We start from the raw sequence: 208436 nt of genomic DNA, 5'->3' as shown, positions 1-208436 counted from the left end.
AACCTGACTCGATTTACCTATCTACACTGCCTATCCAGAAAAATGAACTTTTTAGAACCAGATCTGATCATATCCTTCCCTTACCAAAAGCCCAGCAAAGTTTCCTCATTATTTTCAACTTGAAGTTCAAAGTCTTAGTAAAGCCACTTAGTTCTTGCTTTAAATCTTTTGATCTTAGTTATAATTCATCAACACCTATCTTCTCTTTCCTTGCTCTTTGGAAAGAAAACTTCCTTATGTATCATTGAATTTTTATCTTTTCTCAGAAAATAAATGTCTATGTGACTATATTGAGGTAACTAATGGTTGAAACATTTTTACAAAATGAAATGAAAATCATTAATATTTTTAAAAAATTCAGAGTAATAAAGCTTTATACCCCATCTAGATTAAAATTATTCAAGATTCAAATGATCCATAATTTATTAATGTATTAAAGATTGACTTGCGGGGGATGGAATCCAGGGGACCTCTACCACTGAGCTTCATCCCTGCCTCACCTCAGTTTTAAAATTTGGAGACAGGGTCTCCCTAAGTTGCCTAGGCTGGCTTTGAATTGCTATCCTTCTGTCTCAGCCTCCCAAGTTGCTGGCATTAGAGGTGTGCACCACAATACACAGTTCCATTTGATTTATCACTTATATAATTGGATGATTATTTAAATATTAGAAGTAAACAGGATTGAGTAACTGCTTTTATCTCTCAAATTGCATATTAAAATTCTGCTTGATGTGATCAGTGTCACATTAGAAAGTAATGAAATCTGAAAGTGATGCAAACAGAAGTAAAAATGTTTTGGGCTGAGTTGTGGCTCCTTGGTAGAGTGCTTGCCTAGCATGTGTGAGACACTGGGTTCGACCCTCAGTACCACATTAAAAAAATAAACAAAATAAAGTTATAATGTCTATCTACAAGTAAAAAAGAAATATTTACAAAAATGTTTTGGGTGTTAAGAAGATGAATAATTAAGAAAGGATGCCTCATACTTATCTGGTAACCCAAACTCTAAACTCAGACTTACCCAACTCTATGGGGCAACTCAACCTGATATTATCTTGAGAAATTTAAGCTTGGATATGGGAAGTTAAATGGACTAACTAAAAACTGCTCCTAACCCTACTCCCTTTGAATACCTTTTAAAAAAATCTTGATAGTGGTAAACAGTCTTGAATTTTTGAAGACATTATTGATACTGTTACACATGGAGACATAGAAAATTGCTCTTACTCCTTGAACTTCTGGAAACAAGAGTTTCAAGTCCAAATATTACTCTCTAAGAGAGATATTTTCCAGAATTTCTTTGAATTTCACCGAGCTCATATATTATGTGTTTTTTTCCCTTTCAATATGGACAATCCTTTTCTTTAGTGACAGATGTTTAAAGACTAGATTGGAATTAATCCTTGTATTAGGTTTCAGCTTCTTCCAGAGTATGCATAGAATGAAGAATCAAGGGACGACAACACACTAACCTATAAGAAGACCTCTGTCTTAGTATATTAACTTCAGGATCACTGGGAGTTGGGTCTTAAAGAAGATAATCAAAATATATTTATTTTGAAGGAAGAGGGGCCAGGAAAGCCAGAATGAGTCCAGTATCATAAAGCTCACAACTGAGTTGTGTGGATCAGATGGCAGAATGGGTCATTTCAATCTAGCGTTCTCTTTGCCACCTGGATGCTGTCAGTGTGCAGATGATGGCTGACCCATACTAGAAATGGTGTCCACAGTCAGGAGACCGTTCCCCCAGGTGAAACAAGGTCTTCTCTCACATTCAGAATGTGGAAGATGCTATCCATTCAAGAGAATACTCTAGTTGTTTTTACTAATGAAGCAGAATGCTATCTTCCTTTTATATAACCATATCCAACCAAGGTTTTTGGAACTCAGCTTAAAAACTTAACACATTCTTTTGGGAGGGTGGGCAGTGTGGAGAATGTTTCTTATCTCTGTGGTAATCTAATTGAAAAATGTAAATCCTTTAACTAGGAAAATGCATCTGTCCACAAATTTCAATGAGTTTGATGCTGTGGAAGACCATCCCAGACCCAGTACTAATCACTCAGGGTCTGGAATTCTTGGTTTGGAATTCCTTAATGGCATTCCTTAGCCCAAATATTACCTGATATTAAAATCACTTGGGGGAACTTAAAAAAAAAAATCTCAATGCCCAGGCCAGGCCACATCCTGTTCCAATTAAGTCAGAATCTCTGGAGATATTGATTATCCAGGAATCAACCCATAAATATTTTAAACTCCACCAGGTCCCAAAGCACAGCAGTTTGAGAACCAACACACCAGTCTCTTTGTCTTGCAGTGGATCTAAGTATTGTATGGTCGTTGGCTGTTTTAAATCATTGTGTCAAAAGCAATAGAAAGCTCTCGGCTGGAGAAATAGTTTACTTAGAATTATCTTAGAAAAAAAGAAGTTAGATCAGAGGTGTGCATGACTTCGCAGGGCGTCCCCTGGCTCCACAAGCAAATGCGATTTCTTCAGCGAACGCCAAGGGGCGCCATCTCCTTCCTCGCTGTACCTGGAACGCCTTTCCCTTTCCGACCGCACAAAGAGACCGACCTCCTCCCGGGTGACATCACAAAGGGCCGGTTCCCCGCCCCTTCGGCGCCACCACGTGTGTCCCCGTGCTCAACCGCCACCGGACTCAGTCCCTTGCCGGCGGGTCTGGGCAGCGGAGGAGGGTGTTTGGTAGTGGCTGGAGGCTTCGCTATGGGAAGTTGTCCCCTTGCTCTCTCTGGGCCAGCCCTCCTCCCTGGTTCTCCGCAGCCGCTGTCTGAGGAGAGCGCCGGGAGGCGCAGGCTGCAGCCGCGGCTGTTTCTCCCAGCCCGGGCGGCCGCGCCGCTCGGCAGGTGCTGAGCGCCTCCAGAGCTCCCTTGCCACCTCCCTCCCCTGCCCGGCTGCCTGGCTGCCGCAGTGCACATGGGGTGTTGGAGGTAGATGGGCTCCCGGCCCGGGAGGCGGCGGTGGATGCGGCGCTGGACAGTAGCAGCCGCCGATTCCAGCTGCCGTGGGGCCACGAGCCCCCGGCTCAGCCATGGGGACCTCCGCGAGCAGCAGCACCGCCCTCGCCTCTTGCAGCCGCATCGCCGGCGGAATTGGAACCACGATGATCGTGGGCTCCCTTCTCCTGGTGAGCGCTCGGGGGTACCGTGGGTGGCGGCTGCGCGGAGCACAAGGAGCCGCTCTCTGGGAACGGGGCGGGTCCCCCGGCTGCTAATGCAGGAGATGCTGGGTCGAACTAGCTGGGGTGGAAGGGTTGCAAGGGAAACCAACATAGCTGAGGGCTCCTAGTAGGTCATTTGGGCTCTGGGCTCAGCTAGGGTTTGGGAATGAAGGCGAATTGTTTTCCTTGCTGTCTGGTTGCGCTGGAGGAGGCGCTAGAGGTGGCCGCCCGGCTTCCTGCGCATTTCAGGGCTTTTTTTTCCTACTTGGCCTACCTCTCACCCTCTACATCTACCCTCACTCCGACGTTCCCGCAACCCATCCGCTGCTGCTCCTTCTCGCATGGTGTGGGGCCGGAGCTGCAGTATAGGGCACCCACGACTAGCCGCTTTGTTGCAGCTGCAGTGTCATGTCGGGATGCTACCGCAGTGGGAGAGTGGTACCGGTGCGCGTCGGATTCTGGAGACCTCAGGGTGCTTCCGCTGGGTGCATTCCGTAGCAGGGCACAAGCCGCCCCTTTCTCCATCCCTCTACCATCTTTCTTCTCTCCTCCCACTTGGCTCGGGTGGGTCTGTTTCTGAATAAAACAAACAAAAAAATAAAACAAAAACCTTCACTCTCAGGCGCCTTCAAAGCATACCCGCGCAAAGCCAGCCAGCGTGCTGGCACCAGGTTGGTGGAGCGGGGGAGGGGAAAAGAGATCTACATAAAGGAAGATTTATTTCCTCCAGTCTTTACCATTTTTCGTTTACCTGTGGTTAGGCAGGTGACCCTGCAGGGTGATGCAGGCTCCTTCAGCACACAAACTGCATCCACACCTGGGGTGTGCCCTCTGCATAGTCCTCCATCACTTGTCTGACCAAAGCCTGAAAAGATTCTTGACCCCAAACTTACAACTTCCCTGAAAGTCCCTGCCCCTTGTTTCCAATATCGGGTGAAGGAGTGAATTAAATGGACGAACTGGATGAAATCAGACCTTTAAGCCAACATAAGTTTTCCATTCTTTCATCCCTGCATAGAGGATGGAGGTTGTTAGCTAAAAACCTAACAAAAACAAAAACAAAAAGAGGCTATTTTCATGGCAATATTGTGTAAGGGAAAAACAGGCTTGCTGTCTCCTTCCCCCAAAGAGCTTGCTGACTGGCCAGCCAAAACCTGCTTAGATCCCAGGGCACTGCTGTTGCTATGGCCTGGGAATTCATCCTACAGACACTCTGGTTCCTTGTGTGTGTGTATTTTAAGGGGAAGGGAGAAACTAAAGAAAAGTTTGTTGCTGTTAGCATTTATAATGAGGCAAGTCCCAGTCTCCCTACAGAGACTCTTTTCTGCCCATTTATTATAATGGCACAATCCAGGTTTGTATCCTTGAAACAAGTGTGTTTAGCAGGAAAGGAAGTTCTTGGGGCACTGAATCTGGATTGATAGTCTGGACATAGAAACGCAGGACGTCCATGGAAACATCTACCCTAATACTGGTAGTTAGATCTGTTAATGGATTTCCCTCTTTAAGGCCTTAGACCCACTACTGTAACCCACCACATGTTTGCCGAGTGCTTCTGATACATCTGAGTATAATAGTCCTCAAAGAGTCCACTCATTCACTGAATTGTAATGTGTTATGCAATATTCATTTATTTGACCTTTTAGCATGAGATAGGTGCTTAAAGCAAGGTCTCAATGTAGTCAAAGAGTAGGGTCTTAACTAACCAAGAAAGGGTCCAGCTCCTTTGCTTTAATCAATAAACTCTGCTTACCCGAATTCGTACACTGGATTGGTAAGACCAGAGAATATCAGTGAAATTTATAATGGGATTTAGAGGCAATCCCAAAGTGATAACCCACACATGATTCCTTGTTCTGGTGCTAACTATAATAAAAAGACTTTGCTTAAACTTATGGAATGGTGGGAGTTTGACCCTGTCATCCTGGGGGATGATTATTGAGTTTTCTTCTTTAGGGATCATCAGGGACTGTATTATAGCACTCAACCAGGGTGAGGAAGAAATCTTTTACCCTTTCCATCCCCACTTTACATGCCCCACTCCTCAGGACAAGATTTTTTTTTTAATTAAAAAATATTTTTTAGTTGTTGATGAACTTTTATTTATTTATTTATTTATTTATTTATTTATATGTGGTGCTGAGACTTGAACCCAGTGTCTTACACATGCTAGGCAAGCACTCTATCAATGAGCCACAACTCCAGCCCAGGACAAACTTAATGTGTGAAATAATGATCTCATTACGTTGTCCTGTGGAATTTATTTATTCTTTGGGAATCTTGGATGAATCAAAATGATAGATACAGGCACCCAAGGGAAACATTGTGAGGTACCACCCCACACCAACTACTGGAGGATGTGGGGTGGTTTGATTAAACATTGATTATAGTTTTTAATGGTCAAATAGCTCCCTTTTGGTGTGACAGTCTTTGTTATTGTCATTATTTTTATGACACTTCCTTTTTTTCCCCCCTCTTTTCTTTTGGTACTGGGTATTAAACCCAGAGGCACTTTGCCCCTGAGCTACATACTAAGTCTTTTACTCTATTTTCTAAATTTTGAGAAAGGATTTTGCTAAGTTGCTGAGGGTCTCGTTCAAATGCCAGGTCTGGCTTTGAACTTGTAATCCTTCTGCCCCAGCCTCCTGAGTGTCTGGGTTTACAGATGTAAACTACATACCACACCTGACATCATGAGTTTTTTTTTTTTTTCTATAAGAAAGGGTCCCACTATTTGCTTAGTGAGACCCCATGTTAACAAACAAGCCTACATTGAACACCCTTTCTGAATGAGACACCCACCTAGGAAGTGGAAATCTAGAAATGAACTGATATTTGTGTCTTGCCACAAAGGTACAACTTTTATGATCTGCAAAATATCTGTGGTCCTCAGTACTACTGTTGGTTCTCACTTGCTTATCTGGAACTGGTGGATAATGTCTTAGGCTCAGGGTAATACACAAAATATGATTGATGTTAAAATTTGACGTTACCTGAAGTAACTTTGGCTATTAGTCTGAAAAGCTAAAAGACAGCATTTCCAATTTGAGGTTAACACAGTCAGCCCCAGTAGGGAAAGTGACTTATGGGAAGTCAGGAATTGGGAGGAATGGGCATCCCAGAACTTGTATTGGAATGAAGGATTCTAGCTTTCCCATGAGTCATGCCTGTAGCCAAAATGTATAGAATGGGTTCAAGCATTCTCATCTGAACTTCCCAAAGGCATATGTTTGAATCTGCCTCAGTCTAGTCCAAAATAAGCAAACCATCCTCTAGTGTATATAAACTACATGAACAAACAAATTCATAAAGAAGACAAAAAGCCGGGTGTGGTGGTACATGCCTTCAGTGGCTCAGGAGGCTGAGGCAGGAGGATTGCAAATTCAAAGCTATCACCAGCAATTTAGTGAGGCTGTAAGCAATTTAGCAAGAACCTGTCTCAAAATAAAAATATAAAAAAGGGCTGGGCTTCTGGCTCAGTGGTTAAGTACCCCTGGGTTCAATCCCTGGCTCCCCACCCCTCAGCAAAAAAACAACAAAACAACAACAACAAAAATCTCATAATGAGATGTATATTACCTTAATTAAAGAGGGAAAAAACCCCCACAAAACTAAAACCAAAAAGGCAGAGTTCCACCAACTGCTGACATCACATATTTTAGCATAGCTAAATTTGGTCAAAGTTTGTCAAGCTGGGTATGGGAAGCACAGTGAATGCCATATTTTCTGGGATAATCTGTAGAGAGTGACTTTCTCCAGGTGTGTCTTTGTTGGGTAGGAGCAAGGAATTGTGAGCTTCTCTGCTGGCCCTGGTGAGTAGTCAATGTGCATCTGTTTTATAAGTCACAATGTGGATTCCTCACACTTTAACCTTGCACTTGACTCCATCCTCCAAGATGAGAGGTAAAGTCTCTTTGGAAGCTCCATTAATTTTGTGCTTGCTCAGCGGGAGCTTTATAAAACATGTAAGCAATAATTGGCTTAAGAAAAGTTTATTAATTTTTTTTTTCTTTTGTGACGGGAAATGGTCAAATGCATCATCAGACTATTCAGGGACCAGTATGAATCGAGTGACTTTTCCTTGCATAAACAGCTATGCCTATTTTCCAGTAAGCGCTAATTCTCTTCTGGCCTTCTTCCCCCAAACAGGCCTGGCAAATTGCGGTGATGCCAGGTCACCAGCAACTTCTTGGCAACCTCAGGTGCTTCTCTTCTGTGAAAAGAGGAGCCAAGATTATCTCTGAGCTTTGGTCACATGTCTAAAGATCATTTGGGCAGACTTAGTCTGGACCATTAGATGTAGATCTGTCTAGTTGACAGAATGACAACCAAAGCAAAGCCATAACAGGACTCAGCTTGGTTCCCCAAATCGAATTCCCCTTTAGTGTCAGCAGGAAGCTGAACTTTGTGCCTGATGCAGTAGCAGTTGGCAAGCTTTGGTTCTTTAGGAATAAAGGGTGTGATCATAAATGAATCCTGGCCTTTCTCCAGTGTTTAAATTTGTCAAATACCAAAAAATCAACAGGAATCTTAAATTGGCTTGTCTGCTGCCACCTGGCTTTCCTACCACCTTCTATTTCTAGCCTGAAGCTGAGATGAACAGAACTCAGGCAGAAGGTACAACCTGAGAGGAACCCAGTAAGTGTCAATGAGCATAGGCAGGACCTACAGCTCACTGATGTTTAGATCCACATATCACTGATATTTGATCCAAAGCAGTAGTGACCTGACCATTCTTAAGGGTCACTAAAGGTCACCAGTAAGGTTTTCTTATCAGTGTCCTGGCTTTGGAGAGGACAGATATTTGCAGTGATGGGAATACTGTATACAGAGGAGTCTCAGGCAGGTGTGGGCTGGGCAGGATGTGGGTGGGTCATCAGGGTGCTGCACTAGGTAGTTTCATCTTCTCTTTAGAATATTAGAAAATTATACCTAAGATTCTTCTAAACAAACAATAACAAAGAAATAAAAACAAAAGGAAAGGTTTATTAAGCTTAGTCACAGCAAGTCTTTGTTATCTAATATTTATATAATTTTCCATTTTCTCCCTCGCTGCCAGAACTTCTTGGTGGCTCTGTTGTTTGGCACCATTTGTATATCTGTCTGTTTTGGGAAAAGGAACATGAGCTTAATGGATTTCGAAGAGAGGTGGGGAGCAGGTCCATGAGTCCTGGAATCAAATAAAAGCAGTTGAATTCAATAAGGCTTCTGAGGAAAGGGACAAGAAAATGCCTATTAATGTTAATCATTGATATTGATGGCACTAGTCTTCATTTACTGAGTGCTTATCATTGCTGTTGAGTACCTTCTACAAACCATCTCAGTAAATTACACAAGTCCTCAAGGTAGTAGCATTAACCCCATTTTACAGATAAGGGAGTGAGGTTTAACAGGGTTCTTGTCCCCGCTGTTGGCAAGTGCTGGAGAGAGGATTTAAATCTAGGTCAGTGTGGCTTCATAACACACTGCTCTTTCTGCCAAGTTGCAGGTAGGGGCCAGGCCACTTGAATTCACCAGAATTTTGTTTTCTGTTCATTTCCCTCACAGGAATGATTTTACCAGAAAGTTGAGCATGCTCTGATGAGCAGCTCTGCTCCATGATGGTGCTTGGAAGTTTAGCCAAAACTAGTAGTAAGAGTAACCTGTGTGTGGATTGAAAGGGGAGGGTGTGGAACCACTGGCAAGCATTTTCCTATGGTGTGACTCTGACGGGCAGTGGTGCCATGGTTAAGATGGAAAGCTACTCCTGCAAATTGAAATGTTATAAATAGGGAATGAATGCTTTGCTTTCCTGCAACTTGGGTCACTTTGAAAAATATTTGCTTAGTGAGTAACAGCGTGACATGGGTTCTGCTTAGCAATGTAATTTCAACTCACTTTTCCTATGTACTTGAGGGCCTTTTAGGAGATTTTTTTTTTCTTGCTGTCAGCTTAATTATTTGTATAGGGTAAGTGCATTGGCTTGTACCATCTGTTATTAATATTTCCTTTGTTCACTTTATTTTAGGTCTCTTAGAAACTGGTTTAACTCTGGGATTTGAATGGATCCACCAATGTTGGGTGTGTGCAGTTGATCACACTTACTGGTAGCATCCTCTTTCAAATATATCTCTTTTATAGATTGTAGGGATTGAGTCCATCAGGGAAAGGCAAAAGGTGAGAGGAAGTTGTTTAATTGCTGGTCCTGGAAAAGGAGTTGGAATTCTGGTCTCCTGAAGAACCTTTGTGACAAGAACATTATCTAATTTCTTCTAGATATGGCCAGCTGTACTTAATGAAAAGTAGGAGAGGTAGGAGGGTTGGGGAGGCAAATGGTAACAGGTTCCCAGAATAATTTTATTGGTTATCATCCAACTGAAGCTCCTTTTTTATGTCTAGAAGTCCATAGTCTTTCCTCTTGGATTTAAATCTTGTGTACCTGTGGTTTTTTTTTTTTTTTTTGTGTGTGTGTGTGTGTATGTGTATTAGTTTTCTGTCACTGTGACAAAATGCCTGAGAAAGTTTAAAGAAGGAAAGACTTATTTTGGCTCACAGTTTCAGAACTTCTGGTCCATAGTAATTTGGCCCCATTCTATGGGCCTGAAGTGAGGCAGGACATCATGATAAGGAGGGTGTTGTGGAGCAAGGTTGCTTAGCACATAGTGGACAGGAAGCAGAGAGAAAGAGAGGACAGGATGAGGAGATACCTTTCCAGGGCACGCTCCCAGTGACCTAATTCCTCTAACTAGGTTCCACTCCTAAAAGTTTTACCTCCTCCAAATAATGGTATCAGTTGTGAACCCATCAATGTATTAATCCATTGATTAGAACCCCTCTGATCTAATCATTTCCCAAAAGCTCCACTTCTGAATATTGCTGCATTGGGGACCACGCCTGTAACACATGAGCCTTTGAGAAACTTTCCAGATCCAAATCATAATACTGGTTCAGGAAAAATTATAGAATGGACAAAGTTTGTGTGTCTTTCTTTCCTCATGTTCAGGGGCCAATGTTGTTCTTCCACCAGTTTCTAAGAACATGGACAATGTGCTAATCATCTTTGTGTTTCTGGCTCAATGTCCTAACACATAGTAGTTAAGCAATAAATGATTGTTGGATGATTTCCAGAAAGATCTTGCTTTACATTAACTCTTTGCTCATTCTAGACAACTTAGGGGTAGTTGGAGCTTGGGCTAACCCTCAATACTTTGAGCTTCAACTCAAGAATACTTGAGTTATTAAGAAAGAACATTTTAGAACATTTAACTTAAGTTGGTAAACTCAGAGAACCTAGAGGATACAAATTGTCTTTGTGTCCTACCAATTCAGTTCTCGTCCTTGACAACATTTATGTATGGTTAAAACCAGTGTGTATGTATTTGCTTGTGTTCTGCTTTTCTGTATGTAGCTTTTTTGTTGTTGTTGTTCTCTTACAGAGATACATTTGTATTTTTCATTTATTTAATAAAATTTATGGAACGTCTGTTAATGGTCAGGCATGACTAGAATCTGGGTATATGATTGTGAAAACTTATCCACAGTCTTCTCCTCTTGGAGTTCATAGAAGGGGTGATGTTTAATGAGAAGCAGCCATTCATAGAGCAGGAGGAAGAGCATGCCAGCGGGAGGGAACAACATGTAGAACAGTCCAAACACAGGAAGGAGCCCACATGGTCAGGGAAGGGAAGGAAAGTCATTGTGATTAGTGTGCTCAGTGAATGGGGCCTTGGATTCAAGTGGAAGAGGCAGGAGGGTTCCAGATCATACAGGACCTCTGAAGATGTCAGAGAGTTTACCTATGGTGAGGTAGGAGGGACCAGGTGGATTTAAGATAAAGGGATTATCAAGGTCTACTCCCAGGTTCCTATGTTGAGTGTCTCTGGTGGGAAGGGCAGGCTGGAAGAGGAGTGGATGGGATTGGGAACCCCATGGATGTTTATGTGTATGAAGTTTTAGGTGCATGTGATTCACAGCTCAGGCCTTCACGTTCACCATTTTTAAAGAGCCTCACCAGCCTGGTTGGTATGTTGGGCCTTTCTGCTGTTAGGTGTGTGCATTGCTGCTGTTCTTCCACCAAGCAGCACTAATGAAGTTGTCTCTGGACAATTACTCTTTTTCCTTTTGAGTTGTTTCCTCATGGTGTATTCCTCAAAGTGGACTTGCTGGGTCAGAGGAGACAAATGAGCAGTTTTATGGCTTTCACTGCATATTGCCAGATAATCTTCAGGATAACAATTAATTCAGAGTGCCACCAGCCACCCATAAATGTGTTTTCTACCCCACGACCTGCCAGCAGTGGAGTTTTAATTTATTTATGTGCCTTTAACACACGAAATGCAAGGTATTTGGTTGTGCAGATTGCCTTTTGGTAGTTGCTAGTTCATGGATGTCACAAATTTATCCGTATTATGATTACCTTGGTAATTACTCATGTAGTTCTTTGTTTCAACTATCGATTATAGTTGTGTTAGTCTCATTTATATTAATTCTTTATATCTTTTTGATTATGTTTTATTAGCTGTGTATGGAATGTATTTTTACATTGAACTTTTGATATTATTATTTTTTAAAATATTTATTTATTTTTTAGTTGTAATTGCACACAATACCTTTATTTATATGTGCTGCTGAGGATCGAACCCACATGCTAGGCGAGTGCTCTACCCTTGAGCCACAACCCCAGCCCCTGAACTTTTGATATTATTATAATTAGTAATATGAACATTTAAGTTTATACTGTTAAATCTAGTTTCTTTTTTGTGTCTAAGAATATTTTTGTTGTTGTTGGAGTTCATTTTGTTTTATTAGTCAAAACTGATCGCTTAACAGATGAGATAAACTATTTGATAACTTTGAATTTTATATATATATTGGTACCAAGGATTGAACCCAGGGATACTTAACCACTGAGCCATATCCCCAGCCCTTTTTTGTATTTTATTTAGAGACAGGGTCTTGCCGAAACAGGGCCTCACTAAATTGCTGAGTCTGAATTTGAACTCATGATCCTCCTGTCTCAGCCTCCTGAGTGGCTGGATTTACAGGCATCCACCACCAAGCTCAGCTGAATTTTACAATTTTAACTTTTTTATTTAAAAAAATTTGTTCTAATTAGTTATACATGACAGTATAATGCATTTTGACACATCATACATAAATAGAGTATAACTTCTTATTCTTCTGGTTGTACATGATGTAGAATTACACAGGTCATGTAATCATATATGCACATAGGGTAATAATGTCCAATTCATTCTATTCTCCTTCCTATCCCCATATCCCTCCCCTCCTTTTATTCCCTAGGCCCCCTCCCCCTTATTGTTAATTGTAATCTGCATATCAGAGAAAACATTCGTCCTTTGGTTTTTGGGGATTGGCTTATTTTGCTTAGCATGATGTTCTCCAGCTCCATTCATTTACCTGCAAATGACATAATTTCATTTTTCTTTAGGGCTGAGTAATATTGCATTGTGTATACATACCACATTTTCTTTGTTTATTTATCTGTTGAAGGTTCTATAATTTTATCTCCTAAAGGTTGTTTTTGTTAACTTTTCTGGACCTTGGTGTCCTATTTGTGATGAAGAATTAGCTCACTGTGTTCTACAGGTTGTTCATGCAAGTTCTTTGCGTAAAAGATTGTATGGGCAAATACATTTGAGAAGGGCTGGGCTCCTCTAATTCCCCATTTCAGTCAGCTCTTCTGCAGAGCCTGCTGGAGCCAGTAATAGGTTGAGATTAATTGTGTTTTTCCAAGAGAAGGTTGTAAAAGAAACATTGCTTCAACTTCAGACCAGGTATGGGTAAATTATCTGTAAAGTGCTAGATCATATGTATTTTTGATTTGGAGGGGGCGCATATGTTCTCTTAGTAATTACCGATTAATTCTGCCTTTATGTGGAAGAAGAAACCGTGTGCAATACCTCGAAGAATGGGCATGGCAGCGTTCCAATAAATATTTGTGGACACTGAAATTTGAATTTCATGTCATTTTGTACATCGCTGAATATTCTTTTTCTTTTGTCCCCCACCCCTGCAATTTTTCAGAATGTAAAAACCATTCTTAACTTGTAGTTTGTACAAAAGCAGGTGAGTGCTAGAGTTTGCTCACTATTTTTTTGTAAACCATAAAATCATTAACATCTTAGAGGACTGGATCAGGGAAACTCACTCTGGGAAATGCCTCTTTAATTGCTACTCTAGTTTTCTAAAGTGTACTTATTAATAGTAAATTCTTCTCCTCTCTTGTGCTTTCTCATTTGCTATTTACCACTATTTAATTTTAAATCTGTTTTGAAAATTGTCCCTTGTTTCTCATTTTAAATTGTTGCCATGAATCCTGTATTTTTTGTTTTGTTGTATGCTCCATAATTCAGGAGGGTGTGTTTCAGGATTGCAGCTTTTTAAAATCTGGAGTTTTTGATACACTTCTGAGGAATCGAAGATTTGTTATCTTAATTGGGACATGTTAAAAGATTATTGAATTCTAAGGGAAGCTCAAATATAGTAAGATAATAAATTGGTGAGATTGATAGTTAAAATGACCAACATATATGATTTTGATTCTCAAAACAGTCTTTGAAGAGGAAATATCATTCTTACTTCCATTTTACTATCAAAGAAGGGAGACCCAGAAGTCGAGCCATTTGCCAGGGTTACTCATTATTAAGGATAGAAAAAAGGCTAGAGTGTTTTTCCTGCTCTCCCACCAGACACCATATTCTCCAGTCACACCAGCTGGAGATGGTGTCACTTGGTAGTGTTAATTCTGATACACTCTACCTGGAGACAGCATCAAATCCCACGGGTTGAGGGCTCAGTCCCACATGACTGGCCCCAAACTCAGATGCCATCAGAAAGTCCCAGGTTATGATCTGTGCCTCTGATGGATCAGTTATAAATCAGGATTCCTATGACCCCCTCTTTGGGTTCAATTAATTGCCAGGATGGGCTCACAAAGTTCAGCAAAACACTTATATTTACTGGCTTATTGATAAAGGATATTACAGATGATACAGATGAACAGTCAGAGAGAAGAGCTACATTGGGCAAGGCATGTAGGAAGGGCCGGGGAGCCCAGTGCCCTGGGTGTGCCACCCTCCAGGCATGTATTCAGCTATCTGGAAGCTCTCTGAACCTTGTTCTTTTGGTGTTTTATGGAGGCTTCAGTATGTAGGTGTGATTGATGACATCATTAGCCACTGCTGTTCAACTCAACTTTTAGCCCCTTGCTCCTCCACAGAGGTGGGGGGTGGGTGGGAGGGTGGAGCTGAAAGTACCAACTCTATAATTATGCCTCAGTTTTTTGGTGGCTACACCCCATCCTGAAGCTGTCTAGTGGTGTCCAGCCACCAATCATCTCATTAGCACGCAAAAACACTCTTTATCACTTTAAATATTTCAAGGGTTTAGGAGCTGTGTGCCAGCAACCAGGGACAGAGACCAAATATATGTTTTTATATCCCAGTATCACATTCAACCAGTTCCTAGCAGAGCTGGACTCCAGGTGCACTCTAGGCTAAAATAGTTTTTTTTTCTTATACATTCATGCTGGAGTTGCCACGCTGACTGGAAAAGTTGGTTTTGCCTGGGTTTATATACTTTTCTATAAATCCTTGGTGAGTATGGAGTAGCATCCCCTTGTCCATGCTGACTGTCCTGTATGTAATGTCAACTCGCTCACCACTCAGTGACTAAGGAAGTGGGCAGCCTGCTCTTGGCATCTCTATGTGGTAGAGGTCTTAGATATAGCTGTGATGATGGAGGGAGACGAGGGGGTGTGGTCCAGTGACTGAGCACAGGGTATACATGCTCTTCTGCATTGCAGATTCTGGGAAAGCAGCATGGGATTTAGTCTTGCCTGTGTTTTTCCTTTCCCAGTGTCCCCTGAGCTTACCTCCCTCTGGTCCTATAGTCAGCACATTCTAACCATGGCATTCTCTATATTCACCAGCTTTAAAAGCAGTCCTTGCTTTTGCCCTGGCAACCAAAGCCTTTTTTTTTTTTTTTTTTTTTTAAACCCAAGAGGATAGTAGGAAATCTGAGAGCTGACCAAGTTTATATAACATAACTGGGGACTGTTCTGCCTGTGATTTGTGAAAGCTTTGTCCTCAAAGCATTCCTTACCATATATTCCTTTTCTCCCTTCAAATATGGAGAATTCCAAGTAGACTGTGTCTTGATAGTACTGATTTAATATGATGTTTAAGGTAAAGCTGCCAGAAATTTTGAGAGTATCCGGCTCTGCCTGGCCTTTGCCTTTTTTTTTTTTTTTTTAATAATTTTTTTTTTTAGTTGTAGATGGATGCCATATTTTTAAATTTTATTTATTTATTTTTATGTAGCACTGAGGATCGAGCCCAGTGCCTCACACATTCCAGCAAGTGTTCTACCCCTGAGCCACAACCTCAAACTTGGCCTTTGCCTTTTGGTCATCTGTTAGTATGTTTTATAGCCACCATCACAGGAATAACTTGGTTGCCTTATAATCTCCACAGTAACTGACTTTCCTCTTAAAAATACTAGCTTTATGCAGCATTGAAAAATATTCTACAGCAATCTCCCAGGCAATCTCCTTGCTCATCTATTATGAAGAGTGAAAGTTTATCACTGTCTCGAGTTTGTTCATTTCCCATTAAAATATTATTAGTATTTGATAGGGGGAAGAACCATATACATACGTAGTAATCATAAGCTTCAAGGAAGTTTTGTTTGTTTGAAAGATGAGATCACAGAATAAGTATTGTTAAAGAGTGAGTAGGCATCAACATTCTGGCGTGTGTCCGTGCATCCGGGTGCTTCTTGTCTTCAGTCAGGCCCATCCCTGTGCCCTGGAGTGTAAGTGAAAGAGCACAGGTGTGGTTTGGGTCACTAGGGTAAGCAATGAGATTCTGGAAGCCTTTACACTTGCTTATTTACAGAGACTTCTTCCCTGTTTTGGGATTTGTTTTGTTCTGCTTTTTACCTTCTAATTATGCAATATTTATTGTATTCCTACATCATGTATGGTTTGGGATAGTATATGATATTTGCCTCCTTCCTCCATTATTGTTTTTGAAATAAGTGTTCTGAAGTTTCGACTAGGAAGGAGCTTAGCTAACTTTGGAGAATAATCTCATTACGCTGCTTATAATTCTAAGCATCAAGTTAGTATAATCTTCTTTTAAAAAATGAGAGGGAAATGTTTTAACTCTTCAGTACGTTAGCTTTTCATCTTAAATACCATGTAGAGGGTAATTCTTGTAAGCCAGCAGTGGTTCTGTTAAAAGTGATGCCCTTGGTGTCTTTGGAGGTGAAGTGAATTTGTCTTCACACTGACGGGTTCTAGGCTACTCTCTCATGTTATGTGACTACACTGCAGAGACTTTGGGGGTTCCTCACACTTGTTTTTATACACTTGCTTATCTTTGGCAACCATCCCTCACCTTTTCATTTGCTGTTTCTAGTTATTCAAGGTCTTCAAATTTATTCATTTAGACAACAAACGCTGGTCAAGTACACTATGAATCAGGTCTTCTGGGGCTTGGATAGGACCCATGTGTAAAAAAAATTAGCCTCATCCTTGTCCTCATGCGTCCTGTGGTCCACAGGGGAAGACAAACTAAACCCATAAATGTGAATGTAGAAAATTCTAATAGTCTTAAAGAGAAAAAAAGGGGGTGGGGGAGGTTGTGAAACTTTTCCACTGGGGAGGGGCAGGCAGGGATAGCATTCCAGAGGGGTCTTGACTCTGTTAATGATTTTGCATTCCATCCGAAGTCATGTGGGAAGCCACTGAGAATTTTAAGCTGGGTATGAGGATCCGATTTGGTGTGGGAGTTGGAGGGGGTGGTACAGAAAGGAAGAGCATAACCCCAGCATTCACTGTTAGGCTCTCAGAGGAGGTCTGAGGGTTCCTGTGAACTTTTCATCTCTGTATTTTTGACTTTTATTTTGACTGCACAGTGCAGGTATTGGGAGACTTTTGCTATAAAGGGCCAGACGCTAAATCTTTTGAGTTTGTGGGCCATTATGGTCTCTATTGCAACTACCCAGCTCTCCCACATAGCGTGAAAGTAGCCATAGGCGATACCTAGATGAGTATCCGGATTCCATTAAACTTGTTTATTAGAATAATTGGCTTGTTGGAATTAGTTTGCTGGCCCCTGGCTCAGAGGATGCTTTGCTTATTATTTCCGCCATCTTCATTATGGAAGTGATTGAGCAAGCAAGGAAATGCAGTTGACATGGTTGTCCCTGGCCTTGAGCTGCTTATAATCATTATGGGAAGATAAGTACATACACTTATGGGGCCATCAGTGACCATTACAAGACAATATGTAATTAGGCACCAATATGATGAACAGAAACAGGAAATGTGATGAAGAGTTTGCTCATCTCCTTGGAATCTGGGTGTTTAGGAGTGTGTGGAATTTGGGTGTCTAAAGGCTTCACAAAGAGGGTGGAACTTGACATAAATAATCACAACATAGAAGGTTAGAGTTGAATGCAGCCTAGTGCAAACCTGCTAATAAGTAAGTAAACCAACATCCTGCTGATTTTAAGACAGAGGTTGGAAAAAAATATAAATCTTTTCTAAATCTTTGCCCAGATATTCTTTTTACCCCAGATTTAGTCCACACATGGTCTGGAAATGCATATATGGTAGATTCTTACTAACAGGAAAGAGAATGGAGGGAGAGGTTTCAAGTTACGGGTTGTATTGAAACTTCTTTTGATCTGGAAGAAAGCGATTCTCAATCGATTGAGCAATATGGTTGCATCTGCGGTTGGAATGGGAGAGGAAAAAAAAAGAAACTGGGTGAGTTAGAGGGACTTAGAGAAGATAGGAAAAATGTATGCGTTGACAAGAAGGTGATCTCTGTGGGCTCAGGTGGAAGGGCATACTCATTACAGATGAAGAAGTCTGGCCTTAGAGAGAATGAAGTAGTCTACCATTCGGATGTGCAGATTTCATGCAGTATTAGAAGTTGAATAAAGACAAATCACCACACAGTACATATAGCCCTACCCTTTTAGATAAAAAAAACAAAGTAAAACCTAAAGCAAAAAAAAAAAAAAAAAAAAAAAACCTAAAGCAACAGCAATAGCGAACTTAAAATATGTCCATATGTATTAGGGGTAGATACTCAGAAAAGGGTCTGGAAATATATGCACCAAAATTAAGTGTGGGTTTCTCTGGGGATTTGAGTGGATTTGAGCAGAGAGTTAAATGTTTTACTGTATATTTTCTAATTGTTAGAATTAATGCAAGAATGTTTATATTTGTTATAAAAATACCAATAAAGAACAACATTAAAATAATTAAAAGTGCCAGGTTGGTTAAGAATCTGGAAGCAGTCACTCTGACAAAGATGGGATTAGGCTATGTCCAAATTATGTCTTAATCAGAGAAGATTAGAGCCAGAGGGGTCCTGGATTAGTTCTGGGGTCTAAAACATAGTTGGGTATCAAAATGATTAGGAGAGCAAAACAAACCACAGCTAAAACAAGCAAATTCTTGGTCTCATTACAGGCTCACAGTGATCTGAGAGTATGAGACTAGGGATATGAACTCTTTTTTTTTTTTTTTTTTTAAAGCTTCCCAGGTAGTTTTATTGCTGCATTTGAGGCCTGAGGCTTTGGTGAAGAACCTCTGTTCTAGTATATCTACCTGTGCACCAATGTGAGAATTAAGGATCTTGATCAGGTTGGGCCCAGCCTTGGGTTTTCTGGCCCCCACTCTCCACTTTTCAAAGACTGTGTCTCCTGTTTTCCTTTGCATTAGCTTTAGGTATCATCTAAATTTATTTTGATATTATATGGAGACCATCCTTAAGCTTATACATACACAGACACACACACACACACATACATTTAAGCCTCAGCACCTTAAATATAATTAAAAAACAAAATGGGGATTGGACCTAGGGTGCTTTCTCACTGAGCTACATCCAAGGCCTTTTTATTTTTTTTTTTTTAATTTTGAGATGGGGTTTTCCTAAGTTACTTAGGGCCTCTCTACACTGCTGAGGCTGACCTTGAACTTGTGACCCTCCTTACCTCAGCCTCCCGAGCTGCTGGGATTACAGGTGTAATCACCACACCCAGCTTTAAATGTTGTTTTTAAAAATTGATCCACCTCATCCTCACTACCCATTACTTCACCTGCAGGATCATTTCTAGGAATGATTTTTCCTATGTTTAATTTTCTTAGAAGCCAAGGGATTGCCACCAGCCTAGTGGGAAAAGCTAATAGATCAGGAGTCTGCAGTAAACTAAGAGATCTCACTATAATAACTTCTCTTAGGTGCCATCTGTCTCTGTAAAGATAAAGGAGAGGTTGCCATCACTTCCTTGGCGTGGTTCCTCCATCTTTGAAGCATAGATGCATTTAGCTTTTGACTTTAGAATTAAAAGAGATCTTTTCAGAATCATTTTAGGAATTAACTCTCTTTCAAATGAATTCTTCATTTGGAAGACGACTCATTAGCAAATTGGTAAAGTGGAGCTGCTCTGTTTGAGGCAGAGGTAGACAGTCATGGAACCTACTTCTTACTCCTTCTTGGTCCAAGAGGAGTCTTATGTGCTGTGTCTCGTCCAGTGCTCTTTTGGGTCCAGTTTGAAAGCCATGTCTCTTTCTTCCTCTTTCCCCTCCATAGTAACCACTGAGCAAATCCAGCCAACCGAAGCCCTCAAATCTATTACTTTCTCCCTGTTTCCATGGCTGCCATGCTAGTCCCAGTCACCACCAACTTTCACGTAGGCTCTTACCTCCTAGGTGCACTTTCTTGTCCACCTCCACTGTCACCTTCCACTTTGCAACCAGATACTTTTTATTCACAAATGTGATTACACCTCCCCCCAATATAAACACAAAATCATTTGTCATTGCATTTCAAGCTAAGATAAAAATTTGGAGGTCTTCAACTTTAGCTGTGGCCACTCTGATGCATCTTGAGGTAGAGCCTTAGCTTTTTAGTTCCTGATCTGAGCTTCTTTATCCTTCACCTTTTGCTCTGAAATTTCCTCTGCCTGATACCCTCCACTTCTCCCTGCCTTTTCCCCTGTAGTTAATTTCTGCTTCTCCATCCTTGAAAGCTTCTTCAAAACATTTAACTTTTCTGAGCTAGGAAGTGCCTATCAATGCCCTCCCACAGAACTCTGTATTTTTCCTTCTCTACAACAATCTTGGGTTTGGCTGATTACTGGTTTTGTAGCTTTTGTGCATCTCACTTTGGATAGAGTTCTCAAGATTCTGTCTTCAACTCATGGCATGGTGCCTTGCACATACATAGTGGGTCTTCAAGAAATATTTGTCCAGTAAATTCATAGAGTCTAGTTTTTACACAAATCTCACTTCTGTTGTTTAGCCCAGGCAAGACTGTGAAAGCATCTGTTCTGTGTCAGCTGGTTTTCGGAGCTGGAATCACAACCTTTAGTATGAGGTAATTTAAAGGTTCATTTTCAGACTCCAGAACTGATAAGTCCACTCAAAGCATGGGCAAGAGTATAGGTGCAGTGGGGTTTGGAGGAAGATTTTCTATAATGCTAGGGAGACCTGGTAATTCCATAGTCAGGGGTCTGATGGAGAACCTACCATGCCCTATTTCAAATTTAGAAAAGCATACTCTGGGGGAGATATATACAGCTGTAGGAAGTTGTTTTAGTGAGCTTTTTTGATGCTCTGACCAAAAGACCTGATAAGAACAATTTTATAGAGGAAAAGTTTCTTTTGGGCCTCACGGTTTCAGAGGTCTTAGTCCATAGATAGCTGACTCCATTCCTCAGGGCCTGAGGTGAGGCAGAACATCATGGGAGAAGTATGTGGTAGAGGAAAGAAACTCCCCAGTTAGAACCAGGAAGGAGCGGGAGAGAGGGAGGGAGGGAGGGAGGGAAGGAGGGAGGCGAGGGGAGAGAGAGAGAGAGAGAGAGAGAGAGAGAGAGAGAGAGAGAATATGAACATTCTACTTGTACTTGCCAGGAACTAAATATATACATATCCAAAGGCAGGCCCCTCAATGATCCACCTCTTCCCGCTATACCCTACCTGCCTATGTTACCACCCAGTAATTTCTATTGGGATTAATGCACTGATTAGGTTAAAACTCTCATAACCAGATCATTTCACTTCTAAACTTTCTTGCATTGTCTCATATGAACTTTAGGGGGATACCTTATATCTAAACCATATCAGATGTCTACCCCCAACCCCATGCATACTCATAGTGCCATTTTATGACCTGTGCTTGATCTGCAAAGCCACCCTCCTGGTGTGTTTGTGTGACTGACTGCCCAGCCTTCCACAGAGGAAGGGGGGCAGACTTAGGTCACACTGCACATCAGAGTGTTCATCCCTGACCACCACTCCCAGGCCAGGATTCAGATTCTGTTGCCTGCTTTCATTTCGGTTACCTTATAAATCTTTCAAACTTTCCAGGATGCTGTGGCTATATAAAACTGCTTTTGCATGTTGATGTTACATAATTAAGAGCTCCAAGTAGCATGCAGCAGAGGCCCTGGAAACCTCTTTGACCTCATCTTCAGTTTTGGGGTGATTGGAACTAATCTTGTTCTTGGTATACCTGCCAAATTAACTTGGCCTCCACAGGACAATTCCCTCTACCTAGTGCATCTGCTGTGCTCAGAAGAGGGTGGCTGGAGCTGATTTTCTAAGTAGAAGAGGTGAGAAAAGGAAAGGTAAAGCCAGGAGTGAAAAAAGGGAAGGCATCACAGAATTTATTATCAAATTAAGCTTAAGAAGATGAAGTGAAACTTTTTTTTTTTTTCTTTTGGTCTCAGATTAAAGAAAAACCTGAATATTATAAGCCAAAAAGTGTTTGTTGTCACTTAACTGGAGGTTTGTTTGGGATAAGAAAAATTTAAGGGAAATAATTTTGGTTCAGATGGTTAAATTCTGGGGCAGGGGAGGAACTGAACCTTGGATGAAGTGTCAAGATGCTAAGACAGGAACTCTAATCACTTTGAAAAAAAATCTAGGTTTATTCTCTTAGTTACTGGTACAGTGGTAAATTTAGCGTGAATTTGCCTGGGCAGGTAGTTGGTAGTTTGAGGCAGCTATTGTTTTCTTACCAACTTTCTCCATTTCGTAGAGGACAGTGAGAACTGCTGAAACCTCTCAATCTTCATTACTGCAGAAAAGCTTTCTATTCTTACTCCTCCACTTCTCAAAGGACCTTGGGATTTAGTACCACAAAAATAATTTGCTTTCCCCTAGAGTTTTCATCTTGAAGCTAGCCTAAAATCCTTTTTGCTGAGTGAAGTTTCTGTTCTATGAAAGAAATAGAAATGTCTATTGAGTCCCTCTTGCCGGGTCTTCGTGGCTGCAGGCCCATGACCTAGCAGCTGCAGGCTTCAGAGGCTGTATAAACAGGGTGTGAATATAAAAGCATCAACTCTGTTATTTAAAGCACATTACCAGGAATGCCAAGGGCCTGCCTCTGTTTTGAAAAAAGAGGAAGTTTAACTTCATTTAGAAGAAGGCTTTGAAAAAAAAATCATGCCAGGTCTACAGGTTAACCCTGACCATGCAATATGGTGCTAGGAAAGTGGTAGCTTGAATACATGCCATCTTGGTTCTCAGTTGCTTTGTTTTGATATTGAGAAATGACAGCTTAACATTTGGGTCAGGGAAAGGAAGACAACTATTCACTTATTTTCTTCTTACATTTAGGATTTTTTACTTCTATATAGGACCACCATCATCATTATTATTATCATTATTAGTTTATGGTACTGAGCTGCATCCCTAGCCCATATATACCATTTTAAAATACTATCCACAGAGTGCTTTCATATTCATATTCTTAATTGATATTTTGCTGGGGGAGCGGGTATCAGGGATTGAATTCAGGGACACTCAACCACTGAGCCACATCCCCAGCTCTATTTTGTATTTTATTTAGAGACAGGGTCTCACTGAGTTGCTTAGTGCCTCACCATTGCTGAGGCTGGCTTTGAACTCATGATCCTCCTGCCTCAGTCTCCCGATCTGATGGGATAACAATCATGTGCAACTGCGCCCGGCTCAGTTGATTTTTATAATCAATTTGAGAAGTATTGTCAGCTTCATTTTACAGATGGAAATGGGAAGCTGAGGCAAAGGTCAGCTGAACCAAAGCCTCACAGCCAGTAAATCAGGCACTAATGTGAAGATGGTAGTCTTCGTTTCCCTCTTCCTACCATCTTGAGGTTATTGCGTCAAGTGGATGTGGCATCGGTCAGACCTTTAACAAGAAGGATGGTGGTGGTGTTGGGATTGCTGGTCCTTTCATCTCCCCTTTTCCTATTTAACACCTTCTTGGTTTTTGTTCCTTTCCCTTCCCCTTTTATTTCTTTCAGCTTGGATTCCTTAGCACCACCTTGGCTCAGCCAGAACTTAAGGTCCCAAGTCTCACTGGCACATACCGCCATGTTGACCGTGCAACTGGCCAGGTGCTAACCTGTGACAAGTGTCCAGCAGGAACCTATGTCTCCGAGCATTGTACCAACACAAGCCTGCGAGTTTGCAGCAGTTGCCCTCCAGGGACCTTTACCAGGCATGAAAATGGCATAGAGAGATGCCATGACTGTAGTCAGCCATGCCCACGGCCAATGGTTGAGACATTACCTTGTGCTGCCTTGACTGACCGAGAATGCACTTGCCCACCTGGCACGTTCCAGTTTAATGGTACCTGCGCACCCCATACAGTGTGTCCTGTGGGCTGGGGTGTGCGGAAGAAAGGGACAGAGAACGAGGACGTGCGGTGTAAGCAGTGCCCTCGGGGTACCTTCTCTGATGTGCCTTCTAGTGTGATGAAATGCAAAACATACACAGACTGTCTGAGTCAGAACCTGGTGGTGATCAAGCCGGGGACCAAGGAGACAGACAACGTCTGTGGCACACACCTGGCCTCCAGCACGGCCCCGCCTTCCCCTGGCACAGCCATCTTTTCACGCCCTGAGCACATGGAATCCCATGAAGTCCCTTCCTCCACTTACGTTCCCAAAGGTAATTTAACCTCATGGATTATTTCTCTGAGGAAAACTTTGAGCCCACTGGAGGTACCATGAGGGGGCTTGTATCAAGGATGTGTTCTCCATTTTGTGTATTCCAAAGTCATCCCTTGGAGAAGAGCCCTTCATTTTGTGGCTAATTAAATCTGGCTTCTTTCGAGTTGTTAGAAACATTTAAACTTAGGAGTTTTCTATTAGGAGAGATCAAATATCTAAAAACTAGGTCACATCAAGCTAGAAAAATAAGAACCTAGAGAAATAAGGACAGCATATGACCTCATGTAAGTCACTTAACCTCTTCAGGTCTCAGTTTCAAACTTGCTAAGTGAGTGATTTAAGTTTTAAGGTTCCTTCTGGATTGTTTTCTAACATGGAATAACCCTGGGTGGACACCACTGGAAGGAAAGAGAGAGAGAAAGGGAGAAATTGCCATTACATCTGGAAGGAACCAATGAATCTAAGGCAGGGCAAAGAATGTAAAGGAAAGTTAGAAGCTTCAGAAGACAAGCAAATATAGAACAGATTGAAGATGACTAGCATTCACATCAGGAAAAGAATAACTTAGTGTTTTTTTTTTGTTTTTTTTTTTCCAATGATCTTAACTTTGTGCCCTTCATCAAATATCCAAGTCTTCCTGAGATTCCATTTGAACCTCTGGCAGAATATGGAGTTAGCCTTTATTTTTAATCCTTTTGATGGAATTTAATTTTTATGAGATAATAACCAACTTAAGCTGTGTTTCCCAGCAAACTCCCTTGTGTAAAGATATTTGACCTCTACCATAACACTATAGGGAGAACTTTTTTACATCTGCCATTTTGGAATAAAGAAACAGACACAAAGAGTTTGAATGGCCTTTTCAGGGAATGGCACAAGGCCAAGTTTTGTCCGTGGGGCTTCAAATTCCCATTTTTTACACTCCTTAATGAAACTACTTGTGGAAGCTTCTCTGAAGGAAGTCTACTCATGTCAGCCCCAATCTTGTTTAATCTATTGATAACAGGTACTACAAAAGTTCTGCTCTATTTTATTCACTGACCTGTTCTACCAAACTTTCCACTTAATCAGACTTGGATTTGTATTTGATCTCTGTTCTTTATCTTAGTAATATGCTCATCATTGCATCATGAAAGAGTCTAAAGAAAGGAGGAGAATTAACAAAGGAATTAAATTTGAACTAGTTTTCTGAATAATCAAAACAATTTAGAATGGACTGGAGCATTGAACACACATCTCTCCACTCAAGATGTGACACTCAGATGGAGTGGATCCCTGAGTGTGCTCTTGCTTTTTGTGCAAGAAGTGAGTTTAGCTATTCAGATGTTACCTTCTAAATAAAGGTGCTTTTCAAAAAAGGCCTTTATGAAAATGTGCAACATAATTTATTCTTAAGCTTCAAAGTTCTTCTCTTTGATTATCTGGCCAGGGAGAGGAGGGAATATATAGATCCCCAAATATGGAAAAGCTCTTCCCTGCTCCTTACTCTTTTTTTCTAGGCATGACCTCAACAGAATCCAACTCTTCTGCCTCTGTTAGACCAAAGGTACTGAGTAGCATCCAAGAAGGGACAGTCCCTGACAACACAAGCTCAGCCAGTGGGGAGGAAGGCGTGAACAAGACCCTCCCAAGCCTCCAGATAGTCAGCCACCAGCAAGGCCCCCACCACCGACACATCCTCAAGCTGCTGCCATCTATGGAGGCCACCGGGGGCGAGAAGTCCAGTACACCCATCAAGGGCCCCAAGAGGGGCCATCCCAGACAGAACCTGCACAAGCATTTCGACATCAATGAGCACTTGCCCTGGATGATTGTGCTTTTCCTGCTGCTGGTGCTTGTGGTGATAGTAGTATGCAGTATCCGGAAAAGCTCCAGGACTCTGAAAAAGGGGCCCAGGCAGGATCCCAGCGCCATTGTGGAAAAGGCGGCGCTGAAGAAATCCATGACTCCAACTCAGAACCGAGAGAAGTGGATCTACTACTGCAATGGCCATGGTGAGCCTTCTTTTTTCTCCTTTCTTACAGATCTCCCTGTCTTTCCCTCAGGTCATTTTTTTATAGGAATGGGAAATGCAAAGTTTGCGGAACCTCCTTTGGTACACCAAGTGTTACTTGATCTAGTCGTGTTATGGCAGATGATTCTAACCATCTCACCAGAAAAAAAAGCATTCAGAGAGAATAACTTCTCTGCCATTTCCTCCAGCACCTTTAAAACAGGAGAATGTTGTAGAATCAGTTGAGAGCTGAGAGTAACTCTTCGGGACCTTGTTTGACTTGTCATTTAATAAAGAAGGAAATGTAGTCCAGGGAGATTTGACTCAAAACAACAGGCTAGTTGTTTGTTCAGGACAGATGGGACGAGACGGCACATCTCCTGACTTTTGGAGCCTTTCCTCTTCTGATGTCATTGTGCTGCTAAAAAAAAGAAAAAAGAAAAAAGAAACAAAACCCAACTTGTAAGGTTTGAATCTGAATCTTACTTTTCAATTCCAATTGCTTTCCTCATGTGCAACCCCCCCCCCCCCCCCCCCACCAACACACACACTTAAATTTTAGGACCCCATTTTCATCAGAAAGATAGGATGGGCTCTTGGATGACAGATGCTCACACTGGGTTGGGCTCTATATCCCTTGTCTAGTAGTTGATGTGTGTAGATATAGGCTGGAACATTTTAGTCTTTCCTCTTTGGAGGGCAAAATGCAGCTCATAGAACTTGTCCCAGAGCCAAATTGAACCTGAAGATTGCAGTTTTCTGACTATGGCTATAACTTCCTATTGGGGATGCAAATCAAGTCAAGACGGCGCCTGGCAGTTTGCCAGGAGGAGTGGTTTGTGAAGCAACGCCAGCGAGCCATTAAGATGGTGGGGATTCCTTATTGGCTGACTGCTGTATCTAGATGATGTTAATTGAGTCAAGCTGTGTGTAATCCGTTAGGTATATATACCCCTGCTGCTCCGCAATAAAGTAGTTCCTGCTTGAACCTTCAAGTTGCTTGTCACCTCCCGGTTATTTGCCCAGCCGGACTGTGGCAACTTCCCTTTCTTTAAATCCTAAAGGAAATTCTAGTCCAGTTTTGGTAATCCCATTCAGGTGTTACTTTTCCCCTAAAAAAATAAAGATGTGTCCCTAGATATCTAAAAAGTGATTTGGCCTTTTCTACTTCATCTTAAAAATGCTTATGCCATTTGACCCAGCAATTCTATATTAGTGAAACTATCATAAAGGTAAATACTTCCCCTCTTCCCCGTCAGTGCCAGTACAAAAATTTTAATCTTTAACTCAATATTATGTATAATAAACATTGGAAATAACCAAAGGACCAATTTTAGGCAAATACTAAGGAAATTATGGACTATCTAAATAATAGAATATTGTGTTGAAATTGAAGATTTAATGAATGTGGGAAAATGTTATATTAAGTTAAGAGAGAAAAAAACCCCACCAGGCTACATTCTTTATATAACATAATACCAGTTCTCTTAAAACTTTAAAGATTGAAAGGAAACATGCCAAAATGACAATTTTTTTTCTAGCATTGTGGATTTATAGGGTGGATTTTTCTTCTTTATTAGTTTTCTGTACTTTCCTTACATTTTCTATAATGAGCACATGTTGCTTTTATAATAAAAAAGTTAGAGAAAGTTAAAAAAAATCCATCCACACACACAACTCTTTTTGCCTCCCTTGCTGACTGGTGTGAATGATCTAAAGCCAAGTGGAAATCAGACTGAGGCCAGTGTCCTACCTGGGATAGGGCCTATGCAGACTTGAATAATAACTCTGTGCTAGCTGAAGAAAGCTTCAGTTCTTCTCTAATTGCAACCTTATGGAAAGTTGTAAGACTAGTAAAAAGAATACCTGTATACCTCTGCCCATATTGTCTTTTTTTTTTTTTTTTTTTTACATTTTACACTTTGCTCTGTTTTTAGTTGCTTTCTCTCTAGAAAACCATATGTAGGGCTTGGGTTGTGGCTCAGTGGTAGAACACTTGCCTAGCATATGTGAGGCATTGGGTTCTATTCTCAGCACCACATATAAATAAATTAATAAAATAAAGGTCCATCAACAACTAAAAATAAATTAAAAAATATGTAGAAAAATGTAGATTTTTATATAATAAAATATATATTATAGAATAATTAATTATTTAATATAATGATATATAACAGAGGGAGTATATACATACATATATGTGTGTGTGTGTATACACACACACACACACACATAATTTTCTGAATCACTTCATGGCCCTTTACCCCTGAGTACTTCAGGGTCTATTTCATAAAAATAAGCATATTCTCTTGAAAAAGCACAATACAGTTTTTAACTTCAATAATTTAACATGGGTCCAATATTTTGCCATCCACATTTCAGTGTCATATGTTGACCTGCTAAGGCCCTTGATAGAAAGAACACTTTTTTCCTTGAGTATTGGATCCAATCTAGGATTCGATACTGCATGAAATTGTCCTGTAAGTTGCCAGTCAGAATATTTGTTCTGTTCCTGATTTACCTCATTAGCAAAAGCAAATGTGAACATCCTGTTAGATTATGTAAATATTTAGAATTGTCCTCTCCTTATTCATTTTATTAAAGAGGCAAATCCCTTCCTTTGGTTGTTGCATTTATAGATTTGGTTACAGGAACTGCATTTATGAAACTCTATTTTGCAGTGTAGTTTTCAACATGCTTGAGAACACAGAAAGTTGTAGAAGTAAAAGCTGGGCCAGCAGCAGAAAGCAATTTAATAGGGTGACAGTAGACACTCTTATGGCCACTGTATAAACTATAATGCTATATAACTATTATGCCTGTGCCCTTAAAACAATATCCTATTGTAAAAAGAATGGAAATGCCAAGTCAAAATAAATCCAGTGATACCCTCCGTGAAAGCAGCAGTTCAGCAATATGCCTTTCAAACTTAATCACAGTAGTCCCATTCAGGTGTGACTGTTTTTCCACAGCTTTGCCTCTCCCCCTGGGTTTTTGTGTTGGGGTGTTTATGTTTAAGGTGTTTTTCTAAGGAAGGTCTTTTCTTTCTAAATTGCTAGTCTCAAAGGTACAACCAGGTAAAATCCTATTACAAAGAGAGTTTCTGTTTGGTACAAGCCATTCCTGGTGCTCAGAGTCCTCTAGAAACAAGGCCTTGTTGATCCGATTGCTCTGTGTTCTGGCCAGAAGATTATCCTGAATAATAATATCTCTTCCTGGTTCTTGTCCATTCACACTGAATTGTTCATGAGGATGAGAGTGGAGATAAAATTTCGGAACCCTGGTTGCTTTCTATGAGAGGTTCTGTGAGACCTCACTTACCCTGTGCATGTTAAATAGGACAATCAGAGGGCTGCAGTCATGGTAGAGCCTTGCTTACCACTGAGTGTGTGTGTGAGGCACTGGGTTTGATGCTCAGCACCACATCAAATAAATAAATAAATAGAAAAATGCCCAGTTTGAAACAAAACAAAAAACAAAACAAAACAGGACAATCAAGTGCTCCTGATTGCCAAGTAGACCCCCAGTGCTCAGCAGCAAGGCCATGGATGCCCACCATCTCTCCAACAAGGACTTCTATTATTACTCAGCTCTACTCAGCCCTCTCTGTCTGCCATGGACTTTTAGAAAGTTGAAGTCCACAAAACTGCAATACTACTTTCATGGGGTCCAAATGTTGGAAATATAAGGTGAGGCCTTATATGGCCAGGAGGATGGAAGAATGAGGTCCTGTGGTATTTGAAGTCATTGAACCATTGATTTTTTTTTTTTTCTTCTGTTGACTTATAAAATGATGTTGGTGTTAGGGATTTAAGCAAAGATCCTTTCTGAAGCCAGAGTGATTTTGTTTGGGTAGGTTGGGAATGGACTATGGTTTCTTACAATAAATCTATTTCAGCAACAAGAATTGCAAGTCCCTTCAGAATTTTTATTAATACCAAAATCTACTTGTGAGTTTATTACCGGGTCTCAGTGTCATCAATATCTAAGTTGATTGTTACTGCTCAAATTGTCACACTCTTGTCATTTTTGGGAGGGGGAGGGGAATGAATTCCTTTTTGTAGTATGACTCCAACATAATGGGTAAGTGTGGGAGGTGATCTAAATGTTCTGTTTAATTTAAAATTAAGATTAATATAGGCTCCCATTAATTGGAAGGTTACATGGAAAACAATTTTTTCATTTGAGCTATTTTGCCACAAAAAAAAAAAAAAAAAAACACAATAAAAGCAAAGAATAAAACTTAATTTCCTCACAACTGGCTGTGCATTGCCCTGACAAAGTCTCAAATGATCTTAAAACAGTCACTTTGTTCACTTCCTCATCATTAGAGAAGAGAAACTGTAGTCCAGTCCTGGTTGAGAATGGGGTGACTGAGAACAGGGGCCAACTGCTGTCTCCTCATTGTTCATTCTGATTTGTGCCATAAGATTTACCTCTCCTTCCTGTCAATCTCTCCTCTTTCCCTTCCCCACATCTTTTTTCCTGCCACCTTGCATCTTTATTTGCTGTAAGTATGACATTGGGTTCTCAGAAAGCTGTTTCCTAGCTGTTCCCCTCAATATGAGGGGGAGTTTGAAAACCAGGTGAAGAATGAAAAGTGCCCTGGCAGGACTTACGGAGGAAGCTCTGGAAAGCGGTTAAAGGGAGCAAAGTATCAGCTGTTCCTGTTTTCCATCATGTTTCCATTTTCTTTCAGACTTTAGGCTGTGAAGAAAAATGAGAAGAAAAGGGTGAGAAATGAAGGAATTGGATTTATCTAGTTTCCACTGTGTTTCGTTCCTGATGAGCCCGTTCTTCATTGCTCTGCCTGAGGGAGCTAGTAAGCTTTGATGGGGAACAGTGATCCACCTGGGTAGTTACTTAAGGCACATGACAGATGGAGATGACATCTCCTGTAAGTGGACAGGAGCAGGGATTGTGAGAGCAACTGGGGCACGGTCTCAAGCAGGCTCTTGCACTGTAGCAGCAAAAGGACAGGGGTTTCATTCTGGAGAACTAGATTCCAAGATGCTATTTCTTAATTCCTTTAGCTTTTACCATTTGCCACTCTGTTTGTGACTATGTAGATTTTCTCAATCACAAAACTTATAAATTCTTAGATAGCAGACATTGGGTCATACTCTGTGTCTCCTGTGCTTGGTCTTTAGCTCAGGGCTCAAGGAAGGGTGATCTAGTTCTGAGCTGGCTCCTAAGGTGGCCACTAGCCACATGAGCTATTTAATTTAACACTAAATGGAAAACTCAGCTCCTCCGTTGTACCAGCCACATCTTAAGGGCCCAGTAGGCACACATGGCTAGTAGTTACCCTACTGAATGGGACAGCCACAGAGTGTTTTATCATCGTAGAAGTTCTGTTGGCTGGCATTGGTCTGGGGCACCCATTATCTAATTAAGATACTTATTCTTTTCAAGATTGGATTGTTTTGAAGCCTTTGAACCATTGATTTTTTTTTCTTCTGTTGACTTATAATGATGTCTGTGTTAGGGATTTAAGCAAAGATATTAAGGTTCTTTATACTAATTTGCCTTAGATGCCCAAAAGAATTATTTTTCAGAGCTAAAGGAAGTTTCCCATGCTACCAGCACTTTAACCTACGCAAAAAACAAACTAGGAAAAGATTGCTGATATTCCCCATCTGATTTACCTCTGTCACAGTGAACACTGACTCACAGATACTGGAGAGCAGGGTGTTGCAAAGGCCAAGGCACTTTGTACCTGTTCAAATGCTTGTGTTCAACTGTTATAGAGGGAAATGGAGCTATGTGAGTGACCTTAAGATGAGAAGACTTGTGGGAGTCCTGCGGCTAGATCTGAGGTAGGAAAGAGACAAAGAGTGGAGATTAGGATTTGGAGGAAGAAAGCAGCATCATAGACTAGAAATTCTGGGCTCTAAAATTCTGATTTGCCATTTCTTAGTTATGTACTTTTCATTTAGACCTTTTATTCTATGGACTTCTGTTTATAAGATTAGAAAGTTAGAAAAAGGCATTACAACATGCAGATACGAGCAAAGACTCTAGTTCCACTCCACCCCTGGCTGTGTGGCCCAGGGCAAGTGATTTCGCTATTCTGCATTCACTTTCCTCATGTATCACGTGGAGACAGCGCAAGTACACAGGCTGTGGTGAGGATTAAGTCAGGATATGTGTGCTCCGTGCTTAGCACATTGCTGGCCACGTGGTCAGTGGTCTGTAGGTGCTGGCAGTGGTAAGGGTGAGGTCAGGATGATGGAGATGACGCAGAAGGTACATCAGTGTCCTTTGCTCATGTCATCTTTATCTTCATCCTCTCTGGGTCTATTTTCTGATTCATAGAAATAATGACTACAAGGAAGGCAAACTTTAAAATACAAGCAGCTGTTCTTGGGGTCAATGCTGCTAACTTATAAGGGCTTATTAGAAATGTGGTTTTTCCTGCATGCCAGATATGAGTTTTAACTTAATGAGTTTGCTGTTGTACCCTCTCAAGTGGACAGAGAACCTCTTAGATAACCCAAGAGACTCCATTCTTACCCTTAGAAATGAGTCTATCTTCTTCACTGTAATATCTTCTATAACCTACCTTCAGCAGGGATCAGCAAGCCAAGAGATATTTTAGGCTTCGAGATTTATACAGTCTGTGTTGAAACTATTCAGCACTGTTTTTATAGCCTGAAAAGAGCCAGAGACAGCATGCAAATGATGGGCGGGGCTGTGCTCCAGCAAAACTTGATTTGCAAGAGCAGGTGGCTTATCCTGCAGGCCATAGTTGCCAGTAGGGGATGTACACCATAGATCCCTGGTCTCTTAGCAGTTTCTACTCCCTCACCTTCTGGTGGCTTGCACAGCTCTGAAAATCAGTCTGATTCTTCTTGGAGCCTTTCCAGCAGTCAGTGCTCATCTTTACCTTTCATGGTGACTGTTTTCCCAGTCTGCTGTCAAGACGAGTAACAAAGCAGAACTATCAGAGTGGTTCTGATATGTGACAATTAGGAGGACATGCCTGTTATCTTAAACACTGTTCTAAAATCCATCCTTCTCCTCCTGATAAATGCCAGCTTTTACCCAGAATCTTATATGTAAGTCCACCCCACAGTGTGCCTTTCATGGACCTACTGCCACTTGGTTTCTTTGCCAAACTGTGTGCGTTGGGGGGGGGGGGCAGGGTGGCTTGGGTTCCAATTTTGCCTACTATTTTTATATCTACTTGCTCAGAGAACTGATGTTCTTTGAATGGAGAGCAGGACCAAGAGGAGTAGTGGACAAATGCATAAAGCCTTGGAGCCCAGCTCTACCCCAGTCCTCTTCAAAAAGAAATGGAGAGGACTAATTGAGTCATATGGAATATTTTAACTCCATACTCACATAGTGCTGCTTGAGACCTGGGAGGAAGGGAGGAATGCAGGATGTATACACAGAAAAAGGACATCTGCAATGCAGTTCTTTAAAAAAATATGAGAATGTTTAGCAAAGGCATGGGCTCATTTCTTAGAGGTTGGTTTGCAGTACTGAGGAACAGCTGTGGGCAGCAAAAATCACATTTGGCTGAGAGAGCTGAGGTCCAGATCTGTCTTGCTATGAAAAGGCTGGGTGATCCTGGCCAAGGCATGCTCTGTCTTTGGAGGTCAGCATTCTTAAATGAGGAGACTTGAACCCATTGCAGGAGGGTGGTCAATGTGACAGTTTATTTTTGCTTTCATTTAGTGTGCCTGTTGGCATACTGTTATCTGTCAAGGTAAATGCTGGCTTGATGGATTTTGCAATGGGTTGTAGCATGGAGAGCAGCATGCTGCTAGTCAGAAGGAAGAGGCCAGGCTTAATTCCAAGTTGGTGCCAAAGAAGGACCGTGTGCTCATAGTAAGGTAAAAGAAGTTTTCTCTAGCTTATCAGAAAGTGACAGCAGGATAGTAAAAATGTCTACTCAAATTGGGACACATGGTTGGGGAAGACCAAGAGAATGTTCAACAACTGTGTGCTTTTAGGGAGAACATGACACACATTTGTTCTGTTAGAGATTGAACAGTTATTACAGAACAAATGTTTTGAGTCTTAAAGCCTCTACAAGTGTGTCACTAAAAATCATAATTATCCAACATGCACCTGGATTACAAAGGAATTGTGATGCCCTCTCTGAGGATTTCATTCTGTTTTTTTTGTGCAGAGGGACACCTTGGTCTCATGTGGTCCAGCTGGCAGTGGGCACATGTCCTGGCAGTCACTCCCTCCCAAGTCCTGCTGTGTATTACTTACTAATTAAGTAGGTTTAGGCTTGGGATATATTGAAGCCATCTTCACTTCAATATATTCTTTTCATGGCTCATTAGGGTCAATATAAGTCTCCCTAGAAAAGGGCTTCCTAAATTACGTGTTTTCTTCAGATTAGTGCATCTTTGTAACTAACTCATTGGGACTTTGTGCTTACAAGGTAATCTAAAAGTGATGCTTGAGGATGGAGAAAACTGTCACTCATATAAGAGTAGAAAGCTGGAATTACAGAAATAATTTACTTTGCTTCCAGAAAGATGGTGTCAGCTGGGCACAGTGGTACATACCTGTGATCCCAGTAGCTCAGGAAGCTGAGACAGGAGGATGGCATGTTCAAAGCCAATCTCAGCAATTTATTGAGGCCCTAAGCAACTTAGTGAGACTCTGTCTTAAAAAAAGCAGGGCGGTGCTGGGGGTATAGCTCAGTGGTAGGGTTAAATCTCTAGTACCAAAACAAACAAACAAACAAACAAAAAAACCAGAAAGACTTTGTCCAAGTACTTGTACATAGAGTATATCTTTAGCAAAGATGACCATGAGTTTCTTTAGGGAAAAATACTGTGATATATTAGGTTAGAGAATGATTAACTTTGTTTTTGTTACATATCTTTCTCTGATCTTCTTTTTGTTGTGTTACATCTGTTTGAGTTATTATTATCTGTATATTGAACTGTTCTCCTAAAAATAAAAAATGAATTGGTCAGTCTGTTAGGTTCTGAATTAATTGTTCTTTGGCCAAAGCAGGGGAATATAATGTATATGAAGCAAACATTTCCTGTGTACATTATGCTGTCCTGCTCTGCGGTGATGGGGTTGGCGGGGGATGTTTGGGATAAATTTGTAACTAGGTTCACCTTTAAAGAATCCTAAGGTCAAGGAAGGACTAGGAAATTTTACACAAAGATTTATTATTAAACCACTTTTGTGGTGTTTTCATTTAATTTTATGTATTTGAACACCAAGTTCATGGTGCACTGTCTTAGGACCGGGGCTTACTAGACTTTAGTAACATGAACAGTGTTTGTTTTTATTTTATTTTTGGAAAACTTACAAGCAGTGAAGATCACAGGGTGGGTGGGGAGGGTGGGAGAGGGAGAGAGAGGGAATGAACAAGAGTTAGAAGAGACTTATTGAGTCCAATCTTCACATTTTACACAAGATAAAGCAGAAGCATAGGGAAGAGGGGTGATTTGCTCAGGATCATGTGGCTTGCAGGGATAGAAGGGAGCCAAGGGCTGTCTCTTCTGACTCCTGGGAAAGTGCTTTTTATATTTTACCTGTTTCTTTTCTGGTCAAAGGACTGCTAAGTCCAGAGGCTGTTGTGGTTTGAAAACAATTACTCAAATTATTTGAATGAGCAAATGGAGAGGTCATGTGCTTGTGAAGTTGCTGGAGACTTAGGTTGGAGGAGCACAAGTCCTTTTGGCCTTCAATGGGTCATGGGGAAGATGAGGAAGATGGAAGGTATGTCTTAGGAGCATCCTTTGACCTGATTTCTCTCCCTGGAGTGCCTTGCTGAGAACTGTGATGGTCCATAGAGTGAGAATAAGGAGGAGGTGGCATGTGTCCACCTTTGCTAAGCATTGTCACTGAATGATTTCAGGCCATGGAAGGAGAAAGAGCAGTGGCCATGAGATTAATGAGGAGGTCTTGGCTGAGGTGAAAGGAAATGATAGAAATTTGTTAAACTCTTGCAACATGCACATCACCTTCCCACTTTTGCCTAGAGGGGGTGAAGGCACTCCCCTTCCATTTCTCCTTTCCCTGCAGTCTGTGAGCCTATCCCCCAGAGGTTCAAGCAGCTTCTGGCTGCTCTTGACATTCTCTGACTTTAACTCAACTTTCCTTGAAATTTTCCTTGTCCAAGATACATCTATAAGAAACTTTCTTTAGAGGAACTTCATTGTTGAGGCATTGATTTGTAAGGAGGGAGAGAAATAATAATTCAAACTTATATATGTCAGGCACTGTTCTATGGAATTTATATTTATTTTCCCATTTTGTTAATAGAATAACTTTATGATGTGAGACTCATGACTGTTTTACCTATCAGGAACAGAGGCACAGAACAGTTGAGTAACTTGACTAAAGTCACACCACATGACCATGGTCAGCCTGGGCAGGCACTTAGGCATTCAGTCTTGGACATGAGCTGGTAATTAGTGTGTTCCACTGCTTCTCACTCCTATCCCTCCCGCTTTTGGAGAAGGTGTTGGGGTGTGTGGACAGAGAGTTGGAACCTAGACCAACACAAATGTACTGTTGCAATGTGCATTTGCTTCATTTCTTTTTGTCTCCCTTTCTGTAATTCCATGGTGGGGAATGGGAACTAGTTCTGTCATTTCATAGTGGGGAATGGGAGCTAGCAGGGAAACACATTAAAAATATTTATATTGCTGGTTGTAGTGGCACACGCCTGTAATTCCAGTGGCTCAGCGGGCTGAAGGAGGAGGATCACAAGTTCAAGGTCAGCCTCAGCAACTTCGTGAGACTCTAAGTATCTTAGTGATACTATGTCTCAAAGTGGAAAATGAAAAAAGGGCTGGGGATGAAGTTCATGGGTAAATTTCCCTAAAAGATGGGATTGATGACTCTTAGTCCTGGGAGGCAGCATGGTGCAATGAAAAAAGAGAACCAATGAGTCAGATTGAGCTGGGTATGGAGTGTCAGCACTAACCATATAACTGTGCCTGGCAGCTAGGACTGTCCTTGGTTTGCTCATCTGCTGCGTGGACATGACTCCTCTCTCAGGGCTGCTCATGCAGATTGAATGAGATCATATGCAATGTTGGTAAAACTGCTAGCCTGGCTTTCCTTCTGTCCCCCGACAAGAAGGACATTGGGATGAACCATATTGGAGCATTCACAGAGAGGTGATGTCAGGACAGAGAGGCCCAAGATTTTCAACTCACGTAGAAATGCAGTAAGGGCCAAATTTAACAAGTCGTACAAGCCATGAGAAATAGCTGCAGAGAAACATCTGCACTAGAAACTGGCAGTAAAATGCCATCAAGTCTGATTGCATCTAGTATAAAAGAAACTGGAAAAGAAAGTCAGAGTTATTACCTAGATAGTGTGATTCTGATCACTCAGGGTGGGAGGAAGGACCTTTGTTCACATTGCTGGCAGTTGCTGCGGGAAGAGCACCTGCTGGGGTGATGGTGGAGAAGAGGCCACTCCACCAACAGGTGAAAATAGAAATGCACTGAGGAGATGTGGAGTTGGGCAACACTGGGTGCCGGAGGGAAGCAAAGGGAAGGTCCTTGTGGGGCTTGGTTTTGGTCACCTGTATCATAAAGCCTTTGGTTCAACTATCTCTAATATCTCCTTCCATTGTAAAATCCTTCAGTGATGCAGATCCTGAAACATGAAGTTAAAAAGAATCCACAACCAAATCTCTTTTATATGTCAAGATTGAAACTCAAAAGAGTTTCAAAACCAGTTGGCTTGCTGGTCCAACCTTTTATCTGCATGACTTTCATGCCCCAATCAGTATGTGAAACTGTTGTTAGAGGAAAAATACTTCTTAAGAACCAGGACTTAATTTGCTTAGTGCACTTATTTTGAAAGCTCAGACATTGTTATTGAATTGAGCTATGTTTTATGTCTTGAGTTTTTGGTGATAATATTCGTTATTTCTTCCATCCCGTCCTCTATCCACAATTCACTGCTCAAGCAAAGCAAAACATAACGTCACCCCACTTTGTATAGCAAGCAAGGAGAAATAGCTTTTTTTCAATAACAACTTCATTCTCGGTTCTAGGTCCTTATGAATCTCAACAACAGGATTAGAAAAAGTTTCCTTTCTTCCCCAAGTGCCATTTCTCCTTTAGGATTGGTTCATTGTGGGAGAACTGGTCTTATTGGGTGTTGTTAAGGAAATGTGTCTCTTAGATAGATGTACAGCTCCTTAGCTGCCTTCCTCTTTTCCAGGGTAAGCGGTAAGATCCAATCCAGCTGTAGAGCTGATTTGTCATGCAGAACAACTGTGGGAGTGGAATTGTGTTTGTTTCTTGTATAAATATTTCCCAGGATTTGTAGTTGTTAGGTGACAAGTGTTAAGCAACTGGAACCTGTGCCGTGAATATATTTGAATAATATAAATCAAGTCTTGAACTAGGTTTTAGAAAGGGCTGGAGGAAACATTTAATCTGAATTATTTAATCCACCATATGCAGTTTTTAGAAATGAACTGGATATTAAATTAGTACCTTTCCACTTGAATTTTGTGTAAAGTGAAGTTAGGATGTTTGCTACTACCCACATAGGTAAGACCGTGAGGTGATTTGTGAGTGCAAAGATGAAAAACTGAGACTACTAAAATGAATTATATAATATTTTACATATTTTAGCCTTAAAAGAACGGTTTCGCCTACCAGTCAAGTTTCCACTGTCTACTTTAATGAAAACTTATATCATGCTTACTGAGTGCCATGTCCTGTTGTCAGTATTTTATAAATAGTGACTTAATTTATGTAACTTTATGGAAGGCCACAACTGTCCCCAATTGACAGATGGGGAAAATGAGGTACAGAGTAACTTGCCCAAGGTCTCTTAGCAAGAATTGACAGTGCCTGGTTTTAAACTCAAGTTTCAGTCTGACTCCAGACGCTGCTGCTTGATCATAAGAATTTGGATTTTCCATCAATTACTTGATGCTAGGCTTTTCAATTAATTAATTAATTTATTTATTTATTTATTTTGGTGCCAGGGATCAAACTACTCAGGGCCACACATAAGCACACTACCCCCTTAGCTACATCTCCACCCTGCTGTGTGTGTGTTTGTTTTTTTTTTTAAAACCATGCTCAAACCAAGAAAAATTTTATTTCCCTTAGCAAAACCTAGTTTGCCCAGCGTGTTCTGAAATAAACCACTTAGAAAATTGTCATCCACAATGAGCTTTCCTCTGTAGAAGCTGCTCTGATTTTCTACTTTTTCATAAATCGCTTGGCATGGAAAAATTTTAAGCTGAGAGGTTTTAAAAAGTAAAGCCTATTTGCAGTAAGTCAGAGGTGATGGAGTCGTGCTGATCGGAACTCACATCACTGTAGCTTGGTGGTTTTCTCAGCACCAGACAGCAGCAGCAAGCAATCAGCAGCAGCAGCTCCAGCCCTTCCTCCTCTGCCAGAGACTCCTTGACTAAAAATTCCAGACAGTCATCCTGTCAGCCCACATTTCCTATGGGAAGTACACTTGAAGTGTAAACACCAGGAGGTTGGGCAAAGGGAGCAGATCATTTCTGAGACATAGCAGTCTCAGAGGCTGCTGTGTGCAGGCCCTCCTGCCGCAGGGCTGCTGTCTGCTGCAGTTGTTTTATAGGGTGGGGATGGCTGGGCTGCTCTCCACCCCAGACCCCCACCCCACTGCCTTTTCCAAGTTTGCTTCCAACAGTGCCATTTCCATCAGACAGCACCTTCCTGTTTAAACTCCTAGAGAGTTTGAGAATTATAAGGCACTCAAAATCATTATTTCCTGTGCGGAGTAGCTGGAGATGTGGCCTGTGTCCTTGGGAGTTAGAAGCAGCTGTCGTTCCAGAGCCACCACTTCTTCCTCTTGGCTTTAGGGGAAAGGTGTTTTTACTCTTTAACTTCATATTTCCTATTTTTTTCCTACAGCTCCTTAAACAGTTTTTTAATTTAAAACTGTTTTAGTGAAAAACGAATCAGCATTTCTAGCACATAGTGCTCAGATACAAATAGAAAAAAAAAAAAATCCCTAAAAGTGTGTCCTTGAATCAACCTGGTCAAGTATTATATAAGCATATTTTGCAGAGGAGGAAGAATTTCTGAAATTGTGTCGATCGTTCTTCACAAGTTTGTGGCTAACGCTGCAGCGGATGTATAGAACTCAGTGTGTTGGGTTGATGATTCATCAAATTTTAACAGATTGGTGGGTTTAAGTTTATAAATTAAAAAAAAATAATAACTCTTACTATACTTCTTCAAATCTGTGACACAGTTGATTGGGAGACATATTATATATATACCACTGATGGGTGGGGGTTACTGCAACCAAGCTATGGAAAGGCATTTGTTAAAATATGCATTCAGATGTATTAGCATTAGTGAAATATGGCCATATTTTAGCCACAATCGTTTCTCTTTTCCATGTAGTCTGACAACACAATTCTAAGTTCACTGTTCTATTCTCAGTTTTCCTCTACTTGGCCTGTGGCAGCTTTCTTTTCTTGGCCTTCAAAACACGACACACTCCCCGTTCTCCTCCTGTGTCTGGCTGTTCCTTCCCTGTCTCCTTGGCTGATTCCTCCTCATCTTCCTGACCTCTAAACAGTGGAGCCCTAAAGCTCCATGCTTGCACCTCTTTTCCATCAAATACTCCCCCCTTTGGTAATTCATGGTTTTAAATACCACCTGTCCACTGGAAATTCCCAGGCACATCTATCCAGCCTGGACCTTGTACCTGAAATGAAGATGGAAATATCCTTCTGTCTGCTTGACAGATGTCTATTATGCTTATGCTTAAGATGGATAACGCTGAATTCCAAACCATACATGCATATCCATTACCATCATGGAAAGTGGTCCTCCATTCTCCCATGTACTCCATCTGAAACCTTGGTCATCCTTGATTCTTCTTTCTTTCTGACCCCATATTTGATGCATTAGCAAATCTCATCACTTCTACTTTAAAAAATATATGCAGAAGTTGACCACTTCAAATTACTTGCACAGCCACCACTTGGGCCCAAATCACTCTCACTCCCTTCTGGATTGTTGCTGTGCCCTTTACCTGGTTGCTCCATCTCTGTCTGTACCCCTTCAGTTTATTCTTGACACAATAGCCAGAATGATACTGTTCAAGTTTCAGTCAGATAGTGTCATGTTTCTCTTAAACCTCCAGTGACTTTATTGGATGCAGAGTAACAGCCAAAAGGCCTCATTCCAATTCCAGATCTGCCCTCTTTCCAATTTTCTCACCTTGTGACTCTCACCACTCCCTCTCCCTTACTCCCTTGCTGCAGCCAATCAGCTCTCTTTGCACATGCAACACCTTTCCTTCCCTGCTCCTACCCACCATCACTTTGCATATTCTGTTCCCTCTGCCTGGAACTCCCTGCCCCAGATATCAGCACAGCTTGCTCCATTCAGTCTTGACTCAGATGTCCCTCCATGAGGCGACTGCTCCACAACATCCTGCTTAATTTTCCTCCTTTTAGCACTCCTCATTAACGTACTCGGTATTTTATTATTTGTTTATTCTTTCCATATTTTCCCATAGAACATGGTCTACACAAGAAAAGGATTATGTGTGTGTGTGTATGTGTGTGTGTGTGTGTTGCTTTGCATTCATTCATTGCTGTCTCCCCAGTGCCTAGAACAAAATATATACTCAATAAAATTTTGTTGAATAAATAAAACAAAAGCTTTAGATAAATGGGACTTCAAATAACTAAGACAAAATAAGAAGAAAGCATTTTTTGTTTTGTTTTGTTTCCTGTGGAATGAGATAAAATATTATTAGTTTTCCTTGTAGCATTAGGGATACTTTCCATTTGGAAAATTCTCTACTGTTTTGATAGTTTGTCATTAAAAAATATTCTACCCATTAACATGAAGAGATCTTTGTACAGTGTTTTTTTTTTTTTTTTTTTTTTGTAGCTCCTAAGATTCACCTGAGTTTATAATTATTGTCTATTAAAACTTCAGTAAGATAGCGATTAATTCAGAAATCATTTTCAGGTTTTTTTAAAAAATCCAAATTGTTTGTTCAATCTTTGTGCCTCAATTAGTGAGAGAATATTTTTAACCTGGGGCCTACTAAATTCTCAGTGCTGAAGAAGCAGTTTCTTTGTAATAAATGCACTGGTGTTTTCCCCATTGACGTGCCACTCCTTAACCCTCAGTGATGTACTCTTTCTATGAAACACATGGGTTGGTGGCTTTTAGGAGTACTTACTTTGTTGTCAGGGCAGGCAGAAATGGCCTACACTACTGATCTCAGCAGAAAGAAAGAACTGCAGTGGGTCAGTCTGCAAGGCCTTTCCACTATGAGCTCTGGCCTCTGAAGGGCAAGTGGTAGCCTGCCCTCAGTTGGAAGAGGGATGGGTAAAGGAGAGATTCTTGTGCCAGAACTGGGTTCCAGGACGCCCAGGTTCCACTCACATTTCTTCATTCATTTGAATGCATTGGTTGTCTTTCCAAATATATGCTAGGCTCTGGTGGGTGCTGAGATAATGGTATTCAAAGCAGATATGAGACTTGGGGAACAGAGGATTAGAAAGGCATCTCTGAAGACAGGACCATTGTACAGCATAGAATGTGGATCCGGGAATGCGGAAGCCAGGTTTTCATTCCAGTGTCTGAACCTGACATATGTTGATCTGTACATACATTGTATGTCTTGTGTCCATTCTTGCCCTTGGATCTGCAGTTTGCAAGCCATAGACACAGCACATGCCTACCATAAGCACATCTTTCAAGGATCGGGGTAGTGTTGGGAGGGATGCCGTCTTGAGCTTATGTCTACTGTTATTCACATGTAGCTCTCAGGAGACTGTTGTGTGTGTGTGTTGAGAAACCAGCATGGGGTAACTGTGGAGTCATCTGTCCTGGGAGGAGGTTTCATGTTAATTGCCTCATTATATTATCTTTTGCCTCATTACTTTTGCCTCTTTTTCTAGAAGGAAAACTGACATCACATTTAACGAGTATGAGAGATGCTTGAATCCTTTTTAACTGATGACTTTGTTACCATCAAAAAGTTTATAACCATATTCAGCCCTTGGATGCACCCATTCTGTGTGAAGCCTGGTTACAGGCCATGAAATCTAGGGTGCTGTGATAACAGAGAGCCTTTGTCTCCTCTGGCTCCATAATTGCTGTCTTTTATACCTCTTCCAAAGAAGGCTTTAGTAAGGGTATATCTGAAGGCGCTCATTTCAGATATTTATCTCCAAAAGGGAAAGGACTTTAGCACCTCTTCTAATTATTAACATCTATTCAGAATTTTATAAAAAGAGAAGGAAGCATTTTTGCATACTGGAGCTGACATGGAGCTTTTAAGAAGTGATCCTTGAATTAGCATTGTCACCCAGATTATGTCTAATTCAAGGTTTTATAATGCACTGGAAAATGCCATTTCTTCTGCAATAATCATTTATTACTGTGTGCCTCTATTCTTGCACTCTCTTGCTGTGGATCAAGTCAGTGTCAGCCCACTGATCCTGTTGTGATTCCCTGTGTGCAGCAGAGGTGGTGGCAGCAGTACTTTTCCATCCACATTGGACTTCTAGTGGGTGAGTTCAGTGAGGCTGCCTCTCCTGGCATACACTAGTGAGGGGTCCATGCAGCACAGGAAGCCGGGAGCCTGGTGCTATGGTGAAGCCGGGAGCCTGGTGCTATGGTTCTTGGTTAGCACCTATGATCCCAATGTCTATGCAGAACTCCTCCCACCTTTTAGGTGCAGCCCCTCCCTATGATTCTTATCTATGCAGAAACAGAGGGGGCAAAGGAAGGAGGCCATAGTATACTGAGGCACCATGACAGGCATTTTTAATACCTGATCACATACATAATCGTATCCATTGCGCCAGACAAAAGGTAGTATTTCCATTTTACTTACATGGACATTGAAATCTTAGAGGTTATCATTTGCTCAAGGTCACCCAACTAACAAATTATGGAGTTGGAGTTTGAAATTGAATCTTGTAATGGTCAAGTTCATGATCTTTCCACTACAGTTCTCATCCTTTCCCCAGGAGCCAAGGCCACCTACCTTTTCAGTTTCTGGCATATACCGCCTCTGGTTTATAGGGCCTGGCTCCTTTGATGACTTCTTCAGAAATTTCAGTCACAACTCTAGGACCTGGCACTATGGGAAAAAGCAATGCTGGGCTGCATGCCCTATCAGCCCTTCAGTGGTGGAGAATTTTGTTACTTTTCAGTGTAAGAAAATGGAGGCTAAACATTCATACAATTAAACAATTTAGACCAATTCAGCACATCGGGACTGTCTCCATTCTTAATGAAAACTCTTGAGAACTCTGATGGGACAGATGACCAGAGCACCTGTCTAGCAGAGAAGTGGTCTTCATTTCACTTCCTGTCACTTCACATATAAATTAATAATTGTGATAGGAGCTTTCAGTGTGTGTGTGTGTGTGTGTGTATTTAACAAAATATTTTTCTAAATGCTTATGCTATTTGACAATCTGGCTGTGGTCTTTATATTACGAATTGCAGGGGTTGGTTAACTATAGCCTGTGGGCCATATCCATCTGTCTACATATTTTTGAAAATCAAATTGTGTTAGAACCCAGCCACGCACATTTGTATGCATGGTATTTCATGCTCCATGCTATAATAGGGTGTGTGGCTGCTTTCATGTTACAGCAGGGGGGTGGAGAAGACACAACAGAGTGTAGGGTTCTCAAAGCCTCAAATATTTACTGTTGTCATTGCAGAAAAAGTTTTTTGAACTTTCCCCCACACTTTTTAAAAAATTTATATATGATAGTGGAATGCATGACAATTTTTATTACACATATAGAGCACAACCCCCACCCCTTTTTTAATAGGGTATCAGAATTTTAGTGAAGAGGAATAAATTTGCTAGTCCTAGAGAAAACAGCCCTAAGTCTGCTTGGTCAGTAATAATAGACCAGGAGGGAGCGTAGACACCATGGCTAGCCTGGAGCACGTTCATGTCTAAACCAGATAACCAGGCTAAGGGAGCATTAATTCCTGTGAGTACTATGCTCCTCTACTGGGTCACTTCCATTAATGACAACAGAAGCACCCCTAACTGGCTGTATGACTTTGTACTAGTCACCAACATCTACGTGATATTTTTTACTGATAAGGTGAATTGCTTAAAAGTATATGTTTATAAAGCACTTGCACACACACACACACACATACACACACACACACATACATCTTATATATATGGTTGTTCCTCATGTACATGGGGGATTGGTCCCAGGACCCCCATAGGGATATCAAAATCCAAGGATGCTCGAGTCCCTTATATAAAATGGCATAGTACTTGACAGTAACATAGTAATTTAATATATATACCTCCTCTGATATATTTTAAATCATTTTTAGATTGCTTATAATACCTCATTTGATGCAAATATTTTGTAATTAGTTATTATATTGTATTGTTTGGAAAATAATGGCCAAAAGAAGTTTGTACATATTCAGACAGATGTGATTGGAAAAATACTTTTGATCTGCAGTTATTTGAATCTGCAGGCATGCAACTTGTGGATATGGAAGGTGATCATACATGAGTTTATGTATATAAATGTTTAGATAGTTTTAAGAGGAATAATAAATAAACTTTTGAATATAGTAGTAAAATAAGAAGACCCATTTTTCTACATCCATCTAGCTTAGGATATAGAACTGTATGAATATCTTTGAGATCCCTTCTGTGTGCATTCCTTTCCCTCCCCCACCCCCTGCCAAGAGGTAACTGTCTCAATTTGGTTAATTACAGTATTGCTTTTCTCCATAATTTTATTGTTACTTTTTAACCTAAAACTATTAAAAAAAAAAAAGAACACTTTCACAGATGACAAACTTGTGTTTCCTTGATGTTGCTTCATTTTCTTGGTGATGACTTTTTCTGCCTTCTGATTACATAAGGGTTATCAGTTGTGCAAACACAGCCTAACACACAGGGGCAGCTCAATAAATACTCTTGAAATAGTCCACTGGTCTTACTTTTCATGATGGGGTAAGGACAAGGTACAGCCAACTCAGGGGCTAGTTCAACTGTTCAGGCTTTTCTCCCCACTGGGGTTTTGTGATAATGTATTAAGCTGAAATTCTGGTATCTCCTGAGGGAGCAGTTGCCTACTCTTCGATTTCTCAACTCTCAAGTGGGAGAGGACAGTAGTGAGAAACATGGCTGCCCTAGGATACTCCCATAGTGGGGAGATCCACTTGAGTAAGAGAACAAGATGAAATCTTTAAATTCAGCTTTCTGGTCTGTTTAATTTGAAGGAAAATCTCATTGTATCCATTCCTTTGTGTTTTTCTTTGTGACTTTTTTTTTTTTTTTAAAGTATAAATACGGGGTTTTGGAAAAGGAATGGTTGTTAAGCTTTTTAAACTCTGTAATTACTCTATAAAGGCTGTGTATTTGCATCTGAAATACATTGAGCCTTAAGTTTTAGTGCTCAGTATATATGCAGCATTTGTAATCATGGGGGTACTTCCCAAAATAAATCAACTGCATAGAAAATGTTAATCAGCTCATTCCCAGTGACCACAGTGAGTATCTCCATTGTACAATGAGGAAATGGACGTGACAGTTAGTGGTTTGCCCAAAGCCACACTGTCATCAGTGTTATGAAGATTTAAGCAATGGTCCTTCTTATAAGAAAATGCAGTCATGTTTTCATGTAAGACACTGTGGGTCTTAGTCAAATTGACCTAAATTAGATTCAGGGACTAACAAGCCTTTTGGCGTTGGGAAGAATCTACCACATTAACCACAAAGAGCTGGCTTGTTTCTTACAGTTACCTGCAGTGTTTTAAATAGAACTTGGTTTTTTGAGGAGTCTATTTGTTTGAAATCAAAAGCTCTGTATCTGACTGAACATTGAAACTAAAAAGCAACTGGATCAAGTAGGGAGAACAGTATTAAAAGTAAAGTTATGTCTTGATTTGTGGCCTTCTATATTTTTTTGAAGTTTTTATGTTTTGTGGCATTCTACGTTTATAGTTAAGGAGAAAGCAGCCTTCTACTAGGAACTTAGTTTTTGAAAACAATTTTCAGAGAATTGATTTTGGATGTGTATGTAGATGGTCTTCCAAATCATCTACATAATAGAATTGTGTGGTATAGTAAAGACTTATATGGAGGAAACAGCAAATCCTCCATTTTCAGAAAATTTTCTGTAATTATTATTGTTATTTTCTCAGGCAAAAATTGATAGCTCATTTTAGAAATATTTTCCTCAACAAGTGTTGGGAGCAAAAAATATTCCCTCCCAACTGCTTGTTAATTGAAAAATCCAATCAATCATAATGGTAATAAGCACCTATTTGTTTTCCTCTCTTTCCTAAACTTCACTTGAAACTTGACCCCCCCCCCCCCTTTTTTTTTTTTACTAGGTGACAAACATTTTTAAGACATTGTTAATAATAACAATTCTAGTATTGGGGAATGTGAACAGAGCCACATTCAAAGTCATAATATGGATTTGGAGGACTCACCCTTTACATGAGAATACTCTGTATAAAACAGGCAAAGCCAACTTGTAATTGTAGAGAGAAGATGCCATAAAGCAGGAGACACCAAAGTAAGCTACTTGTGGAGAATCTCACCTGATAGAAGGTGAGATTATCATTAGGGATCTGGAGATGTGATTTTGGCATTTCACTCTGTATTCATCAGATTTGAGGACCACAGACTGATTCTTTGTTAAAGAGTTTACAAGTGTGATGATCCATAATAATAATAGCACAGTAGTCCCCTACCTGTCCACCGTTTTGCTTTTCATAGTGATACTGGCAATTCACAGAAGCAAGAGAAGCCCTAAGTGCTTTCTTTTGTCCAGTTTTTTTTTTTTTTTTTTTGGGGGGGGGATACCTGGGATTGAACTCAGGAGCACTCGACCACTGAGCCACATCCCTAGCCCTATTTTGTATTTTATTTAGAGACAGGGTCTCACTGAGTTGCTTAGCACCTTGCCATTGCTGAGCCTGACTCTGAACTCACAATCCTCCTGTATCAGTTGCACAAGCAAGTGAAGAGGTGAAGTTTCTCTGCTTAATAAGGAAAGAAAGAAAATCATAATGCTGGGTTTGCTAAGATTGACAATAAGAATGAATCTTTCACCTGTAAAATTGTGAAGAAGACAAAAGAAATTTAATGCTAGTTTTTTTTTTTTTTTTTTTGTTATTGTTGTTGTTGTTTTTGGCTCAAACTGTAAAAGGTGCAGTCACAATGCATGTTAAGTGCCCAATGAAGATGAAAGAGTCATTGAACTATAAGATTAGGTATTGTTTGTGGTTTCAGGTATCCATTGTATTCTATGGATAAGGGGGGACTAATATATATTAAAATATTGGGGGGAAGATACTTGGCAAAACAATAACAACAGAAACACAAACAAAAACAAAAACCAGCCTGGGTAGTTTGGTCAAAGGCATATGCTCCCTCTTGGAAGGTAGCATGTATTAACACTTTTAATAGTAGTTACATCTATAGCAGTTCAGATTACCAACCTTGTGAGTTGGATTAAGTACCCAATCCATCTAATTTTGTGATATTGGTCCAGTAGCCTAACATTTCTTGCTGTATTTTTTCTGCTTACTTGTACAACCAGGATATTAATACCTTATAAACATGTTCAGTGAACTAATGCCTGGTCTTAATACCTGGAAGATAATGGTGGTGATGATGATGATGTCATTTTGGCTGTTATCTTTATAATAGCTATGCAAGTCAACTTAGAAGAAGACTGAATAGACCAGAACATTGATTGTTGAGCATAGAAGTAGAGTCTGGAACCACGTCTATTGGGCTGAAACAGTTGTGTACATTGCCAGTTGACTTAAGTCTGCACATTCTTTGTCTCAACAAAGCCGGGTAATAATAATAGCACAGTATTCCCCTACCTGTCCACAGTAGTAGTAGTAGTCTTAATTTGTAGCTTATAGTTTTTCTGAATTTCATGAAGTCACCACTTTTATAATGTGGAACCTCTTATTTATTTGGTTAAGGTTGTATTTAGTAGTAACAAAGGACTCACTCTGATTACCTTAACTGGGTTTGGCTTTTAGAACATCTTCTGGGGCTGATGTTTTATACTTACAAGATCAAACCTTCTTCTGGTTTCACATTCCAGAAGTGAATGTTTTTAAATCAATGCACTGGTTGGGGTTTCCTTTATTTATTTCTGAGTTACTGGGGATTGAGCCCAGGGCCTTGTGTGTGATAGAGAAGTCCTCTAACATTGAGCTACATCCCCAACCCAGGATATGAAATTTCATGTGAGGGTATCAGCCTAGTTCCCAAATTGGACTGCATCTGCCAGGTACCTGGGGAAGGCGGCAAATTCCTTTGACACAGAGCAACAGGAAAGCCTCCTCCTTATAATGCATACCTGTTCTGAATTTGTGTTTTAAATTTTATTTTGTTCCTGGTGTAGGTATTGACATCCTGAAGCTTGTCGCAGCCCAAGTGGGGAGCCAGTGGAAGGATATCTATCAGTTTCTGTGCAATGCCAGCGAGAGGGAGGTGGCCGCTTTCTCCAACGGATACACAGCGGACCACGAGCGGGCCTACGCGGCTCTGCAGCACTGGACCATCCGGGGCCCTGAGGCCAGCCTCGCCCAGTTAATTAGTGCCCTGCGCCAGCACCGTCGCAACGATGTCGTGGAAAAGATTCGCGGGCTGATGGAGGACACCACTCAGGTAATGTGGCCCTGGTTGTGTCTCTGCCACTCCTCTTTTCCTCACATTGCGCTAGGTACAAGTGACAGGGGAAAAGAGCTGATGTTAGCTGTTTAGGAGCACATCCATACCCTGGTCTTCCAGACCAACGGCTCTCAATGGTCATCCACGTATCATCTAGGGACTTTTTAAATAGTTCTCATGCTTGGATCCCACCGCAGGTCAGTCAAATCAGAATCTCTAAGAAGAAGATTTTGAATCAATACTTTTGAAAGCTCTGTGATTCCAAGGTGGCAGTCAAGTTGATAATCATTGTCTTTGGGATTGGTTCCACATCAAGCTGCGCTGGTCAGATCTACTCCATCACATACTTTGAACACACCCAAGAAGAAAACCTCTTTTCCCTGTCCTCTCCCTTCCTCCAGACGTGTGTGTGTGTGGTGGTGGTGGTGGTGAGGGAGGCTTGCTTTTAAGTCTTGAGGATGCAGGTTGTGCTAGTAGCAGTGAGAACAGAACCGGTTCTCCTCCTTGGTTGTTCATTCCTGCAGATCAGATGGAAACTGAGGGTGGGGGGATCTGGGAGTGTGATTTATTTGTACTAATGAGCCCTGGCTTTGCATTGAAAAGACACTGACTAGGTGGGTGATTAAGGTTAAGTTACATCAGCTTTTTTTGTTTGTCTGTTTTATCATTATTTGCATTTGTAAACCTATTTTATAAGATTTATTAATACTAGAAATAAAACATAAAAAGTCTGGCTTATTTTAGTTGTTCTACAAAAGGCCATTCCAAACATGATGCAAATCATTTGACTTAGCCCTTCTTTAATTATGTTGCCCTGAAAGGCCATGAAGTTAGTACAGAATTGGGTATTGGATCATATTTCTCACAGACTTCAATTAAACTTCTGGAATATATTTCTAAATAAAGAAAATGCTAACCACTAAGGCTTGATAAAACCCACTTGAGATTCAGAAGGCCATCTTCCTGTGTTATGCCAGTGATCAGACTCCTTACTTCAGAGCTAGGGAGAGGTTTTTTTTCCCCACAACTCAGTTCACTATCATTCTGCACCAAATTTTGTATATCAAAGGACTCAATTTTATATACCTAAAAAGACCAAAAAGCCTTCTTTTATCTATTTATACCAACAGTGTTAGTATTCCTTCACTGCTAAAATAAACACACATCAGGTGGGATTTTTTAGCCAGGCAACTGTTTGGATAAAAATTTATAGGAGCTAATTGACTTTGAAGGTGGTCTTTAAAGCTCCTGGTATATTTTTAACTTTTTGAAAATGTGGAATTTCAGGAAAAATAATATTTACTAATAGACCAAGTATAAACATTGGAAGTCACACACCAACGTCTTATGAATTTCTGAGAAACAATTTCAATAATTATGACCTGCTCCTAAAACTAGCCTTTAAGTAACTGGATTTTGGGTAAAAGCAGAGGAGAGATTTACCCTTCAATTAAATATAATGCTTGCAGTTTGAATAAAGGGAGTCCAAAGGCAAAGCTGTATTGTGCTTTCTTAGATTCTTGATTTTAAGGGAAGGACTGGTAAGACAACAGCAGACTTGAAAAAAGATTTAGATTCTTGAGACTATATCAGCAGATCTTTTTGATGATGCCTACAAGAAAGATAATGTGATTGATTGACTCAAGCCCCTGCTGGGCCCAGAGCAAAAGAATAAGAGGAGACCATATATCAAAGAGATTAATTCACAGCATAAAAATAATAGGAAATGAAGAAGAATTAAGATCTTTTTGTATTATAGGGGAGATAGAAGGAAGGAAAGAATCAAGGTGAATGAGTTTGGCATTTGGGAAAAGGGTGCTTTGTTTTCTAATTCATTCTTCTTCTTTTCCCAAATGCCAAACTCTTATTCACCTTGATTCTTTCCTTCCTTCTATCTCCCCCATAATACTAAAAGATCTTAATAGTATCTGTTTTTTGTTATTTACATTTTGAGAAACAGTGGTATACAAGCATTCTGCAGCTTTATGTTTGATTCTGCTATAGCCTGTGTGTGGGGATGGTTCTTTTTTTTTTTTTTTTTTTTTTTTTTTCAGAGTAGAAATTAGAAGTTTATTAAAGGACAGCAGAAAAGACTTCTCCTGGAGGAAGAAGGGGACCCAAGAGGTGGAATCCCGTGGGGATGGTTCTTGAGACAGCAATACTAAGTTTCTTGTTCCATGTTTCAATAACAGTGTACATCACTGTTTAGCAACATCCTGGATCCAGGTCTTACTCTAATTTTAATAACCAATAGGCATGGATTTTTCACTGTCAGTTCTTTTTAATTGCACAGTATGAAACTGTCTATTCATAGTTTAATCTCTTGAAATTTGCTAAGTCAAACGAGAGTCAGAAGGCGGGGGGTAATTTAGATTTAGTCTTTGCATCTTAAGATGAATGTTTTTTCATTTTTTTAAAAATGTATTTATTCTAATTTGTTATACATGACAGCAGAATGCATTTCAATTCATAGTACACATATAGAGCACAGTTTTTCATATCTCTGGTTGTACACAAAGTAATCACATGATTTGTGTCTTTATACATGTACTTAGGATAATGGTGTCCATCTCATTCCACCAGCTTTCCTACCCCTATACACCCTCCTTTTTCTTCCCTCCCCTTTGCCCTATCTAAAGTTCCTCCATTCCTCCTATGCCCCCCTCATCCTCATTATGGATCAACATCCACATATCAGAGAGAATATTTGCCCTTTGGTTTTTGAGGATTGGCTTAATTCACTTAGCATGATATTCTCCAACTCCATCCATTTATCTGAATATTCTATAATTTTATGGGGCTTGAGGTGAGGCAGATCATCATGGCAGAAGAGTATGGTGGAGGGAAGCAGCTCACACCGTGATCAGAAAGCAGAGAGAGAGAGAGTGAGTGCACTATACAGATACAAATGTATACCCCAACCCACATCTGATTCCCACCTCCTCCAGCCACACTCTACTACTTTAGTTACCGCCCAATTAATCCCTATGGGGAGATGAATTCACTCACTAAGTTAAGACTCTTACAACCTAATCATTTCTCCTCTGAACTTCTTGCATTGTCTTACCATGAACTTTTGGGGAACACCACATCTAAACCCATAGCACCAATCAATCACTGATGGATACCTAGGCTGGTGTATAGATGGGCTGTAGTGAATTGTGCTGCTATAAACATAGGTATGCATGTGTCACTTTAGTAGGCTGTCTTTAATTCTTTAGAATAAATACCAAGGAGTGGTATAGCTAGATCACATGGTAACACCATTCCTAGTCTTTTAATTCCTCCATACTGATTAAGATGAACTAAAAAAAAAAAAATTTAATTGATTTTTTAAAAAATAAATGACAGCAGAATACATTACAATTCTTGTTACACATATACAGCACAATGTTTCTTATCTCTGGTTGTATATAAAGTATGTTCACACCAATTCGTGTCTTCATATAAGTACTTTGGATAATGATGTCCATCACATTCCACCATCCTTGCTAACCCTCTGTCCCTGCCCTTCCCCTTCCACCCCTTTGCCCTATCTAAAGTTCGTCTATTCCTCCCATGCTCCCCCTCCTTACCCCACTATGAATCAGCCTCCTTATATCAGAGAAAACATAAGGCATTTGTTTTTTGGGGGATTGGCTAACTTCACTTAGCATTATCTTCTCCAGCTTTATCCATTTACCTGCAAATGCCATGATTTTATTCTCTTTTATTGCTGAGTAATATTCCATGTGTATATGTGCCACATTTTTTTTTATCCACTTATTTACTGAAGGGCATCTAGGTTGGTTCCACAGTTTAGCTACTGTGAATTGTGCTGCTATAAACATTGATGTGGCTGTGACCCTGTAGTATGCTGTTTTTGTACTCCCTGTGTTTTGTGATATTGCTGAGCATTGGGGACTTTGCTCCAAGAATTCAGTGGACTCTTAGTGTATAAAAATGACTGTTTTTGTTTCAAGTGGTTAATGTTTTTTTTCTATCATTGAACCTGAGAGCACCTATGTTATATTCCACCCAAGGAATTAGCCCTGTTGTGACTTTTAGTTATCTCTCTCCAGAACAGCTGGTCCATTATTAACTATGGTGTCCTATGAACCATTTTAAAATGAACACATCCAGAGGATCTGTCTTCCTTAATTTGAGGTATGAGGTGTTTTTTCAGGCTGTCTCCTTTCAAGGTCAACAGTCTAACCTAAGCTCAGCCTTCTAGAATCCTATTTTCTCTTTCAGGGAATGAGCATTTGGAAAAAGCAGCGGAGTAATGGACTGATAGTTAGAAGTTGCAAGGATTTTGCCAAAGTTATTGAAAAATAAAAGAAAACAAAAATCTAATATAGTGTTGCAAATTGTATGTTATCTCATTTTCCATCCTTTTACTGTGTTTGTGTGTGTGTGTGTGTGTGTGTGTGTTTATTTAAAGAATGGCTTTTGTAATGACCATATACTTAAGGTGTTCTCTTAAATCTAGTCTGACAGTTTTTGTCATTTAATTAAGAGTATTTCAGTGGGTTTACATTTTTCTTAATATAATTACTCATATTTGTCTTTAAGTCTACCATCTTACTATTTATTTCCTATTTGTCCTCTCTCTTCTCTCTCTTCTCTTTTTTTTCTCTTCCTCCTTTCTTTTGGATTAAGTCTTCTTTTGGATAAATCAAATATTTTCTATTATCCCATATTTCCTCCTGTATTAGCTTGTTACACTTAAAAAAACTTTTAATGACTACTCTAGGGATTATAACATGTATAATATGAAATATAAATATATTTATATTTTTCAAACCATTTTTTAGATAATACAACAAATCTTAGAAGACTTGAATATTATTTATTCTTGTCTTGCATTTTGGTTTTACTGTCATAAATTTTAATGCTACATGTTTAATGGCACCCAAAGGCATGGTCATGATCATGGTCTTCTACAATCAGGATTTAAGGAGAGTTGCCTTGTATTGATCTTTTCTGTTGTCTTTCACACCTTCCTACATCTTTAGCTTTTACCTGAGATTACATTTTTTTTTAATACAGAGATACATATACCTAAAGACTGTTTCTCAGTGTAGGTGTCCACAGGTAAACTCTGTTCTCTTTATCTAGAAAATGCCCACTAAATAAATAAATAACATTATTTCACCATAGTTTTTGAAGGCTAACTGCAAATAGAAGTTTAGCTAGCCAATTATTTTCTTTCAGTGCTTTAATGCCTGGGTTGAAGTTTTCCTCTGCTAAACAGTCAAAGAGATGATGTAATTTTATTTTTAAATCTATATCATATAATAAATTATGTTATACCAGGCATTTCAGGCAATGCAAAGATTAGTATGTCAAAGTCAGTGCAGTTGAAGGAGCCTGCAGTTGAATAGAAGAAGTGGACACATACTTACCTCCTGAGGGAGCAAGTCCAGGGGGCCTGGATGGGGTATACTGGCTGTCCTAATAATGGGCTCCAATTAGAACAGAGGTATGGAGGTATGTGCCAGTTTAAATTCCTTTCCTGGGGGTATACTCCCTTTGGGGACTCTGGGTAAATAATTTGACCTCTGTACCTCAGTTTCTCCATGACAAATCGGGAACAACATGAGTGAATAGACTGCAGGTTGCTTTGGGAACGAGGGTTGTTTGGCCACAGTAAGCAGCCAGTGGATGTTTACCATTAGTTGCAATTATTTCCCAGCTCCAGAGGCCAGAGAGATGGAAGAATGTTCCCAACTAGCTCCAACAACCACACATAATGGATCTTTTAAATACTGAACACTGAGGGTCACTGAGTTTTGGGTGGAGAAGTTCTCCCAATTCCAAGACTGCTTGAAGTAGATGGTCAAGGCAGAGGCTTGCTGCCTGGGTTCAGTGCCCCAGAACTGGAAATCCCAGCTAAGTGTAAATATTTATTCCTTACTGGCCGAGCAAGTGTTCCTAGGCTGGCTGGAATGTTTTCTGTAGCAGGGAAACAAAGGTGTGTGTGAAGATAATGTTCTTCTCCCTCAGTGGCTGTCAAGAAAAAAGAAACAACATGAACCAACTGAATTTCTAGGATTTCCTTCAGTTTAGTTTTATATGTACCCCCTCTCCCAACTTTTATTTAGGGCCTCTGCAAATGCAGATAGGCTTAAGCAATGCAATCTTTTTTTTTTTTTTTAAACCCTTGTTTTTGGGTCCCATCCCCAACCCCTTGGATGTAGGGAGACTGATTCTTCTCCATAGGAGACCCTGAGTGAACAATTCCTTGGACTCTTGAGATTTTTCCATTTAAATGGGAATTCAAGGACATGCCCTTCAAAATTGACAGAGGTAATGACTTGTGAAACTGGGATGTGGGCAAGTGAGATATGAAAGCGATGTCTAGTGGCATGGTGCTGGGGTGACTGTGCTTTTATGGTTTCATTTGAAAAGTGGAAGAAAAAAATTTTCATGTACTTAAAAAAATGATAATACTAAAAACAACCATTGCAATTTAAACATAATAGAAAGTGTCACTTTAGCTGTCTGCTTTGACTAGAGATTGACCCATTTAAAGGAGTGATGTTGATCAGGCATCTGATGAACATCTATGTTGTTGTTCTTTTCACTCCTTCCATAGATTAGGTAGATTAAAACTAAACTATGATTTAGCAGCTAGTAGACCCAGGCCTAATGTTTACTTTTGTTGCCATATTGACTTCTATGAAGTAGAATGAGTCTTTGTTCCTAGGGAATCTTAGTCCTTTCCAGAACCATATAGGAGACCCACATCTCAGGGACAGAGCCCTTGGAGTGCTTCTTTCTCTGTACTACAATAGCCTTAGTGTTGGAGTCTGGGTGGCTTTGCTCTGTATAATCAACTGGGACAATCCCAACAGATAGAGAAGTACTGGGCCTTCTATTTTGGCTAGAACAGTGCTCCTGCTTCCTCTGCAAAGGGGATGACAGTTCCTGATTTTTGGCCTACCAGCTGCAGGATGCAGCTGTCTTTATCTATGGATCTGACTGAGACCAGCTATTTTGAGAAATGTAATACAGTGAGGGCGGGTTGAGGCAAATACCAGCTGTACATTTAACTGTTGGCTTTGGGTTATTCAAATTTGTCTTTTGTCTTTAATTTTCTAGTCAGTCATCTCTTAGTAAATAGAGGTTATTGTCCTGACACCTAAGGACCTAGGATCTATGATGGTAGCTAAACTTGCATGTATCTTCACCCCTTCCCTCTGCCTAGTCACTACAGCAGAAAGGGTCAGTTAAGGTCAGGTTACTTAATCTTAGGGTGTGACTGTGGGCTCTGGGGAACTTTTGGGGTGGTGAGGAGAAGAGAACATGATAAAAGGATTCTTGACACAGGCTCAGGTACATTTTGTGATGTTTGTGTTTAAGGCTGTCATTGTGCACAAAGGAGCCAGGCTTATGAATAGCCTTTAGATTTTTAATGACATTTCAAACTGTTCTATTTGTTACCATATTCCAAAGTTTCATCTATTTAGTCAACAATGTTTTGTTGAGTACCAGCTGTGTCCCTGGTACTAGGTAAAGAAGAGGGTGGTCCCTGGCTTTTCACAGCTCACTTCCTGGGATGGAAACATATGTGCAAATAATTACAATTCAGCAGGATAAGCAAATATTATAGTAGAAATGTGCATGAGAAATTATAAGATAGCATCAGAAGGAAGGAGTACTGGACCCACCAAAAAAATACATAGAAAACTAGAACAGATGAATATTTGTCCATTTGAAAGTAATGAAAAAACAACACAGACCATAGTTTCTTGATATTTTGTTCTTCTTCCTTGATACTTTCCCATTTATTTCCAACTACGAAGCCCCATCTGCTTTTTCACACAAAATGCTTCTCAAACCTTCGACTCTACAGAGAACATCTGCTTTACTTATGTCCTTGTTTTTTTCTGCTTAATAGCAAGCTTTTCAGAAGCCTTTAGCTGTTCTGTAATATTTAAAGGCACAGGAATAGGTTCTGATGTCCCATTTCATGTCAAGTATTGGAGGTTGACTTTGAATTTCTAAGAGCCAATGGAAGAGACTAAAGAAATCCAAGTCTTGGACTTTGTTCCTCTGAATTGGGTTTGAATCTTATTTTTGCCACTCACCGTGTGACCTTTGGCAAGTCCAGTTATGTCTCCAGCCTCAGTTTCTTTATAGCTGTTTTGGAAGGATTTCCTGAGAATTAGGGAATATGGTATAAAATCCAGTCTGCCACTTGACATAAAATAGGAGGCGTGAAGAATCTCAGGGATTATTTCCTATTTTCTTTGTCGGAGCAAATGCAGTTTATAAAAGCATAGTAAGGAGAAAGCAAACCAGCATTGGCTGAGTATATCTATTGCATCCCAAAACTTGTCTGGGTGCTTTAAGTTTGGGCTTATTTATCAAGTTTCATGGTCCTGAGAGGTTTAGATAGGTATTTGTAATTAAGATATATTACTATAGTTCATTGGGTCTTGTGTAATTTGTAAGATGTACTGTTATGTGTACCACTGAGAAAGAAAAAACTCACTGCAAGATACATCCCTACTTCAGAGATGTTAAAGTGTAAAAAGATATGTATCATGGAACTAATGAAATGTGGATGTTGGACTTTGTATGTATAGGTCATAAGGAGAAAAGCCTGGAAAATAGATACTGATATTAATGTACTCTCCCTCTATAAAACACACACACACACACACCACATTTTATCATCATCAGTGTCATTATTATTACCTTCAAGTGTGGGATTATTTAACAGAGGCAGTTTATCTAGTAAATATTAACACAGCACTTATTATATATTGAGACCTGTACCAGGCAGCATTGTGAAAGTAAATGGAAAGAAACAAAACTCAAAAACAGAATCATCCACGAATTGGTGTGAATATACTACATATACAACCAAAGGTATGAAAAATTGTGCTCAATATATGTAATAAGAATTGTAATGCATTCTGCTGTTATAAATAAAAAAATAATTTACATAAAAAAACAGAATCATCCCTCAAGATGCTGACATTTTTATAGGAGGGATAGATATGTGAGCCGAACTTTATAATATATTCTGTGAAACTTCTGTAGAAGAGATTAAAGTGAGCTTTTATTATTTCTGAGATATGGTGTCATTCAGAAAAGACCGTCTATTAGTTGATTACATTTTCCATCCCTTTAGTCCACACTCTTACTGGCTCCCTCAAAAAGTGCATTGGGAGGAAATCAGAATCAGTAGTGTGAAAAGAAACTTTTTTTTCCCTATCAATTACCAGTATTGGAGAACACATTTTCTTTTTTAAAGTCAAAACATATGTCTAAAGAAACTTGCTAACTTCTAATTTTAGCCTAGCTTCTCTCTGTATGTATTTGAAACTGTCCCTTGATCTATTACAACCCCAAGTTTCAATGGTGGGTGCAATTGCTGATAAGGCATCACATCATGTCAGCAGTAGATTTTATTGTGTACCAGTTAATGACAACATTTTAGTGGTTTGTTCCTCACCATTACCTTGAGAAAAATGTCACTATTGGTTTTCCCTAAAAAATTATCCCAGAGGAAACTTTGATGTAGATGTTTTTGTTTGATGTTTTTATGATCACAGCAGTAGGTAAAGCTCTTCTGAGAATGATATAAAAACATAGAAGCCATACAAGAAAGTTGAAGCTACTTAACAGAAATATACAAGACAGCAAACATCATGTACAATTCAAAAGACAACAGGACTGCGGGACGGGGGGTGGTATTTGCAGTATAGGCTTAATTTTCTTAAAAGAGAATTTTTACAAAGTAGTTAAGAGAAAAGTAAGACAGTGTTGTGGACAAGACAGTCCACAGGAAAGGAAGTACTGAAAATATTTAAGTACATGCAGATTTTTAACCTCTCAGACTAACCAAAAGGAAAAGGCATGAAGGAATAAAAAAAGAATAGTGTCCATTGCTGATATGTATTTAAATTAATACAGCTTCTATAGTAGGTCGTCTGGCAGTACTTACTACACTATGTGCCAATTGATCTGTGTTTTCACTTTTAGGAATAATATCCTATACGTATTCAGTGATGCTAGTACTAGAGTATTCGTAGTAGTTGTTATTGCTAATAGCAATAGAGTAGAACCCTCACATGCCCTTCACCAGAACACTGGTTAAGTAAGCTATGAAATATCTGTACAGTAGAACTTGGCAAAAAAAAAAAAAAGTGAGTCAGCTCTTTATCTGATAACCTCCAAAGCTGTTTTGAAGGGGTGTGGTGGAGAATGTACCTATTTATTGGTACTATATCTGGAAAAGTCTAAGGGGAATTGCTAACTGCAGTTTCCACCAGGGAGGGGACCTGAGTAACAGACCTGCAAGTGTTTGGAATTGTATACTATGTGTATTATAATTCTAATGGCCTGAAAATTCAGAAAGCTTCAGTAACAAAGATGAAATTGAGCCTTCTTACCTTGAGATTTTGAATTTCCTATGAAATTACTTTCTATCCTCCTCATTATCTTATAGAGCAAGCTTTAAAAAGGTTTGTGCAACTAGTTTTCATGGTTAGAATTGTCCAAAGACTTTTATTTTTTTGTGGAAAAGAATTTCTAATGGATCTCATTGAGTGAAGTTTAAGGAAACCCCTGCTTTCTGAGGGAGCATGATCTAATGTTCAGATGGTGCTGAACTCTTACAGGGTTTGGCAGTGTGTTCTATTGTGAGTGGGTTCCAGCTTTTAAAGAAGAAAGCCCACTTAACTATCCTTACTTCCTTTTTTTGAGAAAGCTAATCAGTGAGTCAGCTCTGGGCTGTAACTGCATTACTGTTGATGTCAGCGAAGGGACAGCTTGCAGACGCATAGGCCAGCAGCTGGGCAGGGTGTGCCCTCCCTGCTCCTTCCCTTCCCTCCATCTAGAGCAAGCCGGTTCTTACCAGCTTTGGCCACTTTGCAGTGCATTACATGGGACATCCTGTAGTTTCCCCGCTATGCATCCAGAAAGAAATAGTTCTCTTGCTTAGGGCAAGGATTGGCCATGGACACTTTGACTTAAAGTTAGCAGTAGAGCCTTAATGAAGGTTGCAGGTAGAACAAAATTATTTCATTATTCTGTATTTTAATAAATCTAGGGTTGGTGAAGGGGTCTCTTCAAACCATCCCCCTGTGCTTTTGGCACTTTTTTCAACCAGGTTAATACACATGGACCTATACTGTCTAGAGTCAAGATTCTTGTGATGGCCAGTGAGTTCATCTTGCAGGCTCTAAATTGGTTCCCAGCTAAAGTTCACTCATCTATGCTGGCTGGCTCTGAGAGTTCCCTGAGAAGCTGAGTAGTCTGACTCTGGGGGTTCCCTGAGAAGCTGAGCAGAGGATTTTAGAGTTGCTGTTCCTGTTCCTGCTTCCATACCATGACCTTCAATGACCCAAGACCATCTAGATAGCCAAGGGCCCTCCTGTTGTCCACCTGCTAATTGGTGATATACATTTAAGTGTCAGCAACCTCCTTGCATAGTCTCCTAGGGTCTGGAATGGGCAGAAAAAGACAGAAGGAAAAACAAGAGGATATAGCTAAGCAATCAGAAGCCTAGGAAAAGTTAGGGGAATTTTTGTCTTAACAGTTATTTGGCCCTTAAGCCCTCTTTTTCATTACTTTAAAAAGTAAGACCTATGAAACAAAGAAAAATTGAAAGAACAGTATAGCAAATACACATGGACCTATACCCTCTAGAGTCAAGAATTATTTACATTTTGGCATATTCGCTTTATCTATGTGAGTGTGTATAAATCTTAATCCACATTTCCACGTCTTAAGATTTTCCTTCCAATTTCTTATAACTGATAATCATTCTTTGAAAGGTTTAGGAACCAGTATTTTCTCATTTCTTTCATCTTTTTTTTTTCTTTTTGTTTGAAAAAAAAAAGCTGAGAAAATTTGGATTGTTCTTGGCAAGACCTCTCTCTCACTCTGTCTAGGTAGGGTCTGATGAGAATTCACTGGAAAGAATAATTTAAAAGCTGTTATCTCATCATCTGAGACTTTAAGGAAACCTACCCCCTTTTCCCTCTTTTCTGAAGGTGATGAATTTGTTTTATCTTTTAATTTTAATGAATTTATTTGTACTACTGGGAATCAAATCCAGGGCCTTGAGCATGCTAAGCAAGCATTTTACCACTGAGCTATATCCTTAGCCCTGTTTTACTTATTTTTTTAAAGAAGAAATCATTATATACAGGTGTTCTTCAGTATCCAAACTTAAGAATTGGATAGATTCAGATAAATTTTTTGATCAGGCTGCTAACCCTTACTTTTTGAATGTTTGTTTGTTAAATATCTGAAGTCCTGGAACTACATAGACTTGGGTAAGAAAGCCTTCCTTATTATCTGAATTCCTGCTTTCTAAATAAGGAACAATCTTTAACATATCAAGAAGTATTTATGTGCAGGTGCAATGGCACATTCCTGTAATCCCAGCTGCTCAGGAGGTTGAGGCAGGAGGATTATGAGCATGAGTTCAAAGACAGCCTCGGCAACTTGGTGAGGACCTGAGCAACTCAGCAAGACCCTGTCTCAAAATAAAACATAAAAAAGGTCTGGGGATGTGGCTCAGTGGTTAAGCTTCCCTGGGTTCAATCCCTGGGGTACGAAAACAAACAAAAACAAACAAACAAACAAAACATACATGGCAAGAAGGATAACTGGTTGGTGTTTGTTTGTTTGTTGGGGGGGGGGGGGTTGTTTCTGTTTTTTCCAGAGCCAATCTTAAAGTACTACATTAACCTGTAGATGGTCTGAAATCTTATTTGATCTTGATGGCATACATGGCTGGGACAGAAAGAGAAGCAAGCTTGAGATAATATCATAATCCTTAAATAGTCATGAATTTATATTTGTGACTATAATTCCTTTGAGATTAACCTTTAGTGGAAATTAAATTTGTTTGTTTTTTTAACCGGTCACTGGCCTGCTGGGATCTGAAATATTTTCTAACAGAAAACAAAGTTATTGGCTACAGTTGAAGTGTCTGATGTTTACAGAATCTCTCATATTTATCTGAGGACAGTTATACAGCTGGAGTGTAAATCCAACTTAGGGTTTCGGGTTCTTTCAGACCCTGCTTCTGGACCCTTCACTCTGGCCAAAGGGCCAGGGCAACTCCTTGTGGCCATGTGATTACCAAGTGTGTCAGCTTCTAGATGCTGAGTCCAGATGTGAAAGTGACATGGCCCAGCAAGGGGGCAACTTCAAATCTTGACAGAGCTGGTCCTGAATCCTGGTTCCGTAACCTTGGGCAAATTGAGCCTCAATTTCTTCATCTATAAATGGAGCTAACATCTTAGCCGCAAGCAGATTATAGATATGTTATGCTAAGTCATGTAGAACAGTATTGGTAATGGCTTATTTCTTAAACTCCTTTGTTGTTCACTGGATCTGAGTAACAAGTTGGTCAACTTATATGGAATAACAATTAATTTCATTTGGATTTAGCAAATGTGCTTCTAAAAACCATGATTAACGGGATGTATTTACACAAACATAATAGAACTTTTCTTTCTAAGTGTTAGATGAGGTCTAGAGGGAAAGGAAAGTTCAATTGAAAAGGGTGGCTTTTGACTACGAGGAGCTTTCTTCTGGAGATGGTAAATTTGTCTACATGGAGGTGGGGGATTAATATCCAAAGAAGGAGTGCCAGGAGTCAAGGGGTTAAGTTTAAACATTTTAGCAGACTTACAAGGAGGATACAGGCTGGGTAATTAATACTTCATTTCAGGGGTCACTGATGCATCAAAGTTGTTAATTAGTTTTATGAAAACAGATTGTGCAACCACAGGGACACTGTAATTGGATAGTAATTGAGAATAACTCAATGGTAAGCTTTAGTTGAGTGAACCAGTTGTGGGGGTAACTTGGGAAGGAGAAAGGAATCTGGGTGGGGTTTAGGAGAATCAAATAGTGGTACTGACACAAGCAATGGAGAAGCCATAATGGAAGGAATGGAAGGAACTAGATGACCTAGTTTAACCTTCTCAGTTTAAAAATGAGGAAGCAGGTCTCATGAGGGAAGTGGTTTTTCTGACACCATGCAGCTAGTTGGTATTATATCTCCTTTCTTCCTTGCAATGATTTTCCAGGATTTTCATGACTTTGACTGTTAAGGAGCTGTGGGGAATGGGAAATGTATTCTGAAAAGATGCCTCATGAGGTTTGGAGTTTTGGCCTATTCCTGACTGCAGAGTCTATTCCGCAGAGCATGGTGGAGAAGAAAAGCAGACACATCAAAATCTTGTTTCATTCCTATATCCCATGAATGAGGCTTGGAAAGGTTCTGCCGTCCCCAGAAGCTAAGGGAAACTGCAGCCTTTCCCAGTGTGTCCTCTTAGGGAAGGTCAATCAACAGGGAAGTGAGTTTTCTGTTTGATACTAGAAGTGTTGAGGATTATTTTTGAGCATCAGTTTCTGATTTTGAGTTGGCTGAGCACCCAGAGTGGGTGCTTCAGTTTTAGAACTCTGCTTGGTTTGGGAAGGTTGGGAAGGACACAGCTGAAAATGGGGGAAAGGAGAAGATGACAGCTTTGGCTCTTCCCAGTAGAACCCAAATACAAGTTAAACCACTGTTCTCGTGAATACTGCTGTATTCAGAACCATCAGATCCCCAAATTCCAAGTAATACTCTGTTTACCTAATCCACTGGGATGATTCCTTGTGCTTACTGTCTTGGAACTCAGAAAGGAAAGGAAGCCAGCAAACCAGCTGTACATGTGAATTATTTGTTGAGTGAAGTCAACCATACATCTCCCTTCCCTTATCAGTTCGGATTAATGAATACCTTGAAGAACTAAGTGAGCCTGCATGGAAACTAATGAGGACAACATTTGGGATTCATTTGATCAAAAGAGATGGACTACTACTGCCTAAGTGCATGCAGTGGAATTCTTTCAATTTGGGCTCCAAGGAGTGCTCTTCCTGCCTAATCCTTGCTCCATTCCCTTTTGGTCTGTCTTTTTGCCTCTACCTCATTTCTCAAGTTAGTATGATTATCCCATGGCTTTAAAGCAAAAAGAACTGAGGTTTTCAAGTTTTGCCAAAGGGGCATGCCTGTAATCCCAGCACCTTGGGAGACCAAGACAACTTGACAAGTCCTTGTCTCTAAATAAAATATAAAACAGGTCTGGGGATGTGGCTCAGTGGTTAAGCGTCCCTGGGTTCAATCCCTGGAACAAAACAACAAAAAATCTGGTGGATGCATTTCCTTTACAGACCAAGTTTTCCCAGAAGCTGTTCTTTTAAGTCTTAATATCTGCCTAAGCAGTAAGTTGGGGGTTGTATGAACATTTTTGTATCCATGAACACTTAACAAAAACAGAAGAGCTCAGTCTTGGAGATGATCTTCCAGCTATCTTGTTTCATGGCCGCCAATATAAATAAGAGTTGTTGCAGCCACAACATTCCCAAGTTAGCAGAAGGAAAATATACTTATCAGTGGTGACTGCTTGTAAAAATAACATGTATTGTTTTTCTAATTGTAAGATTAATATGTCCCCTTAGAATTTAGAAAGCTCAAAGAAGCTTAAGGAATAAATTAAGTTACTGTACTTTGTGACTCTTTTGTAAGTTTGTATTCAAAACATTTTAAAGGAAATAAGAACCTTTTCTATGGAAATCTGGCTTTCTTGCTTAGATATGTGTCTTCTGTTTAGTATCCCCAAATCTTATCATAATGGTTTTCATTTTCTATAAACTCTGAATACTAAATCATGAACTTTTGTAATTAATAAAACAATTTATTTCACAAACCCTGGTGACTGTTTCTGATAGAGAGATCACAGTTAACACAGTACAACTACAGTTGCAGTGTTATAAACCAACTTTTATAGATAATGGTAAGTAGAGGAAAGAAATAAGTTTCTATGTGCAATTTTTTTTCTTATGGGAAAAATACAAATAAATTGCAGACAGATTTGGAACACAAGCAGCTACTGTTGCATAAAGTGAGAGACAGATATACGTAGTAGCTGAGTGGATTTCTAGAAGGATAATTATGCTGTCTCTGGCTTTAGCCATGCTTACTGGCTCCATTGTGGCAATGCTAATACCACTCCAAGGACATTTTCATATATACCTGACTCTGTTCATTACAGGAGAGCATCAGTTTAGTGTTCTGCCTTTCCAAATTATGTTGGAAATTATGTGCTTAATTTCTACACATAGAACCTTTTGGAAAAACTGATGGGAAGATTAAAGATGTAAAATTTTGAAATGAGTTCAGGAAATAAGTGGGTGGACTTAGTCTGTTCGCATGTGATTTGTGGGTGGGAATTTCTTTTTAAACAAGAACAGTGCACCATATTGATGGACTGTGTCTTCCAATGTAATGTCCTTGAGAACCAGAAAGTGGACAAGTACTCTTTGTCTAATTGAAGGCATGAAAAAAAAAAAAAAGTATCTTGGCATGAACGGCCATGTGCATTTTCAGGAGAAGCAGCACATGCCAGGGCCTATTGAATTAAAAAATTTAAAGCATAGACATAAAACTTGTCTGGGGATCAAAGGATACCTCTAGGAACAGGTGTTACCCATGCCCAAAACTTGCAGTGGAATGAGAGGCAGGGCGTAGGTGGTGGTTCAGAGGAATAGTGTTGCCAGTATATCAGATGTGTAGAGTAATCAGTGGTCTTACGCAATCTGCAGTCTGTTGCAAGAATTTCGCAAAATTTCGTAAAAGAGGCAGTCATGTTTGCTTTCTGCCTTATATAACTCTTCAGTATAATGCTTTGAAATGAGAGTCAATGTTTCGGTTGAAGAATTTGAGAACATTTCACTTTAAGTATATGAGGGAAATGATAGAGTTCTAAAGAAGGGTGACTAATAGCTCCAGGGAGTGTGTACACCACTCCCTGAACTCTGTCCCTGATCTGGCCACCTGGTTCCCAGACCTTCATCTGGGCCAGAAGAGCCAATAAAAGGATCAAGTCAACCAAGTAAGCAGGCCATAAGTGCCTGCCAGAGTTCTCAAGTCTTTTCTCAAATGAAAGGGTCAAGTGGAGAAGTCAAACAGGCCTTGCTGAGCCCTGGCTTTCCTCCTTTAAACGGTGTGCCTTCTCTGTACTTTCGTCGTTTCTCCTATAAAAACAGAGTCATGTCACCTATGTTTTAGTTCTGTGTCTCTGTGACCAAAATACATGACAAGAACAAATTAAAGGAGCAATAGTTTATTTCAGGCTCACTATTTCACTCTGAGGTGAAGCAGTACATCTTGGGGAAAGGGCAGAGAATGGGAAAGCAGTCCATCTCCAAGTGCCCAGGAAGGGGGGCAGGTGTGGTCACAAGGAAGATGCACCCTTCCAGAGCGTGCCACCAGTGAACCTAGGTTCTACAGCCACGACTCACCTGGTACAGTTACTACCCAGCCAGTCCATTCAAACTAGGATGGACTGATTAGAATCCAGTCATTTTGCCTCCAAACATTCCTGTGTTGACACAGGTGCTTCTGGGGGACATCTCATATCCGAACCATAACAACCAATTGCTTTATTATGGTTCTATTGAATCTCCCTGGGATAAGCCACAATCACACATCACCTAGCCATCATTGGGACATCCTAACTAGTCTTCCTACTTTGATTCTTGCCTCCCTAAAATCCCCTCTTCACACTCCAGCTGTAGTGTTGTGATGCTCACCATCCCTGTCTGAACCCATCTTCTTTGCTTGTTTGCTTGCTGTTGTGTCTCTGATATCTACTCCAGAATGTAAGCTTGAGTCTCTGTTACATCTAGATCTGCCCCTTACCTGTTCGCCTTATTTAAGAAATCATTTCAGTTGGGCATGGTGGTGCATGCCTGTGATTCCAGTGGCTTGGGGGGCTGAGGCAGGAGGATCATGAGTTCAGCCTCAGCAATGGCAACTCAGTGAGACCCTGTCTCTAAATAAAATGCAAAATAGGACTGAGGATGTGTGGCTCAGTGGTTGAGTGTCCCTGAGTTCAAACCCTGGTATCTAAAAGAAAAAAAAAAAAAAATGGAAGTCTTTTCACTTTTACAGTGTTCTTTAGTCTGCTGAGGTTTCACAAAGTACCTCAGCCTTGGTAGCTTAAGCAACAGAAATTTATCTTACCATTATTCTAGAACCTAGAAATCTGAGATCAAGATATCAGCAAGGTGGTGTCTCCTGACACCTCTCTCCTATGCTTGAAGATGGCACCTTCTCACTATGTATCATGGGGTCTTCCCTCTCTGTATCTGTGTTCTAATCTCTTCTTTATTTTGTGGTTCTGGGCATTGAATCCAGGGGCACTCTAACTCTATCACTGAGCTACACACCCAGCACTTTTCATCGTGAGACAGGATCTTGTTCAATCACCTCCGATTCCTGGTCCTCCTGCCTCAGCCTCTCCGAATAGCCAGAATTACCTGCCTGTACCACTACTTTTGGCAAGAATTTAACAATATTAAATTGAACAAAAGAGTGACTGAGGAGTGATTTTTAGTTTCGCTATTTTTTTCTATTTTCATTTTTAATGTATATAATTAACAAAAATGTTTTCTCCCTCCTACAGCTGGAGACTGACAAACTGGCCCTCCCAACAAGCCCCAGCCCACTTAGCCCAAGCCCCATCCCCAGTCCTAACGTGAAACTTGAGAATTCCACTCTCCTGACTGTGGAGCCCTCCCCGCTGGACAAGAACAAGGGCTTCTTCGTGGATGAGTCTGAGCCCCTTCTCCGCTGTGACTCCACATCCAGCGGATCCTCGGCATTGAGCAGGACCGGCTCCTTTATTACCAAAGGTACGATACCCACCAGTGGGGCTCATGATGCACGCTCTGAGCCTCCCCAGAAAAGCCCCAGGGTTTCTCCGTTGCTGATCCCTTGGTCCAGTTGCCACTGAAACATTTGAATAACTTGTTCTGGAAAACCTGCCCTAAACTCAAAGATAATACCAGCCTCTGCTCCAGAAAACCATCTCATTGACCAATGAGTCTCCACACCTAGGCCTGTGTGGAAATGTGACTGTCACCCTTTGTCTTCGTGATGCTGTCAAATGTGTATTTTGGGAAAAGTCTGATAAAATGTAGTCTGATGGGCTGTGTGTATATGTGTACCAGGGATCGAACCCAAGGGCACTTAACCACTGAGACATATCCCAAGCCCTTTTTGTTTTCTATTTTGAGACAGGATCTCACTAAGTTGCTTAGGGCCTCACTACATTGCTGAGGCTGGCTTCCTCTTGCCTTAGCCCCCTAAACCTCTGGGATTACAGGTATGTGCCACTGTGCCTGGCACCTGGTGGGCTTTTTGAAAATTATTTATCAGACTTTCTAAATTCAGGGATTTCAAGTATATGGGGAGTCAGAAATACAATTTTAGCAACATAAGTTGATCCTCTGATTGCTCTAAGCTACATTGCAAATAATGTTTTTTTTAATAATAGACTGGTACTTTTGGTAAACAACTTGCCACTTTTGGTGTGTACTAGTTAGTGTAGGGAATTACGTGCACTATATTGACGGCAAAGTTTTGTTAGAAGTTCCCTAGTTTTTAAGCAGTTACATTAAAATGTTAGTGAAAGGGTTATAGTTTTTATTATACTTTATAAAATTACTTATGTTTTATGTACATATTTATATATTTATTTATTTATTTTTTTAGGTGTAGATGGATGCAACACAATGCCTTTATTTTTATGTGGTGCTGAGGATCGAACCCGGGTCTCGCCCGTGCTAGGCGAGTGCTCTACCACTGAGCCACAATCCCAGCCCCCCATATTTATATTAATATATATAATAATTGTACAAATTTTTTGTATTTTTGTTTATATTTTATGTTTACATATTTTAAAGAGAATGTTTTATAAGTTTAATAGAAGTTAGCGTTTCCTCACCCCAATGTAAAATATGACCTAAGAAGCAATATTTCTCATTTATGTGTTACTCTCTCAGCAGTTTGAAGTATTACAATATAATCAGTACGTCAAATAGGCAAACTGCACTAGTTTGAGAGTTTTGATCATTTGGAAAAGGGGTAAGCCAACATACATCTTTGTTTAGTAAGCACATTATTGATGGAAAAAGTAATGAAGATTTTTTTAAAGTACTTTAACATTTTTTTCCCCTGAGTTTCAGAACAATTTAGTAATCATTTGAGTCTAGACAGATGTCACATTAATGACACATCAATAATCCATTCAAACAGGTTCTTGTCTGATCTCTCTATTGGGCAGATCTTGTTTGTTATCTTATGTTCATGTTTTGGTTTTGGTACTGGGGATTGAACCTAGGGGCACTTAACCACTGAGACATATCCCCAGCCCTTTTTATTTTTTATTTTGAGATAAGGTCTCACTAAGTTGCTGAAGCTGGCTTTGAACTTGCGATCCTCCTGCCTCAGCCTCCCAAGTTGCTGGGGTTACAGGTGCACCATCATATCTGGCAAAAAAAATTGTGTTTAAAAAAACAAATGTGCCTGAAGGTCACACACTCACCTTGAGGAGGGGGGATTGGAGGGGTGACTGGTAGATGTCTCTCTCTAGGTAGCCCCCACTTGCTCTAACAGTCTCTTTCATCCTTCTCTTTTCCCTCCCTCTTTTCCCTGCAGAAAAGAAGGACACAGTGTTGCGGCAGGTACGCCTGGACCCCTGTGATTTGCAGCCTATCTTCGATGACATGCTGCACATTCTGAACCCTGAGGAGCTGCGGGTAATTGAAGAGATTCCCCAAGCTGAGGACAAACTAGACCGGCTATTTGAGATTATTGGAGTCAAGAGCCAAGAAGCCAGTCAGACCCTGCTGGACTCTGTTTATAGCCATCTTCCTGATCTGTTGTAGAACATAGGGAGATTGCATTCTGAAGATCGTGCTGGAGATTAGTGGCAGGGTGGTTTTGTTTTGTTCCTGACTTTGTTTTTTTGAGGGTGTGTGTGTGTGTTTAACAGAATATATGGCCAGTGTTTGAGTTCTTTCTTTTTCTTTACCCTCCTGGGAAGTTAGATTATAAGTCTTTTCAAGGTATAACTGTTGCAAAATATCCACCACTAAAGGTTTTTAAGTTCTGTATTATCTCCATTTTTGCCACCTTATGTATTTTCAGAATTGTTCTGTGCACTTTAAATTCACTTAACTTACCATAAATCTCAGTGTGACTTTTCCTGCACACTGGATTATGGGGCTCTTAACTTCTTAAAAGTGTAAATGGCATCTCATGAATTCTATAAGCAGTCTTTATGTCTTTCAACACCTACTTTTTTTTTCCACACCTACTTTAAAAAAAATATTACTACCATTTTTATTATTGTTTGTCCTTTACACATGTTCTTAAGAATTAAGGAAATTTAAGACCCTGTTGAGTTACTGTAATGCAATTAGTCTTTGGATTATCATTTTAATATGTCTTGTGTGTAGTTCATATTCATGGCTGAAACTTGACCACACTATTGCCAATTGTATGGTTTTTACCTGGACATTGTGCAGAATGCTTGATTACTTGTGCCCCTCTTAATGTTAATATGCTCTGGGCTAGAGAAATGAAATCCTCAAGCCATCCAGACTTGCCGTTTCAGTGGCTTGACACCTGGGCCACCAAAGAATTTGAACTTCATCTTTTAGGGATTGAGCTGTTCTGGCACACATTGCTGCATTTCGGAAAATCAAAATTGAGTGCCAGTGGCACCTTTTCCATAGAGAATTTGCCTAGCTTTGCTTTAAAAGATGTCTGTTTTTATACACACATAGCCAATAGATCCAGTCTGCCCTCAAGGCCTTGATCTTGCTGGATTTCCTTCATCATTCAAACACTTTAATTAAAAATGGCTGCAGCTGTAAGAACTCTTGTCTGATATATTTGCAACTATGCTCCCATTTATAAACCTACCGTCTAATGCTCAGTTGCCAGATTCTAATGCAAAGGTGGTGTGAACTCCCTTTGTGTGTTGGGGGTTTGTGGGTAGTGGTGAGGGACCGATATCAGAAAAATGCCTTCAAGTGTACTAATTTATTAATAAATATTAGGTGTTTGTTACTTGAGTAGTTTGAGTGTATTTCATCCTTAACTGCTGCGCCTTGTACATATGGTCAGGTTATAACCCTATGATTAGTCTCTTGAAAAAGTATGTGTCTTTTACCTTCCTCAGGGTATCTAATCTGTCAATCATGCAAATTAGCAAAGGTGTTTGAAAAGGTACTTGGAGGCTCATAGAGAAGGAAACTTACCAAGCATTTCCTATTCTTTTGAGCTAAACCTTAGGTTCCTATTGTTAAGATTGTCCCTATTTTAAGAACTAGGGTTACAGAGGTACAGCAGAGAGGTGCAAATAATGACTGGTCCTGGGAGTGTGTCCTTACTCATTGCCATTGAAGAAATTTGCCTCTCTTGGGAGGGTCTATCCAAGTTCACAGGCTTCCATAGGAAACCTCATTGTTCCTGAGTAACTCCAATTATAATGTAGTATTATTTATTACATGCCTAGGAGCTTGGGAGCCCTGGCTCTACAGAATTCCAGTGACCAAAATCTCAGTTCCTCTTCCAGTGAGTAAATGGAAAGAGACACCTGTGTGTACTCTTGTCAGCCACATTACAAGGTTTTTCTGGTTTCATCCACTTCTGCAGTTGGTTTCCAGAGAATTATCTTGACATTTGGTCATCCTGGTTCTCACATCATGTTTCTCTTCCTTTTGTTAATGAAAGACAGGAGCTCTGTTACACAAGGACCAAACTAGAATAGGACAGAGATGGACATGGAGGTGACAGATCTGCCACTTGGTTTATGTAGGAGTAGAAAATATAATGAATTAATAAATCAGCATTACAGTTGTTTGTAGATTATATGTAGCTTGGGAGTGCTTTTTATTAATAACCCACATTTATATTTTTAAACTTTACAAAGTGCTTTCTATAGAATTTTATGGAATCCTCACACTCACCCTTTAAAATAAGTATTATTATTGCACCTATCAAAATATTAAATGCTAAAATAGATACTATTTTACACCTATTAAAATTTCTTGTTAAAAGAAATAAAAATTTGCCTTATAAAGCTAAGGTACTTGCTTAAGGCCTCATAGCAAAGTTATAGAAATGAGACTTGAATCTGGGTTTTCTGATTGTCTCACTTCAAGACTATTCAGGAACGGCAACTAGAGACATAGGAGTTGTGGTTAACAAAAGCTTAATTTTGAGCTAACATTCGTGGTACATAGGCTTTCTAGAAAAGAATGTACACTCCATCTGCACTACTAAGGTACACAGTTTTTTTTTTATTGTTGTTTTGTTTTTAAATTTTTATTTATTTATTTTTATGTGGTGCTGAGAATTGAACCCAGGGCCTCATATGTGCTAGGCGAGAGCTCTACCGCTGAGCCACAACCCAGCCCAAAGGTACACAGTTTTGATCAGAGCTGAAGATTGCATCATTTGAACTTTGTGATTCCCTGGTTTGGGCTCCCTTATTTTGAGAAGTATGGTGAAACTAGATTTCCAGTGTGAGGGTGGGGAGGCGGGGGGGTGGGGGGGTGGGGGGAGGGGAGTGGCGGATAACCAGAAGAGTAAGGAAAGGAATTAGGAGCAGCTGTTGGAAACAAATATCCCCTAGGCAGGAGAAAGACTAGCTTCAGTAATTTGAAGGGCTAAGGAAGAGACAATTTATTTATTTATTTTTTTCAGAGAGTAACATAGTTTTCTCTAAGCTAAGTTAGACTAAATGCAATTAGATCAGGCTGCTTTTCAGAGAATCATCTCTCTCTGGGAAAAAGTTGGACAGGAGTCATTGGCTCTCAAACTTTCATTTAAATAAAGATTACCAGGGAATGAACAGTTTGTTAAAAAGGCAGATTCCCAAAGTCCAATTAAGGAGGTTTATGGTGAAATCCAGAAGGAATCTCCTACACACTTTATTTTGGCCACATGTAGAAAACAATGTTTAGATATTTTAGATTCTTATCACTGTGGATCTAGGACCTGACAATATCCACAACACCTGGAAACTGGAAATGCACAACTGGAGGACACTTTGATGTTCTCCTTTAACTTTAATGTGCAAATGAAACACAGAGATGGAGAGGTCTTGTTAAAATTCAGGTTCTGTTCCAATTGTTTTGGGGGGTGGGGCCCAGAGGCTGCCTCACTAATAAGTTAGTTCCTCAGTAAAGAGGTGCTACAGCTCTCTGCATCATGCTAGGCACCACCGATAATGCCTCCATTTCACACATAAAAAAGGTAGCATTAACGTGGGAGAAGACTACACCAATTCCACCTGAGGAGGGGAGAAAAAAAAAAAAAACATTTCGATGATCCAAAAGGATTTGCTGAACCAAGCACTCCTGGTCAAGATCTACAGATGGTGGTTCTCAGTCCTAGCTGCACATTGGAACCAGCAGGACAGCCCTGAGAAAGCCAGTGCCCAGCCATACTCCAGAGCCACCATGTTTGAATCTCAGGATGGGACAAGAGGCAGGAGCATTTTTAAAAGTTCCTCAAGAGATTTCAGTGTGTAGTCAGGTTGGAGAATCACTTATTTAAGAGCTTGGAAAGAGCGCTTCCTAAACCTCAACCAAGATCTGATGAGTAAATCTTCCAGGAAATTAACCTGGGACTCTGTTATTTAAATGTGATTTTGCTATAACCAGCCTGAGGAAGCCCATTCACCTCCAGCCAGGTGGGAGGTAAAAGAAGGAGAGGAAGGGACTGGGGTCCCAATATCCCCTTCAAGGGCATGCCCCCTGTGACCTAACTTCCTTCCACCAGGTTCCACATCCTAAGAGTGCCACAGGTTGGTCACCAAGTCTTTAACACCTGGGCCTCTGGGGGACACTTCTAATCTCTAGCGATGTGCAAAGAATTGATACACTATCAAACACCGAGGGAGTGATACCTTAAAACTTAATTGCTGGGGCTGGGGATGTGGCTCAAGTGGTAGTGCGCTCGCCTGGCATGCATGCGGCCCAGGTTCGATCCTCAGCACCACAAAAGATGTTGTGTCCGCCGAAAACTAAAAAATAAATATTAAAATTCTCTCTCTCTCTCTCTCTCTCTCTCTCTCTCTCTCTCTTTAAAAAAACAAAAACAAAAAAAATCTTAATTGCTGAGATGAACCCACCTGCAAATAATTCTTCATTGCTTTGATCAGGACAGGAATATTAAGGAAGTGATGTTATTCTGGCTTAGGTTACAATATACACTTAACAGACGGTTTGTCTGTTTTTAAAGAGCTGTAGTAAAAAATGAATCATGAAAATGCACTATCATAGTGATTTTTGTAGCACCTAGACCATCTGCAACATCAATCTTTTTGTATAATGTTGCAAATGCAGCATGTACCTAAGTTGGACTTTGACTTGAGAAAACAACTGTGATCTCTTGTCTAGCACACATATGGTCCTTTTTTTTTTTTTTTTGGAAGGGAATTTGGATGCCATCTAGAAAGCCCTGTGGTTTTCTGGGAGACAGCTATGTCCATATCTGCAAGTTAGTGGTGGAACCTGGTCACCTGAGTCCCACGAAGCACTCCTTTGTGATACCAAGTTTTCTTTTTGCCTTTACTTGAAAGTTAAAAATAAGATCTACTCATTTAAGTAAGGACTGAGTTTTTGAAATATTTTTACCTTATTTGATTTTAAACAGCTGTATATGTGAAACACATGTGCATGCTGGAGTCCTGGATTTCAAATATGTTTATAGAATATCTTGCAAGGATGTGTAAGAAACATGTATAAAAAAGATGCCTTGAGGGAGAATGGGCAAGTCCAGAGACAGGAGAAAGGAAATGTTTTTTGTCATGATATGCACTTTTGAGTCTTTGAGTTATCTACCATTTATATGTACTTTTGAATTTTTACAAATTGTAAGTGAAAAATTTTTAGAATATTTCCATGGCATCTGGAAAATGTGCACCCATGAAGGCCAAGGTAGGAATTATATAAATCAGACCTGAAATGCGACCATCAGCATTGTAGGGAAATCTATCAAGTGAATTAGCCTCTTGCCTGCTGTTATAGAAGTGGTGATTTCCCCTTCTCACCCCAGCTTCTTCTAAGGATTTGGGATCCTTTTGTTGGGGTTTCTCTCAGGCTTATGCAAAAGTAATAAAAAATTCAAATGGGAGAGAAATTAGAAAGATGGAACTTAGCTATTTTCTTTCCCAAATATATATATTATATATATATATATATATATATATATATATATATATATGCGCACAGGAATCTCTCATTGCATCTTTTTGAGGGAAAAAAAAGTCACAAATGTCACAAGAGTCTCCTTGATAGTCCTTTGTCTCTTCAAAGGAGACATTTCTGTTCCGTACCAGTGCTGCATGATTGCTCAACTTCTGCTTTATCCACACCAAAATGGCAAGTAGGAAATCTCATGGGGGATGGAAGAAGAGGTAAGTAAGAAAGTGCATTTCCAAGAGTCCTGTGACATTTGTTTCTCATTATTTATTATCCCACTCATCCATCCATCAAACATTGTAATAAATAACAAATTGTAACTACCAATGAGAAGTAACTACCATAAATCAGCTACATGATCAAACAGCCCGGTGCTAAAAAATGAACATTTCCAGATATATTTCCACAGGTGCACTGCAGGTACAGTTGTCTGTTCATTGCTTTGTCCTTGATGTCTAGAAGCATGCCTGGAACATGGCAAATGACCAGTCACTACCTGCTGAATAAATGAATAAATGAAAGCTCCTGACATCCACAAGTTCACAACTTAGTAAGAGAAACTAGGAGCAATATGAACATAACAAGAAACTATGAGAAATATGGATATCACAATCAAATGTAGCCAATTTTAAGGACAGTCATATGAATGGCATATTAGAAGATCCAGAAACTAAATATGAGTCAAGGATAAAGATGGCAAGATTTTCTAGTGTAAGCCTTCCTCCTTATTGATTTCAAAGAAAACTCTGACAGTTGAAGTGCAGTTCTATCCATTTAGAAGCTTTGGGGAATGATGAAAAGGAGAAGAAAAATCAAGAGGAAACTGAAGTTACATTGTAGACATTCTCATATAAGCAAGGATTTCATACCTTTTATGCCTTGATTTCCCACCATTTCCCAGGCTTTTTGTTAAAAAGCATGAGACAGAAGGTCCAGTCATGTGACTGCTTTGTACGCATCACACATTCAGAGAACACTCCACCTTTACAGTATTCAGTGCACTTGAGATTATTCACTGTTCATTCTTATCTGAATCTTGTGGTATAGGAACTCTTACTATTTCTATTCTATCAATGAGAATAGAATAATTGTTTCATGGAATAATTATTTTCTTTTGAGTAGAATCTAGGAGACAGATAATATTATAGCATCCTGGGGAGAACACTGAATTTGGAGTCAGAAGTTCTGGGTCCATGGTGACTAGAAAGTTAAGGCTGGGGAGGTCTGAGTGTGTTCCAGCCAAATATCAGAGTAAGGTGATATCCCAGAGGCCAAGAAGGCTCTCAGAGTTTCAAGGAAGCAAGAGTCCTGAGACAGACACTGTTACCATAGTCAGGTCAAGCTCTGGGTCAGAAACCATACAAGAAAGACATACAAGACATACAAGAAAGAAAACTGATAGCAGAGAAGAGCAATTAGAATGTGATAGTGTGGTGCTGGTAACTGAGGCAAGGCTCAGCAGGCTACACATTTCTTCTTCATGTTCTCTCTGGGCACAAACTAAGTCCAGGGATGTATGTGAGTTTCAGGCCTGGAAGAGTTGGATGGACCGGTGAATTATAGGATTGTGAGCCCAGCAGTGGAGTCAACAGAATCTGAAGGTCCAAATGGGAACCTAACTGGAGGATATGTTCTGGCAATTTCCAGGGGTTATGAGCCTCAGTGATCTAGGGCTTGTAGTTTGTAAGAATAATTTCCAAGTTCCCACAGTTTAAAATCTCAAGGTGGCTCCAAGCAGGAGTAGGGTAGGAGATCGACCAAGGCCCAGAGAGCAGGGTATGGCATAGAGAATGCTAGTAGTATGTATTGGAGAGCTGTTTCCTGACACACTGGGGATGGAATAATAAGCCCACTAAAAACAATCTGGAGGAAATTGAGACAGGGATTCACTCTAGGCTCTAACTACCCCTCTAAAGAGCTCTTCCTCTTTAAGACTAGATCTTTCCCCAGAGTTGAGCTTCAAAGGTGAGGGCGAAAGTCTGTCCAACAGCAGTCAAACACAATACTATCAGAATCCAGCCACCCATGGACCACAAATAAAGAAAACAAGTGAGTGAACCCTTGACTCAAATGGGAGAACAGATGGGTGGAAATGAAGTCACATCTGGTCTCCAGAGAATCAGCATTATCCTGTCCTGGGACAATGTTCTTGATGGACCCTGAATCTGAATCATGTCAATCTAAATAAGAATGAAAATCTAAATCTTGTAAAGTGTGAAACTAGATCCAACATGGTCAAATGCCTTCCACTACCATCCATTAAGTCATCAATTAAAGTTTGATTAGTTTTTAGTTTAGAAAAAAATATTTTTATACATTTAGTGCTCCAGATGTCGGCGACCCAAGGACGGAGATTATTATGTAATGGAAGGTCCATTAGAGGTCATTTAATCACACTTCTCACTCCTGAGCTCTCTAGTACATTCTTTACTGCAAATCAAATTCATGACCTCTGGAACTAAAAACATGACCCCTCCAGCCCTCAAGCTCTGAAAGCAGTGGAGCACAACATTTCAAGAGCGAAGTGTAGAATTTTCAACTGCAAACTAAGTGGAGGCAGTGATCATAGCCAGGTTAGATCAGTGGCAACAGTTACCTGCACAACCCCAATTCCGCAGCCAATCGGCAGATCTGCATTTCCTTTTGAGTTCTACAGATTTTGTTCATAAATCGGCTATATGATCAAACAGCCCTGGTGCTAAAAAATGAACATTTTCAGATATATTTCCACAGGTGCACTGCAGGTACAGGTAACCTAATAAAAACAACCACCATAACAAAGAATTATTATTTGCATCACCACTCCCCATCTCATAATTGTTTTGCATTTCTTTGTCATACCAAGTGAAGCAAATATGTAAAAATCGTAAAGTCTGGTCTAGTTTCTGTTTTGAAAACATTTTTTTTCCTGGGAAAACAAATGTTTGCAAACTAAAGAAATATGTATGCCATAGATAATATTTCTAGCAGTAATATAGGTTCTAGATCAGGAAAAAATCTTTCAGGGGAGGGGCATCAGTCTTTAGTTAATTTTCAAAGAGATATGATGATATTGGGAGAACATATTTCCATAGGAGATGATGTCAAAGTTGAAAAGAGCTTTGGTGAATCCAGGCCTTTGGGGAGTTCATCATAGCTTTTCTTTTATGCATCAGGACTCCCTTTCTCTCCCACCTGTCTTTCTCTATCTGCTCCCTTGCTCTGATTGGTATTGTCCTACAAGGTCTGGATGCAGTGTATTTTCAAATCTCATTGTTGACCTCAATGACCTATTTAAATATATTGATCCAACCATGTGGTACATTTTGCAGTTTCTCACATAGGCCCAAATTTCTTCCACAGATCTTTGCTGGGGCTATTTCCTCTGCCTCAAATTCCCTTCCTCCAACAACCACTCCCCCACCCGCTGCAATCAGCTAATTCATGCTTACGCTGTAAGACTCAGCTGCACCATCACCTTGTGGGAGATGCCTTCCTGCCACGTGTGCTACACGTTCCAATTTTGTCTACTGTATACCAGGAGCTGTATCTAGTGAATGTTTATGGGAGTAACAAAAGGAAGTTAGGACATTATTATGAAGCCTGGAGACTGGTTAGAAAGGAAGGCAGACATTAAGAAGGAAGGGAGGGAGGAGGGCAAGCCAGATGTCCTATGGAACAGCAGAACACATGACGTTAAATTCAGTAAGAGGAAAATGTGGATCTTGCTTGCCAGGTGTTTCCAATGTAATTGGAGCTGGTGAGACAACCCCCAGTGAGAACATTAAAGCTATAAATTTACAGAACTATGATCAAGAATCTATGGAGTAAATATACAGTAGCAAAGCAATTAAAATGGGAGAGTGTTATTTTCTCTCCTTCCTGGGGACTGGGTGTCTTGTTCTTTCCTAGGCTCCATCTGTTGTTTAAGGAAAAGTAAAATTTATGTACAATGTATATTTCCCTCTCCGTTTCCTTTTTCTTTGAAATATTCTCAACATGAAATGACACAGTGTCTTGGATTTGCTTCAGAATAATTTGGGGTTGGGGGCTGGTAAGTGGGATATAGATGAAACAAGCCTGAGAGTTGATTATTGTTGGATCTGGGTGACAGGTACAACGGAGCTTATTAAATTCTTCTACTTTTGTGTGTGTGTCTGAAATTGTTCATAATAAAAAGTCCAACATCAATCTTCATCATGAGCCATGAGTTCTTCTCCAGTGGAGGCCATTAAATATTAACTGAACGTTTACACATGCCTTAGACAAGAGGTAATACACAGGCACAGTATGTCAGATATTTGACAAGGCACAAGATATTAATTGTGATAAATGCAACTCTCCCTGTGCTCCCTGCTTCCCATTCAGCCTGAATACTGCTTGTCCTAAACCCTGAATCAGTTTAGGAATGATTTATTTTCATAAATAAAGCTGCCAAGGGTTACCAATGGCTCTACCACTGAAAAAGGGAGAAGCTTTCTCCTCTCATTGGATAACACCCAGGGCCACTTGTATATTAAATACCCACCAAATGTGAGAGCACTTACTAAGGCCATGTTATATACCCTTTATTATTTTCCAATATGTAAAATGAATCAGAGTACCTACCTTGTAGGATCTGGGGAGGAGTAAATGAGTCAGCACACAAAATGACCAAGAATTTAGTCCAGCATGTGGTGAGCACCCAGTAAGCTTTACCATCTGTGTTAGCACTAGCCTTAGCAGTAGTGTTAGTATTGGTGTTGGTACAGCTCTTGGATTGTTAGAATGACATTTCTAGATGGAAGCGATCCAGATGGACTGATAAAGAAGAAGGATTCCTGGAAGAAGTGAGCCACACCTTGATGGAGAGGCAGATTAGTTTTTTGACAGAGGAAGAAGCATGGTTTTCTGAATAGAAGAAGAGGAGAAAAGACAACAGAGTTAGGAATGATCATGGACATTGCAGGGGAGAGTGAGGTGATAGTAGTGTCTAAAGCAGGACGTGTGGGATGGAGGATGGGGAGTGAGGCGGGGTGGGGGTGGAATGTGCATGTAAAGAACAGGGAAGCGAAGTTTAGACTTGAAGAAGGAGGCAATGCGGAGCCAGGGGAGTGATCTGGTCCAGGGAGGGGTGAGATGAAAGCATATTCAGGAGGATTAGGCTGGCAGGAAGCATAAGATATCTTGGTCTTGGGCAGGTTCAGACCAAAGGTTGACACGAAGTCCCAAAGGGACTGTGGTTTTCTGAGGTTTGGCCCAGCTTTGGGCTCCCAGCTGCAGTTTTGACCCTCCTTGGGAAAGGTAGTTTTCAAATAGGGGACCCCACGGTGTCTCTGGGTCTCATCCCTCCACTAGCTCTACTCAGCAATGTTACCCCAAGCAGGCTGGGATTTTCAGAGGCAGCTCCCAGAACCTGTCTCTTCTGGCTTTTCTCCCCTGCAGAGAGAAGAAAATGCATTGCTCAATTTGGCCAGGGGCCTTTGTAGTCATAGGACCATGGCTGACCTTGGCTTCTCTTTGACTTACCTCATATGTCCCTCTCCTCCTGTGTAACCCTTTTCCCCACCTGTTCATACCTTGAACTCATTTAAACCTTCTCTACCACCGCCCTCTGGCTCCTTTGTGTGAAACCTCTAAGGAGGAATTCTGTTTCCAGGCCCAGGAGCAAGATTTGGAAAGATGGTGTGTGCTGCCAGGAAGGAAAGTTAATGAGAGGGTGAGTATCCTTACTCTGACTTTCTTTCATTGCTAGTATTTTATAGATAACAAGGAAAGCTCCAGGCATTTGTACCCCACCCCCAGGTAGGCTGCGAGCAGGGCCAGGGCTGCAGTTCTTGCTCAGCCACCTCATGGCCCAAATCTTGCACCCTCTCCAGGAACAACTCCTCCATTTGGGCAATGGTGACTTGGGCTCTTGCTCTGTATATCCTTTCAAGCTCCAGTCTTCCAGGTTTCCCTGAGAATCTTGCCAGTCTGAGTGCATTGACTTGGCTGCGATCCTGGGTCTAACCAGGGCTGTGGCTGCTGAGAGGGAAAATTAAATAAATAACTATGGAGAAACCACTCTTGCAAACAAGTCACAATCACATGTATGCACACGCACACACACAAACTCTGACTCTGTCCCACTCTCTACAGAGTAACTTACTCCCCCAAACCTTCCTGCAGTACTGGGAATTTAAACCAGGGGCACTCTACCCTGAGCTATATTCCCAGCTCTTTTAAAAATGTTTATTTTGAGACAGGATCTCACTAAGTTGCCAAAACTGGCCTTGAGCTTGCAATCCTCCTGCCTTAGCCGCCCAGCACAAGCCACCACACCAGGCTTGATTTACACTTGTCTCAAGAAGCTTCAGTGAACATACCACTTATAGCCCCAGGCAACCCCCTCTTTAGAGTTGAAGTTTTTCTTTCTTTATTACTAGTCTACTCACTACAGGTGCTTAAACTTATGCTTTGAGGACTTTAAGGAGAGAGAGAGAGAGAGAGAGAGAGAGAGAGAGAGAGAGAGAGAGAGAGAGAAATGGAGGGGCCAGGGACAAATTATACTCTCCAAGGACTTGTTCCCAATGACCAACTTCTTCCAGCCATGCCAGACTACAATTACTGCCCGGTAACCCATTTGAAAAATGGATTATCCATTGATGAAGTTACGGCTCTCATCATCTAATCATTTCCCCTCTGAGTGTTCCATTGCCTAGCATATGAGCGTTTTGGGAGATGCCTCATGTTCCAATCAGAACACAGCATAAAGAGCTGCACTGGAAACACTATGCACTCCCTTTTTTGTTTGGTGGACTTTTCTACCAACTAAGTCAATGCCATTTAGTTACCTTTGTGGTAACAGAATGCTCGCCAAATGAGGGAGTAGCTTAGAAATCAATTTCCTTCGCTGGGTGCAGTGGTGCATGCCTGTAATCCCAATGGCTCAGGAGGCTGAGGTAGGAGGATTGCAAGTTCAAAGCCAGCCTCAGCAACTTAGCAAGACCTTGTTTCAAAATTAAAAATAAAAACAGGCTGGGGATATGGCTCAGTGGTTAAGCACCCCTGGGTTTAATCTGCTTCTCCCAAAAAATGAAATCTATTTCCTTGAGGCACTGGCTCTTTCTTGCCCTTGAGTTCTGTGGTTCTTCCTAATCTTTGAATTAATTAACTGTGCTCTCAACAATATCCATAACCCTGGGTCAGCTGCTTTACAAATGCAGGCACCATTCTGAGTTGAAGTAGTTCCATGTTGAACTGTCACTACTATTAAGAGTCGACAAGAGTTCTCCCAAGTTTGGCCCAGCATGTCCATGGTCAGTAATGAAAGAAAGTGACATGTACCATTTTCTCAAGAAGCTGAGCTTTCATTCCTGTTAAACAAGTAATCAATTAATCAAGCATGTACTCACTGAATGCCTTTTATGCCGTGAAGTACTAGGTTGCTTCCCCTCCCAGGAATTCTGACGTCAGCTTATTGCCCTTACTCTAGAATCTCTTGGTTTCTCTGAACTATTTTCACGTGCTTCTTCCTCTGAAAACTGAAAAAAATAACTGACCTCTAAGCACTCATGGACCAAGCAGAGAACTTGAATAATTAAGAGTCAGTAAAAGTAACTCATTCAGTTATTAAGTTGTCCATTAACTTTGGACCATATGGATTTTTTTTAAAAAAAATTTATTTTAAAGCTATAGTTCACAGTTAGAGGAAGGAATAGCAAAAAGTATCAGTTGCCTGAATACCCACTATCCTGTTTCATCAGAAATTGACATTTAGACAGTTGATTCAGGATTTTCTCTTTTTTTTTCTTTCTTTTTCTTGTAGTGCTAGACATTGAACCCAGGACCTTGTACACCCTAGGCAAGTGCTATACCTCTAAGCTGTATCGTCAAACCCATTTTTTTTTTTTTAAAGAAGTGGAGCTTTGTACTTTAGTTCCAGTTCTATTATGAGATGTAGGGTTGAGTTGGTTATCTCTGTGCTCTGTATTTAAAATGTGGTAAAGGGTGAGGCTAGGCTAGGAAGGAAGTGATAAAAGTTTCAGAATCTATTGCAGCAGAATTGTGAAATATGCCTAAGAGAAATTCTAACATAGTTTAGACTGGAGCTTATCAAGTGTACTAATTTTTTAAAAAAGTTTAAGGGACTCTTATTTTCTCTAGCTATAAAAAGTTTTTGGAAAACTCTCAATCTACAACAAAATAAAATTATCTTTCATTTGTAATGTTGTCTCTACTCTCTTTAAATAAGCCATATCCAAATTATCATCACTTAGAATTTAAGAAGATGACTTTCATTTGATTTCATTCCTTATAAATCTCAAAAGTTCAATGTCATTTTTCTAGTTTTGCCTGGTTTAATGAATCTCTAGAATTTTTTCTCTAAAGGGAAAGATGTGTGAGTAGTTAACTCAGCTTCATTAATGAGTTGCTACTTGAGGACTCTGAGCTTCAAAGAGTTTCACTTGATTCAGAAACTTGGTTTATATTCTTTCATGTATATTGAATGAAACAATCTAATAATCATTTATAGAATTTAGAAAATGTAAAGCATGTGAAAATACTTGAACAAGTTAAAGATGACTCTAAAAAGCTGGGTGTGGTGGTGCATGCCTATAATCTCAGAGACTTAAGAGACTGAGGCAGGAGGATCACAAGTTCAAAGCCAGCCTGGGCAACTTAGTGAGACCCTGTCTAATAGCATATATGAAGCCCTGGATCTGATCCCTGCCTGCCCCCGCAAAAGACTAAAAATTTCCAAATTTTCCATGCCTGTTATAGATACTGTTAAAATGTTGGGGATATAGCTCAGTGGTACAGAACTTGCCAAACATGGGTGAGACCCTGAGTTTGGTTCCTGGTATAGTTAAAAAAAAAGTTACTATAAAAATCATTGTCTTCATATATACAATGCAATATTATTCAGCATTAAAAGAAAATAAAATTATGGCATTTGCAGGTAAACGGATGGAGATGAAGAATATAATGCTGAGTGAAGTTAGCCAATCCCAAAAAAACAAATGCAGAATATTTTCTCTGATTTAAGGATGCTGATTCATAACGGAGTTGGGCAGGCATGGGAGGATTAGATGAACTCTAGATAGAGCAAGGGAAGGGAGGGGAAGAGAGGGGACATGGGGGTAGGAAAGATGGTGGAATCAGATGGACATCATTACCCTAAGTGTATGAAGGGTAATGAAGACATAAATGGTGTGATTCTACTTTGTGTACAACCAGATATATGAAAAATTGTGTTCTACATGTGTAATATGAATTGTAATGCATTCTGCTGTCATATATCACAAATTAAAATTTAAAAAAAAAGAGAAAAAAAATCATTGTCTTCCAGGACCAAGATTATGTCATACATTTTATGTGCTTAAATGAATTTAAGAGAGAACAGTCAGTTGAGTTCAGTTTGAATGACGACAGTGACAATGAACTTAGCTCAGAACTATGAGAGGTTCAAAGATGACTAATTGTTAGTTCATCATCATCAAATTGTGTAGTCAGGGAGATGACATGTGTATACAGCTAAATGGACCTCAAGGTGGCAAGAAGCAAGTGCTTCTAACAATCACACACAGGAAATGCCACGTGATCACTGAGAGGTTTGCTAATTCAGCAAAGATTTATGTGGCAAGTACTGAACAATCCATTCTAACTGCCAGGAATTTTAAAAAGTCCAAGATATGAGGGTATTTTTTTATTTCTTCATTTCTCAAGCCAACAACACTCTTTACTCCTCTTACTTGACCTCTTGGCAGCATTGACACTGTAGTCCATTCTCACTCACTTTACAGTCTCATTCCTTGCTTCTGCAACATCTTTGCTTTCTTCTTCCTTTTGTCTCCAACCTCCATTCTGTTCCCTTTTCTCTGTCAATCCCTTCTTACCCCAAATATTTATGAATACATTTTTCTCTGTTTTAATAACACCCCTATTTCCACACTACACCTGAATAAATCTTATTTAACCTTCAGGCCTCAGCTCAATTATCACTTCTTTCACAAAGATTAACTGATCTCCCTATTCCCCAAACCTTGCTCTACCCGGTTCAGGAGCCCCTAGATGGACACACCTGGTACTGGATTGGTACTGACCATATTTCATTGTCATTGCTTGTATCATCTAATTTTAAACACAAGTCATGCTTACCACCATATGCCCAGCTCATAGTACAGTGTTGGGCTAATATGGAGCAACTTAATAAATATTTCTTGAATAAATAAATGAATGAATTTCTTATTTAGGCATCAAGAAATCCGGCTTGGTTAAGGAAGATTCATATAGGGGATGAAGGGAAAAAAATAGGCTCGAGAGATAATCTTGGCTTTCCAGTTAAAAAAATTTAGGTCCATTCTCTAGATAAAGTTGATATTTAGAAGACGTCTGGGCCAGAGATCCACATGTTCTAGTCTTAGTCTAGCAATTTGCTTTGCTACGTGATATGGTATGACCCAGGCAGTGAGGCTATTTGGGGTAGTTTGGTTGAGCGCTGGTGAGGGCAGACCCACAGCAACTGTAAACAGAGAGCAATGGAGGATATGGTAACCGAAGGGATGTTGGGGGTAATGGAGGAGAGGCAAGTTCTGAAAGGAATTCTGAGCATTCTCTTCTAGATCATCACCATTCATTGGGAGAAGGGGAGCAGAGGGAGGGCCAGGATTATGAGAAAGAGTCCATTTCTTGATAAAGCTTGAGCTGACAGGATATTTTGGAGATATTGCAAAAAGCCATTTGGGAATTTTAGCCTATAGTTGAGGAGAAACTCTGAGTAAGAGAGGTAGGCTTGAGAGACATTTGGAAAGAGGTAATGGTTGAAGATATTGAAGGACATTGGGTAGAATAGAGAAAGAGGGAAAAATTAAAGACTGGGTATGCAGGACCTTAAAGAAATCCCCTTTTTAGTCCGGTGCAGTGATGCACACCTGTAATCCCCTGCATGAGGATCGCAAAATCAAGGCCAGCCTCAGCAACTTAGTGAGGCCCTGGGCAACTCAGACTCTGTCTCAAAATAAAAAATAAAAAAACATCTGGGGATATGGCTCAGTGGTCAAGTGCTCCTGGGTTCAATCCCAGTTACCAAAAAAGAAAGAAAGAAGGAAATCAATCAACCAATCAATCCATCCCATCTTTTATGGGCTTGGGTATAACTCAGTGATAGAACCTTTGTATAGCTTGTTCAAGGCCTTCGGTTCCATCCCCAGCACCAAAAAGACAAAAAACAAACAAACAAAAAAATCCCACCTTTCAGGTGAGTGAACACAAAGCCCAAAGAACAAATGAAGAGATTTTTCAAGAAGGAAAAGGTAGTCACACTCAAACATTGTTTTGGCTGTAGTTTTCATGGAAAGGTAACTTGAAAGTTGATAGACGCAGTGGCACAAAGGGACCAAGAGTGATATGACATGGATTTCCAGGGAGAAGAGATTGTTGAGGAGGTAGAAGAAAAAGCAAGGATGATCTAGGGTGAAGGACAATGAGAATGTGTCCCCCTTCTTCAGTTCTAGGAGAAATGAGAAAGGAAGCCAACAATGCCCCAGAAAGTAAAATGCTAAGCTAAAGAGAATGTCAGGTTTTCAGGAGTGGAAGGAAACGGAAGGGAAGGAAAGAGCGAAAGTGTTCTGGGGAAGGGTCCAAAGTGCAAGGAATTGATTGGCAATGGACCCAGAGTTCTCAAGGTCCCAGTGGAAAGACTTAGCCAGTCAGTACATTTTTATTGTGTCAAGTCAGCCTGACATTAGGGCACATCTCATCAGCTATATCTATGGCAGATACATAAATTAGAGGTTAGTTAACTTTATCATAGTTTACCCTGTTTCCTAAAAATAAATATTGACTGGTTGTTATCATTCCATTGTTCTGATTTTCGTTAGTTCTGAGAACTGTTCTCCTCTCACTGTCTTTAAATGGACTCGTGTTTTGTATGTTCATTCTAAACAATGCCCACAAAATTACTAGTTTATACAATTTATATTGAAATGTTGTAAATTAAATACACAACTTAAAATACAAAAGGTTTGTACAGGTAGAGGGTGGGATCTCTTAACTGACGTCGGAATCCAAATCTTATCTCCAGTCCTACCTCTGTGACCGGAGAACTTACTAATCTGAGTCTCAGTTTTCTCTTAGGTAAAATAAGGACACAGTTGGATATACTTTGGCCCACTATTGTCTTCTTTCTCCCCCCAAATTTTAAATATCTCTACCCATCTTGTAATAGAACTTGTCACTTGTCAAATTCTACTTTAAATTTTCATTCAAGGAAAATTACTTAGCACTCATTTTGTGCCACATCCTGAAGGTACATGATGTTGAAGACCCAGGAATTCATAGCCTGCCTCAGAAGGTAGTGACAGGCATTCGGCCACTGTAGCAGATAGGGTCTTTAGTGTAAACTCCAGAGAACAGCGATGATCATAGGGAAGTCCTGCCAGATGTTATGACTCTTGAATCAAGCCTCAGAGAATGAGTCAGAGTCAATCATATAGATATGGAGGATAGGATTTGAGGCAAGGGAGCAGAAAGGGAATGGAAGTGCCCTGTGTTTGAGGGCACAGTGCACTCATAAATCTCTAAGTAGTTACCAGTGGCTGGAGAATAGGGCAGGGAGAAAGATCAGAGCAGGAGACTTTGGATTATGAGGAGCCTTACATGCCATATTAGAAACACAGATGATACACATGGTATGGGGTTAGAGGCACAGGCTCTAGAACTTTATGGAGTTCAAATCCTGCTACCTAATAGCTGGTATTCTTGGGTAAGAAACATAATTATCTACATTTTAGTTTCCTCATCTGTAGCACGGAGATAATATTAGCACTTGTATATAAAATACTTGAAACAATGCCCAGCACATAGTAAGTACTATAAAATGATAGTTATTGATAATGGAAGGCCATTGAAGTATACAATTGGGGAGTAGCTTGGTCAGATTTGATTCTTAGAAAGATGACTTTGAGAGGAGTATAAGGGATGAACTGGAGGACCATGAAAGGTGAAGTAAAAAATGAGGAAATTACCATCATTCTACTGCAAAGTAATGAGAATGTTAGAGATGCTCATGGAGGAGGAGGCAGATATGAAATCAATTAAGAAGAAGCCATTGTAAGTCTTGAAAGGCCATCAGACGGAAGATAGGATTGGGGGTGAAGGAGAAAGAGGAGTTAACACCCACTGTACTATTGTGAGCACATGGCTTTCTATTTGTGACATTAACTAAAATAAGAAAACTGGGGGGTTTGGAGTCAGGTGGTCCTGAGAGCCAATCTTGCATTTATTCAATCAACCATGGAACCTTTTCGAAGTATTTGATCAGGTTGAAGCTTAGTGTCTTCCTCTCTAAAATGGAGAGGAGTAAATTGACCTTGCAAAGCTGTAAGAGTGGAAATGTGGTCCACTAGGAAATGTGCCCCAATGGTGCCTGACACTCACACTGGAGGTGCTCATTGAATTGGTGTGATGGTGATGGTTTGGGTCTGAAGGTGCTACATTCCAGGTGCTGGGGAATATTCCTATGGACAAAATATCTTTCCAAATAGAAAAGGCATCTTTAGTTTTGTCTCTTGAAGCACTTATGAAGAGTTATACCTTCAACATAGAAGCCATCAGGACACCCTGATCTTGATCTGCTGTCTCCCTTCTTAGAGCCCAGGGCTGTTGCTGTGTTCAACACCAGGGCTTACCTGGATTCACCGATGAGTAAGAAGCCACTTAGATTTGGACAAGTGGAGGCTGGAGAAGGTCAGGAGCAGGAGAGAAGGATCAGTACTCTGAAGAATGATAATTCAGTAAATAGAAGTCATGTCCCTATCTGTAGATCAGACTCAAGGTGACTGATTAGCCTTTTCAGCAGTTATATATCCTCCCTGGTCAAGATCTCAGTTCACATTTCAAATATCACCCTGAAAAGTTTCAAGAAAAACACTCTCTTCTTCACTCTGGAGGACAGAGGAAAATCAGGCACAGTGCCTCATATCAGCAGAGCAAATTATTGTCATACTTATCCCCATGTGTAGAAACGTTCTAATCTTTGAGTGTGTCCCCTTGATTGAAGAAATTACTAATGTCAAATGAAATTCACTGCTGGGCACAGTGGTGCATGCATATAATCCCAGCAACTCAGGAGGCTGATAGAACATTCGGGTTCAATCCACAGTCTCTCCCACACTCTCTCTCTCTCTCTCTCTCTCTCTCTCTCTCTCTCTCTCTCTCTCTCACACACACACACACACACACACACAAATACAGTCTGTCATGCTCTCTCAACAATTTGTCATCTGTTGAATTGGATTTAGGGAATTACACAAAGCTCCATTCCCAGTTGGTGCTCAGTTTGTCCTTCATTTCAAACAAGGGTGGAAATGCTTTTGTGGGCTGCCTGGCTAATCAGATAAAATCTTCTGAGACCAAATCTAAAAGGAAGTTTCTCAGGCAGGGAAAAAAAAAAAAAAAAGCTTTACTATAAACAGTCTAGGAGTCTGTACCTGGTCTGAACTTTCCTTTGACTCCTGGCTTGAATGTTGCCTCTGGACCAACACCAGCCACTTCTCTGACTTATCTCTGAAGTACAAAGAAGGTCTTCATTGCCTGAATTCTAGAGAAGAAAAGGGAAAGTGATATAGCCTCTTTATAGCATCAAGGAGCTGGATTTCAACATGCAAAGAATTGATCTGTTTTCCTTTTATTTTGAATATCAATAATAGCTATTGTAAAGCCAAACCAATATTAATCAACAATATTTAATTATAAACTAGTTTCAAATGGAAAACTACCTGACCATTATTGGCATCTATAACAAACTATGTCATTTCATACATGTCATCACATTTAATTATATTAATCTTCACAACAAATGAGTGAGGTAGTCCTAATCTTGTTTTAGAAATGAAGAAACTGAGATTCAAGGTCACTCAGTTAATATTTTGCTCTAACAGTAATCAGTTTCCAAAACCAAGGATATGTCCTTTTCTCAGACCAACGTCCTTGTCCTTGTCTGGCTTTCGAGCATGTTGGTCTTTGACTTTTTCCAAGCCCACCTCCCCCAGCACCCTGACACCCTGGATTCAATTCAGCCCTTCCTGACCATGTTTACCTTCTCCTTCTCCTTCTCCAATTATGGGTGCCTGGTTCCCCATCTAGAGATCAGTTGCAGTTTTCTTTGGAAAATATTGCCTTTTGTGTGTGTAAAGTGTGTGTGTGTGTGTGTGTGTGTGTACTATGGAAAGAAATGGTTATTTTGTCATCTCCTAATAATCCAGGCACAGTAGGGAGCATTTGCGAAACCACTCAAATCTGACATGTATTTAGTGCTACAGTCTCATCCCTGTTTGTAAAGAGGAAATAGAATGAGAGAGATCAGTAACTTGTTTTAAGGCCTCCAGGCTGAAAGGTAATTTCCAGCTGCAGTTCACACCCAGTTCTCTGACTGCAGCCCCCAGGCTCCTTCTCCAAGCCGGTGATTATTCACCGGGGTTGTGCAATACAGTCAACAGAGCTTATCCAGTATTTGGACGCTATCCCAGAGATTCTGATGCAATTATGTTTTTATAATCATCGTAGTTATATTACTGTCCCCTTATCCCCTTTGTTAAGACATAAAATAAAAGGACCAAACACAATCTAATTTGATTTTTCCATTGTATCTACTTTGGGAACTTGGGCCCTAAAACTAGACTATGATTTGCATTCAAGACGATTTGTCTCAACTGCCATAGATTAACCCTAGGAATGTGTGTGCTCCCTACAACTGGAAGCATGTATACAACGACTCAGAGGTACCAAAGTAGAAGCCACATCACAAATTCAGCTCCTCTGCTCACCGTGTGAAAAGACTCCTTAAAAGAAACAAACAAAAACCAAAAATGCCTTTTGAGGATTTTTTTCCCCTCAAGTTATTTTGCATTGCTTTCTTTGGGAACCTTTTGTTATAAGTTACACCATTTTCAGTGATTTCTTTGTTGATCATCACCTCATGTACTATTTCACCTTTCTTTAGGCCAAGATGTGCACACTTTTAAAAAAATTTTTTTAATTTTACTTATTCTAATTTGTTATATATGACAGCAGTTTTTATTTTATTTCTTGCTTCTATTTTACTCTAAGGATTTTGCTAATTATATTCACTTTTTCCTTTTGTCTCAGAAATTCTTGTTCACAAAGAAACCTATCATGTGCCATTAATTATCTACATTTAAAATCAATCTTTATTTCAATACCATTGACCTATTAATAAGAACTATAGTCTTTGACCAATTTCATTTTTGTGAATCTAGATTTTTCACTGCAAATCAGGAATAGTAACATCTATCAATTGGGATTTACACAAAATTTATTTACTTCACAATATTTATGTTTTATTTGTTTAATGTGTCCTTTCTGCTGAACTATAGTTTCTTCCAAGTATCGAATTTTGATTGCACACTCTATACCTGGAATTGTGATGGGATTTTAGTAGGTGCTCAGTAAATATTGGTGAAATGTTGACTACTGAGTGGGCTTGAGAATCAGCCTTGTGTGGTTCTGTACCACTTGTGAGCTGTGTGACCTTGAGAAAGCTGTTCAACTTCATTATTAAATACCTCATCTGATTGTGAAGATTAAATATGCAGTGTATAAAGAAATCAGCTTAATGCTTGGCACATGGAAGAACCTTATTATTACTATTAGAAATGGGGTGTTTCTTAGAAATATTGATTTTCACAATAATATTAATGGGAACTGGAAGTACATTGCACAGTTAAGAGTTAATAGCCTCAGCTGGGCACGGTGGCACACACCTGGTAATCCCAGCAACTCCGGAGCCTGAGGCAGGAGGATTGTGAGTTCAAAGCCAGCCTCAGCAGTGGCGAGGCACTAAGCAACTCTGTTAGACCCCGTCTCTAAATAAAATACAAAAAAGGGCTGGGGATGTGGCTCAGTGCTCGAGTGCCCCTGAGTTCAATTCTGGTACCAAAATAAATAAATAAATAGTTAATAGTCTCAAAAAATTAATTGCAATTGAAAGCTAAAGATATGGTTCAGTGGTACAGTGCTAGTCTAGTGTGCATGAAGGCCCTGGGTTCCATACCTAGCATCGCAAAAATAAATACATCAATCAATCAATCAATAATTGCAGTTGAGCTCCAGTGAGGAAAGTAATGAAGTAGATGTTTTACTTGCCTTTTCCTTTGCTTTCTCCTGTTAAAGATTTTCTATTTATGAAATAGGTAAATCCAATTCATGCTGAGGCATTAAAGACTTCAGGAGTTATTCTTACGGTTAATATTTTTATTTTAAAAGAGGATCTGAAGTAAGACTTATTGGTACACTCAAGACCTGTGGGTTTGACTGTATATAAATAATACCTTCTTTTTCTATTACTGGAGATTGACCCCAGGGATGCTGTACCACTGAGCTACATCTATAATCCTTTTTATTATTTTGAAACAAGTTCACCCCAAGTGGCTGAGTCTGGGCTTGACTCTGTGGTCCTCCTGCCTCAGCATCCTGAGATCCTGGGATTACAGGCATGCACCACCAGGCTGGGCTTAAATAAGAAATTATGAACAAATTTTAAACTCTAGTTTACACATGCTGCAGAGTTTGGGGGGTAAAGTGGACTGATATCAGCAACTCACACTGAAATGAATCAAAAATATCATTCAAGAATGAATGAAGAATGCCTAGATATGTAATAAAGGGAATATAGCAAAAATGCTTATTGAAGCATCTACAGGTTAGAGGTGTCCACTGTATGGTGTTCCATTCGGTAGGGACTATTAGGAACAACTGACCATTTGGTACATTGTTATGAACAAAGTTGAATTTTGGACATGTCTTTGGAAAGGTATGCTAACTTTGGTTAAAGCTCTCTCTCTCTCTCTCTCTCTCTCTCTCTCTCTCTATATATATATATATATATATATATATATTTTTTTGGTGTATGTGTGTGTGTAAAGGCAGAATGCGATAATTTTGAGAATTGTGTGCCATCAGTTAGCATGGTTTGGAAATTTGGTTATAGGGCTGAAGTGTAGCTGAGTTGTAGAGTGCTTACTTAGCATGTGAGAGGGCCTGAGTTCAGTCCCTAAAACTGCAATACTGCAGTTTTTCCTTTTTTTTTTTTTGGCAAAGGCAATATGATTGATAAAGATAGGTTTTAGGTTTATGTACATATAAATAATCAAGAATTATTTTAATCTAAGGAAACATAGTTTCTCTTGGTCATAAGGGCTGCTAATAGAGTGCAGAAAAACTTCAGAAGAAAGACAGAAAGGAATACCTGTGGTATCATGCATAGAACAAAAGGGCCATGTTATCATCATTAGCTCGTTAAAGTGCCAATTATAAGGTTCATTTATTTGACTTTTTCCTCTGTTTGTACAAATAGAAATACCCTCCAGTGTTTTTAAAAGTGGGTGTATTAAATATCAACACTGAAAACTGGATTGGCCAGGAAATAACACACATTAAACAAACAAAAAGTACAGAATGAACAGGATCAGGGGAGAGAGTAAGAGAGAGTAATGTGGCAACCTGCAGGAATCCTGGTGAGGGAAAATGTACCTAAATCAAAATCACGGCTAAGACCGGCCAGTCACATGGGGAAGACAGCAATTAAAACTCCCAGCTTTACCATATGTCTGAGAAATGGAACCAGCTTTCTATTGGGCTACTTTGACAACTTGTGAAATTCCCAGGGTTTCTAACAACAGTTCCCCAGGCCTGGACTTTAGGGAGGTTGTGCATGGAAAGACTGTGCTACTCCATACTATGAAGTGCTCAGGGAACTTCTAGCAAGACACATCTCTGTGTGTGCGACAAAAGGAGCTCTCTGTGGGGATGAATTACAAAAGTGTCCCTTCTTCTGGGATGCCACAAGATTTGGGAAGGGGAATGGTGGCTAGATTTCAGCCCCTGCTGCCTTTCAGCTGGTCCATTTGCCAAGTGCATAAGCGGCCCCAAAGAGCTTCTTACCTACTTAATGTAGGTGTGTCCCTTTTTCACAGGCATGAGGAAGTTAAGTCTTAGGAGCCTAAACTGTCTTACTTAAGGCTATGACCTAAGCAGTATTAGGAGGCAAACTATTCACAGAGTTGGCCTTCATCAGGCACAGATGTCTAGACACCTACTACATGCAAATATTCTGCCAGGTATCAGGGTGTGGGCAACATAGATGCCAGGATGTTTCTAATCTGGTTTGAGAGGTGGGCAGGCCATGCTCTGTGCAGACCCCATGCAAGCTAGGGTGTGTCATGGGAGCTCACAGGAGGGATGACAAGTCAGTCTTTTCTGGCACAGTCAAAAGAAGTGGAGCTAAGAAGGTACGATCTGAGATGAGTGGAGAATGGGTAGAGCTTAGAAAACCAGAGAGGATCAGGCAAGATGCAAGGGGGAGAAAACAGTGTGAGCAAAAGGGATAGAGAGAGGTGTCACCTTGGTGACCCCAGTCTCTCCAGGGCAACTGTTCTCTATTCACATGGCCCCTCTTTGCTGCAGCCTCGCTCTAGACCTACAACACTCTGGTCGACAGAACTTCCCCAGGCCACATCTCATGCATCCCAGGCCTTCCTTCTCAAGGTCACACTCTTGGTCATTTAAGAGAGTATGGGGTTTACTACACATTACCTACCTACTTGACACTTACACAATTTAATGAGGAACTTCTCGACAGACTGTCATAAAATATTTCTAAAATGTTTGGAATTCTCCACTCATCTCAGGGCAGAAAGAATTTATATTTGGTATCTATTGCTGTGCAATTTCCCCCTAAACCTAGCAGCTTTAAATACCAAACATTTATTACCTCATAGTTTCTGAAGCTCAGGAATTCAGGAGCCACTTGGCTGGGTCAGTCTAGCTCAGAGTTGCTCATAAAGTTGTAGACAAGATATTGGCCTGGATTGTGTTATCTGAAGTTTGAGTGAGGCTGAAGAATCTGTTATCTAGTCACTCATGTGGCTTTGATGGGTCTCAGTTCCAGAAATCACCGGTCTCTTTACAGGTGAGTTTCCTGAAGCTGGCTTCTATCCTAGTGAGTGATCTGAGAAAGAGCAAACAGAAAGCGCAGTACCTGTTATGACTTAGCCCTTGACAAACCATCACTTCGTTATACTGTGGTCACTCTGACCATGTTTAATTTAGTACATAAGGGAACCATCAAAGGAATGAATACCAGAAGAACTGCTCCCAGACTTATACATTTGAGTTCATACACTGGGGAGACTAGAGCTTTCAAAACGTTTATCACAGGTGATAATAGTGAATGGGATGTCCTCAAAACATATCTTTAAAACACTATAAAGGGGCTGGGACACAGCTCAGGGGTAAAATGCTTGACTTGCATACTCAATGCCTTGGATTCCCTCCCCTGCACCACAAAACAAGACAAAAATCCACCTGAAAATTCTGAGTGAAATATTTTTAAAAGCCTTTACAAATGCATGATGATACAGGCAGGAAAATAAGAGTAAAACAAACTAACAAGCAAGGAAGCACGAATCCAGAGAGGTAAGTCGGTGATAAACTGAAGGCTTCTCTGCGGTTATCCGTCTACCCCCCCAGGGAACCACCCCCCCAAATTGGTTTTACTATCCACACACCAGACAGGACACAAAATATTAAGGGATGTGGGGAGTCAGCTTGGAGGCTTTCTTATAAATTATAAATCATCTATATCCTGAAAAACATTTCTTAGTGACAGTTTACACCAGGACTTTTTGAAGTTTCCTTTCCCCATTGAAAGAAAGGAAACTTCCCTATCTCCATCCTGCCTCTAGATGTGGAGGAAGAATCTGAGGATTTATAACCAGAGGTCAGCTTTGTGTGTGCTTGCAGCCACATTTATGCTGTCAGTGTGATTTGAAAAACCATAGCTAATAATTTGTTTTAATATGGCACAGAACTGGGAGTATTCTCAGCCTAAAGACAAATGTGAATCCTCATGAAGGAACCACTGTTAACCTAAGACGCACAGATTCCCAGATAGAAAATTCCACTGAACTGGAACTCACTTAAAGAAAGTACCATGGTACATTTGAGGAAAAATGGCATGTTGAGAAAGAATCAGCAAAAGCCAACAGCCAGCATGCACGGCCTGGCAAATACTGCACACATTCAATTATTGATGATGGAATAAATTTAAGCACCTTTAATATGCTTAACACAGAAAAAATTTTTTACCAAATGGTAGTGTGAAAAACAAGAGACTTGAAAATGATTATGCCTGTCAGATGACCAAATAAAACCTCTACAAATGAAAATTAAAATTATTAAAAGTAAACAATTTATATTTAAAGTGTTATGCAAATACCCACATGATATATCTTGGCTCATAAAACCTAATGTATTTATTATCCAGCCCTTTATAGAAAAATCTTTGCTGACCTCTGCTTCAGAGGCTCTTGCTCAGCCTGGGGTTGAGATGCAGGAGAAGCCAGGCAACGGGCTGGCCACTGCAGACCAGGAGGCATGAGGGATGGAAAGAAGGAAGACTCTTGGACATGTCTTGGCCTCATAAAAGAAAGGAGGCTGGTTTTATGGTGTCTATTAAATACAGCCAGATGGACTCCTCAAATGACCCCCGAGGATCATTGGAGAGGCCTTGGCTTCTCAACTTTTATTACCAGGGGAAATAAATCTTAATTGTTCCTGAGCTTTAAGAGTTTAATGCATTATTATAGTGATGCCACATCAATGTTTATAGCAACCCAATTCACAATAGCTAAGCTATGGAACCAACCTAGGTGCCCTTCAACAGATATAAAGAAAATGTGATACATATACACTATGGTATGTTACTCAGCAGTAAAGAAGAATAAAATTATGGCATTTGCTGGTAAATGGATGAAACTGGAGACTATTATGCTAAGTAAAATAAGCCAATCCTCCAACACCAAAGGCTGAATGTTCTCTCTGATATGTGGATGTTAACACAGAATAAAGGGGGATAGGGAAGAGGGAAAACTAGAAGTTTACTGGATTAGACAAAGGGGAATGAAGGGAAGGTGGGGGATGGGAATAAGAAAGACAGTAGAATGAATTGGACATACCATTCCTATGTTTACTGTGTAATTACACATCATGTACAACCACAAGAATGGGGAGTTATACTCCATGTATGTATAATATGTCAAAATACATTCTATTGCAATGTATAACTTAACAGAATAAAAAAAAGGAGTTTAACGCATGAATATAGGAAGATCATCTGGGGCAGAAAGATATAGGTCCATTTTTGTAATTATTATGCAATATGGATGGCATTCTGCAAAGATAGCAAATTAAGAGGAGTAAGGGGGAGAAAGGAGATTTTTTTTTTGTCTAAATCAAGTACCTCAGCTGAATACCTCCACATATTTTCTGATTGCCAGAGGTGGATTAAGGTCAAGTGCTTCTTTGTGACCAGTGTCTGTGCTAAGATGGGCCCCAAAACTGTGTTCCTTGAGCACCAAGGGCTGACCCACGTTTTCCCTGGGAGGTGTGAGGGAGGGGAGCTCCCAAGGGTATAAGTTGTGAGAACCAACATACAAGGTGATTTGGAGAAAACAAGGCAAAAGGCTAACCAAGCTCTGGGATCTCCTTTTCAAGACAGAAAACACACCTGATGTCTTCCACGCCTCCCTGAGAATGTGTGCTCATCTTTTTCCTATTGTTCAGAATGAGTCAACAAGGACTGACACCCAGAAGAAGGAGCCAGGCTATAAGGAAATTTCTGAGTCTCTAGGATATGCTAAGTGCTTTACACATCTATGATCTTCACAATAATCTCCCAGAGTAGTTATTAGCCTCCCCACTTTGCAGATGAAGAAACTGAGGACCAGAGAGAAGCATTAAGAAATGTGTCTTAGGCAATAAAATAAGTTAGCGATGAATTTGAGCAGATGTCATTCCAAAACCCAACCCAACTCTTCCCTCCTGCCTCCCATAGGCAACTGCAGCCAAGAGCCACAGGGAGAAGCAACACTACTCCTTTGTCAAGAATAGGAAGAAAAACTGAAAATCAAGCTCTGAGGCCCTCACTCTCCATTTCTTGCCAGATGCCCCAGTGACCTACTACTGTGACTCTTCCTGTCTGATGGGTTAGCTGTATTCTCAGTATTACAAATGAATGGAATGACCAAAAATAAAATTAAAAAATGTAAAGTATTCTGTTATCACGAAGTTGCTATGGAAATATTTATATGTTGGGAGTGGACAGGTAGAGAATGAATGGTCTATCTAGATTTGGAGAGATAGAGAATGAATGGTCTATCTAGATTTGCTGCTGGGCTAGAGACATCAAGCTATTCGGTTCAGAAAAAGCCAAGATAAACCATCTCTGAAGCCAAAAGGGTTGATGCCCGGCACTGACTAGAGGAAGGTGCCCAAGGGCATAGAAAGCGGATCAACCTGATAACTCTTGAGTAGCATCTGCAGCTGGGAGGTCAATGTGTGGTCACAGACTCTATTGATTCATGATTGTCTTGGAAAGCAGGACTAGTTCTCCATCTTCTGCTCAAGGAAGCAAAGCTCCCATGAGAATTTAGAGGTGGGTCCAGGGAAGAGAGAAGAGCATTGTGATGGTGGATTTTATGTGCCACTTTGTCCATGGAATGCCTAGATATATAAAGAAACAGCATTCTGGGTATCTGTGAGGATGTTTCCAGATAAGACTGACATTTGAGTTCATAGACTTAACAGAGCAGATTGCCCTCCCTGATGTGGGTGGGCCTCATCCAATTAATTGAAAACCTAAGGAGAACCAAAAGGTGGAGTAAGGGAAAATCTCTTCTCTCTGACTGACTCTTGTTGAGCTGGGACATGAGTTTTATGAAGCCTTCAAACTAGTACTTGGACTGAAATTAATATGACAGGCTCCCCCAGTTCTTGAATTAACATTTGGACTGGAAATTATATCATCGGCTCTCTTGGATGTCAAACCTTTAGACTTGGATTGGAACCCATTGGCTCTCTTGGGCTTACAGCTTGATGATGGCATATCATAGGACATCTCGGCCTTCACACCCATCTGAGTCAATTACATATATATATATACACACACACACACACACACACACGTATATGTATCATCTATCTATTCATCCACATCTATTGATTTATCTGTCTACCTATCAATCAAACATCCATCCCTTCATCCATTTCTCTGAAGAGCCCTGACTATCCAAAGTAATACAAACATCTTCCTTCTACTAACTTCTCTTCACTTTGAGGCCTCCACATGAAAGTTGTGGATAGAGACAGCTTTAGGAAATAACAGGAACAAATCTTTTTTTTTAAATATTTTTTGTTTATTCTAATTAATAATAGGTGACAGTAGAACACATTTTGACACATCATACATACATGGAGTATAGCTTCTCATTCGTCTGGTTGTACACGATAGTTACCCAGGTCATGTAATCATATATTCATATAGGGTAATAATATCTGATTCATTCTACTATCATTCCTACCCCATGTCCCCTTCACATCCTTCACTCCCCTCTAGTCCAGAATACCTCTATTCTCCCCGCCTCACTTATTGTGAATTAGTATCCACATATCAGAGAAAATATTCAGATTTGGTTCTCTGGGATTGGCTTATTTTGCTTAGCATAATATTTAGCATAATATTTGCTTAGCATAATATTCTCCAGCTCCATCCATTTACCTGCAAATGCCATAATTTCATTCTTCTTTTAAGGCTGAGTAATAATATATATATAACAGTTTCTTTATCCATTCATCTGTTGAAAGGCATCTAAGTTGGTTCCATAGTTCACCTATTGTGAATTGAGCTGCTATAAACATTGAAGTGGCTGCATCACTGTAGTTTGCTGATTTTTGCTGATTTTAAGTCTTTGAAGTATAAACCTAGAAGTGGGATGACTGCGTCAAATGCTGGTTCCATTCTAGGTTTGCTTAGGAATCTCCATACTGCATTCCAGAGTGGTTGCAGTCCCACCAGCAATGTATGAGTTTATTTTCCCCCACATCCCAAGAGCAACTCTTGAATGCCACAAATAGTTTAAGGGCTGGCAATCTTTTTTTAAATCTACAAAATGTTTTATTTACTACCTCTACTTTTAACAATGTCTGCACACTTCTAACCATGTAGAAAGATTAGATGTCTCAAATAAGGACTTAAGTTGTTCACTATGTGCAGAGTAGTCCTGAATAAGCTACACACATGTAGCAATGGTTATATCTGAAAGTGTCTTCTAAGTGGGAACATTCTGGTTTATAATCCCTTATTTTGTCCATTTCCTTCTCTCTTGTATCACATGTGAGACAGGCATGTGTGTCACTCAGATGTGTTACCATTTCACTTCCAAAAGTCCTTTACAGAAGACTGCTTTTCTATGAATTTTAACACAAAGTATACAAAATGTGTTAGTTTACTAACTACCTTTGTCACGTATTGTTAGTCTCTTTAATATCTAGAGACTAGATGTTATAAGATTAGGACTCCTAATCCAATATATACATAACATGTATATAGTACAGAAAAGTTAAATGAAATGCATGTAAACATACAGGGCAATGGGAAAGTTGAAAAGTTCTAGAACAGTCTAACAAAGCACCTTTTGCAACTCCCTTCCTACCTCCCTCAACCCAATGAACAAGTATGGTTGGGATACTGTCAGAGGTGGCTTAAGGATTCCAAACACAGCCTTTCCCATAAGCTTTTAAAAGCTATTTATGAAAGTTTTATTCTACTACTACTACTTTTGAGTATAGCAAGCATTTCTAAATCTCTAGAAGGACTAATATTTCTTACATGAATTTGTCTTCTATGCACACAGCACTAGTAAATAAATTTGCTCCTGTAGCCATGGTTATAATGTGGGGGATCTTCTAATACAACCACTTAGGCCTTGAACCTTTCCCTCCTCACTTCTTTCTCTCTGCCTTCAGTCCAGTGGACAAGTACAGGCATACATAATGCTTAGAGATGGTTGAACAAATTCATATCCAAAAGTCAGTTACAGAGGACAAGAGCTGGCGATTTCATGATAAGTGGGCTGGAAACAATGGACACAGGGTCAACTTTGTGGACATGTGCCAGTGCATTGACATAGGCCTCTGCACTCAGTATGGTCCACACTTGGTTTAATGATCTGTAATCTTGAAATTCTTAGTAGATTTTGAATAAGGGGTGTTACATTTTCATGTTTCACTGACCTCCACAAATGATATAGCCAGTCTTGAATGAACAGATATGGCAGTGTCCCTTGGAGAAATGTTGGTGACTGAGATGGGAAGTGATAGCAGAACTGGGACCACATAAAAGCCTAGCCGGTGTCCCCCAACTCCTCCAAATATCCACCCTCCCTCACTATGACCATTAACCTTAGGAGCCAAGGGCTTCAATTTCTGCTTTAAACAGTTAGGTGAAGGCAAGTTGGAAAGCGCTGATTTCTGAAGCTGAAGAATCTTCCCATCGGAAAAAGGACTTTCCATTTCAGGCCCTCAGGCTAAGTTTCATTACCCTTTGTTAACAAAGACCTTTCTCTCCAGGTCTGACTAAGAGGTTAAGTAATGTGAATAGTCTGGTAAGGCCTTCCTCCCCTTAGAGAGAAGATGATCTCCCAAGGCAATAGGTGATAGTGAAGTGCATTTTATTGGAGGGGGTTATCAGAGAGGAGCTGGGAGTAGGTTCTGAGTCTGCCTTTAATAGAGGTAGGACTGGACTTGGCCAAATTGGATTTTTAAGTACCAGATTACAGCTCACCAGCTTTCTTGGGCTGAGGATTTCAAACTGATTGTAGTCAGCATTCTAAGCATATTTTAACCTAAAGCATTTATTGAGCTTCTAGTGAGAGCTGGGATTTTTTCTGCAATAATAAGCAACCCTAGACTGTCAGTGACTTGCAGCTACTAAGGTTTTTTTTTCTCCCTTAGATCTCATGCCAAATATGGGCCAACAGAGAGTCTTGGGATGCTGGGTGACAGAGTAACCAACATCCCTAATGTTACTGCTTACTAATTTATTTGCCACTGAATAGATTTCTCGTATTTTCTCCTTTAACTTTTAGGCCTGAGCTCTGTGAATGGAAAGAAAAGAGTTGAGAAGGCAAAGTTATGACATTAGAATGGAAGACTTAGGTTGAAATACTACTGGATACATAATTTTTGATTTCCAACAGTATTTTATTTGTATATAAACACATCCTCCCATAGGTATTGAGGTTATAATTTCCATAACCCTATCAGAGTATATAGCTCTGGCCATGTGGAATGAAATGTTTTTTTTTTTTTTAACTGGTGGTTCCCATCAAATGCAATCAAAATGATCCATTATTTTTTTGCACAATATCTGGGCTTACTCAAGTGTTTCTGCTAATTTGTTTAACTTTCCTTGATAATGTCTTCAAATCAATTGTTAACTGGACAACCTCAGGAATTACTTGAGCTTTACGTAGTTTTAGGAACAACTTAAAAGTCTTTCAGTCTTTTAGTGCAGGTAATTAGAAGATTATTACCCATTTTTCCTTCAGCCAGGTTGATTGTCTAATAAGTATGCACAATTAGTTTTTTTGTGTGGGGGGCAGGGTAGTGGGGATTGAACCCAGGGACACTTAACCACTGAGCCACATCGTCAGCACCTTCTTATTTATTTTTTTTGAGACAAGGTCTTAAGTTGCTTAGGGCCTCACTAACTTGCTGAAGCTGGTCTCGAACTTGCAATCCTGCTACCTCAACTTCTTCTTTAGTAGGACTCCCTTTCACTAATTGATAGATGTGCATAGATCCTGTTGTCATTTTCTGGTTATCTGATGATTAGCAATTACTGTTCAATCCTTTAGTCAATAAAATTTTACACTCCTTCTTTTCTAGAAATTACATGTATAAAACACTAAACATGCAGTAGCATGGCATTGAGCAGTGCTCAATAACCATTAAGATAATTGTGAATAAGTACAATTGGAATTATACTTAGAAATGATCAACACCGACCACTAATTATTAGGATGGGTTTTTATAAGCTTCCCCATTTCTAGCACCTGTAAATTTGTTCTTCACAGAAATTGTGAAGTGAAACAAAGGGAGTCACACAGAACTTAGCCTGAGTTTGGGGAGACTATAGGAGCAAGAAAAAGTTCCTTGGGAAGTTGTTGAAAATGAAGACCCCATTCTGTCCCATTCCTCTTCCTTGTGAGTTGCCCACCTATTGGATAAAAGTATCTCCCAGGAAAATAATCATCCATTGATGTGGGTGAAGAAGTCTTTGAAGTCTTGGCAGATGCTTGGGGGAGTGTTTTGTTTTGCTTTTTAGCTGCCATAGCGTCCTTCCCCTTCTGAAATACTGTCCTATCATCCTGTGTATTAGTGAACTTAAGAGGTGATAGGCAAATGCTCCTAAGCCCGACAAAATAGACTTCCACCTTGTGACAAAAAGAGCAAAAGGACTACCTTTATTTCCCACTTCAAAGGCCTTGTATCTGGGACAAGAGCCCCATAGTCTTGCTTTGTCTAACTCCCCCACTTTGACCTAATTTGCAACCCCCTGCAGTCTCTTCTGCATACTTTCCCATGTGAAGTTATTTATCTTCCTTAACAGCCAACTTATTTGGAAAGGATGACCCCCCAAACTCTGTTGGTAATCTATTCCAGTCCTAAATTGCTATTGTAATCACAAGTTCCTAAAATAGCTTGTGTTTCTCCTGCAGCTGCAATCACCTCTCACTCTTCCTAAAAACCATTCCCTATCTTTTCATTGCTTTTGAGCTAAAGTGTCCCCTGTGGCCTTGGAGGCTGCACACGATCCAGACTCATTTTCAGCCTCTTGTACCACCCCCTCAGCCATTTTGCTCAAGACATATAAGCATATGTCTAGTGTATTTCCTCCTCTTGGAGGTACCTCCTCCTCCATCCCTAAGTAGTTCCTGTTCTTTCTCTTTCCACCTTAAATCCCACTTCTTCTGGGAACTCTTTCTTAACCTCCTAGACAGGATCAGACAGTAGTAATTGTATTGCTTGGGTAATCATTTGTTTAATGTCTGACTTTCTCTCGAAGCTGTAAGTACTGTGAAGGCAAGGATCGCTCCTATCCTGTTCATTGCTGTGTGACCAGGTTTCTGCACAAGGCTTTGCTCACAATAGGTAATTACAATGCATTTTTAAAATGAATCACTGCCCAATCAACATTGTCATTGTTGGAGCTGAAGGGTGATGACGACTTTACTTATTTATGATCTACAACTTTAAAGGCTCCTCTGATATCAGTTTATTTTAAAAGTGGTTTTAGTTTGATATCATCAGATTTACATGTAGTTGTAAGAAATATCACAAATACCCTTTGTCCCATGTCTCCCAATTGGCAATGACTTGCATAACTCTAGCACAGTATCACAACCAGGAAATTGACCTTGATAGAATCTACCAATCCCACTCAGATTTCACTAATTTTACATACAGTCATTGTGTTTTTATGTATGCATATTTAATTTTATGTAATTTTATCATATGTATAAATTCATACGTCACCACTACAATTAAATACAGAACAGTTCCACCAGAAGGGTCACTTATAGCTTTTAGAGCCATAGCTGCCACCTTTCTTTTCCTCATCATATTCTCTGACCACCAATAATAGTCTGATCTCTCAATCTATAATTTAAGTCATTTTAAGAATGTTGTATAAATTGAATCATAAGCATATAACATTTTGAGTGGGACATCTTCCCCTTAGCATGATTTCCTTGGTAACCAGCAAAGTTTTTGCATATATCAGTAATCTTTCTTTTATTGGTGAGTAGTATTCCATGGATGGATCACAGTTTATTTAGTCATTCCTTTATTGTAGGATGTTTGAGTTGTTTCTACTTTTTGGTCATTACAAATAAATCTGCTATGAACATTCACGTACATATTTTTGTGTGAACATAAGTTGTTATTTCTCTGGGATAAATGCCTAAAGAATACACTTGCTGGGTCATATGGTAAGCATATGTCTGGTTTTTTTTTTATTTTAAAGAAATTACCAAACTGTTTTTAGAGTGGCTGTACCGTTTTATTTTCCCACTAACAGTTTTTGAGTGATCCAGTTTCTCCACATTCTTGCCAGCATTTGGTGGTATCTTTTTTTTTCCTATCCTGATAGCTGGGTAGTGCTTTATTATTATAGTTTTATTTTGCATTTCTGTAGAGGTTAATGGTCTTTTATATATTTCTTTGCCATCCATATATCCTACTCAGTGGAATGTGTTGTCTTTTTCCTAATTTTTGAATATTTTTAGACTGTTGAATTTTGAGAGTTCTTTATATATTCTAGATACTAGCAATCTCTAGTTTATCTCCTTCACCTTCAATTAAGAAGACAAGGTCAGAGAGGCAAAAAGACTTTGGCAGTCATTTAGTATCTGAGAAAGGAGGAACTGAAATCATTGCCTCCTGAATCACTATGCAATTCTTCCCCTCAACTCACCTCCCTGTCTGCCTGACTCAGCGACTACCCTCAATTTTGCCCAAACAATTTCAACAAACACAACACTCTTTTTCTGGCATGCACCCTTTTAGAGTTAGCTGTCTAAAGTTTGGACTCCTACATTTCTTGCCTGTATTAGACATCCCAGGTCACACTGAGAGAGGCTCTAATGGGTGCTGGGATTTGACTCCTAGATTCTCCATTAGCAACAAAAGAGTCCTTCCCCACAGCTGCAGAGAGTATTGTCCTTAGAGCTGTGAGTTGCCAGTCCTCTTCAGAATTATTCAAAGATGGCCTCCTCACCCAAATTCAAGACCTTGCCTGTTTCTGATGACTAGTTACCATGGTGTTAGAAAGGCGTGCTCAATTCTGCACAACTCTTCAGAACCGCCTGAAGTCTTACTGAGATTGTATCCCTGATTCCTTCTCTCTTCTGTAGGTATTAATTGCAAGAACAACCTGTAATACATTTCATGCATGCTACTTTCTATCTCAGAGTCTGCTATCTGGGAATGCAAGCTATGACACTTGGTGCTAGGAATGGCTGGAGAGACTTGAAGACGGGAATTGGGAGCTGGACTATTTGCCATGCAGTGGTTACTGAGGAATTCCACCAGTCACCAATCAGCAGTGCTTATCAAGACTCAGAAGTGGACTGGAAAAGTATTGTTGAAGAAAATGGTCTAGCAGGTGACATGTTTCAGGTCTTTGAGAAATAAGGGGAAATAAGATACTCTGAGGACAGTGAAATGGTGTGGCTGTTGCTAAGCACAATGGACAGTTATGAACTAGATAATGAAAGGCTGCAAAAGTTTCATTAGCAATTAAAGACCAAGCGTGAAAGCTGGAGGGCTTCTTTGGTAGCTTATAAAGAGGCTCTCATCTTATGCAGCCTGAGGGCTGAGAAATTATGATTCATGATGTAATTGTAAGAGTGGCAGAACTCCAGAGAAGCCTAAGATCTCAAGTTAGGCAGGTCTGCAGTGCCAAGACCCTCACCTTGATTGGGAAAGAATTGGACCCTGATACTTGAGATAGGGCTAGATTGTGGCAACGAAAAAAACAAAAACAACAAAATTCAATTAACAACAACAATAACAAAAACCCTTGAATTTCAACATATCTTTTTATGCTCTGAACTTCCAGAAGGGGTTTGACTCCTTATTAAGTATGAATGCTCTTCCTAAACTTGAAGATTATGCAGAGCTCTCAGAATCTGTTCCTATCTCTCCTGGTCACCAGGCCAAGAAGTAGGATTAAATAATAACCTAATTTGGCAGAGAACTGATCTAGTACCCATAAGAGAATAGGTTCTGCACCCAAAGGGGCTGTAGGACCTAGCAAGAACAAGCCTGCAAGAAAAACAGGAGACTCTAAATGGGATTGAATTTTGTGTATCCTGCCTCAGGATGGTAAAACATAAAGTTGGATGAAGGAGAATTTAATAATTGGGAAGAATTATGGTACAGGAATTAACACCTTGGCAAGGATACCTGCAGATGGCATGAACTTGCTATTAGATGGCTCTCACATTAAATGAATCATGGACAAAGCTCACTCTAAGTGGAGATGAAATGCATTATTGTCATAACTATGGAAGAAGAGAATAAAAGACAGTGGTATATCACACAAACTCAGAAAATTCACCATATGATGATGTTCTGTATGATATGCCATTGAGCAAAGGATTAAGGAATGTGCTGAGAAGAGGGAACCAGTGTCATTGAGAAGTTCAGTGGCACTTAACTTCTGTGGATAAGAACTGGTCAGAGAAGATGCCTTTGCAGAGCTGGACTCCCTGATAACAATGGGGAAGATAAGATCCCAGCAGGGATATGGTGGTGCCACTTAACCCTCACAGCCAGGTGCATAGAATTTATCATAAGGAGTGTCAAGGACCAAGGAGTAGCCAGGGATCTTCTATATCTTAAGGTCAGTGTCAGGAATAAATGCACAGTAGCCTTTATCTGCCTTTGGACATTTTCCTGTTCTGGGCCCCAATCAAAACTAGCAATCTTCAATGTACATGATAGAGTCTGAAGTAATATTCCTAGGTATGAAAAATGCAGACTTCAATTCCTCAGTAGGCCCACCAGGTAGTAAGCCTTGTTTTTTGTCCTGAGAGGTGCACAATAGAATAATTTGCCCTATCCTGCAGATATGTTCCCTTATACCATCATTTTTTTTACTAATATGAGTTCCCTAAATATTTTATTTTTTCCTATCCTTTGAAGTGCATGGGGCTCCCAATGAACTAGCATTTCTTTCATCTGATGCAAATAGTCTAATTCAGTGGTGGGAAAATACTTCATATTCAGATTATGCCAAGTGACAAGGAATATTCATAGCACAGACTCCCATGATTCTGGAGCAAGACTATGTGATTGCTAGCAAATACTTGTATGTATTTCAAATAACAGCTTCTGGCATTCGAAGCTGAGCCGTGGTAGCAATGGAATGACTGATCATGAGACACCAAATGAATACAGAGTCAGAACTTCATCAAGAGCGGGGTTCTGTCAGACCCACCAAGTCATAAATTTGGGCAGCAACCATCCATTGCAAGATGGAAACACATGCCACCATGTGAGGGATGGAGCATAAGCAGGGGCAGAGGACATAAGCAGATGAATAAGCAAGTCCCTATGTCACTCCTATAAGCATTTGGGGATAGCTAACAGTCAGCTGATGAATGAGGTCAAAGTCTGATTCAAAGATGGAATGGCTTAATATGTGGGTTCAAATCATAATCCTAGCAGGGACTGAACATCTGGGGGAAGTATGGCTTCTGTTACATAATGGAGACAGGGAAAGCAATGCCACCCAACTATTCTTCCTGATACTCCTTTGGCCATTCTTGATGATAAATGGGCAAATGCAGTAGCCACTGCCTGAGAAGGACAGGCTGACTGGGGACTGAGGTCACTCAGGGATGAAGAACTGGGTAATGCCAACTTTGGGCCACCAGAGCTAGCATAGGTGCTCGCCACGAGGGAGGACAATTTCCAGTGGTTGAAGAGGAATGGCATGATGGAAATCAGTTGTGACCCTGAAACCAGCTGTGATGGGCAGAGGTACAGCTTTTCCTACTAACACCTCTATTCTAAGTTCCCCAGGGAGACTCTCAACCCTTCCTCTACTCTCTTTCCCTGTGGAATCCTAGTGTAGATGCTTCTAGAACTTAAAGTAGTGGGTCCCGTCAGTAGAAAGGAGAAACTGTAGATGCTGTGACATAATGCTTGAATCCCTCTTAGTACTTGCTATGGTTTTCATATAGTTTGAATGTGTCCCCAAAATGTTCCTATGCTGGAAGCTTGGTTCCAGAATGGTGATAGAGCCTTAGGGAACTGGAGTCTAGTGGAAGGTGATCAGGTCATGGGGGCACCACCCTCAAAATAGGTTAATGCTGATCTTTCAAAGAGTATTGTGTTGGCAAGAATGGGTTTTTATAAAGAAAGTTCCCTTTAGCTCCCTCTTTTGCTTCTTGTCTCATCACGTGACCTCTTTCTTGAATGAGCTCCCACCATTATGATACCGTCTGCCACAAGGCCCTCACTAGAGCCAACCAGGTGCTGGCACCATGTTCTTGAGTCTCCGGGAATGTGAGTGAAAGAAATCTCTTATCTTTACAAGTCGTCCAGTTTCAGGTATTTTATAATAGCAACACAAAACAGACTAAGACAATACTGGAGGACTTATTTCTCTGTTGGTAGTGCTGTATGCAGAAACCTCAGCCTCAGTCCTGGGCAATATTTGCTCTGGCTAAAGAAATTGCCCTGCTCAAGGTCACATGCTTCCCTTCTGCTGCAGCCAACATCCAAAGACTGAAGGAAAATGCCATTGAAGCGTACTGGCTTATTAGTGATTTCTGGGATCTCTAAACAGAGCAAGTACTTTGCTTGGGGTAGTTTATTAGTACATTTCTGTTTATTGGAGTTGGAAGCTAGTAAGGATGACTTTAATACCAAAGTGAGGAGCCAAGTGGTTCAGCAGGGAAGCTTCCAGGTTTGGAGCAGGATTTAGTGATGATGTAGGTTGAGGTTAAGGAATTTAATGAGCAGGATTCTACCTACAAATAATGTTCACTTTTTCTCCTGAAACCTTTTCCCTTTTACAGTATATGCTATAAAACACAGTAAGTGAACATCATTTAATTTTGCTCACTCGTGTTTCATTTGTGATCATCTCTTCCCATCAAAGTACATAAGTTCTTTCAGAATAAGGACCAGTTTTTAAGCAACTCTGTTTTCTATAGCACTGGACATCATGCTGTCTTAGAAGACACACATTTGCCAATCAGCTTATTTCTAACACAGCTAGTGGGTACAGTTTACCTTCTCCAATTCCTAGGTGTTGTGGCAAATCAGGTTTTCAGTTTTATTTGCTGAGTAGGTGTCATAGGGAAGAGCCCCGGGGGAGGAAGTTGCTACAGATGAAGGGAAAACAAACTATGATCCCAAAGGCAGCAATTCGGGAAAGAAATATCTCTTTCCTCTCTTAGTCTCTTTCAATCCTGTTTGAATTTCATCACAACAAATAAAAAAGATTTCTTTGTTCCCTTGCTGCATCTAGAATGAGTTTTGTTTGTTTAACAGAAACATCTCATGGTTCCTAGAATCCTGAGATCTTGGGCAGAACACACTCAAATGGGAAAAAAAAATAGTAAAAAAAGAAAAAGAAGACTCCTCCTTTCTTTCCCAGACTTTTGAAATTGATTTGATGCATAACATTTGGTTTTCATTATTGTTGTTTTAAAATTCTCATTTTATGCAAATTGGGATGACACTCAGGGAATTTTGGGGGCAGAACTCTGGAATTCCCTGTGCTTTCTGGTTGGAGGTTTTTCATTTATATTTCTCAAAAAACTTGCCTCCAAAAGTACAGTGTGATGGTGTGAGAATGCTTGCTTCACTTTGCTGCACATTTTCAGAACATGCGGGGCTGCATGTTATTTTCTTGACACATTCTACCGGTGGTGTCATGGTAAGAAATATTGAAATGATGAGGTGAGGCTGTGCCTAAATCTTCAGGCTTGTCAACTAAGGAAATAATTTTCATAAATGATTAAATGAAATAAGCCAGTTGAGGAAGAAACAATTAGCCTGTACCTTTCTCCAAAGCAAAATAAATACCCCAAAGCAAAAAAAAAACCACCCTGGATTTGAAAACATAAAATCTTAGATAATCTGCATTTTGTTGTACTGTGTAGGTTCCAAAAAGGCAAGCATTGCTCATAAGCTTCATTTTACTGAGGAAAGAACTTTGAGATTAAAAAGTCTTGGGTTCAAATAATAGTTCCAGAACATACTGCCTTTATAACTTTGATTATTTGCTCTTTTGTTGACTTAAATTTCTTATTTACAAAACTGAAATAAAAAGGATGATATTGTAAGGTTGTTGTGAGGCTTAAGTAAAAAATTTAAATCCTCCAGAACATGGCATGAAGTGGTCAGGTGGAAAGCAATAGTTACTTATTTTCCACTCTTAATATATATACATATATATAAAATGTATATATATATATATAAAATGTACACACACATATTTTAGTTGTAGTTGGACACAATACCTTTATTTTATTTATTTATTTTTATGTGGTGCTGAGGATTGAATCCAGCACCTTGCTCATGCTAGGCAAGCGCTCTAACCACTGAGCAACAACCCCAGCCCTTCTACTCTTTTTTTTTTTTAAATGGATGCTATTAAGAATAAATCAATAATGTACATGATGGGATGGCATCTGAGTGACAGTGATTTGAAATGCTACAACTTCCTCTGCTGTCATTTCCAGCGGGTCTTATTCCTAGTCCCTGTCCTATGCTCAGTAGCAGAAAAGAAATTCCAGAGAGATGACCCTAAACTCAAAAGGACTATGAGAAGATGTTGGACTGTCAGGGGAAAAGATCCCCTAAATTTCCCTAGAATGGAGGGGGAAGAAGGAAAATAGATGGAAGTATGAGAGGCAAAGATCAGCATATCCTTCACAGGGTACAAAACCTCATTTTCTGCAAGGGAAGATCCAATGGTCCATGGCTGGAGACACTAGAATGAGACATTAGCCTGATGTTGAGCCTTACTATGGGGATTGGGGCAGCCTTGCTCCTCCATTATAAGGTTGATTGCCCCGGGGTTGATAGGAAGAACAGGTTAGAGATGGACCCAAGAAGAGTTTGGGAGTAACAAGATTTTTATCTGAGATTCTTTGGGGAAAAAGACTTAAGTGAGTGAGAGAGACTGCCTATAAGTATGTATGAAGGGATGAGGACAGATGGCAACAAGCTTCAGGTGCTAAAATAGATTTGATGCTCCTAATCACTCCAACAGAAGGGAAGATGGAGATAGGGTAGCAAGCAATAATATTTTCTTTCTTCCTTTAATAGAAGTTTACAGTCTGCATGCTGATTTTGAGATGTAGTTCCCAAAATATTGTCTATAATGCTTTTATTTAAATCAGATTTTAGATACATAAAAATGATAAGGAAGAGGGGTGTCTCAGCCAGTTTTCTTTTGCTGTGACAAAATACCTGAGAAAATCATCTTAGTGGAGGAAAGATTTATTTTTGGCTCACAGTTTCAGAGGTGAGGCAGATCATCATGGCAGGGTATAGTTATGGGAAACGTTAATTGCTTATTTTCCACTCCAGCTCACCTCATGGTTCTGGGAAGCAAAGAGAGAGGGGGAGAAAGGGGCTGGGGACAAGATATATTCCCCAAGGGCATGCCTCCAAGGACCCATTCCCTTCAACTGCATCCCAGCTCTTACAGTTTTCACCACTTTTCAGTAGTCCAATCAATTATGAACCAAAATTGGATTTAATCCACTGACGAGGTCAGAGTTTGCCTGAGTCCAACAGCTCCACCTCTGAATATTGCTGCACAGGGGTCCAGGCCTTCAACACATGAGTCTCTGAGGAACATACCAGGTCTAAACCATAACAAAGAAAAAAGTAAAGAAAATTAAACTAGCTAAGATGCAATATAGACATTACAGACATAGAGTCTAAGTATAAGCAGGTAACATGCTAAGAGAGAGGACCTAAATACCTAAAGCAATGAAAAATAATGCCTGAGTTAAGGATAGAATGCTGTAGGAGGAAAATAAAAGAAACTACAGTGCAAGTTCACTGTGAAGATACATAGTGTGGTATGGTTGAAAGTCCATGGAATGGGGAGAAAAAAGATGTGGTATCTCAGCTTTCCCATTTATTAGTCTAAGTGAGTGCTATGAGCATCAGTTTTCCTGTTGTGAAATGAGATTAACCCCGTTATATAGATTTGTTCTGGGGATCCAATAAGATGATACATATTATATAAGTTAGGATCCTTGGTTGCAGGCAACAGAATTCAGTTTGGGCCACTTTAGGCTGAAAAAGAAAGTATATTAAAGAACAATGATTTAAAGAATTTTCATCAGGACTAGAGAGTTGGCATTAGGAGCTATGTAGTCCAAGGTGCCTATAACAGGATAGAAGATCTGGTCCTTGGGGTGAGCACAGACACAGAATTGACCCTTCTCTCGGCACAAGTACACTGGAAGCTATAGCTAGCAATTCCTATCACTACTGCTTTGGGAAACAAGATCTGCCTTTCAGAATCCTGGCCAAAATGGAACCTCTGTGGTTACCTGCTCCTCGATGCTACTGGCTTCTAAAAGCAGGAGGTTCTGATGGCAAAATCTAAGTCACATGGCAGGTCTAGCTATAAGAGGCCTAGGAAAGTTTGTATAGTGTCTGCATGAGAAAATTTCTAATGCCAAAAGTGTGTTGAAAAGTGCTAGAAGATTTGGGAAAGACAGACAACGGTTTACATAAATAAATCAGCAATTCATGTTCATGTAAGAGCAGGGTCTTCAATTGGGTAGTGAAAACCAGTGGGAAGAAGCCCCCTTTGTGGCTCTGAGCTGGATAAACTGTTAAATGCGGAGAAGTGACTCTGGTCCCCACTGATTGGGGAATGTCAAATGTGATTCCTGTTGATGAGGTTTGTTTAACCTCTGTGCTAATTTACTTCTCCTCTAAGAGGCTGGTGAGCTATGTTTTTAAGGACATGCAGAGGCATCCATATCATTAAACCCACTAAATAATTCAGCTTGCTTTTTTTAAAAAAAATTTTTTAGCAGTAGATGGACATAATAACCTTATTTATTTTTATGTGGTGCTGAGGATCAAATCCAGTGCTTCCCATTGCTAGGCAAGCGCTCTATCACTAAGTCACAACCCCAGCCCTCAGCTTATTTTTTAACATCAGCCCAAGTTCTCACTCCTAATCTTTATGTAAAGATTGCTTTATAATTCACAAATTGTCAAGTAATCCTTTTTACAGAAAAATACTCATTTGGAATCCAGGCCATTTCTCTATAACCAGCACCTGTTAACAGAAACAACAATATATAGACATCCAACACACCACACACACAAACAGCAAAGCCAAAAAAAGCCTGACTATTCACCATGAAAAGAAAGAGAAGCATCCAGCACCCACCTATGGCTCTTTGTCACAGAAAAATAAATACTTTTTTTTCTTCTTACTCTTTTGTAACCATATAAATAAAGAGGTGCCTGAGCTTTTGCAAGCTAACCTCGCTCTGCAGTGAGCTGAGAAACAAGCACGATTTCCTTACTGAGATTTTTCTTTTCTTTTTTCTTTTTTTTCCCTGTCATTGGCAACTGAAAAGATTGATGGCTTTTGGTTTCTACTTAACCTATTTTCTTTTTCATCTTCCAACTCTGAACTTCCCAGAACCCTGTTTGAAAATTCAAAGCTCAGCATCGTTCTGCTTTAGGACTTAGATCCAAAGTAAAGTTTGTGTGGTTGGTGTAGTCACCACCATTCTCTTGGATCTGACTCTGTCTTGGCAACAAGTTGACATTTGACACCTGTCTAGAGCAAATGACAAAGCACAATTGTGACCTCACACTGCAACTGCCAGATGCCAGGTTTCTCAGGGCATAATAAACTGGGTCATTGGTCCTAAGTTGGACACTTTGAGGAAATCTTGAGCTCGTTTGGCGAAAGTGGGACTAAAGGGTAGTCAGGAAAAATCTCTACGAGCTCTTGTTAGGGGGAGCAAAAAGGTCAACATCTCGTGGTTATACACCCTTGGTACCCCTTCCAGCTGCCAGCAGTACCCCACACCCCTCAGGGAAACCCAGATGGGCTGACTATGCAACATCATCACCTGCACCCTCCAGAACCCCACAGTCTGCGTCTCTCTCTCTCTCTCTTTGAAATTCCCCTGCCCATCACAAGGAAAGGCTACTCCCCTGTTCTTTTAAACAAGGTTTGAATTGCTAGTCTTGTTCAAAACTGCAACAGCAAGAGACTGATTCATGCTTCCCTAGGGGAAAGTGTCCCATCAGGGCCCTTTTGCTGGATTTTATTAAGGATGGTGAAAATCCTCTCAAGCTCTAAAGCTACTCCACTGTTCTCCTACGTTTTTACAAGAAGGAAGAGACAGGAAGTCTCTTCTTATTCCTGTGGGCTCTCTATTCTCCAGGGGAGTGGAGAATGTACATGCTGTTGCTCATGGACCCTTGGGGCAGGGTTTTTTTCATATCAGTGCAACATCTGTGAGCAAAACAGAAGTTACTTGGCCGCAGCCGACAACAGATTAATGGAGGCAACATGAGGTCCTTCCCACGGAGTACTTATAAGGCTGCTCTTATGTTTGAAGGAGAACATGCTAGAAAAATATTAGATGAAGGTTTAGAAGCCCTTACTCAAATATTCTTGAGACCAACTGGCCATATGCACTAATTCTCAAACCTTGCAGTGCATCTGACTTACCAGGGGGCTTGTTTAATACTGCTGGGCTTTGAGCCTGGAATTTTGGCTGTCTGAGGTTCAGAATTTGAATTCCTAGCAAATTCCCAGCTGATGTTGATGTTGCCGGTTCAAGGACCACACATACAGAACTCTGGCTGGCTGCACTGGTCCCCGGCATTGGCTGCATGCATGTTAAGTGGAGAGACCATTGATTGCGTCTAGTACCAGGAAGGCCTGGATTTCAACCTTGCTCCTGTTCCTTATTGCCTGTAGGATCTGGGGCTGTGCTCCCCCACTTGTGTTACTACACCAACCTGGAAGGTAATTTATATAAAGCCCTAATCACAGTGCTTGGCAAATGGCAGGTGTTAAAAAAAATACTCTTTTCTCTCCCCATCATTCCTTTTCTCTCAGTGTGTTGCTACCATTTAAAAATCACTTTAAGGGGAATGCTAAGCTAGAGGTTAGACTAATGCTTTCAAATCCTGACTGTGTCAGAGGCCCTGCAGAAAGTTAAAATTTACGGATTTCTGTCTCACACTGGACTGAGTCAGAGACTGTGGGTTTGGGCCCAAGCTCCCAGAGGTTTTCAGAGCCCCACGTAGGATTCAGTGGTCCAACCTTGCCTACTTCTCCAGGATTATCTTACAGCTACGTGGTGATGGCTTCTTCTGGGCCCCTCGAGGGCTTCTCTTGTCCTTCCTGACAGGGATCTTTGCACAATTCCTTCTGCCTGCCTCCTGGGCCCTTTCCACACAATCAATCTGATAAACTCCTTTCCTTCTCTTTCTTCAAATCTCCACTTAATGTCCATTTCCTCGGGAAGCTGTGACCATCTGTTGAATCTGAATATCACAGCTCACAGAGATCTGTGCACAAGTGCTTATAATTTTGTTTGATTAAATGATTGATATCAGTATCCTTACTGAACTCTAAGCTTTGCATAAGTAAAATCTGTTTAAATTTTTATATAAGCTTATTTTTTTTTCCAGTACTGGGAATCAAATCCAGGGCCCCACCCCATGCTAGGCAAGTGCTCTCATACACCTGTTTCACAGACATTTATCATACATTGTCATCCAGTATCTGACATATTTCCTAAATTTCCCTGGTTTTCTTCATTATCAGTTATGCACCTTCAAGAAAGAGTTGACCTATCTTCCCTTGCAACTAAGTACAGGAAGTTTACCCTGGATACAACAGTCAGAGACTATTCTGTGTGAGACTGATTCAGAAGCAACCATGTGGAATAGCAGGTGCTCTGAGGAATCCATCTGTATTAGGTTATTTTCTGAAACTATAATAAAATACCTGAGGTAGAATGCTTAAAAAGGAAAGAGTTTTATTTAGCTCACAGTTTTGGAGGATGAAAGTTCAAACATCAGTTTTGATAATGACCTCCTAATGTGTGGCATCATGGTGGGAGTGTATGTGAGTGTGTATGTGTGTGTGTGTGTGTGTGTGTGTGTGTGAGAGAGAGAGAGAGAGAGAGAGAGAGAGAGAGAGAGAGAGAGAGAGAGAGAGAGAGAGATATGGGGGAGACCATACCACAAGATAGAAAATCAGAGCCTGTCTGTGAGGTGCCAGTAATGACTGCCCGCTAAGCCCTACCTCTTAAGGTTTGAGGATCCCACCACTTTTCAGCATTGCCATGTGGGGACCAAACTCTTGATACATTGAAACCATATCCACATCATAGCATCATCTTTTGGCCAGAACGGTGATGAAGATTTTAGAGGAGAACGGTGGCAAAAGTTCTTGGCATCTGGTATCCAGCATTGTTGGGGCCATCTGTGATGCTGATGCCCAGGATTAGAAAATTTTCACACACACACATATATATATATATATATATATAGAATCATTAATGCCATCTATATATCTTTATATATCACATTAATTGTTCAACTCTTATGAATAGTCTAGCTAGAATAGGTTTGAAACTAAGAACCAGTTACCTTATTTGCCTTCTGCCTAGCATAAAGCATACAACAGATGTTAGATGTTCCGTGATGTGTTTTGAATGAAATAATTTATTAAGTCTTTCCTACAGTTCCACACTAAGCACAGGAAGTTATGTGAATTCCCATGCTTCCTCACAGACTTATTACCACCCACTCTGGTGGACTGTGTACTTCTGCAAGATACTTGTTGTCCCTTTTGTGGGGAGGGAACTACACTTCTCTGCCTTATTGATAAAGGCTCAGCCATGTCTTGCTCTAGTCCATGAAATCTGAACAAAAGTGTTCAGATAGAATTTCCAAACAGAAGTCTTAAGAACCAGCAGGTGATCCTCCATGTCCTTTTATTTATTTATTTATTTTTGTTCAGAGTCAGGCAATATTCCAAAAAGAGGCTGCTCTATCAGGCGGGGTCCTGGAGAGAATTTGATAGAGAGTGAGGATGCAGGGAGCACAGCCTGGCTGGAGCTGTGGGTCACTGGGATGCTGATGCGTGTGTTCATGGCCTCACCTAATCTGTCCTAATGCACACACCCGTTTGCACAGGAAGACACTAAGGACAAGCAGTAATTGAGACTGGATTTGAATCAGGCATTTTAGCTCTAGAGTTAATTACATCCTACCCACATACTAACCCCTACTGAGTTTAATCAAAAAGAAGGGAAAAAAATCCCCCAATTATGTATATATTTATAAATGAGAAATTAGAAATAGCCACACATTCTATGGTTATTTACAGCATTATTAAATAAAACCTTAAAAAATTACATGCAAATGAACTTGGAAACTTGGATGAGAGGATGTTTGCTAAGAGAATAGGAATTAACAAAATGAACCTTAGCAGATACAAAGATACAAAATGGAATAAATTGAAAACACGAATGAAGAACCATCCCTGACACCTCCACCTGCCAGCTATTTCTGAAAATGTCAGGCCTAGGTTGCTTTATTGGTGAATCATTTCAAACCTTTAGGCTTGGGGCAACAGATAATTCCAGTGCTACTGAAACTATTGCGCTGAGAAAGATACAAAACTCTCAAACTTTTTAGAAAGTTGCATTGTATCAAAACCTTACAAAGTTAACACTGAAAATAACATCCAATCTCACTTAAGAATTGGGATGACAAATTCATGTTCTTAAAAATAACACAATTCACAAAACATTATACTGCTTGAAATTCATTTTTTAAAACTAAGTATAGCTCAATACCTGACATATATTATAATGTAGTATATTAACAGAGATTAGAGGAAAAGTGTATATTCATCTCAATGACCAAAGATATCTAATGAAGTTCAGTAACTAGTTCAAGTTTAAAAATATAGACAAATCAGAAAGCAGTAAGACTCTAATAGATATGTTCTTTCTCCACCAAAAAAACAACAGTAAAAATGATATTTCAAATTGTCAGCATTAGTCTCAGGATGAAAACACTAGAAACCAAAGACAAAGTCCCCAGTCTCAGCACTATTTTAAGACATTTTGGCTAAGCACTGTGTATTGCATGTATGCAACATTGCAAGTATGACTAAGAGATAAAATTCTACATGAAGAAAACTAAAAATTGAAAAACTATTAAAATAACAAGAAATCTCAAAAAATGTATCAATTTTTACAAAAGTAGTAAGTACACACCCACACACACATACACACCCACACACATACAACTTGTTTTTTCCTAGGAAGGAATAATAGGGCCAGAGTTTATCCTCCTAACTGAAATAACCAAAACACTTATGAAATAACAGTTTTTGAAACAATGGAAATTAGTCAATGATGGTCAGTGAATCCTGACAGATGGAAAATATATGAAGCATGGAGTTAGAGAAGATAATGCTAAATGAAGTTAGCCAACCCCCCCCCCCCCCGCCTCAAAAAAAAGCCAAATGTTTTGTCTGGTATAAGGAGGCTGATTCATAGTGGGGTAGGGAAGGGGAGCATGAGAGGAATAGATGAACTCTAGATAGGGCAGAGGGGTGGGAGAAGCAGGGAGGGGACAGGAGGTTAGAAATGATGGTGGAATGCGATGGATATCATTATCCAAAGTACAGGTATGAAGACACAAATTGGTGAGAATATCTTTTATACAACCAGAGATATGAAAAATTGTGTACTGTATGTGTAATATGAATTGTAATGCATTCCACTGTCATATATAAATAATAATAATAAAAAGAAAACATATGAAGCAAGGGCTACGTTTGCCTAGCTCCCTACATTCAGAGAGCTCCAGACTGTAGCTCAGGAGGAGGTCAGTGGACTCCTTGGGTAGAGGATCATTCAGAGGATAGAAGAAAACTTTTAAAATCAGTAATTAAATTCCAAGAGTCAAGAGAAGTTACAGCATCCACAGAGTAAGGCCGATGTCTTGATAAATAAGCAAAGATAAGAAAGGATTCGTGGAGGTTTAAAATAAGAAAGAATGAAAGTGAAGGAGGCTTGAAAGATAAAGTTGGAGAAACATTCTTAAATATAGAACAAAAAGACAAAAAAACCAAATTGCTATAAAGCAGGAAAGCGAGAGAGAGAGAGAGAGAGAGAGAGAGAGAGAGAGAGAGAGAGAAGAAACTTGGATGAGGCTCAAGCTAGCAGATAATAATTCCAGAAATAGAAATTAAAAAAAAAATACTGCTGGGTGTGGTGGCACATGACTAAAATCCCAGTGATTTAAAAGACTGAAGCAGGGGAATCAAAAGTTGGAAACTAGGGCTGGGGTTGTGGCTCAGTGGCAGAACACTTGCCTAGCATGTGTGAGGCATGATTCGATCCTCAGCACTGCATATAAATAAATAAATAAATAATCAAGGTACATGAACAACTAAAAAAAAAAAGTTAGAAACCAGCCTCAGCAATTTAATGAGACCAGTCTCAAAAAATAAATAAATAAATAAAAATAAAAAGGGCTGGGGATGTCGCTAAGTGGTAAAGCACCACTGGATTTAATTCCCAGTACAAACAAAACAAAACAAAATACCTGTGGAAAGAGATGTGTGAAAACAATACCAGTAAACACCTCATAGCAGAAGAATCTGATTCTCCTGATAGAAGGAACCTATCAAGGGACCAAGTACAATGACAGCAAAATGACCTGTAATTGGAAATTAAAAAAAAAAAAATTCTAAAACCCTTCAGAAGAAAAAGCAGAACATTCCTGAAGAATAAGAGTAAGAATGGCATTTGTTTTTTCAGTATAAAAATGGGAAACAAGAAGACAATGAAGAAACATGTTTACAATTCTAAGAGGCATTTGGAAGAAAGTACTCTGAGAGCAAGGTATGTGGAATTCTTTACATGTCACTTTTTTTTTTTTTTTTTGGATGGTGCTGGGGATTGAGCTCAGGACCTCCCACATACCATGCAAGTGTTCTATCACTGAGCCACATCCCCCAGGTGTGCTGAATTCTATACCTAGGCAAGCTCACAAGTCAGGGCAAAGGGGAGAATTGACTTGGCAGGCTAGGCAAGTGCTTCACTCCTGAATTGCATACCCCATTAAACATTATAAGACTGGCAGTGGCTTAAAAAATTGATTCCTTGTAATCCCTTCCTCCAAATATGCTTTGGATTTGCATCTCAAAATGAAGGATTAAAAAAAGAGAAAATACAGGGCCAGAAATATAAAGATGGAAGAGAAAGTCCAGAACTATACGGGCAAATAATTCTCAGTGGAAGAAGAAGAAGGAAGACCCAGGTAAGATTTCCTTAGGAAAACAACAACAACAACAACAAAAAATGATCTATAGATTTTCTAAGGAAAATGATCACATGGAAATAGAATTCAGAAAGGTGTCATTATTTTTGGAGGACTTGGTACAAATGATCATTAGTGGATTTATCAACTTAAATGTGCTAGAAAAGTCCTGCTCTAAATTGTTTTTCTATTCTTTTCAGTATAGAATTAGTTATTAATTATTATAATACTTTTCAATTGCTAAAGGAATTTTTAAGTGGGTAAATTATGATCCCAATACAGTATAAAATGAACATGTCAAATATTTTACTTAAGTTATCAGCTAATGAGGAAGCTAGTAAGATTGCCAAAGGAGAATCCATAGAACAGTTTTACAAACTGACAATAAGTAATAGTGAATTGCATTTTCTAATACATGCCAAATTGACCACTTCCACCAAGGAGAAACTGATTGAATCTCTACTGCACACAATCCTTTATATCTTTATTTTTGTCACTGGAAGAGATCCAAGGCGTTCCTAGAGAGGACCTCAACTCAAGATGAATGAGGTTCTTGACAAACATCACAAAAGTGAATTTAAGGATGAGTCAGAGACACAGAAATTTGTTTAGGAAAGCAGAGACACATTCAAGGGAGAATGCAGGCCTCGTACAGCAAGAAGCAGCAACTCCTTGATCTGAGGTGTTAATATTTATAGAGGGACATATTTATAGCTAGGGGCTATCATAGAAGTAGAGTCAGGGTGTAGTTGTGATTTTACACCATTTTTTTTTAAGAACACTTGCACTTTGCCTTTGCATCGTGTTTTTTTGAGGGCAAGGATGTGGAACAAGGGCAAGGGCCAAGGGCCAGGACTGGATTGCTAAGGAGTTGCTTCTTGTGCATTCCACTCGTTCATCTGCCTTTCCTGTCACCCAACAGTTCCACAGTTGTGGACACTTCTCTTTTCAGATTTAGTAGATCTTCCTTTCTCTGAGTCCCCCAATTCTGATCTTCTCTTCAATTTTCATTTGGATTACTCTCAGTTATCTACAACTTATAGGGTTGTAAAATGACTTAGTTAATGACAGTTATGAGCATAGGATCTCTTTGAAAGGTCCATTACACAATATGTAGTACTCTACTGAGAGAATTTCAAGTACAATTTTTGTTTGTTTCAGATTTCTTTTTTCACATTTTCTTCCTGACACACAATTTGAATTTTAAATCCCACTTTTATTTAAAAGTATAATGGAGAAAACCATGTGTGCTATAACCCTAGTAAAGCAAAGCATAGCTGTTTAATAACTGGCCAGACTTGAGCAAGTATCTTAGAGCATTTTATTGCAGCTGGAGTTTTGAAGGAGGGCAAATTTCTAAGACATGCTCTAAGATTTCTAAGCCTTTATAATGACAAGAAGCCCCATTGTAATGAATACTTATTACATACTCTAAGTGGATCATCCAGAATTCCAAGGTCAAACTTTTTAGTTTGTGTTGCTAAATGGCATTTATGAGAGATCATTGTTTTGGATTGAGCTTCTGTGTTAGGCCCTGGTAGACCAGACCAAACTAGAGTGAAGTCACATATGTTAGGTGTTACAAAATCAAACTAAACTTAAAGACAGGCCCATTAAAACAAACAAACAAACAACCTCCAGAACATTCAGAGCAACCATTCAATAAGGGCGCAGTTGACATGAGCAAATGTGATAAGGAAGTCCCTGCTGCTTTAACCCATACAAGAAAAAATAGCAGGATTGAGCACTCCACAGTCTGCTCCTATTTCCACTTCTTCAGCCTTTTCCACATGTATAAAAACCATCTCCTCTGCTTAGCTCAGAGGCAAGTCTTTCTGTTTCACAGATGGGATGCGGCCCAGGTCATGAATCGCTAATGAAAACCAACTAGTTCTTTAAAACTCAATTTGTTGAAATTTGGTCCTTCGACAGTATTGACCATCATCTTTTCTAGAGCAACTAAATGATAATGACAGTGATAATCAAAGGAGGAAAAAGATGGTGTGTAAAATCTCTGGGACAGAATTAGTTCTTAGTCTATGTGTAAGATACAGAAGCAAGGAATATAGCTTAGTACAGTTAAGATGGTACATAGCCAGATAGTCAACTTAGAGTAGAATTTTCATCAATCACTTTCCTCCTTTCATCTGGCCTTTAGGATCTTTCCATGAACTCAAGAATGCAGGGCTGGTGGAGAATCTGGACTGCATAGAAGAGAACATCTCTTAAAACATTACTATGTTTTAGTAATAATGATCAAAAATAAGAAAAAAACAGCTGTAAATCTCAGAGAATTATTGTAACTCACCTCCAGGAAACCACCAAACCGGACAGCAGTTATTAGACTAAATAGAAAGAAAAGGACATGATCCTAGCTATGCAAAATTTAATTTACTATCAACATTTCTATTTGCAAGTGCTAACTTCAGCAAAGGAAAGTGCCCTTCATTCAGAGCTTGTATATAAAATTCTATGTTACATCAAATAATGATTTTCTTAAAGACAGAACCTAGAAGATATTCTACTCTGAAATATTCAGAGTGGCCTTTATACTTCCACTATTCTCTTCTCCCAAAGATGGTTTGAACAATTGATTTATAGATGATGTCAACCAAGAACTTGTGAATATCCTTTCTCTTCCTGGTTTACTGGGGATGAAGTAGAGCCAGAACCAAAGGATCTGGAGATCATGGGATTGGACTGAACTTGTGTGAAGATCTCAATGTGTGTCAGGCTCACTGCTATGCATATTATCCTGTGTTATAGAATTCCCCCCTTTTAATTTTATAAATAAAGATACCAATTCACAGTATTGGGCCCAACCCATAATAGCTAGTTGTCCATGATGGTTTACTATCTTTCTGTTGCACCAAACTACCTTGCTAGCAGGATGAGGGTGAGTCTGTTCAGTCTTGTTCCCATCTGTGACTCTTCTTCTGGAGCTCTCCTTGTGCCACATCTTGTTTTCCTGCATTGTGAGTTTGTGTTCCCTAGCTGGTCACCTTCTGAGCCCCTTCAGTATTGCAGTATTCTACTCAATCCCCCCTCTTGGGGTAGCTATGAACATCCTCAAAAGTCTCTCTCCTCTTACTTCTCACAGCCCTTAGAATCAGTTCTATTTTTCATGTGTGTTTCATGTCCTGCTTTTAGTTAGACATCCTCTCTCATACCATTGGAGTCTTACATAGATCCCTAAATAGATGGTAAGATTCCAAGGCCAGGCATATACTCTTCAGCCTCTTTAAAACTCTCCACATCAAGTATAGGACCTTGCACAATAAACCCTTGCTAAATACATACATGAATGAAATTCTTCACAAAAATTTCCCAATCTTCTTCTCTCTACCATTAAAATGGAAATAACAACATATCATTTCTTCAGAATTCCTGCAAAAGGGGCAATTTCTGGTTAAGTAAAAATTTTCCAAGACATGAATGAGTGATCAAGGATCAAGGTTTAATTTATTTGAACATTCCCAAGGAACTGATCCCCACCCCTCACCCCAAGGCTGTTATGGAAATCTGTGGGATTTCAGGACAGGCTTTATTAGGAGGCCTGTAGGCTCTTCTCATGGAAGAGACTGACAATCCTGTACACAGTAGGGCTGACACAACTAATAGAATCAGTTCTACTGTGCTTCTTCCCTTTGTCCCATTCTGCTATGCTTCACAGCACCTCTCTGTTCTTGGGATTCTCTCTGTGGAACCGGCCTGATCTCAGCACCCTTGTTACCCCTTTCCAGAGTGTTCCCAGAAGAGCGGCTTCACATCTTGCCTTGCTTTTCTTCTACATCCTCAGTAGAAGGAAAAAAAACTGGCTGGACTCAGTCTCTTCCTGGGTATTTTCCCACACCAGAACCTCTGAGGGTGACTCCGTCAAACTCAGGTCAGCTTCTGTAATTGAAACGATCCATTTCATTAACTTTAATTACCTTCCCATCATTTCCCAAAACTTTCTTTCCAAAAGACCACTTACCAGACACGTAGCTTCCTATCGGTTTAAAAAAAATTTTTTTTTTGTCTATTTAGTTCCAAGAATTGGATTTCTTCACAGACGTCATTGCCCAACTTCATGTTTAAATGATTTAAAAGAAAGCTTTTCAGTTTGACACGGTGGGCTGGGAAACCAAATCCCAGTTTTCCACGCAAAAAACTAAGATACCTATGCAAACAGCTTTTATTTTATTTTTATTTTTTATTTTTTTTATCTTCAGGAAAATGGGAAAAATCGAGATGGAACCTCATGGCCTCCTTTTCTGGGCCCATTTCCCTCCTCCACCAAGAGCTTTGTAAATTAGGCAGAGTCACTTGCATTTTTACATTCTTAATACATTCATAGAAACATGCCATTTTGCCTTTTGAAAGCCAAGTAATAATGTTGGGATAATTTGGCAGTGAAATGACATCCCACTCCTTGATTTAAATAAGGGGGAGGGAAAGCCATTAGTTTCATATCCATCCTTGGGGGAAAATGCATCTTTAAGAAATTATGGGGAGAACAGATCCATTTAGAAAGTGCTCTAGTTTTTTTCTGACATGTCGTGCTTAGTATCAATTATCCATTTTTCTTTCTCTGTGTGCTACCCTTAGAATTCTCGAGAAGCTGACTTTAATCTTTTGCTTTGTCTCAAAGCCTATATTAGATTAACCTCTTTTTTTTTTTTTCATTTGGGAATGACTGTTTAGCCAGCAGCAATTAAATTTTAAAATTAAACTCTGCACAGTAGATTTTCTCAAGACCCCTAGGCACTGTGGGCAGTATTAGAGACTCTCCTGTAGAACCTCACTTCTTGCTGTGTCGTGGTTGCCAGGAAGATGAAATGTGTTTTAGACCACATCAACTTGAATAACATACTGGGAGCTATAAATCTATTCTTCTGTCCCTTCAGGGTGAGATTTCATTTTAGAATCAGGACAAGAAATTTTCACAGCCTAGAGGACAAAGGAATTTGGTATGAAATACTGCTGATTATTGTAGAATTTAGGACTACAAAGGTCCAAGTATATGATTTAACTCCTTCATTTTAATGATTAGGAAAACGAGATGCCAATTTAACAATCCGTGACGCCTGCAGGTTTATACAGCTCAGGTTTGTACTCTCTGTTAGTATTTTCTCTAATGTGCAATTCTCTGAATATGGGCACTGGAATGTTTGATCTGGTTTCCTTCAGCATGTTCTGAATTTCAATTGCTTTTCTCACAAAGTGACCCCCACCCCCAATCCCTGAACAGCAAGTGTCTCCCAATACCACAGTTCATTCCTTTCTGATTTCTGTTTTTTTTTTTTTCTTCTATCTTCCTTTTTCTCCTACCTTTTACTTTGTTGCTTTTTGGTAGCTTTTACTTACTGAAAGTGCTGCTATTTCTGCTTGCTGGAGAATGAGCACATTCCTGGATTGGGGCTTCTGATTCTGCCTTTTCCAGTCTGTTCTAGGGATCTACCTACATCTCACAGTCTTGGCCTCTTCTCTCTTGGTTGTTGGCCTAAGAGAACAAGGCTCCCTAACTCTAGCTGCTAACAGATACCAATAAAAGAAGTAGAAGATGGTGCCCTGTGTTCTATATGGATTTAGATAAAATATGCTTTTTTTTTTTAACACATGAAGTGGTTTCAAAAAGCAAGTGGTTCTGTCTAAGAAAGCAAAGGCCTAAATGATATTGAAGACAGTGGCTTGTATTCCTATTGTTCTTCCCTGCATGCAAAACTCCTTCAATTTTATCAGCTGATTCTGTCATCATGGTGCTGGGAGATAAGTTAGATTCATATTATTTTTACCGTTTTATATGGGAGCAAAGGCTAGAGTAACTTAACTGATGTGCTCAAGGACCTCACACCAGGAGAGATGAAATAAGCTTCCAAACCTGTGTTTTAGGACACTGAGCCCTGGACTGTACTGTTTCTCTGGAATATAGTCTGATCAGGGGGCAAGACAATGGGCACCCCACTGCCAGGTTGAATAAAGTAATTAAATTATCACAAAGCTTTTGGTACACACAAGGGGAAAGCAAATGTTGACAGATAATAAAACATGGGACTAGTTTGCTATGGGAGATTGTGTAACCTCTCCTTAGCTGAGGGTTTACCTGAAGGGACAGGTTTGTGGTTATTCTCTAAAGCATTCCAAAGCCAGAAGACAATCTAGCAATATGAATCAATGACATGACTAATGGTAATCTCAGACAAATTACTCAGCATCTCCAAAGTCATTTTTCTTGTCTGTAAATAATAGGCAGGGAGGATTAAATAGTGTTTTGTAAAGAGTCTGGAACAGAATGAAGGTAATAAATATTGCCAATGTTTTAAGGATAACAATGATAATATATTCCTTTGTAAGAGGAAATAACAAGATAAATATTTAGTGACAAAGTTACTTTTTACTGTTTTTGTAAGTAACAGAGAAAAGTTGGAAACAACCTGAAGCCCAGCAACAGAGAATTGTAGAAAAGGGTCTGTTTGTATATCTTGGTGCAATCTAGTTTATTAGACAATCATTTAAAAGGACATAGAATATGTTATTATGCAGTAAGATGTTCATGATTTTTTACATTTAAAAAATCAGCTACAAAATATTCAGTAGAATGTGCTTTTTAATTAAAGTACATGTGCATGTGTACACATAAGTGTATGTTTGTATGCATAGTTATAGGTATAGGTAAAAATCTGGATGTGTTGACATAACTATGTTAACCATCATTAACCCTAGGGAGAGAATAATGAATGCTTTTTATTTTCTTATTTTTCCTTATATGCACTTAGTTTTTTTCAACAACAAACATGTACTTCAAGTAAAATAAAACTGTATTTATTTTTAAAATTTCAGGTTTTCATTCCTCCCTTCCTTTTCCTCAGTTTAGCAGAGCTGTGCTGCAGGGCATTAGGAACAGACAGTATTTACTAAATGGTTAACAAGCATTTTTTTGAGTGTCTTCTGCAGCCCAAGCCTCGTTCTGGAAGCTGAATGTAAACATATAAGCAAGATGTGCCATGCTGTCCCCTGAGAGCTTGCATTTGGTGGAGGGAAAACTCCCAACATATACACGAAGAAGGAAGAGTAGATTCCATCTCAAGATGAGGTGGGAGTTTCTGGGAGTGCTAACCTTCCTGGCAACATTCACGCCCTATTCCTCCAAGGACCCTGTGGTCTGAGATCCAATGTCATTTGTTTTAATAAAGCCGTCTTATCTTGTAACATGCACAGTCTGCTTAGAGGTAACATGCTGTGTCAATATTGATAATGTAGACGTTGGTATGAGTCATTTCCTGAGAGCAGAGTATTTGCCCTTGAAGGGAAGAGGGCTGGGAGTGAAAGCACTTTAAAGAAGAAACAGGCAGGTGGAAGAATCTGGTTTTACAGCTCCCCATTTTCAGAAAAAAAAAAGAGGAAGTGAGAATGGGATGGGGTGGGTGGAGCCTGACTCTGGAAGATACTCTAGTGGAGAGTTAGTGTGAGGATAGGGTCAGACTTCTGCTTCTCTAGGCTTCCACAAGCTGGCCCTGGTTCCAGCTGCTTTCTCTCAGATGTGAGAACAAATGGCACTGTCTCTCCTCTGTCCCTTCTTCTGTCTTTCCTTTCTGTGGTTCAGAAGCGGATCCACCTCCTAAGTGTAGTTTTTGTGTTATCTATACCTTGATCCTCCCCCTATTCCATCTTCTGCTGAAGCCCAAGGTGGGCAGACATTCTCTGACATCCCTTTATCATATAACATTTTTTTTTACATTCCTCCTATGCAATGAGTAATTTGTAGTCACATGAACATAGGTACTCCATCTGTTTCGCAAGAGCAGATGATCACGGAGGGCAGGTCTCTGTTTATGGATCTTTGTAAGGTTCCACAACATCCTTAAATAGATGCAAAACTAGTCGCTTCATGGTGGCACAATTTGGGTAACACAAGTAGGTGTTTAATAAGTATTTATTGGGGGAATTGAATGAATAAACCAATGAAAGCAAGATTTGCTACATATGGGTGCCACTCAGCCACCCCCACTGGGATTTTTCACTCAACAGCAAGTTGCCAGGGCAACAGCCAGTGATAGATCCCCTGCCCTTGTTGCGCTCCACTCCTTCTCTCACCTCCTGGCCACAGCCCTTGGAAAGAGGTGGGACTGGGGATCTGCAAGAACTTGAGACTCTGGGTTGCTATTTAACTAAATGGTGAAAGGAAGGGTCAAGCTGACAATGTGATGGGCTTGTTGGGGGCTAATCCTGAGGTAATTGTGTGCTAATCTGTATAAATCAAAAGTCTTTGATTTCCAGAGGAAAGAGGAGAGCCTGGAGCAAGAGAGCTATGCCTGGATGGTGAGAGACCCTTCAAATACCAGTTCTGTGTTGAACCACTGAGTGGATTCCTTCTATTTCAGCTGTGTGGCCAGTGGGCTGAATTTCTCTCTTAGCCAGACTCAATTGTCTTTCAAGGCTCTAGAGCCCCAGCAAAGAGAGAGTTTTGAACCCCTGGTGTTTATATTTATAGATTGTTGGAGACATGAGAGTGATCCCAATAATTTCTGGAGTGTATTTCCTCCCTCTCCATAACCAAAATAAACTCCCCCAGCAGCGTGGGTATTCTAATTCCACCGCATCCTTGTTGTATCCACAACCCTTTACTGTTTCCCTGGAAACTGCACAGCACGGAGAGTGGGACAGAACAAAATGACTTCTGACAAAGGTGTCTGGTCTGTGGGGTTTGGTCTCACATTAGCCTCTGAGCATTCCTCATAATTACCTTTCCTAATATGGCTGTGTCAGTCCCCACATCCACGTAGAATCAGCATTGACAGCACTCAGGTCTTAGGAAGCTCGCTTAAAGAAGGACCAAAGAGTTAACAGGTATGATCCCTGACTCATGAGGTTTGACATAAATTATTTTTTCAGATATATTTTGCATTTTTATTCTGCTATTATTTTATATTCCCAGCATTCCAATGGTCCCAGTGACACCAGACAATGCTTACGGAGGAAGTGGCCCTTACTATAATCTGAAAAGGCTTTATATATGTTATGCTGGAGGCCTCCATAACTGCAGAAAGCAGCTTCTTCATTCCACTGTTTCCTACAATTTGCTCATTCTGTTCCATGTGACATATTTAGTTTCTTTGTCAGGAGTTTTATTGTTTAGTTCCCCATCAAGCATGAATAAATTTCAGGACATAAATCTAAAGAAGACCAGGCAAGAATTTTCAATAATTAGGCAAAAATAATTTTCTTAAGTCGTTCAAAATTTATTGTTATTCCAGGAACAGATCTGGGCATTTGAAATACTTGTACAAATATATGAAAATATCTGCAAACATTCTAGTTGGGAAGAACAATGAATACTAAATATAGCATATGAAGTAAATTTCATAGTGTGTTGTAAGGTGACTACAACTGGGAAAAAAACGTGGAGGCAGGGGGAAGGAGAAGGGAACAACATTTTATATTTAAAATAGAATTTCTAGAGTGGGACACACCGAGAAGATGACATTTGGTCAAAAGGAAGGGTATTCCAGACAGGGAGGATCAGGCATGGTGAAGCCCTTGGTTGAGGGAAGCAGGGGTGGTCTCTGGAGAACTGTGAGCAGGGGGCTCAGGCTGGAGCTTGGAATACACAGGCAAGGGAGCAGGAGGTGGACTGAGATGAGGCCATGGGACAGGGCTTGTGGGGAAGAGTTGGACTTTGACTTTGAAACCAATGAGACTGACTAGAGGATTTGGGCAGGGGAGGGATGTGGCTGCTTTTGTTTAAAATAACAAAAACAAACATACAAAAGTCCCCAAGAGCACAGGGAGAAAACCTAGTAGGCTTCTAAGATAACCCAGACCAAAGATGGTGACACTCAACCTGAGAGGTGGCCATGGAGAGGGGGAGTGGTCTGATTCTGGATGTATTTTGAAAATATTGCTACTAGAACTTCTGAATGGATTCTATATGGAATAAAGAAAATAAGATCAGAAGATGATACAGATATATATGTTTCCTTGAGTTTAATTAAGCATAATAGATAGACTATTAGCCAAATCGTTAGTAATGGCTACCTGGAAGGCAGGGAAGGGTTGGGGGGGGGCAGTGTTGGGTTTTCACAAGTCGGCATATATCTCAATATTATTTGGCCTATTGCAAGTCTCACTGTTGATTTCATGGTTTGAAAGCAAAACCCAATAAATTATTTGAAAAAGAAAAAAAGATTATCCCTGATGATCAGTTGACTTTCCCTCCTCACCTGTGATTAAGTGTTGGTGGGGCTCACTGAGCAATTTGTCCTTGGCCCATTCCCCAGTCCTAAAAGCAGGGCTTTTGGCTGTCTGTGCTTTTTTCCTTTTTCTTTTTCTTTTTTCTTTTCACCATTTCCAAGTGCTTGGCACTATAGAGAATAATATGTACCCTTTGGCCCCACATATATTAAATACAAATAAAGAAAATGTTCTTTTAATATTTTGCCACCTCCTGTGTCACAGGGGGCTATTGAGGAATGGTTAAAACAATTCGGGCAACTTTATGCCTGTTGCTACAAAGTTGTTTCTTAATATCTAACATTTTAACAGAGGAGAAAAAAATGAGGCATGATCCACCCTAGCTTCTAATCAAGAGGCTCTGAGGTGAGCTGGCTGACATTTCCTGTTCCCCAAAATTTTGTTCTTACATTTTCCCCACCTTTCTTTTTCTTTTTTAGTTATTGCAGGTCTGATAAAGCAGAGATGAGAATCACCAGAGAGAGTTCCTGCTTTGCCCCATGACTAGGGTTCTTTATAACTATTTCTCTGATCACAGAGAAAGGAAGAAACACTTCCCCAAATGCAAGAAGTCCTATAGCTACTGTTTCACCCATTCCATGGGGGTTGGGAAGGAATCATCAAGGGGCAGTGTGCTATCCACATTCTGCATAAAAATAGCTCCAGTGTGGTTAAAAACATTTGTCACCCACACAGAGAGTCCTGCAAATCCTCACAAAAGGACACAGGAATATTGGGTGAGGACTTCCTCTCACCTGCCTCAGCCAATAGCAATCCTAAAGTGAAGATTTCTTCCTACTTGACTGGGATCTAGGTTCTGCATTTTTATATCAGATTTCATTCTGTTTTCTGTTTATTATTATTTAAAAGCGAATGTGAATGATGCTGTCAATATCACTCCATGTGCACAGAAGATTCTTTTTTCCTGGCAGAGTGAGGACATCATACTCAAGGCCAGTCCCTCAAGTGTATGTTGCTTGTTCACCACCAAATTTGCCCAAGCCTTCCAGATACCACTCTTTCAGTGTCGATGGTCCAAGGGAGTTCCCACTCACCATCAAGGGACTTTTTGGCACCACCCCTATTTGGTACTATGCCACTCTTGACCTTTTCAAGTGTTCAAGTGATTTTTGATAAGTTTAAAAAAAATCCTTGCAATGATTGTAAAGGACTTCTATATATATTTGTGTACTTTTCCAAAAGATGTTTTCACTACTGGGATGGGGGTGAGCCTTTTATAAGTCTTCAGAACAGTCTGTCTTCAACTTGAGCTTATAGAGGACACTGGCTCTGCTCACCTTCAGTTGTGTGTTAAGTTTATAGCAATGTTGTTCTTCTCCTTTCTTTGTCCCCACCCCTTACCCTTAGTGTGGGGACAGAGTTCTTCTTAAGGAAGAACAAATTCATTTGGTAACAAATTCATTTGTACTTCCCTAAGAAGAACTTTTCCTAAACTTCATGTGTGACAAGACTCTGAATTTCTTCCCTCAGCTCTCTCTTAATGTCCCTTCTATTTTTTATTTGTTTTTCCTCATTCATTGTTAGCATTAGAAGAAACTAAAAGATGGGCTCTTTCTTCCATGCATTCTGACTGTTCTCTGAGACGAACATGAAATTAACCCACTTTCCTAAGGAATATGCTGGCTGTAGGAATCAGGAGCCTCTCATATTGCCTCAGTTTAGTCTTGATGAACTTTAAACTATGACTCAAGGGCATAATTGATTTTGACTTCAGTGTTTACTCACTAAATAGTTATTTTTGTTATTGACCCAGGCTACATCACTCTTTGATTCCACCAACTAAACCCCCAACACTTTTTCTCTTTTTTAAAAGAGAAGTTGCCAGTAGCATACATTGAGGAACACCAGCAGGGTCTGGAAGCCCAACATCAAAGTGAGGTAGACAATCTGCACGGGTACTACAAGAATATAGGGTAGAAATTGCAATATCTCAGATCCACACTAACAAGAAACAAAGACACATAGACAATATAAAAAAACAAAGAAGGATAGTGCCCCAAACAAATCAGGATACTACAATAACAGAACCTATGGACAGCAAAGTTGGTGAAATGTCAAAGAAGGAGTTCAGAAGGCTCATAATTAAAATGATCTGTGAATTAAAGAATGACCTAAATGAGAAAATACAGGCAAAAATTGATCACTCCAACAAAGAGATAAGAGAGCAAATACAGCAAAAGATTACTTCAAGAAAGAGAGACTCTGGGGAAAAAAGTCAGAAATCCTTGAAATGAAGGAAACAATAAACCAAATACAAAACTCAATAGAAAGCATAACCAACAGACTAGATCACTTGGAAAAAATAATGTCAGATAATGAAGACAAAGTATACAATCTGGAAAATAAAGTTGATCACACAGTGAAGATAGTAAGAAACCATGGATAGAACATCCAAGAATTGTGGTACGGCATCAAAAGATGAAATCTAAGAATTATTGGGATAGAGGAATGCACAATCTCTTCAATGAGATAATATCAGAAAATTTCCCAGGCATAAAGAACGAATTGGAAAACCAAATAAAAGAGGCTTACAGGACACCAAATGTACAAAAGTACAACAGATCTATACCAAGGCACATTATAATGAAAATGCCTAACATACAGAATAAGGATAGAAACTTAAAAGTCATAAGAGAGAGGAATCAGATCACATATAGGAGGAGACCAATTCATATCTCAGCAGATTTTTCAACTCAGACCCTCAAAGTCAATAGATCATGGAACAACATATACCAAGCTCTGAAAGAAAATGGATGCCAACCAAGAATCTTATATCCAGCAAAATTAAGCTTTAGATTTGATGATGAAATAAAAATCTCCCATGTTTAAAAGAAAATTAAAAGAATATACAACTAAAAAGCCTACACTACAGCACATCCTCAGCAAAATATCCCATGAAGAGGAAATGAAAAACAATGATGAAAATCAGCAGAGGAAGGTATTACACTAAAGGAAAAACTAATCAGAGGAGAAACCAAGTCAAATTAAATACCAAAAATAAACTAAAATGTCTGGAAATATAAATCATGTCTCAATAATAACCCTGAATGTTAATGGCCTAAGCTCACCAATCAAAAGACATAGACTAGCAGATTGGATTAAAAAAAAAAAAGACCCAACATTATGTTGCCTTCAAGAGACTCATCTCATAGGAAAAGACATTCACAGACTGAAGATGAAAGGTTGGAAAAAATCATACCACTCACATGGACTGTGGAAGCAAGCAGGGGTTTTCATCCTCATATCAAATAAAGTAGACTTCAAGCCAAAGTTAATCAAAAGGGATAAAGAAGAACACTACATACTGCTCAAGGGAACCATACACCAACAAGACATAACAATTATAAATATAATGGAGTAGCTATGTTCATCAAACAAACTCTTCTCAAGTTTAAGAGTCAAATATACCACAACACAATAATTTTGAGTGACTTTAACACACTTCTTTCACCACTGGATATATCTTTCAAATAAAAGCTGAACAAAGAAACTATAGAACTCAACAATACAATCAATAACTTAGATTTAACTGACACATATAGAATATTTCATCCTTCAATGAGCAAATACACTTTCTTCTCAGTAGTACATGGATCCTTCTCTGAAATAGACCACATATTAAGCCACAAAGCAACTCTTAGTAAATACAAAAAAGCAGAGGTACTACCCTGCATTCTATCTGATCATAATGGAATGAAATTAGAAATCAATGATAAAATAAAAAATAAAAGCTACTCCAACACCTGGAGACTAAATAATATGCTACTGAATGAATAATGGGTTGCAGAAGACATCAAGGAGGAGATTAAAAAATTTAGAAGTGCATAAGAACACAGATACAACATATCAAAATCTCTGGGACACTATGAAGGAAGTACTAAGAGGAAAGTTAATTGCATGGAGTTCATTCCTTAAAAGAACAAATAAATGGCTTAACATTACATCTCAAAGCCCTACAACTCTAAAGGTGTTATAGAGATATATAACTCATGCACATAGAGCCCTTAATACCCTGGTTGACCATACTAAGACTCAATCAAGTCTACCTAGTACTTTGTGACCATAAAGATTAAGGGTACAAAGTTTAAATAATGAGTATCTAAATACAGAGCCAACCCCATCAATTACTCCCATTCTTTACATTTCTTTAAGTTATAAACAGAAATTAAGAAGTTCAAGGTCAAATTATATTCCATACATGCATGTTATGTCAAAATGAACCCCATTATTATGTTTAACATAAAAAAATTGAAAACAAAAAAGAAGTTCAAGGCCAGGATGTTACTTGCAACTTGAAATAGCAGTAGCCAACACAATCAGTGCATTAGCAAGATAATAATGGTAGGCATCATAAGAAATACAAATATGAATCGGAAGAGCTATTGAGCTGACAAGCTAATACCGCAAAGTCCAATATCAAGATACCAGCGCGTTCAGTGTCTGGAGAGGGCCAGTTCCTCAAAGGTGGCACATTATGAGTTCTCACATGGTGGAAGGGGAAGCTGGCTTTTTGGGACCCCTTTAAAGGGAATTAATCTCATTCATTAGAGCCTATCCCTTATGATCTAATCTCTCAAGGACTTCATCACATTGGCTTGGTGATTAGGTCTCAACACATGAATTTTGGGAATACATAAATAATAAGATCATAGCAGATGTGTAGAAATTAGGGGTGAATTGTGAAGAGTTTTGATACTCAGAGTAAGGAGTCTGGCAAGTAAAAGTTTTACTATAGGCATTGTTATTATTATTATTTTTTTTATAATGAGTAAATCCATCACTCCAAAAGTTTCTTCTGCCATATTGTAATTCCTCTATGCACCTCTTTCCTGACCCTCTTGCCACCTTTGAACTGCTTCTGTCAATGTAGATTGTTTCTCATTTCATGTGATTTTAAATATAATAATAACCAACTTACATCAGCAACATGAACATATAATAGCCTCCCCTTTACTAATCTTTTGACATTTGCTTACAACATTTTGTGGTATAACTTTTCTGAGCATCAGTGAAATGCACCCTCAGGTGGGAAGAACACTGCAGGATCTAACTTGAGCCCTGGTCTGTCCATTAACCAGCACAGAGTCAGCCAAATCAATCAATCTTGTCTTGCAACCTCTAGTATCTACAGTCCATGACCCACGCTAAAACAGTTATTGTGATCTAGATAACCAGGTCAAAACAAACAAACAGAAGAAAAAAATCTTAGCAGAAGAGAGTATTTGTCTTTTGAGAGAAGATATTTAGGGACAAACCATGCATTTACTTCCATGGCATTGAGTAATTGTCTGTTCTTTATTCCCTTTATTGCAATGCTGTTAAGGACAACATTAAATAGTTATAAACTAATTCACATAATTATTTCTGAAAAATGAATTTAAGTGGAGAAAGATTATTTTTCCAATGTAGAGACAACAAGAAGTCTAAAATTAAAAATAAAATTATTTTGTCTACCTGAATCTAAAATAAATTTTTAACAAAGTCATAAAAACAATGATTAAGAGCTTGGGCTTTTAAGCCAGAGTATGGGTTTCAAGCCTGGCTTTTCCACTTGGGTGACCTTGGGGAATGGCTTAATGTCTACCTTTTCTTTTCTTTCTCTCTCTCTCGCTTTAAAAAAAAATAATATATATATATATATATATATATATATATATTTCTTAGTTGTCAATAGACCTTTATTTTATTTATTTATTTATATGTGATGCTGAGAGTCAAACCCAGTGCCTCAAACATGTCAGGCTTGCGCTCTACTACTGAGCCGCAAACCCAGCCACAATGTCTCTCTTTTCATCTGTAGAGATAATAACAATTAGTAATTCATAAGGTGGTTGAGAAGATTTAATAATGGTCTCCACTTCTTGAGCATGCCCTTCTTACTGAACAGTTTGCTAAGCATTGAATTTCAACAACTCTAAGGTAGTGTTATAGAGACATATAAGTTAACTCATGCACCTAAAGCCCTTAATCCCCTGGTTGGCCACACTAAGACTTGATCAAGTCTCCCTAGTACTTTGTGACCATGAAGATTAAGAGTACAAAGTGAAGTCATTCTGTCTTGGAGTGAAATATTTTAACAAGAGGGAGGGTATTTCAATACAAGGCTTTAATATATATATATATATTATAGATGGACATAATACCTTTATTTTATTTACTTATTTTTATGGGTGCTAAGGATCAAACCCAGTGCCTCATATGTGCAAGGCACGCTCTCTGCCACTGAGCCACAATCCCAGCCCTCAATACAAGGCATTCTTTATGAGTCTTATTTATGAAGTGAGTTTATTTGAATTTGTCAACAAACTCCTGCTAAATGAAATCATCTGGGGAGCTGTAACTTAAGGCTGTAATTAAAGAGTAAATTGAAAACAACAACGGGAGACTAGATGGCACAAAGGGGCCTCACAGAATGCCATTTACACTAACTTTACTTCCCACATCTTCCAATGTGACTTGAGAGTGCCCTGGTTTACAATGGTGAAAAAACCCAGGGGTTTGTGGCTAGTGTGTGAAACAGGCTGGATCAAACTCCAAGTGATGAAGGGGTATTGAAAATGCACAAATAGACTTTGGTTTCTGGTCAAGCTTGTAAAGAGCTTGGAAGTTGTCACTCTATTAAAGTAAAAAGGAAAAAGTTGAAAAACTGAAAATCCAATAACTCTCCTTAGATCTAGAAGAGAAGAGAGGTCACAAGCTGACTGCCACCCTCAAAACTACAGAGAGAGTCAGGAGAATATAGATAGTCACAATTTACTGGTGCAGAAACCTCCACGGGAAGTTTGGTGCTGGTGCAGGAGAGCCTGAACAGTGATCGATGAATTGCTGGAGGCTCAGTGTGGACAATTTTTCGAGTTAAAACTTCCGTGGGGTGTGACCATAGGGAAGTGCATACACTTATGTGAGTGTTACCTCTAAGTACTTGACCAGGTTCTCACAGTGAATATTGGAGGAAAAGCCCCTTATGCTTTTCTTCTGAAGAAGGAAAATAGCCATTTTGAAATAGACCAGGGCATTCTGTTCTTATCAAGGTCAGTCCTCAGGGACATTAATTGACCAGAGGCCACCCTGCTGTGGTTTTATAAGAGTCTTACTCACCTGAGAGAAGGGAAAAACCTTCAGCCAACTCTAACCATCTTGTCCTACCTAAGAGGGGAAAAACTGAGAAGAACTTGTGATATTCACAATTCAAAGGCACAAGCTCGTTCCAAGATACATCTAATCACAGGACTATAGAATGTGTTTCTTCCCCCAACACCTTACCTTTCTAAAGGCCTATTTTTAGCAGTTCCTATTGCTGGAAAACTCACGACTGACTATCAAAAAAATCACAAGGCACACTAAAAGACTAAAAGCACAGTTTGAAGAAACATAGAATCAAACCAGACTCAGGTAAAGCAGGGAAACTGGAATTATCAGACCATGCATTGGAAATTACTATAATAAATATGATAAAAAAAATCTGAGGGATAAAGCAGATAGCATGCAAAATGAATGGACAATATAAGCAGAAATACATTCTAAGAAAAATAATTCTAAGAAAAAAAATTAGAAAAAATACCATAATAGAAATGAAAAATGCTTTTGATGGGCTTATTAGTAGACTGGACAGGCTGATGAAGAATCTTAGATTAAAGATCTTACAATAGAAACATCTAAAAACTGAAAAGAAAAGAGAGAAGAAAAGAAGCAAGCAAACAAAACCAAACCCACTAGAATAGAATATCCAGGAACTGTGGAACAACAACAACAAAAATGTATACACAATACACACACACACACATACACACACAAACCCACAAACACACAAAACCAAACAGAAGAAAGAGAAGAAATATTTGAAGCAATAATGACTGAATTTTCCCCAAATTAAAGTCAGATACCAAACTACAGATTTAGGAAGCTCAGAGAACACCAAGCAGAATAAATACCCAAAACTACAGTAAGGCATATTATATTAAAATTGCAGACAATCAAAAAATGTAGACAAAATACTGAAAGAAAGTAGAGATTTAAAAGAAAACAAAAGAACTCCCCCCAAACCTACACACACAACTTACTTATAGAATAGTAAATAAAAGAAATGCGTCTAACTTCTCAGGAATCATACAAGCAAGGACAAAATATTTAGTACTGAGGAAAACAAACAAACAAACAAACAAACCACCTACATAGGATTCTGAATTCTGTACCCTGCAAAATTGTCCTTCAGTAGTTGAAAAGGAATAAAGGCCTTCTCAGACAAATAAAAATTGAGGATGATTTGGGTACAAAATATACACAAAAATGAAGTTCTTTAGAGAAAAGGAAAACTATATAGGTCAGAAATTCATATTCATAAAGAAAGGAAGAACAACGGAGAGGAAATAAATGAAGATAAAAGTATTTTTTTTTTTGTATTTTATCCGTTGAACTAATGGTGGTATGTTTAAAACAAAAACAGCAACAATGTATTTGATTCTGTATGCTTATTCATATGTATGCTAACACATACTTATATATAAGTGAAATGAATGACAACAATGATACAAAAAGTGGGAGGAAGAATTAGAATGATTTTGTTGCAGTTACTTGTGGTACCTATGCAGTGGTATAATGTTATTTGAAAGTAGATATAATTACTTATAAATGTAACTAACCACCAACAAAAAGAAAAAAGAATGACAGAAAGTAAAAGAAAGATGCATAAATGATGTATTAAGAAGAAAGTAAAAATAAACTTGTGTAATATTCTCAATTAAAACTACAGAAGGGGTCAGATGCCATAGAACATACTTGTAAGCCCAGTTACTTGTGAAACTGAGGCAGGAAGATCCCAATTCAAGGCCAGCTTGGGCAACTTAGCAGGATTCTGTCTAAAACATTAATTTTTAAAGGTCTTGTCATATAGCTCAGTGGTAGAGTACTTGCACAGCATGCATGAGGCCCTAGGTTCAATCTCCAATAACACACATACACACACACACACACACACACACACAGCCAAACAGAAAACAAAACAAACAAAAAAGCACAAAAGGGAGAAGACAAAAATAGGAGCAGAAACCAAGAGAAACAAATGAAAAAAAAATAGTGATCATGGTAAATGTTAATTCAGCTACATGAATAATTACTTTAAATGTCAATTGTCCAAAAGTATCAATTAAAAACCAGATGTTGTTAGAGTGGATCAAAAACCCAGAACAGCTGAATATTGTCTGCAAGAAATTCAATTTAAGTATAGTGGCACATCTAGATTATAAAGTAAATGGATAGAGAAAGATATGTCATGATAACATTAAAAAAGAAAGAGTAGCTATATTAATTGCAGATCAAGCAGAATTTGTATAAAGAAATTCATCTGGGATGAAGAAGGAAATTATATAATGATAAAGATGCCAACTCCTCAAAAATATAAAAATAATCAAATGCATGTGTCCAACAGCAGAAAATCAAACTACATGAGGCAAAAAACGGATAGAACTATAAGCAGAAAAAGATGAGTTATCTATAATAGTTAAAGATAACAGTACATGTTTATCAGAAATGGACAGTTCAAGCAGATAGGAAAACAGTAAGAACATAGTTGAATTCTTTTTTTTTTTCCATTCAGCTAACATTTATTGTATTTTATTTGGGATACAGTGATGAATAAGATTAGACATGATCTCTGTCCTCAAGGAATCTGGAGAAGTTTGCATATTTACCCATAATATCTTATTGTCCTATATAGAATTGAAAACTTGAGACTTAGTGGGTTAATCAAATAAAGTACTCATGCCAGAAAATACAAAATTTGATGCTGTGACAAGTAAAAGGCAAAAGGTACCAGGTTCCAGAAATTCTTTTTTTTGTGTGTGTATTTTTTTTAATTGGTTGTTCAAAACATTGCAAAGCTCTTGACATATCATATTTCATACATTACATTCAAGTGGGTTATGAACTCCCATTTTACCCCAAATACAGATTGCAGAATCACATCGGTTACACATCTACATTTTTACATAATGCCATATTAGTGACTGTTCTATTCTGCTATCTTTTCTATCCTCAACTATCCCCCCTCCCCTCCCCTCCCATCTTCTCTCTCTACCCCATCTACTGTAATTCATTTCTCTCCTTGTTTATTTTCCCATTCCCCTCACAACCTCTTATATGTAATTTTGTATAACAATGAGGGTCTCCTTCCATTTCCATGCAATATCCCTTTTCTCTCCCTTTCCCTCCCACCTCATGTCTCTGTTTAATGTTAATCTTTTCCTCCTGCTCTTCCTCCCTTCTCTGTTCTTAGTTGCTCTCATTATATCAAAGAAGACATTTGGCATTTGTTTTTTAGGGATTGGCTAGCTTCACTTAGCATAATCTGCTCTAGTGCCATCCATTTCCCTGCAAATTCCATGATTTTGTCATTTTTTAGTGCTGCGTAATACTCCGTGGTGTATAAATGCCACATTTTTTTAATCCATTCATCTATTGAAGGGCATCTGGGTTGGTTCCACAGTCTAGCTATCGTGAATTGTGCTGCTATGAACATCGATGTGGCAGTATCCCTGTAGTACGCTCTTTTAAGGTCTTCAGGGAATAGTCTGAGAAGGGCAATAGCTGGGTCAAATGGTGGTTCCATTCCCAGCTTTCCCAGGAATCTCCATACTGCTTTCCAAATTGGCTGCACCAATTTGCAGTCCCACCAGCAATGTACAAGAGTACCCTTTTCCCCACATCCTCGCCAGCACTTGTTGTTGTTTGACTTCAGAATGGCTGCCAATCTTACTGGAGTGAGATGGTATCTTAGGGTGGTTTTGATTTGCATTTCTCTGACTGCTAGAGGATGGTGAGCATTTTTTCATGTACTTGTTGATTGATTGTATGTCCTCCTCTGAGAAGTGTCTGTTCAGGTTCTTGGCCCATTTGTTGATTGGGTTATTTGTTAACTTATTGTCTAATTTTTTGAGTTCTTTGTATACTCTGAATATTAGGGCTCTATCTGAAGTGTGAGGAGTAAAAATTTGTTCCCATGATGTGGGCTCCGTATTTACCTCTCTTATTGTTTCTCTTGCTGAGAAAAAACTTTTTAGTTTAAGTAAGTCCCATTTGTTGATTCTTGTTATTAACTCTTGTGCTATGGGTGTCCTATTAAGGAATTTGGAGCCCGATTGGAGCCAACTTTTTCTTCTATCAGACGGCGTGTCTCTGATTTGATATCAAGCTCCTTGATCCATTTTGAGTTAACTTTTGTTTTGTTAATTTTTTCAATAGTTTCTTTTGTTTCAATTTCGTTGATTTCCGCTCTGATTTTAATTATTTCTTGCCTTCTGCTACATTTGCTGTTATTTTGCTCTTCCTTTTCTAGGGCTTTGAGATGAAGTGTGAGCTCATTTATTTGTTGTTTTTTTCTTTTTTTGAGGAATGACCTCCAGGCGATGAATTTCCCTCTTAAAACTGCTTTCATTGTGTCCCATAGATTCCGATATGTTGTGTCCGTATTTTCATTTATCTCTAAGAATTTTTTGATTTCCTCCTTTATGTCTTCTGTAACCCATTGATCATTCAGTAACATATTGTTCATTTTCCATGTGATGTAGAATTTTTCCTTCCTTCTTTTATCATTGATTTCCAGTTTCATTCCATTATGATCAGATAAAATGCATGGTATTATCTCCACCCCTTTATATTTACTGAGGGTTGACCTATGGCATAATATATGGTCAATTTTTGAGAAGGTTCCATGTGCTGCTGAGAAAAAAGTATATCCACTTGATGATGGTTGATATATTCTATATATGTCAGTTAAGTCTAAGTTATTGATTGTGATATTGAGTTCTATAGTTTCTTTATTCAACTTTTGTTTTGAGGATCTGTCCAATGGTGAGAGAGGTGTATTGAAGTCACCCATAATTATTGTGTTGTGGTCTATTTGATTCTTGAACTTGAGGAGAATTTGCTGTATGAACGTCGCAGCACCATTATTTGGTGCATAAATATTGATAATTGTTATGGCTTGTTGGTGAATGGTTCCTTTTAATAGTATATAATGTCCTTCCTTATCCCTTTTGATTAACTTAGTCTTGAAGTCGATTTTATTCGATATGAGGATGGCCACCCCTGCTTGCTTACGAGGACCGTGTGCGTGGTATATTTTTCCCAACCTTTCACCTTCAGCCTGTGTATGTCTTTTCCAATCTGATGTGTCTCCTGGAGGCAGCATATTGTTGGATTTGTTTTTTTAATCCATGTTACCAGCCTATGTCGCTTTATTGGAGAGTTTAAGCCATTAACGTTTAGAGTTACTATTGATATATGGTTTGTACTTCCAGCCATGTTTGATTATTTATCTTTTTTTTTTTAAAATTTAGTTTGTTTCTCCATGATTAGCTTTGCACCCACCCTCTGTCTTTACTGAGGCACTTCCCACTGATGGTTTTGGTTATTGTTTTTCATTTCTTCCTTGTGTAGTGTTTTGCTCAAGATGCTTTGCAATGCTGGTTTTCTGGCTGCAAATTCTTTTAACTTTTGTTTATCATGAAAGATTTTTATTTCATTGTTGTACCTGAAGCTTAATTTTGCTGGATACAGAATTCTTGGTTGGCATCCATTGTCTTTCAGTGTTTGAAATACGTTGTTCCAGGATCTTCTCGTTTTCAGCGTCTGTGATGAAAAATCCGTTGTTAACCTTATTGGTTTACCCCTGAATGTAATCTGCCTCCTTTCTCTTGTAGTTTTTAATATTTTCTCTTTGTTCTATATATTGGATATCTTCATAACAATGTGTCTTGGCATTGGTCTACTGTGATTTTGTATGCTCGGTGTCCTGTATGCATCTACAATTTGTATATCCGTTTCCTTTTTTATTTCTGAAAAGTTTTCTGTAATTATTTCATTCAGCAGGTTACTCATTCCCTTGGTTTGAATCTCTATACCTTCCTCTATCCCAATGACTCTTAAGTTTGTTTTTGTTATGTCATCCCATATCTGTTGGATGTTTTTCTTGTGATTTTTAACCAGCCTTTCTGAGTTGGCTAGACTCTTTTCAAGATGATATATTTTGTCTTCATTATCTGCTATAACCTTAGGTCTATCTGAGGGACTCAGAGGGCATGGAATTTATTGTTTTAGCATCATGTTGAAATGCTATTTGTTCTCTCTGAAATGCTCCAGTGCTCTCCTCTGCAGTTTGGTCTGACTGATCTTCTCCTTCCAAACTTGATCTAAGTGTGACCTTCTAAACTCTGAAGACAGAGCAATGCCACCTCCTAAGGCATTGCTCCAATCCAAAATGCCTAATCTCCCTCTCCTTTCACTGTAGGATAGTTGCCAATTTGTTTCTCTTGCCTGCTCTGCTGCAGGTTGCTTCAGAGCTGGAACTTAATCTTATTCATCAGTGTTTATTCCTAAAGCCCAGCATAATGCTTGGAGTGGAGGAAGAATATTCATACAGAGAGTGCTGCAAGGAAAGATCAATGATCTAGGAAAGGGCTGGGGATACGGCTCAAGTGGTAGCGCGCTTGCCTGGCATGCGTGCGGCCCGGGTTCGATCCTCAGCACCACATACCAACAAAGATGTTGTGTCCGCTGAGAACTAACTAACTAAATAAATAAAAGAAAAAAAAAAAAAAAAAAGAAAGGCTATGCCTTTCAAACTTAAAAAAAAAAATGATCTAGGAAAAATCTGCTGGATCACTAAAGAGAAATGATAGCAGTTATTGATGTTTGGTGTAGTCGGCATTGCACTAAGCTCTTTATATCATAACACAAATTATTCTTACAACGAACTTTTGAGGAAGGCCCCACTCCCATTCTTACTTTACAGATGAGAAAACTCAAACACAGGGAGATTAAGAAAATTCTCTAGGTCATATTGTGCTGGGAGCCATTAGCCAAGTAGGTATGACAATTTCCTTGCCAGGGTACCCCATGTTGCTTAGTGGAAGGACTCGTGGAAATAGGACATTTTGCAGGGACATTTCATGTAGGTGACCTTGCTCAAGGACCAGGGCGGATTAGGGTGTTCCTGGTTTAGGATAATCGGGTTTAGGGCGTTCCAGGTTTAAGATTATTCCTGCTGGGAATAGGGCGTATCCTGCTGCCTGAGTTCCCCTTGAGTTCTCACGGGATTCAGACAGTATTTTTTGGGAGATAGAAGCCCAGTGGATGTGAATTTGGGCAGAGAACGTGGATTTCCCCAGAACGTGTTTGTAGACGGCTGGTGTGAGTTTGGGAATAAAGAGTTGCTGTTTGAATCTACAAGCTGTGTGGTGGCTCGTGATTTTGTGCCCAGCCAGACTGCGGCATTTGTGCCCAGCCAGACTGCGGCAATATTGCATTGGGATGCAGGAAGTTGGGACCAGAGTCCATGTTCCCACCCACCATGTAATATGGCTTCTTGAGTGATGGCTCATCATAAGCCACCAAACCTAGCCTGTATACCCTTATGACTCCATCGAAAGGGATCAAATCTTGAGTTTTGACTAGTAACATTCGAAACAGGTGTTTTTTTTTTTGTTTGTTTTATTTTGTTTTGTCTTTCCCATAGTTTAGGATTTCAGGCATAATTGAGGGAAGGGATTTGGTGACTTCACAAATCCCTACAAGCCCACTCTCTAGTTATGTGCATGAGGTAGAGTGACCAGCTCATCACAATTTGGCTGGAACTTTCTCAGTTTTAGTATTGAATGTCTTGTGTTGGAGCACTTCTCAGTCCTAGGAAACCTCTCAGTCCTGGGCAAACTGGAATGATTAGTCATTCTAGTATGAGGTTTCAGTCAATGAACTTGAAACATTTTTGCCACACCCAGGCCAGGTAGGCCCAAGAAAGCAGGAGAAGAGTCACTGCCCTGCATTGGGTTCCACACCTAGCCCTATGCCCCACTTTCTGGGTGTGTTTCCAACTTTCTCATTATTCTTCTCAGAGCAAATGGCTTCTGATGTCCTGAAGGGAGAGGACTTCCCCATAAGGCCACTGGCCTGGGAAGGCAGGTCTTAGCAGAGCTGAGATACACATCAGATTCGACAAGTCAGACCTTGTGATCATAAGCGAACTCATGACTTTCTTCTATGGAGACTGGATATTATGGTTTGGATGTGAGGTGTCCCCCAAAAGCTCATGTGTGAGACAATGCAGGAAGGTTTTGAGGAGAAATGATTGAATTATAGCCTTAACTTAGTTAGTGAAGTATTCTGTGACAGGATTAACTGAATGGTAACTGAAGTGGTAGGAGGAGGTTGGAATTGGGGTTGTAACTTTGGGACATAATCCTTGGAGTGGAGGAAGAATATTCATACAGAGAAATATATATAAGAATATATATATATATATATATATATATATATTTCTAGTTGTAGTTGGGCACAATACCTTTATTTTACTTATTTATTTATATGTGGTGCTGAGGATCGAATCCAGGGCCTTGCATGTGCTAGATAAGTGCTCTATTGTTGAGCCACAATCCCAGCCCTTGGGGTATATATTTGTGTCTGGCAAGTGTAGACCTTTCTGTTTTCTGATCATCGTGTGAGCTGCTTCCCTCCACCACACTTTTCTGCCATGATGTTCTGCCTCACCTCGAGGCCCAAGGTATGGAGCTGGCCTTCTATCAGAAATGGTAAGCCCCTGAATAAACCTTTTCTCTTCTACAGTTGTGCTGGTTGGGTCCTCTAGTCACAGCAGCGAAAAAGCTGACTAAAACTCTGGAGAAGGTAAGGGTATAGGTTAGGCTGAAGATTAGCTGAAGAAATGCAGTTATCCTTTAGGGATCTACACAGTCAGAAATAAACTCAATTTAATTTGCTTAAACATTTATTAGGTGAATGTTAATGTATTTGCTAAGGTTTTCCCTCTGTCCCCTTTAAAATCAAGTTAATGCCAATTACTCAATTATTCCAATTCTTAAGCTTGTGCTCAATGGGAAACACCACTTTAAGAGGGAAATGCTATTTTAAATGGCCTCTTTTTAGTACTCTATTTATGTAAAGCTCCAGAGTGAGTCAAGTGCCTATGCAGCTATAAAATATTCAGGAATGCCATTAAATACTTGTGGTATCACTGGGCTGCTGAAATTTGGGCTCTGAGCCCTGTTAGCCCATAGTCCACATCAATGTATGGATTCTCAGCTCTTCCTTTGGCTTTAATCTTTGCTCTAGGTTAGAAAACTATGTCATAAACCAAAATGAGAACTTTAAGTAAAATACTTCATTACTTTTGTATTCTGAAAACTTCATAACATTTTTCCAAATAAAGAAAATGAAATCTAATGATTTTCATTAAACTTGTAAACTTGTTTACAAGTTTTTCAATGACTTATATAAGGTAACGACTTATTTTCTAAGTTAATGAAGCATTTGTTAACAATACAACACTGAAGAAGAGCCCAGTTGAGACAAAGGAAAATTGTATGTTGCCACAGTAGCCTTAGTTTGTCCCCTGTCCCAACTCGAAGTTTTTATTAAACATCAGAAAGGAGTCTTAAATATCTGATTATTAACCTGGGAATGACATAAAGCTGTGAAGAATGGTAAGAAGTCAGAATCCAGATTCAAAGTGGATTATGTTAGATTAGCAACCAGCTAAAATCTGTACAGTATAATTCAACAAGGGCAAATTTTTACCTTTAGTCAGACAAAATCCAAAACAAAAAAACCCCAAACAATTGTATAAGTATAAAAAGAAGTTTACTTGAAAAAGACAAATTGAAATTAATTGACCATAAGTCAATTGTGACTTTCCCATTGCCACTAAAAATCCAACATGACAGTCAGCTGCATTAAAGGAAAAACCATGGCCAGCATAAGGTACATGTTAGGTCTATTGAATTTTTACCAGGTCAGATCATATTTGAATACTACAGTTTCAGAGGTACAAAGACATGGGTAATATATTCATAGGAGACTGCATTTTGAGAGTTTGGGAAACTATCATATATAAGAAGCACTTGATAGGATAGGGTTTTTTTTTTTTTTTTTTTTTTTGCTAAAAAAGAGTGATGGTTCTGGGAAGCCTGATAACTACTTTCAAATTCTGAGATCACTTGAGAAGTCAAGGTTTAGTTAGGGAGAGAAAACATCATTAATTGCCCTGTAATTACTCCTATAATATCCTTTTTCCCTGGAAATTATGCTGGAAATGGAAGAAGCTTATTACTTTATTATATGCACATAAATATCAATATTATATAACTTTAATATAACTTTTCTGTTGTTCTTTTGACAAAGAGTAATTTCCCTTTTCTTCTACCTTAAGTCTTTAGAAGTCATTTTATTTATTCCATGAGATTTCTCCTCTCTGTATCCAGAATGAAAATCTAAATTCCTTCTAAAATGACTATGCCAAAGGAACCCAGGAATCTGCTCTCTCTCATCTCTATGTCTGTAACATTCTTTTATTTTCTGACTGGCTATTTTTTTTTAAATCAGAGGCCATGCCTTAGTCATTGAGGCTCAAAACTACAGAGTCACTTTAACTCCTTTTTTCCTTCATTTCTTATATCTCATGAAGCTCCAAGTCCTGAGATGCAACCAAATTTTCTGCAGCACATAGCAAGCTGGCCCAACCCAGGGACATTGACTGGAAACCTGTGGTTTGTGTAATACACAGCAATGGTGTGTTTATTATTAGAGGCTGCTGTTAATTGCAAATCAGAGGCTCTGCACAGTGCAAAGAGCTTGAGGAAAATTTGAGGAGCAACTTCTACCTTCTGACTCTGCATCCAAATCTTCAACTCTGGTATCCATGAAAGTGTTATCCTGAAAATGTCTAGATGTTTCAACAGTGTTGAATTTTCAAAGCCATGAGTATGCCTCATGAATTGGGTGCAGTTTCTAAAAGGATGGTCTAGATGACTCCTAGAGTCTTTCTAAATCAGAGCTGTGACCCTGTGCCTTGTGAAGCCCTGGCTTAGAGAACAACTGCAGATATGACAGGAAATTGTCGGGGATGGGAATGAAGAATGAGGCAAAATGTCTTGTTTTGCTGTTCTCAGTCTCTTGGTTTCCAGGGCTTAAGGCCAAAATTTGGAGACTGGGAAATGAAGCTGAATGTTATGACATGTGTCTGCAGTTCAATTTCTTCTGATTGATGCTTAGATAATCAGTTTCTAACGTCTATATTGTGAAAACTTTTCCTAGATTACTCTTAGGGGTTGAGAGAGTAGCCAGAGTTCACTGTTTGCCTTCTTGCTCATAAGGGTTTAGCTACCCTTCAGGGCATTTCAAACTACAGAGAGCTGGCCTCAGGGCACCCAAGGGTCTCTACCTTAAACACCCAGCCAGGAAGTCTTAACCCAAGTCATTTTTTCAATAGACCTTGAAAGCTGGTCCTGATCCATCCTCTAGGGCTTGCAAAGAGTTCCCTGCAGACTTCCTACCGGAGCAAGGAACAAGTAACCAACACATTGTTTCCAAATTGTGTTTTTACAAGGGAGGGTTGAGGTTGTGAAGTCCAGGAAATCTGAGTAATGGGGTAATATTGTGAACCTCGACCTGCAGCCTCATTCTGTTCTCTCTGCCTCCGATTACCTGTAGCTAATAATGATATTGTGGTCGTCTCCCCACCTGACATAAGGGATCTCAAAGGGCTTCACTCAGTCTTTGCTCTATCACTGACAGTTGTTTTGCAGGCAATGCTTCGAAAGGCAAAGGCCCTGGGAAGACTGAAGCCGCAAGCTGATTGAATCTGCAGATTTGATGATTTCTGTTATAGGAGGCGCACAAGGTCATAGCTTCATTTTGGAGGTTCTTCCCAAAGCTTCCATTTCTGGGTATCCACTGGGGAAAAAATTCTTATAGGACTGAAAGTAAAAAGTTGTCCTCATTATGCTAGCTGGAGTCCTTGTTCTATCCAAGCTTAGGGACTTTGGAGGGGGACTCCTGTGACAATAACAACATTAATAAAAATGCTTATTGTGTGCTTGCCAGGGCTAGTGTGTATGCTAGTTGTTCATCATGCTTATTTTGCCATCCTTCACAATGACACTATGATTTGCTGTTTTAGTCAGCTTTTTCACTGCTGTGACTAAAAGATATGAACAGAACAATTTTAGGGGAGGAAACCTTTATTTGAGGGCTCACAATTTCAGAGTTCTCAATCCATAGACAGTCGGGTCCATTCCTTGGGGCTCAAAGTGAGGCTGAGCATCATGGTGGAAAAGTGTGATAGACGGAAGTGGCTCACATGATGATCAGAGAGCAGTCAGGGTAGGGGTAGAGGGGATGGGTGGGAAGGGATCTCTTCTTGACAGATACAAATATATACCCCAAAGCCATGCCCCCAATGCCCCATGTCCTCCAGCCACACCCTACCTCCCTTCAATTACCACTCAATTAATCCTATCAGTTGATTAATTCACTGATTGGGTTAAGGCTCTCTTTGGGGGGGACACCTCACATCCAACCATAACATACGCTATTATTATCTTAATTTTCCTGAGGTTTAGGTAAGGTAAGGCACTTTTTTTAGGGTCACAAGCTACAAAATGGAAAAGAGACAGAGGACCTGAACCACAGCTGACCTTTTTTTTAAAAAAAAAAAAAAATTTACTAATCTGCATGAAAGTGATGTATTTTCCTGACCTTACCTTTAACGCTCAGCTGTGAACACACCTGCTACCATGAGTTCTGACAAAACTTCTTGAGATTTTACAATTTTTATGAATAAAAATTTTAAAAATCGTTCTCAGTTCATAACGTATTGAAGAAAAGATTGGAAATTCAGTAGAAAGAAAGAAAGGAAGAAAAAAAGGATTATCATAATACCACTAATATTTTGAGACTTCCCCCATAGCATTTATCTAAGGCATAATGACTGAAAGATATTCAAACAAAAATTACAATTGCTTTGCTTGATACTTAAACACATTTCCTAACTCTGCTGAACATGTTTAGCCCGTTTGGGAATTCCAATAGGGGCAAAGGCCAATAGGTTATAGGCACTAAAATTTAAAGGTATGTTTGAAATAGTAGGGAAAAGAGGTCTCAGGACTGAGAATTCTGCCAGCTGGTCATGCCTGGCTCAGGAATATTGGCCACTGGCTGGATAGAAGCAGGAGTGTGGCGTGAAATGATGGGGAGTCCTGGATCTGGCCTTTGCATGGGAGTCCCTCTGGGGAGCCTCAAAGCTCTTCACTTCTGAATTGGTCAAAAACAGTGGTAAGTGGTTGTGTTTCTGTCAGTGAAACAGAAAGGACTAGAGTTTACAAAGTTTGAAAGTACGTCATTAGTGGGAGGAAAGTCAAGAAGATGAACCCTTTTTGAGTGAAGACATAACAAAAACTTTTAACTTGATAAGCAGTCCTTTAGCCACTGTCATTAGCAATCCTAGTGTGGGGGCAGGTACAGATAGGAACCAATAGGACTGGCTGCTTTATTGTTTTTCTCCTTATAGCTTTCGCTCAATGTCTCATCTCTGAGCAATTTTCACATCAGAATTTAGACCTCATTAGGAAGACAATTTTGGCATCTGATTGTCTTCTCTAGTTTTTGTTATGAAATTTCCTGTGGAAGACAGAACACTCCACTCTCTTCAATTTCATGCAAATGTAAACTCAATTTCACTTAAGGAACAATTTCCCAGAACTTTTTTTTTATTTCCTCCTCTGTACTAGAAAATTGTGAAAGTTTCTAACTAAGTATTAAGCCTTAGTTTCAAAAGCTATAAAGATACAATGTAAAATAAATAATAATGGAAGGTGTTATATGTCTCAAAACTTCAAAGGATGGTTTTAATAAAGTAATCTGTAACTTATATCTTTATTATTATCATTTAAGTGCCTAAAAATTGCCAGGCACATTAATAATAATGCTTTATAAAGCTTTTAGGAAGTTATAATTACAACATTTCCAGCATGAGTCAGCCAGAAACCTGTCCTCGTAGAATAACCGCTAACAGTTTTTGAACTCTGTGAATATGCCGGGCATTGTGCTAAATGTTTTGCATGTATTATCTAACCAACTCCTCATAACCTCCCTATGAGGAGATTACTATTACTCCTATTTCTTGGAAAAGTAGTTGAGATTTCTAGAATTCACACAGCTGGTGAAACTCAAGTCCATGCCTATCTGGCTTCAGAGCCAAATCATTTCACCACCATACTGTTGTTTTTCAAGAACAAATCCCTTACAGAAAGCTTTGTGATTCCTAAAACCTCCTTTGCAATCTACCTCTTTTGAAATGTTTGTAATTTAGCACTAGGATAATTAAATCCCCTTTGGTCCTGATAGAATGTTGAGAAGGGATATTTCTCTGGTTAAGTATGTAGAGTTTGGCTGATTTTAGAGGTAACTGATTCCTAATCTGGTTCTAAGGAATATTTTCCCTCCTCTTCTTACAGGTCTGAAGTCTCTTCTACCCCACCAGATGGGTGGGATTCTCCTCATTCCTCTCTTCTACCCAGAAGGAAGTTCCCTCCCCATAAGCAAGAAACAACAAAAACACAAACATGAGTCCAATATCTGGGAGTCCCTGGAACCAGAATGAATTTCTCTAGGTCTGGGGTTAGCAATTTTTCTTCTATAAAAGACCAGGTAGTACATATTTTCATTGTTGTGAGCCATCTGGTCTCTGTCACAGTTACTCAGTTTTGCTATTGTAGTACAAGAGCATATACAAGCATTTCTTAAACAAACGAGTGAGGCAGGATTTGGCCTATAGGCTGTAGTTTGTAAGACCCTTCTCTGAGCCTAAAATTGAATGTTCTCTAATGGCCAGGTCAGGGGAGAGGGACACTTGGCTGCTCTTTACTAGCTTTATATTCACCTAAAAATGTTTTTTATTATGTATCTTTGTTTTCTAGAAGCTCATCTTTTTGAAACCTTTAGGAATATCTTCAGTTGAAGGTATTGCAGGTTTGAGTTTTCATTCTTTGGATGTTTCAAGAAGCAAGTTCACATTGTGTCTCCCTATCAAGGGGCAGCACTGTGTCCTTTATCCTCCACCTCTTTCACACACACACACACACACACACACACACACACACTACATATATTTATGGAAATATTTTTCTTATATAGATATATAACTTATGGTAAAACATTAAAAATATTAACAGTTCATAGTAGCATTTTCAATTGCTCTTTTTAATACCTTTAAAAACATTTTCTGAATGTTTTTTTAAATAAGTAGTGTGATTTAACTTTATCCTCATGGGGAAAAAAGCCTCAAATAGTCTCTTTTCAGTTATTTTCTTCTTAGTGTTTGTGTTGAGAAAGAGAGAATGAACTTTTAGGACACTGAGTATTTGAGGAGAGTCAAAAGAAGGTGCTAGAAGGAGAACTGGTGGGGGCGGGGGTCTAAAATCTTCCCATACTCCATTTTCACTCAAGGATGTCTGGTAAAAAACACTGGGAAAGCATAAAGATAGCACTGCATTTCCTTTCTGGAATTCCTCAAGGGAGAAGCATGCAGGGGAAGCTGAGTGCGGAGCTGACCAGTGACTTTCCCACATCCTGTGGGCAGAGGAGAAAAGAAACTAGTTTAAATATCAGAAGGTGGGCAAATGGATATTTGAAATGAGCTTCTTCTACATTTTTGTTTTTCAAAATACTATTGACTTACTTCTACTTCCCTGGCCAAGGCTGATGTCAGACAGGCTGATGCGTGTTTGAGTTGCCACTTTCCTGATAGTTTTGTCTTGAGAAGAGGTAAATATTTTAAATAGGGAAGAAGTGCAGAGAGAAGCAGAGGAGGGACAGAGGGCCTGGGCTCTTTCATCCAGTTCAATCAGCATGTATTAAGTACTTGCTGGAGACCCACTGCTATTCAGGGTGACAGCAGGTCACAGAACAAAGCAGAAACCCTGTTCATTGGGAGCAGTGTCTAAGACGGGTCTCTCCTCAGCTGCACATGAGAATCCCAGGGGAATCTAATGAAAAATAGCCATTCCACAGCCCCAGGATCTGAATCTGAGTTTGACCATCAGTATTTTTAAATATCAGGCTAGGTGACTATGCAGTGAGAACAACACTCCAAAGGCCAAAGCAGAAGTCAGTCATCGCAGTCACCACAATCTCACGTGCTACCTGCTATGAGAGGAATGTGAAAGTCCCTATTGGTCACTGTTGAGGAGGAAGAGATCCATTTTGCCTTGGGAGCGGATGCTCTTTGAAAGAGTCAGAAAGAACAAGGACGCATCTCAAAGGACAAGGCAGCAAGGGGGCGTGGTGGGATGCCTTCCATGCAAAGGGATTAGCTGGTGCCCAGGCAGGGTGGGGTGAGGTGCCCGGAGGTATGTGTCTGCTTGGGTTGCCATAACAAATCACCACAAACTGGGTGGCTTAAGCAACAGGAATTTTTCGTTTCCTAGTTCTAGAAGCTGGAAGTCCTAGGACTGAGGTCAGGAGGATTGGTTCCTTCCGCAGGCTGTGAGGGAGAATCTTCCCCATGCTTACCCCTGGCTTCTGGCAGCTTTCCATCCATCTTTGGGGTTCCTTGGCCTGTAGACTTATCATACCAGCCTCAGCCATCATAATCAAGTGGCATTGTCCCTATGTTCTGTCTTTTCCAAACCTCCCCTTTGTGTAAGGACACCAGTCACATTGGGTTAAGGGCCCATCCAATTTCAGTATGACCTCCTCTTGATTTTAACTAACTACATCTGCAATCACCCTGTTTCCAAATTCTGAAGCATAAAGTTTCAACCCAGGAGCTTTTGGGAGACAGGATTCAGTTGCTAACAGGAAGGGAAAGAGGTTGGAGAACGAGGCATGATCCTGGTAGGAGAAACCCTGAAAAATAATTTGAATTTGGGTCCTGAAGGGTAAAGAACCCCCAAGAACTTTAAGTTTTGAAAACAAAAAGAGAAAAAATAATCACTAACATTTATATGTGTCACATGTTCTTCTTACTATAGACTTCTGAATTTGTGCTTAAAACACTACTATCCTTGGTGAATTCTCTCCTTTCTGTTTGTGCACATAGTCTAATTTTGGAGGCCAAAGGTCCATGGTATTTTGGCTTCATCTTCTGGGCCAGCTGAGATGGCCATGACCACTTGAGGCTCTGGGTCCTTCAAAGGCCACTTTGAAATGTCAGAAACCAGTTTGCTAGGGTTGGCAGGAGTATGGGTTTGGGAGACTGGAAGTCTGGTCTACCATCAAAAGCATGGCCATTCAGTTTCCTATAAAATATGTTTGGCATTCTTTCAGGCCTCCAGAAGACAGATGAGGTGTCAGGAGCTAGTGGGGACTCTCTTGGGTTCAAACTGACTTTGAGGATTCTCTGGAAAGTTCCTATAAAGCTCCATGTTCTGTTCCCCTCTTTTCCACAAGTGGGTCTAGCCTAAAGCCTGTGGCTTGTGATCTAGATTATTGAGCCAGGAAAGTCCTTTGAATGACTAGGGGAAAGAATACTGGATTAGGTAGGTGGTCAGAGATTTGCATTCTAACCCTAACTCAGATTCAGAACATTCAGCAAGTAACTTTATAGACACTGAAATAAAGAAATAACACTTAAGTCTGTTTCTTTATCTACAGAATCAAAGAGAGAGACTATATGAAATTAAAACGCCCCGAAGCTTCCAAGTTCTATGATTGTTCCTAATCAGAGCTCAGATCAAGGATATTCGGCATTGGCTGCACCTAAAATTGTTAGATCAGTCTTAAACCAGTATATTTGTCAGAATGGAAGAGTTGGTTCTTTTTATCTCTCTCTCTCTCTCTCTCTCTCTCTCTCTTTTTTTAAATCTCCTTTGGCCCAAAAGGTGGTTTTTCCTCCCAGCTGTCTCTTGTCACCTGATGTTTACACAGAGAACTATAATCAACAAAAATTGCTAAATGCAAGCAGCTTTGACTAGATTGGCTTCTCGGCAATGAAACCAACCAGTTCCTCTAAGGATATATTTGCCCTTTCTCAGCCTCTGTGGCACCAAAAGCCAAGGTCTCTTGTGGCAGTAGGTCTCTCGTTCCAATGTATGCAGGTAACAAGCTGTTCTTTCCCTGGCAGTGAAGATTTTCCTGTTGTGGCATGAAAGGAGGGCATTGTCCACTTTATTATATATTTTTTTGAATGAAAATGTTTTGAATCATTTGTTTGATGACTCCTGCTCTAGAATTGGGTGGAGTGATGACTAAGAGAGGGTTTTGTGGGGCCAGCAAGGCCTCCAGTTAGTTATAAGAAGCCATTTTTTTCTTCAATAGCAATTATCTTGCTTGACCAATTCTAGGGCAGCCAAGGGACAGTCATTCCTTGTTCCTCTGCTTAAACTTTGCTCTTGATGAGATATAAACATAAAATCAGAGAAAAAATAGTCCTGTATTTCATTAAAGGAAGTACAACATAGAGAAGTGAATCGTGTGCCTAGGAATACCTGAGAGTTCTTGGGCAAGGAGGTGGGATAGAGCCTCAGGAGCCCCATCTTAATCCAAAATGCTTCTTTGTGTGTAAATACATTGATTTGGCATCCTGTAGAAGATCTTGGGTACTCTTCTAAACCTTGGTTTTATTTCTAATATTCCACACTTCCTTACTGTATGATGCAGAGGAGTGTCTTAGATGCTACTAAGGGACAGGTACTGGGGCAACTGAGTCAGGGTGTTTCAGGGTACAAGTGCTTCCCAAAGACCATGACTCGTTCTGTCTTTTAACATTGCATGAATTCCATCTCTCCTATTTCTCCACTTTTCTGGACAATTTCACTCCTCTGTAACAATTCAAGAATAAAACTTTGAAAGAGATTGTATTGAATTGTGACCCTATGGATTGTGTGACATACCTTGGACATTTATGAAGTAGGGTGAGGAGCTGGGGGATACAGTATTTCCAGATACTGAGGTTAGAAGGAAATTTGAGAACCCATAGTAACCATCCCCCCCCCCCTTACTTTAGCAAGTAAATTTAGTCAGTCATGCTAATTTTAGAGATTGCAAGGCCTGGCAATTCTATGACTCCCTCAGAAGGGCAGTTCAAGCAACCTTTGTAGCCATTCTTTTTTTCTTAATCCAATCTAAGTCTCCTTTTTTTTTTCTACTCTGTGTTGCATGTTCTCTAAAAAGTCTCCAGTATTTGAAAAACAAGATCTAATCATTCCTCAGACTTATTTTCTAAGCCGAATGGCAAAATTATCTTAATCATGTTTTCAAATCTGTAAAAAAATTTTTTAAGACATCTGACAAATTAGCAGCTTATTGCTCATTCCTAGAATTTTTTTATTTTATGGCATTTCTCAAATTGTAAAGATTCCTCTCAGATAAACTGCATAGCTCAGGGAAGATGTGCACACTTGAATAAAAAGCCCCGGCTGACCCACTTACTCAGAGAACTCTTATTTGGCAACTTTGCCTTAAGAAGCAAGCCATCTGATAATAGCAAGCCATAATCAAGCAATGGAGACTCGCAGAAAAGCTATAAAGAAGCAGGCTGAAGAATCAAATTTGGGCTAGTTATAAGAGAAAGAAACCACTTTATATACCTTTTTAGCCTGTAAAGGTATAAAATATCAAAGAAATCAACCATTGATTTTAATAATGATAACCATAAAGTCATCTAGAAAACACACTGTTGACAAAGGGTATGATCAGTACCCTCTTAAGAGTTAGAGAAGTTTCTTACTCTAGAATGCCTTTCAACTAAATTTATTCAAGTAAATTTAATATTGGCATGAAAAGAGGTCAGCTAGCTAGAAATTTTCCTAAGGTGTTTTGTCAAAAAGATGTAAGCTAGAGATTGTTTTTGTTAACAACTCATTTAAAAGACCAGGAAAGCAGGAACAAAATGAAGGGAAAGGCTCCCGAGGGAATTAGTGATAGCTGAGGACAAAGGAGAGGGTAAAAGACTTAGGGAGTAGAAGGACTTCCCTGTGGGCTTTTTATTTTCCACACAATTTATTTTGAATACTCAATTTGAAAATATGTGAAAAACTCTGGGTTAGACATGGCACTATGAATACTCAGAATGTGTGGGCCAGTGTGGATCAGCGGAAAGTTAGAATTGGGATTCCCACCCCAATGTACAACACCACCTCCTTGACCGACAGCTGCAACAGCTTCCTGGCTTGTAGCCCAGGCTGCCCTTTCTAGTGCCATGTGTATCAGGCTGTGAAGGACCAAGAGGGATGATATCAGGAAGGCCACTAGGTTGAAATGATGCCTATATTCAGCAATTTACTCAGCTGGGATAATGAATCCATCCTTTTCCAGAATTCCTTGTGTTTGTTTGGATCTTAATACTGAGCTTAAGTTATACCTTCCTTGAGGCCATACATTTGAACTAATCTAAGACCTGCAAAATTCCATCAATGTTCTTAATGAATTATTCATTCAATATTCACTAAACAAATACTTATTGAGTGCTAACTATGTTCCAGGCAAAGTTGCAGGCCTAAGAAAACAAACTCAACTTCCTATTCATATGAAGATCACATTTATTATTTGTACAGATTATATGTTTTGTTTATAAGCAAAACTAGTGAAATGTGAAGCATGAATTAAAAAACTCCAATAAGGAAAGAGGGCCTACCCATAATAGGAGCCTCAACAGTGAACACTTCTCAGGTTTGGCTACAGTGTGCATCAGAATTAGAAAGGAAACTATTAGAAATACAGATTTCTGGGGCTCTGCCAAGACCATCCGATCAGTACTCCAGGTGTGGGTTCTCAGAGTCTGTATTTTCCCAAAACTCTCTATGTGGCTCTGAATGCTCCATCAGGAACTGGTTCCAAAACCTGTGTTTGGAAATCACTGAGCTAGATGCTCTCTTGATGACTGTATCTGTAAAGGTTCCAACAAGACAGGGAAGGGATATTTAGTTGAATAATTTGAGGAGAAATTACAAAGGGATGATTTACAAATGTGTGGTCAGACTGTTGGGAAACCCTAAAGAATAGTGCAGAACCCTGAGGCAGATAACATGTGGCAACTGTGCCCACTCCCATGCCTGAAGGAGTCAAAGGAAAGGATTTCTCAGAATCAGGAGACAGGCCCTCTAGACAGGACCTGTGCTATCCGGTTGAAAGATGCCACCAGCCAGGTTGGGCCAAATCCAGCTAGAATCCAGAGGGCTAGGCAGCCTATTGGAAACCATGTAGGCCAGTCTACTGGACTTAGAGAAAGATGGACAAAGATGAAGAGTGAATGTGGAGGAGAAAATGATGACTCTCAGCTCAAGGCCCTTTTCAGCTATAGGAATATATGAAAATAGAATGGTACCCCAAATAGGTCTCTATGTATTCCTAATATTTCATGTAAAGTTATTTTCAGGAGCGAATGCTTAGCTCTTATTATTATCTCTGCTTGGTACCTCCAGGGATAACAAAATGCCAGTTTATTTTTCCTTGATTTTTGATAACCATGAATACTTCTTGAGTATTCATTGTATTCCATACACTACGATGGTTTTATTTTAGTTTACAGAACAACACTTCAAAGTAGGTATTATTTAACAGAGAAGGAAATTAACTTATGGAGAGATTATGAAGTTTATCTCAAGCCACACAGTAATATAATGCAATATAATATATTATATGCAATAAAATCATATGTGGAGCCAAATTTGGCTTATACAAATACCCATCTTATTAACATTAATGCAGTTTTGCTAAGACTCCCCAGGAAAGTGTAAATCCCAATCACTTTAAGTAACTTAGAAGCCATCTTCTAGCCAATTTTGTCAAGTATGAAAAACCACAATTCCTTGTGTTTTTTTTTTTCGCATACAGTTTAATCAATGCTTGCATTTATTAAATATTTCATGTGATCCTTTTCATACTCAGGAAGCAAGTTGGGCCGTGTGGATTGACTGTGATTTTATGAATTCCTGCTTCAAGGCATGCTGGTGGGACAGAACAAAGCTAAGAAAACCAACTGTTCCAATTTGTCCTGGCACGAGGGATTCCCCAGGATGTGGGAATTTCAATGATAAACCCAGGAAAGTTTCAGTCAAATGGGGGTGATTGGTAAACACCAGATTTATTTCCTTTAATTTTATAATGAGCGCCTCAGAAACTTTAGAATCATATTACTAAAACTTTAAAAAAATATAATTTTATTCACATTTTCTGATCTTCAGGTGCTGGTTAGGTGGATCTTCATGTTACCTGAAACCCAGTTTCTGGTCCTTCCTTATGACAAGCTGAGGCACAAAAGTTGCATGATAGGACAAGGACAGGGAATCAGAAGACAAATTCAATTCAGGCAAGTCATCCTGGCATGTGAACATGGTGAGTGATGGAGGAAGTGGGCATTGTCAACAAAGCCCAGATCCCCGTCTCCCAGCTACAGTCTTTGGCTGGGAAGGCTTGGGGCTTATTATACTATGTTGCAATTGCTTGTTATTGCTTGTCTCCCTTGCTAGACAGAAAGATAACTCAGGGCAAGGATTGCGTGGTCTCAAGATTTAGAACTGGGCCTATTCCCTGCTATGAGCTCAATGACTCTGTGGGAGCCTCTTGGGATACAAGTGAGGTAGATTTATTCAAGACTTGTTTCTAAACTTTCTGGATTCAGCATAAAATGACTTTCAGAATCATCCTTGAAACACATCAGGTGCTTGAGAAAGGAGGATGGTGGTGGTGGGACTTCACACTATAGCAAAGTTTCTTGCTAAGTAAGTTTCTAATCTCCTTTCCCAAAGCTTGATCTACCCCATCAATCCCCTCAACACTGTAGGCATCAGGATACAAAAGTGAAGACAGCTCAGGGCCTCTGGGTTCGTTGGCTTTCTAGCCTCACATGGCCTTAACTCTTCTTTACTGTTTAGGAGGATGCCATACAATTTTTTTTTTAAGGGGACAAAGACTCCATTCAAATAAGTGATGAGGCTTCTACAGGAAAACTTCCAAGAATCTTTGCCAACCTGCGGTATTTGAAAAGGTAGAGAAAAGGATAGTGGAGAAATAACCAGCTTTATAAAGCACCGATTTTGTGTCAGGCACAATGCTACATTTTTATGTGTCCAAATACTGTAAGATTAATTTTCATTTCCATTTACAGGTGAGGCTGAGAAGTGGTCATATAACATGTCCAAGGTCATATAGCTAAAGAACTGCAGAGGTAGGATGTGAAAGAAGTTTTATTAAATCTCAAATACTGGTTAGCTAAACTGTCATCCTAAAGCAACACAGTATAGACTGGTGTCTCTCAAAATCTCTGACCTGGCTCCTAAGCTACCATGTTTCTCTGGGTTTTGATGCTACCCACATACTAAACATGACCAGGAAGTTTTAGGGTAGTTTCTTGAGAAAGTCAGAGAGATGTGGAACTAGTGGCCGGAAGGAGAGGAACATCCCTGAAGACATGAAGAACAACTTGAACCATGGTTTGGGGGTTTCCTAATATTATGTGGGGGAAGATACTTTATTTATAAGTGCTAATAAGATCTGTGGTTAGATTTCACTGGCATAAATTATTCACAGAGAACTGCTAAAGATTCTTCTCTCCCTGCAGGGTGAACAGCTGGCCTTCTGCCCTGCAGGCCTTGATGTTTTGGTTTTTTTGACGATCAGCGCCCTCTGGAGGTTAAAGCCAGAAAAGCAAAAGTATGAGAAAAAGGGACAAAGTGTTTTCTGCCCTTGCTTCTTCCTATTGAAGTCCCTGCCTCAAAGTACATTAAAGACAGAAGCAGAGGAGAAACAAAAAATTTTTTTCTAGTGTGACCTTAAGTATGAACTGTCATGGAAACACTGGCTAGTGATTAAGAACCAATTGGTTCCTTAAACCCAACTCCGAGATGCTGGTTTGTTTCACAGGGTGGATCTTCTGGTGTGCTTTTGGTCCTGTTTGGCTCAAGCAAAAGGAGCCTCAGAAACAACCCTTCACCAGGGGGAAGAACTTTGTCCCTTGACCCAGTAGTACAAAGAGCTGTTTTAGGCAAGACTGTGCAAAGTGATGGCACAACCCTGACAGAGACAGCTTAGTGATCTGGTGCCTGTGGTTAATGCTGAGGGGCAGAAGTGGAATTCCCAATCTCAAAATCTCCTTATTTTTCTTCCCAGCAAGAATGATTTAGGTAGCTCAAATGTAGCAAGTTTAGAAGACTTTGCTACTAGTGGGCCCTGACTTGAACATCTCCTTGGTTGGCTGGGCTTTGATTTTGTTCAGTATCTCAATCACTCTTTTGTGCCCACAATTCTGATACCTAGATCTTTGCCTTTTTCCTGTGGCTGAGGTCTCTTTGAATTGATAACTGAAGCATACAGACCACCCACATCTCTCAACCCATACCATTTTTAGCATGTTGTTTCCGCTCACAACTGCCAGCACCTGTGTCTGTTTGCTTGCCGGCTTCCCCTGGAAGCAGGAACACACTCTGGTCATGTGCATAGCAAGCCAGGAGTGCCAGGGAGTTAGTATGCACCCCTTAGCAGCTGTGGCCGATGACTGATAGTAATTCTGACATATCATCCACAAGACGTCAGTATAGTATCAGACCCAGTCCATCTATCTGTCAGATCATAGTCAGAGGCAGTGCTTAGCAGGTTGTCCCCTACAGTTACCAAAAGCTTCATAAGAGCAAAGAATAAGGCCTCAGTGAGCACTCCAAACTCCAATTCCCATTACAGGGAATGATTCTCTAAATCTCTTTGCTGTGATGCTGGGCAAGATGAAATAGCATTCAGTCTGAACAGATCCAAATTTGTTGGGTACCAAAAACTGTTTAGTCTCTTCCTTTCAATCGTGGCACCCCAGAATATGTTTTGTATTAATTATCTCTTGATGTATAACAATGACCCCAAATTTAGTGGCTTAAAATACTGGCCATTATTATCTCTCACAATGACTCTGAGTAAGGAATTCAAGATTGGCTTTTCTGGGTGGTAGCTCAGGGTCTCTTATCGGATCTTAGTTGGATGTTACCCAAGGCTCCAGTTATTGAAAGGCATGGTTGAAGCTTAGGAGCCACTCCCAAAGATATTTGTTCACATGCCTGGCTATAGGAGAGTGTCCCTATTAAGTCTCTCTGCAAAGCTGCCTGAGCGCTCTCATGGCAAGCAAGGTGGCTTCCTTCCCAAGAATGAGCAGTCCAAGAGGTCAAGATGAAACTGCAATGCCTCTTCTGACCTAGCCTCAGAAAGCATGCTCTACCGTTTGTTCTATATTCTGTTTGTCATGCATACCAGTCCTGATCCAGTGTGGACCGAACTACCAAAAACATTTAAATTTTTTTTCTTATCCAGAAATTTCCTATAATGCTGTTTGCCACAATGGGTAATGCTGTAACCCTTTTTTCAGACATTCTTTAACCCACAGTAAGGCTTTGCCTTGATATAGAGGCAAAATTCTAGTAGCCTTCAGCCAATGACTGGTAGTAAATCTAATATATCAGAACACAAATACACCAGACCAGTATATCTGTAAGATCATATGCAGAGGCAATACTTAGTAGGTTTGTTCCTTAGAATGATTACAAGCAAACTTTATGATAAAGAGATGGAAATGTCTTAGAAATATACATATTGATTTGCATTTCAGCAACAACTAAGGGCTTTGCTTCTGGTAAGGGCTCTCAGTTGCCTCCCAGTTGGTTGGTTCTTTTCTAAAACTCTAAAAATCCATTACTTTAATTCTCAGAGATGTGAAGTCATAACCTTGAGCCCAAGAATCAGGCCAGAACATGGTTTGAGAATTGCTACCTGCAGGTGTTTTCTGGGCCAGGAAGCGGCTGCACAGTGAGGCCTTTTGTGGTGAGGGGATTCCACTGGCCCAATTGCTCACTCCCTGGAAGAAGAAGGTTCTACTACCTGAAGGACAGGACTTTCCAAAATAAACAGGCATTTCCTCCTGCCTCCAATCCCTGATCTCTGAACTGAGCCCCAAGTGCTAGAGAACAGATGCGACCCATGGATGCCTTATAAAGTACTATCCAATAACACTGCTCCTAAGGAACTTTTATATTCATTAAGTTCCTGCTTCCAAAGGTCATGTTCCCAGAAATGAAAACAAACAAACAAACAACAACAAAAAAAAAAACAAAGAAAAAATTGAGTGGGTGTCATTGGAAGAAACCAGGGCAAATGAAATGAAATGACAGCCATTGGTAAGCCTTACTGAGCAGATGTGGACATAACTTGGAATCACTTATGTTATGGGAAGATGCCCTTTCAGCCATTAAAAAAATGAATGGATAAATAAATAAATAACAATGCTATGGTATGTTTGCTTCATTGTGTAAGATGTTAAAATATGCTTGCTACCTTTTAGCTGTCTCAAAATAACCTCCTGTGGTAAATGTTATTTGCTTCTGCCCTGCACCCAATTAAAATGGAAAACCTTGTATTTTCCCCTATCTTACTTTATTAATATTTTTTTCATAGAGCTTATCACCATCTGGCATTATATCTCATGTCTATATACTTGTTTATTTCCTTATTGTCTATGTGCACATCTGAAAAGCAAGCCCTGTGAACACAGACATTTTGCTATTATGCTCTTTGCCACATTCCCAGAGCCTAGTAAATATTCCATAAATAATTGTGGAAAGAAAACTTTTGCATCAAGTGGGCTGTGACAGGTTAAATGACTTCCACAAGCCATGTGAGTCCACATTTGATTGCATTTTCCATTTCGCTGTGCTACCTCTCTGCTTCTGAGTCAAGAGCCAAAAGTCTAGATTTTAGAAAAATGGAGCCACCAAGTTGTAAAGCAAGATAGCAGCAGCTCTCAGATGAGACCCCAGGTCTTCTGATGTTTGGTTCATCAGCCTTGTTTCCCTATTATGGGATATGAGGTTCATGCTGAGGTTAGAGACTGCGCTTTCATCTTCCTGCTTTGTCCACCTGGCTGGTTGGGCTGTTCGTTCATGGGTCTGTAAATGCAATTCATGTAACTCAGCATGGTGTGACCCGCCTTTCCCCAAGTCCCTTCCACATGACCTCAAAGGCAATAGCTTGGAAACAGTTACATGTAACTACTGTGACTACTCAGATGGTTTTATCTAAATTGCTACTTGGACAGAGCTTATGTCTAAAGCTCTGAGCAAAGCATCTGAAGCAGCACAGGGAGAAAGTACCATGGAAGAGCAGGAGAGGACTTGTTTGTCTCATTTATGTGTTTTCAGCATCATTTGACAATTCCTTATCCATATCCAGTTTTACTAGTAAAGCTGAACCACCTGGTTTTCTCCTTCATCTCTCTGCTCTTTTTCTGTCTTGAGAGCTGAACGTAGCTGTCAGGTTTCAGCACACCTTGTGAACACCCGAGAGCTTTGGTTGCTAAGTTGGGGAAGCTATAGCAATGACTCCCTTATGGCCATTTGCTTATAGAGCCCAGAAAAACCAAAAGACATCAGCTAGAAGTTGATGCTCACAAGCAAACAGACTGGTCCAGATTGTATCCCTGAAGCAGCTTGTCCTGGGGAGGGGGCGGGGAGGGGGGGTCTGGAGTTACTGAGCAGAAACGTGTTTATACCCAAATGACTCAAATCAGTGAGAACACTGTTGGAGCCCTTATGCCCTGATGTGTCTATAGTGGATTACCACACTGGATCCTCCTTGCTTATATTTCCTCTGTGACACGTTTCCAAATCTTCCTCTGCTTGGCCCCGTTGGGTAGACTAAAACAGCACTGTCTGAAAAACTACCTCTCAACCGCAGCAATTAGGCAGAAAATAAATGAAGGATTTTTTTCTGTCTCCTGAATCCATTTGATCAAGCGTAAGTTGTTCTAATAATTTGTCATATTATATCTAATAATTTGTAACTTTTCCTTTGGGGAGATAGCACATTTCCCCCCTCCCCCTGGAATTTATGGAAAGAGGACAGGCCTTGGAATTCAAGTTCAACTCCCAGATCTGTCTGGGTGTGATAGCCCGTGACTATAATCTCAGTGGCTGAGGTTATAGGAGCACAAATTCAAAGCCAGCCTTAACAATTTAATGAGGCCCTAAGCAACTTAGCAAGACCCTGTCTAAGAATGAAAACTAAAAAAAGCATCGGGGATGTGGCTTAGTGGTTAAGCACCCCAAAGTTTAATCCCCAGTTCAAAAAAAAAAAAAAAAATCCAGATCTGTCATTAACTGACTTTGAAGCCCTGAGTGAGTTCACTAACTTTCTAAAATCTCTTTTATAGGGTTTGTCAGTAAATCTGGTATAGTAACAGCTACCTTGCAGGGCTATGGTTAAGTTTGTATAATGTGCATATAGCAGTAGACAGTGCCTGCCCTATAGCAGGGTCATCATTCATGGCAGTAAATGTCCTTGTCACTAATACTTGTTAAGTGTCTATCATGTGGATCAAAACCAGGGCAGCCTCAATGAAAGGTTGTGGAGAGGAACCTGGTGGAAATCTTTGTCCCTGCTGATTTTTATTTATCTGTTTGTTTATTTTTACTTTGGCAAGTTAACCTGTAGGCCTTAGCTTTTGTATCTTAAAAATCAGGGAAAATACCATTCTCCTCACTTAAAGGCCAGCAAATTAGTATTTTGGAGACATGCTGTACTGAGCTTTCCTTGAAATGTAACTTGACTTCTTATAACCCTGGGTTGTTGCTCACACATTTTACAAATAAACAAAACGAACCCCAGAAAAGTTAAGAAATTTGGTTGAAATCATAAGACTAGTGAGTGGCAGGGTTGGAACGGTGCCTGGATTTTCAAGCATTTGTTCACAGACCATTTACTAAATGAGACATGGTATTAAAACTTAGTAAATACTGGTTTTATTATTGTTATTTTTGTGCCATGATGATCATGTTTTAAATACAGGACTGATGATTGGGATTACAAGGAAAACCATAATAATCTCTGACATTGAGGAACTGAAAATATATTAGGGATTCTGTGTTCTTTTGCACATCAAAATTGCCTTCCAAAAATAGAAGTAATGTTCTGATTAAAATAGAAAGGGAAAAAAATGATGAGTATTTCATTTGGAGAAGAATAAAGGAAGACAGAGGAAGACCCCAAAGTGTTGGGTTATAGTAAATGAAATAATGACTGGAAAAGGAGATTGGAAAATAAAAATTGTACTTGAGTTGGAAGGCATTGTTATTATTGCTTGGTTGATGTTGTCATTTTAGAGATCACTGCTCTATCTATGATACCATTATCCTTTTAAAGAGAAGACTGAAAGTACACACACTTCAAGGCAGATGCTGAAGGTGGTTGTTTTAGTCAGACCTTTTCCATGCTGTGACTAAAAGACCTGACCAGAACAACTGTAGAGGAGGAACTGTTTATTTGAGGGCTCATGGTTTCAGAGGTCTCAATCCACAGATAGCAGGCTCCATTCCTCAGGGTTCAAGGTGAGGCAGGACATCATGGCAGAAGAGTATGGCTGAGGTAAACAGTTTACATTATGATCAGAAAGCAGAGAGAGAGAGAGGTCTCCACTTGCCAAATACAAATATATACACCAAAGCCACACCCTAATTCCCACCTCCTTCAGCCATACCCTACCACTTCAGTTACCCCTCAGTTAATCCCTATCAGAGGATTAATTCACTGATTGGGTTAAGACTCTCACAACTCAATCATTTCTCCTCTGAACCTTCTTGCATTGTTCCACATGTGAGCTTTTGGGGGACACCTTATATCCAAGCCATAAGAGTGGTGAATAGGGGTTCTAACAAGGGCCACAGGAATTCAGAGAAGGGAGCTCCTGAGAAGAAGATTCCTGAATTTAAACAAAGGACCCTGAAGGTGATTCCTCTTTGCAGTGTCCCAGGTGCAGAACTGATGATTCCATAGAAATGCCAGGGGTTCTTAGGTCATCTGGTCTACCTCAGAAGGATGGGATGGTGCTGGATACCAAGAGCACACGTCACTGTTATCTCTACAGATAAGCCAATTGGAGTCCACAGCTAAGCAGTTCAGAGTTAGGCAGGAATGGTGAGATGGAGATTAGATATTTCCAAGTTTGGTCAATGGAAGTGGGAAGAAGAGCCAGACAGACCGAGTTTGGTTTTTATTTTCTCTCTTTATCAATAAGACTTTAGACTAATTACATTGAACCTTTCTGAGCCTCATTTTTCTCATCTGTAAGGAGAGGGTGAGAACAAAGCACAGATGATTTCATTGAGTTTGGTATGGGGATAAAGTGAAACAGAAGCAAGAATGTAGCCTAGTACAGAAGAGGGTGTCTTCCCACCAATTTTTTTCAGTTGTGCTAATGAGTTTAACCCATTCTTTTCCAGGCTAAACCCAATAGGGAGTTTATGTTTCCAGGCAAAAAGGAAGGGAAGATTTTATTGTCTTCTTTTCTGGAATGAAAATATCACCTGTTTCCAAGGCATCTATGGTGGACTTCATCTTTGCATTTTCAGTAACTGTCACAGTGCCTAGAAGGCCTTCCAAAAATATTTATTAAACTGAAAACATGAACCAAGTTGTTAATGAAGCTTCAACTTTTCCCTCACCTGTCCCATCCCATTTGCACATTAGGAAAAACATCTAACCAACGTGATTTGAGTGAGTTCTGCTTCCCATCAGCTCAAGTAGCTTCTGTTGAGTCAACTCTCATGAAAATAAGACCATAAACTGGGGACAAAATATTTTAAAAACTAATTACCTAAAAGTACTAGAGACTAAAGAAAAACACCCAGCTACTAGAAGAGGATTGATTTGTGGACAAAGTGAATGGTACAGGGTATAGTGTTTTTTTTTTTGTTTTTGTTTTTAAATTGTTCGTAGATTTCAGCATGAGGGCAGCTTCTAATCTGTACCCCAGGATGAATTAAAGAAATGAAAAATGTCATCTTACTAGCCTGAGAATCAAAATACAGAATTCAGAGTAACCAAAGCTCCTATAAAGCGAGGAGAAAATCCTGAACAGGAGTGAGAGAATGAAGACCCTAAATCCTGTTTATAAATTACTTGAATCTCTCTCTGATCTTTAAACCATTCATAAATAACAGGGAACTGCTTCAAAACAACCAAGCAGCACACATTCTTTTGAGGAACATAACAGAATCCAAAGTTTCTATAACATATTTTTCCACAATGTTGGGAATATAATCCAAAATTAATTAATATATGAAGAAACAAGAAGACATCATCTGTACATAAAGAAAAGCAAAAATTATAACATTATTATATGGGATTCATAATGTATATGGATGTAATACATATCAGAACTATAACGTAAATGTTATGGTTTGTTAGATTTAAAATGAGATAATATAATATTAATTCAAAATTGGCTGTGAAAAGTTAAGAATGTGTATTATAATCCCCAGAGCAAACACTAAAAATAATGTGCAAATAGGTATGGCTAACAAGTTAAAAAAAGAATTAAAATGGAATCTTATCTTTCAAATATGATTACTGTCTTTCGGATATGATTCTACAGCAGATTATTAGGTCCACCCAAAAGCAGTTTATAACCGCAGAATAAAAAGATAGCAAAATCCAGATGTGAACATCCTAAAAGTTTCCCTAGAGACAAGACCCCTCCAGCCTTAATTAAAACAACAAGGAAAGAAATAGAATTCAGGAGGGACATCCCGGATTTAGGGACACAAGACTAAGGGCACATAAACAAAAAGTTCAGAGTTACTGGAGCAGGAGGGTTGGCAACGCATAAGAAACTCCTAGTTTTAGTCTGCTTCCTGCAGCTGTTTTCCCTAGGTCTTAGGGAAGGCTAATAAGGCCGAGGGAGGTGAGAGCCAGCCACAACCAACTGCTACCAGCACTTTGAACTAATTTGGGTAAACAAGTGGCTAAGAATTTTGCTAACTTCACTTCCAAGATACTGCAGGAAGGAAAACAGCAAAACATTATTGTTGTCCCTCTTTCAACCTAGTGTTTTTGCACCTGTATTGATGTGTCACAAAGCAGGGGAAGTTGCATAACCTAGTTGCAACCAATCCCTGAGTTTAGTCACATACTCCTTTGGGATACAGTTTCCAAATAAGTTGTGTATTTCAAAATCAATAGTTGTGAGGGCATGAAGGTGCCTGAGAAGTTCATACTATGCTAGCCACAAATTCCACATTATTAATATTGTTTAGACAAGGAATTGCAAAGATTGAAGATGGTTCAGTGATACAAATTACACTAAACTCTAAACCATATGTAAGCACATGGGAAACTCCTTCACATGGTTTTCTGGAATCTACATGTCTGACTCAGTCTTAAAGGTAATCAAGTCTTGCCCAGTTCTGATTCAGCACTGTACAGAGAACATATTCCTTACCCAAGGGATTATGATTTGAGAGTTTCTGGGGGAGAAGGCTGAAAGATAAGTAATAGAAGGACAGTGTAGATTCAAGATTATTTTAAATTTTTACTGGTTTATTTAATAGGATGTTTCAGAGGGCAGAGATGCCATCCTTGAGGAACCGCCACATGCTCAATTATTCAGAAGCTCTCTAGACCCTGTCTTTGGGTTTTTGTGGGGACTCCATTACATATACATGATTGGTTACATCCTTGGGCACTGATGATCGATTTATCCTTCAGTCAAGAGGACGACATAAAGTAAAATACTGGCTATTGTATCTTTGTATCTCTAAAATGAGGAGAATAAGATAAAAAATTTAAGGGTGCTCCAAAAACCCCAGTAATCAAGAGAAACATTGCCATGTAATATTTTTTAAAGTAAAAATTCATGTAAAAATGCGCAATAAACAAAATATCAGAATTTTATATAAAGGCTGTTTTTCTTTGTTTATAGCATGGCCCTGTGTTGTTGTATGACAAGGAAGTCCTTTTTCTATCAGCTCTTGGTGGCTGGATCTGTGGCCACTATTGCATCTCCTTGGGCGTATGCGTGAGGGTTGATAATGGTGAGATTGTCAGCTGACAAATTGGGAATTATAGGGCTTTGTACCTAGACATGTTTCTTTTGTTGTTTTAGCTTTTTGTTTTGTTTTGTTTTTGTACCGGGGAATTGAACTCAGGGGCACTTAACCACTGAGCCACATCCCTAGCCCTTTTTTGTGTTTTATTTAGAGACAGGGTCTTGCTGAGTTCCTCAGGGCCTTGCTAAATTGCTGAGGCTGGCTTTGAACTCTCTATTCTTCTGTCTCAGCTTCCTGAGCTGTTGGGATTACAGGTGTGCACCACCACAAGTGGCTGACTTTTTGTTTTAATTGTACAACTTTCAGTAATGTTTCCACTTGGCTCAAAATATGGGAGGACTTCTTTGTAAGTGCTTGTGGGGTGCACACTACTCCTCTGCCTCAGGCTCCAATGGGGCTCACTTGGCCCTGAGCTGAGCAGGACACACTGGGACTGTGGCAGAGTAGTAAAAAGTCAGAACACCTGTGCTGAGGCTTGGCTTCACAGAGGAGCTTTGGAGATGTCAGGATAAGTTGATCCACAGCTGAGGGCCTAGGGAATAGATGACAGCAAATTCCCAGGGGTAAAGTCTAGGAACAAAGAAGAGACAGGGAGACTCAGAGTCATACTGCAGCCAAGATAATGGAGCAAGCTGCCGCCGACTCATCCCCTGCTAGCAGTATTCTGGCCTCTGATCTCCTATGGGACCCTGGACACAGAACAACCTTTCTTAGCCTCAGTTTCTACCTCAGTAAAATACAGTGGTTCTCAGACTTCTTTCATCTGGGACTCCTTTCCAAATGAATTTTATGTAGAAAGCATAGATAGAAGCAGGGTAATCCACTTGAATTTGGGGTGTGCTGTGATCCAAATGTTTGTGCTTCCCAAAATTCATGTGTTGAAATCCTGCTGACAAGGTGACAATTTTAGATGATGAGGTCTTTGGGAAGTGGTGGTGTCAAAGGGTAGAGCCCACATGAATGGAATTAGAGCCCTTACAAAAGAGGCCTGAGAGATCCTTGACTCTTCTACCCTATGAAGACACAGCAGGAAGATATTGTGAACTAGAATTGGATATAGAATCTGTTTTGACCTTGGACTTTTCAACCTCCAGAGTTGTGAGAAAAAAAAAAATCTATTTCTAAGCTATGCAGTGGTGCTTTGTTACAGCAGCCTGAATGGATTCAGGGTGTAAATCCAGGACTGGCACCTGTTCAGATTTTCTGGAGTCCTCAACAGTGGCCCTGGTGGACACCTCTTTCAACATTTCAGGGATCTTCAGAGCACAGTTTGAAAATACTGGATTAGGGAATGATTGATATCCATTCCAGTTCTAACATTCTGTTCGGGCCCCAGGAGAAAGCTCTGCCTGTACTACTTGTTGAAAATTTGACAATGAAATGTTTATCCATGTTGAAAAAACCAGAGGAGCCTCCAGCCTTTGGACTGAACTTTTGGGTGTGCCCTGTTCTGTTTCTGGGTTTTCTAGCCTTCAGGGCCCATGGAATTAGCAAAAGCATTAATAGGATTTAGTCAGCCTTGCTGTGGTTGGTGCAATTATACAGTGGAGTGTGGCACATAGCCAGGATTTTAACATGAAGCAGGCACCCTGGGGAACATTGACAAATGACCAGAGGTTTTCTGTACATGGCCAGCAGCCAGCGGCAGCCAGCTGGGCTCTACCTCCTGATGAATGTGACAGTTCCAGACCCATGAAATGTTCCAGAACTGGGAGTGAATGAATTCTAGAAGTCTTCAAAAACAACAATATGGTCCTCATTGTTTTCACCAGTGCTGGTATCATCCTGATAAAGGGGACCTGTTAACTGTCATGGATCTTCAAAGATGTACCAGTCCACTCGTGAAATAGAGGTGGTAGGGAGACAGCAGGAGCTTGCAGGACCAGAAGGAACTTCAGGGTCTGACAGATCCAAGTTGGAAGGTGTCCTCCAAAATTTCATGTAGGAGATGGTGCAAGAATGTTCAGAGGTGAAAGGATTAGATTATGAGAGCTGTGACCCAATGAGTGTTTTAATCCAATGATATGGATTAACTAGGTGGTTGCTGTAGGCAGGTTGATTGTGGGTGGAGAAAGTAGGTCACTGGGGGCTGCCTTTGGGGATTGTACTATGTCCCTGGTGAGTGGAGCTCTTTGCGTCCTAGTTGCTGTGCCCTATACCACTTCCCTCCACCATGCCATTCTGCCCTGATACTCTGCCTCATCATGTGGGGCCCAGAGGCATGGAATTGGCCTATCATGGACTGAATCTCTAAAATCAGGAACCAAAATCAACTTTTCCTTTTCTAAGTTGTTGTTGTCAAGTCTCTTAGTCACAGCAGTGCAGAACTGACTAAAACAGCATGTGTATCAGGATGTTTTAAATAGTTTAATATCTGAACAAAATTGAGGCTCAGAAAAACAATGGGGCTTGCATCCCTGACAAAGGGCTAATTTTGCTAAAATATAAGTCTCCCAAAAATAAAATTTTAAGATCAACAATCCAGCAGAAAAAAAATGGATAAAAGGAAAAGACTAGATGACTGATAAAATGGAAAATTCAAATGACTTTTAAACATAAAATAATGCTCATGATCACTCAGAATAAGATAAATGTAAATTCAAATTACACAATAATACCATTTTTTTATGAATCAGATTCACTAAAACACAGAAATTTGATTCTATATTCAGTTTTTTGTTTGTTTGTTTTTGTATTGGGTATTGAACCTGGGGCACTTAACCACTGAGCCACATCCCCAGCCCTTTTTTTTGTGTTTTATTTAGAGACAGGGTCTCATTGAGTTGCTTAGGACTTCACTAAGTTGTGAGACTGGCTTTGAACTCACAATCCTCCTGCCTCAGCCTCCTGAGTCTCTGGGATTACAGGTGTATGCTATCACACTCAGCTGACTGTACATTCTGTTGGCTGCATGATTCTTTGGAGGAAGATGTTCACATATATCACAGATCTATCCATATCCCTAGACTCACATGGAAAGATCTCCAAGTTGCAAAATAACAAAGGAAGGTGTATAGAAGAATGTGAGAAATAAGCTACCTTTTGTGCAAAAGGAGGACAAAAGGGAAAACCTATATTTGTATTTTCTTGATATGCAACAACATGAACACTATGATAAGAAAAGGGGTGGGACCTTGGTAGATGACAGGTGTAAAAACGAAACATTTTACTGCATATAATTTTATGCTGTGTTTATTTTCAATTTTAAGATATATTTAAAATTTCAAATATTTTTTAGTAAAAGAAAATTATATTAAAAAGAAAAGAAGGAGATTTTCACATAGTCGATCAACATTGACTGCTACCTATTAATTTCTAATCAGGTAAAGAACAACAGGAGATTTTATAAAAAGCTAACCACCTCCCTTTATTCCTGAAAGACAGCAAATAAAACTGTCTTCTTTTAATTTACTACAATCCAGATTCTGCATGGGAGTTTAAGCAGTATTTACCAATGCCACATTCCATCTATGCAAATTTTTTACAACATATTTTTCCCTGTGTGCTTTACATAATTTAATCTATGTGCTTTATGTAATCTGTTAACATGAATCCATTATTATTAAAAATTATAGAATGTTGATAATTTCATCACCCAGAGAAAGAGGTGACTACAGAATTTCTATATCAGAAGAGCTTAAAGACAGCAATCTAATAGGATCCAATCAGAACCTTCTGAACAACTAGAAAGCCTTGTGTCAGAGTTTCATTTGTAAAACATTTTATGTAAATTGAGACCTGTCTTCATCAAAGACACAGGGGTAAGGATTTAAAGTAGATGTTGGTGTCTAAGGTGGATTGTGTTTTTTGGAGGTGGTCCTCAGAGTACATTGCATTCGCTGTGTTCTTCTTCCAGTGTGGCATTGTCTCCTTAGGTTGAGAGGAGGAGTCTGTATTCCATCCTGACTGTCATGCACTGAATTGTGTCCCTTAAAAGTCAATTGTTAAAGTCCTAACACCTAGGGTCTCAGAATTGTAATCTCATTTTAAGATATGGCCTTTAAAGAGGTTAATAAATCAAAATAAATCTTTAGGGTGGGTCTTTATCCATAAGACTGGTATCCTCATAGGAAAAGGGAATTTAGATACATAGGGAGAAACACCAGATATGTGCACACAGAGAGACAATGTGTGAGGACACAGAGAGAAGGTGGTCATGTGCAAGCACAGGGGAGTTGCCTAAAGAGAAACCAGTGCTGCCAACATCTCCATTTCAGACTTCTGGTCTCCAGAACTGTGAGAAAATAAAAGTTCAAGCTCTTCAGTCCATGGCATTTTCTTGTGGAGGTACGGGCAGACTACTATAATCCTGTCCTAGTTAGCTTAAGCTGCTATAACAAAATATTATAGATGGGATGGTTTAAACAATAGATGTTTATCTCTTGTATTTCTTGGGGCTGGGGATCCTGTGATCAGGATGGTAGCTTTTGCCAGCCACAATCCTCTTTCTGGCCTGCAGAGGGCTGTCTTCCAGTTGGGTCCTCACATGGCAGAAAGGGGGAGGGATTGAGGGTGGAGGACTCTGTTCTCTTCCTCTTATAATGGCTCTAATCCCTATATGGGAACTTCACCCTTGTGACCTCATCTGAATCTAATATGTCCCCAGATTCCCACCTCCAAATACCATCATATGGGAAATAGAACTTTACCACGTGAATTTGGAACACACAAACATTCAGTCCATTGCACTTCCCTTTGAAACTGGGCAGTCCTTTATGAATGCCCCAATGGACAGCAGAAATGTGGCAGAAGTGACGCTATGAGGCTAGGTCACAAAAATACCAAGAACTTTCTCCTTGCTGACTTGGGATGCTCTGTCTTGAAATCCAGAGCCAGGAGAAGCCAGGCAGCCTTTAGAGAAACCACACACGAGTGCTCCAGCAGACGGCCAGCCTGCTCACAGGAGTCTTCTGATAATACCTTCCTTAGCAGTCAAGTTACCTCCAGTTTTTAGGATGCTCCAGGTGATACCACATAACTCAGAAATAAATCATCTCAGCCAAGCCAAACCTAAATCGTAGATTTGTGAGAAAAAATAATATTTGGTTTTGGGTGGATCAAAGACTTAGGCATTAGAACAGAGACCCTGTGCCTACTAGAAGAAAAAATAGGTCCAAATCTTCAGTATGTTGGCCTAGGATCTGACTTCCTTAACAAGACCCCTAAAGTGAACAAAATAAAATCAAGAATCAATAAATGGGATGGATTCAAATGAAAAAGCTTCTTCTCAGCAAAAGAAGCAATCAATAATGTGAAGAGAGAGCCTACAGATTGGGAGAAAATCTTCACCACATGCACTTCAGATTAAAGCAATAATCTCTAGGATATATGAAAATAACTCAGAAAACAACACCAAGAACAAAATCAAAACCAAAACCAAAACAAAACAAATAACCCAGTCAACAAATGGGCCAAGGAACTGAACAGAATCATCACAGAAGAAGAAATAAAGTTGATTAACAAATATATGAAAAAAATGTATAACATCTCTAGCAATTAGAGAAATGCAAATCAAAACTACTCTAAGATTTCATTTCACTCATGTCAGAATGGCAATCATCAAGAACAGAGGCAACAATAAATGTTGGCAAGAATGTGGGGGGAAAGGTCCATTCATACATTGATAGTGGGACTGCAAATTGGTGCAATCACTATGGAAAGCAGTATGGAGATTCCTCAGAAAACTTGGAATGGAATCACCATTTGACTCAGCTATCACACCTCTTGGTTTATACCCAAAGGAGTTAAAATCAGCATACTACTGTGACACAGTCACATCAGTGTTTATAGCAGTTCAACTCACAATAGCTAAACTGTGGAACCAACCAAGATGTCCTTCAACAGATGAATGGATAAAGAATATATATATATATATATATATATATATATATATATATATATATATATATATATATATTTCAATAGAATATTATTCAACTTTAAAAAAGAATAAAATTATGGCATTTTCCAGTAAATGGATGGAGTTAGAGGATGCCATGCTAAGTGAAATAAGCCAATCCCTCAAAACCAAAGGCAGAATGTTTTCTCTGATATGTGGATGATAATTTACAATAAGCAGGGGAGGCTAGGGAAGAATAGAGTTACAATAGATTAGGTAGAAGGGAGTGAAGAGAGGAGAGGGGATATAGGGATAGGAAGGATAGTAGAATAAAACAGATATTATTACCTTATGTACATATGTGACTGCATGACCTATATGATCCTACAACATGTACAATCAGAAAAGTGAGAAATTATACCTCATTTATGTATGATATATCAAAGGGCATTAATGCATTCTACTATTATGTATAACTAATTGAAACCAATTAAAAAAATTGGCTTTGGTCACTAAGTTTGGGGTGGCTTATTAAGTAGCACCTGAAAACTGCTTGGGTGGAATAAGAGATTATGCCCATCATCTCCACCCAGGGGCAGCCTGCAGTCAGTGGATGACTGGCATAAATGGTGGTCCCGTGCCTCAAGCAAAACTGATGCTATAGAATGGTTCTCACACCAGAACTCCCTGAGAAATTAGGCTAATGCTGCAACTCATTTGAGACCACATCCTTGTCCTGTTTCCTTCTGTCTCTCCCCTTTTCCCGAGAGTTCCTTCAGTAAATCACATGTTAGAATCCTTGTCTCAAGTTCTGCACTTCATTATCTGACATAGAACAGGCACTGATTGAGGTTAGTAAGAAAGGTTGGGGAGAAAGTTTTCCCTCTCATCTCTTGGATCTTCCACTACCAGAGATACCTTGTTAATATCTTGGTATATATAAAATTACTTACTACTTGTAGAGCATTTAGTACATTACCTGGAATACAGTAAACATCCAATAAGTGCTAGTCATTAGTATCACACCACCCAGTGTTTTTCTGTGTTTATTAATAATACCTACGTATTGAACATTATGTGACAGGCACTGTGTTAAGCATATTTTGTGTTGTAAGTATTAATTCAATACTTACAACAATCAGATCATGTGGACTATGTACATGATGCATTTGAGTCTCAGAGAGGCTAAATAATGATCCAAGGGTATACAGAACATAATCAATTGAGCTGGAAGAGTTATACGTATGTCTATTTACTATTTTAATCCCAAGCTCACTAATGTATGGACAATTGTTTAAGTGTAGGGCAGAATACTTTGCTGCCTTTTAACAACTATGTGTAGTGATTCATTCCAGTTGTGACTGTCTCCCACCCATCCTGGGAAACACCCTGCTCAAAGACTCCTTAGTAACATCTTTCAGATGGTTCTTTGTTCTTGGAATGGACTTACCTGTCCTGTCTACTTATCCAAGTTTTAACAATACTTTAAGATGCACATTAAATCTTCTCTTTCCAGAGAAATACCTGCATTCCCATGTCAACTATAGCAGTATTTACAGTGGCCAAAATGTCATAACAACCTAAGTATCCATCAATGGGCACATGGGTAAAAAAGTGCTATATACATAGAATGGAATATTTTTCAGCCTTAAGAAAAAAAAAAATCCTTCAGTAGGCAACAACACAGATAAACCTGGAAGCCATTACAGTGAGTGAGATAAGCCAGAAACAGAATGATTTCACTTGATATGAGGTATCCAAAATAGTCAAACTCAGGGAAGTGAAGAGTTGAGTTTTGGTTGCCAGGGGCTTGGGGGAGAGGGAAGTGGAGAGTTCATGTTTAGCGTGTACAGAGTTTCAGTTTACAAAGTGAAAAAGTTCTGCAGATCTATTGGACAACATCGTGCCTATAACAAAAGCATATTTTACACTTAAGGTATGTTAAGAGGGTAGATCTTATATTATATAAAAAAATCCTATCTTTACTAGTAGCTTTTCATGATTTCTGATGCACCTAATGGTTTATTCTGTAATGAATTCCTACAGTATTTATTGGGTATAAGAGTTATTTCTTCTGCTAATGATTTCCTGCCACTACCTGCCCTGGCTTATTCTCTATAGACAGAGCATCTATTTACTGATGGGTCTGTTTCCATCAACTAGACTGCAAGCCTTTTGTAGACAGGATCAAGGTTTATTTATCTGTATACTGCCTTGCACAATTAAGGCAGAGTGTTTTTTAAAAAAATATATTGCTTGCATGAGTGAAATAATGAACTATTTCATGTGGGTGTGTTTCCTGTCTTTTGTCTGGATTATAAGGTTGTTGGGGTCCAGACGTAGCTTTCAATTTCTTTGGACCTTCTTATGTTTACAAAAGTTAGGTCCATGGCAGAAATATTCATGGAACCCAAAGGAAATTGTTTACCCTGAAGGACTTTGGTCTTGTTCTGGGAAAAAGGACAGCTCTCTGTCAAAAACTAAGCAGTCCCAAGTGAAACCCTACACTCAATTAGCAAAAATTTTAATCTCTGAGCTTTCTACATGGATGGCTCTATGTGTATTGTTTCCATAACTCTGCATGTGACCAAATGTCCTTGACTTGACCTTGTGGGAATATGTAAACCATGGGACTCAAGGAGGGATGTTTGTGGGAGGAAGGGATCATGTGATGTGGAGCAAGCTCTATTTGCAATTCCCTGACTCAAGAGTGATTTCTGGGAAGTGGCAAGAGGTGACTCCACAAAGAGCCTTGCTGGCCCCTACAAAGACAAGATTTTTTATGGGGATGGCACTCTGCCAGCAGGCCAGGAAGTGGAAAGCAAAAAGCTGACTCCAGGTCCCATTCTGACCAGCACCAGGTTTTCCTGTGCTTAGTTTTTAGCATGAAACTTTTTCAAGATCTGAAGGCTGAGCTAAAGGAATACTGGTATGCTCCTTTGTAGTGGAACACCAAATTAACTTACTTCTATAACTAAAACTGATTTTTAAGATGCATCAATAAACCCACAATTTAGAGTATCACAATGATCACTTTTGCAATGCAAACTATCTGACCCTCTTAAGTTTTTAATAAAATTTTGTAAACATATGTACTCAATATTGGGGCTTATTCAAAGAAATATGTTTATCTGTAAGGAACAGAAGGCTGTGAGGTGCAAAGAGTTTAGGAAAGTTCACTAGTCTTCAGAGAATATTCCACCTTTGCTGTCCATGGGGGTGCCTGGATAGGTCCAAGTTCAACCTCAAGCCTACTACTACGTGTACATGTGGCTCTAAGCCAGAGAGATGAAGGCTCCTTGGGTTGGGGTGAGGATTGGAATAGGGTAGGAAGAAATTCTGGGCATCTACAGCTGTAGTAAGTACTTGTTCTCTCTTAATTTTGTTTACTTAAGAAGAGAAAAAGAAATCCACATGTCTCTTTGAAGCCCTGTGGGACTGTTTCACTGTGAGCACACAGAGAAAGCCTGTGATTGTTGCTGGAATGCTGGTCTCACCATTTATTGTCCTTGGATTTAATGCCTGCTTTGCATTTGGAATAAAGATTCATTCATTCCTGCGCCAAGAAATAAAGAATCCTATTGTCTTCCTGCCCAAATTGTTTCAAGAACATCTTTTTTTTTTTCCCTGAGGCTGACAAGTCCAGATAGCATCTTTCTTGGCCCCATGATCTGGTCTCCAAAGGGACTCTGTACCCTTTCTCCTCAGGGCTTTTCTGACACAATATTTTGATACACAGAGCAGATCTGCTTCCCTCAGTGCAGGAACCTCGCCCCTTTCACAGAAATCCTTAATAACCTCCGTGGATTGCCAGACTGGACTTACTGTAATTCTCTATCCTCAGGGTGGCTGTCATCTCCACGGGCGAAGTGATGATGAGCCTCAGTGGTAGCTAACTCGGTCCACAGGGAGAAATGAATGGAGCTCGTCTGCATGTGGTGATGTGCTTTATCTCAGTCTATTCCTGATTACTCACAAGGAAAATGGCCAATTTAATTAAAACGAACACAGAAGTGTGAAAAAATAATGGGCAAAAGAAGTTCCAAGCAAGTTGGTTATCTCTTCTGAGTAAAACCATCCCTGGGACTGTGGCCTCAGCAAATTCTTTTTTCCTTTCTAACAGAATGTTCTTGTTCATTCTGAGAATTTCTTTCCAACCATCACACAAATGGCCAAGTCTCTTCCACGTCCCTTTGACATCTGCCCCCTACTAACCTCTGTCACTCCCCGCAGGCCTTCCTCTGCCAGCAGATTTACTGACCTTCAAGTTCAGGGGACGTTGGGCGATGTCCCACTCCACACTTCTCCTTTCCTCCACTTTCTGACAAAGGCAGATTTTCTCAGTGAGTTGCTCTGTATCCCTGGAGCAACCTGTTTCGCATTTTTTCTGCTGTGTGTCATTTTGTCCTTTATCTATCTGTGTGTCCACTGGTTTGATTCCCACAGGCTAAAAAATGCTCAGGACTCTCTTATCTTTTAAAAACACCCTTCTTTAACTTTATCTTTCTCCCCTTCTCCAGTACTTCCCTTTCCTTCTTTTCTCTTCCTGGATGAGAAGGATAAACCCTGAGGCTTCTAGACTGGTGATATGGCTCAGCAGTAGAGTGCTTGCCTAGTGTGTGCGAGGCCCTGGGTTCTATCCCCAGCACTGCAACAAACAAACAGCAACAAAAAAGCACAACTCTTTTCTCTTCCACTTCCAGCCTACAATTTCAGTGAGACTGTCCTATAGTAGGGCACAAAAGACCATCTATCTCTCTATTTTTTTTCCTTTCCTAAATTTTTTTTGTATATGTTTGAGGTTTACAACGTGATATTATGAGATACATGCAGATAATAAAATGATTACTATAGTGAAGCAGAGTGACATATCTGTCATATCATTAAATTTTAAAGACTTAATTGTCAGGTGCAAAGGACTGGTTTTAGCATCACTTTATTTGACCTTTACACAGCACTTATGTCTACGAATCATTTCTTCTTGGATATGTGCTCTTAACTTTCATAACACTTTCACTTCTCAATTTTCCTCTCCCTATTGATCCCTGCCCCCACACACCCAAAAGCTATTGTTCCTCAAAGTCTTTGGTTCATGTCCCTTCTCATCTTTTGACAGTTTCTCCAGCATCTATGACTCTTCTGCATACTGATCACCTTTATATTCATTTCTCTACTTCAGACTTCCCCTCAAAGTTTCAACTGCCTCCCTCATGATCTATCGTCCGTGAATGTTGTGCAAGAGGCTCACACTCAAAATATTCCAAACTGCATTTACCTTTCCTTTAAAATCTTTACCCCAATCCAGGAATGAGAGCAACATCCGTCTCAACACCCAAGTCAGAAACCTGGGGGCTTCCTAGTGTTCCCTCTCTTTCTCCTTTCACAGCCAGTTCCCAAGCCTTGTAGACATGACACTAGCAGCATCTTTAATGTATGTTTGCACTTCTCTTTCTCTCTTCCTCGTGCCATTTTCCTAGATTACAAAGATGTTCTTTTAGCCTTCATTGTGTTTTTGTCTGCAAAAACACATTTCTATCTCCCATGAAATGTCTGGTGTGAATTTCCTTCAATAGTGCCCCTATTGCTTTAGTTGTAGATGAACACACAGTATCTTTATTTTTTTATGTGGTGCTGAGGATCGAACCCAGTGCCTCACACATGTGAGGCAAACACTTTACCATTGAGCTACAGCCCCAGCCTCCCTATTGCTTTTAAATTAGGGTCCATATTCCTTAGTAGGACCAGTGAAGCCTGACACCATGTAGGCCCAGGCCCTGCTCAACTTACCCAAATCTCTTGCACCCATCCAATACACAGACCCATGTTAAATGTACACTCTCTTTTAGTTTTGCGTAGCATGACCTCTTTTCTACTATTCTCACTTGTTTGATAGCTCCATTTCCCTATACTCCCAGCCCCTTCAATGCCACTTCACTTTATAAAGTCCCAATCCAAGGTTATTTCACCTCTAACCACTAGGGGGCATTTCCTGACTGATACTTCAGGTGCAGCCTCTTGACACTCTGGAGCTCATAATTACCAACACACCTCCTTTTTGCTTTGGCCCAGGACTGAATAAATGATTCTCTGAACAAATGAACAAATGAAGGGACCCTTAGCATTTTTAGTCTTCCAACTGTAACTTACAAATCTAAAGTACTAATAATTGAACAGTTTTGCCTTAGAGAATAAGTCTTCCTTGAGAAAGAAGATGAATCCATTTGAGATTTGTGTGTGTGTGTGTGTGTGTGTGTGTGTGTGCGCGCACATGCACGTACTTGCTGGGGATCAATTCCAGGGCCTTGCACATGCTAGACAAGTGCTCTATTGTTGAACTACACCCCCAGACCTGAAATTTTTAATAGTCAAGAATATAGATTTCCTCTTCATTAGCATATGTAGAGTGCTTACTGAGTGGGGGTAGTGTGAGAACATTCCCTCCTGTTCATCATACATTAAAATGATTCTGTCAAAATAAATGCTTTTATGCTCTTTAATATTTTAAGGTTGAAATTAAAGTTTATGGTTACAATACAGTTGAGCAATCTGAATTTGTAAATTTTGAAAAGGACTTTTTGTTTTTAAACTTTTACATGATAGTAATCTAAATAAATTTGTGGTCTGCTGCATTATTATTATTATTATTATTATTATTATTATTATTATTATTATTTGCAAGTATAGACCTCTCTCCTGTATAGCTGTAAGGAACACATCCTCAGGTCCAACTCTGTGGGATATTAGCCTAAAGTGATGGAGAATATAGTAACAGCTGAAACTATTTATTCAACATTTACTCTGAGCCTGGCCAGGACCACCCTGGGATGCAGAAATTCATTTACAAATAAATCTATGGAAGGATTTCTGCCCAAAAGTGGTTCTTCAGCTACAGCCTTCATTGCTTTTGGTGATGCCGGTGGGCAGAGTATAGAAAGGAGGCAAAGACATTTATTTGTGAGCCCTTTGCAATCACTGACTTCAGGGCCTGCTATCACACTGGCCACTCTGCCTTCTGCCGACACCCAGCATGAGACCTGAGACCGCCTGTTGCATCAACAGCCTGACACTGGACACCACCTGTCTCCACCTCCCTGTCTAGGTGCCAGTTTATTTCATTCTCTGAAATTTGATGCCTCTGAAATTCAACTTGAGCCAGATGTGTGTGTGTGTGTGTGTGTGTGTGTTTAAAGCAAATAAACTGATCTTCTAAACTAATCTATGTTAATGGATCCTAAGGGAGATCAGAGAACCTCTATCTTCACCATTTATATAAAAATTTCATTTTAGATGCTTTCAGGAAACTATGCCATAGAGGGCCAGCATTGTTTACCTGCAGGATGAGTCTCAGGTAAATTCAAGGCATGAAGTACGGAAAGGTCATGTCGCAGATGGAAGATATGCTACTTTAAGAAGAGTGTGGGATTTTGAGTTGGAAAGGTCCCTAAGTAGCTAGTAGTGCTGTCCAATAGATCATGTTAGCCACATACCCACATGTGTCATTTAAAATTTCTAGAAGCCTCAGTACAAAAAGTAAAAATAAACAGGTAAATTTAATTTTAGTAATATATTTTGTTCAGCCTAATTGATTCAGAATATTATCAATTCAACATGTAATCTGTATAAAAATATTTGTGACCTTTTTTGTCATTTTTAGCACCAACTTTTTGAAATACAGTATTATTTTACATAGTGGATTAGTCACATTTTACATGCTCTGTAGCCACACCTGGGTGGAGCTACCATATTGGAGAATGCTGTGCTAGAATCTCAGGGTGGAAAATTTTCTTAAAAGTCCTTAAATCCCACAATACACTGTGAGCCTGAGATCCCTATAGAGCATCCAAGCCTGGTGATTATTCTCCCCATGGATGCTCACATCTAGAAATAGAAAATTCATGGCTTTTCAATGTTGGGATGCTCTGATCTTTAGCAAATTTACAGACTCTGATCTCCTGAGTTCAGGAAAGTATCATGCCCCTGTCAGAGGAGAACCTTTCAAGTCCCTCAAGGAGGTCATTATAATTCCTGAGTTTGTTCTTTAGGCTAAGCATCCCTAATGTTTTTACCTGCTTTCCTTACGAGGATAGGTTTTCAGAGTCTGGAGGAGTATAAACATGATTATCTCTTATGTGTTTTTCTTAATGTTCAATGACTCCAAATACAAAACAACAATTTAAAACACCTGTGTAATGTGGAAATAAAGAATTTCAAAGAAAGAAATAGGCAAGTAAATTGGTGAGTCACTCAGTTAAAACCAAGGAAAAGGGGAAGTTGTGAACTCCTGTGTAGATCCTGAGCTTCCCTTTCTACTGTCCTTACCCCCCAACATGAGGTACTTTTCTGGTCACATCTGTCCTTATCTGGTCTACCATTTAATCCCTCCCACAACCATCCACGTACACAGAGAAAGCCCAGCAAAACCTCTCAAGGAAAAATGAGTAGTCATTGATTAGTCTGAATCTAAGCTGGTGAGTTTAGATTCCAGGGGTAATTGCAGTTAAAGTCTTAGGGGGATGGTACAACTTCCTCATTCATGAAATTATTGCTAGATATTCAGCTATACAGCGCCATCCTGACTTATTTACAGACTCTAACACTATACCTCATTTTAAGAAAAAAAAATCATGCTTAGGTCTTTGGTTTATTTTATTCATTGAGTCAAAGGCAGGAAGTAAGTAGGCAGAAGGCAACTTCATTCTTCATTTTACCTAGAATATTTTCTATATATTCAACAGCTGAGAGGTTCTAAGAGGGTCCCTATTCCTCCTAAGCCACAGTAGGCTGGCCCAGCAATAGAAATTCATCTAAAAGCTTCACATTACTTTGCTCCAGTTCTTTGCTGCTACTTAAAAAACAAAAAGTGTACAGGCCCTGCTGAGGGAGCAGCATCATTTTCCCATATTAGGTTGAACATAAGGATGAAGAACTGTAAACAAAAAGAATACGACCTTTATCCTGAAGAAGTAGTTAGCAAATGATTGTGGAGTAGATGTCTATCTTTTGTTTTTGTCAAAATGTGTGAATCCAGAACAATTTAACATATAAATTAGGAGAATATTTATAAAAGTATTTATTAAGTCAATAATAAAATTGTTTCAATAATAAGGTCAACTAAAAGATTTTAAGAGGCAATTTGACTCACAAAACACAACTTACCTTTTCAGAAATACTCCTTTGGGCAAAGTTGGACATACTGTCAGTACCTATCTGAATCTGTTCTTATGTGCCAGAGCTAACCCTCAAAAGACTCTGGCCAACCATTTCAGCATCAACAAGTCTGAGAAATAGTTCATGCCAGGCACGGTGGTGCAAGCCTGTAATCCCAGTGGCTCAGGAGGCTGATACAGGAGGATCATGAGTTCAAAGCCAGCCTCAGCAAAAGTGAGGTACTAAGCAACTCAGTGAGACCCTGTCTCTAAAGAAAATACAAAATAGTGCTGGGGATGTGCCTCAGTGGTCGAGTGCCCCTGAGTTCAATTCCCAGTACAAAAAAAAAATTGTTTTTCAAAGAGGCTGAACCTTAAACAAAGAGAGATGGAGAGTTCATTTTGAATGGGAAGATATATGATAAGATTATGGAGTAAATGAAGTAAAGGAATTCATTCATTCTTTTCACAGGATCTTTTTCAGAAGAGAGAAGGAGGGGAGGAAGAAGAGAGAGAAAGGTGATGAATAACATTACTGATTGTAGTGGACTGTATTTTTCAAAAATGGCCATGACAATATTTTGATCCCACATGCTATAATGTGACCTTGTCACACCCTCATCAATAGACGGAGTCTATTCCCTTCTCCTTGAACGTGTTAGAATGGTGCTATGATTGCTTTGAACCTATAGAAGAAGTGAAAGTAAATTTTAAGTTTCTTAAAAACTTATTGGATACTATATTAACCTTACATTGCTATGCATGCATTTTATTTTTTATTAAACTTTTTATTTTGAGGTAATTGTAGGATGGCATACAGTTGTAAGAAATAATACATAGGGTATGTTACTCTCTGGAATGTGAACTCTTACTCCCAATGACAATATTTTTAATATCTTGCAAGACTATGTAGTTCAATATTACAACTATGATATAGATGTTTATACAGTTAATATATGGAATATTTTCATTAGTACAAGAATCTGTCATGTTGTTCTTTTAAAGACATTCTTCCTTCCCTTCCACACACCTTCCTTATCCTTTTAAAACCACTAATTTGTTCTCTATTTCTATGAAAATGATGCTGATAATCATCATCATCATCATCATCATCATCATCATCATCTGTCACTTCAAGGATGTAATATAAATAGAGTTACAGGGTATGCAACCTTTTAGGGTTGGATTTTTTTAAATTCAGTGTAATTCTCAGGTGATTGTATCAGAGGTGGTTGTATATATCAACCTCCTGTTCCTTTTCAATGCTGAGAAGTGTCCCATAGTATGGATGTACCATGGTTTTCTTAACCATTCAACTGTTGAAAAATATTTGAATTGTTTCCTCTGGCAGTTATTATGAATAAAGCTGCTATGAACATTCATGTACAGTTCTTTTGTGTGAACATATGTTTACACAAATGCCCAGCAGTGCAATTGTTAGGATATTAAAATAATAACTGATTTTGTACATTAATCTTATAACCTTGCCAACTTCCTTGTCAGTTCTAGGAGATTTTTGTTCGTTTTTGTAGATTTTTTAGGATTGTTCTGTCAAAAATTATGATATTTCAAGTATGGACAAGTTGTTTTTTCCTTAACCTTTATGATCTGTATACTTTATTTTCTTTCTTTCTTTTTGCATTGGCTAGAAGTTCAAGCATCATCTTAAAGAAAAGGAGTGAGAGTGAACATCGGTGTCCTGTTTCTGATCTGGAGGAAAGCAATCAGTCTTTTACCATCATACGTCATAGTAGCTATAGACATTTTGTAGATAGTCTTTATTAGGGTGAGGAGTTCATTTTTATTTTTGGTTTTCTGAGAGATATTTTTCAAATCATGAGTAGGTACTGAGTCTGGATAAATGCTTTTTTGTATCAGTTGATATTGTCATGTGATTTTTTAAAAATTTAGCCTGCTAATTGGTGGATTATATTAATATTTAAATATTGAACCAGCCTTGTATCTCTGGAATAAATTCCACTTAGTAATGGTGCATTTTTAAAAATGTATTGCTGAATTCTTTTTACAAATATTTTGCTAAGAATTTTTGTATCTATATTCATGAGGGATATGGGTCTGTAGTTTTGTTTTAAAAGACTGTTTGCAGATACAATTATCTGATCCTTGACAAAGGGTCAAAAACATATATTTGAAGAAAAGACAGCCTCTTAAACAAATTATGCTGGGAAAACTGGATATGTACATATAGATGAATAAAACTGGATCCTCATATCTTACCCTGCACAAAAGCCAACTCGAAGACAATCAAAAACAAAGGAATTAGAGCAGAAACTGCTAGAAGAAAACATAGGCTCAACATTCCAACATATAGGCTTAAGCATCAATTTCCTCAACAGACCTCCTAAAGCTCATGAAATAATACCAGGAATTAATAAATGGGGTGGCATCAAGGTAAAAAGGTTTTGAACAGCAAGGGAAACATGAAAATGAAGAAAGAACCTACAGAATGGGGGAAAAATCTTTGCTAGCTACTCCTCTAATAGGGGATTCATAACCCAAATATACAAAGAACTTAAAAAACTCACCACCCCAACACCAACTGATCCAATCAAAAATGGGCAAATGAGTGAAAGAGACATTTCTCAAAAAAAGAACTACAAATGGCCTACAAGTATATAAAAAAATTCAATATCTTTAGCATTAAGGGAAATGCAAATCTAAACTATACTAATATTTCATTTCAACTCCAGTTAGAATGGCAATCACTAAGAATACAAATAATTAATGTTGGCAAAGATCCAGGTAAAAGGACTCTTTATACACTCTTACTAGGGATGTAAATTAGTGAACCCACTGTAGAAATAAAAATGGAGGTTCCTAAACTACTAGGAATGGAACCCTGTAGGTATACCACTCCTTGGTAATTATCCCATACAATTAAAGTCAACATATTATAGTGATACATGCAGACTCATGTTTATAGCAGTGTAACTCACAATAGTCAAACTATAGAGCCAGCTTAGATGTCTGTCAGCTGATGAATGGGAAAAGAGAATATAGTACTTATACAAAATGGAGTTTTATTTAGCTATAAAGAAGAACAAAATTATGTTATTTTCAGGAAAATGGGTGGAACTAGAGAGCACAATATGAAGAGACGTAAGCCAGACCCAGAAAGTCAAAGAGAATATTTTCTCTTATATATGGAAGCTAAAAAGAAAAGGAGAGGGGAAAAAAGGAATCTCTTGAAAATAGAAAGGAGTCCAGGAGAGAATAGGAAGTAGATTGGAGGGAGGAAGGAGGGGAATGAAAGGAGATGTACTTGGGAATGAAATTGACCAAATAGGTTATGTGCATATAGGAATGTCACAGTAAATTCCACTATTATGTATATTTATAATGCACCAATAAAATTTTCAAAAAATGTAAATAAAATAAAATAAGATACGGTGTGTGTGTGTGTGTGTGTGTCTGCTTTTGGTATCAGTATAATTCTAAAGTGACTTGGGGAATATTTACTCCCTATTTTGTAGAAGAGACTGTGTAGAATTTATGTTAATTCTTGCTTAAATATTAGGTAGAATTTTTCAGCAAAACTGGAAATTTCTTTGTTGGGGGTTTTAAAATTACAAATTCAATTTCCTTAATAGAGATAAGGATATTCAAATTGTTCTATTTCATAATGGGTGAATTGTGGTAGTTTATGTTGTTTGAGGATTTGGCCTGTTTCACCTAAATTGTAGAAATTATGATTATAGCATTGGTTTTTTGTTGTTGTTATAAAGAAAATTTATTTGAACATAGATTTTAATCTCTGTAAGGGAAAAACCAAGAAGTAGATTACTTCTGGCAAGTATATGGTAAATATATGTTTAATTATATAAGAAACTGCCAAAATATTTTCCAGAATGGTTACACAATTTTCTATTCCCATCAAGAATATATGAGAATTCCAGTTGGTATACACTCTCAGTAGCACTTAGCCGTGTCAGGATTTGTTGTTGTTGTTTGCATATTTGATTGGTATTCCCCTCCCCACCAACTCCATTTTAGTAGATATGAAATATGTAATAACATCTCATTGTGGCTTTATGTTGCACTTCCTAATGCTAATGATCCTTTGCCATAAGGACATTTTCTGAAGTAACTGTTCAAATTTATTTTTCATTTGAAAACAATGGTTTAAATGTTTCTTTTTTTAAAATTATATTGATTTAATTTTTTAAATACATGACAGCAGAATGCATTACAATTCTTATTACACATATATACCACAATTTTTCATATCTCTGTTTGTATATAAAGTAGTTTGACACCCAATTTGTGTCTTCATACATGTACTTTGGATAATGATGTCCATCACATTCCACCATCCTTGCTAATCCCCTGCCTCCTCCCTTTCCTTCCCTCCCCTCTTCCCTATCTAGAATTCATCTATTCCTCCCAAGTTCCCCCTCCCTACCCCACTGTGAGTCAGCCTCCTTATATCAGAGAAAACATTTGGCATTTGTTTTTTGGGGATTGGCTGACTTCACTTAGCATTATCTTCTCTAATGCCATTCATTTACCTGCAAATGCCATACTTTTATTCTCTTTTATTGCTAAGTAAAATTCCATTGTGTATATATGCCAATTTTTTTTTTAATCCATTCATCCACTGAAGGGCATCTAGGTTAGCTCCACAGTTTAGCTATTGTGAATTGTGCTGCTATAAACATTGATGTGGCTGTGTCCTTGTACTATGTTGTTTTTAAGTCCTTCGGGTATAGACCAAGGAGAGGGATAGTGGGTCAAATGGTGGTTCCATTCCCAGATTTCCAAGGAATATCCATACTGTTTTCCATAATGGCTGCATCAATTTTCAGTCCCACCAGCAATGTATGAGTGTAACAACTTTTTCCCACATCCTCACCAACACTTATTGTTGTTTGACTTCATAATAGCTGCCATTCTGACTGGAGTGAGATGATATCTTAGAGTAGTTTTGATTTGCATTTCTCTGATTGCTAGAGATGATGAGCATTTTTTTCATATATTTGTTGATTGATTGTATATCCTCTTCTGAGAAGTGTCTGTTCAGGTCCTTGGCCCATTAATTGCTTTATTATCTTTGATGTCACCAGGATCTATGTCATATCCATGATGTCATTCCTGACATGGATAATTTCTGTCTTCTCTCTCATTTAAAAACCAGTCTTGCTAAAGGTTTGTTGATTTTATTGAGCTTCTTAAAGAAATAGTTCTGGTTTTGTTTTTTGTTTTTTTGGTTTTCTCTATTATTTTTTTTCTGGTTTCAATTTCATCGATTTCTACACTTTATTATTTTTCTTTCTTCTTATTGTCTGCTTAATTTTGTTGTTGAGAGCTCAGAATATTAATCCAAGACTTTCCCACTTTTCTAATAGATGTATTTAGTACTACAATTTTTATTCTCTGAAATTCAATGCCATATGACATATTTTTATTTTTATTTAATTTAACATATTTATTTTCTTGATACTTCTCCTTTTAACCATAGATTATTTCAAGGCATACTGTTAGATTACCAAATATTTGGAGATTTTTCTATTTTTCTGTTACCTGTTTTTATTTCCTCACATTATGACCGTGTGAGGTTGGAACTTTAGGCTTCCTCCTCAGCCTTTGTTTGTGTAGGTTTGAGTTAGAACTATTTTTGTTTGTGTGCATGTGTGTGGTACTTGCTTACAATAGAATAAGTGTTGTCTTAAAGTTGTGTGTCTACCTAGCCTCCCACTGTTGCTCCTTTGATTGGAGAAGGCAGGCTTTCCTTGGGACACTTTATGTCTGAATCCATTGGCATTCCTTGATTGCCAGCTTCTTCAACCCCATGTCTGGGATTATACAACAAAAAGAAAGCACAGGGAATGTACCACATACCATTTATTGGGTCACAAAATCCCTAGTCTCTTCTTTGTCTTTTTTACCTTTCAGAGTCTTCTTATATTTGACTTGTTCAATGGTCTTTGGATGTTATTTTCTATTGCTGCTGTAAAACATTACTGCAAATCTAGTGTTTTAAAACAATACCCATTTATTATGTCATAATTCTGTGGTTAGAAGTCTGATAGGGGTGTACTGGGCTAAATTCAAGGTAACTACAGGGCTGTGTTCCTTAATGAAAGTTGTGGGGAAGAATTTGCTTCCAGAATTATTTATGCTTTTGGCAGAATTTAGTTTCTTTTGATTGTAGGACTGAGAAATATGTTTCCTTGCTGAGTATCAGCCAGGGGCTGATGATTGCTCTCAATGGCTGTTGTTTTTAGTCAGCTTTTTCGTTGCTGTGACGTAAAGACCTGTCCAGAAAAACTGTAAAGGAGAAAAAGTTTATTTGGGGGCTCACGGTTTTAGAGGTCTCAATCTGCAGACAGCAAGCTCCATTCCTGGGGTCTCAGGGTGAGGCTTAACATCATAGCAAAGAGTGTGGTAGAGGGAAGCAGTCACATAATGATCAGAAAACAGAGACTCCACTCTCCAGATACAAAATATACCCCAAAGCCACAACCCCAATGCCCACTTTCTCAAGCCACACCCTACCACTTTAGTTACCACTCAGTTGATCCTCATCAGGGGATTAATTTGCTGATTTGTTTAGACTCTCACAATCCAATCATTTCTCCTCTGAACCTTCTTGGATTGTCTCATATGTAAGCTTTTGGGGGATACCTCACAAGTCATAACATTCTGCCTCTGACCTTCAAAAGCTCACACTCATCTGATAATGAAAAATACATTTACTTCGTTCCCAAGAGTTCCCTTAGTCTCAGCAGTTCCAAGATTGCTCAAAGTTCAAGTCCAAAGTCTTCTCTGAGGCTCAAGGCAATCTTACATTGTGAGCTCCTATAAAATTAAAAGCAATTTACAAATATCCAATATATAAAGGTACTGAGTGAACATTTCCATTTATAAAAATAGGGGCATAGAAAGAAGGGATGGGACCAAAGCAAGATAAAAATCCATCTGAGCCAACAGATCCTGTAGATCTGTGTCCAACATCTGGAGCATAGTGATGTTCTCTTCAAAGGGCTTTTGTAGCTCCGCCCCTGTGGCCATGTTGGTTGCAGCCCAAGTGACCTTTCTGTTGGCTTGTCTGTGCTGGATTCCTGCAGCTTTCCTAGGAGGATGTCTCACATTACTGGCATTTCTTAATCTCCGAGGTCTCCACTGCAGCTTTAGCTTCCTCCTCATACCTCCACACTTTGCCCTCTCAGGGGATGCCCACAGGGACTCTGACCATACTGCAATTTTCCTGGTCTCACAGGATTTATTTTGAAATAAGGCTTCTTGATGGAAGCCTCTATAGCCCCTTAATTCCAGCATCTTGCAATCTTGCAGAACTATCACCCCATGGTTGACACCAAGGTCTGACGCCATCTTGAGAAGTAGTCAAGAATCCAGGGACCATGGCTGAAGCAGCTTCTGAGTGCCTGGGTAGCTGAGTATGTTGGAGAAACTTCTTAGGGTCCCCTCATGCAAGAAGGGTACACCACTGCTCTCTTCTCAATAAAATTTTTACTTTTACTTCCTTGAGCTTGAGATGAATATGATCTTATCAATTCCTGAGATGTCCTCAAGCCATCTCTTTTATTGTCTCTAGACAAAGGCTTTATCATTTCTTTAGTAGTAGTAATGTCTTTAACAATGGCAATTTCCTTAGTCCCAGTTTTATTTCCACCTCATAAGTCCAAGTTTTAAAAATTTTTCTGCTCTGCTTTCTGCTCCTGATTATCAGACTGAATTTGGCTAAAAACCTCTAGCAATATCCATGCCACTTCCTGAATATTCTGCTGTCTAGAAATTTCTCTCACCAGATTAAGAAATCCCTTGCTTTTAAAATCAGCCTCACAAAAATTCTTAGGACACAGGTAAAATGCAGATAGCTTCTCAGCAAGAACATAACACTAATGGCCCTAGTTCAATTACTGATAGTGTCCTTCTTTTCTTCTAAATTTTCTTGAGCTCTGTCTTCACTGTCCAGAAGACAGTGAAGAATTGGCCATTAAGTTAGACTTAACAACCTAAAGCATTTCCAACTCGCACTGCTAAGCATCTTAAAATTCCTCCCACCAATTCCAAAATGCTCAAAAAGCTTCTGAACCACATGGTCAGGTTAGTCACACCAATGACCCCACTCTCAGCACCAATTTCTGTTGTAGTAAGATTTTTTGCTGATGTGACTTAAAGACCCAATGAGAAAAACTGTAAAGGAGGAAGAGTTTATTTGGGGGCTCATGGTTTCAGAGGTCTCAGTCTATAGATAACAGACTCCATTCCTCAGGGCTCAAGGTGAGGCTGAATATCAGGACAGAAGAGTGTGGAAGAGGGAAGCACCTCATATGATGATCAGAAAACAGAGAGACTCCACTTTCCAGATATAAAATATATACCCCAAAGCCACACCCTCAAAGCCCATCTCCTCCAGTCATGCCCTACCATTTCAGTTACCATTTAGTTAATCCCTCACAGGGATTAATTTGCTGATTGGTTTAAGACTCACAACCCAATCATTTCTCCTGGGAACCTTCTTGCATTGTCTCATTCATGAGCTTTTGGAGGATACCTCACATCTAAACCGTAACAGCTGTGGATTCCTTCTGACACAATTCATGATCTCCTGAAGGCATTTCTGGGTTCCTTTCATATGATCCCTCCATTTCAGAGCCAGAAATGGTGTGTTGGCTCTTCTCATTCTTCAAATATCATTTCCCTTTCTGCTGCATCTCTCTTGCTTCCTCTTTTACCACATGCATCTGCTTCTAACTGGAGACAGTTCTTTGCTCTTAAGGGTTTATGGGATCTGATGGGATTCAGCCAGATAATTTAGGATAATCTTCCCTTTTTAAGGTCAATTGATAAGTAACTTTTGTTATATTTATGAAATTCTTCACCCACATAAGGTAATATATTCATATTCTGAGAATTAGGGCATGGATATCCCTGGACTTGCAAGGGACATTATTCTGCCTGCCACCACATTCAACTATAATGGAAAACAGAATTCAGGTACACTAGCTCTCAGCATTTCTGTAGGGGAGAGCTTTATAAACTCTTCAAGTTCTTTATGGTTAAAGTTTCTCAATCTACTATCCTAATGTTTTCTGCCATCTCCCAGAGTGACCTACCATTGACTCCAAAGTCACAGTTTAGATAGATGGAAAAATGACTGTATATGAATATCAAAGAATTTTTTTCCTCTGTGGCCCCCTTCTATTTTTACCTGTCCCCTCCTTCCTGAATATTTCTGAATAGAGATGTACTGGCCATCTATCATGATTGTTACATTGGAAGAAAGGAGGAGGAGAAAAGGGTAAACATTATGGGAAGAAAAGGAAAACATATTGTGGAAGGGAGAAGAAAGGAAGAGAGGGAGTAAAAATGGCATTAGGAGGTAAGAATGCAGGAAAGCAGTTGGCTATGTGCATGATTTATTTGCAAAATTACCCAGCATAGTCATCTGGAGGCATAGACACTTGAGAGCACACAGGGTCCATGCTAGTTTTTATGGAGCTTTTGTGAAAATAAGAACATGCAGCTTCCCTGGGTAGATATAGCTCATGCCTTGGCAAGTGGAGACCAAGCTGAGTTTCAGGCACACCTGCATTCTGTGTGCAGTCGTCCCAATAATGGCTCCCATGGACAGAGAGGCCTTTCCACTGTGAGTTGAGTAGAGAGTAGAGATGTCTTAGGGCTGCTGGTCACTTTTACCAGAGAACTTCTCACACAATTTCTAAAAGAGAACCTGTTAGCAGACAAGTTTTGTCTGGTTATAGATCAAATTAGGACTCTTTGATCAGAAATCTCTCCTTCGTCTCCATCCAAAAGAAGTCTCCAGTCTCCCTGGCTGTCTGTTTCTCAACCCTCCTGGGATTAGTTACCAGGCCAGTGTTAAAGAAATCAGAGAATCTGGCTGTCCCTCCCAGCACCCTCCCATTTACAGGAAGTCTTAAAATCAGGGACTGTCCAGTCCTTACTGGCTATTTCCTTTGAGACAGTGGCCAGAGGGTGGGGTGGGAGCTGAAGCAGGAAGGGGACTAATGTTGTTGTTTAACAGTGCTTGGCCCAGCTGATGAAAGCCTCCAGGCCTTTGGCTGAAGATAGCACAGAAAAGGACAGACAGAGCCAAACTTCAATCATCCCTCATCAGTGTTTACATCAGAGAGCCCAGGGCATTGCCCGGCTGGCAGCCTGGGTGCTAGTCGTTTTTGGCTCATGGCCTGATTGGAGAAAGGTTCCAGACTGTGAAGCTCATGGAGGAAAGCAAGAACAGCATGTCCTGTTCATTCAGAGTCTATGGAGGCCTTCAGAGTGGCCGAATATGCAGGTCACCTGCATTTGGGGTAATACACCCTCCCACACCCAGGCCACAGGTGCCAGAAGGATTCCAGATTGGAATCTGAAAGAGATCTTACATTAGGATCTGGTACAGCTTTCTGACTCAGCTAGGGAACATGAAATCAGTTCATTTTTCAGATAAAGAAACCAAGGTCTAGCCTTACCTTAGGTTACGTAGCTAAAAACTAAAAGACCAGGGATGATAGAGGGTGAAATAGAAACACAGTCTCTGTACCCCACTTGGGGACCCTCTGGCCAACCTAGATCAACATGAGCAGTGCTATGGGATCAGTGTTACCTGTTTGCCCTGTCTCTTCCCCCTTTAATCCACACACATACCACCACCTCTTTTTTGGGGTGTCTAACAAGTCTATTACCCAAGGCTTAAATGTGTGGTGTTGATTATTTAGGAATGCCATTCCATTAAGAAGTAGTCAGGGAGACTTCATGGAGGAGGAGAATATAATTCAGGTTTGAAGACTCAGAAACTTAAAATCTCAGAATTTGAAGAAATAGAGATAAGACAAGTAAACATTACAGGAAATTACTTTTTAAAAAAGCATTTATTGTGTTAGTCATTGGCAAAGCACTCTGCATATATTATCCCATCTAATCTGCAGCAATTCTATGATGTAGGCATTAATTAATCTTGGTCATGGGAGGTGAAATTCCTTATTTGCATCACCAGCTGATTAAGTGGTATTGGATTCAAACTTAGGAATTATCCCTATTTTAACCCCTGCAGTATGTTGCTTCTCCTGATAGAACAGGAGAGAAAACAGGGTGCTCTGAGGAGAAATAGGGAGTGTAGCTCCATTAGCAAAGTAGGTGCAATGTATAGAAATTTCCTGTGGTCAGACATAGCTTAGGTGATCTGTACTCCCTTCAGCATCTGCCAATGTAACACTTTACCCTTATATTGATGTTACAGAAAACCAGTTGCAACACTGTAAATGGGATCCCAAATTCAATTTCATAGGCTGCAGGTGGGTTAAGGAAATGACCTGGACAGGTTGATCACCACCAGTCATATTAAAGCCAAATTCCTGTTATAATAGGAGAGGTGCTTTCACTGGTATTGTTTGCATTATTGTTTATGTTATTAATGTTTGTCCATGTCTTTTATTGGTCACTGTGTTCCAAGGCAGTGGGATTGCTTTTGTTTACCTCAGCTGACTTCTCTCCAATTTCATCATTCTCCCTATAGACTCTCAAAATGAGTTAATTAAATCAAATTTATTTTTGCCATGTGATTTGGAAAAGAGTTACAAATAAGTAAGTCCTAAGAATTTTTTTCAACTCTTTTTTTATACCTTTATTTTATTTTTATGTAGTGCTGAGGATGGAACCCAGGGCTTTGCATATGCTAGATGAGTGATCTAACGCTGAGCCACGACTCCAGCCCTTTTCAACTTGTTTTAAGATCTAAAATGTTAATCTAAATTTATATTCTGATACCCAAATATAAATTGCACAGGGACATTTAACCAATAGGCCCAGAAATACTATCTTTATGGCACTGCAAACATAGGAGACCTGCATCTTTTGAAATGTCCTAAGATTCTTGTAAGTCTGCCTTAAATATAAATGTAAGGTCTTACTAAATTTGAACAGATATATACTAAGTCATAATTTAAGACAAATGACACAAAGCTCAATAGGCCAAGGTGGATAGGTTCTTCATTTGATTTCCAGTGTCAGCTTTTCTACTTATTGTGTAACCTGGATGAGCTGGGCACATTTTCAAAGCCTTGGTTTCATAATCAGTAAAATGGGAAAATAAAAATAGAAACCACTACAGGTGATTCACGTGGAATTTAATTAAGAATACATAAGTAAAGTTCCTGGCACTATTAATTTTCCATAAATGTTCAGTTTGGAGGTGAAATAAATTAATAGATCTGCTCTCATTATTTCCAGTCAAAGCTTATTTGTGTCTCCAAGGAATGGGTAGGTGACAAGTGGTATGGGTGGAGGAAGTGTTGTGGGTTGGTTGTGGGTCAGCAGCTGCTTCAGCAGGTTACATGAATCAGTGGGGAAATTATACAGGTATTTCTAGGCCTCCAGGGAACTTGCCACTCCTGCCCCCACCATACTGGTCACTCTAAAAAGTCATTGCCATTGGCGACATCTTAGATATAGAGTCAAGGTAAACACAGTAATGATGTATATTGATTGAGCCTGAAGGGCCCAGTGATTACTTTAATTAGTCAGGATTGTTAAGACAGTTGGATTTAGCATTTGTCTTCACATTTTGTATGTCAAATCGTGTCATCTGTCAAGGTCATGGGTGACATCTATAGGCTATGGATGCCCAAGGTGACTTAGGTTAAGTGCCAGAAATTTTGTTACCATCAACAAAGAATCGTAGGTTCTCGAATCACTGGAGGCCTCTGTGTATTGCCTGATACTTCATTGATTTTTTTCTATTTCTGGTTAGTTAAATAAACAGCTTTTAACAAAATCATATGATTTTTGAAGTATGTGATGAAACTCAACCATATGGAACTTATGAGTTGCATGAAAAATCTAGAGCCATAGATTGGAGAACTCTGAGATGGATGGTTTGTGGCTAATTTAGTACAATGGTTACTTTCATGTGTTAACTTGACTGGACCATGGAATGCCCAGATATTTGATCAAACGTTATTTCAGTGTGTCCATGAGGATGTTTTTGGATGAGATTAGCACTCAAATTGGTAAACTGTATAATTGCCCTCAGGCAATGTTGATGGCCTCATTCCATCAGTTGAAGGCCTGAATGGAAAAAAATTAAAAAAAAATCTCTGTCCATGTGCCTGACCTGAAGCATTGGTCTTTTTCATCATCCTATCTTGGGTCTCAAACTTGCCAGTTCCTGGAGGGGAAATTACACCATTGGTTCTCCTGCTTATCAGCCTTCAGATTCAGACAGGAACTATATTGTACTCTTTTGTAGGTCTTCAGTTTGCTACTCCACAATTACAAGAGCTGATTTCTTACAATAAATCTCTTTTTATCTATCTCCCTGTCTGTTTCTCATATTGTCTTTGTCTCCTTGAAGAACCCTGAGTAGAATCCTTGGTAAAGTGCTTTTATTTGTCCATATTAGTATGCTCAGGCATTTGATGGAACTTCTAAGTCTGTCCACAGTTAAATGTGTGTACCATTTTCCCTAATCTGCTTATTGCCTGACTGTGAACAGAAGTGTGAGAGTATCAAGAAAGAGAATGTGGATTTATAAAAATAAGTTTACATCTTCTCTTTAAAAAAATCCTCCAAATTTATGTGGATTTTGTTTAAATGTTTTTGTTAAATGAGTTAAAATTTGATCTCCAGAAAGTGTAAGGTGGAATAATATGTTTGACCCAATTTTATGAATGAGAGCTTAAAGAATTTGTGAAAGAAGCACTAAGACTGAGAATGATCTATAGGAGTCCCTCCTGAGGTCTAAAAGTCAATGTTAAATCAAATTAAAGGAAATATTTTAGGAGAAGTTAGAATAACTTACATGTGATGTTTCTGTATGCTGCCGACAAAATAAGTTTATCAAAACTTTAACATTTTAACATTTGATAGCACTATGATGGTTTATTAAGAGAAACAGGAAAATCAAAAGCAGAATCCCAGTCTCTGGAAGGTGACATCATAGGGAAAATCTGGTTGTCTTACCACATGTCCTTTTGTGCCAATTATGAGATCTCTTGCTCCTCTCTTGCAGACCAGCAAATGTGGAATATCTTAAGGTTTTAATTAAGTTTCTATGTTATTATGGTTATTTTTCTTTGTTGCTTGTATTGAATGCAATTAGGCAACAGGCACTGGAAATGTTTACTGTAATGTCTAATATTGTTCTCAAATGTTTTATGCATTTTTTTTTTTTTTACTATCTACCATGAAAAATGATCAGCTTCTTATATCCTGGGAGCTGATGTGCTTTTAGTGTATCTCTGATAGTTTTGGGCTCTATGTATTGAGGTACTCAGCATATATTGTTGAATAAAATTGAGATTACCATCTGTTAAAACATGTATTGAGGCAAAATAAGTGTTACTTACCATCTTCAGTAAGTATATTTCCAAGTAGGTGATGAGTGTTGAAGATCCTATAGGAAGAATACAGATTAAAACAAAGGAATGTAACACTTTGATTTATACAGCATTGCTTTTCTGGAATACAGAGTCCTTATCATCTTTTTATAGGTCCAGTTTTCTTGGTAAGGATTTTATACAGCTTCCTGGGTAGTATCCCATTGTATGGCTATATCTTCATTTGTTCATTCCTTTACCTATAGATGAACATTTGGATTGTTTTCACATTTGGGCTGTTATGAATATTGCATGCAGATCTTTGTGTTGATGTTTTATTATCCTGTCTCTCAGGTAAATATCTACAAGTGTGATTGCTGGGTTACATGGTCTGTATGTGTTTAGTTACATTTTTTATTTTTTAAAGCTCACTCCCCACCACCACACCCAATATTGGACATTGAATCCAGCAATGCTCTACCACTGAGCTACATCCCTAGCTCTTTTTAAAATTTTGAGACAAGGTCCCACTGAGTTGCTGAGTCTGATCTCAAACTTTTGAACCTCCTGCCTCAGCATCTTGAGTTGATGGGATTATAGGCATGGACAATCACACCCAGCAACTATGTTTAACATTTTTTGTCTTTTACTTTCTTTTCCACTTTTAAAAATTGAAACATGATCTTTAGTTTTATAAGAAATTGCCAAACTGTTTTATAAAGGGGTAGTACATTTTACATCTCTACCAACAATACTTTAAATTGTTATTCTGGAAACTCTGGGCTACATAAGCAGAAGATTGTGCCACACCATCAAGTATTTGTTAAAATAAAAACACACACACACACACACACACACAAACAAGCTCCACAACTTACAATGAGATCATCTCTGAAAAAAATCCATTATGAATTGAAAATATTATGTCAAAATCCATTTCATATACTTTACCTACCTACAATCATAGCTTAGCCTAGCCTACCTTAAGTGTGCTTCCAACATTTATGCTAGCCTACAGTTTTGTGAAATCATCTAGTATGAAATCTATTTTATCATAAAATGTTGAATAGCTCATGTAATTTATTGAATACTGTACTGAAGGTGAAAAAAAGTGGTCATATGGATATGCTTTTGCACTCAAAGTCACTAGGATGGAGCCAATTGTAGAGAATCTTGAGACTACGTGTTCAATCTCTAGTTTCACGCATCTCCCCCCATTCTCTCTCTCTCTCATCAATGTGATACCTTCCAAACATTATGATACAGCAAGAAGACCCTCAGTAGGTGGCCTCTCCATCTTAGACTTTCCAGTCTCCAGAATTGTGAGAAATATTTTTTTTAAATAAATTATTCATTCTCTGGTATTCTGTTATAGCAGTACAAAACAAACCAGGTTATCACAAATGCTTCACTTTATTATACAGATCACTTCTAATCTGATTTCCAAAAACAAATTTCTCTGCTGCCCATTGACTAGACCAAAAGCAAATGCCTTATGTAAGATTTCTCTTATAGCAGCTTTGTGTCCCACTCTTGGTACCATTTTATGCATTAATCTGCTCAAGCTAGATTAAATTGTTATAATAATCTCCAATTTTCAATTGCTTAAAATACAAAAAGGTCGAGTGTATATATGTCCAGTGCACTTATGTCGAGTGTATATAACATTTTAAATACAATTCACTGTACTTATTGATAAGCTTTCAAATTACTTTCTTGAAATAATTACTTGTATTGACATTACTTTGCAGATATATAAGTATATTTAAAGGTTATATTTCTAGAAATAGAATTGCTAGTTAAAAGGATATGCAAATTTTCGAATTTTTCAGACATACTGAATTATACTCCCATCAGCTATTTCTGAGACTGTTTTCTTCTGCCTACAACAATATTATCATGAACTCTCTTGATCTTTGCTCACCTGAGAGGTGAAAAATAATATTTTATCATTGCTTGACTCTTCACGTTTCAAATTATAACAGATGTTTTCCTGCTTTTCATATAATTTAGAACTATTTGTTGTTTTATGAGTTGTTCACATCCCTTTGTCCATTTATCTCTTAGGTTTAATTCTTTCCTTATTGAATTGCAAGAACTATTTACATCTTAAACAAAATGTTGTTTGTCATAGAACTTGAAAATCTTTTTCCAGATCTTATTTATATTTGTTTGTTTGTTTTTTTTTCTTGGAAGTATTTATTTATTTATTTATTTTTAATTTTTATTTTTTTTTAATTTTTTATTGTTGGTTGTTCAAAACATTACATAGTTCTTGATATATCATATTTCATACTTTAATTCAAGTGGGTTATGAACTCCCCTTTTTATCCCATATACAGATTGCAGAATCCCATCAGTTACACATCCATTGATTTACATGTTGCCATACTAGTGTCTGTTGTATCTTATTTATATTTGGATGCTGCTCATTATATTTTCTGCTATGCAAAATTTTTTCTCTCTTTTACGTCAATTTTTTCTTTTTGTGATGTCTGGGTTCTGGTCTTACTTCAGAACTGCCTTTACAATCACTAAGTCATTAATAGATTAATGCATTCAAAGAATGCATCAGCAACAACTCTCTCTTTTCTTGTAACATGTTTTTAGTTTCATATTTCATGTTGAAATTTTTAATCTAGATTAATTTTGTTGTAAATTGTGGGAGAGGGATACATATTTATAGATAAGAACTGGTTGGCTGCACGGCAAGGGTAGTAGTTGACCTATTTTTCAATGCATATGCTTTCTTTCGCATTTTGAGTTTTGTACCTTTTCCTGTGAAATCTACCAATATTTCATTGAAATAAGGAAATTATTGGGAATTATGAAAATATATTAGGAAGGATGTTTCTATCCAGCTCTAACTGAATATCACCCTGCAGGAATGTGAAACCAGAATTGTCAGATCTTCCTATTTTTCAAAAGAAGCTGAAATCGGGATTTTCATGTGAAATTCCCTGATGTTTAAATGTTGGGAACTAATTCAGAGTTACAAAAACACTGTAAAGTCCAAACAAAACACATCTGCAGGCCAGATGGAGCCTTTGAGTGCCAGTTTGAGACCTGTGGTTCAGACATTTCTTTCTCTTACCCTCAAAGATTCATTTAACTGTCTTTTTTATGGCCTTCGGTAGCATAGCGTGGTCAACCCTTATCACAGTGTATTGTAATTCATTGTGGCTGGCCTAGGTTTTCCACTGGACTCTAAGATCCTTGAAGGTAGTATTTACAGAGTTTGATGTCCAGAGCCTAGCACAGTGTCTTGCACTTAGTAGACATTTAATATAAACGAGGGTCGAATGAATAGTTGGATGAATGAATGAACTCTCCTCCAGTAGGCTCCCTGCTCTGTGGGTCTGGACAAGGAAGATTACTTAGGTTCACAAAGATTTGCTTGATTGAAACACTGCCCCTTCTGGTTCCCTCTTGAAGTCCCTCAGTGCGCCAGAAGGTCAAAGATCACTCCCCACAATGATTTTATAAACAGGTGGACTCTTCTATATTGTAAATCTTGGCCACCAGATGTCTCCCTTTGCTCGAAGGACATTCTGAAGTACTGAGGTCAACCTGAGGTTTGCTAAAACGAAATAATAATTTAGGGAAAAGAATGTGTCTCAGGCCACATCTTCTTCAGATGTTAAAGAAAGATGCCCAGGACCATGTTAAAGAAAGATGCCCAGGAATGGAATACGATTTATATTTTTTCTAGAACAGCTTCTGATCCACAGGAATGCATCCTTCCATAATTGAGTGATAGTTTGTTAGTTTTTGCCTCTTGGCCACTTTATGGTGGGGCAGAAATGCATCTCACTGCTAAGGGTCTACTACTCTAGAATCTGCACTATGAAAAGCAGGATCCCTGTAAGCTGTAGCCCTCCATTGAAATGACCCTTTGTGAATTTCTGTGCATCACGTGATGGCAAGAGATGTGTTCTCCTGCTGTGGCTATGCCTTTCCCTGACCCCAGGAGGGTCTTCTGAGCTTGAAGAGGTGGATTTTTATTTTAAAGACAAGGCAGAAGTAGGGAAAACTGCTATATTTATTTTATGATTCATAGGATTTCTAGCATCCAAATATTGTACTTTCTGAACTGATCAAAGGCAATGGGCAAATGGAGTTTTTATCTAACTCTGTTGAATTTACCCAGGGCTTTGAATTTAGTGAAGCTTGATTGTTGAATGAAATGGAAATATTAATTCTACAGGTTTTTGGTGGGTCTCCAGTTTATTATGGAAGGTTGATAGTAAGAAAGGCTCTTTATTTGCCTTTTTGGTTATTTAACATGTGTTGAACACCTCTGGTTATGTTCCTCATCTTTCTTTGAGAAGCAGTAGAGAATAGGTTAACAGAACAGACTTTGGATTCTGGGTGTTGGTTTCTTAGCTTATCATCTACTTAACTGTTCTATGCCTCAACTCATTTATCATAGGGATGGTAACTACCTCAGGCGTTGCTGAGACTGGAAAAGCTCATGAAAACTGCTCAGAACAGTACTTGGCACATAGTAAGTACTCAGTAAATGTTAGCTGATACTAAGTGCTTATAGCTCATCTTTTCCTCTAATTTGCTGTCCAGGTCAGTTTGCAGATTGCTATCCTTGTCTAATATGTACGGTGAAGATTTCCTACATTTTGTGAGCTGTTCCTTTGTTTCTCTGAATGCCTTTTATTTTAATGTTATTATGCAATGCCATCCTTTTCCCCTCAAAAAAGTGTCTCTTAAATCACAATGACCAAGGTTTGTCCTCAAATAGTCCAATAATTTCCCACCTACCTCTCTTTAAGTCTTAGTTGTGAGTCTATATTGGCTTTAAGTCTCACCATATCAGCCATAAACATCTTTTTACTTTAATTTACATTTTATACTCCATTCTTTACTCCTCCTTCCAGTTTTTTAAAAATATTTTTCAGTTGTAGATGGACACAATACCTTTATTTATGTATCTTTACGTGGTGCTGAGGATCGAACCCAATGCCTCACCTATGCTAGGCGAGTGTTCTACCACTGAGCCACAACCCTAGGCCCTTCTTACAGTTAAAAAAAAATTATACTAAAAAATATGGTTTTGAAACATTTTGAAATTTTGGAATAAAGCCCCCTGAAACAGTACAGGGTCTCTCCCACTCCAAATCACCATAGCCCTCCAGTCAGCCATTTGTATTTGGAGGGGAGCTTCTTTAAGACCAAGCTCAAGGAATGCCCTGTACTTCTGACACGCGGCCCCACCATTGGCCCTCTCCTCTGAGAGGGTTCAGGATTTTCTTTGGTCTACCTGCCTAATTAAGATATTGCCTCATGAAGCAGTAGTCACTCAGAAAAAAAGTATGTTGACATTATATGACTCAAGCTTCAATTACATGATTCTGTTTGCCATTTCCTTTATTCTAAGACTCAGGTTTGCTGCTGTTTATTTTGAAAAACCAGCCTCTACCTCAGAGCAAAGCCTGTCCAAGGAAGGGACATGACCTTTGTCCTTGGAAAGACCCACAGAGCACTCCTAGGCACATTCCCACCCTGCTAAGTTGTTTATCCACAAATAACAGGAGAGATCTGCTGCGCCAGGTGTCCCTGACTCAGTCAGGCTAGGTGGGGACCCATAGCAACCCCCTAGCAGCCACCAATCAGCATGAGACAGGGAAATACTTGGGATGCCAGATGACCCTCCCAGTAGTTTATGGTGGTTGAGAACGTGTTGGGAAACCATGTCGTTCAGCACGGAACACCCCTCTTGGCTTAATCCAATCAGTTCAAATGAATCTCCCTCTTGTAGTAACCAATCACCCCTACCCAACTTGTTCCCGCCAGTGAATGTGCTAATCATGTTTTAGAGTTGTTATTTGATTTTCCCGCGGTGTGTGATGATTTGCTAAGAGATGCTATGATGTATGTGAAGTCCCTGCCTTCTCCAAAGAATGTATAAAACTGCTGCAAACCCTGGGCTCGGGGCCTCTCAGCATCACCAGTTGCTGTATGTGCGCGCAGGACCGAGCTAGCTCGAAATAAACACCTCTTTGCTGTTTACATCGATCTTGGTCTCTGGTGGTCTTTTGTGGGTCCAGAATTCGAGCATAACAATTTCTGTGATCCTGCTCTTGGGCTGGCAAATCAAGTCACCAGACTGTACATAAAACAAGCACAAACAAAGGATGAAGTTAGAAGGCTAGAAGGGCTCTTCCTCAGCCCAAGGCCTTCCTCCTTCTCCTCCTCCTTCTCCTGTTTCTTTGTGGAATACTGAGTCTCTGTGGGAAAGATCATCAGAGAAAAAAATGTAAAGTAGAGCAGATGGACCAAAACACATTTGTTTAGCAGGTTTTGCTGCTCAGGTGAATACCTTGTTCCTGCTTTATAGGTTAGCATGTGACATTTTGTAGCAGATGGAGCATTACAATCAAATTCAAGGGGCAGCATTTCCTCAGCTCTGCCTTTGCAGAAAGTTAACTTTACTTTGGCCTCATTATGTAATGACATTTCCCAGTGTTCAGCCCCATGCTGTTTCCTTTTATTCCATCCTTTGCAGGTTCCTGGGTTAGGCCCTGCAATCAGGAAGCCCTTAGGAATTCAGAATTGAATTTATTAACAGATTCTTAGGAGGAAACTGAAAAGGATAAATGGTTTATTGGTGAGTCACCAGTTTCAAAAGTACACCTTGTTTATTAAACAACCTAAATATTGGACATAAAAGAGCTCCTTTTATTAAAAATGGAATTTAAAAACTATCAAGTGCAATCATTCATTTCAATTCAAAAAAATCAATGCCCTCGTGACATCATTAATGTCTACATGTTTCCTCATTTTCTAGTACCTACTAAAATGCTTTTCACTAATAAGAAACTGTAGGGCTTTTTTGGTTCTGAAGGACATATGCCAGCCCCTAATAAGTTGCTGGTTTTCCATGACACAGTGCTCTGGAGGTAGATAACAGCTTCCCTCTGAGCTTCTGGCCCTCCTCACATTCAGCTCTACACATCCTGGACATTTTGTTATCCCTTCTCCTGCCTCCCTCCTCCTTCTCTTTTTCTCCCAATTTCATGGACACTCTCCCTCCCAAATAATTAGCTTATTTGCCCTGTTTTATAAACACATTCCTTCTAAGAAGTCAGCGACTCAGGTGCCCCTGAAAACCATGCATTTAAAAAAAAATTTAAAAAATTTGCTCTAATTTGTTGTATATGACAGTAGAATGCATTTTGACACATCATACATAAATGGATTATAACTTCTCATTCTTCTGGTTGTGCATGATGTAGAGTTTGACAGGTTGTGTAATCATATATACACACAGGATAATAATGTCCAATTCATTCTACTATCATTCCTACCCTCATGCCACCTCCCCTCCCTTCACTCCCCTCTGCCTAATCCAAAGTACCTCTAACCCCCACCATTGTGAATTAGCATCTGCATATCAGAAAAAAAAAAAAAAAAACATTTGGCCTTTAAACCATGCATTTTTATACAGAGAACAGAATAAGGGTAGTACCAAATTGAAAGGAGGGCATCTAATCCTACCTCATTAGACATGGGATCAGCTGGGTGAGAATATGTATTTTTATAAGTCCTCAGTTATTTGTATTGAATGGAAATTTCATCTCTACTTAAAACTGGCAGATTCTGAGACAAGCAAACTTATGTAGAAAAGGCA

At 39.4% G+C, this 208436-nt stretch overlaps 1 protein-coding gene and 2 long non-coding RNA genes across 3 annotated transcripts; 2 read left to right on the top strand and 1 right to left on the bottom strand.

Moving 5' to 3' along the window:
- The first annotated feature begins 2648 nt into the window (after positions 1 to 2648).
- Positions 2649 to 71722, top strand: Tnfrsf21 (TNF receptor superfamily member 21). Its single transcript, XM_046456056.2, has 6 exons — positions 2649 to 3146; positions 23499 to 24147; positions 25649 to 26143; positions 49526 to 49791; positions 68268 to 68496; positions 70304 to 71722. The coding sequence occupies exons 1-6, from the start codon at positions 3051 to 3053 to the stop codon at positions 70531 to 70533; spliced, it is 1965 nt and encodes a 654-aa protein (XP_046312012.1). The 5' UTR covers positions 2649 to 3050; the 3' UTR covers positions 70534 to 71722.
- A 4392-nt stretch (positions 71723 to 76114) lies between these two features.
- LOC124100519 (uncharacterized) lies at positions 76115 to 84489 on the bottom strand. The gene is made up of 4 exons (XR_006854334.2): positions 83223 to 84489; positions 79299 to 81852; positions 78464 to 78622; positions 76115 to 76366 (listed from the first exon to the last, which is right to left on the bottom strand). It is a non-coding gene; the product is annotated as an uncharacterized LOC124100519 (long non-coding RNA).
- LOC124100520 (uncharacterized) lies at positions 81438 to 166060 on the top strand. Its single transcript, XR_006854336.2, has 6 exons — positions 81438 to 81544; positions 121122 to 121205; positions 160525 to 160707; positions 160821 to 160971; positions 161744 to 161803; positions 162197 to 166060. It is a non-coding gene; the product is annotated as an uncharacterized LOC124100520 (long non-coding RNA).
- Positions 166061 to 208436: the final 42376 nt, after the last annotated feature.

The sequence above is a fragment of the Marmota monax genome, unplaced genomic scaffold (assembly GCF_021218885.2).
Source record: "Marmota monax isolate L192 unplaced genomic scaffold, Marmota_monax_Labrador192_F-V1.1 WCK01_AAM20220418_F8-fsc00281, whole genome shotgun sequence".
NCBI lineage: Eukaryota > Metazoa > Chordata > Mammalia > Rodentia > Sciuridae > Marmota > Marmota monax.
The sequence above is the reverse complement of the archived record's forward strand: the minus strand, read 5'-3'. Positions and strand labels throughout refer to the sequence as shown.

Bases quoted from the DNA above. Each gene is read 5' to 3' on its own strand.
- Tnfrsf21 (XM_046456056.2), top strand. From the start codon at position 3,051: ATGGGGACCTCCGCGAGCAGCAGCACCGCCCTCGCCTCTTGCAGCCGC. The intron at 3,147-23,498 runs GTGAGCGCTCGG...TATTTCTTTCAG, and splicing joins TCGTGGGCTCCCTTCTCCTG to CTTGGATTCCTTAGCACCAC. The intron at 24,148-25,648 runs GTAATTTAACCT...CTTTTTTTCTAG, and splicing joins CTCCACTTACGTTCCCAAAG to GCATGACCTCAACAGAATCC.